The sequence below is a fragment of the Hemiscyllium ocellatum genome, chromosome 19, assembly GCF_020745735.1.
Source record: "Hemiscyllium ocellatum isolate sHemOce1 chromosome 19, sHemOce1.pat.X.cur, whole genome shotgun sequence".
Lineage (NCBI taxonomy): Eukaryota > Metazoa > Chordata > Chondrichthyes > Orectolobiformes > Hemiscylliidae > Hemiscyllium > Hemiscyllium ocellatum.
The window spans coordinates 20,477,883-20,741,901 of record NC_083419.1 but is presented as its reverse complement, the minus strand read 5'-3'; the positions used below and the strand labels follow the sequence as shown (position 1 = coordinate 20,741,901).

The window sequence follows — 264,019 nt, the reverse complement described above, 5'->3', positions numbered from 1 at the left end:
ATTTTCTGCGTCTACACATGCACTTGAACACAGACATCAGTAGGTTGCTGCCTGAGTTGCCTTGCTCCTTCCTAAGCATTATATCTCACTGAAGGGCTCAACATTCATGTACACACAAGATGTGATCCATAACCACTAAAATGTCAGAAGCAGGTAACTTGTCCATTCAAGTGGAAACTAATTTTTAATAGCATATTAAGTATAAATATACTACTAGGCAGCCCCTCTAGAACTGAAAATTTATTTCTTAAAAAAATTTTAGTGTCATTCCTTTAGATTTACTTTGTTACACTTTCAGCAGAATAACTTGCAAACCTTTTCTCTGAAAAATGTTTCTAGTTTAATGAGCCATTGTTTGGTGATTAGAGTCTCACCAGAACACAACTGGTGTCTGGACAACTTTTACTAAGTTTTTTGGAATAGGAAACAAGCCCAATTTGATGTCCCCCCCCCAGTTGAGGACAATTGAATTTGTACTGATGGGGATTTTTAGAAAGCATTTTGTTGGACACAGTTTAAGTGGAAACTGTTATATTTGGAAAAAGCCGACTATTTTAGGAATGGCAACTGTTTTGTAATTGTTTTTAAGGCTGAAGAGCAAGGCAAAATGGTTAAAATCGGGTTGTGGCATTTCCATGGCTGCTGCTTGTGTATTTGTGGTGATTTAATGGTAAATGAGCCAAAGCTTATATGACTACTTTTTGAGAAAATTAAAAATGAATAGGCGTCTGTGCATTGTGGATTGTAAATTTTACATGGGTTTATAATCACTGGAATTACAGATTTTCTTTTGTAAGTAATAAGAAAAATATATAAACTGAGCATGGATACTGTATGTGAAATGTACTGGTGTGAATAGTTTGATTCCAATATTATTTATCAGTTAAAAGGAACAACCTGAGGATGCTGGAAATCTGAAACCAGAACAGTAATTGCTGGAAAAACACAGCAGGTCTGGCAGTGTCGGTGGAGAGAAAGCAGACTTTTCTGAAGAATGGTCACTGAACCTGAAACATCAGCTCTGCTTTCTCTCCACAGATACTGACAGACCTGTTTTTGCAACAATTTCAGTTTTATTTCCAACTTTTTTGGGGGTTTGTAGTCTCTCGTCCATCCCTTGGGATTATGCTAAAAGGGCCATAAATTAGGCTGAGACTTGGAGAGACTGATTCTGGACAAACGCTAATAACTCTGTTTGATTTTGAAATATGACACCCTTTCTGTGCAGCCCTTTCATGACTGTGGGAGAAGGTGTGACTGTATTGCATCATTTTCCTGTACTCATTTAACTTCACTCACAATGGTTCTTACTCTTTTAAAAATTCTGTTCATATAACTTTCTTTTCTTTTCATTTTTTGTGTCATCATATTCAATTCTATTATATTTGTGCTCTCTTTCATTGTTTTGCTTTATTCTTGTAGGGAACGTAGGCATTAGTAGAAAGATTAGTGCTTTCTTTTCCCCACCCCTAATTATTCTTGAACTGAATGGTTTGCTAGGACATTACTGAGAGCAGTTAAGAGTCAGCCACATTACTGCATGTCTGGGGTCACATGTAGGCCATAAGATTAGGAACGATATCTTTCTTTCCCCTAAGGGATATCCACACGTCCCTTTTTATTTCCCAATAATCTAATGTTAGTTGTTATGATCACCATTACTAACACTAGCTTTTAATTCCAGGATATTTTCATTAATTGAATTCAAGTTCCATCAATTGCTATGGTGGTTTTGAACTCTGAGCATTTGCCTATCTTTGGATTACTAGCCCAACGACATTATCACTGATCCATCATCTCCCCTGATTTCACATTTATAACATGCCTTTAGATGCTTAATCTATCTTTTGTTTTATTTCATTTTCCTTCATGGCCTTGAATGCTTTTTTTAAGTTTTGTTTTAAATTAAATAGTCCAGGTAGGAGTACCAAATGACTTGGTAACTTTGCTTTGCATGATCACAGGTTCATCCATTGTAATCAGAATCATTTACTTAAATGATTCCCATATTTCCTGCATTTCTTAAACATTCCTCAAATCTGCTAGGCCCCCTCTGACAAAGTTTTGAGCCCAAAGGTTTGTGTTGTTGACTTTGATTCATTAGAAAAATAGTCAGTGTCTCTGAGCGCATATATATTTGGTGAGGCAATAGCCCAATGGTATTGTCACTAGACCTGCTTATCTAGAAACTCAGCTAATATCTAGGCATCCAGGTTTGAATCCCAACACAGAATCTGAATTCAGTAACAAAAAGATGTCTGGAATTAAGAATCTACTGATGAACATGAAACCATTAGCGATTGTCATAAAAACCCATTTCTGTCACCAATATCTCTCAAGGAAATTTGCCATCCCTACCTACTATGGCCTACATGTGACTCCAGAACCACAGCAGTGTTTTTGACTCTCAAATACCCATTGGGTGCTTAGGAATGGACAAGGAATGCTGGCTTAGCCAGTGTGCTTGCATCCTTTGAATGAGAAATAACAATGTTACATCCGTTTGTTACAAATGAGAAAGAATATAATCATAATTCAACTGGCAGCATTTTAATGGGGTGAAAGAATAGAGAAATTTAAATGAATAATTACAACTGAGAATGAACAGTCAAAAAATTGGTTGATGAATCAAGGAGGCAAATTTAGAGAAGAATGTTACTAAAACAGCGAAATAACTAATGCGTATAATTATCAAAGCTTTAGTTTATTCTGATGTTTGAGAAGCCCCTGGAAGAAAAATGGAAAATAATGCAAAAAAGGGATTTAAATAAATATTAATAACAGGGATAATTAATATTGATATTAATGTTCACATTAATTCTGATTAATGGGGATAATTACCTCTTGTGCTGATTTTATTTTCTTTCACAATAATGTACTTTGCAGATTTGAGAATGTAAATATTTTAATTTTAAACTGCTGAGGCTGTATTTCCTGCACAATTTCATTTATTAATGTTTTATTGATCGTGCTAACTTTAATCTTCATACGGAAGTCCTGACCACACTTTTCTTTTTTAGTGTGCGCGCTTTCCAAAAGAAAAGTCTGAGCTCTCTTCTGCAAATCAATTATCGTCCAGATTTCTGGTACAAAGCTAGTTTTCTTCCTAATGTTTTGCAGTTTGAACAGCAGTGCTTGGTACTGCGAGTCTCCTTAATGACGATAATGCTGAATGAAATGGAGCAATTTCTAACTACACAATGGACAATATTTGCTTTGCAATCAGCCTTTTGAAATATTGCCAGATTTGTGACCCATAGTTGCAACATTTTTCAGTGCAGGTAGCATGATTGGTTTTACTACAAGTTTTAACAATATATAAACGACCAAGCACTTTATACTTGAAGTGATTGTCATTTATGTCAATCAAGTAGAGCAGTAATTATGTTTGTTTTCGTGAATGATCAAACTGTTTCTTTTACAGAAACAATTTTATTTTGCAGTTTTATGATTGTTACTGTTATATAGTTAGAATGAATACATATTGGGTAATTTTGTTCTAGGTATGATGGCCATTCGTGCAACAGTCAAAGGGCCAGGAAACTCACATTATATTGTCTTCAAAAATTACTATCTTGGGCCAATTTTATGACTAAACTGTTATCTCTCAACATTTGCATGAAACATTCACATTTGAAAATGAAGAAAATAAAGTGTGTTTGAGCAGATAAGAGGGCTATTGAAATCTGGAGTCATAGAGATGTGCAACACAAAAACAGGCTCCAACTCATTCATGCTGACCAGATATCCTACACTAATCTAGTCCCATGTGCCACCATTTGGCCCATATCCCTCCAAACCCTTCCTATTCATATACCCATCCAGATGCCTTTTAAATGTTGTAATTGTGCCAGGATCCACCACTTCCTCTGGCAGCTCATCCAGACCCGCACCACCCTCTGTGTGAAAAGTTACTCCTTGTGTCCCTTTTAAATCTTTCCCCTCTCATCCTAAACCTATACCCTCTAGTTCTGGACTCCCCCACCCTGGAGAAAATACCTTGTTTATTTACCCTCTCCATGCCCCTCATGATTTTATAAGCTTCTATAAATTCACCCCTCAGCCTCTGATGCTCCAGGGAAATTAGCCCTAGCTCTTCCTATAGCTCAAACCCTCCAACCCTGGCAACATCCTTGTAAATAATTTCTCAACTCTTCCAAGTTTTACAACATCCTTCCTATAGAAGGGAGGCCAGAATTGCACACAATATTCCAAAAGTGGCCTAACCAATGTCCTGCACAGCCGCCACATGACCTCCCAACTTTGATCTTCTGGATCACCAGGAACAATGAGGCAGAAAATACAGTACTTAATAAGAGAATTGGACTGATATTTGAAAATAGACTATAAGACATAGGAGGCAAATATTGTACATTGTAGTACACAAGTCAACCTTTTGAAGCTTGAAGATTCCTTCCTTAAATGGACATTGACTTGTGTGCCAAGTAGATACTGAGCTTTCGAATAGATTAGATTACTTAGTGTGGAAACAGGCCCTTCGGTCCAACAAGTCCACACCGACCCACCCGTACCCCTACATTTACCCCTTATCTAACAGTACGGGCAATTTAGCATGGCTAATTCACCTGACCCGCACATCTTTGGACTGTGGGAGGAAACCGGAGCACCTGGAGGAAACCCACGCAGACACAGGGAGAATGTGCAAACTCCACACAGTCAGTCGCCTGAGGAGGGAATTGAACCCAGGTCTCTGGCGCTGTGAGGCAGCAGTGCTAACCACTGTGCCACCGTGCCACCCACATGGTTGGTTGAAGTGGTTATGTTTTAAAATTTTCGAAAAGCAACTAATCAATTTTTTTTTACAAAGCTACTAACTCTAAATCATATCAAGTTTTATTTAATGAAATAATTCAATAAATCAATTTGAACTACAGTCATAGTGTATTTACCATCTTCAGTGCAAAACGTTTATCAAATTTGTCAAGAGTTATTTTGGCTATTGCATCATCAGAGCAATCATACTCCAAGTCAAATATGGAACTTCAAATTCATAATCATCCCTCCACAGCAAATCACCATCCATTGAATTAGATTTTTTTTTAACAATCTGATGAGAGTTTACGTACTAATACTATTCCACATTTTGATGAGGCAACCGCATGAACCATGAAGTGGGGCAACACACTAATTGCAACACTTTGTGAAGTTTTATTCTCCACCAGCCATCCATCTAACCTGTAGGCATGAACATGTTTATTAAATAATTTGTTGAGACACAAATCTGAATGTTGAATTATGAATGTTAGAACTCCTGGTAAAATTATTTTTTCTCTAGCATGTGAATTCTGATCATGCCCCATACTAATATGCTAAAGTTGCCACTGGGACACACATTTCACACATTATCAAGCGAACCATTGTCATGAACAAGCCCAAAATCTCCTGCAGTAAATTTGATCTCCGTTGTGGTTTTCTGTTTGACTGCTGCTATAGATATTAATTTTATTCTGTCGACTATGCAGGCTAATGCCACAGTGAATTATTAGTTCATTATTACTAAACTACTTTTCTAAATTAATCTTCCTGTGCCCTTTGATTTTTTACAAGAACTGAATTTGAAACTTTCCACTTCACAATTCAGTTGCTGGCATATTGAAATTCCTCAGTGTTTGATCCATGTTGCTGATCTGTCAATGATTAACTTGTACTTTTAGGACAAGATTTCTTTGCAGATTTCTGAGTAATCTTTGTCTTAATCTGCACCACTAAACATTTTTGTTCTATAAAGCTATACCAACTAACAGTTGCAATGAAATGTTACTGAAGACCAGATTTGATTTGTCCCACAGTGTGTATGTTTGCATTGTATTTCTAGTGATGATGCAAACATTGCCATGATTTGTAAGGACTCATTCTCACGATTCCTTGTCAAGATCAAGCTAGTGGTGGTCCCTGATCTCTTGATTTTATTTGATCATGGGCATTTTCTTCAAGGCCGGTTCCTCCTTCGATTCCCACATTCCCACTGAATTGCCTCGCTGAAATACAATTAGTTGATGAGTTAGCGATGAGTTCCAAATTTTAGCCCAAAATCAGGTTTGTACTCTTTAGACTAATTCTGCATTATGGCACTGATTAAACTGGGGTCATCCTATATACCTGGTTGACTTCTTATGCAACATTCCACAGCATGTGGAATTGATTTAAAGTGAAAGGATTTACATTTGACAAAGGTGCAGTAGGCTAAACAATCACTTATGCTCTAAATTCTACCATTCTAAGCAATGGTGCCTTGGTAAACTGTAACCCGATGTGCATCATTTGTAAACATTGCCTAGCTTTTACCTATTTCGTAATTATGATTTTAAACCAAACCGGCTCAAAATCAATAACCATTGTCTGTAGATTGACCAGCTGACCACTCTCTTGGATGTTGCACAGAAACTTGCTCATTTAATTGTACAAAGCAATCCTATCATTTGTTTGGGGACTGGCTTAAACTATTTGAAAATCAAATTGTCAATATTTGGATGGAAACACTCCTGCCGATCAAAGCATTTTATTCTCTAAAGTTGTGGAAATAATAGAGTCATAGAGATGTACAGGACTAAAACAGACCCTTTGGTTCAACTCATCCATGCCGACCAGATATCCTAACCTAATCAAGTCCCATTTGCCAGCAATTGGCCCATGTCCCTTTAACCCTTCCTATTTATATACCCATCCAGATGCCTTTTAAATGTTGCAATTGTACCAGTCTCTACCACTCCCTCTGGCAGCTTATTCCATCCACGCACAACCCTCTGCATGAAAAGGTTGCCCCTTACTTACCTTGTAAATTTTTCCCCTCTCACCCTAAAGCTGTGCCCTCTAGTTCTGGACTGCCCCAACCCAGAGAAAAGAGCTAGTCTATTTACCCTATCATGCCCCTCATGTTTTTATAATTTTCTATAAGGTCACCCCTCAGCCTCCGACGCTGCAGGGAAAACAGCCACAGCGTATTAAAACTTTCCCTAAAACTCAAATCCTCCAACCCTGACAACATCCTTGTAAATCTTTTCTGAACCCTTTCAAGTTTCACAACATTCCTCCAACAGGAAGGAAACCAGAATTGCACACAATATTCCAAAAGTGGCTGAACCATTGTCCTGTACAGCCGCATCATGACCTCCCAACTCCTCTACTCAATGCAATGTCCAATAAAGCAAAACATACCAAATGCCTCCTTCACTAACCTATCTGCCTGCGATTCCACTTTTAAGGAACTATGAACCTGCACTCCAAGGTTTCTTTGTTCAGCAACACTCCCTAGGACCTTATCATTAAGTGTACGTGTCCTGCTCTGATTTGCCTTTCCAAAATGCACCACCTCGCATTTATCTAAATTAAACTCCATCTGCCACTCCTCAGCCCATTGGCCCATCTGATCAAGATCCCATTGTAATCTGAGGTAACCTTTTTTGCTTACCACTACACCTTCAAAATTGGTGTCGTCTGCAAGCTTACTAACTATACCTCCATATTAACATCCAAATCATTTCTATAAATGACGAAAAGCAGTGAACCGAGCACCGATTCTTGTGGCACATCGCTGGGCACAGATCTCCAGTCTGAAAGGCAACCCTCCACCGCCACCCTCTGTCTTCTACCTTTGAGCCAGTTCTATATCCAAATGGCTAGTTCTCCCTGTATTCCGTGAGATCTAACCTTGTGAATCAGTTCCAGAGAAACAATGGTGAAAGTCCTCATGAAACTTACTCAAAGTCAAAGGTCCCTGACCATTTATGATTTTTGACATTTAAATCAGTCCTGTAGCCATGGTACGTAAATGGAGAGCAACTGTGCCTCTGTTTTCTATTTTCAACAATAACTCGTTTATTGATCTGACTGAAAAAAGACTTCTGTGCATGAACATCTATATTACACAAATTGTTGAGAGACTTCCCAGCACCCAACTCAATCAGTTCAAAGAGTGAACTGCCTTGGATAAGTTCTCTGCATTTAAACAAATTATCCCTGAGATAAACCAAAGCTTCGTTCTTAATAAATTGAATTTGAATGGGTAAGGAAGTCATCTGTTACTCATCACCTCAAAGGTATGGGGCAGCAAACCAAAAACAGCGAATTAGCTTATTTGGATGTTACATTTTGTTGTCGAAGCTAGAAATTGCCCATGTAGTTCACTTGCAAATTTGATTCAAAATTGATGTTTATTTCCCGTATGATAGGTTTGTAAATTCAGGTACAAAATGCGAATGTGGCGAGCAAAGCTAGTCTTTGCTAGTTTAAAATAACTGCATGGTTTGCTTGGCCTTTTCAGGAGGCAGGTAAAAGTGAATCACATACACTGTAGATGATTTCAGATCCACATTGTAATGGCAAAATATTTCCTTTACAAAAAGGCATCAACAATCCAATAGTAACAGTATTAATAGTAATTGATGCCATTTTAAAATTTTTATTGCAGGTTTATTTAATCAGTTGCATTTAAATGCTCACCTGCTGTGATGAATTTGAGCTCACAAACTGAATCATTTATCAAGGCCTCTGAATTCTACTATAGTAACACAATGGCAGTGCTACAATACTGCATATTAAGGAATATTAATAAGGATTAATAGTTTCTATCAATCTAATTTCATTATGCTAAATTAATCATTTATAATCTTTGAACTGTTTCTGTTCAAGAGCAACCAAAAGAAAGAATACTAACAATCTGAGAAAATTTAATGAACCAGTTTGAGTATTAGGTGCAGTTTAGCTACCGTCTCAGAAGAAAAATGATCAAGTCACTTGTATCCTGTGAGCTCTGCCCAAAGTCAGGTCTGAAGTCAGCTCATTGTCCAGTGATTTTGAGTCATTTCCTTGGTGATTTGCTTCAGTGTTGATTTAGTAATGCCATCCGCTCTTGCAGAGCTTTGAGAAGGTCCCAAATCTTCCTCAGCTGGAATGGGGATCAAATGCATGCTGGTGTTATTCTGAACTTTACACTAAACATTCAGCCAAGTGAGTCAACTGCTCCCAGCAAGACAAAGATACGCAAGATGACAATGGGTAAATGGAGTGTAGTGTAGGAAAGGACTGGGGGATTATGACAGATTGGGCTTCTGAGCTTTGAAAGGAGTCAACTGATGGAGAATGTAAAAGATGTTGGAGGACATTGATCAAGTGAATCTACAGAATTGCTTCAAAATATTATGGGCTATTGAAACAAGTGGCAGAGGGAAACAAACATAAATTAGAACAGCTCTCCGAAAGCATTTCTTTCACAAGGACAGCCACTAACAGGAGGATGGGCTAAATGCTGCTCTTATTAGCTGGTGAAAATGTAGACATTGATTTGAATTTTCTCAGCCCACTGAACTATGTGGGCAATGACAGATCTGTTCAGAAATTCAAGATTCTTCCCAATGAGAAAACAAAGGTCAGATTTTGCACCAATATTTGAATGGTGAGATGAAAATCACACTGGTGGTGGTGAGAATGCTATTTGTATTTCATTAGTACCCCATTTCACCTCATTGATGTGCAATTTTGTATTCTCCCACACACTAGAGGGTGACAATTGCTGACGTGGAAGTCTGTGTCAGAAACTGGGCAGCATCAGCTCCCTATTTGCTCCTCCACCTCTATTTTGGCCAACCGTCCCCAAAATCTGAAAGTGTGCTATGTGAGCAGTGACTGCCTGGATATTCTCATTCACGACAGTGGACATGTACCAGCTTCACCAAATCCTTGAGGCACATCTTCAACTCACTTAGGAAACAGTTCTTCATTTCAATCCTGCAGTTTGGAGGGCACCGGCACTTTTTGTTGTAATGATGCAGCCCTGCCACTTTGCTGTCAGGGACAAACATCCATCATGTGGATTAGACCAGGGTCAGGGCTCTTCACTTGCTGTATTAGTGATCACTCACTTTGCACTTTCTTGAACATCCACAACTTCATTGTCTCACAGTCATAGAGATGTACAGCACTGAAACAGACTCCTTGGTCCAACTCGCCCATGCTGACCAGATTCCTTGAATAAATGTAGTCCCATTTGCCAACACTTGGCCCAAATCCCTATAACCCCTTCCTATTCAAATTCCCATCCGGGTACCTTTTAAACATCATTGTAACAGCCTACACCACTTCCTCATTCCATACACGTACTACCCTCTGCGTGGAAAAGGTTGCCCCCTAGGTCCCTTTTAAAATTTTCCCCTCTCACCCTAAACCTATGCCCTCTAGATCTGGTCTCCCCCACCCCTGGGAAAAGTTTTGTCTATTTATCCCATACATGCCCTCAGGCTGTGCCTTGACATTTTGCATTTTGCCAATTTATTTAGAATTTAAAAAGCTCATAGTGTTTCTTGTCTTATCTTTTAGTGCAGATACAGAGCTAAGCAGCTTGCTACAGTTGTCAGGAGTTGTTGCGCAGCACCGTGTTACACCAGTGCCACATCCAGAGCATATGCCAACAGGTTATGTGGAAAACATACTTAATGTGATTCTGACAACATAATTAGATTTCAAAATCTGAGAGAAAACTCAAGGAGGACTGTTACAGGTTAGGGCCCTTACTGCAACCTGTCAAGGGTAGTATCTGACCTCAGTCCAGGAGCTTGAGGTGGTCAAGGCCAGACTATCTCTACAGTCTGAGAATGGGTCACATTCAGTCCTGCAAATCCAGTGATTTGTGTTAAGGCAATCAGGGAGCTGCACAGAGATCAGTCAGGGGCCCAGTCACTCATCAGTTGCGGCTGTCTGTCCAACCAACTTGCTTGGATACAAAAGAGGGCCATTGCATTAAATCAGTAACCATAGCATCCTGCATTTTTTAACCAACAACCCCATCGATTAGAATATTGTTATCATAGGTTTCAAAAACTGTTTTTACTAACTTGGATGCTCTGTTTATGGAAAGAACATTGCCTTTTGATTTACTTACGTATAAAAAAAACCTTGAAAAGCAATGGAATGTTCATTCTGACTTGCATTAACACAACAAATTGTTTTATCAGATTGGGCAACTAGCATTTTGAGTCAATCTTTTTTCTCATCAACAACAGAAAATAAAATGCAGAGGTTTTCCAACCTTGGCTGGTGTTTGTGTTTCAAAATTAAGGAATTCTGAAACTTCCCTGTCCAGAAATAATCTCCAGGAAGAGTAGCACTCTGTAAATACAACTCATATCCTACACATTTCACATTACAATATTTTAGTGCAGTTGTGGACTTGGAAAATCCAGTTGCTAAATAATATTGTTCACATAGAAATAAGTAAAACATTTTTTTAAAAACCTGTCAATGTAATGATAGCATCCAGGAATTCAAGTAATAAGTGCAGGGTTTGTCCTGAAGACTAGTCAACTGATGGATAATTCTATTGGTATATAATTAGTGAAGGTGCTCACATTAAATAATATATCTGCCCATGCATAATTAAGCATTAGTATTTAACAGAAGAAGGTAACTATCCATGTCTAGTATTGCCTGGGATGTGCTTTGTATGTATGCATAATAAAGCATGTTGGGCAACAGGGAGTGCAGTCCTAATGGCAGCCTCCATCAAACACTCCCCGCGTTTTCAAATACTATAAACAGCTTTGTCGGGGTTAGACTTTTAACAAATTTATTTTCTCTCTGGGTAGGTCAGTGTAAATTTACACTGGTCAGATTAGATTCTGCGGGCATTACGCCATGTGGCCACTATATGGACAGTAGTAGTCTATAGTTAACATCAAAGCATTTAAAATCGTATTTTGAGCCTTTTGCATAATGTGCTTCCAGTAATAAATTAACAAATGAAGCATACAAAAAAAACTGCAAAGTAAGTAGGTTAAAACAATAAATAGCTCATTAGATTTTAATTTAAACATAAGCTATGTTTTAGGAGATTTCTGTCTCACATGAAAAAAAACTGCTGTCAAATGTTTAGAAAGCTATTTATTCTTGGAAAATACACGTCAGCAAGCTTGTGTTAAACTTGTCCCAAAAAGCACAGCATTTGCATTAGTTGTGACAGATACATTATTTGCATTTCCCAACATTCCTCTCTCAGACTGACAGCAGCTTTGAGAGTCTGTGCATGCACACTTAATTGCGGAAAAGCATAGGTTATTGTCAATCGTTCTATGTTTTACCATAGGGTATGTTGTGGAATATCCCCAGACCACAATCAAATAAAATTCACCAAGCGGATGTAGACTTGAATGTTTACATTCGGTCTCACCAGATGGACCAGGTGAAGTTCACAGATTGTCACTCTGGCCCTTTTTATGAAAGAAGAAAGCTCCATATTTCTAACAACAGTTCATGCTCAGGGCTTCTGCAGAAATGTGAGGCGATACTTCAATTCAGACAGTTCTTTCCTGGTATAGAATTATCAGTAGAAGGCAAACCAATCCCCCTTATAGAGCAATCAGCTTCCATACTCTGAAGTATAAAGGTCCTGACAGCCACATTGACAGCTTTTGTCAAACGCTAAATAGAAAAGGGTGAGTGTGATGTTAGGGAAGGTTGACAGCTAAATAGGATGCCAGCTGAGTAAGAACCCAAATGGGCAGTGGTACGCTACCAGGGGTATTTGCCAAATGAGCAGAGGGTAGGTACCTGCCAGGTAGGATGCCACGTAAGTTGTGTGCTAACTGGGGAGGGAGATGTATTGTGCCAGGGTTAGAATGCCAGGTGAGCAGAGGGTTGGGTGCCAGGATACAAGGTCAGTAGGGTACAAATGAGCAGGGCTTGCAGTATCAGGTAAGTAGAGTACTAGCTCAAAATTGGGTAGGGTTCAAGGTTGGTAGGATGCCAGGTGGAGCTGAAAATGTGTTGCTGGTTAAAGCACAGCAGGTTAGGCAGCATCCAAGGAACAGGAAATTCGACGTTTCAGGCCAGAGCCCTTCTTCAGTCATTCCTGAAGAAGGGCTCTGGCCCGAAACATCGAATTTCCTGTTCCTTGGATGCTGCCTAACCTGCTGTGCTTTAACCAGCAACACATTTTCAGCTCTGATCTCCAGCATCTGCAGACCTCACTTTTTACTTGAGGATGCCAGGTGGGAAGATGGCAGGGTAAGGGAGGCCATGTTTAGGGGAGCTAGAGGTCATGGGGAAATCTTGACCAGCAGGGTGGGTGGGTATTGGGTCTGGGTGATTTGGGTGCAGAGCCTGAAAGCCAGACTGGGTCCAGATTGGTTTGTTGGGGTGAAGGGGATGATGGGGTGAAAGGTTGGTGGGGGGAAGGAGTGTGGAGTGAAGGAGGTGATGTGAAAGGGGATGGGGGGTGAAATGTGAGGTGGAGTGAGGGGGGCATGATGGGGTGAAGGAGGTGGTGGGGTGAAGAGCATGGTGGGGTAGGGTGTGGGTAGAATTTAGTGATGTATGAGGAAGGGGTTTTTGGTTAGTCTTTTAGTTGGGTGTTGGGGATTCGTCTCAGCATGGGGAAGGGGTGTCAGGTCCTGGGAAGTGTTATGTTGGGATGTAGGGAGTATAATGGATCTGAGGGAAGTGTAGTTGGGGAATTCTGAGGTATGCAGTGAGTCTGTTAAAATAGTCACTCAGGAGTTAGATGATGTCTTTAATAGTCTCACTCTTCCTGAATAAGTATTTTATATAATTTTGTCAGAATCTCCCTGAAGTATCCAATATAAATGGTGCCTTTTGGGGGGTTTCAGGCATAAAGGAAAAATTAATTTCCTGGGAAGTTCCTTCAGAGTTTGCTCCAACAGGGATTCTGCAGGGGCCCATATGCAACTCCCAGCTACACTGGAGGGTCAGCTGAAAATCCAGACGATTATAAGAACGATTAAGGCATTTGTGGTTTTGTGTGAACTTCAGCTGCTTCATCAATGACCTTCCTTCCATCATCACGTCAGAAGTGGGGATGGTTGCTGATAATTGCACAATGTTCAGCACCATTTGTGACTCCTCAGATACTGAAGCAGTCCAAGTTCAAATGCAACGAGATCTCGACAATTTGGCTGACAAGTGGCAAGTAACATTTATGTTACACAAGTGCCAGACAATGACTTGTCCAATAAGAGAGTATCTAACCATTAGCCCTTGATATTCAATGGCATTACCATTGTTGAATCCGCAAGCAATAACCTGGGGGCTACCATTGACCAGAAATTGAACTGGGCCAGCCATTTAAATAGTAGTTACAAGAGCAGGTCAGAGGTTAGGAGTCCTGCAGCAAATAACACCTTGTGACTCTCCAAAGCTTGTCCACTGACTACAAGGCATAAGTCAGGAGTGTGATGGAAAAGTCCCCACTTACTTGGATATGTACAGTTTCAACAACACTCAAGAAGATTGAACGATCCAAGACAAAGCAGCCCACTTTATTCCTATCATCATATCGACAAATACGCAGTCACACCACCTTCAACTCTTGGTAATAGCAGTGTATACCATCTAAAAATAGATTACAGGAATTTACCAGGGCTCTTTAGACAACAGCTTCCATCCTAACCATCATTGTCATCTAGAAGAACAATGGCAGCAGTTACATGGGAACACCATTGCTACAAGTTCCTCTCCTTGCTTTCCTGACTTGAAATATATCCCCATTCCTTCACTGTCACAGAGTCAAAATTCTGCAACTCCCTGACCAGCATTATGTGTACCTACTCCAAATGATCTGCAGAAGTTCAAGAAAGCAGCTTACGATCATTTTCTCAAGGGCAGTTGGGGATGAGCAGTAAATGCTGGCCCAGCCAGGGAAAGCCAATTCCCCTGAATTAATTTTAAAAAAAACACCCTGGAACTGAAAATGTATATATGTGCTAAATTCATCACTAATGCACAATCTACAAGATGCATTGCAGTAATTCATCAAGGCCCCTTCAACAACAGCTTCCAAACTCTCAACCTCTACTAGCTATAAGGACAAGGGCAGCAGATGCACAGGAACATAAGCACCAATAAATTTCACTCCAAGCCATAATCACTTAGAATTAATCATACAATCCCTACACTGTAGAAGCAGGCCATTTGGCCCATAGAGTCCACACCAATCCCCTGAAGAGCATCCCACCCAATCTACATTTCCCCATGGCTAATCCACCTCACCTGCACACTATGTGTAATTTAGCATGTAGGAGGAAACTGGAGCACACCCACAGAGAAAACATGCAAACTCCATACAGAGGTTACTCAAGGCTGGGATCGAACCTGGGTCCCTGCTGCCATAAAGCAGCAGTGCTAACCACTGAGCCACCACCATTCCTTTACTATGACTGAGTCAAATTCCTGAAACCACTTTTCAAACAGCACTGTGAATGTTCATTCATCCCAAAGGCTACTGCAGTTTAAGAAGACAGCTCATTCCATCTTCTCCATGGTAATCAAGGATATACGATGGATGTGAGCTCAGCCAGTGATGTCCATACCCCATAAACTAAATAAAAACTGCCACAAGAAGCAAAATGTTTTACCTGTAGCACAACAAATTTCTCCACTATAAAACCTACCAAACATCTTTTTAAGAAGTTTCTGATATTTCAGCTTCTGCCTTAATCCCACATTAGTGCTCCAGTAATTTATTCCTCCTTTGAGTATTAGCAGGGAGAATGATCAGAGGAGAAATATTCCGATGGAGTGTGGGATGATTTGGAAGAAGAGGATGGAGCGATCAAGGGATTTTAATGATTGGAGGGGGAAGAGATTGGATATGGGGAAGTGATAGGTGCAGAGTAAGGGACAGGGAGTAATCAGTAGGGAGGGGAAGTGATCAAAAGGGAAGGGGCAATGATCAGGCAGGAGGAAGGGACAGGGCAGTGATCTGGAAGGTGGGGGAGGAAATCAGTGTGGAGGGGATTGATTATGAGAGATGGGAGAGTTGAATGGGGAAAAGGATTTAGAGAGGTTGAAGCAAATGGAGAGGAGGAATGGGTTGAGATAGGAGGAGAGCTTCAACAGCTCCCGCCATTCCCCCAATTCCTTGCCCCTCCAAATGACTCCCTTCATCGCTACCCCTGGCTTCCCAGCCCCATTGTTTCCCCTCCCTCTTTTGTCCCTCCCACCCTCCCAAACTCTTCTCCCATCACCCACCTTTTCCTGATATGTGAGTATTTATTCACTGAACAAGCCAGCAGGATAAGATTACGTTTAAAAAAGCACCTCCTTTTCACGGTTGGAAATTGTTGATGAATGCTAATGCGTTCAGGAGGAAATCAATTTCATGGCCTAGCATTCTGCTAAATATTGTAAATGTTTAAATTGTCCCCTTGTGTGAGATTATCCCTTTGAGGGGATTACACTCACTACCAATACTGACTACAAAAGGTTTAACTCTTGTGGTTGGACTAATGCCAAAACAAGAACTGAACAATTTATAGCACTGAATGGAAGTTAGGTTTTGACAACTTCTGGAATGGATCTGACCTCTTTGTTACTATGACAAGAACTCACTGACCTTCACTATTAGACAGAATTCAACCATTTTGGCTAGCATTACTGAAAGCTGCTCTTAATTGGCCATGGGTCACTAAAGGATTAAAGCAAAATAACTCTGCTTTGTCATATTTTGAGGTGTAAATTGATATTTATGCTGATTTTAACTCTGTCTCCATCAACATGGTAATTTTCATAAACTAGAATTATTTTCAAATTAATGACAATCTTATGATGAGAAATGGGATTATTTTAATTCTTTTCATGACTCATTGGGGGAAGTGCTTACATGAGATTCACTTCAAAGAAATTAGGCACGAGGACTAAGGAAATGGTAGAGACAGACACCTTCCACTCCTCAAATGTTGAGGCACATCTCAATGCTCTCCAGGCTGGAAAAGAGTGAAAAGACATTGAGTGGCAAATCAATGTTTGAAGGAAATAACACTAATGAATCTTCGATTAAAACAAAGCTGGCAGAAGGAGTATTCAGGGCAACTAACCTGGAAACAATCATTATGAATGGTGGAGGAGAAACTTTGGAATGTCACTATTATTGAAGAAGGGAGGGAAGTGGAAAACCAGGGCGCCACAGACATGTCAGGTCAACATCAGTTGTGGAGAGGATACTGGAATCTATCACCAGAGACAGAAAGAATGAACATTTGGATGAGTATAAAGTGATCAAAGCGAAGCAGTATGGATTTGTGATGTGCAGGTCATGGACACAAAGAAACATCTAGACATAACTTCCACAAAGCTAGTGCACATTCAGAAAATGCAATCAAAACAGCTACTGGAAGATTTTAACTCACTCACAACTAATTCAAATGTACAGTATTATAATCAGGCCTAATGCCTCAGTCTGACCGAGTCTTAGTTCTTCAACAGAAGTATGACATACAGTGTTGGATATTAAACCTTCAGAAAAGGTAAATACATCTTGGAGGAGCTCAATGTGCTTGTGTAAACATAACTTATATTTCCTTCATTATAGATGACAAATGTAATTGCAGTTTTTAAGAAAGGGAGCAGAATGTGCTCAAGTAATTAAAACAATATGAAAGAAAGAACTACGGGTGCGAGAAATTGGAAACAAACTAGAAATTGCTGGAGAGACTCAGCAGGTCTGGCAGCATCTGTGAAGAGAGAAACAGAATGAGCGTTTTGGGTCAGAACTGAAGGGTCACTGTTTTCTCTATATTTTCTTCCAAATGATTACGAACAGCTGATATCCCAGCAGTGATTCTGTGGAACACCACTGGTCATTGACATCCAGTCAGAAAAGTACACCTCCCCAAAACCCTCTATCTTCCACGACCAAGCCAATTTTGTATCCAACTTACCAACTCATCATGGATCCCATGTAAGTTAATCTTCTGGACCAGCTGACCAAATGTGACCTTGTCAAATGCTTTAGAAAAATTCATGTAGACACCACCCACTGTCCTACTGTAATGAGTCATAGAACAATACAGTGCAGAACAGGCCCTTTGGCCCTCAATGTTGCACCGACCTGTGAACTATTCTCAGCTCGTCCCCCTACACTATCCCAAAATCATTCATGTGCTTATCTAGGAATTGTTTAAATCTCTCTAATGTGGCTGAGTCATCTTCATCACTTTCTCCTAACCTCAATCAAATTTGCGAGAGGAGAGCTCCCCTGCACAAAATCACACTGACTATCCCTAATAAGTCCATTCTTTTCCACATGTGAGTAAATCTTGTACCTAAAAATCTTTTAAATTTCCCTGCCACTGATGTAATGCTCATTGGCCTATTATTTCCTGGATTATCTTTGTTGCCCTTCTTAACCAAAGGAACAACATTGGCTATTCTTCTGGGACCTCACCTGTGGCTAAAGAGGATACGTATATCCCTATCAAGGACCCAGCAACCTCCTCCCTTGCCTCCCTCAGTATCCTTGGACAGATCACATCAGGCCCTTATCTACCTTAATGTTTTTCAAGACAAGATGTTGTCTAACTTGAAAGGGTTCAGAAAAGATTTACAAGGATGTTGCCAGGGTTGGATGATTTGAGCTATAGAGAGAGGTTGAATGGGGGGTGGGGGGGGGGGGGCGGTGGTGAGTGCTGTTTTCCCTGGAGCATCGGAGGCTGAGGGATGACCTTATAGAGGTTTAGAGGTTTACAAAATCATGAGTGGCGTGGATAGGCTAAATACACAAAGTATTTTCCCTAGGGGAGGGGAATCCAGAACAAGAGGGCATAGGTTTAGGATGAGAGGGGAAAGATATAAAAGAGACCTAATGGGCAACTTTTTCATGCAGAGGTTGGTATGTGTATGGAATGAGCTGCCAGAAGAAGTGGTAGAGGCTAGTACAATTGCAACATTTAAGATGGGTATATGAATGGAAAGGGTTTGGAGGGATATGGCTGTGTGCTGGCAGGTGGGATTAGATTGGGTTGGAATATCTGGTCGGCATGGACAAGTTGGACTGAAGGGTCAGTTTCCATGCTGTGCATCTCTATGACCATATGACTGTATGACACCCAACCTCTTTCTTAAAATCAACATGATGTAGAATATCAACACACCTCTTCTTAATCTTACTATCGTCCATGTTCTTCTCCTTGGTGAACACTGACATGAAGCACTGATTAAGGACCTCAACCAATTCCTCTGGCTCCACTCATAAATTTCCTTCTTTTTCATTGAGTGGACCTACTCTTTTCCAAGCTATGCTTTTACTTCTAATATATGTATAAAATTTCTTGCGATTCTCCTTAATCCTACTGCCAAGGACATTTCATGTCACTTTTAGCCATCCTAATTCCTTGTTTAATTTCTTCTCTGCTTCCTTTATATTCTTCAAGGGCTTACCTGATTTCAGTTTCCTAAACCTTTTCCTTTTTGACTAAACTTTCATCCAGGGTTCCCTAATCTTACTTTCCTGATCTTTCAGCCTCACAGGAACATGCTGGTCCTGAACTTGATCAATTGGCATTAATAGACTCATATATGTCAGAAGTGTATTTACTCACAAACAGCCATCCCTGATCTAATTTCTCTAATTCCTGCCAAATACTGTTGTAATTAGCTTTCTCCCAAATAGCACTTCCACCTGAAGACAGGTCTTATGTTTATCCCTAACTGTCTTAAAATTTATGGAATTATGATCACTGTTCCCCAAATAATCCCCAACTGAATCTTTGATCAACTGGCTGGGCTCATCCCCCATACCAGATCTAACTGGATGATCTATATATTGTTTCAAGACACCTTCCTGGTTGCACCAATCAAATTTTGCCCATTCCATGCCCTGGCACTAAGGGAGTCCCAGTCAATGTTGGGAAGTTAAAATCACTCACTTCAACAACCCTGTTATTTTTCATTTTTCCATGATCTGCTGATATATCTGCTCCTTCATAGGGAAGCCCATAGTATAACCCCATCAGAGTGAATATACCTTTATTATTCCTAAGATCTACCCATACGCCATCACTAGATGAAGCCTCCAAGATGTCCCCTTAGTACAGCTGTGACATTCTCCTTAAATCAGTAATGCAACCTCCCCAACCATTTACACCCTTCTCAATCATGCCTGAAACATTTAAACCCTGGGGCATTGAGCTGCCAGTCCTGCCCTTCTCTCAACCAAGTTTGTGTAATGGCTGAAACACCATAGTTCCATGTACTAATCCAGGCTATAAGCTTAACCTCTATCTTCTTCTTAATCACTTCACATGCTGACCTACTTTTCTGGTTCCCATTCCCGCACCACACTAAGTTTAAACCTTCTTGAGCAGCATCAGCAAATCTCCCTGTAAGAGTATTAGTGCCCTTCTTGTTTAGGTGCAACTTTTACAGGTCTCTCCCACCCCTGAACAGATCCTAATCATTGAGATATCTGAATTTCCTTCTCCTACACAAGCTCTTTAAACATGCTTCCAATTGTTTACTTTGAAATTAACTTGATTAACAAGTTTGCCTCCAATGGAAAAGATTTCATATTTGGACTAGATTCCCTAGAAAGTGTGGAAACAGGCCCTTGGGCCCAACAAGTCTACACTGACCCTCTGAAGAGTAACCCTCCCAGACCCATTCCTCTACCCTATATTTACCCCTGACCAATGCACCTAACACTATGGACAATTTAGCATGGCCAATTCACCTAACCTGCACATCTCTGGACTATGGGAGGAAACCGGAGCACCCAAAGGAAACCCACGCAGAGAGAGGAAGAATGTGGAATCTCCACACAAACAGTTACCTGAGGCTGGAATCGAACTTGGGTCCCTGACGCTGTGAGATAGCGGTGGTAAGCGCTGAGCCACTGTGTCACCCACTAATTCCCCCAGTTTCAAACTGACTCTCCAATGTAACATTGAGGTGGTGCTATAGCGTTGGGGGTGCTATGTGCTATCTGTATAATTTGCCTTTATCAGTGTTCACCTTTAAGGAATGATGTTTTATTGTTTTAATAAACTAACCCATAGAGTTATGTGCAGTTCATTGTCAGAACATTATCATTAACGTGACACTGTCTTTACGATGAGCTGTTAAAATGAGTCCCTGTGTGTGCCCCATGATAAGATGTGGGAGAATCCATAGTTGTACTGTACTTTGTAGAAGAGCAGTGAATGTCACCATAACCAATATTTACCCCTCAATAAATATCACTATAATTGATTGCCCCTTACCACTCAGCTGTCGTGGGAGTTTACAGAGGAAGTTTCCTACATTATAACAAGACTACACATCAAAAGTCCTTAACTGCTTGTAAAGAACATTGGGATGCTCTTAAGTACAGAATAAAGTATAATCAATTTTTGAGAAGCACTACATAAGTGCAAATATTTCCTTAACTATTCCTCAAACATACAAATTATTTGGTATAGGGATAAAAAATGTAGAGGAATGGGTAGGGGTCTGGGTGAGTTATCCTTCGGAGGGTTGGTGTGGACTTGTTGAGCCAAAATGGCCTGTTTCCAGACTCTAGGGATTCTATGAATTCGAATAATTTGGTCCTTTAAGCCTCTTCTGTTTTTCAATAAAATCATGGCTGATCTGTTTATATTCCTAATTCCACTTTCCTATCTCTGATCCACTTGCATAACAAGGGGCAAAGATAGGGTAGACAGAAAGAAACATTTCCCTTGTTGGAGGAATCAATAATCAGGGGCATAGATTTAAAGTAAGGGGCAGAAGGTTTAGAGGAGATGAGAGGAAAAAGACATTTTCACGCAGAGGGTAGTGGGAATCTGGAATTCACTGCCTGTAAGGGTAGTAGAAACAGAAACCCTCATGACATTTAAGAAGTTTTTAGATGTGCATCTGATACCAAAGCCTACAAGGTATGGGCCAGGTACTGGAAAAAGAGTTTGTTGATTGTTTTTTGACCAATGTGGACGTGATTGGCCAAAGAGCCTTTCTCTATGGTGTAGATCTCTGTGACTTTAAGAATCCATCTACTAAGTAGGTGTAAGTTGGGATTAGTTGTGGTAAGTAAGAATCTATCTACCTCTGCCAAAAATATCAATAATCCTGATTCTACCACCTTTTGAGACACAGAATTCCCAAGTTCCACAACCCTCTGAGAAAGTATTTCCCCTCATCTCAGTCCTAAAGGGGTGAGCCATAATATTAAAATAATTCCCCAGTTCCACACCTACCCAGAAGAGTGAACATTTTTTCCGCACTCACCTTATCAAGCATGTTCAGGATCTTATTAACTTCAATCAAATCACCCCTTACCCTTCTACTCTGATGAAAACAAGCCTGGTTTCTCCAATCTTTCCTCATTAGACAAGCAGTTTATTTCAGGTATCAATCTAGTAAACCTCCTCTGAACCACCTCCAACATATACATATTCTTTTTTAAGGACACCTAAAACTGCAGAGACGTATCTTTTAGATCATGAATTTCTATCTGAGCATCATGCTCATTCATAACTCCAGTCTTATTTAATACTCTAGGGGCAAAAAAGCCCTACAGCTGTAAGATCTTTTGATATAGTATTTGAAATGCTGAAATTTTAGTCTACTTCAGTGAGAAGGAAATGTGGGTGTAAAGCCCAAGGAGAGAAAAACAAGAAGAATTTAGAATGGGTTTTACAAAAATGGAAATATATATTTCCAGTTATAGTGAAAGTGATTTGTGTTTGCACAGTTACTCAACTGCCATTTTTAATTTGAATAACAAAATCCATAAGTTGATCAAGGGTACAAGGTGTCCAGACAGGTTCTGTGAAGTATCTGTCTTTGTAAAAGTTTGACCATTAGTGACTGATTTATTTGCCATGAAATGTAAAAGTGTTGCCAGCTGCAAGATTTGTTTGTATTATGTTTCTTATCGTGTAGAGGTATAAGTAAACCCAGATGAGAAACTGAGTTTTTGGGACTTGGCTTTCTCATTTTCACTTGGATGATTATATTGCAGGGCTTATTTTAATAGCAAAATACATTTATACCATGCCTTCTTACAAATAAAAAGGGTGAATTAGTTGCTTACCAGTCAGCACGAAGGATTTGAGGACTTGTGGCACAATCAGTGGCTTCCTCAGCTTCTCATCAAGAAGCTCTGGCTCCAAATGTTACCTCAGGACTTGATGGCTAAGGTGGTTGGATTCATAATGCCGCCAAATAGGTTGGTTATCAACCTGCAAATTCTTTGAACGCATGCCAATTGCAGTTGGTAAGAGCAGATGAAATTCCTGGTCAGGCATGCAATGCAAAGAACATTGGGGCCTCTACTATCACAATCCATTGCTTCAAACTACAACATGCACATAAAAGTGCACACTGCCACAGCAACTTAGACTCCCTGAGCAAACTGTTACACAACCTTTACCTCCTTTTCATGTGAGTTAGTTAGTTGGAAGGGAAAATGTCAGCTTGACTTAACAGCTTCAGAACAGCTTCTCTGCTTCAGAAGGTGTGGGTTCAAACATCACTCCAGGATTTGAAAACATAATTGAGACTGGTACCTTATTGTGTGAACATATAGATTATGAGGAAAAGTAGGTCACTCAGCCATTGGAGCTTGCTCTGCCATCCAACAAACCTGTGGCTGATCCAATTATTCCATATTCTTACCTATGTCAGATAACTCCCCACCTCATTGTTTGTCAGGAATCTATGTCTGCCTGAAAAATATTCAGACCCTGCTCATAAGATTGTGGTCGGCATGGATTGGTCGGACTGAAGGGGCTGTTTTCATACTGTATGACTTAGTTCTGTCAGACAAGCCAATGTTCATTTGAAATCAACTTTGCTTAGATGTATCCAAAAGATTTCTCTCGTGCTAGCTGAAGATAACAGGCACCATCAGTTAGTGTCCTGTTTCTTCTTCCTTCAACCAACATTGGTACTAACCAAAGGATCGTGATAAAGGAGAAGAAACTATATGAACTGCACAATGGAGTAATTGATTTGCCTGTATTTAAAGCTCATTAAATGACATGAATATTTCCTGTTTGTGTAGCCTTGATTTGGGCTGCTTATTTTGGCTGCATTGCACTTCAGTTTTGGAATGGAGAGGCAATTCCTTTCTTAAGAAGTCAAGTCTCCATGTCTTGCAATCATTGGAATTCATCAGGCTTTGTTAAGGTAAGGATACTGTACATCCGCAGCATCATTTCCAATCACAATGGATGATTCAACTGCTGTGAAAGGCAGCTGTAAGTAATATATCATTCCATCAGAAATACCTTGTGTGTCACACTTTTTCTTGTGATTCTGTTCTGATATTTTTTAATGTACATACTATACAAAATTACCCTGACTGAGAATGAAAGCCTTTCCTTTCATTTCAGTGCATTTCTCCATTATGAACTTAAAATAAATTTACTTATAACTTCCTTTTCTTTTTGGTATTGTCATTGGATCATTAACCTTCTCAGAAACGTCATGGAGATAGAGATGTACTGCACGGACACAGACCCTTCGGTCCACCTCGTCCATGCTGACCATATTCCAACCCAATCTAGTCCCACCTACCAGCCCATATCCTTCCAAACCCTTCCTATTCATATACCCATCCAGATACCTTTTAAATGTTGCAATTGTACCAGCCTCCACCACTTCCTCTGGCAGCTCATTCCATACACATCACCCTTTGAGTGAAAAAGTTGCCTCTTAGGTTTATTTCATATCTTTCCCCTCTCACCCTAAACCTATGCCCTCGAGTTCTGGACTCCCCCACCCCAGGGAAAAGTCTTTGTCCCTTTATCCTATCCATGCCCCTCATGATTTTATAAACTTCTATAAGATCACCCCTCAGCCTCCGACGCTCCAGGGAAAACAGCCCCAGCATATTCAATCTCTCCCCATAGCTCAAATCCTCCAACTCTGGCAACATCCTTGTAAATATTTTCTGATCCCTTTCAAGTTTCACAACATCTTTCAGATAGAAAGGAGACCAGAATTGTATGCAATATTCCAAAAGTGGCCTAACCAATGCCATACAGCCACAACATGACCTCCCAACTCCTCTACTTGATGCTCTGACCAATAAAGGAAAGCATACCAAATGCCTTCTTCACTATCCTATCTACCTGCGACTCTACTCTCAAGGAGCTATGAACCTGCACTCCAAGGTCTCTTTGTTCAGCAACACTCCCTAGGACCGTACCATTAAGTGTATAAGTCCTGCTAAGATTTACTTTCGCAAAATGCAGCACCTCACAGTTATCTAAATTAAACTCCATCTGCCACATCTCAGCCCATTGGCCCATCTGATCAAAATCCCGTTGTAATCTGAGGTAACTTCCTTACTGTCTACTACACCTCCAATTTTGATGTCATCTGCAAACTTACTAACTATACCTCTTGTGCTCGCATCCAAATCATTTATATAAATGATTAAAAGTATTGGACCCAGCACTGATCCTTGTGGCATTCCACTGGTCACAGGCCTCCAGTCTGAAAAACTACCCTCCACCACGACCCTCTGTCTTCTACCTGTGAGCCAAATATGTTGAAAAGTTGGTTATTGTTGACAATATGGGTACTTTTCTGACTGACTCAGCAAGAAACCAGGATTCCTTTTAATACCTTATGTGATTTTGAGTACCATATTGGGAAATTACCCAGGCTTATAAATGTTTTAATGTAACCCATTCTGATGTCATAAAAACACATTCAAAGTTGCAGGAGATATAGCGCTGGTTTGATTGAAAAATTGGAAATGAGAAAGGGCCATAAAACAGCAGAAATATGACTTTAGATCCCATTACTCTTAAAAACCTCTATCTTAAAATTATAGCCCATGCAGAATTCTGTAACTGTGAATGATGATACTCTGGAGTCATTCCCGCAAGGAGACGGTGAGGCTATGTTAATGAACAACAGCAGGTTGGGCAACAGTTTCACTAAATCAATACAAAAACTGAGGAAACTTGGGAATAGTGCAAAAACTAACCTGAGTCAATTATACATTAATTTCCTTGATTTTATTTTTCAATTGAAACTGACATTGCTGTTGTTTCAGTAGAAATTCCCAGAAAAATATCAGCCAAAATTATGAAAGCAGAATATCCAAGGAAATTAAGAGCTCTGGGTTTTAATTTTTCATGCTAGATTTGTTGATAAAAATTTCTTTTTTGCTTTTTCTTTTTTCTTTTCTGCCTGTCCTATTTCAACTATTTGCCACAATCTAACCCCTTCATTCTTGTTTGTGGACTAGGCTTACTTCAGATCCTAGGCTGAGTAGCTGCTGCAATAAATGAAATAATATTTAAATCGTGCACAAAAAAATACATAGCAACAATATTTGGTACATTTAAAAAAATCGAGCCAATATATTATCAAAGGAAGTTCCTGTATCATGTAAGTGTATTCAACAAGAATGTGGATGTATCACCCACAATCATAGAGTTTTGCAGCATGGAAACCGATCCTTTGTTTCAACTTGTTCAGATATCCTAAACTGATCTACTCCATTTGGCCCATATCTCTCTAAACCCTTCCTACTCATGTACCCTTGAAAATGCCTTTTAAATGACACAATTGTACCCACCCCACCACTTCCTTTGGTAGTTCTTTTCATACACGGCCACCCTCTGTCTGGGTGAATTGAAAACTGTATTCAAAAACTGGCCTCACCAATGTCCTCATCATTTCCTCATCAGGAACTGCAGATAACATTCTAACTGTCATGAGTGCTAATAATACTGCAGTGCATAAGCAAGTGAATTTAATAAACAAATTTATGAGGCAAACTGCTCTAATTAGCACTTTATCAAACTTCAATGCAATTATTACACAGAATTGCTTCCTGGTTATGGTGCAGTAATATTATTTGCAAGATTTTAACTAATTTGGTACATCGCCAGAGAGAAATACCACAATGATCTTTGTGATTTCCTCATTGTATTTAAAAGTAGCCACATTGCCTGGAAAAGAGAAAATACCTTTTTGATATGATGTACAGCATGACAGTAAAAACTGTTAGCATGGGGTTCCTGGCAAAAGTTTCCAAAATTACTTAAAATCCGGCAACATAACTAAACAATAAAAAAGGCATTTCTCCTCTTCTGGTGAGACATCCCAAGCAAACTAATATCCTAACTTTGTTCTTCCAGATGTTGGTCTTTTTCGAATCTTGAGTCTAATTTTGAGGCTTTATTGCTATTCTTGCTAGCATTCCTTTTTGTACTGCTTTCCCCCAGAGAAGTGAGGCAGCAAGAGCTCAGACCACAGTAATGATTGCAGCATTGACAACCTGCCAGTCAGGATATAATCCATCAAGTATATATGGTGTCAAATAACTCCAGACCAAAATCCAACAGAATGCTTCACGAAATCTTGCGAATGACAACTGTGAAGTTGAAATGATTGATGGTTATCAGGTGAAGTTGAATTACAGTTTGTAAATTGTCAGCAATGTCTAGTACTTATAATATTTACAGCCCCTTTGTTTAACTGTTGATGTGTCCTGGGTTCTTGGATTTTGTTGCAATTGGTATGCTTGGTAAATTACAGTTGTATGGTTTAGGATATCATAGAATGTTACTTTCAGGATTTAGATCAATGATAATAGGCCAACATGTTTTTAGTAAGAAACTGGAAACCAATGCATCGAACTGAAGGTATGAGATTTTTCTTATTTTCTACCACCTTCAGCATACACACCTTATATTATTTAAGATTGGCTTCTGCTGCATGACGAATGGTTTAGCTGAAAATGAACTGGAGTTAGTTCCATATTATGGGTTGGATATAAGACAGCATTAATGAGGGAGCATCAAATTTCATGCAGTTTGCAGTAGATTTGATTTTGTTCAATGTTCCAGCAACCTCTACATTTCTAAACATCTTTAAAACGTTATCCATTATTTTATCTGTTTACTAACATTCAGCTTAGTTATAATAAGTTTGTAATATTACTGGTACTTTAGTAATTTATATATTTTGAGCATTTACATTAAATAGCTACAGACAATAGACAATAGGTGCAGGAGTAGCCATTCTGCCCTTTGAGCCTGCACCACCATTCATAATGATCATGGCTGATCATCCTCAATCAGTATCCTGATCCTGCCTTATCTCCATAACCCTTGATTCCACTATCCTTGAGCGCTCTATCCAACTCTTTCTTAAATGAATCCAGAGACTGGGCCTCCACTGCCTTCTGGGGCAGAGCATTCCACACACCCACCACTCTCTGGGTGAAGAAGTTTCTCCTCAACTCTGTCCAAAATGGCCTACCCATTATTTTTAAGCTGTGTCCTCTGTTTCGGGATGCACCCATCAGCGGAAACATGTTTTCTGCCTCCAGAGTGTCCAATCCTTTAATAATCTTATACGTCTCAATCAGATCCCTTCTCAGTCTTCGAATCTAAAGGGTATACAAGCCCAGTCGCTCCAATCTTTCAACATAAGATAGTCCCGCCATTCCAGGAATTGACCTCGTGAACCTACACTGCACTCCCTCAATAGCCAGAATGTCTTTCCTCAAATTTGGAGACCAGAACTGCACACAACATTCCAGGTGCAGTGTCACCAGAGCCCTGTATAGCTGCAGAAGAACCTCTTTGCTTCTATACTTAATCCCTCTTGTTATGAAGGCCAGCATGCTATTAGCTTTCTTCACTATCTGCTGTATGTGCATGCTTACCTTCATTGATTGGTGTACAAGAATACCCAGATCTCTTTGTACTGCCCCTTTACCTAACTTGACTCTATTTAGGTAGTAATCTGCCTTCCTGATCTTGCCACCAAAGTGGATAACCATACATTTATCCACATTAAACTGCATCTGCCATTCATCTGTCCACTCACCTAACCTGCCCAGGTCACCCTGTAATCTCCTAACATCCTCCTCACATTTTACCCTGCCACCGAGCTTAGTATCATCAGCAAATTTGCTAATGTTATTACTAATATCATCTTCTATATCACTAACATATATTGTAAAAAGCTGCGGTCCCAGCACTGATCCCTGCGGTACCCCATTGGTCATCGCCTGCCATTCCGAAATGGAGCTGTTTATCACTACTCTTTGTTTCCTGTCAATTTTCAATCCAAGTTAGTACTTTGTCTCCAATACCATGCACCCTAAGTTTACTCACTAACCTCCTATGTGGGACTTTATCAAAGGCTTTCTAAAAGTCCAGGTACACTACATCCACTGGATCTCTCTTATCCATCTTCAGAGTTACATCCTCAAAGAATTCCAGAAGATTCGTCAAGCATGATTTCCCCTTCATAAATCCATGCTGACTCTGACTTATGCTGTTACTGCTATCCAGATGTGTTGTAATTTCATCCTTTATAATTGCCTCAGCATCTTTCCCACCACTGAGGTCAGACTAACTGGTCTATAATTTCCTGCTTTCTCTCTCGCTCATTTCTTAAAAAGTGGTGCAACATTAGCCCACCCTCCAATTCGCCATTTCTTTGTTCCCCATAATATATTCCCCTGTTTCTGTCTTCAAGGGCCCAATTTTAGTCTTAACCATTTTTTCCCTTTCACATACCTAAAAAAGCTTTTCCTATCCTCCTTTATAGTTTTGACCAGTTTACCTTCATACCTCATTTTTTCTCTGTGTATTTCCTTCTTAGTAACCCTCTGTTTTTCTTTAAAAGCTTCCCGGTCCTCCATTTTCCCACTCATCTTTGCTATGTTATACTTTTTCTCTTTTGACTTTATATGTTTATTAACTTCCCTAGTCAGCCATGGTCACCCCTGCCTCCTCATAGGATCTTTCTTCCTTTTTGGAATGAACTGATCCTGCATCTTCTGCATTATATCCAGAAATATCTGCCATTGTTCCTCCACTGTCGTCCCTGCTAAGATATTGCACCATTGAACTTTGGCCAGCTCCTCCCTCATAGCTCCATAGTTCCCTTTATTCAACATAAATATTGTCACTTCCGATTGTACCCTCTCCCTCTCAAATTGCAGGTTGAAGCTTATTGTTCCCAATAAAACAGTTTCAAACCATGTCACACACACTGCAACAAAGGAGAAGCTTACAATTTGTTTGTTTGTCATTTCCATTTTCAGAGTGATGTGCGAGGGACATATTACAAAACAGCAGACAGTGAGGAATCTTACTTCGGTATGTTTTCTTTTGCAGCAAGGGAAAGGTCTTTAAGTTATAAAGTAAAAATAACATTGACTAATTTGCCAGTTAGTTGAGTAGATTCTTTCCAATAATTGCACCAACGTGAGACAACAAGCTCAAAAACCTGCTCTTAGCAGGACTAGATGCTCATCAACTGGAATTATGATGTATTAAAGAAAAAGAGAGATCCCATAAAGTGGCCAAGAGCAGTGGGAAATCAGAAGATTGGGAAGGCTACACAAACAAACAGAGCATAACAAAGAGAGAAATAAGGAAGGAAAGGATCAAATATGAAGGTAGGCTAGCCAGTAATATTAGAAATGATAGTAAAAGTTTATTTCAATACATAAGAAACAAATGACAGGCAAAAGTATACATTGGGCCACTTCAAACTGATGCTGGAAGCCTAGTGATGGGAGATAAGGAAATAGCAGGAGAACTTAACAAGTACTTTGCGTCAGTCTTCACAGTGGAAGACATGAGTAATATCCCAACAATTAAAGGGAGTCAGGGGGCTGAGTTGAGTATGGTTGCCATTACAAAAGAGATAGTGCTAGAAAAGCTAAAAGGTCTTAAAATTTATAAATCTCCTGGCCCCGATGGGCTACATCCTAGAGTTCTGAGGGAGGTGGCTGAGGAAATAGGGGAGCCGTTGGTTGAGATCTTTCAAAAGTCACTGGAGTCAGGGCAAGTCCCAGAAGATTGGAAGATCGCTGTTGTAACCCCCTTGTTCAAGAAAGGATGAAGACAAAAGATGGAAAATTATAGGCCAATCAGCCTAACCTCGGTTGTTGGTAAAATTCTAGAATCCATCATTAAGAATGAGGTTTCTAAATTCTTGGAAGAGCAGAGTCGGATTAGAACAAGTCAACATTGATTTAGTAAGAGGAAGTCGTGCCTGACAAACCTGTTGGAATTCTTTGAAGAGGTGACAAGTAGGTTAGACCAGGGAAACCCAGTGGATGTGGTCTATCTAGACTTCCAAAAGGCCTTTGATAAGGTGCCACACGGGAGGCTGCTGAGCATGGTGAGGGCTCATGGTGTTCAAGGTGAGCTACTGGTATGGATTGAGGATCGGCTGTCTGACAGAAGGCAGAGAGTTGGAATAAAAGGTTCTTATTCGGAATGGCAGCCAGTGACAAGCGGTGTCCCGCAGGGTTCAGTGTTGGGGCCGCAGCTGTTCACGTTATATATTAATGATCTGGATGAAGGGACTGGGGACATTCTAGCGAAGTTCGCCGATGATACAAAGTTAGGTGGACAGGCAGGTAGTACTGAGGAAGTGGGGAGGCTGCAGAAGGATCTAGACAGTTTGGGAGAGTGGTCCAGGAAATGGCTGATGGAATTAAATGTGAGCAAATGCGAGCTTTGCACTTTGGAAAAAAGAATACAAGCATGGACTACTATCTAAACGGTGAGAAAATTCATAAAGCCAAAGTACAAAGGGATCTGGGAGTGCTAGTCGAGGATTCTCTGAAGTTAAATATGCAGGTTGACTCCGTGATTAAGAAAGTGAATGCAATGTTGTCATCTATCTCAAGAGGGTTGGAATATAAAAGCACCGTTGTGCTACTGCGACTTTATAAAGCTCTGGTTAGGCCCCATTTGGAGTACTGTGTCCAGTTTTGGTCCCCACACCTCAGGAAGGACATACTGGCACTGGAGCGTGTCCAGCGGAGATTCACACGGATGATCCCTGGAATGGTTGGTCTAACATAGAAGGAATGGCTGATGATCCCGGGATTGTATTCATTGGAGTTTAGAAGATTAAGGGGAGATCTGATAGAAACTTTAAGATAATACATGGCTTGGAAAAGGTGGACGGTAGGAAATTGTTTCCATTAGGCAAGGAGACTAGGACCTGTGGACACAGCCTTAGAATTAGAGGGGGTAAATTCAGAACAGAAATGTGGAGACATTTCTTCAGCCAGAGAGTGGTGGGCCTGTGGAATTCATTGCCACAGAGTGCAGTGGAGGCCGGGACGCTAAATGTCTTCAATGCAGAATTTGATAAATTCTTGATGTCACAAGGAATTAAGGGCTACGGGGAGAATGCGGGTAAGTGGAGTTGAAATGCCCATCAGCCATGATTGAATGGCGGAGTGGACTTGATGGGCCAAGTGGCCTTACTTCCACTCCTATGTCTTATGGTCTTATGATTCCAGTGTAATGTTGTAAAAGGCCAGCAGGGGGCCTGCTGGAACGTTGTAAAGTTGGAGAGAGGGAAATGTGCCAAGTTTAGGCTGTTTGGATTTCAATGGCCTGAGCATCAGAAAAGCTCTTGCACAGCTTGTAAATGCAGTTTAATTCTGGACACCTAAGATAATGCACTTCACTTCATCATATCTCTTCCCCAACTTTCCTTGTTACATGCTCAATTCCCACTCAGTTCCCTATTCTAAGGAATGATAACCTCATCTTAAATATTAGTTAAGGATGAGTATTGCAGATATCCTCTGGTTCACCATACAACTTTTATTTTGAGCTTTAGAAATTGAAAATTTCACATGGTGAAATAAATATCATCATCAGATTAAGATAAAAGTTAAAATAAAGATAAACAACTTTGAAAATGTTTTATTTTGAAAATGTGAGGATTATTTCAATAAAATAGAGAATACCGACATTCCCCAAATACAATATTACCTTTTAAGGATTAGTGATAATGAGGTTAATATGCCTTTAGAAACCCAATCATTCAATTCAATTGAACAAAAATCCACATCTTCTAAAATACTGGACAAAAACTCCGGACTTTCCAGAACTTATAAATTAAAGGGGGCAGCTGGACTGAACTTGAGGAAAATTGCACAGACACAGAGAGGGCTGCTTGGAACTATTGTTCAGCCTGGAATTCTAATTGATATCTCCACGCCTACAAAACAATCAACCTAACACTCAAAACTGAAGCTAACTTTTACTCCTCGGTCTACCCAGCACAGAGTGTATGGTGTCTTAAGGGATACTAGATATTCAACTTCAATCAAAATCCATTTACAGATACTCTTAACTATTGCAAAGCCAACTGACTTCAAAGAGAGCACCAGTAACACAACGGCAAGCGTAGAGTTGGCATGAAAATAAGAGACCCACAATTAGTATACAGTAATTCCAGGCCCATTCTCACCTAAAGTAGCTATCCCCACAGTTATCTCCAGAAGAGGGATCCCAAACAGCTATCTCTCCCAGAGCTATTCTCCCAACAGGTAATTCCATCAGCTATTTCCAAGAGCTATCTCTGGAAGGGGATACCGACAGCAAATCCGAAACCTCCTGACACAGGCCTGTTCTGCACCACAGGAGCCAACGGCAACAGACCATAATCAGCAGACTCAAGATCCAAAGGCCTCCAAAAGCCACCAACCCGACCGATATCACAAGGCCTCAGACACATCCTGGAGGTGAGAACCGGCCTGTAAAACTACCAGAAAGTATGGAAAACCAAGTACTCACCCAATAAATCCACTACATGTCCTACCGCATTTGCAGACTCAACCCAAGCTGAAGGCCTACACAGTCCAAAGTCTTCATCGAGGCCCTGGGTGTGGCAAATGGAACAGCCAGCTGTACTTCAAAATTGTATTTCCCCCAATGGTGAGTTTAAACTCCCGAGACCCTAGAGTTTCTGAACTAGCTGGCAGAGAGAGGAAGGTGGGAGGTGACAGTGCATGGGATCCCAAGGGTTGGAAGCCTGATTAAAGTTTCTGTGATTAAAACCGCTGTTTAGTTTCTAATAGTGTTTAATCTGTGTTTAATTTAATACTGTAGTAAATTGCTGTCTTCTGCTTAATTGACAGTGTTAATTTCACTGTTTGCATTTACTTTTATTTTCTTGTATTACACTACCATTTTTTGTTTTTAAATAAACATAGAAATTCTTTTTCCCTGAAACACCTGTCAACTACCTTCTTCATTTCACATTCCTAAATAAGCCCAGTGTCTAGATCCAAGGATCTGGAGGTGTTTCGAACAACCCAATCTCAGCAAATTACTGAGTGCAAACCAAAACCTATATGGTGAACATTTTTTCTGCAGAGAGTTTATTGTAAGGCTAGCAATTTACATGTCACACAAATGCCAGGAATTGACCACTACCAATAACTGACAATCTAACCATTGCCCCTTGACATTCAATGGTGTTACCATCAGTAAAGCCCTCACTATCAATATCCCTAGGATTACCACTTACCAGTAATTCAACTAAACTCACCATATAAATATAGTTGGTATTTATAAAAGCAGTCTGATGTTAGGAATACCCTAGTAAGTAACTCACTTCCTGACTTCCCAAATCGTACCCACCAACCACAAGGCACAGGCCAGGAGAATACTCCACACTCGCCTGGATGGGTACAGCTCCAACAACACTCAAGGAGCTTGACATCATACAGGACAAAGCTGCTGGTTTGATTGACACCACATCCACAAATATGCACTCCCTGCACCACCAACGCTCAGCCACATGAGTGTGTACTATCTACAAGATGCACTACAGAAATTCACCAAAGGAAAAGTACAGCATTTACATGGGAACACTGCCACCTGCAAGTTTCCTTCCAAGCCACTCACTATTCTGACTTGAAAATATAGTGCTGTTCCTTCATTGTCACGGAGTCAAAATACTGGAATTCCCTTCTCAAGGGCATTGTTCTACAGTACATGGATTGCAGTGGCTCAAGAAGGCAGCTCACCACCACATTCTCAAGGGCAACCAGGTACGGGCAATAGATCCTGGTCAGCCAGCATTGCCCACATTGCTTACAATGTGGAAACAGGCCCTTCGGCCCAACAAGTTGTTGAGACGGAAACCGAATGGTCTCGTCTCTAAGTGTTTGTTGGAAGGAGAGATCAAACCGGCTAGAGTTTGGAGCAAAAACACCGTTTATTACAGAATCAAGACTGGCAAACTATACAATGAATTCAAAAGCATGCAAATTCGTTGGAGAAGGCGTTCTGTCTTTCCCTTTGGATCTGGTGCAGTTATACATCGCGCTTCCTCGAGTTCCCGGTCAGGTTCCCCTTGTTCGGCTCTTTCATTGGTCGGTTCACCTGTCTGTGAAGGGATTAGTGTCTCTATTGGCTGCCCCGAGATACCTGTCCCACTCCTGCTGTGCCGAACAATGGGTAGACATCCTGGGTTCGGCAGTTTCCGATCTTGTAAATTAAAAGTTTATTGTTTGGAAGGGTTTCCTCATTGCCATGCGTCTGGCTGTCTGGGCGTTCACAATAGTTCTCCATAGTTGAATATACAGATATTATTATTTAACATAGGACCCGAATGAGTTTGACGTCAGCGGAGGCATTAGCAAGTACTTTATCAATCAAGTGTAGTATCGGTGCGATTTACGCTGTCCGATAGTTACCGGTTTCCTTTATTAACAATGAGAGTGTAACAGGATGATCTGAAACTGACGGACATGTTCTAATTCCCCAGGAATGTGGCCCCAGGCAGACAGTCCTGCAGTGGCTGGGTTTACTTTACATGGCTGTGTTTTAGCTGGTATCTGATAGTGTCTGCTTTAATAATGGTGCTCCCCTCCCTAGCCCCAATGTAGGTACCCCGATAGCAGATTGACAGTCCTGCAGTGGCTGGGTTTACTTTACATGGCTGTGTTTTAGCTGGTATCTGACAGTGTCTGCTTTAATAATGGTGCTCCCCTCCCTAGCCCCAATGTAGGTACCCCGATAGCAGATTCTCCCCAACAAAGTCCACACCGATCCGCCGAAGCGTAACCCACCCATACCCCCACATTTATCCCCTACCTAACACTACGGGCAATTTAGCATAGCCAATTCACCTGACCCGCACATCTTTGGAATGTGGGAGGAAACCGGAGCACCCGGAGGAAACCCACGCAGACACGGGGAGAACGTGCAAACTCCACACAGTCAGTCGCCTGAGGCGGGAATTGAACCCGGGTCTCTGGCGCTGTGAGGCAGCAGTGCTAACCACTGTGCCACCGTGCTGCCCATGATTGAATTTAGAAAAATGATCCAGGTCAAACGTAATGTCTCAGATTCATGGTTTTATCATGGCTTTTATGGCTCATGTTCAAATAAGAGAATGTCTACTGACACAGTGAAAATGCTCTTGTGTGCTTGTGCAAAATATGTGTGCGGTATCCAAGGCTGATTCAGTACTAAAAGGTTTGAAGTCCACCATCAGGGTGGGGCTGATGAACTTTCAATTCTTTCACAATAATATGTGGCTAGGCCATCTATGTGCAGGGGCTATCTTGCATTGGAAGGTTTATGCTCTTTTTGCAATTGGGAGTGAGGACTGTTCCATTTGATGTATTATTGCCCATCAGTTTGCTGTTGGGGAGGCAGCCTCCATCTACCACATGGACTTCAGTCTCACTGGGGAGATGCTTGTCATCTGGAACTTACCCTCTCAATCAATGTCATTGTCTACCCATTGAGAACAGAAGAAGAATGGCATGCCAGCCATTGTTGGTATGAAATTGCCACCATGTTTACCTCCAAACACAACGCCTTTCCACTATGAAAGTCCAGCTTAATATCTCCTTATGTAATTTGGGATATTGTATTGCATTAAAGACACAATATAAATATATGTCCTTTTCACACATTTAAAAAAATCCACATATTGCACCATTTTTCCCCTAAAGCTTGGGGACAGCCATTCCTGGGCGCATTTCCCATGGCAAATCCTTGTCCAATCAGAGTCTACTTGCCAAGTAATCAGGACTTGCTTCATGCCGTGCAACTAGTTATTCCCTTTGAGTCTTCTTCAGTACTCAAGTTCTACCAAATGACTATATAAATATAAGTTGCTATTGTAATTACTACGTTGAGTCAACTATTTCTGATATACCGCCATCTACTGGCAACATTCTGTAAACCTTGCATTCATGATTCACATCACGCACTGATGGGCACCAAACTGCATGCTTAGAAGAATCAGCTTAGTCAAATTAATTTAAAATATTGGAGTGTGCCACCCAATAGCTAAAGAGAAAGGAAAAGCTGGTATTCATGGAATAATAGATCGAGGTAGAGGTTGATTTGACTTAATTCAGGAATCTCCTTTGTGTACCAGTGAACAGTGTCAGGTTGTAAGCAATGAAGCTTCTATTTTAACTTTGCTTACTACTCAGCCTCAACCTCAGAGTGGCAGAGACAGTAAATGAGGGCAGGTGGAGCCAACAACGCTGATACTTCTGAATATTCTACTCTTGCATTCAACTTGATAGGTTCACAAAATTGTTACCATCCATAAAGAGGCCATTTGGTCCTCCATGTCTGCACTGGTGACAACTTGATAGCAAACTGCCCTATTTCACTTATTGGTATTTTTAATGGCTTAGACTTGACAAAAGAGAAAAACTGCAGAGTGTTTCCAAAATCTTCTGCATTAATAGCCTTTAGTGCAAATATAAGTAATGCTATTTAACTCCATTGCTGTTAGTCAACATCAGATGAAATTTTTAGATTAGTAAGTTGTTTTCAATAACATTTGCACACTCCAATAAATATGCATAATGCTGATTACAACGGTGTAATTAGAGTGTGATTACCACTTAATAAATTTGAGATGATATTTGATGTTGTCTCATAATTATAATCATTAGTTATTCAATGTGAACAACATCAAGATATAAACCACCTCTTACCAACTCTTGGTTGACAAAATTTTAAAAATGCAGTGCAAACCTAAAATTCTCACATTGTAACCAATTACCATCTATTTACCATGCTTTATTCATCAAAAATTACTTACCTCTGACTAATCTGTCAGTAGAGTAGCTCAGTTATTTTCAGACAATTGAACAGTGTTTTTTTTTCTCAGTAGGAGGCTAACTCTGGAGCAGCTGAAAGTTAAGTTAAATACAAAGCCATTTTCACAAATATTGCTTTAAAAAGAAATGAGCTCCTATATTCAATTAACTATTCAATCTTGGTTCCCTTTATTAAACAGAATATTCCAATTAATACTGGCTCTGTCCTGTTATTTTTTTAAATTGTTGTTTAATAGAAAATATATCCTCAACTAAGAACAGAAGCTGAATACATGGCGTGCACATAATAAGCACTGAAGAGTCACTCGTTCAGTTCATCATGCTTGACCAAGCACACTGCTTGCATTGTTACTAAAGAAATGGGTTTTCAATTTCTTCTTACTAAATGTGAAAATGTGAATTGAATGAATTCTTGTCAACTTTCATTCACATAAGATTAGGTTAGGATATCTAGTCGGCATGAACGAGTTGGACCGAAGGGTCTGTTTCCACGCTGTACATCTCTATCACTCTAACTACATTGATTATTTTAATTTTGGTATTTTGCTTTGGCAAACAACAGGTTCTGTATGCAAATCAGTTGCAATAAGGTGCTTGTAATTTCCAATGTAATTTTGAATGCTTTTCTGTCTGTTCATTTGTTTATTTTGTTTCTACAATTCTCAAAAGGTAATATTTCATCACATACATAGGGCTAGATATTTCTCCAACCTGTCATCTATGCATGAAATTGAGACTAATGAATTACCTGTGTCTCATTTAGACTAATACTGTGCACCCACCTCATTTCCCTGACTGTGACACTTGGCTGAGAGGTTGCCACACTGCTTCTGTGATGGTCCTCTGAACCCACCATTGCAGCCCCCCCACCCGCTACACACCAAGACAACCCAGCAAGGCTGCCTAGACAGCCCTAGCTGGGGCAAGAAGAAGAGAAAAATCTACCACCAAAAGTGTTGAAATGGCACTGTCACTTAATCTTTCATTCCCAGCCACCAGCTCAGAATCTCCCATTCCTCAAACCATAGAAACCAGGGTAGTATTGGGAGCAACACATGATGAATCACTCGCCACAGCCAGGATAGGGGGACAAAGGTAATGCAGGTGCTAGGTCCCTGGAGGGCAACATTAAAACTGTGTTGTTTTGTATGTGGGTGGAGGGGTGAACACTCAGATAGGACCAGAAGGAGTGTCGTGTGGGAGCACACTGATGAAACGCACACCAAGATATTTGATGCGCAGGCAAATCTGCCAGACAACCTCCAGTCACTGCCTAGAAGCGTGGAGCAGTCTGGCTCCAATATGACTCACACAGAGCTTGAAGACCATCCTTCACACCATAGAAATAATGGCCAACTCCACCAGAGGATGCGGGATTGACCCAGGATGGAGCACCTGGTTGCTCTCCCAACTCCTCATGGCACAGTCAGAATCGTTCTGACATCTGGTTGTTGTCGTCAGATCAGATCGGGATCAGGAGATCCCTGGCTGTTCCCATGCGGATTCCACCACCATGTTTGTGGGTGTTATTATTCAAAGGATGTTTGCAGGCTCCAACAGTAGGCCAGTCAATAGCGCTCTATTAGCTGGTTAGGATTGTCGAGATGAGACCCATTGGGTGTGCCAGTGACCCCATGGAAGATAACCTCCTGCCCTTTCTCAGCATAACAGCATGGGTGTTCTGACAACCACTGCTCAATCATTGCTCTTATATTTGCCTCTTAGCCTGACAGCCCAGAAGCTGCAGACACAACAGTGTTATTGTGTAGGAGCACTAAATAGAAAAGGACACCCACAAGACAGAGAGGAAGCGAATGCTCAGGGATGAATAATTCATTGTTTTTAGTATAATCATATATGTTGTTATACAGAAATGTTTTGTAAAGGTTTTTATAGATGATTTATATTGTAGGATCTAGGTCAAGGAAATGCTGTGACATAGAGTGTAAAAGGAATATGAAATGACTGTTGATTTCATGTTGGAAGGTGGAAGTTTGTTTGAGGTGGTTAAGGGATTCTGCATTCCATTTCGTGATATTCTATGCATTGGGTCCATGGATCCCCCTGTTCCTCTCCTAATCCTCCTTCCTCTTAGGACTTGGTCTCCCTCTTCCACTCCTGGTGTTATGGTAAACCAGAAGATAAAACTGCCTCCTGACCTCAGTCAGCCAATCAGGTCACCATCTGTCATCTTTGGCAATTATCCTAAAGTGGCATCAAACCACTCTGGAAAGTGAGGACAGTGCTTCCACCAACTCTGTGGGGAAAGTTACCAAAATCCATCTCACCTGCAAATCCTGGAAGAGATAATTTACTTTGTAAAGGTCAGGTTCCAGCTTGCATGCTGCATGCATCATCTTTTGGAATGATGTATGAGTTTGGGGATAGAAAGGGTTTTCGATTCTGATATTGTATCCAACTCCTGGGTCGGTTGATGTTGAGATGGTATCAGCTCAAGCAAATCCAGTCACACAGGCAATACACCATCATACATATCCCTGTGCTTGCAGGCCATTCAGGCAGTGACTGGTGGTGCAGACCACAGTTCCACAGAGATGCTACAGAATTTATAGCCTATAATTTCTTGACAATCAGGAGTTGATCTTGTTCATTCTTCAGTGTTCCATAATCATATAATAACAACAACGTGAATCATGGAGCTTATTTTCATGCATTATGCCAACAAAGAAAAATAAAACTCAATAAAGTAGATTCCATCCAAAGCTTCATCGAATATGTTGTTAAAACCAACAGTTACTTAGGAGTGGTTTCAAGGCTCTAATCTCACGAGGGTTTAAACAGCCAATATAAGTGTCTCAACCTTCATTTCTGTGACTTCTAACAAAACCTTTAAAGTCCTTCATCAAGTGATGTCAACAGATTCATTAAAATAATCCCACTAGCAATAATTAATATTTTGAAATATGCACATGGTAAACACAATTGTTGTTTTTTAATTTGTTTTCCAAGAGCTTTGAAGTACCCAAAACATAACTGCTCTTCGATTAGAAATAAAATACCAGTTATTGCTAAGAAGCCAACACTCAAAGGATTTCTTCAAAAAAAAACAAACTGCAGACAATATGCATTCATTTTAAATTATTTATTGCTTAGGGTGAAACATTATCTGACTTTTGTGCTGTCCTAAAAATCAACTGCTGCAGGCATACTCGGTGGCTATAAAGTAGAACTGCAGTGCTAGCGAATGCTTTATAACTAAGTTGTAATGTAATTATTTCTCAGTTAAACCTTTTTGTTTTCTGTGTTGTCTCCCATGACATTTTACTCCAGTTACTCAGCTAGGTTGACACAATTAAGACTGGACACAGTGTTGTGGGATTGCACATACCATTATTCAAATCGAACACAGAGCAGCCATGGGATCAATTCTTTTATGACCTTTTCCACAATAAGGCCAAGTTAATGCTTTGGCTGAGGAGCAGCCCCATTAATTATGCAGGTGAAACAATTTGGATATTGACATTGTGGAGGTGAAATGGAACAAGAAACCTTGAACAGTGCTAGACAAAGAGAGCTCACTGCATTTTTTAAAAACTCTGGTTGGTTGAGTTTTGAGGACCACTGTATAAAGCCTATCACTGTGAAGATTAACCGAAATATTGCTATCACTACACAAGACCTCATTATATTTTTGATATAATGGGAATGTATCACACAGAGCAATATTTAAATCAAAGAATCTGGCCATTTTTGCTAATTGATTCAACAGATTTATTTTCTTTGTTCTTTCATGGGATATGACATTACTGCTAAAATCTGCAATCGTTCTTTATGCCTAGTTGTCATACAGCCATACAGCATAGAGGCGGCACAGTGGCTTTAGTGGTTAGCACTGCTGCCTCACAGCATCAGTGACCTGGGTTTGATTCCCACCTTGGGCGACTGTCTGTGTGGAGTTTGTATGTTCTCCCTGTGGCTTTCTCTGGGTTTCCTCTGGGTGCTCTGGGTTTCCTCCCACAATCCAAAGATGTGCAGGTTATGCGAATTGGTCATGCCAAATTGCCCACAGTGATCAGGGGTAAATGTAGGTTAGGGGAATTGGTCTGAGTGGGTTACTCTTCAGAGGGTCGGTATGGACTTGTTGGGCCAAAGGGCCTGTTTCCATACTATAGGGAATCTAATCTAATCATGGAAACAGACCCTTCAATCCAACTAGTCCATGCCAACCATTTCCCCAAACTTAACTAATCCCACCTGCCTATGTTTGGCCCATATCCCTCTAAACCTTTCTGATTCATGTACATCTCCAAATGTATTTTAAATGTTGTAACTGTACTCACATCCACCACTTCCTGTTCATTCCAGTTCATTCCACACATGAACCACTCTTTGTGTAAAACAGTTGTTCCTTATGTCCGTTTTAATTCTTTCTCCTCTCACCTTAAAAATATGCCCCCTAGTTTTGAAGTTCCCCACCTCAGGGAAAAGACATTTGTTATTCACCCTAGCTATGCCCCTCTTGAGTTTATAAACCTCAATAAGGTCAGCTCTATGCCCCAGTGTAAAATCATCCCAGCCAATCTAGTCTATTTTTATAACTTAAACCCTCCTTTCCCTGCAACATCCTGGCCAATCTTTTCTGAACCCTGTCCAGTTTAATAATGTCCTTACTATAACAAGGTGATCAGAACGGCATACAGTACTCCAGAAGGGGCTTCACCAATGCCCTGTACAACCTCAATATGACATGCCAACTCAAAAGTCTGAGCAAAGAAGGCAAGTATGCTAAATGTCTTCTTAACCACTCTATCTAACTGTGATGCATTTTTCAAAAAGAATTATGTACCTGAACCCTTAGGTCTCTCTGATCTACAACACTACCCATGACCATACCATTAATTGCATGAATGCTAACCTTGTTTGTTTTACCAAAATGCAGTACCTTGCATTTATCCAAATTAAACATCTGCCACTCCTCAGCCCATTGACCTAATTGATCAAGATAATTTTGTATTCTTAGATACCCTTCTTCACTGTCCACTATACCATCAACTTTAGTGTCATCCACAAACTTACTAAGCACACCTCTTATATTCTCATTCAAATCATTTATATAAATGACAAACAAAATTGGACCCAGTGCTGATCCCTGTGGAACACTACTGGTCACAGGCCTCCAGTCTGAAAAGCAACACCACCACCACCACCTTCTGTCTCCTATCATTAAGCCAACTTTGTATTCAATTGCCAAGCTCACTCTGAATTCCATGTGAACTAACTTTACTAAATTAGTCTGCCATGTAGAACCTTATCAAAGGCAGCCATGATTTGGAGACACCGGCATTGGACTGGGGTGTACAAAGTTTAAAAAAAAATCACACAACACCAGGTTATAGTCCAACAGGTTGCATTGGAAACACTAGCTTTTGGAGCACCGCTCCTTCATCAGGTGGTTGTGATCAATTAGATCAAGGACTGAGGAGTGAACAACCTGATGAAGGAGCAGCGCTCTGAAAGCTAGTGTTTCCAATTAAACTTGTTGGACTATAACCTGGTGTGGTATGATTTTTAACCTTATCAAAAGCTGTACTAAAGTTTATGTAAACAAAGTTAAAAATCACACCACACTAAGTTATAGTCCAACAGGTTTAGTTGGAAGCACACTAGCTTTCAGACCACCTGAGGAAGGAGTGGTGCTCCAAAACCTAGTGTGCTTCCAATTAAACCTGTTGGACTATAACTGACGTTTTGTGATTTTTAAACTTTGTACACCCCAGTCCAACACCAGCATCTCCAAACATTGACTACTACGTAAACAAAGTCTACTGCTCTGCCCAGGGGGCAGTTAAGTGTCAATCTCTTTGTTGTGGGCCTGAAATTACATGTAAGGGATGGGAATAGGATATAACATATGAATATAGGAACAGAAGTAGACCATTTAACTTTTGAGCCTGCTTCACTACTCAATAAGATCCTGGCTCTCTGAGAGCAAGACATTCTTATCATCTCTGTCCTAAAAGGTCAATCATGGCTGATCTTTTATTTTAGTTGCTCTTCTAATATCCCAAAATTCCACAAGTGTTGTTTTTGACTGGCACAAAACCAATAGGCCAACCAGCTTTCTTCTGTGCTGCAAACCTCTGTGATAACAACTCTACACTTTCCACATGGAGTCCGATCGAATACCAGATTTGCTTCCATAAAGGGACAATAGCGAACCAGATGGGATAGTTATCATCGACCAGCTATATATAATTTCTAATCAACCGGTTCAGAAATGTTATGACACATCTCTGATACTGGTGGGACTTGAACTCAGGCATCCAGGCTCAGAGTTTGGGGCACTACCAACACACCCTTAGACCAGCTTTATTTCCAGATTTATTCATTGAGTTCTAACTCCAGCAGATGGAGGAATTTGAATCCAGAACCTCAAAACATTAGTGTGACTGTTTGGATTACCAGTCCAGTGAAATTACCACTATCCTGTCATTTCCTACCACTTTGTCACCATCTCCGATGTATAATCTGAGAGAAAGAGTGGGACAGAGACAGGGAAAGGGATAGAGAGACACTTCTGTTTTCCAATACTGCATTTAATGGATCTGATCAAACTTTGGTCATAACATTGAACTCCTAGGTTCATGCCATTAAGCTATGGATTCTTATTGTTAATAAAGCTTTATCCAGGAACATCTAATCAAGAGTATTTATTTGGAAGAGCCTTCCTCATTTCCTGAGAGGGGGTGGACAGCGTAATTAAGGGGTTGTTGAGTTAAATTCTGAAAGGATGCTATGCCTGGCTGGGAAATTTAGAATTATAGCTCAAGGTATCAAGGTGAGGGGTTGGGCATTTATGGCTGAGATTAGAAGAGGGATTTTCATTTAAACAATTGTGGACTTTCACGATTTTGGAAGGGTAGCTAAGGTCAACCATGACCTTATCAGCCAGAATGGTGGAGCAGGCTTGAGGGCAGAACGAATTACTCCAGCTCCTGTTTCTCATGCTGGGTTACCAGTCTTTAACAACATTCTACTGCTGTGCACCAACACGGAGCATGTTGGAGGGCTTGCTGTCTTTCACGCCTTAGTCTTTCATTTTAAATGGAGCCATGAAGCTACTTTAGCACAGGGCCATGGTAAATACATTTGCCTTAACCCACAGCACATGACTGCAATATTCTAATCATGCAAATGAAATGGATTCTCTCTCACCTTTCATGATTTGCATTCCCCTTAATGGACATTGCCCTACTTTTACTAAAATACTGGTTCAGAGATGTTATTACACATCTCTGGAGCTGGTGGGTCTTCAACCACATCTCTCTGTTCCTGGGGTAGGAACATTGCTATTGCACCACAAGAGAGCCCATTAACCGGAACTACCTGTTCAGATATGTTCTAGCACACCAAGGAGCAGATTGGAATTGAACCCAGGCCTCTCCAGTTTAAGAATAACGATAGTATCACTACACCACAGCAGGGCTTATAATGCAAATAATTAAATTGGAAACACAGGTAATTTACTGGTGGGGTCAATAGATGATATAGTTAATATACCAAGGTAATTTGATGATGGAAAAAGTGTCCAGTTGAGTGTAAGAACATTTTCAGATATAATGTTAAAAATGCATTGGATATAAATGCTACAGTGCCTCAGTGGTAGTGTCCCTAAGGCTAAGCCAGTAGGTCTAGGTTCAAGTCCTACCTCCTCCAGAAGTGTACCATAGCATCCCCGAATGAATTGATGAGAAAATATCTTAATAAAATCAATAGAGGCTTTTCTGGTGTATCCCTGACTCCGGACTAGGAGGTCTGGGGTCAAGTCCCACCTGCTCCAGAGATGTATAATGACACCTCTGACCAGGTTGATTTCGAAAAATATGAATGACTTTCATTGAAAAAAAAATCACTTGGAGATTTTTCGTCACCCCCCACTGCTCATACCACCCCCACAAACCCGCCTCCACACCCCCTCCCCACCCCCCTCTCCAAAAAGGAGTCGGTTTCAATCGCATTACAGCGTTCCTGAAACTGACAGCCGCGTGGGACGGCGAAGGGTTCTTGCAATTTCGGTGCTAACATTTTCCGCCGACCTTCAGCGAAACGCCGCACTTGTCAGACGGAAAGTTCAATGTTAAACACACGCGATGTTTTGTTGCTAGGAGGTGCTTTACCGCTACCCCCCTCCAACCTATAGCCATTCGCCCAGCCTCCCCTCCCCCTGTCTCCCTTTGCGCTGCTGGAATTGCAGACCTGTCTTGGGGAGGTAGGGGAGCAGACGGAGCCTCAGATCCATTATGCGTTAGGGCTGCGTCCAGACCGAGCTGCCGGCTGCGACCGACGCAGAGTGCCCGCTGGTTGCTGAGCTAGTCTGCTCGGCTCCTACCTCTCCTCCCCCCTGGAGAGCGGCGCTGGGGCTGGGCTGGGCAGATCTCTGTGCTGCTGATACCTGGCGGTGGATGGTGACAGTGTGCGGAACACCATGCAGGGCTGGCTCGGTATCCGGCTCGTATGCGCCCTGCTTCAGCTCCAGATTGCAGGTAGGTCCCTCTACATCTGACTTTTTTCAATCTGCAGCCCCTGAGCAGCGGTGCGTTTGAAAACAGCGCATCTACGACTTGGGTAAGGGGGCAGGGAGACTCCCTTCCTCAGTCACACCCCCACCACCCCAAACAACAAAAAAAAAGACGTATGTCAAATCCACCCTTGGAACTTGTTGAAATGCAGCTGCCGTTCTCTCCAGGTGACATTTCGGATGGTTTGTCTGATATAGCTACAGATCAAAATGGAAATGCAGGGATCAGTATCAGCCTGGGAGAGCGGCCAGGCCTCCCTTAGCATCGTGTCTCTGTCAATCCGGAGTACCTTAGGGGTTTGGAGGGCGCTGGGGCTACAGTGCATTCCCAGGCCCCTGTTGCAGCCCGGCTAGCGCTAGGGATAAATAAATATCCCAACCACTGGGCATGCAGCGAGCTGTCTTGTGCAACACCCCACAGCGTTTTCAGAACGGCAACACTCTGCACATAATGCAGGGACCCAAACAATTCGGACTTGGATCTACTTGAGGTCCTGGAGTGCACTGCAGGGTTGGACCCTAGAGTTTTTGTTCGCTGATGAAATATGGTGTAGGAAGCCCCACATTTCATCACTGAATAAAATGAGTGAAGCTAGACTTTGGCTCAGCAACACTGAAGGATTGGCACTTATCGATCCCAGGTCAGGGTGTTATATGGATTGTTGGAGACCATTCAACTGGTGGCATTCCCTTATATCTGCTGCCCTTGTGTTTCTAGGAGGTAAAGGTTGTGGGTATGGAAGATGCTGTCAAAGACAGCTGAGTCAGATGCTGTACTGCACATAGTAGATGCTCCACCCTACTGCCAGTGTGCATTGGTGTTAGAGGAATTGAATGTTAAAGGCATTAGATAGGGTACTAATCAATGGGAGGTTTTGTTCTAGAATATTCTGAGCTTCTTGAGTGTTGCTGGAGCTGAACTAATCTACAAGCAGGGAGCATTCCATCACACTCCTGTCTTGGACAGGCACTGAAGAGTCAGAAGGTGAATCATCTGCAAAATATCCAGGCCCTGACCACCTCCAGCTACAGTATTTCAATATTTTTCTGGTCAGTGGTAACTCTCAGAATGCTAATGGTAGGGATTTGGGAGTGGCAATACCATTGAATGTCAAGGAGAGATGTTTGAATTTTCTGTCACAGATGGTCATTACCTGGCTCTTGTGTGGCATGAAGGTTACTTGCCATTTGTCACTTTTCCTGCTTTTCAACATGGACCCCTTCAGTATCTGCAGAATTGCCAATGATTTTTTCATAGAATCCCTACAGTATGGAAACAGACCATTTAGCCCAACAAGTCCACACTGACCTGCCAAAGAGTGACCCACCTAAAACTATTCCCCTACCATATTGACCCCTGTCTAATGCACTAACTTACACATCCCTGAAGACTGGGCAATTTAGCACAGCCAGTTCACCAAACCTGCACATCCTTGGATTGTGGGAGGTAACTGGAGGACCCAGAGGGAACCCACACAAACACTCACCTGAGGCTGGAATTGAACCTGGGTCCATAGCACTGAAGCAACAGTGCTAACAACTGAGCCACCATGCCATGATGGAACACTGTGCAATTATCCCCACTTCTGACTTGAAAATAGAGGAAAGTTTGTTGATGAAGCAGCTGAAGATGGGTGGACCTGAAACACTACATTGAGGAGCTGCTGAAGTGATAGAATCATGGATTTATTGTGACACAGAAAGCAATTTGATCCATTGTGCCTATGCAGGCCCTCCTAGGAAGCAGTTTATGTCCTGCCAATATCTGTCCTCTCCCTACATCTCTGCATATCCCTCCTGTTTAGATATTTAAAAGCTGTGGAAAAATTTACAGAACAGAAGGAAGCTACTCTGCCCATTGTGTCTGTCTCTACCAGATTCTTGACCTTCCTGCAGAGAGGCCATGATATCTATCATGTTTTGTTTATTTAATTGTTCAAGGGATGTGAGTATTCCTGGCTGGGCCAACATTTACTGTTTATCCCTAATTGCCCTTGTGAAGAAGATAGTCAGCCATACTCCGAACACACTCATAGTGCTGTTGGAAAGGGTGCTTCAGGATTGGCAGTAAAGGAATGGTGACCTAGCTTCAAGACAAAATAGTTCATGTCTTGGATGATCATAGTGATGGTGTTTTCATTGATCTGCTGCTCTTGATGTCATGGATCCAGAAGGTGCTGTTGAAACAGCAGTCAAAGAGTGTGGTACTGGGAAAGCACAGCCAGTCAGGCAGCATCCAAGGAGCAGGAGAGTCAGTATTTCAAGCATAAACCCTTCATCAGTCCACTTGAACTAAAAGAATAGGACTATGCTTTCAACATTTCACTCAAATAGCATTGCTCTGACTATTAGCAACCCCTTATTTCTACAAAGAACTAGGTGCATATAAATATATCAGTAGTAATGTTGTAATCTTAAGCTTGCAAGCTTCTCAATCAGAGGTGAGAGTGCTCCTGATTGAGCCAATTTGGTACTTCACCCATTAAGCTCTGCACACTGTGGAAATTCACAGATAAGTGCTGGGTGCTCCAAAGGGAGCAAACGAACATCAAAGTCATTCTGTGTCTGAGGAATGTATAATGGGTTTGGAAGAGTGACTGAATGGATTACTAAAACCCTGAAGCAGAATAAATTATTCACTGCATTTCTCTGAAGATTTTGTTTATACCACTTGTGTGCAATGAAATGAATAAAATTTAAGCTACATTCTTGGAAATTTATTTCTATTAATTTAGCAGGTGCTTTAATACATTTTGCAAGATTATGTGAACTGCCTGTCACTGCTCTTCCAATGTAAACAGCTGTCATCATGAAAATTCACCAAGAGGTGGTAGCTCTCAATAGAATTTAATAAAAATGTTTCATGAGCTCCAAAACAAAATTTAGAAGGGAAGAAAATCTAAAGCAGCTCAGAATTAAGAGGCCAGTTCTTGGTTTGTCTGCGCTGCATCAATAATATTTTATTTCTAACCCGTCTTTGCTTTAAGACATAGAATTTTGCCTACTATAATCCATTAATGACTCTATAATTTCATGGAAGACTGGCTCATTAAAGAATAAAGTAATTTAAATGTCTACAATTTTAGAAGTAAAAGGATGTGTACAAGTGATTGTTTGATATTCAATCAAAAGCAAAATATTGTGTACATGGGAAAATTGTAAAATATTCAGAAAATATTAGAAATTGCCAGCCTTAAGGAAACAGAGTTCTAAGGTGTGGTTACAACCCATTCAAAACCCATCCACCTACACAAAGTTAAAATCAGATCCAGTGTTTCAGGTTGATGAGCTCCTATTTTCTAAAAGATCATTGACCTGAAACATTAACTTCAATACTACCTGAATTGTTGAGTGTTTCCAGAAGTTTCTGCTTTTATTCATGTGAAATATTTGGTTTTCAAGAAGACTTCATGATATCTCTGTGTTGTAAAATCTGTCCTTCACAAATTTTGGACCTTAGGAAATAGTTATCAGAAGTATAAAGACACAATGAATTGTTATATGCAAATTAGTTGAATCTGACGATATATCCTTGTAGAGTTGTTAGAACAGTGCTGAAGATCAATTAAATGATCTTTGAATCAACAAACAGTAATGGATTCACAAGATCAGCATTTCCAACTTTTTAAAAAAAAACTAGATAATTTAAAATATCAAAATGAATAATGAATTTTCTCCATTTGGTACGGAAATAGCTGCTCACAGTTATGTCAATAACTTGATTCTTTTTCAATCATGTCTAAGCATGACAGATATCATCTAGATTACCTTAATTGCCTTTGTTTAAGGAAGTTGTTAAATTACGAATAAATTGAAAATGCATAAGACAATATAGTGGTCAAGAGTTAAAAGATTAGCAAACAAATTTTACTGTTTCTGTCTCAGCTAATACACAAACAATTTGTAATTAAAGTAAATATTTGTTTCATTATTGAGGCAAGAAATTTGGATGGTGTGTTTAAATTGGTTTTCCAAAGCGCTTGAAATTTTTCTTGGTTACTTCCAATCTTTTAATGATCTGCAGTGTCAACCAACATCAGGAGTGACTTTGTTTGATTCTCTGTCTGATTCAAGGGTGCATGCCAAATACCTCCTTGTCCCCACACCAAGATTTATAGGTAAAATTGCTGCTGGCTGCACCCCAATTTATGTCACATTTTCTTCCTCCCTGCCAACCATTCACATCATCACAAAGTATGATCTTAGCTTTTTTGCTTCTCAGTTCTAACCAAATTGTCTCAGTCCTTGTCCCCCTCAAGGACATCTCCTCTCTCTAATCCTGCAGATAGTGGTTCCTAACTGGTTTTACAAATCCAACTCCTGTTTTTCCTTCTCTATCTTTTCTAAATACTTCATATCCTAGTATAACAAATACCCAGTCTTCATGATTTGGAGCTTTGTTTCTGTGATTGCCACTACATTATACTTCCACATTGCTACCTGTGCTTACAGCTAAACTGCCTTATTCACTATTCAATGTGCATTTATCTCCAATTATTGTAATCCTGATTTTGCACTGTAGTCTTTCTTAGTTTGCTCCTATTTAGTATGGCATTTCCTTCTCTAGTACTGTCCAAAAGTCCAAACTGTATGCACCATAATTCTTCTTTCCTACTTTCCACACCCCTGCCAATTTAAACCCTCTCCAGCCACACTAGTGAACCTTCCCACAATGACATTGAACATGGTCCTATTGAGGCCCAATCCCTCCCTTCTAAGTATTGTTTTCAATTCTGAATGCAGGTTTGCTCGCTGAGCTGGAAGGTTCATGTTCAGACATTTTGTCACCATACTAGGTAACATCTAAATTGAGTCTCTGGATGAAACTTCCTAGGATGAACACAGTTAAAAATCACACAACACCAGGTTATAGTCCAACAGGGTTAATTGGAAGTACTAGCCTTCGGAGCACTGCTCCTTCATTAGGTGATGAAGCGGTACTCTGAAAGCTAGTGCTTCCAAATAAACCTATTGGACTATAACCTGGTGTTGTATGATTTTTAACTTTGTATACCCCAGGCCAACACCGGCACCTCCAAATCATTTCGAGGATGAAGTTACCTAGTATGGTGATGAAACATCTGAACATGAACCTTCCAGCTCAGCGAGCAAACCTACATCCAGAACCTCAACCTGAGCTACAAATCTTCTCAAAACTCGCTAATTGTTTTCAGTCCCAGAATTGGCCCCAATGCCTAGTATTGTTCAATGTAAAGCCAGGATGTAAGTTTGCTTTAGCGTATGCTAACGGTTCCTTCCTTAAATACATAATATAATCACATTTGTTTTATATATTAACTTCGCCTGCCCACTAGGATTGTATTCCACAAACAAAAGGAATGATTTAGTGCAGACTCAGAGGGCCAAAAGGCCAATTCTGTGCCCTATGACTCTGTGACCTCAATACTGTCCACTGTCATTAGTACCAACACACACCACAATATCTAGCTCCTCTTCCTTCCCCTTACAAAATGTTCTGCACCCTCTCTTTCCATTAACATGTGGGATGCAATGCACTATGTGTGACTCATGAAGCCAATTACAGAAATGGCTCCATGTTTCTCATCATCATAGTCTGACTGTGACATCTCCTATGACAACTGCATGTCCACGCATCATTGTTCCCTACTCTACAGTCTCTTATTCATTGATCTGGGCTGCACTCCTTCAGAGCATTGTCACTTCCAACAGTCTCTAATGCTGACTAGCTATTTGGAAATGGCACTCACTCTATGCTACCTGCCTCTTCCTACTCTTTTGGATGGCCATCACCTACTACATTGACTTCACTGCCTGTCAAGCGACCACTTTCTGGACTGTATTCTTCCTTCTGGACATACTACAGTGACTCCAGCTTCCTGAAATATTCTGAGCTCAAGTTAGAGTCACTTCCAACAAAGATGATACCCAAGTCAGATGTCCTGAAGTTCCCATCTACACAGGAATTGCAAACAAGTCACAGGTGCCCATCCATGATGAAAATAAAAAAAAACCCTCTGTTCCCATTAGTACCCTTTTTAAGTTATTAATTTTAATGAATATCTTTAGAACTGCTGTGTTTATAACTTATCAATTAAATTATGTTTATGCGAACCTAAATTGAACATTTTTTTCATTTTCTAACTCCTAATTTGAACACATATCCTATCTTGGAGAGAGAAAAGAGGAAAGTAGTCAGCTACTTCCTTGTGCTGCCATATTTTGATTTTCCTTTGAATATCTTTGGTCAGCTGTGAACCACAGACTGTTCCACACCGCGCTCTCTTACGATACCTCTTCAGTCCTCTTGCTGCACTCTCTTTGTTTCCTCTCAATCTCCCTTTTTGTACCCACATTGGTAGAAATGTGGAGCTCATTCCCACAAAAACTATTGATGCTTGCTCAACAATAATTTTAAATCAGAGAGCAATTTATTTTTCCTCGCCGGAAAAGAACATAGAGCCAACAGGAGGAATGCTGTCAAGGTACAGATTAGCTGTGATCTCATTGAATAGCAGAATGTGCATGAAGGGCTGAATATTCTATTACCCTGTAACTAAGTCTTGTTTCACCCAATGTATTGGGGATGATTGGTTAAAATAGATATGAACTGGTGCCAATCTTGCCACAATGTAACTTGTTGGTACTGCTCATATTTCACAGGTCTATCCATCTGTGTAACCATGCACGGATCCAATTGTAAATTTGCATAGATGTAGAAAAGCATCATATGAATTACCCATCGATATATTTTTCAGCTAACGCTTAAGCAAGGTTAATGAGAGAAAAAAGGCAGTTAATTTTCAGAATTGCTATGGAAACAGTTAATTGCCAATAACCTTTTTGCTTTTCCCATGCCTGTTTACTTATTTAAAAGCTGTATTTCTGTTTTAATTCAGAAATCTATTTAGGGATGATAGTCAAATAAAAATGACTGTCACTGGGTGTTGGAAGCCAGGTATAAATTAAATTAATTTTAACAAAACAATTAAATGGAAGTATTACAATAGGACAGGAATCTGTGACCTTAACACAAGAATAAAACATTTTAAAAATATAGTTAAAAACACAATTATCTTAAGAATCTCAGTGCTGTTACTCAAATACCAACAATAATGGAAAACAGGACCAAGACAGATTTCAGCAGTATTATAAAGGTTTTCGTGAAGTACAGATGTTAATTGAATAATACTTTCTTACAAATACAATGTTAACAAATGTTTAAAGAAATGAAGCAAGCCATTTATTTACCAAAGTGGGTTTGATCGATGAAGGTGAGGAGCTGGATGCAGCATCGAATTATATGCTTCAGACCCATACAATAAGCTGACAAAAATTGTAGCAGTCTATAGAGATCTTAAAGCACTTCAACTAAGCAGAGATTTTGCCTGATTAAAGCAAGAGCTGAGAAAATGCTGCACTAATGAATAAGGGAAGGGAAGCTTAGACATAGATGTAAGGTCTAAACAAATGATGGAATGACCCCTGGTTTGTGCCTTCCAAAATGGAGATGAGGTTGTATGAAGTAATTAAGAGGATACAATAAAAAGTTAGAAGTAACCTCAAAACTGTTGAGTAAATGTCTTTTTGGTTCTTTAAACATGCTTTTGTAACAGTTCAGTACCCAACAACACCGAGTAGTATGATTTGGAAACAGCATACATCCAATATAAAGCCATGAAATAAGTTTCCATTAGCATCTGTTTACTATCCCTATTTCGTGTATATTATGTAATCTCATTTGTTTCAATAGTAGCTTCTCCTGCCCACTAGGAATGCATTCCATGAGAAAAAGGGGGAAGATGTAGGCATTCCTGACCTTTTTCAATTCATAACTGAGTGAATTGGTGTGTGCCCTCTGCCAAGCCTAAACTATTGCTGACAGAAAAGAACAGCAGACCTGGACACAGACTAACCCAAGTACTTGGTACATGCACATGGAAAATTTGGTGCATATTAGCTTCTGCTTCTAGAAAACAGTAAAATAATTGTTTATACATTTTCTTAATGAGATAATTGCAAAATGAACCAGTATGCTTGAAAGGTCGTGGGCTAGATTAATTACTATGTTTTGAATTCTTGGATAAGCTGCCAGATAAACCTATCTCATGTGGCTAATCCTGCTTACAAATCGAACCTCACTACTTAAGTAGCAATGAATTTAACTTTAGCATCATAGAACAAAACAGTATGTGCCCACTAATGGCAAAAATATTGTATTAATTGTTGAATTAATTTGCAGAAAATGTAATTGGCCTCCCTCAAATTATTCTCTTTTCAGGTTGCTTTTCAGGAGATCAGGAATACTTCAAGATCAGAAGTCAGAAGAAGTCAGCCAGCAATGGCAAGCCAATGATGATTTATCAGAAAGCACAGAGCATCAATAAAGGCTTGGACTTGAGTAGCACAGAGATGCCAAGAAGCACAATAAAAATGCCACCATTGAGCAAGTATACAGACCAAAGCAGACCTCATCCTGCCATGATTGTCAAATCCGTTTTACCTAGAGTATCCAATGAGCGAAGCATTCATTTTGTGACAAACAATGACCATCAGTTAGAAATTGAAAAGCTTCCTATTCCTGAAGATGACTTGATTTCAGTGGTGAGTATTGGTATAAAAAAATACAAGACAACTTTGCTTTGGTAAGTTTCTCTTTGAGAGCCATTATGATGATCTACAGCACAGAAGCAGTTTGTTATCCCCATAAGAGTGTGTGCTCCAGATGGACCCTCTCTCCTCTTTCCTCATCTAACTTTGTCACTTCATGTTTTCTCCCTCTGCTGCTTATTCAGCTTCTCCTTAAACACAAAATAAAACAAAGAACGTAAGATGCTGGAGATCTGAAAACAAACAAGTGCAGAAATTGCTGGAGAAACCACAGAGAGAAAACAGAGTTAAGGTTTTGAATCCAATGACCCTTCTTCAGAACACTTAAATACGTTCCTCCAAAACACATCTGTGCTTCTCACTTCATCCACTTCCTGTGATAGCAAATGCCACATTCTAACCGCTCACTGGCTGATGCAGTTTCTCCAGAATTCACTTTTGGATTTAATAGTGACTAGCCAGTATTAATATTCCTGATTCTCATCTTGCCAGCATCTGGAAGCATCACTACCTCTATCCCACCAAATCTTCTGTTAATATTGAAAACCCTCAGGCTATCATTTGACCTTTCATTTTGAAAGAAAAGCCTGCTCAGTCTTTTCTGATCAATAAAATCTTGCTGTTCTGAAAAGTCTGTCTCAATTTCCTCATATTGTCAGTTGTCTCAGTGCAGATTGGTAGGTCAGGGATTATGGCAACAAATGATCATCTTCATTTATGTCGTTTATTGGAAAGTATTAGCCACATTCTAAAATGTTAACTTCGTTATCAAATGATAAACCAGAATTAATGAATTTGTAAAATAGAAGGGTAAATATGATACAAAATGTTGTCAATCGCAACAGTTTCATTTCTTTAAGATTGATGGTTTATGGGCATACACTGGAAGTCTTTTGGCATATTTAAGAAAGAGCATCTACCAATTATATCTGAATGTAAGAAGTTGAAGCAAAGTAGGCCCATATAATCCTTTGAGCTTGCTCCTCCATTTAGTAAGATCATGGGTATTTTTCTACATACCTTAATTCCCACCACCTATCTTCCTTGACTTTCCCCTTAGGCAGAACATAATGCCTACTCAGTAGTGGGTTTTGTAACACTGTATTCATAAATTGGGCAAGATAGTGTGCGATGGGGAACCTGCCACCTTATCACCAATGGATATTTGGATAGGAAGGATGGAATTTAATATTGGTGCTGGGCATCACATCTGCCAGCTGGAGAAATTACAGGAGCTCCTGGGAATACGCCCAGGATGGGAAATCCAAGATGGGACAGTCGTTCTGCCGAGACCTGAACTGAGGACCTTGTGGGCAATGAATAACCACTCATGGATCTCAAACTGATGCTGCAGCTTCTCATGCAGCAGTGAATGGAGGAGAGTCGCTACACACAGAGCCAGCAAAGCAAAGAGAAAGAGTTTTGTTTTCAAATGGACTCATTCCATGATTGTAGGACCCTGCATCAAGGAAGGAAGGACCCCAATGAGAGCCAGTCTCCAGTCCTTTCTACTGACCATCTTATACCCCCCCCGTCTTTTGTGACCCTTTGTAAACCATGTGCCACCCTCACGCACCTTTCTCCTGGACTCCTTGTAAATACGTCTTTCTGGAGGGTGAATTAGCAGCAGCCATGGTTTAAAGTGACCCTGAAAGGATTTCCAGCCCCCGAGTCCTCATTCCTGGTGAATGCTAGATGATGCACTGTTAAGTGTCCAATGACCACTAAAGTCTACTGAACCTTCTAAAACAAAGGTAAAATTTCCCAGGAGCTCCTGTCATTTCTCCAGCCGGCAGACATGATGCCCATTATCAATGTTAAATTCCATCCTTAGTATCCAAATATGCATTGATATCTCAGGTTAGAATGTGCTCAATGACTGAGTATCCAGAGATTCATAACATTCTGATTAGAGAAATTTCTCCTAAATATCCAAAGTCCTTTATCCTGTTTCACTGCGTCAGTTTTAGACTTACCAACCAGAAATTCTGTTAAATAATTTGTACCAGAAATATCCTGACATTTTGTTTTTTCACATGTGGCTGGCTGGTATTAATGTTCTAATCATTTTTAAACTAAAGTGAGAGAATAAATATACACTAAACCATTTAAATTTTTGTGTCTCTTTTCCCCTTTAAAGATCATGAAATGTACTACATGTGAAATTCACTTTCCTTTGTAAGTATACAAGCAGTAGTTAATTAAGAACAATTGGTAGTTTAAGTGTTGTGGTTTACTTTCTGACAATCCAGCCATTTGCAAATATAACTTATCCAATATCAAACTTATTGCTAAAGACAGAGATATGTTCCAATATAACTTTCAGAATTTAACATTTCAGAGTATGCTTTGGTGCAAAGTGAAAGCAAAGACATTTCACAGACAGCATAGACATAACATTTTCACAAAGATTATTGCAAGTTTAGTCATAGGTAATCTTACTGATAGAAGGCTAGGCTTGAGGGGCTAAATGGCCTACTCTGGTTCCTTTGTTCCTGCTCCTTAACCTTCCATGCCAAAGCCTTTCCTGCTAACTCGACACTCATTGAAACAGTGATTTATTTCAAAGTGATGAAATTACTTAAAATCTACCAATTTATTAAGTTAATAAATTTATTTTTGTAATTCAGCTCACATTTTTACATTGATGCTGATGAACTTTCACATAATTTAGAAATTATTAAAGCCCATTCATGTCATAATGTTACACAATGGCGAGAAAGTTTCAGACAAACCTGATTTGAATGCTGCTGCCTTACATCTGATGATTTGATTGAAAGATTGGGTTCATTTTACATCCTTTTGTCTTAAGTCTGTGCTTGGAAACATGGCTCCATGGTTTAATGGGGACAATGTTTTATTATGTGTCCTGGGGGACATAAATATTTTGTTCACCAATATATCCAATTTTGGGAAAATAAGGGACAACCAGGTTAAGAATAACTTGGTTTATGCTTCTTACACTCAAATTTAAAGGCATTTAGGACACCTTTTTAAAAAAATCTAATTAGATATTGCAGCTTTTATACTAATTTTTTCAAATATTTGATCTTTGCTGTTTCAGAGCTTTTGAAAGAGAATTATAATGAAAACTCATTAGGTCCAATTTTCTCTCTCCTGGAGGTGGAAATAAGAGCTTAGAGTGGAAATAATTGGGAAATTTAGTCTTGGAGAGATTCTTGCTTTCTTCTCATCCGTTCCTCAAGTAGGTTCTGGGCAAGAATGTCTACCAGAGATTTGCTCACCCTGTCAAGTGATCAATTAATTGCCAAATAAGGGCTTCAACAGACTGCCTACCCAATCACTTACTCTCCTGCCAAGCAAGAAAGATGGTCACTTTCCCCACTGGAGTACAAGGGAGGTCTACCTACTGGACTGTGGACAGGATCCCTAATTTCCCCAAGACCAGGGCGATCGGATATATGATTGGGGGTCAATCCTGCCCTTACCTCTGAACCCCATATTCCTCCATCTCCCCATGACCCTCCCCATAAAAAAAGAAAAAAAACCCCTGCAAATTCAAATCACATTTGAGAATAAAGAGGGAACTCTATCTCTTCACCCTGCAGGCACCCTGCCTGTATTCCTGATGAAAGGCTTTTGCCCGAAACGTCGATTCTCCTGCGTCTCGGATGCTGCCTGACCTGCTGTGCTTTTCCAGCATCTCTCTAATCTAGACTCTGTCTATAAAATTATTCAAGCACACCAACATTCTGTGCTGTAATATCCACTCCCCATCCATGAAACATGCAAGAGGGGGTTGTATTGCTCTGTCATTTTCAGTCAACCCAATTTTGTTGCTCAATATTTAGTTTCCTTTCAGATTAGTTGATCTGACACCTTTTCCCCACTTCCTTTTACATCCAATGCATTTTAAATGACAATTATTACTCGGAATTTCACCTAAACTGCAACTTTGAGCATTCATCTTGCCCAATTCAGATTTGTTCAGCACCACAGAAAGCAAACTGACCACTGAAAATTGAGTCCAGCTGGTGCAATCCATTTCCGGCTGACTTTACAGAAGCTCCCAGTCCTAAATGACCTTGCTCAAAATAGAAAACCTACCCCATTTGTTCAAAACCAGATGCTCAAGACTTTCACACTGTAGTGAATCCATTACACAATGAGCAGATAGATGTCTGACTTAGAACTGAAAACAAATGCTAGGATTACCAGTCAAGGAATTTCATTATTCTGACATTAACGTGGAAGTTGCGTTTTGGTGTCCAAGACTGTGCCAGGACAAACTTGAGAAAATCATACATATATTTTGCTATAAAAGCTTCCAAATAATTAGAGGCAGTTTTCCCTCAAAAAAAAAGAAATATACTAGCCTTGCATATATATTGTGTCTTTCTTCACCCCAAAGGATCCAAAAACACTTTACTGTCAAAGGAGCACTTTCATAGTATGGTCACTGTTGAAATGCAGGGAACATGGTATCTAAGGTGTGCACAGGAAACCCCCTCAACCAGCAACAAGATAATGATCAGATAATCAACTTTTGTGACATCGATTGAAGAATAAACACTTACTAAAAGACACAGTTGATAACATCCCTGCTGTTCTTGGAAATATTGCCATGGAATCTTTCACATCTGTACAGTATGAAAACAGGCCATTCAGCCCAACAACTCCACCCTGACCTCTGGTGAGAATCCCACCCAGACCTATCCCCTACTCTTTCCCTGTAGCCCTACATTTCCCATTGCTAACTCATCTAACCTACATATCCCTGAACACTATGAGCAATTTAGCATGGCCAATCCACCTAACATGCACATCTTTGAACAACAGAAACCTATACAGACATAGGGAGAACCTGCAAGCTCCACACAGACCGTTGCTAGAGGCTGGAATTTAACCCGGATCCCTGGCACTGTGGGGCAGCAGCGCTAACCATTGGATCAGCGTGCTGCCCTTGGAGAACAGAAACAGTTTTATACTTTGACACCTCATCCATAAGCCATAATCTCTGACACAGCAACATTTCCCTCCAGCTGGGCTTGAACACATAAGACTTAGAGGTGCGTGTATTATCAACTGAGCCATCAACTAATAGAAACAAAAACAGAAGTTGCTGAAAAAGCTCAACAGGTCGGGCAGCATCTGTGAAGAGAAATCAGATCTGGTGACCCTTCCTCAGAACTGGCCACTAACTAATAGGTCAGGCTTAGTCAGCCATTTGTGGAAAGCTATCACAGTAGAATTTTCACTGGCATCTTAAGTGTAAAAAATGTCACTGTTTTTGAACTGGTTCACATTCAAACTTATTGATTGTAAGTATGTGGACAAAAAAATGAAGAAAAAGTGTCTTTAGGTTTATCAGGACATTCAGAGTATATTACTTTGTGAACCATAACTGAATAACAGGTAAATGTACATGTATTGCTATACAACCTTGAAGCTGGAATAGGCAGAGCACAGGTATGTTGCTAACATTTCCTCTATGTTTGGAAGTCTGCATATCAACTCTACAGGAGATACACTTGTTGAAAAGAGTTTCATTTTGCAAAAACAGCTGACTGCAATGAAGAGTTTGTGAGAGTTTTCTGTGCTGCATTGCTATTATTGTTTGCAGTTCTGGAATCCATGTTATAGAAAGGATGTGATTGCACTGGAAATGGTGAAGAGCAGATTTGCCAGGATGTTGGCTGGCTTGGAGAATTTTAGCCTTGAAGTTATTGGACAGATTGAGTTTATTTTCTTTGGAGTAGAGATGATTGAGACGGGGCATGATTCAGATATATAAAATTATGAGATGCATAGACAAGGTAGACAAGAAGTTTTCTCCTTGGTGGAGGGATCAATGACCGGGGGCACAGATTTAAGGTAAGGGCCAAGAGGGTGAGAGGGGATGTGAGTAAAAATGTTTTCACCCAGGGGTGGTGGAAATCTGAAACTCACTGCCTATAAGGGTGGTAGAGGCTGAAACCCTAAGAAGTATTTAGATGTACATTTGAAATGCCAAGCCCCACACGGTTATGGGTCAAGTTCTGGAAAATGGGACTAGAAAGGCTTGAAGAGCCTTTTCTGTACTGAAGACCTCTATGACTGATCTCATGCAAATTTACTATGAAGTAGAATTAAACAAAATCTAATTTGCTACTTTATTGCTATTATCACACTCTATTAAAAGTTAGAGAAGCTTTTGCCACAAATTTTACGAAAAATTTAACTTTGGATAGTATTAAAATCAAAGAATATGAAATTCATATTGGTCTTCTTATTTTCTGGTCTAAAAAGACATTTTTTTTTGCCACTATAGGTGAACACTTCACCAGCTACTTTATTTTTTAGTTTAATGTTAAATTAATGTTAAATCAATAGGATTTATTTTTGAAATGATAAGTTTTGTACCAGCGCATCCATCCATAGCTGATCTTATGATTGAAATTTCCTTTAATACTGTCTGTTTTCACAACGTGTTAAAGTATCAATGACTTATTTGAAAATACATGAGAAATACACTCCTCTCAGTCTTTATTTACCATTTATGGAAAAAAAAGTCAATTTGTTTGGTTGGAAATTTTTTTTGACGTCAAGTTCAGGCTTAGATGATTATTTATGTTTATAGTAACTGCAAACACTGAAATAAAAGTCAAATAGCTTGGTTAGTATATATAATTATCGTAGGACTGCAGGATTTCATTATGGGAAAATACTGAAGGATAAAACTATTTGAAGAGATAACAATTTTCATTTAAAACCTTGGGATGCTCCTCTATGGTGCAATTTTCTTAACAAAATAGCAGTTGGTGATGAAGTAGGTAGGCAGAATGTTTAAAGTAGATTATTGTAATCAATTCATGCTGTTTCTTAAGAGATCAACTATACTGAAGTGATTTACTCAGTACGAGGCCAGTGATCCTCAAGTGTTTTAAATTACTGAGAATTTTAATGTTTGTGGTATTGAAACAGCAAACAAATTTTACTGCATTTAATATAGGGGTCTTACAGTTGTTACAGTATCTTCATGGCTGGTTCTAAGGCTAGATAGTATTACCCAATACTTATTGGCATAATTTCAATGGCCAGCAGAATTATTGCAATGTAAAACAAATAGTATATATCCTTGAGAACATAGTGAAAGATGATTATATTAGCAAACAAAACCGTGATATCTTCAGCTTCCTTTTTTTGACTTTCTTTATCCATAATTAATTTTCTGTAATGTTGTAAATGAACGGTAAAGACTTGCGCATGTTATTTTCCATTTTTGCTTGCAATGAACTATTTGAAAATGCAGTATTTCCATTAATTGGGAGTGAAAATTGCCATCGGTGTTAGTGCTAAATAAGTGCTAGTGAATCAGCAGCCCAATTTTCCATGACATTATAGTCAAGGTCATCTTCACCGAAGTTTAAAATCACACAACACCAGGTTATAATCCTACAGGTTTATTTGGAAGTACTAGTGGGGCAGGATCATAGTACTTCCAAATAAACCTGTTGGACTATAACCTGATGTTGTGTGATTTGTAACTTTGCCATTGTTGGACTGAGGTGGACACCTCCACATCTTCAATGACTGGGGAGAAGTTTTGCATCACCCGCCATCAGTGTAAATTGGTATGCAATAGGTATTTGGAAATATTCATTGTATCCAGTAGATGTCCCTCTTTAACAATGATTAATTGTTGTTGGTTATGCAAATCGTAGGAAAGAACATCACTCAGTCAGAAAGGTTCTGCACAGTGCAAAGTCACTTCAATCCTGACACAATTGAAACTTCACTGGATTACTTGCCACCACACCTTGCAATAATGATTTTTCTAAGTACCTTCAATGTGGTTTCCAGTTGTAACCAAACTTCAGAATGCAATGATGTGAGATAACCTCATATTGGTTGTACTTGATAGTTACTTCATATTTTAATTTCTAATGCTAATGCAAAATTTAATCACTTTTGCTTACTAAATAGAAAATGCATTTTAGTGGTTCAGAAAAAGATGAAAGCTTACATATATGTTACCCTTGCTTTCATTTTGTGTGCCGTGAACACCTTTAACGTAAGAATCATATACCAAAGATTAGACCATACAGAATACAGTCCTAATAATGAAGAAGTGAAAGAAAATTCCAGGCCTGATCATTGTTTGATTAACTTTGTTCAAGAAACAATTAGATTCAGTATCCATGGGCTAGGGAGGGAGAAAGTCAGCTAGGCCTTCTGCAGCTTGTAACACTTTAATTGTGTTTGAGGTAATTCTCACATGTAATTGTTAGACAATAACTCAATTTGGTTTGGCTATGATGACTGATATGGTGACAAGCAAAAATCATTGGAGCATACTTGTAGTCCAGTGGCTGTGTCCCTACCTCTGGGATAGAAGAGCCATGTTCAAGTCCCACTTGTTCTAGAGGGGTGAATGTTTGAACAGGTTGTTTTAAGAAAAGAAATTTGGGTTATTCCTTAGTGTGGAGTTGGCTACCGGATACGTCAAGGATTTAAAATGGAAAAGTGGAACCTTAAAAACGAAATTTGTGGTATACTTTCAATCTTAGATATTTTGCATGTAACATGGGAATATATGTACTTATGGAACTTATTCTGATGAGGTCATACTACAACAACCACTTCAACAGCGAGAGAAAGGAATTGAAAAGGGTAAAGGAGTGAGATTGGAATCAGGAAGTATATATAGACCTGAAGATCCAACTTTTGTTTTAGGGATGATGCTTTAAAGACTATTGATATTAAGTCCATGAGGCACCAGCTAGTTAATACACTGATTAAACATGAGGGTTAATTATTATGTAGAAATTGTTCTGAGGCTCCTGTTCTGGATCTTGGTTTTGTATCCAATTATGGCAGATGAAGAATAATAGTAATCATGTAACTATTGTCAATTGTTGTAAAAACCCAGCTGGTTCACTAATGTCCATGAGGGAAGGCAATCTGCCTTCCTTGTCTGGTCTGGCCTACATCAGGCTTGAGACCTACAGCAATGTGGTTCACTCTTAACTGTTCTGGGCAATTGTTAGTGGGCAATAAATGCAGTGATGCCTACATCCTGTGAATGAATTTAAAAAAAACAATTCCAGTTGATTATTTAATGGCTTGGTGATAGTTCTCATTTTTGTAAATCTAGAGAAGGCTTGGTGACACAATTGTCACTTAATAAGTGACGCTGCAACCATCAGAACAACATGATTATCAGTTGTTTCATTGTTATTGGCTTGAAAAAAAAACAGTGGATTCAATTTACCTCCATGTCAGACGTATTAAAATTCTGTACAATCGCTCATTTATATTTCAGATTAACACATATCAGATTCATATTAAAGAAAAACTCATTTTATGGATGTATTCATGTTCGTATATTCACACTTAATCTGATAGAATTGTCTATGAAAGCTGATTAAATAAGTAACTTGTATTTATATGGTACCTTTCACATCCTGTGATCTCACGATCTGTTTCACTTCCAATGAAATAAATTTGTATGGTTGTCATTAATACAATGTAGGTAAATAGGATAGCTAATTTGCACACATCAAGACCTCATAACAGCACTAAGATGAATTGCCATATAATCTACTTTGGTATGTTTGAGATGCAAATCATATTCAGAATACTGAGAATTCTCTGGTGTCTTAAATACTGCTACAGATTCCTGATGAAGGGCTAATGCCTGAAACGTTGATTCTCCTGCTCCTCGGATGCTGCCTGATCTGCTGTGTTTTTCCAGCACCACACTCTCGTTACAGGATCTTCAGCTGTGCACATATCAAAAACCATCAGTGGTTGCATAAGCGTGACTGATAACTTGTGACATTCTGGATACCAATCTCATTCTCTCAGGATGCTTGCATCTAGATGAAGATCTTAAGAGCTGTGCAACTTTTGAAATGCTTTTATAATTCCAAGGAAGAATAGAGATAAATGAAACAATTGCTGGCTTGGGACTTTTGCATCCTTAAGCCCAATTTTGTTTCCTCCTTAAAGTTGCTAGAAGTCTGAGCTGACAAAGGTGAAACCAGGACAACAGGTTTGTGGAATCGGTGTTCAAAAGGACAATAAATGTCTCTTCTTAAGCATTGGGATATAAGGATTGGGAAATAAACAGAAAAGACAAAGGGAAACTATTTCCAGTGGCTGTGAGTTCAAAGAGTAGGGGATATTGTCTGATACTTAGAGCCAGGCCTTTCAGGCGTGAGATAAGGAGACACTTTTTTTTCCATAACTGTTATCAGAAATTTGGACCATTCCCATAAGAGGTAATTTATATTGAACCAATTATTAGTTTTAAGAGATTGGCAGGTTGGTATATGGAGTTAGACCATGGTTCTCATTGAATAATGGAACACATTTAAGGGTTAAATGATCAATTCCTGCTCCTCAGTTCCCTGTTCCTACAGTTGTGAAGGAGGGTGATTTAAAATGGGTTAATTCAATGACAAAACAAGTGAATAAAAGCCAATGAAGAGAGGCCAAAGAAGAGTGGATTAAGAGAGACATAACAAATAAGTCGGGAAAGAAATAAGATTTAAAACAAACACTTTTGAAATCTCCAACAACAAATCACAATGAAAGGAATGAGATGATGCATGCTTAACGATTCACTTTCTGGACAAAAGAAGTTGATTGAAAGTCATTAACAATTAATATAATAAAAGGATATATGTTATTTTTGTTAAATGTTAAAAGGATGTTTTTTTTTCTCACCATTAGGTTGCTGCCAGTTGGTAAATTTAATACTATTGTATTTTGTTCACAAGCTTATTATTTCTTTCTCTGCCAATTCACATTTAGTGGATGGAATTTGCTCCTCGCAGGAAACCCATCACAGATTGTTATCTCGATTGTGCCTACTCTGTGAATACCAATCTTCCTGCATGATTGATGTGCGCTGTTCATACAGGCAGCTGCCATGTAAAATAATTGAGGGTTTTTGAGGGTTTGATTTGCTTACCTTATATTTAATTAATTTAACTAGCAAACAGGACATTTGTCAGGAGTTTATTGCATTCTGGACCAAAAGTCCTGCTTACTAAAAATGATTTTATTTGATGACCTTGTTGCCATAGCAATGTCACCAATGACCAGCCGATTGAATATACTGCATTCTTAAAATGCGTACTTGGATGGATATTTGGTAATGTTGCATGGCTATAATTTCTCCTTATTTCATGCTTAAAATGACTATTAGATTTGTTTTAGCTTGATTTCTTAATCTATGATTTTGTTTGACTCTTTTGAGATTGTGACATTGGGAGCATTTGTGAATGCCCACTATTCTCAATGCAAATATATGCTGCTTTGGCTTGCAGAATTCTGGATAAGGGAGAGAGAGAGAGAGAGCAGTTGCACATGCAGTTCCCAAATCTGAACAATTCACCCTTTAAAACCTTGACAACTTTGTAGCTACTTAAATATTGTATCATGTGAAAATATTGACTATTGGTTTGTGAGCAAAAGTTTTGAAAAAGCTCAGTTTCAGACAGCTGCCACTTTAACTAGCATGGAGAAAGTGAGGACTGCAGATGCTGAAGATCAGAGCTTAAAAATGTGTTGCTGGAAAAGCGCAGCAGGTCAGGCAGCATCAAAGGAACAGGAGAATCAACATTTCGGGCATAAACCCTTCTTCAGGAAGAAGAAGGGCTTATGCCCGAAACGTCAATTCTCCTGTTCCTTTCATGCTGCCTGACCTGCTGCACTTTTCCAGCAACACATTTTTAAGCTCTTTAACTGGCATGCCCATAAATTGGAACATCACAAATTGTGACTGTCGTCTGCTTGATATATAAGAAGGAACATAAAAAGTTAGAAACAACAGTAGACTATACAGATTATTGAACCTGTTTCCATTCAGTTAGATCATGGCTAATCTGCCCATCTAACTCTAACCATTTTAGTTCTTTTACCATCGTAGAAACATTGGAGTTTTGAAATGCAGAACTATTTGTATGTTTTAACATACTTACTGTATCAAGGATAGGGTGCAATGGCAATGAAAGATATGAAAGAAAAAGCAGAAGCAGAAGTTCTCAGTTGTGGTTCTTCCTGTTGGTAAGGTGTAATGCTGTGGACACAGAGTTTAGCCCATTGGCCATTGAAACCCATTGCACAGCACCTCTGCTCCCAAACATGCGTACACTGCATCATCATAGAAGGTATTCTTTGGTACTAACCATCGATGTGCATTATATCTTGTGCAACGTGAACATTCATTGAGTGCAAGCCGTTGTGTTTGCATATGCCTTAAAATTGCTATGAAAAGTCCTGATATCCACATGGATTCTGGCCCTTACACTTAAACACCCATATCTGTTCCGTGCCACATAATGAAGGTATTCCTCATTGCAAAAATAGTGCTTGTTACTTACCTGATCCATGCATGCACTACACATGCTTAATGTAACAGATGACATTTCTAATAGATTGGATGGATCTGGTGTAGTGTTGTGGTAATTGTCTTGTCTGCAGGAAGAGATGTATTGTTCCATGTATTGTTTGCAGTAGATGGTTGTGTATAGTAGAGAAAGCAAGCACGCATCACCTCTTATAGGCCTGGCTGTTTTTACAGTGGGCTATGACTAGGAGTATCTGACTAGAAATAGGGCAGATTAAATACCTTGTATGCAACTGCATTATTCCACTACACATAAACTGCTCTCATTCATTTAAAGCATGCAACATGTTCTCAATCTCTGGACAGATGATCATACCCACTACTTTGTACAGTGTGATTTAAATAGTGACAGTAGCATCAATGGATAACAAAGGGAAGGAGTCTTGACAGTGCAGAAAATAGAATTTCAAAACCATTTAAGTCATGAAACAAAATGTATCACAATAGAATTTTACAGCAGTGGGCAAACATGTTGACTTGTGATTGAAACAAGTTCTCCTCCATTTAAAAACTTGCTTGAGCAAAATAAATTCTAGATCTCTCATTTGTCCATTTTAGACCCTGTGGGCAATTCTAACCCACAACTGTGGAAGTCAGGATGAGACCCTATTTACTATTTGCGAGGGCTGGCATGGATTTGATGGGCCAAATGACCTTCTGATATACTCCATGACTGCATGAAATCAGTGCATTGCCAACAACATGCCCTCTTCTTTTTTTGCTGCCAATTGCATATTGCAAAGTTATCCAAGAATTGTAAAACAAAAAGCTGTAAGATTAAAAACAGTGCTTCTATCAAAGTAGCATTCAAATGATCTGGATTCCAAACAACTAAGTCTATGGTTCTCTTTTAAGTATTGTCACCCATGTTTTAACATACAGTTTAAATATTACAGCAATATATTTCATTTTTGATTCACCAATGAAATAATGAGCCATGCTTAGTAGTACAGGATCTAATACTATATGCATTAAAGTTAGACTTATCCCAGCATATTTAATATTTTAAGTTTTTGTACACCAAGTTGGTTTCATCAAGCTGATAATAGCTCAGTGAGGGATGCTGAGCATCTGAGACCAGAGTGAATAAGACCTTGTTAAATGATATCTGTGATCTGGGAATCACTTATATATATTGACTTTCAGTCAGATACAGATACTTGATGAAATGACACTTATGTTAGCTCCTGTAATGTAAGAATTAGACATGAATCATTGAATTCCCTACAGTGAGAAAGTGGGCTTTTCGGTCCTTCAAAATCACACTGACCCTTTGAAGAGCATCCCATCCAGACATCCCCCAGCCCATCCCCATAACCTTGCATTTCCATGGACTTTCTTGGACATGATGGGCAATTTATGGGCAATCCACCTGACCTGCACATCTTTGGACTGCGGGAGGAAACTGGAGTACCTGGAGGAAACCCATGCAGCCGTGGGGAGAATATGCAAACTTCACACTCCTGAGGGTGGAATTGAATCCAAGTCCCTAGTACTGTGATGCACCAGTGCTACCTACTGAGCCATCATATCACCCTTTTGACATGAATAACATCGTACTGGAAGATTTAATAGACATTTGTCATTGACAGTTCTGAGTATGAGCTTGTACTGAGCAATCTGGTTATCAGCAGTGTAGCTCTCTTCCTTGACATGTCATACTGCAAGAGGATGCAATCAGCCAGAGACTGAGATCTTTATGCCATCAGGGAGGCATGGGCACATGGGGCCAAAGAGCCTGTTTCTATGCTGTAAACCTTTATGACTTTATGAATCTATGAAGTATTACACCATGAAATTGTGATGATATCAAGAGCATGTCTCTTAAAGATATTGTTTTCGAGTTGTGAGACATAAAGTTGAAGAATGGAGGAACTAACCATGTAAGAACTGAGAAGGAAGTTTAAGTTAAAAGGGATCAATCAAGTACAGTGCAAGAATTAAATAGAGGGAAACAAAGATAGGATCCAGGTGAGAGAGTAAAACCAGAAAGGAAAAGTAGATAAAAAGTAAACAGTTATAAAATACATTTTCAATATGGAATGAGATTCCATATTTGTGATGTCCATTCTCAATGCTAGAGAGGTTGATTAGCAATATTGCTTCTGCACCTCATTGTGGGAAACTACTTACACCAAATGGACTGCTGTGGTTTAAGAAGGTAACTCTCCATCCACATCCCATGAATGAATAAAAAATTCAATCACAAATTAAACAATGGGTGCCATTTTTGTGAAACTAACTGTGCAACAATGTAACTTGGACAGTAACTTTGATATAAGATGTGTTATTTTTTATTTGTTGGTATCATCATTTATTTTAGAATTTGGATTTTGAACTAGTGGCACATTGGCTTGAGTCTACATGTAAGAGGGGATTTATCACTTAACGAGTCAGTATTTTTGGAGCCTTGTTTTTTTTCAAACCAGTATGAGCGAGAGAAACTTCCTGGAGTGCTAATGTGAATTTGTTCGCATTGAGAGAGCCTTATAGGTGGACAGATAAACATTGAAGAGAATTAGCTTGCCTTCGGTTAGAAGGATCATGATTTACATTTGCTGAGAGAAAAAACCATAGATTGAAAACCTTTTGGTTTAAGTCAGTAGAAGTCCTGTTTGAAGTTAGATACGTGAAACAATTTATGTTAGCGAAAGGAATTAGTTCAGAGAAGTTAAGAAATAGGTCACTTCATTGTAAGGGTTTTCATTTGAAATTTCCAGCTCAGAAGTGTTTGTTTAGAACCTTGAATTGGTTATTTGAAATTTAGAAAGCTTAGCTGTGTGAATACTTAAAGAAGAGGCTATAAGACTCTCAAAACTAGACATTGAAAGAAACATTTAAGACAACCTAATAATACAAGTGATAGAGAAGGGAAATCTCTTTGGTGTTTGAAGATTATAGAAAGGTGCTGGAGGGATAGATGGAAGTTTATATTTTTACTATGATTTGAAAATTTTCAATTTGTGTTTTATGTAAATAACTTAGTGTATTCTATTTTAGCTTCTTTCCTTATGCATAATAAACTTTTGCTTTATTGTTAAAACCAGATCTCTGCAAGCTTCAGTTTCAGTGAAAGACCACCTCACTAAAACTTTGCTAACATCAGTTGGGGTCAAAACAGTTGTTTCGAACTGTATTTTGTAAAAATGCAAATTGTATATAAATTAGCCTCATTGTTACTTTGCAGCAAAACCTAAGTCATCGGTATTTACACCTATTGTGTATGTAAATCTTAATGTTGGTATAATCCTGCAAAGCATAATTTCTAGAATACTCAAAGCATAAGTGCATTTTTAATGATTTGCTTTGCTCAACATGCTAACTATCTGAATGATGTTTTAATTATTGAAATGTCAAGAACATTCATGCAGTTATCACTAGCTAATTAGGTTAATTAGTGAAGTGACAATAATGAACCTTGTCATTTCTTTCACCTGACCCAATAATTACATGAACTTGAATGCACACAATTCATCTGCAATTCACAATATTTGAATTGTCCCGTTTGATATTTTGCGAACTAATATAAACAGATTGAGGCTCCAAGCAGTTTAGCAAGATGAGATTTACTAAGAAAGGAAGGAGAAACTAATCCTAAGGGTATGACACAGTGGTACCTGTTATGCAATGATGATCATAAAGTAGCATATTTTTAGGACATTTTCAGTGATCTGTAGTGTATGTGCAGTCTCATGAGTTCATTGATTCAGTAGACAATGGTTTAAGCTTTCAAATGTAGGGGTTATTCTGTAGAGACTGGCAGTGTTATTTATGTAAATCTTAATAGCAATTTTCTTTATCAGCACTCCTATCTTAGAACTGTAAAGATAAAGGTGAAGGAGGAGTATGGGCAGACTTGTCCTAATTCTTTTGTTTCTATGGACAAAGAAACATAGACGATAGGAGCAGAAATAGGCATTTGGCCCCTGGAGAATGCTCTGTCATTTATTATGATCATTGAGCTCAATACCCACTCCCACTCTCCCTCCATAACCCTTGATCCCTTTAACCACAAGAGCTATGTCCATCCCCTTCTTATAAACACAATGTTTTACCCTCAACCACTTCCTGTGGTAATGGATTCCACAGACTTATCACTCGCTGAGTGAAGAATTCTTTCCTCATCTCAGTCCTAAAATGTTTACCTATTACCTTTCTGGACTTCCCCACTATTGGGAGCATCCTTCCTGCATCTAACCTATCTAGTCCTGTTAGAAGTTTATAGGTTTCTGTGAGACCGCCCCCCCCCTCCCCTCCTCCACTCGAGTGAATACAATCCTAACCAACTGAGTATCTCCTCATACGTCAATCCTGCCATCCCAGCAATCAACATGGTAAATATTTGCAGCACTCCCTCTTTTAGCAAAAGCATGCTTCCTCAGATAAGGAGAACAAAACTGCATACAATATTCCAGATATGGCCTCACCAATGCTCTATATAATTACAGCAGAAATCCTTGTTCTTCTGCTCAAATCCTATGACAATGAAGACTAGCATACAGTTTGCTTTCTTTATTGCCCACTTACTGTTAGTAACGTATGCACAAGGACACCCAGGTCTTGTTGAACATTCCCCTCTCTCAATTTACAGATATGCAAGTAATAACCTGCCTTCTGATTTTTGCTGCTATAGTGGAGTACCTCACATTTATTCTCATTATACCGTATCTACCATGCATTTGCCCACTCACTGTCTGTTCAAATCGTTCTGCAACATCTCTGCAGTTCTTCACAGCTCACCATCACATCAACTTAACATCATTCGCAAATTTTGAGATATTACATTTAGTTCCTTCATCTAAATCCTGAACATAGATTGTGAATAGCTGGCGCCCTAATACCAATTCCTGTAGTACCCCACTAGTCACCACCTGCCATTCAAAAAATGATCAATTTGTTGCTATTCTTTGTTTTCTGTCTACTAACCAATTTCCTATCCATCTCAATACCACCCCAATCCCTTACACTTTAACAAGGATTATATTGATCAGCCTCTTGCAATGTAGTAAATGAGATGCTGCTCTGTATTTGCACTGTGATAATGACTGGATAATTGAGTTGTTAGTGATGTGGGATAAATAAATAAATACTAATTACTGATTAGGGATAGCTCCTCAAATCAAGCCATGGGATACATTGGCTCCATCTGAGACAGCAAGGTATTGGTTAAACACTGTACCAACCCTTGGCAGAACAATACTGGATTGTTAGTCTGGGTATTTGTGTTCAAATCTCCTGGACTGAGTCTTGAACTCACAACCTTCTGACTCTAAGGTGAACAACTGAGCCACAGCTGATGTTTACATGGTTGAGGTTTGACTAACTATTTACAATGAACATTTACATTCCATGTCAAACATTCTCTGGTGTATACAGCTCAAGAGATTTAACATGGTTTCCAAGGGAGGGCCTTAGGTAGCGACTATTCCCACGTTGAATGGTGGTTGCAGCATCTTCAGTGGCTGTGAAGGTGATCAAAGTCATCTATTCCTTTGCGTCCCATCAGGCAACTGGAATTGACATCTTGAACATTTGCCCAGTTCACATGCACTGCTGCATAAGAGAGGTGACGCATGCTCTTTGTGCCTGAAAATAGGGTGGTCTGCAATATTCTCTAAAACCTGGCCAGCAGCAACATTTCTCATCAAGGATATAAGGAGAAACTCTGGAGCAGGAAGGGAAAGAAGAAATGTAGGAAGAGAGAATGCAACCAGAATATCTCCTTTCTGGTCAGGCAATCTTTAAACCATGTCATTGAACACTTTCACAAATCCCCACCCTCCAATCTCAAACTCACCTTTCCTTTTGTCTGCTACAGATCATCACCAGACAGAGTCCTCTTTGTTATGATTAGATTAGATTACCTACAGTGTGGAAACAGGCCTTTCAGCCCAACAAGTCCACACAGTCCCTCTGAAGAGTAACCCACCCCCCCTCTCTGACTAATGCGCCTAACACTGTGGACAATTTAGCATAGCCAATTCACCTGATCTGCACATCTTTGGATTGTGAGAGGAAACTGGAGCACTCGGCGAAAACCCATGCAGACACAAGGAGAATGTGTAAACTCCACACAGACAGTTGCCCAAGGCTGAAATCAAACCCGGGACCCTGGTGCTGTGAGGCAGCAGTGCTAACCACTGTGCTGCCCACATGATACTGCAATAAAGCCAGTACAAAACAATCATGTCAATACAGCTTTACACAGCAAACCATCTAATGCTTTATGCAAAAGTCAATTTCATTATCCTTAGTGCATTTCCCAAGGACCAGCCTTTGCCTTCCCTTGTGCTTTTATATAGAGCTGTATCAGCTGTTGTAGCAAGGCTGGTGGGTGACTGTTGTCTTTAAGAGGGTGAGACTTCAGATGTCCTTGCAGGACATCCACAGACATCTGGGTCCAGACATAGCTGTCTAATTTAACAACTTAAGTTCAGACCACATTTTATCAGTTCTGATTGGTCAAGGTTTTGCCACAGGATGGTGCAAGACTGATTACCTCCACCAACCTTTACTTATAGGAAAAGGCACAATGTGTGGAAATATCCTTTTCTCTTTTCTCACATAATCCTCTGTTCATTTCATTAATTATGCATCCGGGCTCCATGGGACCCTTGTCACACAGTCCTGTGTTTACAGTGGTGTAAGTGCTCATTGCTGCCAGGATATTCCAGTGTTCACACTGCAGGCACCATATTTAAATCTCAGCTCCACCACACTCCAAACACTGCACAATAGGAATAGGTCCTCACTTTCCACTGCTTGACTGTTAATACCAAGAGGCATGGAGAAACAAGCAGTGAGCTTTATTTGCCAGGTCATCTCTCTGACCTTTAAGTCGGGAATTGGTGCCATCTAGTTTTGCAGCAGTATCTGGGAGTAGTACAAACTGCATATAAAGAAGGTGAGATTATGTAATCATATTATTGCAGGTACATGGAAACAAGGTCCTCACTTTTATTCTCATCTAACCATTAAAGTCTTTAGGGAAAGTTCAGACTTTTTTTTTGCACACATCAATAATCCAACTTTTTCATTCTCACCAAATTCTAATAAGTTTCTTACCATTGCCCACACCACCTCAAGGGCTTGGAGAATCCCACTCAGTCGTTTTGGCTTGATGACAACATCCTATTAGTGGACTATACCATTTGGGTGTTTATTGCAAAATACCTGTGTGAGACAGCTAATTTTACTGGCTGCTCAAATCTTGGAGATTCCTTCCCCTTTCAGGGTAACTGAGGTAGACTGGGCACATCTCAGGACCAAAGGTGACAATCTTAGGCCCTTCCAAGAGTTTGCGTGATATTTAAAAAGCAATGATTTGACCAGGGTAACCTTTATTGCTCAGGATCGTTTTGACATGTCCAATCTTGATATCAAGTTTACACAATGAGAAGATAGCTAGGGCTTATTTAATAAGTTGCTAATAAGACTGACCTTGTAGTGCGTGGATTCCCAATGTGTATATTGACCAGTAATTGTAGACTTGCAATAGACAGTAGTAGAAATTTCTTTATCAGTTAATCAATTTAATCAGTTAAATAAGACAGCTAACAGTTCCTGTAGCATCTCCGTGCCAACCATTGTCCAGTCAATCAGCATCCACTTCTCATGCTGTTTAAAACGTTTCTTCCTTTCTCAAGTTGATTTTCTTGCAGTTCAGTCTGATCAGTGCAAGATGGGAAGCAAAATTATGAAGTAGAGATCAAATGCAAGATGTTATGTGCAAGGGGCTGATAAGGAAACATCCATGAGGAATTTCACAGCATAAACTTGTAATTATTTCTCACCTAAAAAGCAGGTGGCCTTTCAAAATTGTGAGAATACGTTGTTGCAGCATTTGAGAAGCTCACCAACTCCAGTTTCCAGGCGTACAAACCATCCATCCATCTATTTCTGCAGAACTTTAGAGAATTGTCAGCACAGAAACAGGCCATTTAATCAAATGGGTGCGACACTGCTACTTTTTCTGCTTCTCCATCTCACCAGCAAATTCTTCTATTTATTCCTCTCTCATGTGTTTTTCTATTTTCCCCTTTAGTATATCTGAGTTGTTGACCTCAACTACTTCTTGTAATAGGGAGTTCACGTTCTCACTGTCCAAAAAAGGAAGTCTCTCCTGCTTTCTCCATTGAATTTATTCATTATTATCATATTTACTGTCCTTCATTTTTTTTCTCCTCACAAATTGTAATATTTTCTCTACATCCATCCTGTAAAGCCATTTCACAATTTTCAATCTTGTCACTCCTCTTGTCTAGAGCTTAAGCTTGTCCAAAGGAGAGTTCATTAAATATTCAAATCTGTGGCCTATGACTGTGATTTTTTAGTGATAAACGAGCAGGGTATAATCAAAATATTTTTAATGATTATGTACATGGGGCCAGAAGAAGTAGGACCACATCTCTACAAATGATCTCTTGCCCATTGCCAGCTCATGCAAGCTGTTTGTGCTCTGGCCTCCCAATGGTGGTTTTTTCTCTTCTCAAAAACATAGATGGTAATTAAACTTATTTCCTAATTAGAACATTCAAAAGGTAACATTGCTCCATGTGTGTGTTGCAGGCAGTTGTATTTCTCATTAGCGTAACAAATCTAATGATGATGCAGGAAAGTGAATCAGAATTAATGCTGTCCCTGAGGAAGTGTAACCTCCTGCCCATCAACAGATAACATATGAGAATATAAAATACGTCACATGGAAAGAAATATTCGTAATAATGTATGGTGGGTGATTGGTTCGCTTTATTTTAGTTTTGACTGCATTTTTTTTGCCCAGTCACAACAGATTCTCTTACCTTCTGTTTGTCACCACATGCTGTTCAGATTAAGCAAGGCTGGGTAAGGGAGTTGGGAAACAATAATACCATCAAATTTCTAGTTCTGCATTCATGTTACCAGAGACGGCGTTTATGTTATTCCTTTGCTCAAGCATTTACTTTCAGGAAAAGTGCTCCAAATGCTCAGCAAGAAGTCACACCTTAGTGCATGGCTTAATGACCTGAGAACCCAGGGTGCAAATTATCCACTGCGTTGACTGTCATATCACTTCATTTAACATGTCTTGCAAGTTTAAATGAATAACTTGATATGAAGCAGCTCTCTGTGGGTTCTCCACTATTTTTCAATTGTCCTGAACTCTTAAAATATGGTTTGATATTTTTGAATTAAAGTATCTTATGGAAAATTATATTCCTCTTTGAGCATGAGCAACCTGCTGCCTTAGCCTAACTTACCCTAGAATCGAAAATGTTGCTTGACCAGCTCAGAGGGTGATTAAAAGACAACCACATTTCTCTAGTCCTGGAGTCACAGGTAAGCCAGGCTGGGGTTTTATGACAATTCGCAATGGTTTTGAAGTCACCATTACTGGGAATAATTCCAGCTATGCTAATTCAGTCACATTCCACCAGCTACCATCATGGGATTTGAGCTCATGACCCAAAGCATTACTCTTGGCCTCTGGACCGTAACGTCACTGCACCATTTCTTCTGCTGTTCTAAGAATTGGTTGTGGCATAATATATAAACTAAAAGGGCAGACAAATCTGAAAGGTGGCACCTGTGACAAGGCAGCAGACCCTCAGTGGGTAGGAAATTGGAGCAGAGGTGAAAGAATTTCCTTATTGAGTGTTTTAACAACTTGGAGAAAAATAGCAGGTCTTCTCTCTGTAACAAGTATATATTCCAATTTGTCTGCCAAAGTGGAATATCTTACACTGCCATGTCTTTCAGTTAATTTGGAGAAGGTTTTGTCCATTTGTAAGTTCTGTATAGAATCCCAATTGGTTCATCAGATTCAACAGCTTCCCCTTGAATCACTTTTAGGGTCTCTACAAATCCCTACTTATCTTTCTTACAGTATTTCAATTCAGGAGATGTCCAATGCTGCTTCTAGTGCACTCCACTCATTACTTCACTCCAGTTCACATTCAGTACGTCTCCCCTGTCCAGCATTACTCCCTAAACTAATACCTGCTGCTTATTAAGACAATGCCTCCAGTATTTCCACACTGACGTGCTTCATATCTGCATTACAGAAATTGGTCAGGAGCCAGTCTGTATTTTCTTAATGTTTTAATATGATATTGTAGATCAATGCTACTAATTACCAAATAAATTACAGACTATTTTGCTTTCTCCTCAGGAGTGGAAACACTTCTGCCTAAACCCATCTAATTAAATGTGTCAGTCGTGTTTACACTCTTAACAATTGCCTTGATTTAGTTTCTTGTTCTTGCATTTTCAAACAGGCCAGTTAAAAACCAAGTATCTTATTGAGAAATGTGTTCATTCAAGTACAGTAGATTTTACATATGGGTTAGTCATGTTGCTATTGGTAACAGAGAAAAAGAGGTGTGGCTCTTCTTTATTTGGGAGATTTCTGTTTGAAAGTGAGTAGAAGCTTTTGTGACTGAAACTGATTTAGATTAAGGAAGTAGCTCTAATTTAGTTATTTTTTTAAGTAACAGGTTGCTCCCAAAGTTAAAAATCCTTTTGAACCATGGATTTGCCTTAATTGGTGCATGTGTAGTTCAGCGCTGAAAGTTGCAGGTACAAAAAGTGCACAGGTACAGAACCCCCTGAGGAATCTAATCTAACAGATCTGAGACCTCTCTACAAATAACAGGCAATCCCTGTGCTGTTTGGTGGAGTGAAATGTCGTGCTGTCATATTAGCTAGAGACGCGTGTACGAGATGACGTTGAATCCATAATAGTTGGAACATGAGAAAAGGGATGTAGTGAGGAAATCAAATGTTGGTACTGGGAAGAAAATAAAAGCTTTGCCTGGTTATGCAGGGGATGTTGAAACTCTGTGTCCTCTGGCACATAGTAAAGGTAGGTGGTGAAAGAGTATTGAGAAGCTGCTGTCAAAATCTTTGTCCTGGTCTCAGCTATTTAAATTTTGTCCCAGTAATGTTACTCATAATACCACATCGGGTGAATGAATAGCATAGGGATTTTATGACTTCATAAATGGAATGAGCCAATAAATCTTACATTCATCATCTATACAAGAATAATATTAGATTAATTAAAGTAATGCTTTAATAATAGATTGCTATATTAATGTAGAATTGTAAGTGTATTACATTTATCATTCTACCTGAATGAATGCATATCGTAAGATTAAGTTTGGTACTTTGTAAAAATAAAATGTTTAGTGGTCATTGCAATGCTAAAGTTTAAATAGTTATACTATCTGAATAAGAAAATTGGAATGGTTTTGTTACTTCAGTGTTTTGTTCATATAGATGAACTGAGTTAAATGTTAGTCAAATATGGATTCTGTTTCATTCATTAGAAAGATCTTGCAGTAATTATATATTATGTAGTTCACTTTATCAAAGCATGTTGCTTCTAATATCTAACACATAACATCAAATATCTGTTAAAGATTGCTTATTCAATAGTTGTTTTTCTTTAGTGACTTTAGCTACAACAGATTCAGAAATGTCCCAAGGAGATGGTAGTTTCATCAGCTGTCTCTTATAGATGTATGTTTTGTATAGTGTGCTGTTAGATATTGATTAGCACGGACATAAAGAATCAAGGTCACAATTTTGGAAGAAGAGAGCTCCTGTAACAAGGTCAAGGGCATATATTATTTAATATTAAACAGGAGCACAGTTCTCCTTAGGAAAAACATATGTGTGTAAATGAGCTGGCATTTATATATGATTAAGGAGAGTAAACCATTAGCTTCAGCTTTGTCCACTTGTTGTCCTGGACAACAATATTTTGCTCATCTTGAACACCTCTCGAGACCAACCATACTTGAAAGGTTTCTATAATTTCCAGGATGTTTGTGCCAATAGGGAAGACCCATTGGTGATTTAAATGGCCTGGGACACAAGAGATTGGAACAGGAAGACTCTGCGTCATTCCAACTTGAAAATGGAAAGTTTGATGACCCAATGGGCTGATTTGTTTGGGAGAATTCTGGAAGGAAAATGTGTTGCTTACTGGTTACCAGAGTGTGAGAAGGATTGTAAATAAGCAAATAACCAAACACAAATGAATGCAGCCGAAGCACTAATTAGACTTAGTTAGCATATCAGACTGGAGTTCTGGATATAAATATAAAAACAAAATTCTCCACCCACAGCTGTCTTACTGTCTCAATCTATGGTGCAGCTTACAGAGTGGGAGGGAAAATCTAATCTGTAGATTTTTGAAGAGTTAATATTATGCCAGGTTTTATTTTCTGTTCATCCTGTTTTCTCCCCACTCCCCAATCAATCGCTCCCACTGCCACTCAGGAAAATTGATTCACCCAAGGGCCACAGATAATAAAGCTTGTCAAGGAATAGTGTCATTCACTGTACAAATTTAAAGTCTGATCTTCTGGATGAGAATCCAGCAGTTAAGAGTCATAGAGGCATTCAGCACGGATACAGACCCTTCGGGCCAACTTGCCCATGCTGACCAAATTTTCTAAACTAAATGAGTCCCCCTTGCCTGCATATGGCCATTATCCCTCTAAACCTTTCCAAGTCAATGTACCTGTCCAAATGTCTCTTAAGTTTTGTAATTGTATCTGCATCTACCCTATCCTGTGGCAATTCATTCCAGATAAGAAGCATCTTGTGCGTGAAAAAATTGCCCCCTCCTGTCCTTTCAAATCTTTCTCGTCTCATCTTAAAAAAATTTTGAACTCCTCCATCCTCGAGAAAAGACCTTTGCTATTCAGTTTATCTATGCCCCTCATGATTTTATAGACTTTTATAAGATTACCCCGCAACTTCCAATGTTACTGTAAAAAGAAATGCCAGCTGTTCTTCATAATCACATTCAACCTCTCCTCATAACTCAACTTTCCAATCCTGGCAACATCCTGCTAGCTTTATTTCTGAATCCTCGCCAATGTAATAATTTCCTTCATATAGCAGGGTGACCAGAGCTGTACACAATGCTCCAAAAGTGGCTTCACTAACATCCTGTATAACCTCAACACGACATCCCAACTCCTGTATTCAGTGATCTGAGCAGTGAAGGCAAGTGTGCTAAATGTTATCTTAAGCACTCTGTCCATCTGTGGTGCAACATTTAAAACACTAAGTACCTGAACCCCTAGGTCTCTCTGTTCAACAACACTACCCAGGGTTCAACCATTAAATGCATACTTCCTGCCCTTGTTTGTTTTACCAAAATGCAATATCACACATTTATCTAAATTAAACTCCATCTGCCACTCTTTTCAGAAATGAGATGCTTAATATTTAGTTCTGATTTGGAGATGCCGATGTTGGACTGGGTTGTACAAAGTTAAAAATCACACAACACCAGTTATAGTCCAACAGTGTGCTTCCAAATAAACCTGTTGATCTATAACCTGGTGTTGTGTGATTTTCAACATTTAGTTCAGTTGTATAAGGTGTGCATGGGAGCATTTCTTTGGCCATTTGCCACTTGCCAATCTATCACTTGCTAACAATGCTTAATGTGTTAAAATGAGGTCTCAGTTAAGTAATAACAGTGTCAAAAGTATTGCAGTATCAAAACATTATTCCATTTAAAGCATTGAATAACTGTTTTTAAATGGTCAATCTATTCTCTGGTACTTTATGTGATATATGTCAGAGCAGGGGTAATAATGTGTTTTATTAACTGTACGTGAATGATGATATAATTCAGAAGTGACAATCCACCAGCAGTTCTATAAGTGAACAAAGTTTAATGAACATGCAAGTGATAATTCAAGTTAATTGGCTCTGAGTTCTGTATATTTTAATATAATTCCTCTATTAACTTTTATGTCCTAAGTAATTTGTAATAGTAGCACAGAGGCACTTTAGTTTGGGAGAGCAATTAGTTTCGTAAGCCTTGGCAACATTTCCCTTAATTTGTGCACTTTTGTAATAGACCTATCAGGAGCAGAAGCAATTTTAATTTGTGCCAGCTAAATGCTTTTGTTATACATGTTGATTATAATTCATAGATTTTTAATGAAAAAAAACTTTTTAAACCTTCCCGTTCAAGATTATAGGTCTTTGAGGAACAGATAATTTTCCAAACCAAAACAGCAAATTCTTACTCAAAACTTTTAATTTTCTATTTTGCCAACTTTATTCTCACCACAGGTGGCATAAGGAATCAGGTAAAATACTAGGAAAGGAAAGATCAATCAAGCATTAATTTTGCAATGGCCAAGCTGTAGGTCAGGACTAATGTACTACAAAAGAGCAAGTGTTTTTTGTGTCTTTGCCCCAATGAATGAACATTGAGCAGTGTGTTATTGAGAAGGTTGTGGTGTGGTGGTAATGTCACTGGACTAGTAGTCCAGGTTAATGTTCTGGGGATATGGATTCAAACTCGACCACGTCAGGTGCTGAAGTTTGAATTCAAATTTTAAAAAGTCTGGAATAAAAACCCTCTCTAATAATAACCATGTAACCACTGATTGTCATAAAAACCTATGTGATTCAATAGCACCCTTTAGGGATGGAAATCTGGTGATCCTTACTTGGTCTGGCCTACATGCGACTCCAGATCCACCATAATATGATTGGCTTCTAACTGGCCTCTGGAAATTCAGAATGGATAATAAATGCTGGTCTAACCAACAGCCCATGATTATATTCTTTGGAGTTAAGCTACAGCTATGCTTCTGACAGGATCTTAGACTGGTAGCTTTTTCGAGCTTGAACCTCACTGTGACAAAACAGAATGAGAACAGCAGGCATAGCTTCTTGAGAATAGATTAGATTAGACTCCCTACAATGTGGAAACAGGCGCTTCGGCCCATCAAGTCCACACCAACCCTCCTAAGAGCAGCTCCCTCAAACCCATTCTCCTACATTTACCCCTTCACCTAACACTACGGGCAATTTAGCATGGCCAATTCACCTAACCTGCACATTTTTGGACTGTGGGAGGAAATCGGAGGTCTCGGAGGAAACCCATGCAGACACGGGGAGAATGTGCAAACTCCACACAGACAGTTGCCAGAGGCGGGAATTGAACCCGCGTCTCTGGCACTGTGAGGCAGCAGTGCGAACCACAAAGCAGTGGAATACTGCTGAGGTAATTGAGAAAGGTACATACATGTTCAAAAATGTACCTTTGGTGGTACTCCCTGGGTAACTAATGTTAGGACAGAGTGATTGAGGTGGGTACCTGCTGCTCCACTATTGAAACAAATGCTAGAGTATTTCTTTGAAACTTCTGAAAACTGAAAACTTGTGTTTAGTTCCCTTCATTCCAGGTTGGAAAGGGTGTAGATGTCAGAGGATACACTATGGCATTCTAGAAGGGTTTAATATCTTTTACTGGGGTGCTCAGCAATGCTAAAGCCAATTTTGTCTTAACCTGAAACTGCTTGTTTCAAAATGAAAATATCAGCTGAACTACACGTATGAATCTCTCCCTTTATCAAGGATCTGGTCTGTTCTCAGGATGTTCAAAACCACGCAGTATAGTCTATGTGGCTTTTGGATACAATGAGATACTAATTAATATGTTGGAAGGATAAATGTTGGCCAACTTCCTGGTATTCTTTGAAACAATATCTAATACATAGAATGTATTAGAGTCAGCTAAACAGGGAAACAGGCTTTGATTAAAGCCTCATCCAAAAGTCGATGCCTTGGTACACTCCATGCAGTTTTCCTTTTAATTCATTTGTGGAATGAATGTGGGTGTCATTGTCTGGCCAGCATCTATTGCCCAAATCTAGTTGCCCTTGAGAGGGTGGTGGTGAGTTGCCTTCTTGAACAGCTGCTGTGGGTTGACCCACAATACTATTAAGGGAGGGAATTTGAGGATTTTCACCCAGCAACAGTGAAGGAACAGCGATATATTTCCAAGTCAGGAGGGTGAGTGGCTTGGGGGAGAACTTGAGGGTGGTGGTGTTCCCATGTATATGTTGCCCTTGTCCTTCAGCTGGAAATGGTCATGGGTTTGGAAGTACTATCTGACGATCTCTGGTGAATTTCTTCAGAGCACCTTGTAGATAGTACACACTGCTACTACTGAGCACTGGTGGTAGAGGGTTTGAATGTTTGTAGACCTTTTGCCAATCAAGCGGGTGGTTTGTCCTGGATGGTGTCAAACGTCTTGAGTGTTGTTGGAGCTGCACTCATCTGGGCAAATGGGTAGTATTCCATCACACTCTTGTGCCATGTAGATGGTAGATAGGCTTTAGGGAGTCAAAAAGTGGGGTGCTGGAAAAGCACAGCCAGTCAGGCAACATCCAAAGAGGATGAAAGTCAACATTTTGAACATAAGCTCTTCATCAGGAATGTGGGGTGGGGGTGGCAAGGGGGCTGAGAGATAAATGGAAGGAAGGTAGGGCTGAGGAGAAGGTAGCTAAGAATGTGATAGGTAGATGAAGTTGGTGGGATGATGGTGATAGGGTGGAGTGGATAGGTGAGAAGGAAGATGGACAAGTAGGACAGTTCAAGAGGGCGGTGCCAAATTGGAGGGTTGGATCTGCGATAAGGGGAGGAGAGGGAAGACTAGGAAACTGGTGAATTCGACATTGATCCCATGTGGTTGGAGGGTCCCAAAGTGGAAGATGAGGTGTTCTTCTTTCAGGCATCAGGTGGCTAGAATTTGAGGTGTAGGAGGTCCAGGACTTGCATGTCCTTGCTGGAGTGGGAGAGGGAGTTCTAGTGTTCAGCCACAGCACAGTGGGGTTGTTTAGTGCATTTGTCTCCGAGGTGTTCTCTGAAATGTTCCGCAAGTTGGTGTCCTGTCTCCCCAATGTAGAGGAGAACACATCAAGAGCACCGGATACAGTAGATGAGGTATTTAGAGGTGCAGGAAAATCTCAGCTGCATTTGGAAGGATCCTTTGCGGCCTTGGATGGAAGTGAGGGGAGAGGTGTGGGCGCAGGTTTTACACCTCTTGCAGTGGCAAGGGAAGCTGCCCTGACTGGAGCATGGGTTGGTGGGGGGCATGGACCTAACGAGGAAGTCGCAGAGGGAATGGTCTCTGCAGGTTGCAGATTGGGGTGGGGAGGAAAATATATGGTGGTGGGGTCTGATTGTAGGTGGCAGAAATGGCAGAGAATAATGTATTGTATCTGGAGGTTGGTGGGCTGGAAGGTGAGGACCAGGGAAGTTCTGTCCTTGTTGCAATGTGCAGGAAGTGGAGGAGATGCACTGGAGTCAGGAGGTGAGTTACTCACTGCAGTATTCCTATCCTCTGACCTGCTCTTGTAGCCACTGCGTTTGAGTAGTGAATCCAGTTCAGTTTCTGGTCAATGATAACCCCCAGGATGTTGGATAGAGGGGGATTCGGTGATGGTAACATCATTGAATGTCAAGTGGCGGTGGTTAGATTGTCTGTTATTGGAGATGGTCATTGCCTAGCATTTGTGTAGCCAAATGCCACTTGTTACTAGCCACTTGTCAGCCCAAGCCTGGATACTTTCCTGATTTTATTGTATTTGAACATTAGAGCCTAAATTTCAACCTTGATTTATGAAGTGAGGTTTTGGAATATGATTTGAACCCACAATGTTCTGACTCAGAGACAAAACTGATTCCACTAAAATAAGCTCATCATTGAGAATTTCTGTTGGACTGAGTGATATGGGTGTTCGAATTCTGCATTAATTGTAATTCTGAGATTGGCTTTGGTCACATTCCCAATGTTCATGATGCAGATCTGCTGATGTCACAATATCATCTCAGTTTGGACTTTCAGAGTTGAGTCCAATTTGTTTTGGCTAAGAGTGAGTTACATGAATTTTTTTTTAGAACAGTTTCTCGTCACAAGGGTCAGGAAAATCTCTTGCCATATCTCACCAAATGCACCTCATTAACTACCAATCCCTTTGCTATGGGGTCCTTCAGGTTTGATTCCAGCCCATCTTAACACACACCTTTCTCCTTGTGAAAGAATCTGGGACCAGAGGTCATAACGTCAGAACAAGTAGTTGCCCTTATAAGATTAAGATGAGAAGGAATTTCTTCTCTCAGAGAGTAGGAATTCTTGATTGCAGAGGGCTGTTGAGGTTGGATTGTTAATTATATTCAAGGCTGAGGTAACCTTGAAGAGGAAGAAAAGTGAGTTGAGGAATTTCAGATCAGCTATGATCAAATTGAATAGATGGAGAAGACTCGATGGGCTAAATGAAAACTGAAAGAACTGCGGATGCTGTAAGTCGGAAACAAAAATAGAAATTGCTGGAAAACCTCAGCAGGTCTGGCAGCATCTGTGGAGAGAAATCAGAGTTAATGTTTCAGGTCGAGTGACCCTTCTTCTGAACTGAAGAATTTTGAGAAAGTTGCTCGACCAGAACGTCCACTCTGATTTCTCTCCACAGATGCTGGCAAACCTGCTGAGCTTTTCCAGCAATTCCTATTTTTGTATCAATGGGCTAAATGGCCTGCTTCTTCTATGTCTTATGGTCTTATTGTCTGATGGTTTCCAGAGCAAATTGCCACTCACTGGATATCTGCCAAATAACTGGCATCCCTTGTATCCATGCCATCTACAAAAGGTTGTGTTGGCAATCCAGTTCCAGCCTCTACCAGCAATGTAATGACACAGTAACCACAAAGCCATGCTGCCTATGGCCAACATGGCCACCACTCCCTTACACATATCACGCTATGTTCTCACCTTCGTTGCTGTTTAACCAGCACACCTCACGCTTTACCTGTCTGTAGTTATATCCCACCTAAGCACCCTCACTAAGTCACCACTGCTCTCTTCCCAATGTCCATTGTGGATCTACATCTTTTATTGTCCAATAGCGAATGTTATATACTGATCACACAAATCCAAACATGTCCAAGAGGTGGCACGGTGGCTCAATAGCTGGCACTGCTGTCTCACAGCACTAGGGACCCAGGTTTAATTCCAGCCTTAAGCTGTGTGAAGTTTGCACATTCACCCTGTCTCTGTGTGGGCTTCCTCCGGGTGCTCTGGTTTCCTCACACATTCCAAAGGTGGGCAGGTTAGGTGGATTGGCCATGCTAAATTGTCCATGGTGTCCAGGACTGTGTCAGTTGGGTGGGTAATAGTGTTTATTTATTTATTCATGGGATGTGGGCATCACTGGCCAGGCCAGCATTTATTGTCCAGAGGGCAGTTAAGTGGCAACCACATTGCTGTGTGTCTGGAGTCACATGTAGGCAGACCAGGTAAGGATGACTGTTACCTTCCCTGAAGAGTGTTCGAGAACAAGATAGGTTTTTCTGACAATCAACAATGGCTTTTCATGGTCATCATTCGACTCTTATTTCCAGTTTTTTTAAAAATTGAATTCACATTCCACCATCTGCCACAGCTGGATTTGAACTCTCATTCCCAGAACATTAGCTGGGTCTCTAGATTAATAATCTAGCGATAATACCCCTAGGCCATTGACTTCCCACTCGGCCATTGACTCCCCACTTGGTCATGGGATATACAGGGTTAAAAGGAAAGTGTAAAGGGATGGGTCTGGGTAGGATGCTCTTTGGAGGGTTGTTTTGGACTCAATGGGCTAAATGATCTGCTTCCACTCTGTACAGTTTCTGTGATTTATTGACAGCCAGTAAAAGGGAACATAGAAAAAACAATACAAGTTAGGGTTTACCCTGCAAACCAAATGCTAGCACTAAAATGAAAGATCACTAAACATTCCGTGATCGATCGTCTGCTTCATCCAACTCTCATCCATTGGAACTGAGTGTCAATGAGATACTGTCTGGGTTGTTGACCCAATACAGCTGAGCTTTATCTTGGACAACCTCAGCTTCCTCCTTTCCAATGTCCTCCTCCTCCACTGGAAGTGTACTCCCATTCACTCAGTTCCTCAGGATCCAGCAGAATATGCCAGGATGATATGGTACACTCTGTCTGGATTGTACTCATGGGGCAGCCCACACAGATTGAACTGATCTATCCTGTGGAACCACATCTTCAACAGCCCCAATTGTCTGCTCCAGCACAGCCCTGGCCAAAGTGTGGCTGGTATTGTATCTGAACTCACCTCAGTTAGAGAATTCACAATGGTTATGACCATGGCCATATTGAATAACCTTTGTACCCCTGTAACCAACTTTAGAAAGCACGTGGACCCTCAAACACACCAGGTACACAAGCGTGCACCATGATGTGGGAATTATGACAGCTGCCAGGGTAGCAGGCACACACCTCAGGAAGTGGCAACATGATCACAGATTATCTCAATGTTTATCAAATAAATCCCATTCTTGTTGATCAATTCCACTACATTTGAAACAGCCCTCACAATGCCAAATGTGTGCAGTCAATGGCACACTGCACATGGGGGACACAGTCACGTTCCAGAATCCAACGGCCTGGGCTGCAGCACTGACCTCGACATGGGGAAATGAAATGAAATGGCGTGATCTTGCACAGATGGAATTAATCAGCTTTCTGATGCATTTGTGTGTATGTATGACTGAGAGATCCCACACAAATCACCTATCACACCCTGAAAAGTAGAGTTAAAGTTAAAATCACATCAGTCCTGATCTTATTGAGTGGTGGTGCAGGTTCAAAGGACTGACTCTGGTTCCTTGTTTGTACATTCGCAAGTGAAGAACCTGGGAAAAAAAGATTGAAGAGCAGAAAGTCCTGACAAGCCAAAAGGATCACCTCAGCCAACCCTATAGAACTGGTGCGAGTAAACTGTGGTAGTCAGTTCCACCCTGACCCCCTCCACCCCTTTAAAACCAATGTTGTTTTGTTGGTCTGTGTCTATCTCTATGTATATGCAGGGTTTTAAAAGGGATGCAGTCTTTTAACAAGCAGAGTCACATGTTGCTAGTTCATCGGTGTTTACTTGTGACTAGAATTTGCTTATTTGTAATGAACTGTAGTTCTTAGTAAGTACAGGAACCCAGCCAATATTTACGATTAACTTAATTCCATTAGACAAGTAGACCGGGGACTTTGCCTACTTTTATTAATTTTTGTGGTAACTCTGGGAATAATGGGGTATTAGAATCAGTGAACATTCCCAAGTGAATCATTACAATAGAGGGATAGCAATGGGCAATCTTAATGATGGTGTGAATATACTGTCAGACATTTTTCCTTGGGTCAAATGTGACAAAAAGATTGGTTTAATTTCAAGCTGTTGCCGAAAAGTGGGTAAGAGTTAATAGTTAGGGAACAGAGTTTGGAGAGAGTACTGAAAATAATGGTTTTAATCCTCCCAGTGGAAATCACAATGAGTGATTGTTCCTCTCCCAACCTGCCCCTATCCACAGGTGGATTTGAGAACCAGAAAACATCCTGCCCCATGTCCCCTCGTTCTAGATGTTCCAGCCAAGGGAATCAGCTTCTCATTGCCTACCCTATCAATTAATAGATTACCTGTAGTTAGTTAACACTAATGCCTGCACTGCTTTTCCATTCTAAAGTTCATCTGCTTTCCTGTTGCATAATACGGATACTTTGTATTGCTTCAAGCTAGCACTGTTTGCAAAAAGAAACTTCAATCAAATCTTTGCATGGAAACAAAAATTCTAGCTTTCTGAAAACATGAGCAGGATTTGCATTGGATAGTCAAACAAACAGACGTGGAATCAGTTTTATTGCTTCTGAAAATGAAAATTTTTTAACATCTTCAAAGTAGATTGTTTATAAGCATTCTCATTTCTCCGAACTTTAGATTGGAATTGCATGACAGTTGCTGTGCAAAATTAGAAGCACAAACCTCAAGATAAAAGTGTTGACAAGTACTGCTCCCATCTGAGAAACAATATCAATATTACTTCCACTTAATTTTGTACAGAACATTGGCAGTAACGTTTCTACAATCCATCAAGATGGTGATTTCCTTCCCTAGAAACACAATATAATCAAATAGGAACTCCAGAGACATTTTATGTGCAGAAGAAACAAGATACTGATAATTAACATTGCAGGCATAGCTCTAACAGCAGGAAACACGTTTTATGTTCTAATCTGCTCAGGAAGGGGTTTCATAATCAGTCTTACCTAGAGGTATGCAGATGCATTTTAATTGCAATTCAACATTTAACCTTTCCATCCTCGAAAAGGTATCAGCCATTTCCTGTTTTGTGGTAATTACCGAGGCAACTGTTTATAATTCGCAACATTTATGCTGGTCACAGACTTTGCCCTGTTCATCTTCCAGTGTGAATTGAAGGGCATTTCAAAAGCTAACAGAGATTAATCAAATATTTAAAACCCATGTCCTTGTTTTGTGTCTCCTGTTGCATCCAATTCTAAATTTCACACTTCAACAAATCAAGTAATGTTTAAGACGTAAAAACAGAAAGTGCTCAAGAAACTCAGCAGGTCTGGCGGCATCTGTGCGGAGAGAAACAGAGTTAACCTTTTGAGTTCTGACCACTTTCTGATTTCACTTCCAATCTCCAGCAAGTACTTTGCAAGTATTTCCAACAAGTTACATTAATATCTTTCTGCAGAGCAAACGGATGTATTTGTTTTGAAGGCTAAAAGACAAAAGGCATTAATACCTGTCTGTAAATCAAACTGATGTGTTTGTTCTGAAGGCTTAAAGACAAATGTTTATGGCCATGAGTTTTGACTCTGTAGTGCTAATCGAGAGTGCTTTTCTGTCAGCCTGGGCAGACAAAGATGCCAGCCAAAGCACTGTAGCAGAGTGGGTCCAGTATGATGTCCGTTGTTGGAGGAGTGCTGAAGAAATGTTGGAATTGAAATGTTACTGAATGTTTTTTACAAGGCAGGCAGAATAATAATTGACCTTTAATAATTGTCAGTAGAAAGCCTCCTGGAGATGTGCGTGTTGATACTGGCTGTTTGAGGCTGCATTACAATGGTTAGAGGGACATTTTCTTGGATGTTTTTGTGGATGGCAAATGGTATATCTTCAGTCATTTATGGCTGTATAACGTGGTGCACCATTTCCTTGAAAGGACTTGAGACACTAGCAGAGTTGGTCCTTACTGAAAGTCTTGTACTGCCCCCCTGTTATAAATAACCTTTACCTGTCTATTTGAGAGGGAAGAACATTATTGAGTGTTCTGCAAAATGTTTGAGGTGATTTTGCTGTCATAGCTGACTGGATGTGGAAGCTACAAGATGAGCCTTGCAGTATTGGTATTTGTGTGAGAATGAGGTGAAGCAGTTAAGTGGTCAGTAGGCATGACCCTAATTGTTAGGGATTGCTGAAGGATGAATAATGAGGATATTGCACATGAAGTAGTGTGAGAGATTGAAGGTGTGTAGGGATGTGTTGTTTCAGAAGACGCGATGGCTGGCTTTGACTATTCTCTTGTAAGGTGACTCCAGGTCCTTAGGGTCAGACACCTGGATCTGTCTTAAGCCACCCAATCTTTTGACTTTTCAGGTAGACCTTGAGGGCCACATGGCCCCCTGCAGAAACATGCTGTCTCTCCTCATTTTGATCCCCTGGGCTAACATTCTGGTCTGTTGCTTCATTGGAAGTGTCGAGCCATCTGTCAACATCATCATTAACATTTCAACCAGTTATAGCAGGCTGGACGCACTTCCTGATTTAAGAGGGGTCAGCTGCTTTTTAAGAAATGCTGTGAATGCATATTTTGTGAACCTGGCAGCTAGCACTAGGCTGTTCTTTACAAATGTGTTGTCAGGAAAGGCATACGCCCACTTACGGGCCACATTCAAGTTGCAGCTCTTCATATCATTGATTCCTTTCAGCAAGCTCCAACTAAATTAACTAAATAAATTGTTGGTGTAAGGGTAAATGTTAAAGAACATTCTTCATGCAGCAGAAGTTTTCAATAGCGAAATTCACCTGGCAGAAATGAAACAAATGGACAGTAATTGTTCATCATCTTCAACTAAAAGTTTCATAACCTCTCCTTCACGAAACCTTTTTTTTGTTGCGCCAAATACTTCAAATCTCCTGAACGTTTCTGAAATTCTACATTTTGAGCATTGGAGGCGTTATTAGCAGCTAACCAGGGCCCTTGACCAAAACATGAAATATGAAATTTATTATTGCTTTCTCTCTTAACCTTAGCCTTTGGTAACATTTCTTTCTCTTACTTTGCCTCCTCCTCCTCTAACCTAAAAAAGGTTCTTTGCGTTGATTGGTCAGGGGACAAGCATTTTCTTCTGTGTCTCATTTTGTCAGCGGTCTATTTGGGAATTTAGAACAATGGGAATGGAGGTTAGGACAGTTGAATGTTCCTCCTGCAGTATGTGGGAGGTAAGGGTCACCACTAGTGTCCTTGCTGACTTCATTTGTGGGAAGTGCACCCAACTCTAGCTCCTTGAGAACCGTGTTATGGAACTGGACCTGGAGCTAAATGAACTTTGGATCATATGGGAGGTGGAGGGGTTTTTTGAGAGGAGTTACAGGGTTGTAGTTACTCCACAACCATCTGAAGAAGGTAGATGGGTTACCGTCAGGAATAGGAAAGGGAACCAGCAGGCAGTGCAAGGATCTCCTGTGGTGGTTCTCCTCAACAACAAGTATACCATTTTGGATATTATTGAGGGCGACGACTTACCAGGGGTAAGCAATGGGGCACAGGTCTCTGGTGCAGAGTCTGTGCCTGTTGCTCAGGGGGAGGAGAAGCAGAGCTTTAGTCATTGAGGACTTCATAATTAGGGGGACAGATGGGAGGTTTTGTGGGAATAAGACACTCATTATTGGTGTGGTGCCTCCCATGTGCCAGCGATTGTGATGTCTCTGATCGTGATTTGGGGATCTTTAAGGTAGAGGGGGTGCAGCCCCAAGTCGTGGTCCACATAGGCACCAACGACATAGGTAGGAAGAAAGGTGGGGATCTATGGCAGAAATTCAGGGTGCTAGGGTGGAAGCTTTGAGCTAGAACAAACAGAGTTATTATCTCTGGTTTGTTGCCTGTGCCACATGCTAGTGAAGTGAGGAACAGGGAGAGGGCGGAGCTGAACACATGGCTGCAGGGATGGTGCAGGAGGGAGGGCTTTAGATTCTTGGATAATTGGACTCTTTCTGGGGAGTAAAAAATGAGGTCTGCAGATGCTGGAGATCACAGCTGAAAATGTGTTGCTGGTCAAAGCACAGCAGGCCAGGCAGCATCTCAGGAATAGAGAATTCGACGTTTCGAGCATAAGCCCTTCATCAGGAATGAGAGAGAGTAGCCAAGCAGGCTAAGATAAAAGGTAGGGAGGAGGGACTTGGGGGAGGGGTGATGGAGGTGGGATAGGTGGAAGGAGGTCAAGGTGAGGGTGATAGGCCGGAGTGGGGTGGGGGCGGAGAGGTCAGGAAGAAGATTGCAGGTTAGGAGGGCGGTGCTGAGTTGAGGGAACCGACTGAGACAAGGTGGGGGGAGGGGAAATGAGGAAACTGGAGAAATCTGAATTCATACCTTGTGGTTGGAGGGTTCCCAGGCGGAAGATGAGGCGCTCCTCCTCCAGCCGTCGTGTTGTTATGTTCTGCCGGTGGAGGAGTCCAAGGACCTGCATGTCCTCGGTGGAGTGGGAGGGAGAGTTAAAGTGTTGAGCCACGGGGTGGTTGGGTTGGTTGGTCCGGGCATCCCTGAGGTGTTCTCTGAAGCGTTCCGCAAGTAAGCGGCCTGTCTCACCAATATAGAGGAGGCCACATCGGGTGCAGCGGATGCAATAGATGATGTGTGTGGAGGTACAGGTGAACTTGTGGCGGATATGGAAGGATCCCTTGGGGCCTTGGAGGGAAGTGAGTGTGGAGGTGTGGGCGCAAGTTTTACATTTCCTGCGGTTGCAGGGGAAGGTGCCGGGGGTGGAGGTTGGGTTGGTGGGGGGTGTGGATCTGACGGAGTCACGAAGGCAGTGGTCCTTGCGGAACGCTGATAGGGGAGGGGAGGGAAATATATCCTTGGTGGTGGGGTCCGTTTGGAGGTGGCGGAAATGATGGCGGATGATACGTTGTATGTGGAGGTTGGTGGGGTGGTAGGTGAGAACCAGTGGGGTTCTGTCTTGGTGGCGGTTGGAGGAGCGGGGCTCAAGGGCGGAGGAGCGGAAAGTGGAGGAGATGCGGTGGAGGGCATCGTCGATCACGTCTGGGGGGAATCTGCGGTCCTTGAAGAAGGAGGCCATCTGGGCTGTGCGGTGTTGGAACTGGTCCTCCTGGGAGCAGATGCGGCGGAGACGAAGGAATTGGGAATATGGGATGGCGTTTTTGCAGGGGGCAGGGTGGGAGGAGGTGTAGTCCAGGTAGCTGTGGGAGTCAGTCGGTTTATAATAGATGTCTGTGTTGAGTCGGTCGCCCGAGATAGAGATGGAAAGGTCTAGGAAGGGGAGGGAGGAGTCTGAGACAGTCCAGGTGAATTTCAGGTCGGGATGGAAGGTGTTAGTAAAGTTGATGAACTGTTCAACCTCCTCGTGGGAGCACGAGGCAGCGCCGATACAGTCATCGATGTAGCGGAGGAAAAGGTGGGGGGTGGTGCCAGTGTAGTTGCGGAAGATGGACTGTTCCACATATCCTACGAAGAGGCAGGCATAGCTGTGGCCCATGCGGGTGCCCATGGCAACTCCTTTAGTTTGGAGGAAGTGGGAGGATTGAAAAGAGAAGTTATTCAGGGTGAGGACCAGTTCAGTCAGTTGAAGGAGGGTGTCAGTGGAAGGGTACTGGTTGGTGCGGCGGGAAAGGAAGAAGCGGAGGGCTTTGAGTCCTTCATGATGGGGGATGGAGGTGTACAGGGACTGGATGTCCATAGTGAAAATAAGGCGTTGGGGACCGGGGAAGCGAAAATCCTGGAGGAGGTGGAGGGCGTGGGTGGTGTCCCGAACGTAGGTGGGGAGTTCTTGGACTAAAGGGGACAAGACCGTGTCGAGGTATTGGGAGATGAGTTCGGTGGGGCAGGAGCAGGCTGAGACAATGGGTCGGCCGGGGCAGTCAGGTTTGTGGATTTTGGACAGGAGGTAGAAACGGGCAGTGTGGGGTTGTGGGACTATGAGGTTGGAGGCGGTGGATGGGAGATCCCCTGAGGTGATGAGGTCATGGATGGTCTGGGAGATGATGGTTTGGTGGTGGGAGGTGGGGTCGTGGTCAAGGGGGCGATAAGAGGAGGGGTCCGCGAGCTGGCGTTTGGCTTCAGCCGTATAAAGGTCAGTGCGCCAAACTACCACCGCGCCTCCCTTGTCTGCGGGTTTGATGGTGAGGTTGGGATTGGAGCGGAGGGAGTGGAGGGCTGCACGTTCTGAGGGTGAGAGGTTGGAGTGGGTGAGAGGGGTGGACAGGTTGAATCGGTTAATGTCACGGCGGCAGTTGGCTATAAAGAGGTCGAGGGTGGGTAGGAGGCCAGCACGGGGTGTCCAGGTGGATGGGGTGTGTTGGAGGCGGGAGAAGGGGTCGTCAGAGGGTGGGCGGGAGTCTTGGTTGTGAAAGTAGGCACGGAGGCGAAGGCGGCGGAAGAATTGTTCAATATCTCGGCGCGTGTTGAACTCATTAATCCGAGGGCGTAGGGGAATGAAGGTGAGGCCCCTGCTGAGGACTGATCTTTCATCCTCAGAGAGGGGGAGATCTGGAGGGATGGTGAAAATCCGGCATGGTTGGGAGCTAGGACCTGGTGTGGGGACTTCTACAAACAGGATGGTCTTCACCTGAACCAGAGAGGTACCAATATCCTGGGAGGGGGAAATTGCTAACTCTATTTGGGGTGGGGGTGGGGGTGGGGGTTTAACCTAATGCAGCAGAGGGATGGGAACCTGAATTGTAATTCCAGTGTAAAGGAGTTTGAGGGTAGCAAGGTCAGGGGTAGGTTTACAAGGTTGCAAGAAGACATGGGCAATCTTGGTTTGAAATATGTGTATTTCAGTGCCAGGAGCATCCAGAATAAGGTGGGGGAACTTGCAGCATGGGTTGGTACCTGGGATTTCAATGTTGTGGCCATTTCAGAGACATGGCAAGAATGGTTGTTGCAGATTCTGGGATTCAGATGTTTCAGCAAGAACAGAGAAGATGGTAAAAAGGAGAGGGGACGTGTAGCATTGTTAAGGTAGTATTACAAAGGCAGTATTACAGCAGCTGAGATAACTTTTGAAGGCTCATCCTCTGAGGTAGTTTGGGCTAAGGTTAGAAACAGGAAAGAAGAGGTCACTCTGTTGGGAGTTTTCTATAGGCCTCCAAATTGTTGCAGGGATGTAGAGGAAAGCAGACCAAAGATGACTCTCAATAGGAGCGAGAGTAACAGGGTAGTTTTTATGAAGGACTGTAACTTCCCCAGTATTGACTGGAAATACTATAGTTCAAGTAGTTTAGATGGGTCAGTTTTTTTTTCAATGTGTGCAGGAGGGTTTTCTGACGCAGTATGTAGACAGCCCAACAAGGGGTGATGTCATATTGGGGTTGAGAGTGTGGTGCTGGAAAAGCACAGCAGGTCAGGTAGCAAGTGAGGAGCAGGAGAATTGATGTTTCGGGCGAAAGCCCTTCATCAGGAATCAGTCCTCTTCCCCTCCGTGATGCCATATTGGACTTGGTACTGGGGAACAAACCAGGCCTAGTGTTAGATTTGGAGGTTGGTGAACACGTTGGCAATAATGACCACAATTCAATTATGTTTACAAGAGCAATGGGCAAGGATAGGTATATATCGCAGGGAAAGATGTATAACTGGGGGAAAGGCAATTATGATGCGATTAGGCTAGATTTAGGATGCATAGGATGGGGAAGGAAACTGCAGGGGATGGACGCATTTGAAATGTGGAACTTATTCATGGAACAGCTACTGCAGGTCCTTGATAAGTATATACCTGTCAGGCAGGGAGGTAGTTGTCAAGAGAAGGAGCCATGCTTAACTAAAGAAGTTGAAGCTCTTGTCAAGAAGAAGAAGGTTTATGTGAGGATGAGGTGTGAAGGCTCAGTTAGGGGGCTTGAGAGTTATAAATTAGCCAGAAAAGAGAGGGCTAAGAGCCAGGAGGGGACATGAGAAGTTTTTGGTAGATAGGATTAAGGAAAACCCTAAGGCTTTCTACAGGATATCAGGAATACAAGAATGGCTAGAGTAAGATTAGAGCCAATCTAAGATAGGAGTGGGAACTTGTGTGTGGGATCTGAGGACTTAGGGGAAATGCTTAAATACTTTTTGTCAGTATTTACACTGGAAAAGGGCAATGTTAGTGTGAATACAGAGATACAGGCTACAGGATTAGTTGGGATTGAGATTGACAAAGAGGAGGGTTTAGCAATTTTGGAAGATCTGAAAATAGATGAGGCCCCTGGGCTGGATGGGATTTATCCTCTAATTCTCTGGGAAGACAGGGAGGAGATTGCAGAGCCTTTGGCTTTGATCTTTATGTCATCATTGTTGACAGAAGTAGTGCCAAAAGACTGGAGGATAGCAAATGTTGTTTCCTTGCTTAAGAAGAGGAGTTGAGACTTACTTCAGTTGTGGGTAAAGTGTTGGAAAAGGATATAAGAGATAGGATTTATAATCATTGGGAAAGGTATAATTTGATTAGGGATAGTCAACATGGTTTTGTGAAGGGTAGGCCATGACTCACTAACCTTATTGAGTTCTTCGAGAAGGTGACAAAACAGGTGGATGAAGGTAAAGTGGTTGATATGGTGTATATTGGCTTCAGTAAGGTATTTGATAAGGCTGCACATAGTAGGCTATTGCACAAAATACTGAGTTTTGGGATTTTTGGTGATTTAGTGGTTTGGGTCAGAAATTGTCTAGCAGAAAGAAGACAGAGGTTGGTGGTTGATGGAAATGTTCATCGTGATGCTCAGTTACCAGTTGTGTGCCGCAAGGATCTGTTTTAGGGCCACTTCTGTTTGTCATTTTTATAAATGATTTGGATGTGAGTGTAGAAGGATGGGTTAATCAGATGACACTAAGGTAGGCAGAGTTGTGGATAGTGCCGATGGATGTTGAGGGTTACAGAGACACATAGATAAGATGAAGAGCTGGGCTGAGAAATGGCAAATAGAGTTTAATGCCGAAAAGTGTGAGGTGATTCACTTTGGAAGAAGTAACAGAAATGCAGAGTACTCAGCTAATGGTAAAATTCTTGGCAGCGTAGATGAACAGAGAGATCTCGGAGTCCAGGTGCATAAATCCCTGTAAGTTGCCACCCAGGTTGATAGGGTTGTTACGAAGGCATATGGTGTGTTGGCGTTTATTGGTAGGGGATTGCGTTTTGGAGCCACATGGTCATGCTTCAGCTATACGAGACACTGGTAAGGCCACACCTGGAGTGTTGTGTACTGGTCACTGCATTATAGGAAGGATGTGGAAATGTTGGAAAGAGTTCAGAGGAGATTTACTAGGATGTTGCCTGGTATGGAAGGAAGGTCTTACAAGAAAAGGCTGAGGGAACTGACGCTGTTATCCTTAGAGAGAAGAAGGTTGAGAGGTGACTTAATCTAGACGTATAAGATAATCAGAGAGTTAGATAGGGTGGACGGTTTTCCTTGGATGGTGAAAGCAACAATGAGGGGACATAGCTTTAAGTTGAGGGGTGCTAGATTTAGAACAGATATCAGGGGAACATTCTGTACTCAGAGAGTGGTAAGGATATGGAATGACCTGCCTGAAACAGTAGTAAACTTGCCGATGTTAACGGTATTTAAAATGCATTGGACATACATATAAATGATATGGAATGGTGTAGGTTAGACAGGCATCAGATTAGTTTCACAGGTTAGCACAACAGTGAGGGCTGAAGGGCCTATACTGCACTATAACATTCTATGTGCTATGTACTTCCAGTACTATCAATTTCATTGCTGTGGTCAATTTGAACCTATGTTTTATCTTCTAAGATACACATGATCCACAAATGATCATACCTACCTGTGTTTCCTTTAAAACATAATTATTAAATTTGAGTTAATTCTTTTTATGACCCTAAACTTTAAGTTCCTCACTAAGAAATACAGGTTAGCTTTAAGTTAAATAATGCAGCCACTCATGAAATGCATCTTATCAATGAACGGCCTATTTTGAACTGACTGTATTTGGAGATCAATCCAAGGATGGAGTAATGTGAAGATGTTGCATTTTAATGTTATTGTTCAATTTTGAGATCTATCCAATTTAATATCCCTCAGTTATGTTTCAATTGAATTTATTCCCTTTTTTTAATATACTCTATTTTAGATGTCTTAAGTATTGCACTATGTTCTGCAGCATTTTTCAGGTAAGGAATAGACCTAATAAAATCCTCAAGGAATTATTCATTGTCATCTTTACTGAAGTTTTTCTTGTCCTTTTTTTCAGGCTATACAAATGGATGTAAAAAAGTTGAACATCACCTTACTTCGGATATTCCGTGAAGGAATAGCTGCAGCCTTAGGTCTTTTACCACAGCAAGTACATATTAATCATCTGAATGTAAGTTACCTTCCAGCCACTGAAAACCAATGAGCAATTAAATCTGTAGCATCCATCACATTAGTTTTTTCATCTGGTTTAAAAGGAAGTGTTATGATAAACGATATGGCCTCATTTGTAAACATGAAAAAGGTGTAAATATTATCACAGTATTACTTTGCACCAAAGTTGCACTTTTCCAAAATAAAAGGTAAAGCTTTTTCTTTGATAAATCTTACACTGTCATAATTCATCAAAAGCTTATTAGTTACCACTGATAAATACAAATATTTGCGAATATACCGTGGCTCTCTTTTTAATGTGCACAAATGTCTTACATAATGTTGAAGGACAAGTTAAGAGCTTACAGCAGAGTCACATTCAATATTGTTGGCAATTACTTGAAAGCGAGAGAAAAGCTAATGAAGACAGATAAGAGCTAATGGATCCCAAAAGTGCAGTCACACTAGCAGCTTTCTGACACATGCTGTAATACTCCATTTTCCATTCTCCCTCCTGTCTCCTTGGTTTTTATAGTTTGTTCGCTATAAATTCTGATTAAATTCTCACAAATGGGGACCAAATGATAAATAAATGAGTCCTGAAACACTGCCGGTTTCTTTTATCTGATTTTGTTTTGAATATTTGTGTAACAACTCAGATGCTGTCCAGCGGATTACATTAATATTAAACATATTGATATATTAAATGCTTGCTAAAAGGAAGAGAAAACATATACGAATTACACAGCTAAGCAACTTATTAGGTAGATGAAATATTATTCTTCCCGTACGTATAATGCAGAAATGAGCTAAGAGTTATGCAGATTATTTAACCAGGAATATCCATGTCACCTTTGATTTTTATATTTGGAAAATGACACAGGACAAGACGAACTGCATTGAATTTTATATATCTTCAGTGAATGAAAGAAGTGCCACATTAGATCCAATACCTTCGGATGAAGTGATGCAATCGCTCAATGTAAATATGCTGCACCAAAGTCTGTCAGAGTTTGGCATAACACAGGTTACACCTGAGGTAAGCAATTGTTCACTGTTTATTGTCTCAATTAAAGAATATAAACAAATCTGCACCTATTTGGAAGATTTCATGGTTGTGCGAGATATGTCTCAGCTTAGCTGAGCTGTAAATCTGACTGAAGGTGAAACTTCAGTTTATTCTAATAAAAACTGATAAAGGAAAACAAATGGTAAATGTGTGGCAGACAACATAATATCTGAACAACAAATAACACTGTTAATCCATTCATATTCTGTTTACATGGAGCCTTGACAATTGTTATTCTATAGTGCTGTAAAATATGCCTTGCAGACAAGACTGGCTTGATTAAAGTCTTAAAAGGTTGATAGATTTGTTTTGCTATTTCATGCTTTTTTCTTCATTAATTGATAATCTTTTTTGTGGATGGAATAATGATTTTACTATAGCATGTGACTAAAACTGTCACAGAACAATGGCCCAATATGAAGTGAATTCCAAGAATAGTAAATGTTTCTTCGTAATGCTTACTTTTTTTGGTAGCTTTTTCTTTGCTTTTGAGGATGAAAAGAAATGAGCAGGAGAGGGACCAGAATGGGAGAAGGTAATTTAAATGATCCATGAGATTTCTTTTGTCTGGCAGTCCCTATGTTTACGATCAGAGTTTTGTGGTGCTGGAAAAGCACAGTAGGTCAGACAGCATCCAAGGAGCAGGAGAATCGATGTTTCAGACATAAACCCTTCATCAGGAATGAGGCTTGTGGGCCAGGGGCTGAGAGATAAGTGGGAGGGGGCCTGGGGGGAAGGTAGTTGAGAATGCAACAGGTAGATGAAGTTGGGGGAGAAGGTGATAGGTCAGAGAGGAGGGTAGAGCAGATAGATGGGAAAGACAATAGACAGGTCAAGAGGGCAGTGCTGATTGGGTCTGGGATAAGGTAGGGGGAAGGAGAATGAAGAAACTGGTGAAATTCATTGATCTTCAGCACTTGCAGTCCTCACTTTCTCTTTTCAGAGAGACTTGTTTGCTGTGTTCTGAGAAACTAGATCACAGTTAAAAGCTTCTATCCACATATGCCACTCCTAAACAGGACACAACTGATCCATGTGCAAAGTGAAATTCTCAACATTGGACCCCAATCATGTGTTTATTTCCTAAAATAAATTTTTGAGCCACCCATTGTAGATTTGACGACCCTGATTGCAGCCTTGCTGGGTAGGCTAGTTTGAAAACGAGATCCAGATGTGGTCAAACTGGTGATTCCTATGTCATTGATTGCAGGCTGCCACCAGAAAAAGTAGGTTTTGTAAGAAACTAGGAGAAATGGAAGTAATTATTTCACATTAATTCCAGATAAAAACCAGAAGCCATTGTTGAAAAACAAGTGCCTGAGCTCTCGATTGCCTCCCTTGCTCTCCTGTTTGCTCTCTTCCCCTATTTCCTAATCACCACATCCTACCTCTCCTTATCCCTTTCAATACACAAACATCCACTCCCCCCAACCTCCAAGCCTGACAACAACTAGTGGCCTGAAGATGTCCAGCATGTGTCTGTCGTTTATAGGTTCAAGGTAAATTAAGGCCTATGTTTAGAACCAATATGCTACCATTGTTTAACCATTATGCATTCAAACCTGCCATGAATGCAGAGCAGGTTTAGCCTATTCCAGCTTCAATTTCTTATGATCTTACTGACAAAATAGGAATCAATCAATGAATAAATAAGTGGAGCAGCAGGCACCACTTAATAGCTTGATAAAGCAACAGGCACCAGCAAATTAATAGCAACACAAACAGATCAGGCACAAACAAATTAAATTTAAGGAGGTGCCTATGAATCAAATTCATTCGGTAATGGGATCAGAAGCAAAGGTATAAACTGTTGGAGCAGGGGGCACCTGTACATTAATAAATTAACAAGACAGAGGGCATCATTAAATCAGTACAACCATAGAACAGCAGGCATACCAACACATGGGATATAGTAACAGAGATTCCGGTAAATTACTGCAGCACCAGTCATACCAACACAGCAGTAATGGAAAGCCTAAAAAAAGAATGTAGCAGTAAATTACTTAATTTATACAGCAGTGGGTACTCCATCAAATAAAAAAATTCAAGATAAGTAAACAATAGTGAATTTAAAAATAGTTAAGCTCACAACCTCTAAATTGATGAATTTTCTATATTTATCGTTGATATTAAATTAAAAATTAAACTAAGTATGTCATAAAAATGTGGTTTATTGATAGATGTTGCTAGCTTCTTGGCAATTTTACATTTGCACATTCTCAAGGGCGGTAATAGGGATCAGCAATAAATGATGGACCAGCTAGAAAAAAAACACAAAACCTGTGAGTGGCACATACTGATCCAACTCATCCTGTATTCTCCAAATGCAGCTCCAATATGACTATTATGTTCATTTCCAAGAAGTACAAGTATTTTACTGGTTTTCCCTTCTTCTCGAGCTAACAATGCCAACATCTGTGAACCAGTAAAAATACATTCAAAGTTCAACTCTCAATTTCAGCTGACTGTGCCAAACTTAAAATGACAAAAATAAAGAAATTCAGTGATAGTCCCTTCCAACATGATGTTTAGTAAATACAGGGCAACCTCAATTATTCAAACGATACGTACGACGACTATTTTGTTCAGATAATTAGATGTTCAGGTAATCGAATATTCGGATAACACAGTTTACCCAAGCATTCGGATCTTGAGATCTCGTTCAGCTAATCCAAAATATGGATAATTGATGTTCGGATAACCGAGTGTGTACTGTGATTGAGTGTAAGCAATAGTTAAGAGAATTCTGGTTGATGGAGTTGATTAATCTTGATTTCTTGTGGTTGTGTGCATGAATCTTGTCTGCATTTCTGCTTGTTTTAACTCTTGCAGAATGGAAGATCACAAAATGTTGATTAGTTTGATGATTGTGTACCAGAGCTGACTTTGATGCTTGTCAAGCAGGTTTTTGTTTGGCAACTTTGTTTGAAGCTTGAATCCTGGCAGAGTTTCATAGGTTTGTTATTTTTTTGCTAAATTGTATTCAGGCAGAGTTGTAGACTTACAGGTTTGTAAAGGGCATTTGTTTTACAGGTTGTTAGCAGGATATGTGTATCGCTGACTAGGTCAGCATATATCGCCTATCCTAACTTCCCATGTAAATGTATTGGTCATTAGTCTGCATGGTGAAGTAATCTCTACATTATCTAGCCATAACTGTAACATGCATGTTTTCCACAAACAACAGATTTTTAAACTCTAGAATGAGAATGAGATTCAGAAAGGAGTGAAATAAATGAATAAAATGAAAAGAGGAAGTTGAAAACATTTTTTTGTTATTCTATGGGATGTGAGTATCACTGACAAGGCCAGTATTTATTACCGATGTCTGATTGCCTTTGAGCAGGTGGCAAGGTTCTGCCTTCTTGAATTGCTTCAGTGCATCTCAATCAGGTACACTATAGTGCTGTTCGGAAAGGAATTCCAGTGGTTTGACCCAGCGAAGTAAAAGGAACAATCATATTGTTCCAAATCAGGATGATACCTGGTTTTGAGGGTAACTCCTTTCCTAAAAGCCCTCTGGTGTACTTGTATAAGATGTAATGAACCAGTTCAAGAAGGCAATACTGTCAGGTGGTAGTGTAACAATGTGCCTGCTCCCCTTTTGTTCTGGGTGCTAATGGATTGAAAGATGTGATCAAAACTACCTTGGTTGCAATGCATCTTATACCTTGCTGCTGTCACTGCAAGTCGAAGGTGGAGGGAGTGAATGTCAAGGGCTGTCTGCAAGATTTCCTGCAGAAAATTTTATGGAGGTGCAAGTGGGAAGGTGGTTGTGGCCCCCAACAATCATCCACTCACCTGATTAAATGCCACCCTGACACCAAACTCAACACAGGGGAGACTTTAAGCTCTGTCTCATGTGTGCATTCCAGAATTCTTCCTTCAGATGCTATTTTGTTGTCCATCCAAAACACAAAATTATGACAAATGAACTGGGATGTAAGGAACTCATCTCCTGATTATCCGTAAGCTTCATCTGCACTTTGTGAGGAATAGCAACAATATTTTTCTCTCTATTCCAGTGCTATATCTGTTTATCTTCTGAGCACTGTCAATTCAGTGTTTAATCCTGATGTTTAGCAAACTCTAAATTTTCTAAAAGGTAAGAGAAAAGGTTTGGTGAAGAACTACAGGCAGTATATCCAAATAAAGCATGAGATCTAAGTTACAGACAGCATTTTTGACCCAACACAGATATGCAACACTAACGCATAAAATAAAGTCACTATATGCAACAAACCTATGCACTTGTGTATGAGACTTTTTCTATCACACACTACAAGAGAACCAAGTACTTTAAAAATTGATCACACCGTTACATAGCTTTGTAATTTTGTACTCGTCTGCTGGTGGTTTATTACAACAGGGCAACATTTGGAAGGATGGAGTTGATATCATCAGCATCACTGCCCCTCGATTCAAGGATGACGTCTGCTCAGTATCACAAATTTTGGCCTAGGGTTTTCATTTCACTGAACCAGTCTCTTCTTTCCTTCTCTGCTGTTGGACCACCTCATTGTAAAGGCGTTTGAATTCAAAGCATGACGTACTTAACTTGATGGACAAATAAACAGCGATGTTCTTCTTCATTGCTTCAGCACTTACACCCGTTTTGAACTGATGAGTCTGATGTCAGACAAACCATAAGGACATTAGAGGTCAAATTTTCACAGTACATCCGCTTTCATAAAAAGAGCATTTTTGATTTGATGGCAGCAGTGTCCATTGTTTTATGACATAGCTGAGAAGAGCCATTTGCAAACGCATTTGTTACAATTAATTCAACAACTTATCACTGAGACTATTTAACAAATCACATTATGTAGGCGGTGAGAGAAAAGACTGAAAATAATTTTGTTTTGAAGCACACAGCTTCAAGTACTGTAACAGGGAAAATTCCTTTCATTGACTGTCAGCAGGAGAAGTGATGGGTACAAATTGCACTCAGGACTGTGCTTGTTCTCAGAAGTGTAATTGATTAGCTTCTGTTCAAACTCATTTACAAATAATGAATGTAAAATCTGCTATTGAACAGAGCAATTGACCATAACTTCAAAAAAGAAGTTGCACTTAAAACCATCTTTGATAAATTTAAGAGTGTTAACCTGGTGTCATTTATTAATCGAGTTGAAAGTGTGTTTAATGAGTCTCTAGTCCGTGACTTGATTTTAAATATTTAAAAATGAATTTATAGAAAAAACTCTATTAAAATGTTCACTGCTATTTATCATAACAGAAATGAATTTTTTTTTAAACTACCTAGTTTGACTTATAAAGAGTGTGAAATATAGGTTGTAAATGTCTGAGGTTCAACTCTGCCTGCCATGAATCACTCAAGTTTACTCAGTCTGGTAATGCAACAAACTGGTCTTGGTATTCATGAGTTAGGGAAGGAAACTTTTAGCTGGTATTTCCATTCTAAGTTGTTGTTAGACAAAAAATACTTGATGTGGGCATACATTGCTATTGTGTTTGGGAAGGATTGGACTTGGCTATGAACAGTTGAGATACACCAACCAGGAAGGGTTTTTTATGAATAACCAGTCTGTGTCAATTGGCAACATGAAGTCACTGAGTTGCAGTATGCAAGAGCTGCCTGTTATCTTCTGTTTTTAATTTCTATTCCACTAAACCCTACTTAAAAAGCTTGCTTGGATGCTCATCTAGAACTCCTCAAATAATGAAATAGTCCAACAAGAACAATATTGAGAACTTGGGCTAATAAGCAATGAATAACATTGGTGCTGCCCAAATTTCCTAGGGAAGGCTATCTCCCAACACAGCAGATTCTAACCATGCCCCATTGATAAACAATAGTGTTCCCATACATTCTCTACCAACAACACGGAGGCTCAGTGGTTAGCACTGCTGCCTCACAGTGTCAGGGACTCGGATTCAATTCCAGACATGGGTGACTGACTGTGTGGAGTTTGCACACTTTCCCCACGTCTGCATGGGTTTCCTTCAGGTGCTCTGGTTTCCTCCCACAGTCCAAAGATATGCAAGTTGGGTGAATTGGCCATGCTAAATTGCCCGTACTATTCAGGGATGTGTGGTTAGGCGCATTAGTCAGGGGAAATGTAGAGCAGTAGGGTAGGAAAATGGATCTGCGTGGATTACTCTTCAGAGGGTCAGTGTGGACTTGTTTAACCAAATGTTCTGCTTCCACACTAGAAATTCTGTGATGATTCTATGTACATTCTGGAGCTCACCATTGACCAGGAAAATCAGCACAAGCCACATAATACTACGGTTACCAATGCAATTTGGAAGCTGCGTATTCTACAGCGAGTAATTCAACTCTTGATTCCCCAAAGTCTGTCCGCCAACTACAGGGTACAATGTAGCAAATTCTTCACTAACCTGGAGGAGAGTAACTACAACATTCAGGAAGCACAATGCCATCCATTGTCACCCTATCCACCACCTAAACAGTCACCCTCTCCACCACTGGGGCAAAGTGCGGGAACAACTCAAAGTTATTTTATTCCCTTGCTTAATTTTTTCCACCTAGAAAGACAAGCAAAGCAGAAGCTTGGGCACACCCATCATCTCTGAGCTCTTCTCTAAATCTTACATGCCTTGAATTGGTGCTTTCTCATCAATAGGTCAAAAAACCTGGAGCTTCCAACCGAACAGAACTCTGACTGTACCTCAGCCAACACAGACTGCAGTTCAGCATGACTTCCTCAAGGCAGAGTGGGTACTGCAGATGCTGGAGATTAGAGCGGAAGGGCTTTTGCCCAAAACGTCGATTTTTCCTGCTCCTCCGATGCTGCATGACTTTCTCAAGGGCAATTACATGGCAATAAACATTGTCACTACCAATGAAGAAAACCTCCTAGGAAAAAAGTGGAAAAGGATATTCTCTTTGCCTGTTTAAAACAGCATGCTGATGCTCACATGTCTGTGATCACATTTAAAATCCCACTCCATGTGATTTTGGTGTATGCTTACAAACTAAAGCCAACAAGGAGTCATTACCCAAGTCAAAAGAAATGGAAAGAGGAATGAACTGATGGGATAAGGAGGAAGGAAAAGGATAAATATTAACTACAATCGAATTTGCTTGGTAAACACCTGCAATATCCGACTTCACAGCTCCTGCAGGAGGAAGTTGTGTGATGTCCATGAAATCAATTTAAAGAATCATATTTTAAGAGTCAGGTGTTCTTCTCACAAAAAAAGCATTGAAACCCTTTAAGTAATTTTCATCATGTGTGATTAAACCGGTTTTTGTCCCTGACAGATTTGACTTTATTTGAAATGGCAGAAAAATATTCAAATTCTATTTCAGAAACAGATTGGTAAATATTTTTGGCAAATGCATCTGTCCTAATTGTTTTTGTGGTTTGAACTTTGACATGGTGGATACAATACAGGTAAACTGTAGTGAAAGAAAATGTAAAGCATAACAGATATTTAGCAATCGGCACTAATGTCAATTTTTTGCTTCCTTTCAGAAAAAAATTGTGCATGGAGAACATGGGAGGGATGGGATTTGGAATAAAGAAGGAGTCTATGCTGTGGTTATCTTCCTCACTGCCTTTGTTATTGTCATTACATGTTTAATGGTAAGATTCTTAATCTTAATTGTGCATTTTGCAATTAAATGGCATATTCTGGTTTGAAAAACTATTCAAGTCTTTTGTGGTTGTATTAGTGCTTATTGTGTAATTTACATGATTATGTAAATTATTATTTCTGTCATACTGCTGTTTTGAGAAAGTTTCTGCATGTCTTTTCTATATATGTGCTTAGAAATGTTCAAACCTGTCTTCTATGAAAATTGTGAGTCAATAAAAATATCTAATTAATTTTCACTTAAAGGTTTTGGGGTGGCAACTTGTCTTGAACTGAAACACAACATAGTATCAGGTTCTGCATATACGTCATCCAATCCTTCAATAAATTGTCCAAGTTGAATTTCACCTCCTTTGCATTTTAAACATTTTAGTGCTATGGCTCCAAGATCCTATCATTTGGTGGAAAAGACAGTAGGAAGGAGAAAATTGAAATGTATGGTCCGGTGTTATAACAGGAACTGGGTGGCATAAGGGATAGTTTTTATTGGCGATGGTGGTGGTGATTGGATGGTTTCTGCAGGAGCAGGAGTATTGAGAGAGAGATCATGAAAGGGCTGATATCATGGGGGGACGTTTGAGGAAGGAGAAAGGGGCTGCCAGTGGAAAGGGATAAGGCATAAGCGTTATTGGAGGAAAGCGTGTTTCAAACAGGGAGTGTAGAGGGCGAAAGAGTGAAGGGAAAACATTTAGACCCACCATCTTTTTCAAAATTGGTTTTCAACAGAAGACCATTCAGAGGATGGACAGTGTGACTGGGAGGGATCCTGAGATCTGTTTGTATGTGTTCCTGTACAACTCAAGCACACTCAACTAAAAGAAATGAAACCGGAACTGAAAAACATTATTGTGTGAGTGCTTAGTTAAGGCCTTTTCTGAAGGCATGCCCTCACTGAAGAATAAAGGCAAAGAGACTCTTTCAGCTCTAAACACCAACATCCCAACCATGTCCCATCATTCATTCACTTTTGACCAGGAGGGTAGCTAAGAATCAACAGTGTTATGGTGTTGAGGTTATCCACATTCATATCACAGGAACATTTACGGCTTGTACATCTGAAAGTTCAGGAGAAGGGGATGAAACTAACACATAGGCTATAGATTCCACAGTTGGAAGACTGTTATCTCAGGGAATGGATAATGAAAGCCACTAAGTGTCAGCCAGTGCTACCACATACTTGGCAAGCAATGTAAAGATCAAGGCCACAGTGGAGAAATTCAGTCATGGGTCATTGAGGAATTACTTTATCATGTAGACGTAGCAGTAGGGCAGACTTTCACCCAAGACAGGAGCAGCTTGATACAAGCCCAAAAGGGTGCTTGGTAATACCAAAATCTCAACTGGAAAATGTGCATCTCATTCCTGATATTTCCTCATGTATTTCAATGCCAAATGTTTGACCACCTTAATCCAACAGGTATACTAGATTTTCAAAGGTTGAGACCATGCACCCAGAATGACTCCAAATGACTCTTTAATCTTTCCCTTCCTACTCTTATCTTGCTGCCACCTTGGCAGCTGCAACTGTGTTTGAGGAATGCTGTAGACTGCTTTGCCATGTTGAATTTTGTGGACATTCTATATTGAGCCTAGAGAGCATCCTGCCTGCTGTGCATCTCCTGAAAATGAGTTGCTGCAACCTCCTTGGCCTGCCCTAATGGAAAGATTTGGGTCTCTGGTAGAGGGCAAGTGGGGCCACAAATCATCTCCTGAGATTCCCATCCTCTTTGCTTGCCTGTCATTCCACCTCCTTGTTGATGCAAAATGGCATCTCCCTCTCTCATTTGCACTGGGCTCAGTAACAGTCCTCTGACAGTCAGAGCCCTTGATTGTCTCTTCCTCCTTCAGCTATGGTCAGTGCTGTGCCCACTAGAATGTGACCCTGAGCCATCTATAGATAGCTCAGAAGTGAATGACTCTGCGTTTATGGAGGATGGGAGGGAAGGGCTTAATGGTGCATCCTCAGAGCCTCATGAGTGCTCTTCCTCCAAGGTTTGCTGTGAAGGGTCAGTAGAGATGAGCCTAAGTGATGGGGCTATTTTTCTTTTGGCCCTGCTTTGAAGTTGATCTGGAGACCACACCAAAACTGGGAAATTTGCTGGTGCTATTCGGTTGGGTTTAAACTAGCTCAGTAAGGGGATGGAAACCTGAGGTGTAGTTCCAGGGCACAGGAGGACGAGAGTAGGAAGGGCATGGTCAGGATTTCATGGTCACAGGAATGTGCTGGCAGACAGCAAGTTGGTTTGTAGTGTGTCTACTCCAATGCCAGAAGGATCCGAAATAAGGTAGGTAATCTTGCAGCATGGATAGGTACCTGGGACTTCGATATTATGGCCATTTCAGAGACTTGGATAGAGCAGGGTTAGGAATGGATGTTGCAGGTTCCAGGATTTAGATCTTCCATTAAGAATAGGGAAAAGGGTAAAAGAGGGGGAGGTGTGGCCTTGTTAGTCAAGGCATCTGAAAGAATTTTTGACGAGGACTTGTCTGCTGAGTTGGTATGGGCTGAGGTTAAAAACAGGAGAGGAGAGGTCACACTGCTTGGAGTTTTTTAGATGCCTCCGCAGAGTTGCAGGGATGTGGAGGAGAGGATTGGCAAAACGATTCTGGGTTGGAGTGAAAGGAACAGGGTGGTCATTATGGGGGACTTTAACTTCCCCAAAATTGACTGGAAATGCTATAACTTTAGTATTTCAGAGGATCAGTTTTTGTCCCATGTGTGCAGGACGGTTTCCTGACACAGTATGACGAAGGGCTAACGAGAGGAGGCCACACTAGATCTGGTGCTTGGTAATGAACCAGGCCAAGTGTTAGATTTAGTTGTAGGTGAGCACTTTGGAGAGAGTAACCATAATTCAGTTACATTTAGTTTAGTGATGGAAAGGGATAGATACATGCCGCAGGGGCTAGAGTTATCGATGGCGGAACGGCAATTATAATGCAATTAGGCAAGACTAATGATGCATAGAATGGGTAGCAAAATGCAGGGAATGGAGACAATTGAAATGTGGAGCTGGTTTAAGGAACAGATATTGCGTGTCCTTGACAGGTATGTCCCTGTCAGGCATGGAGGAAGTGATAAGGTAAGGGAACCATGGTTTACTAAAGAAATTGCATCTCTTGTTAAGCTCCAGAATTCAATCCCTCTACCAATAAGATGTAACACACCATATGCCTTAACTGCACTATCAACCTGGGTGGCAACTTTCAGGGATCTATGTACACGGACTCCAAGATCCCTCTGTATATCTACAATACCAAGAATCTTTCAATTGACCCAGTATTATGTGACATTGAGACGAGATGGTTCAGATGAGGCGATGAAGAGTTACAGATTAGCTAGGAAGGATTTAAAGAGAGAGAGCTAAGAAGAGTAAGGGGAGGACATGAGCAGTCTTTAGCAGGTAGAATAAAGGAGAACCTTAAAGCTTTCTATAGGTATGTGAGGAATAAAAGGATGACTAGGGTAGGAATAGGGCCAGTCAAAGACAGAAATGGGAAGTTGTGTGTGGACCCTGTGGGGATCGGAGAGGTGCTAAACAAGTATTTCTCATCTGTTTTCACTCAGGAAAAGGAGGAGAAGACTGAGATACGGAATATTAGATTAAAAAGAATCAAAGTTAGTAAGGAAAAGGTATAATCAATTATAGAAGGAATGAAAGTAGACAAGTCCCCTGGGATGGATAGGATTTATCCAAAGATTCTCTGGGAAGCTAGCGTGGAGATGTTAGAGCCTTTGGCCTTGATCTTTCAGTCTTCATTGTCTGCAGGTTTAGTACCAGAGGACTGGAGGATTGCACATGTTGTGCCTTTGTTCAAGAAGGGCAGTAGAGATGATCCAGAGCCTTATGTCTGTTGTAGGCAAAGGTTTGGATAGGATTATATGAGATAGGATTTATAATCATCTAACAAGCAACAATTTGATTGCAGATGGTCAACATGGTTTCGTCAAGGGCAGATCATATCTCACAAACCTCATTGAGTTTTTTGAGAAGGTGACCAAGCATGTGGATGAGGGTAGGGCAGCTGACATGATGTACATGAACTTCAGTTAAGCCTTTGATAAGGTTCCACAAGATTGGCTATTGGAGGAAATGCAGAGGCATGGGATTGAGGGGGATTTAGCAGTTTGGATTAGAAACTGGCTTTCTGTAAAAAGGCAGCCAAGTGGCGGTTGATGGAAAATATTCAGCCTGGTGTGCCACAACAATTTTGAGACCACTGCTGTTTGTAATTTTTATTAGTGATTTGGACACAGACAAGGTAGATGGTTTAGTAAGTTTGCAGATGTCGCTAAATTTGGTGGAGTAGTGGACAGTGTGGAAGAATGTTACAGGTTGCAGGGGACTTGGATAAACTGCAGAATTGGGCTTAGAGGTGGCATATGCAGTTCAATGCAGCTAAATGTGAGGTGATTTAGTTTGGTAAGAATAACAGGAAGACAGAATACTGGGTCAATGGAAAGATCCTTGGTAGTGTAGATGTACAGAGGGATCTTGGAGTCCATGTACATAGATCCCTGAAAGTTGCCACCCAGGTTGATAGTGCTGTTAAGAAGGCATAAGGTGTGTTACATTTTATTGGTAGAGGGATTGAATTCTGGAGCCGTAATGCCATGCTGCAACTATACAAAATGCTAGTATGGCCACATTTGGAATATTGTGGACAATTCTGGTTGCCCCATTACAAAAAGGATGTGAAGCACTGGAAAAGGTGCAGAGGAGATTTACCAGGATGTTGCCTGATCTGGAGGGAAGGTCTTATGAGGAAAGGCTGAGAGACTTGGGTCTGGTCTCTTTGGAGTGAAGAAGGCTAAGTGGGGATTTGATAGAGACATACAAGATGATCAAAGGATTATATAGTGTAGACAGTGAAAGTCTTTTTCCTTGGATGATGACGTCAGCTTGTACGGGGGGGGGGGGGGGGGGTGGGGGGGCATAGCTACTAATTGAGGAGTGATCGATTTAAGACAGATGTCAGAGGAAGGTTCTTTATTCAGAGAGTGGTAAGGGCTTGGAATGCCCTGCCTGCTAATGTAATTAACTCAGCCACATTAGGGGCATTTAAACAATCCTTGGATAAGTACATGGATGATGATGGGATAGTGTAGGGGGATGGGCTTAGATTAGTTCACAGGTTCATGCAAAATCTAGGGCCAACGGGCCTGTTCTGCACTGTATTGTTCTATATTCTGTGTTTTAAATGTAGTGTTTGTCAGCCGTCACCTTTACCTGAGGTTTTAGTAAGACATTGCTGCTTGATGTGCAGCTGGCAGTAGCTACTTGGCTGGCTTCTCACTAGATGGCTGTAGATATCCAATCTGCTGTTCAGCATGGGTACCTTGCCTTGGTCTTCTGCTAGCTTCAGGACCTGAAAGTGGGAAGGATCTGTATGAGATTTGACCCCCCTGCTGCTGTATATGCACATTCACTCTGGTTGCCAATGTTCTTCCTCTGCTATAGGACAGGGCTATTTAGCGAAAATAACATGGGCTCACAATTACTTAGTCTGCACTGATAGGTACAGAAAGAGCTGTGTTACCTGTGTATGTTACTATTTAGGAGAATATGGTTTCATGGAAATTAGGAGTTAAAGGGTTCAGATTGAAAAATTGTTCACAGTCATCTAAATTATTATGCATATAAAATGTGTGAAATCTATGACGATATTTGGGGAGATGGTGCATTGGTCATAATGCAATCTTGAATCCCAGGCCAATGTTCTAAGCATACGGGCTCAAATCACACCATGACAAATGGGGAGATTCGAATTCAATAAAATCGAATAATGAGCCGGCCTAATGATATCTATGCAACCACCATCAATGGCCATTAAAAAAAAACCACCCATTTGGTTCACTAATGTACTTTAGGGACAAAGTCTTTGCACAAAGTAGAGTAGAAGTAATGTGATGGAAGGACTTATTTAGGCAAAACTATGTAGAATATGCAGTACAAAGACGGGTTATTTGACCTAATAAGTGCCTTCCAACACTTATACTTCACTTGAGCCTCTTGCTATCCTTCCAAATTTCACTCAAAGCTCTTTATTTACTTTTTCCTCAACTGTTTTTCTAGTTTCCCTTAAATGCTTCTGTTCAGTGTGCTTCCTGAGTCTTCATTCCACATTGCATTGGGTTGGCTAGAAAGACTGAATTAAATCATGTGTTTAGTCATTCAACTTTTCCATAACTAAGTGTTATTTTTACATTTATCAGTTTCTATACAGGTTGAAGGAAAAGCTTCATTTTCAAATCAACCAGGATAAACAACAGCATCAGTCAATCAATCTTTCCTCTATTCCTGTGCAGCAGTCACAGCCAGAGGTTAAAATTGCAAACAGTATGGTACAGCCTGGCTCTCTTTCTGGCACTGTAAGTGTTAACATTGATCCCCAGGGCCGGCCTGCACCAGAAATCAAGCCATGCGTTTCTTCTGGTCCCTCACCATTCAAAATGAAGTCAGCTTGTCTTCAAGAAAGGTAAACTATACAAACTTTTATAAAAGTGGAAATATGAGATGAAACATTGTATTACCTTCACTAAGGCCTGCTTCGAAAAGAATGAAAATTAACACTAAGCATCAGTTGCAAGTGGGTTACTGAACTGGGTAAATAATTAGCATAAATGTTATTCATTTATTTTGCAGTAGCATGACAAATTTGGCTTTAATTAAGTGCATAACTAAAATATTTGTGACTGTGGAGGTAAATGCAAGGTTAGCTTTGATCTAATGTATCCAAAAACCTTTAGAGAATTAATAGAAGTAGAAATTTGTATGACACAGCACAGAATATGGTGGATGTATATGCATTGACATTAATTGTAACAGTGTGGACTTATCACTTGGATAGTCAAACATTGATGAAACAAGGTACTGCTTGATGTAAACCCCAATTTTAAAAGTTGGGAGAGGCTCAGTGCTCACAAACCCTAAACAGGCAGCTCATGTGGGGAGTCCAGGATCTGGAAATCTAAGTGATGTGAAGGACAAGGCCTCAGTTATGTAAATATTCAAGGAGTCTTGCGCTCATGTTGGTCAAATCCATTATCTGGTTGGTGAGTGAGAGTAGGGATTTGGTGACAGACAGTCAGAAATGTGGGAACAGTCCCAACAGTCAGTTAAAGGTGAGTTCAGAGTGGAAGGTGGTTCTGTCTATGGTTGCAAAAGAGGAGGAAGTGTTTTCAAAATCTGAGTTGTCTTTGTGATACCTAAAGGAGCAATTCTGATCTTCTTGACACATTAAGATGAAACTTTTCACATTGACCAATGATTGTAGCAATGATGAAGTTAATACATCTTTTACAACATAATCAACAGGTTAAATTTTATTGAGTATTTTACTTGGAAGTAACAGCGTAGGAGTAGAAATCCTTCTCTATTCCATTGTTTCAAAACTGATGCTGCTCCAAGTCCTGGTAAAGTGTAAAGTCAGTGACAACATCTTTTGAATTTCTGTGCATTTTCTCAATGATCTGTACACGTGTGAGTTCCTGATTTTTCTGTGCAGTATTAACAGTGAATTGTGACACTCGCACCAACCAACACCACTGCCCAGCAGCTGAACACTTCAACTCCCCCTCCCACTCTGCCAAGGACATGCACATCCTGGGTCTCTTCCATCGCCACTCCCTAACCACACAACACCTGGAGGAAGAACACCTCATCTTCCACCTCAGGACCGTCCAACCCATGGCATCAATGTGGAGTTCACCAGTTTCCTCATTTCCCCTCCCACCTTACCCCAGTTCTAACCTTCCAGCTCAGCACCATCCTCATGACCTGTTCCATCTATCCATCTTCCTTTTCACCTAGCTGCTCCACCATCCCCTCCGACCTATCACTTTACCCCCACTGCCATCCACCTATTGCACTCTCAGTTACCTTCCCCCCAGCTTCACACCTCTCCCATTTATCTGTCCACCTCTGAGGCTCCCAGCCTCATTCCTGATGATTTGGAGATGCCGCTGTTGGACTGGGGTGTACAAAGTTAAAAATCTCACAACACCAGGTTATAATCTAACAGGTTTAATTGGAAACACACTAGCTTTTGGAGCGACGCTCCTTCATCAGGTGATAGTGGAGGGCTCATTCCTAACACAGAATTTATAGCAAAAATTTACGGTGTGATGTAACTGAAATTATACATTGAAAAATTGATTGTCTGTTAAGCCTTTCATCTGTTAGAATACAGTGATGGTTTCACTTCTCTCATGTGTAAATCACAAAACCTTTTTTTAAAAAAGTTGCATTCTCTGGTTAGCTGTTAACAATGGTGATAGCTAGACAATGTGAGAGACGGGCAGCTTGCTGCGAACAACGATCTGTTTGAGGTTTGGCGGTTGTTTAAAGGCAAGTAGTGGAGGTGTGGGGAAGGTCTTGGTGAGGTGCTCATCCTCATTGATAATGTATTGCAGGTCACGAAGAACATGGCGTAATTTCCTGATGAAGGGATTTTGTCCGAAACGTTGATTTTCCTGCTCCTTAGATGCTGCTTGACCTGTTGTGCTTTTCCAGCACCAAACTCTTGACTCTAATCTCCAGCATCTGCAGTACTCACTTTTGCCTAGTGAATTGTGACAGCTTGGACACCAATACCAGTGTAACGTCCTACTCCTTATGCCTTTAGAACGGGAAATGCTTGAATTATATTTCTGCCAGCAAGGATTGCCTTGCAGCATCTTAGAGTAGATTCTCACCTTCTGAACACACCACCCCCTCCCCCACCATCAGTAAAAGACTGCCAACAGTTCGATGATGCCATTAGCATGGAGGTCCATAGGGAAAGGACATTTGAACAGCTGAATCACTCCAATGAAAGCATTACAAACTGCAGTGAGATACAGCTGTAAGTAAGTAGGTTAGAAATCTTTACTTTGAGGGTTCTGAGGGTTTAAAATTTATGATATAGTTAGTTATTGAAGGTGAGATCATCAACATTTCAAAATAACTTGGCAAGCTGATTAAAGCTAAAAAGTTAATGGTATATGGTGGGTTTTTCAGATTAGTGTAAATGCAGAGAATAATCACTATGCTGATTTGACAGTGTTGTGATTGTCATTTGCTGTAGTCATATCCAATCAATAATATTACCACAGAAATCAGAAGTCGCTGTCAGTTCCACAGGATAATGATGGTGAATGCTAATCATTTTACAATAATTAAAACTATATAATCCAGGCCAATGAAGTAATACCCCAAAATACAAGGCTGAAATACATCTTGGTGATGTTAATTAAATTGAGTAATTTGATAGTTTGCTCAATACTATTTGTCATAGGCATTATGTTGCAATTATGTCATTTTTATTTCCCATAATATTTTTCCACATATTTATTTTCTTGGATTGGAAGCTTTGAGCTATATGGTGAGGCTGAATAGGCTGGGACTATTTTCTCCAGTGTGTCAGAGGCTAAGGGGTGAACTTATAGAGACTTATAAAATCATTAAGGGGCATGGATAGGGTGATTAGCAAAGTCTTTTTCCCAGGGTTGGGGAGTCCAAAACTCGAGAGCATAGGTTTAAGGTGAAAGGGGAAAGATTTAGAAGGGACCTGAGGGGTAGCTTTTTCATGCAGAGGGTGGTGTATGTTTGGAATAAGTTGCCAGAGGAAGTGGTGGAGATGGGTACAATTGCAAAAGGCTTCTGGATCGGTATCTGAATAGGAAAGGTTTGGAGGGGAAAGGGCCAAATGCTGGCAAATGGGACTGCCTCAGTTTAGAATATCAGGTTGGCATTGACAATTTGGACCAAAGCGTCTGTTTCTGTGCTTTACAACTCTATTACTCTATAATGTCCTGAAAGATAAATTATACCATATCTATTGATGTCTTATATCAGTCTTTGTATGTCATTAATGTAAGTTAGCTGCACTGAAATTGCTTTTGACTTTATCCTTGTTGTATAAAACTCTCACTTCAATGTGTATTTGGAGCATGATGCAATTTTTGGAAACCATTCTCCAATCTTTATGTGAAGTACTGTTTTCATAATTAGTAAATCTGTAATGGGAATTGAATCTACACTCCTACAAAGTGCACACGTGCAGAACTGCTTTTCAAATGTCTAGGCCACACTGGCAGCTGTGACTTCTCCCTTGTGGATTGTGCAATGCTTTTGTTAAAGAAAATCATACCTACGTTAAAGTTTGCATGTTCTTAACTAGTCCCTGTCAATTTGGATGTGCAACAGACTTCCTCAAAAATTAATTTTTTGAAGCTGAGGCTTTAGATTTGCTTGCAGTTAAATTGAATTGTGAGTGAATAGTTGAAGAGCTAACAGAGCTAACAAGTTATGGATGTTGTGTACGTAGACTTCTAAAAGATGTTGAAGATAGTGCCTCACAACAGAGCTTTGAGGAAATTTATAGCTAATGGAGTAGTTGGAACAGTAGCAACATGGATACAAAATTGGCTGAGGGATAGGGAACAAAGAATAATGGTGAATGGATATATTTTGAGCTGGAGCAAGGTTTTTAATAGAGTTCACAAGGGGTCCGTTTTGGGGACCCTTGCTTTTCTTGATATATATTAATGAGCTAGATCATGGTGCACAGGGAACAGTTTTAAAGTTTGTGAGTGATACTTGGAAGCATTGTAAACTGTACGCAGAATAGTGTAAAACTTCAGAAGGATATGGACCGTTTGGTGAAGTGGATGGTTAGAATGCAGATAAAGTTCATTGTGTGGAAGTGTGAGGCGATACATTTTCAAAAGAATGTTCATAAATAAGGGCTGCTACCCTAAAGGATGTGCAGGAGTAGAGACGCCTGGGTGCATATACCCATAAATCAATGAAGGTGGTTGAACAGGGTTTGTGAACAGTTAATAAAGTGTGTATAGTATCCTCGGTTTTATGAGTAGAGGAAAAATTAGGAATGGTGTGAATGCATTGGAGAGGGTGCAGAAAAGGTTAATCAGAAATGAAGATATGAAGATAACTTGGAGAAGATGAGACTGTTTACCTTGGAGGGAAGAAGGCTAAGAGGATACTGAATAGAAATTTTCAAAATCACAAGGGGTTGCACAAAGTAGGTAGGGAGTAACTGTCCTCTCTCATAAATGATCAAGAATGAGAGGATACAGATATAAGGTAATTTGCATTATTTAGATTAGATTAGATTAGACTTACAGTGTGGAAACAGGCCCTTCGGCCCAACAAGTCCACACCAACCCGCCAAAGCGCAACCCACCCATACCCCTACATTTACCCCTACCTAACACTACGGGCAATTTAGCATGGCCAATTCACCTAACCCCCACATCTTTGGACTGTGGGAGGAAACCGGAGCACCCGGAGGAAACCCACGCAGACACGGGGAGAACGTGCAAACTCCACACAGTCAGTCGTCTGAGTCGGGAATTGAACCCGGGTCTCAGGCGCTGTGAGGCAGCAGTGCTAACCACTGTGCCACCGTGCCGCCCATAATGTGATGTGATAAAAATCTTCATACTAAATTACCTGGAAGTAGTGGGGGCAGATTAAATTAAGACATACGAAAGGTCATAGACTTATACAGCATGGATACAGACCCTTCGGTCTAATGTGTCCGCACTGACCAGATATCACTAAGTGATTGAGTCTCATTTGCCAGCATTTAGCCCATATCCCTTTAAACTCTTTCTATTCACGTTACCATCCAGATGTCTTTTAAATGATGTAATTGTACTAGCCTCCATAACTTTCTCTGGCAGCACATTCCATACATGCACCACCCTTTGCACAATAAAGTTCATTTTTAAATCTTTCACCTCTCATCTTACATTTATGCCTTCTAATTTTGGGCTTCCCAACCCTGGGGAAAAGCCCTTAGCTACTCATACCCCTCATAACTTTATAAATCTCTGTAAGATCACTCAGCCTCTGAAGCTCCAGGGGATTAAAAAAAGCCCCAGCCTATTCAGCCTCTCCCTAAATCTCAAATCTTCCAATCCCAGCAACATTCTTGGAAACCTTTTCTGAACCTTTTCAAGTTTAACAACATCCTTCCTGTAGCAGAGAGACCAGAATTGAATGCAGTATTCCAAAAGTGGTCTCACCAATATCCTGTACAGCTGCAACATGACATCCCAATTCCTATACTCAATGTACTGACCGATAAAAGCAAGCCAAATGCCTTTTCACTATCCTGTCGACCTGCACCTTCACTTTCAAGGGACTATGCACCTGCACTCCAAGGTCTATTTGTTCTGCAACTTGCCCCAGGCCATACCATTAAATGTATAAGTCCTGCTCTGGGTTTGCCTTTCCAAAATGCAACACCTCACATTTAGCTAAATTAAACTTTATCTGACACTCCTTGGCCCATTGGCCCATATAATCAAGATCCTGTTGTCTCTCAGAGATAACTTTCTTCACTGTCCACTACACCTCTAATTTTCATGTCATCTGAAAACTTTCTAACTGTACTCCTTTATTCACATCCAAATTATTTATGTAAATAACAAAAAGCAGTGGACCCAGCACTGATCCTTGCAGCACAGTGCTGGTCACAGACCTCCAGTCCAAAAAGACAACCTTCTACTACTACCTCTGTCTCCTATCTTCAAACCAATTTTGTATCAAACTAGCTAGCTCCCTTGGATTCCATGTGATCTAATCTTGCTGTAAAAAATGAGGTCTGCAGATGCTGGAGATCACAGCTGAAAATGTGTTGCTGGTCAAAGCACAGCAGGCCAGGCAGCATCTCAGGAATAGGGAATTCGACGTTTCGAGCATAAGCCCTTCATCTTGCTAACCAGTCTACATGCAGAACCTTGTCAAATGCCGGTTAAATAGTTATTTAAATAGAGAAAAAATAATCCAATCTTATGAGAAAAAAAAATGTGAATGAAACTTGAGCCATAATGCTTATTCAGGGAACCAGTGCAAACACAATGGACTGAAAAGTCATCTTCCACACCATAATACTCTGCGATTCTGTACATTAGTTACAGAATTTAAAAACAGCCAACAGTGACATTGACATTTGATCTGATAAGTATACCTGCATTGTTCAACAGAATAGAGCGGTTTTCCCTTGGTGAAAATGTGTAGTTAATCAAAAATTCCTAGTTAGAGTCAGAGAGATGTACAGCATGGAAACAGATCCTTCGGTCCAATTCGTCCATGCTGACCAGATATCCCAACCCAATCTAGTCCCACCTGCCAGCACCTGGCCCATATGCCCCTCAATCCTATCTATTCATATACCTATCCAAATGTCTCTTAAATGTTGCAATTGTACCAGCCTCCACAACTTCCTCTGGCAACTCATTCCATACACATACCACCCTCTGCATGAAAACATTGCCACTTAGGTCTCTTTAATATCTTTCCCCTCTCACCCTAAGCCTATCTGGACTTAAATTCTGGACTCCCTGATCCCATGGAAAAGACTTTGTCTATTTATCCTATCTATGTCCCTCATAATTTTGTAAACCTCTATAAGGTTTATAGAGGTTTCCCTGACGCTGCAGGGAAAACAGCCCCAGCCTGTTCAGCCTCTCCCTATAGCTCGAATCCTCCAACCCTGGCAACATCCTTGTAAATCTTTTCTGAACCCTTTCAAGTTTCACAACATCTTTTCGATAGGAAGGAGACCAGAATTGCACGCAATATTCCAACAGAAGCCTAACCAATGTCCTGTACAGCCGCAACATGACCTCCCAACTCCTGTACTCAATACTCTGACCAATAAAGGAAAGCATACCAAACACCTTCTTCACTATCCTATCTACCTGCGACTCCACTTTCAAGGAGCTATGAACCTGCACTCCAAGGTCTCTTTGTTCAGCAACGCTCCCTATTACCTTACCATTAAATGCATAAGTTGCATGGAAGGAATGTCCCAAACTGCCTGAAATGAGGATAACTTAACATACAGTAATTGAATATAATTGTACTTTTCCAGTAGCATATGTAAGGCAAAATTTGGTATGAGAGGACTATACAATGAGACAAATGTTTCTTACAATGAGTTGGACACAAAACATTTGGAGTAAGGCTAATAGAACAAGACTGTAAATTTTTCTGTATTTCGTGAATCTTGTAAGGAAATATAATGCAATTTTTATACCATTTAGGAGATAGATCCTCCCAATGATGCTAAAGTAATATCCTAATGAATTACAAGCATTTGCTGTAATTTATTTAATTTTTACTTTCTGTAGGCAGACATTATCATTTTTTCTACCTGCTAAGGTTTATTGGAAACAAAATTGATATCAAGATATGAAGGGAAAATATTTTAATCACCTGCTTTCCTAATTATTTTAAATAATTATGATGTAAGGTGTGTGATTTATATACATTTTAATATCTTTGGTTTAGGAGTATGGAGTTTGAACTAGTGGCATGTGTGGTTTAGTCTGTGTGTTTGTGGGTGCTTAATAATTAACTTGTCAGTATTTCTGAAGGCATGATTTATTTTACAACAGTATGAGGAGAGGAGTCTTATTGTGGAGATTTAGATTACTGTTAGTTGTAAGGATCAATTTTTTATTTTCTTTGCTTTAGATAAACATCATGTGGAAAGCTTTTGTTCTCAGTTTACAGAAGTCCTGGTTGAGTAGGATGTATGAGCAGTTTTTCCTTAAGAAAAGGGATAGTTTAGATCTGGTAGAAAAATAGATAACCCAATGTAAGACTATTAGTTTGAACCTTTCAGAATGGAAGAGTCTGATTAGAATCCTGAAGGAGTGATTTGATGCTGAGGAAGTCTAAGCTTAGTTGCATGACTAATTAAGTAAGAAATAACCAAACTCTCATGACAGGGAAATGAAAGAAACATTTACAGCAAAACCTATAGATGTGATAGAGAAGTAAACTCTCACTGGTGTTTAAGCAATGTAGAGTGATGGTATTGGGAGAGATGTGATTGTATTTTACCATGTGTTTCAAAATCTTTCAGATTGTGCTAGAAGTAAATGGTTTGATTTTTTGGAATCATAGAATCCTTACAGCATGGAAACAGGCCCTTTTGCCCAACAAGTGCACACTGACCCACCGAAGAGTAACCCACCTAGACCCATTCCCCTACCCTATTATGCTATATTTAGCCCTGACTAATGCACCTAACCTACACCTCCCTGAACATTATGGACAATTTAGCATGGCCAGTTCACATAACCTGACATCTTTGGATTGTGGGAGGAAAGCTGAGCATCCAGAGGAAACCCACGCAGACAGTTGCCCAAGGTTGGAATCAAACTCAGGTCCCTGATTTTGTGAGGCAGCAGTGCTAACCACAGAGCCTCCATGCCGTTCCACTGAGTCACTGTGTTGCCCTGTTATATCATGTTTCTTTTGCATCATTAATCTTTTTTATAATTAAAACCAAATCTACAGCATTCTATGCATTTGTGTTTCAGTGAAAGACCATCTTGTTTATATGCATACTACAGTATTTAATTCACCAGATTTTAATCTGGGATCTGACTTGTCCAGTAATAACATCAGCTAGGATCATAACACAATGAATAAGGTAACTATTTAATTTAAACATGATTTGGAGATACCGGTGTTGGACTGGGGCCAATCACCTGATGAAGGAGCGGCGCTCTGAAAGCCAGTGAGCTTCCAATTAAACCTGTTGGACTATAACCTGGTGTGGTGTGATTTTTAAATTTAATTTAAAAGCTGTTATATCAAATTAAGATTTCATGTCATCTTTGCAAGTACTGAACTACATTGCTTTTATGTTACAAGTAGACAGACAATTTAAAAGTAGGGTTATGGTCAGGACATGTGTAAATGGTTTCTCATTCTGTTTTAGAGCTTGTATCAAATCTTCTCATCAAGTGAATGTTAAGAAGAGGACTGTTTTCTTCAATTCACGTAGCTAAAACTGTGAAGCCCCCAAGGCATTGGCAATAATTTCCAACTTTTTACTTCAAACTATGTTTTTGGCGAGAGGACACTTTTGGGGATAAGAAAGGTTTAGACTGTTCAGAATACATTTTCTAATAGAAAGTTCCCATGTTATTTTGGTTATCTAGGTGGGCCATTTGCCTTGGGAAATTTGCAGAGGATCCTGGTATTTGTCAATAATTGTAAAATATAAATTGTTCATGTGGCAGTCATTTAATAATTTGCAAATGTTGGCTAACCTCTAAGGAGACAAACAGCTGAATTTCTGTAGAATTTCTCCTGCTCATTTGTAATAATTCCCACAGAAGGGCCATCTTAGATTAGATTAGATTAGACTTACAGTGTGGAAACAGGCCCTTCGGCCCAACAAGTCCACACTGACCCGCCGAAGCGCAACCCACCCATACCCCTACATTTACCCCTTACCTAACACTACGGGCAATTTAGCTTGGCCAATTCACCTGACCCGCACATCTTTGGACTGTGGGAGGAAACCGGAGCACCCGGAGGAAACCCACGCAGATACGGGGAGAACGTGCAAACTCCACACAGTCAGTCGCCTGAGTCGGGAATTGAACCCGGGTCTACAGGCGCTGTGAGGCAGCAGTGCTAACCACTGTGCCACCGTGCCGCCCACTATCCTGGAAAAATGAGCAGGAGATCTCCTGGGAAATATTGTTAAAACGGATTAATATTAAAATTACAGGCAGAGGAACCTTTTACAGAGAGAGAGTTTCAGCATCTGGAATTGTGCAGTACTCCTAATATAGGAAACGTTGACACATTTTGAAAATATTTAATGATTCTTCACCATTTCTACATGCTTTGTAAATGCACACCCTTTTGGAATTACATTAGCTGTGAAGTATTAAACATAACAGAATCCTAATATTCCAGGCATTTGTCCTTTGTTCTGTTTACGAATGCTGTTGTATCATGTGGGGCTATTGTTGACACTCATGAGAAATAAGATAGCAACAATCGTAATTATAGCAACAATGAAGATATCTTTATTAATGTACTTCCCATGTAAACAACTGTTTGCTCCAGTTGATCTAATCTGAGCAACAGATCACATCCTGTAAATAAAGTGGTTTACCCAACAACAATGCGCTTCATTTTCCAGAGATGAATATAGAATGAAGAATTTAGCAAGCGTTGTTATCTAAATTTATGTTGATGCGAAGAATTATAATTTGGAGGTGCCGGTGTTGGACTGGGGTGTACAAAGTTAAAAATCACACAACACCAGGTGACAGTCCAATAGATTTATTTGGAAGTACTAGCTTTCGGAGTGCTGCTCCTTCATCAGGTGGTTCTCGAATTATAATTATATAACAAACAAGAATACTTTATGTACTTTATATCAATAGTACTTTGCAAGAGCCACTTGACAAGAATATTAATCAAAACTTTCACTTATATAGGATTTTCCATGTCCAATGAGTGTTTTAAAATAAATTTGTAGTGAATGAGTTACTATGAAACATGGCAAGCAACTTATGCATAGAAAACTCTCACAATTTGTTAAGCGATAATGACCAGAGAATATGATTTTTGTATTGTTAGCTGGTGGACAAATATTGGCCAAGACTCTGGGGAGAACTCCCTTGCTCATCTTCAAAATACTGCTATGGAATCTTTTATCTCTAAATGAGAGAGGATAGTCAAGGCCTCAGTTTAATATCTCGCCTGAAATGCAACCCTTCTTCTGTGCTTCATTGGAACCATATCCTTTGACACTCAAGTCAAGGAAGATTTGAATCTCAGCTTTCCAACTCAAAGGCAAGAGGGCTACCAACTAAAGTAGGGCTGACACTTTTGTAGGACAAATCTAACAGTAAATATCTTGAAAGGTTATCGGATCAATCAAATGAAAAAATAGTTCACACGTTCTGCAGTCCTGCCACATCCAGTCATAAATTAAGTGTCTGGCTTGGGGAGAAGATTTCATAGACATCCCCATTTTCCCTGATGTGAGATCACAGCACTTCAATGCAAAAGACAAGGCTGAAACATTTGCAACCATCTTTAACCAGAAGTGCCAAGTTGATGATCCACCTCCGCCTCCTGCGTCATAGGTACCAGTCTCCAGTCAATATGATTCGCTCTGTTTCTTATCAAGAAATGGCTGAAGGCACTGGACAATGTAAAGACTATTGGCCCTGACAACAACCTTATTGTAAAATTGAAGACATATGCTTCTAAATTGGCCAAACCCTAGCCAAGCTGTTCCAGAGCAACTGCAACACTGACTCTAGCAGGCAATGGGGAAGCTTACTGAGATATGTTCTTCCCAGAGAAAACAGGACAAGCGCTATCCAACCAGTACTTCCTCCATCTACTCTCAATCATCAGCAAAGTGATGGAAAGGTGCCATAGACTGTACTATTAAGTAACATGATCACAATGTTAATGTACTCAATGATGCTTATTTTGGGGACCACTTAGATGCTGACCTCAATAAACATTTAGTCCAAAAATGGACAAAAAAGCTCAATTCAAGAGTCGAAGTGCAAGCAATGATCCTTGGCACCAAGGCAACATTTAATCAAATGTAGTGTGGAAGAGGCCTAGCAGAATTGATGTCAATGGGAATCCGGGGGAAAACTCTTCATTGGTTAGAGTCAACTGTAGCACAAAGAAAGATGGTGTGGGGTTATTGAAGCCAATCATCTCAGGATCAGGTTATTGCTACTTGTCTTCCTCAGTGTAGTGTCCGAGTTCTAATATTCAGCTAATTTGTTAGTGACATTTTATTACAATTTGGAGAAGTTTATTGAAGATTGCACAGAGGTCAGTACCATTCACAACTCCTCAGTTCATGTCCATATGCAAGAAGATCTGGACAATATTCAGGGTTGAGGTGGTAAGTGACAAGTGAATTCCTTTTCACACAATTGTCAGGTAATCACCTCCACCAACAAGAGAGAACTTAACCATCTCCTCTTGACATTCAGGAGCATTACCAGCAACATCTTGGAGTTGCCATTGACTTATAGTAACTGGACAAGTTACATAAATACTGTGGCTACAACTTCAGATCAGATTAGAGAGTGGAAAATCAGCAATAAGTAACTCACTATCTATAAGGCCCAAGTCAGTAATCTGATAATCTCTACCTGGCTGAATAGAAAAGTGTTCTTACTTGTACTGTTGATGCTGAGTCAACTGTTTCATCATGAAAATAATATCTGATTATCCACTGTCATCAGAAACTATTCCATAAACAGAGGACAGTAAACTATCCTGACAAGTGGAAGCTAGTGAAGAGAAGTATGCATAACAAAAAACAAAGAACTACATATACTGGAAATCAGAAACAAAAACAGAAATTGCTGAAGAACCTCAGCAGGTCTGGCAGCATTTGTGGAGCGAAAGCAGTGTTAACCTTTTGGGTCCAGTGACATTTCTTCAGAACTGATTGATTGTAGCTAGTTAAAGATAGATATGTATGCTGAAGACCATGGGTGGGGAGGGAGAGAGAGGGGAAGGGACTGAACCATAGGGGGAGATGGAGTCCAGCGGGAACAGCAGTTCTGTAGACAACAGGATGAATAATAGTGAGCCAGGGAGAAAAAAAAGCTTCTAATTGGGATAATTAGTGGGTGAATATGGGTGGCTGTGATGAAAGGAGCCCGTGTGATGATGAGGACTGATGTATGGGGCTCGTGGTAAAGATATGGGGGAAGGAATCCTTGGGTGAGGAACAAGGTGAACATTTCAGAAGCCTCCTTACTGAAGTTGGTTCCATGTTTATTGCTTACCCCACACCCAGTCCTGTAATGACATAGGTTACTTATAGCACAGTCGCCCAGTTTCAACTACTCCTAGTCCCATTTTCTGTCTTTACAAAAGAAACAAACTTTGTAGTGAATAAAACCTTTGAAGAGCAGGTGTACATGCTGGAATGGATAGAGGTAGAGGAAGCTGATGTGCTGAAAATTTTGTCAAACATTAAAATTGACAAGTCGCCAGGCTCGAACCAGATTTGTTCTCGGCTGCTTTGGGAAATGAGAAAAGCAGTTGCTTACCACATGCAAAGATCTTTGCATCCTCGCTCTCCACTGGAGTTGTACCTGAGGACTGGAGAGAGGCAAATGTAATTCCTCTCTTCAAGAAAGGAAATAGGGAAATCCCCGGCAATTACAGACCAGTAGGTCTCACGTCTGTCTTCTGCAAGGTGTTAGAAAGGATTCTGAAGGATAGAATTTATGACCATCTGGAAGAGCATGGCTTGATTAAGTGCAGTCAACACGGTTTTGTGAGGGGCAGGTCATGCCTCACAAACCTTATCGAGTTCTTTGAGGATGTGACTAGAAAAGTTGATGAGGGTCGAGCTGTGGATGTAGTGTATATGGACTTCAGCAAGGCATTTGATAAGGTTCCCCATGGTAGGCTCATTCAGAAGGTCAGGAGGAATGGGATACAGGGGAACTTAGCTGTCTGGATACAGAACTGGCTGGCCAACAGAAGACATCAAGTGGTAGTAGAAGGAAAATATTCTGCCTGGAAGTCAGTGGTGAGTGGTGTTCCGCAGGGCTCTGTCCTTGGGCCTCTACTGTTTGTAATTTTTATTAATGACTTGGAAGAGGGGATTGAAGGATGGGTCAGCAAGTTTGCAGACAACACAAAGGTTGGAGGTGTCGTTGACACTATAGAGGGCTGTTGTAGGCTGCAGTGGGGCATTGACAGGATGCAGAGATCGGCTGAGAGGTAGCAGATGGAGTTCAACCTGGATAAATGCAAGGTGATGCATTTTGGAAGATCAAATTTGAAAGCTGAGTACAGGAGTAAGGATAAGATTCTTGGCAGTGTGGAGGAACAAAGGGATCTTGGTGTGCAGGTACATAGATCCCTAAAAATGGCCACCCAAGTGGACAGGGTTGTTAAGAAAGCATATGGTGTTTTGGCTTTCATTAACAGGGGGATTGAGTTTAAGAGTCGTGAGATCTTGTTGCAGCTCTGTAAAACTTTGGTTAGACCGCACTTGGAATACTGCATCCAGTTCTGGTCGCCCTATTATAGGAAAGATGTGGATGCTTTCGAGAGGGTTCAGAGGAGGTTTACCAGGATGCTGCCTGGACTGGAGGGCTTATCTTATGAAAAGCGGTTGACTGAGCTCGGACTTCTTTCATTGGAGAAAAGGAGGAGGAGAGGGGACCTAATTGAGGTATACAAGATAATGAGAGTCATAGAGTCAATAGCTAGAGACTATTTCCCAGGGCAGAAATGGCTAACACAAGGGGTCATAGTTTTAAGCTGGTTGGAGGAAAGTATAGAGGGGATGTCAGAGACAGGTTCTTTACACAGAGAGTTGTGAGAACATGGAATGCGTTGCCAGCAGCAGTTGTGGAAGCAAGGTCATTGGGGACATTTAAGAGACTGTTGGACTTGCATATGGTCACAGAAATTTGAGGGTGCATACATGAGGATCAATGGTCGGCACAACATCGTGGGCTGAAGGGCCTGTTCTGTGCTGTACTGTTCTGTGTTCTATTATCACGTTATACGGGATGTATTCAGCATCCCATTTTCTCACTTATGGCTCTTATCTCTTATTCAGCTTTCTTCTATCTGCTCTCTGTTATCTCCGTGTTTACCTACACCTTTCATATCTCTCTCTCTCTCTCTCTCTCTCTCTCTCTCTCTCTCCCTCTCTCTCTGGACTCTGTCTCCTACTATCTGCTTACCTCTCTTCTGTTGCCCCACCAACTTCAACTTCACCATCAATACCCCTTTTTCCTACCTACTGACAGTTCTGATGAAACATTACCTCTGCTTTCTTCCCACAGATGCTGCCAGACATGCGAAGGTTCTCCACCAACTTCTTTTTCTGTTCACATTGAGGGATTGTTTTCAGATACATGGGATCAATGGCAATGCTGAGATTCACGACTCCAAGTAAAATAATTATTCCTCCAAATCCCTATAAAGCAAATCATCCATGGTGACAGGCAAACTTAATGAATTTATTAAATCTCAGCCCAAGTGACTTAAGGGAGAGTTACTGAAACAGGAATCGATATTACACCAATAAATTTGAAGTCCAAGATCACCATCTAGTGGAGAGATCTCAGAGTTAACAGATTTCAGCTCAAGAATTTGATGATTGTAGTTTTTCACAATCTAAAGAGTTCAACCAGTTATATTCCAACATTTTTTGTTTCACCTTACTGCTCAAAGATTTTCTTTTAACCACCTGGCAATCATGGAAGGGTTATAACGGTGAGTCCTGTTGTAGGTAACAACTTCATTAATACAAGAAACATATCTTTGGATGACCGTTATGTGTTAATTTGGGATTCTGTCATGACAAATATAACCAGTTCATATGTCTTCACACAGCAGTCCCTTAGCTTTATTTTATGATCTATAAGGCTTGGCTAAGCAAAATAAAGGCCTGAACTTACATAACACCAGGACAATTGATTTTGGAATATTATTGGTCTCTCAAAGGTTCACTGCCTACTGTGGAGGTTTAATCGTGCATACTTTGTGTGCTAAGCAGCTTGTCACTTATATCTTTCAATCATTTGGAATCTGTGCAAAAGAGGAAAGGGAAGTGGCAGATTAGTGGTTGATGTTTGGGTCAGGTATGTGTTTATCTGATTGTTTCTGTATACAGCTTGACTTGAGGGCGGGTTTCAACTCCCAATGTGTGTGGCCCCTGTGTAATACTAATGTAGAATGCACCGTTATACACATAGGAGATGACTATTCACTGGAGAATGAACCCTCAGGAGATTCAAATGGCATCATTAAACCAATTCATCAAAGTTGCTGAAAAATATTTCAAATAGAATATTACTGAGAAATCAAACTCCGTTTAACAGGAAAACCCATAAATGAAATGCAGTTTACTATCAACCCTTCCACCATGTTCTTTGGTTGATATTAGATGCAATTGATAAGAGTAATAAACGTACATAAATAACAAAAACTAGAAGAAAGATTTCCCCCAGGGATAAAAATCACAACACACCAGGTTATAGTCCAACAGGTTTATTTGGAAGCACCAACTTTCAGAGCGCTGTGCCTTCATCAGGTGACTGTGGAGTATAAGACACAGAATTTATAGCAGAAGTTTACAGTGTGATGTAACTGAAAACACATATTGAAAAAGACCAGGATTGTTTGTTAAGTCTCTCATCTTTTAGAATGAATCATTCCCACAGGGAGAGTAGCACAATTGCAAAATTCACAGGATCAAGGAGAGAGCCTGTTATAAGCAGGTTGACACCCAGGGGTGTTTCAGTAATGAATCTGAAAATCTGAAAGTACACCCACTAGAGTAGTTATGAGAATCTTGTCTCACCATTTCCATAAGAGAGTGATTGCACAGAAAATAAATGAGGCAATAAGAACCTCTGTCGTTCATTTGCAACACAGCTTGCTGTAACTTTGGGAGCCACACTTAAAAAAAGGAATTGTTGACTTTACATAGATTGCACTTCTCAATGTCATGACATTGAATAACTAAACAGAACGGTTCTCTGTTAATCTCCATTGCAAATAATTTTGAGAGCTATGTTTTTTTCTTTATTCACATTTTCTCTTGTTTTGAACAGTGATAGCAAAGAACTCCAGAGCAAGGGAGGGTGATGAATTAATCCTTGTGATTAGAGGTTGTTGTCCCTGAAAGAATTCCATAACTGGGCATCTACTAGTTTAAAGACAGTAGAAAATACTAGAAAGACTGAACAGCTCAGACAGCTTCTTCGAAGACAGAAAAAAAAGTTATCTTTTCAGCTCTGTGACTTTTCACTCAAAAATCAGTATGCTGTTTGAATAAAACTCATGTGAAGTTAGAAATCACACAACACTAGGTTATAGTCCAACAGATTTATTTGGAAGCACTAGCTTTTTGATCACTGCTCCTTCATCAGGTGGTTGTGGAGTATAAGGCCGTAAGACATAGAATTTATAGCAAAAGTTTACAGTATTATAATTCTGTGCCTTACGATCTCATACTCCACAACCACCTGACGAAGGAGCAGTGCTCCGAAAACTAGTATTTTCAAATAAACCTGTTGGACTATAACCTGGTGTTGTGTGATTTTTAACTTTGTACACCCCAGTCCAACACCGGCATCTCCAAATTTTGTGAAGTTAGGCTTACAACTACAAAAAAAGTTCTTTAGGATTTGGATCCAACAATAGAAGAGCTGTCCAAACTTCTCCCAGAATATTTATTTCTGATAAAGCAGGTATCTGTCCTACCACAGATCATGAGAACATCTAAATTCCTTTTTAATATAACAAAAAGTGTGCATTTTTGAAAAAAAAAGGTTTTTGGCTGTCTAATACTGTAACAATATTAGATTTGTCTCTAACTGAGGTTGGGATAGGTTAATACATTTATCTCTGGAGGAGAGAGTTAAATGCACATGGCTCAGTCTATTGCAACCTGAATTCATAATTTCAGTAGTGAAAGAGGATAATATAATGTTTCCTTTCTTCTCTGATATCTCTTGTTACATTTAAGGGAGTGTTAATCTCTGCAGACAGCTTTGCAAAATTGACATTGTGTTGCCCTTTTGTTACCAGATGATGTCATGAAGCTTAGTTCATCTGATCTAAATAACAATCAGATAAGAATAAAAAGCTGGGGATTTGTACATTTTCTATGTAGCATGAATAGAATTAAAGACTATTATAGCACAGAAGTTTGGCTTTAGCTCATTGGTTCACTTTATTGTTTTCTCCACCTGAACCACCTTGCCTGATCCCTACGACCACATTTGTTCTGCATAATTCTTCATAATGTTTAATAGCAATTAATACCATTCTTAAGTAGGTCTGGACTATTCATCTTTACTATTTTTCTGTTGGATTGTAACATGAGTACACTTCACCCACCACTATAATTTGGCAAGCTCAGTGAAGCAATAAATCACAGGATTGACATTAGCTAAAGTAATGAGGAGTGCAAGAGGGCATGTCAGGAGCAGCACCAGATGTACCCAGAAATCAGGTGAAGCTACACAACAGTGTGTCAAACAGCATAAGCAAGTGGTAGACAAGTCTGAGCAATTCAGTAGTCAACCTCAGACTTAAGCTCTGCAGTCCTATCATGAATGGTGGTGGAATGATTAAACAACTTCTCTGGAGGAGGAAACTCCATGAACTTTGCTATCCTTAATTATGGGGGAGTCCAGCACATCAATGCAAAAGATAAAGCTGAAGCATTTGCAGTGTTCTTGCAATGCTGAGTTGATAATCCATCTTGGTAACCTCAAGGAACATCCACCCAGAAGCCCTAAATTAGATCTACATAATTTAGAAGAAACTCCTGGTAGCACAATGTAACCAAGCACCACAATCATCCTTGGCCCTCAATTATCTCCTTATTGCAACTAAAGTTTTTTTTGAAAAAAGTACATAGCAACACATTGAGTTAGGCATGCTGTAATGAGAACATGCAGAGTTATGAAGGAATTCACTGTTCTGAAGTAGGTGTGCTCTATTTTTCTGTGTTTAAGAGGATCTTTAGTGGTCAGATAAGCAGAATTTCTTCTAAGCTTCATTACTGAATCAATGCCTTTTTAATGTACATCTCTTCTGAGTCATTATGAGCTGCAAGGTTTGTAGACACTGCTGATTGCTGTCTGTATTATGGTTGCATTTCCTCTCCCTTTGCCTCATCTCAGTAATTTCCTGTTCCTACTGCTGTTGCTCATGTCCATTGTAAGGGTGCTGTGAATCTATAATTCCTGGAAGGAAAGTGGGAAATTAAAGATCTCCTTGAATGAAGTTGCTTCGAAAGCAACTTTCAAAACAGATATACAGATGTTCTTTCCTCTACTTCCTTCTATACTTGCTCAGAACTAATTACACCTTTAACTTCAGTGGTGGAAAAGATGCTGGAATCTATTATAAAGGATGAATTACGACACATCTGGATAGTAGTAACAGGATAGGTCAGAGTCAGCATGGATTTATGAAGGAGAAATCATGCTTGACTGGTCTTCTGGAATATTTTGAGGATGTAACTTTGAAGATGGAGAAGGGAGATCCAGTAGGGATGTAGTGTACCTGGACTTTCAGAAAGCTTTTGATAAAGTCCCACATAGAAGGTTAGTGAGCAAAATTAGGGCGCATGGTATTGGGGCAAAGTACTAACTTGGATTGAAGGTTGGTTGGCTGAGAGGAAACAAAGAGTAGTGATAAACGGCTCCATTTTGGAATAGCAGGCAGTGACCAGTGGGGTACCGCAGCGATCAGTGCTGGGACCGCAGCTTTTTACAATATATGTTAATGATATAGAAGATGGTATCAGCAATAACATTAGCAAATTTGCTGATGATACTAAGCTGGGTGGCAGGGTGAAACGTGAGGAGGTTGTTAGGAGATTACAGGGTGACCTGGACAGATTAGGTGAGTGGGCAGATGCTTGGCAGATGCAGTTTAATGTGGATAAACGTATGGTTATCCACTTTGATGGCAAGAACAGGAAGGCATATTACTATCTAAATGGAATCAATTTAGGTAAAGGGGCAGTACAAAGAGATCTGGGTGTTCTTGTACACCAGCCAATGAAGGTAAGCATGCAGTTACAGCAGTAGTGAAGAAGGCTACTAGCATGCTGGCCTTCATAACAAGATGGATTAAGTATAGAAGCAAAGAGGTTCTTCTGCAGTTGTACAAGGCCCTGGTGAGACCACACCTGGAGTACTGTGTGCAGTTCTGGTCTCCAAATTTGAGGAAAGATATTCTGGCTATTGAGGGAGTGCAGCGTAGGTTCACGAGGTCAATTTCTGGAATGGAGGGATTACCTTACGCTGAAAGACTGGAGTGTCTGGGCTTGTATATCCTTGCGTTTAGAAGACTGAGAGGGGATCTGATTGAGACATATAAGATTATTAAAGGATTGGACACTCTGGAGGCAGGAAACATGTTTCATCTGATGGGTGAGTGCCGAACCAGAGGACACAGGGTAGACCATTTAGGACAGAGATGAGGAGAAACTTCTTCACCCAGAGAGTGGTGGCTGTGTGGAATGCTCTGCCCCAGAGGGTAGTGGAGGCCCAGTCTCTGGATTAATTTAAGGAAGAGTTGGATAGAGCTCTCAAGGATAGTAGAATCAAGGATTATGGAGATAACGCAGGAACAGGATACTGATTAAGGATGATCAGCCATGATCATATTGAATGGTGGTGCAGGCTCGAAGGGCAGAATGGCCTACTCCTGCACCTATTGTCTAACTTTTTCCTGTTTAAATGGGTTAAAAATTTGTTTCTTCCTATTTTGGGGTGTAAGGGGATGATCTGTCAATGCCCAAATCAAAGTGTAGCAAATCAGCAAATGTTATGTTTAGTTCTGATTTCCATGTTGCAGCATTCAGCCAATTGTGATCTGTGATAGCCACATCAGGAGTAATTTTCTAACAGGCTATGTGTCCATTGAGGCCCATACGTAGCAGTGACTTCCAGCACCGGAAGTCAATGCATGATCAGCATGCCAGTGCCAATCCCAATCACAACACATGAAACCTTAGAGTGGCTGTCCACACAGACAGCCATGCAGCTTAGAGAGAGAAAGTAAAACTATTGCTGAAAGTTGTAAAATGAAAACTGGTAGTTATTAGCAAAAAATAATAGATGTGAAAATTAAAAGGAGGTTTGGATCAAAGATATTTAAAAGGATGGATGTAAGATCAGCCTGTTATCCTGCAGACCTGGCTTGCTTGAATATTTCTCTTCCTGAAGTGAAGAGATTGAAAACTTGAACAACATCTGTGGTGGCTTCTGCAGGCAAATAATTGAAAGCTTGTTCCAAAGATGGACTGAACAGAACTGGTCCTGGGAGAGAGTGAAGTAAAACTCAGATTAGCCTTCTTCACAAAGTGTATTGTATTATAATTGTACAGTTTTTACACAAGCACACTGATGACTGCTTAACAAAGCTTAGCAGTGTGCAAGGTTAGCGTGTGTTCCAGCTATCTCCTAGCTCTTAGAGACAGCCCACTTCTCTTGGAGGGGTACTGTCTTCACAGAAAGCAAGTAGCTGCTAACTGTCAGCATGACAATTGGAAACAATGTAACTGGATCACCAGGGCATTGGCAGGGCTCCTACGTTCAAAGATGGATCGGCCTGGAGATAACCAGAATGAGAAAGACATGTTTACGTGGGAACTGGGAGACCATCAAGGAGTTCCCTCATTAAGGAATGAGAGGAGGTGATTCGGAAGATTAACATCTGGATTTTGGCCTGTAGGACTTTGTAGGATTCCTGGAAAAGCTTGAATGACCTCACAAGGGGTAGTCAATGTCTGTGAATGTGACCTCTCATTTCAGCTCCAAACCAACTGTCCCTGAAGTTGCTTAATGCCCCATATGCCCATAACTCACTCATCGGTACTACCTAAGGATGGAGACTAAGGCCCAGACACTTCACCTCACCCTCGCACAGTTTCTGATGCTGCCTACCTCATACTCAACTTTTTGTGGCATGCACAACTCTCCAGTTGTTCAGCAGTGGCAGGCATATTCCCACAGACAGGGTAAATCAATCAGTGACATTTTTCCTCTCTCGTTCAGGAAAGATGGTACAGGATTGAAGGCAACAAAACAAAGCTGACAAGAAAATGGCAAGCTCAAACCTTCATTTGAGTGGGTGGGTTGCGCTTCGGCAGGTCGGTGTGGACTTGTTGGGCTGAAGGGCCTGTTTCCACACTGTAAGTAATCGAATCTAATCTAATCTAATTTCTGATTTTATGCTTTCAGTCACTTAAGAAGTCCCACTCTCATCAATCTTAAATAGAAGACTGCCTCACGGACCAAGAATGTTTCTCATCTGATTGGAGCCTAGCACCCACAAGCTCCAGTTCTGCCAATGTGAGATTGTTTGTTGTTAAAATGGAGTTGTGTCAGCACATGGCCAGACATAAGTGTTATGCAGCCAAGGCAGGAATGGTAAATTTTCATGTCAGCTCACTAGACAGCAAGGGCATTGATGGGTTTTTCTGCGCAGGACTCAAATAGAGCCACCAACAGAAAAGACAAGCATGGAGAATAGATGCTGGCAGCATCTAAGGAGAGAGAAACAGAATTCCTGTTCAATCCAGCATGACTCATCTTAAGGACTTGAAATATTAACTCAGTCTCTGTCTCCACAGATGCTGCCAAACTCACTGAGTTTCTCTAGCATTCTCTGTGTTTATTTCAGATGCCTATCATCCTCAATATTTTGCTTTTATTCGACGTGCACTGACTTAGATGCACTTCGAGATCCTAGGTGTAATGGCATACCTGCAGCCAGCCAATTTTTTGACACTGTCAAAGAGTCTGGTTTGAACGTGGTTGAGCCATCTTGCACAGCTTCCCCTCTTTGCAGACTTCACTCCACATGTTAGAAACCTGGAAGCCTTGCAACCACAGCTCCCATTCACTTTCATTGTTGTCATTGATGAAGGATCAAATTCTCTGTCCTTCCCGAATGGATGCTAACTGAGCAACACAGCCCAAAACAATTCACAGGACTGCCATAAAGTTTGCCATAACAGAAGGAAGTCAACAACACCTCACCTTACAAGTTGGGCGGTAGTTTCCTTTAACTGTATTGGGGTCACTCATGGAGCTGAATGCACGTTCAAGCTTCATATGATCATAGTCAAAACGTGTGGTGCTGGAAAAGCACAGCCGGTCAGACAGCATCCAAGGAGCAGGAGAGTCGATGTTTTGAACATAAGCTCTTCAGTGTTGACTCTCCTGCTCCTTGAATGCTGCCTGACCGGCTGTGCTTTTCCAGCACCACACTTTTTGACTCTGATCTCCAGAATCTGCAGTCCTCACTTTCCCCTTCATATGATCATCACAGGTTCCACTTGACCTGGACAGCCCACAATTCAGACAAGGTCAAATCAGCTGAAAATGCTGTTTGGCGTCTCAACCGATCACTCCTGATATGTCTTGCGTCTCTAGAGCATACTGTCACTAGCTTTTTCCCAAGCTGTGGCACTAAGCAGGCTGCAGCAGAAATAGTCAGAACCACAGGACCACATTTTTAGTCTCAGCACCCAGTTAAGTAGCTATTAATTTTCTTTCTGTCTACATAAATATTTTTGAGTCCTCCAGGCACCTTTTTGTCTGTTTTTAAGTTGCAAAATCTGCAATTAAAACATTATTTTCCAATTGTTTCAGTCACAGCTAATGTTTTGGGCAAAGTTTGTGGATAGTCAAAGCCAGGGAACTCAAGTACTGATTCCCAGTTTGACAGTGAGTTCTTGTAGATCCACTTTTCTGGAAGCTCAGCTTCAGTCAGTTGCAGTTCTAGTAGTATTGGCATTACGTTCAGATACTTTCCTGCATGTGCAAATTTGATGAGTATATTGTCTGTCAGCAGCATGCATCTTAAAAAATGGTCCATTTGAATTATATACTAGATTTAGGTTCAATACCATTTTGTCACCAAAAATAAGATCAGACTTTGAATCCTAGATACAATTTTGTGATGAAACACTGCTATTTTATTGTTCAATTTTAACTCTCAGTAACTATTAATGCATGTTCATTATTGCATTGTACCTGATGGTGAGGATATGGAGCAGGACAGGTAGCTGCTCTACAGATGACAAACCTTTATCACATGATCAATCACATGATCATTGAGGTTAGAGAGACAGCACTACTTACCTCAGTGGCTATTTTATATCATTGTCAACCCTACCGCTACAAAATTGAACTGCTTTTTGATTAATGCTATATAAGGGTTTGGATTTTTGATTGCCAAAATAAGGAGTTTACTGTTAAATGAATGATCACTTAAGGATTGACTGAGTAGCACTCATTTCCCTTAGCAGAGAACATAATAACCAGGGGGCAGAGATTTAAGGTAATTGGTAGAGAGACGGGAAAGGAATTGAGTAGGATTTATTTACAACCAGAAATTCATGGGGATCTGGAACTCACTGCCTGTTTTGTTGGGAGAGGCAAAAAAAATTGCGTTAAAAACAAACCTGGATATACACTTAAAATATCATAACTTATAAGGATACAGACCAACAGATGGAACAAAGGATTAGATTGGAAGATTTCTATTTAGTTACATTTTGATAATTTAGCAGTTAAGACCTAATTGCTGCAAAATCATGAGGGGCTGAGTGGCCTCCTTTTGTGTAGTACTTTTCTATGATTCATAACATAATTTTGCTTCGATACATGATGCATTTGAAAGACATTACATGATGTGCTTGCAACAGACATTGTAACTTATACAGACTGTTGCATTAGAGTAATTTTGTAGATAAGCTAGAAAATAAGAACATATTGTTTTAAAAACTTAAAAGACACAGGTATTAGTACAAGTTCATTCTAGTGTCCTGGCCAATACTTTTCCCCTGATTAACATAACAAACAGATTATCTTGTCATTCCCTCATTGATTCTTGTAGGAACTATTGGCTGTCATGTTTCCCCCATTACAATAGAGACTAGACTTCAAAAGCTTCAAACCTGTGCTTTACACTTGGAAAGCATTCTGAGATGACCTGATGCCCTAAAAGGCGCTATATAAATATTAGTTTGTGCCTTATGAAATTGAGATGTCCAATCAACAGTACAGTCAGTAGAGATTGAGACACAATTATATTGAAGTTTCTGAATAGCAAGCTAAATTCAAAAATGTACTCTCATTGGTGGAACTCAGTACTGATGAAAGTTTCCTTGAGAGAGGTACAATGTGGCCAGGTAAGAAATTGGGTTCTTACAGGCTGTTCATGTGCATGTTATATTGTGACCAGAGTAGTGCACATACCTATTTTTATAATTAGTGCTTTACTTTGACTGCATTAAATTCCATCTGTCATTTCCTGATCTGTGCATATAGTTTGCAGTTTGGTATTAATATGAGAAATCTATGTGGAGAACATCAAACACAAAAGGACATCGCACTGAGGTATGTTTGATATGAATTTTATTTCCACAACTATGTAGATCATGTCATGAGCAAAGGAGTGAATTATTAGCAAGCTGTTTAAAATGGACCTAAAACTTATGTCACACAGACCGCAAAGAAGCATAGTTTTCCGAACAGTTATGTGATATTTCACACAAGGCAAATAAATCATGAACTTAACTTTTCAATGTTGGGCTAAGCTGGGAAATAAAAAGGAAACCATGCTGAGATGTGATTGTTTTATTGTGACCTCATAAGGACAAACATATGAAGTTTATTTGCATAGCTCTGAAACCACAGAAGACTTAGGATCAAAACCAGTCCCTATCTGATGATCCTCTTACAGATTAATCTCATCATTGGCTATTGTATTCATTAAAAAGCTCAGTACTCCACTCAGTTCTGTCATTCTGCTAACATTTTCTTTTGCTTGCAATGTGGCTCTTAAAGGGATAGTTCTGATGAAAAACATGTTTGAAAACAATTTTTTGCTGGATTAAGGAGAAGAGTTGTTGCCATGCATTATCATGTGATTTATATCCTTATAGTTTTGTTGATTTTGGAATGTATAAATTGCTTTGCAGCTGTCAAATTGCTAATTAAACACAAATAACATTGCAGGGCATTATTAAATTGGGGGTCTGTTATTCTGATGATTCAGCTCAGAATAAATACAGATTAATGACATGATTCCAGAACTGGATTTAGCAAATTTATCTGGTGAATCCCCAAGTAAAAGGGCAATCAGTTTTTTTTTGCAGTAAGCTTATTTCATTTGGGGCACCATAATGGAAGACGAATAGTACTCGGGTTCTCATTCCTCGTGACAGTTTTTCAGTTATTGATATGGTTGGCAACGAGCCTGAGCATGGTTTGAAGTTCGCATTCCAAAAGACAGCCCCAGAATATGCTCCAGTTTTCCAGGTGAGGATGATGGAGGCTATGGAGAGGGAATTAGCAGCCCACTCATCTCCAACCAATAACTTGTTTCGCTCCTTGAGGGGCTTGTTAACAAGCCTGAGAGGGCAAGAATGCAAATTTTAATTGACAAATGGATGACTCTATAACAACCTGATGCACATTGGAGCACAGCCTTCTGATTCAGTGTGAGGAGAAGTAAAAGACTTTTTAAATTATAAGTTGAGAAATGTTGAGATCTGGAGATCTGACACCAGATCATACACTTTAACTCTTCTTTTGGCTGATCTAGCCACTGTCATGATCATTTTGGCTGCTTGCGCTCTAAGATGCTCTTTAGCAAGGCAGTGACTGATCCTGTCATGGCTGCCGTCCACCTTTGCCACTTGCTTCCCGCAGGTAGTTTTCACCTTCTGGTAAGGTTTGGTACCATGCCTTGTGTGTTGAGCTTGCCTTTGGCCCAATTACAAAATTTATATTTAACAATAGCATTGCATATCTGTGGCACATTGTTCAGACCCTGAAATTATCCAGGCATCGTATTCCCAAACCTGAATTGAAAATCCAAGCCCTCACTGCAATTGAGTGACCCAGCTTGCTGTACGTTCACATATCCATCAGCTGAGAATGAGATTGGGATCAATGACCAACAACAAGACAATTAAGAGGACATTGAATGATTAATTTGAAAAAAGATAATGGACAAGGGTATGGGTAAACACCAGGAGATTGGCACTAAGTGATGGGACTCACTTAATGAGCTGGTGCAAGCACAATGGGCCAAATGGCCCCTTGCTGCACTGTAGCATTTGTGTGACTGTGTGAGCATCATACCTTTGCATTGTACATTTAAAACAAAAGAACATCCTGGACTGTTTCTCTGCAGTTTGATTAAACAAATGTTGCCAGCTATTGTCAGTCATTTCTTTGACTTATATGAGGAATTGCATTTGGATGATTTATAAGAGAACAACTGGAGTCTATAGAATTGTGGGCCAGCAAAGAGTCAACTACTGTGCAAAGAAATGACAGCTATAAAAGGGTTTAAGGGTTTCCAATTTAACTGAAAAGGGATGAGCTGGAAAGCCATGTTCTATTGTTAGTAGCACTTATTGTGCTGTCTGTTCCTTTTTAACTGAAATTACACGCAGGCTACCATTTTTGATGTCTAGCTCATAATTATATAGCCTTCCTTAACTGTGGTAATTTAATTATAGATGGGCAATTCTTGTGGCTTAGCATTTCCTGTACTGTGGAAAGATGAACATCAATTTGAAGGAAGTGTTCTTGAAGCAGAGAGTTCATGTCTATGGGAGTTATAATATCACGGGGAGATCCTTGTCCGTCCATGAAGCAAAATATATGCCCTTTACTCCCATCAGCTACAGTTCTGAACCATTTTCAGCCCTAAGGCTTATTGTAATAATGTTGTGAACTTTTCCTGTAATAAGAGGGGACCTATTAGTGTGAGCGTGGATGCTGCAGGAGAACAGAAGAGGTGACTCAGGACCTTAAAAAGGGCAATGTAGACCAAAGCTACAGAGTCCTGAGATCTTGTATCTGGACTTATCAGAGAGGCAGACACTACATGGCCCTCTCCCTTTCATGGGTGGGCAAGCGCTTTGGCAGGTTAGCACATAATTAGCTCATAAAAAGTAGAAAAACATTCATTCTATCTTGCACAAAGATCGTCTGTAGACTGGCGACAGAATCCTCCCTTCAGTAAATTACACTGTGCTGTGGAATGTTTATTTTTGTCACTGAAATGTGCTCTGCTTAGAGAAAAAAATTGATCAAATTGTTCACTGTGTTTGTGTGCTCATGGCTTCAAAGTGGCCCCAAAATTACAGATGTTTCAGAAAAGTACATATTTTATTTGAAAACAAGTTTTGCCACCTCCTGCCTTAAGTTCAAATTTAACTTTTCCATCATGCAACTTCCTGAGCAGACCACTAGCCTATAGTCTGAGCCAACTTGAGCTGCACATAAAATATACAAGGGCATTTCATCATCTGCTGTCACTTCTTGTCATTGTACTTATTTAAAATTATCCCTTGGATGTGCTCACTGTTTATTGCCAATCCCTAACAGCCCTTGAGAAAGTGACAATGAACTGCATACTTGAACTGCTGCAGTCCATGTGATGTCAGAAAGGGAGTCCCAGGGTTTTGACCTTACAACAAGTAAAGCAACAGTGATATATTTCCAAGTCAGGACAGTGTGTGGTTTGCAAGGACGCTTGTGGGTGGTGGTGGTCCCATATATCTGCTGTCCATGTCCTTTGATGTGGTACAGGTCGTGGCTTTGGAAGGTAATTCTGAAGAACCTTGGTGAATTGTTGCAGTTGTGAAAATTTTGTATTGGATTCATGTTTGATCCTTTTCTTAACTGCCACCTAACTCAAACCAATTAATTACCTATCTTGTGTAAATCAGTTTGCATATAATATGTGTGTCTGTCTATAGTTAATAGCCTCTCTTTCAATCTCTCTATTCTTGACATTATGGCTATCATTCATTCAAGTTCTTCTCTTTTGCTCCTAACAACCTCTACCCTACAGGACTAAAATTGTAGAATGCTCTAGTGTGGAAATAGGCCATTCAGCCCATGGAGTCCACACAAGGCTTCTGAAGAGCATCCCACAAGACTCACCCCCTAACCTATCCCTGCATTTCCCAGAGCTAATCCGCCTGGCCTACATATCTTTGGTCTGTGGGAGGTAACTGTGGGAGGAAAACCATGCAGACATGGGGAGAATATGCAAATTCCACATAGCCCAAGGCTGGAATCAAATCCAGGTGCCTGGCACTATGAGACAGCAGTGCTAACCACTGAACTACTGTGCCACCCCATTCATACATTCTCACTGTGCTGATTTGTATCATCGAGCCATTGAGTCCAATCAGTCCATGCCGAACATAATCCCAAAGTAAACTAGACCCATCTGCCTGGTCCTGGCTCAGATCCTTCCAAACCTTTCCATGGGCTTATCTAAGTGTCTTTTAAATGTTCAAACTATGCCTTCATTCAACACTTCCTCAGGAAGTTCATTCCACATGCAAACCACCTTCTGTGTAAATTATTGACCCCTCACGTCTTTTTTAAATCTTATATTTAAAAATATGACCCTTTATCTTGAAATGCCCCATACTTAGGAGAAGACACCTGCTGTTCCTGTTATGAATTTATAAACCTCTGTAAGGTCATCTCTCAACCTTCTACACTCCAGTGAAAGGTCCCAGCCTATCCAGCCTTCTCCATCAATGCATTCCTTCCCAGTGCCTCAAAAACATCGCCATTTGTAATTTTCCTTATCTAAATTTGGGCGGCACGGTGGCACAGTAGTTAGCACTGCTGCCTCACAGCGCCAGAGACCCGGGTTCAATTCCTGCCTCAGGCGACTGACTGTGTGGAGTTTGCACGTTCTCCCCGTGTCTGCGTGGGTTTCCTCCGGGTGCTCCGGTTTCCTCCCACAGTCTAAAGATGTGCGGGTCAGGTGAACTGGCCATGCTAAATTGCCCGAAGTGTTACGCAAGGGGTAAATGTCGGGGTATGGGTGGGTTGCGCTTCGGCGGGTCGGTGTGGACTTGTTGGGCCGAAGGGCCTGTTTCCACATTGTAAGCAATCTAATCTAATCTAAATTGATGTCACCATCACTGTTAAACAGATTTCTCAATTGTGTATGAAAAGTGTTTCCCTGTATTCACACTATTCCTTAGGGCTGATACATTACTAGTTATAGTGAAACTGTGTTGAATTATCTGGGATGACACAAAAGTAGCCAAACTTTCCCAGCAGCAGAATAGCAAATCTCACAGCACAGTGGTTGTGACAGATCAAAATTCTACTCCTGTTCACTCTGGATTAAGCAAATACATCTAAACTTGACATATGGCCACACTGAGCAATCAGAGCAGACATAGACCACTTGAGTTCAAAATAATGACGTGTAGGGCAAGCAATCGAGATTGAGTCTCCCTGGGAAACCTGAGAGTGTGACTCAACCTGGCAGGACCTTGTTGATCGAAGAGCTGAAATTGATACAGCAAGTTGAAAACTGCATGAAGCAGAAAGTGACGACTTTGTTCACCATTATGAATCATATGGTGAAGATCTTGGAACAGTAGGTCTTCACTGTGGCAAGGATGAGGAGAATGACAGTCTATTCCAACATCAAAGGGGTTCTGCTAATGAAATCGAAGGTACCTCGAGCAGAGAACATCCTCATCACCAATACAGGAAAGGGGAGTGCCCCTTGTAAAGAGGGTCACAAGGAGTCACCCGCAGCAATGAATGACTGGAGTAATTCAAGACAATCTTATTTCTCAGTTCCACCCAAATAACTTCCCTCAATGTATTTCTGGGAATATCCTCCCTCAGCACAGCTGTAATGCTGTCCCTTATCAAAAACGCTACTCCCCCCCCCCCCCCACTCTCTTGCCTCCCTTTCTATCCTTCCTGTAACATGTGTATTCTGGAACGTTAAGCTGTCAGTCCTGCCCATCCCTGAGCCATGTTTCTGTAATTGCTATGATATCCCAGTCCCATGTTCCTAACCATGCCTTGAGTTCATCTGCCTTCCCTGTTGGGCCTTTTGCATTGAAATAAATGCAGTTTAATTTATCAATCCTACCTTGTTCTCTGCTTTGTCCCTGCCTGCCCTGACTTTTTGACTCGCCTTTGTTCTCAAGTGTACCAGTCTCAGATTGATCTCTTTCCTCACTGTCTCCCTGGGTCCCTCCTCCCCCCCCACACCCAAACCTCCCCCCAACCACCACCACCAACCTTGCTCATTTAAATTGTCCAGAGCAGCTCTAGAAAATCTCCCTGCCAGTATATTAGTCCCCTTCCAATTTAGGTGCAATCTGTCCTTCTTATATAGGTCGCTTCTACCTCAAAAGAGCTTCCAATGGTCCAAAAATGTGAATTCTTCTCCCATACACCAGTTCCTCAGCCTGACATCAGTGGTGGGTAAGGTGTTGGAAAGAATCCTGAGGGACAGGATGTACATGTATTTGGAAAGGCAAGGACTGATTAGGGATAGTCAACATGGCTTTGTGCATGGGAAATCATATCTCACAAACTTGATTGAGTTTTTTGAAGAAGTAACAAAGAGGATTGATGAGGACAGAGCAGTAGATGTGATCTATACGGACTTCAGTTAGACATTCGACAAGGTTCCCCATGGAAGATAGGTTAGATCTCATGGAATACAGGGAGAACTAGCCATTTGGATACAGAACTGGCTCAAAGGTCGAAGACATAGGGTGGTTGTGGACGGTTGTTTTTCAGACTGGAGGCCTGTGGAGTGCCACAAGGATCGGTGCTGGGTTCACTACTTTTCATCATTTATATTAATGACTTGAATGTGAGCATTAGAGGTATAGTTAGTATGTTTGCAGATGACACCAAAATTGGAAGTGTAGCGGACAGTGAAGAAGGTTATTATCTCAGATTACAGTGGGATCTTGATCAGATGGGCCAATGGGCTGAGGAGTGGCAGATAGAGTTTAATTTAGATAAATGTGAGGTTCTGCATTTTGGGAAAGCAAATCTGAGCAAGACTTATATACTTAATGGTAAGGTCCTAGGGAGTGTTGCTGAACAAAGAGACCTTGGAGTGCAGGTTCATAGCTCCTTGAAAGTAGAGTGGCAGGTAGATAGGATAGTAAAGATGGCATTTGATACACTTTCCTTTATTGGTCAGAGTACTGAGTACAGGAGTTGGGAGGTCATGTTGCAGCTGTACAGGACATTGATTAGGCCACTGTTGGAATATTGCATGCAATTCTGGTCTCCTTCCTATCGGAAAATGTTGTGATACTTGACCGGGTTCAGAAAAGATTTACAAAGATGTTGCCAGGGTTGGAGGATCTGAGCTACAGGGAGAGGTTGAACACGCTGGGGTTGTTTTCCGTGGAGCATCGGAGGCTGAGGGGTGACCTTATAGAGGTTTATAAAATCATGAGGGGCATGGATAGGATAAATAAATGATGTCTTTTCTCTTGTGTGGGACAGTCCAGAACTAGAGGGCATAGGTTTAGGGTGAGAGGGTAAAGATATAAAAGAGACCTAAGGGGCAACTTTTTCATGCAGAGGGTGGTATGTGTATGCAATGAGCTGCCAGAGGAAGTGGTGGAGGCTGGTACAATTGCAACATTTAAAAGGCATCTGGATGGGTATATGAATAGGAAGGGCTTGGAGGGATATAGGCCACAACTAGATTGGATTGGGATATCTGGTCGCATGGACAAGTTGGACCGAAGGGTCTGTTTCTATGCTGTACATCTCTACAACTCTATGATTCTAAAAGGTCTTTCACACGGTAAGCAGTGATGGTGCAGCAGTTACAATGACAGCCAATTGTCTGCAAGACTTTCTCATCCACCTCTTGTATGACCATGCAGCAAAAGAGATTTTTAACACGAATGACACCAGACAGTTTACCTTCTCTTGCCAAATATGAATGTGAAACAGAGATTGCTGAAAAGCAGAGCAAGGAACCTGTCACAGCCAATGACATGTGTGGCATCGGAAAGGAGCTATCTTGGGATAGGAAAGACAAAGAAGCCACATTTGCTTTGTGAAAGTCATGGCACTACCCAAGCAGTGAGAGGCTAACAAAACCACCTGGGTGACCTCCAGCATTTTTGAAGACTAGATCAGGATAGTGGACAAAATGTAACTATGGGACAAAAGGAGGGTTATCATCATGTAAAGACAACTGATATGCACACTCCAACATTGCTGGCATTAACATCATCAAACCGATGTTCTTTCCTCTCAAAACAATCGATGTACAATGGAATGGGAGAGTTAAAGAGATGGTGAGGGTAGGATTAGAAACCCAAAAGCTCTCTGCCAACAGCAGCTGGCTCCTTACATGATTGAAGCCATCAATAAGAAGCTGTAATTCAGACCAAAAATTTCAGGGGCCATGTTTGTAATGAAAAAGCTGTAGAAGATGGTGACTAAGGTCAAAATCACCTACAGCTTTCACCACATGGGTATGACTGCACAAGGTGATGAAGATGAGGAGCAGGTGTGAGGCCAACTAAACCGATGACCAAGTATTTTCCACTAGCTTATAAAATGCAGGATGAATCTTGAAAACATTACTGAAGGAATGCTGTACTGTTGAAGATACTGTCTTTCAGATTAAATGTTACCCTGAGATCCCACTGCCCTCTTGTGCAGATGTGAAAGATCCCAAGTCACTGTGAAAAAGACAGAAGAGTTCATCCTGGTATTCTGGGTAAATATTTACTGCTCAACCATAACCACTCATCAAGATGAGCTGGTCAGCTGGTCATTATCAGATAGTCACATAGTTTACAAATTGAATGTAGTGTTTCCTATATTGTGTGATTGCAACTTATAAGCATTTAATTGTTTATGAAGTATTTTGTGAACGCGTTGTACGATAATAGGAATGCTTATGTTATTACATGATGATGTGACTGACATCAGAAGTTACATGGTACCGAGACTAAAGCAAAGTCTGGAATGTCAACTGTAAGACAGAGATCAGTTTTCTGTACATTGTCATGTAAATCAAAAAAAAGTTAGTTGGAAATCAGACAATAGTCACTTTTACATAAGGAAGAGACAGAGATGTGGCAGTCTTAGAACAGGGACTGTCTTGTCTATGAAAGCAAGCTCTGTGGTGCAGAACTGAAACCAGACACGCAGACTTTGTGGAAGACAGTCTTTCAGAATTCAACTGCATATTGTATCCACAGTGTCAGTGCAATCTATGAAACAGCTTAAACCCATCTTGACTATGGGAAGATAAAAATGCATTCTTTCTTCTTCGAGTTGTGCTATGTTTTATGTCTTCCCTTTTAGTGTGTCTAGTTTAACTGCTCCAGACATTTAACCTTCCACAAATCACTGCGTAGTGATTCAGTTTAATTTCTTTTACTTCACTACATGTTCATCTTGAGCTGATGGCATTTGTTACCTTGTGAGGCTTATCATTTTCTAACTAAGCAGTTTCTAAACAAGGTTTTGAAGCCTGGCATATTTCCTGAATATGATTCTCATAAGTTTGGGTTGTTGAAACTACAATGACTCTGTACACAGGAAATTATGTGCCAATCAACCAAGTTCCCATGGTGACAGGAAGCACTGGTAGCTTGGATATTGGTTTGCATTTGGCTTTTGTGCTCTATACAGCCCTTGCTTTTCCTTTTTAGCCCAACATCAGAAAATCTAATCAATGCTTCACAGCGTTGTACTAAATTTTGCAAACTATACAATTTGACAGCATTTTGATTGACTGAATAGGAACACCAGAAAAAAAGGTCTAGACTCTTTGTAAGTCAAACACTGCAGCTATGCTACTTTATTATTTAAAATGTACTTAGAGTTCAGAGCATCCACTGCATTTCAGTGGATTTTGTGTTCGAAATGACTTAATGTATTATTATTTTTCCTGAGTTTTGAAGAGTGCAAAGAAGCTGGAATATTATTTGCAAGAAGATTGCCCAATGTTTACAGGAAACCGAGAAGGACTAACCAAAGCTCATTTTCGGTGGTGGGAAGAGAACTCCAAACTCCTGGCATTGCTGAGGTCCTGCTGGACCTTGACAAGCTGCAAGTCACTGGGTGGGAAAGACAGTGTCGAAAGGAAAGAATGGGAACTTTTGAGGGGTAGACCCTATAAACAATGAATTGGACGATAGGGGAAAGATGTGGCAGAAGTAGGGAAGTTGGTTAGACTGACATTGGGGTGGGAGGTGGGGAGAAACTGGAAGTTGCAAGTTTTGTTTGGGGGATGGGAGCAACGGCCAAAGCTAACCACTGTTATGGATCTGCCCCAGGTGCTGGGAGAAAGTATTCTGTTTCGTCCTGGCCCACAAGCAGTAAGCAGTTCCCTTCTTCCTTTGGCTTCTCCCGTCTCCATTTTCTCTTTGAAGGTCCCACATTTGGGAAACCTGGCCAGTCAGTGCTAAATTTAAATCGGGCTATGAGCTAAACCAATTTAAATGTTAGCAAGAAGAGTCTACCTTGTGAGATTGCAGTATATACATGCAGCTGAGCGATGTGAGAATGATGGGTGGCATATGTAAACGTAGTGTTAATCATCATAGAATCCCTACAATGTGGAAACAGGCCCTTCGGCCCAACAAATTCACACCGACCCTCCGAAGATTAACCCACCTAGACCCATCCTCCTACCCTGTTATCCTATACTTTCCCCTGACTAATGCAGCTACCCTACACGTTCCTGAGCACTGTGGGCAATTTTAGCATGGCTAATTGCCCTAACCTGCACATCTTTGGATTGTGGGAGAAAATTAGAGCACCCGGAGGAAACCCACACAGACACGGGGAGAATGTGCAAACTCCACACAGACAGTCATCCAAGGCTGGAATTGAACCCGGGTCCCTGGCACTCAGGCAGCAGTGCTAACCACTGAGCCACCATGCTGGCTCTATGGATTAGTTGGGGTCAGTTTTTATCTAGTATTTTTTTAACACCTGTGAGCCCCCACCCCCTTAGCTCTGAGCCTGTTCTGCCTGACCCAGGGAGTTATAACTCCTCTGATGTCATATTTATTGGTGGAGATTGGACTGCCACCAAACTAAGAGCAGCTGCCCTGGAATAAGCATCAACTATCTTTTTGTGGTTGCACACTGATGAGTGGAAGTGCTTGTGGTTAACACCCAGCCTTGTTTAGCTGGGTACTTTATTTGTCACATTTAATACTACCTGGTATTTGTGCAAACCTGGGTTTTACTCATTCTGACTGGCAGCATTGCAGGCAGTGCACATACATTATGGCCCTGGCAAATAAGTCATCAGTCCCTGCCCATACGCATTTTCTTCTCTTTTGTAATGTGAGTGTCACTGGCAAGGCTAGCCTTTATTGTCCTTGATCCAAGTGGCTTGCTGGACCATTTCTGAGGGCTGTCACACCTATTGGAGTCGGGAGTCACGTTTCGCCCAGAACACATAAGAATGCTTGATTTGGTGTGAGGAGTTGGAGAGTGGAGGGAGGCGTGAATCACTGCTGGAGATTTGAATCTTGCTGCTGTTGTCCCACACACAGTGCTATGAAGAGCTGTTCCTCGCATTCCAAGTCTGACCCCACCTCTCTCCTGACTACCAGGCTAACCAGTGTCCCCACTTCTGTCCTGTCTTCCCTCTCTGTCCCGAAAGTCCAGAAGCAAAAAGGATGAGGGTGACTGTGATTTTCGACAGCCACTGATAAAGCCTGATGACCAAGTGCAGTTGTCAGAAGATCAAGTTCTAGCAGACTGCAAATGTGTGGCAACCTGAGTCTCTTGTGGTGTTGATGTTCCAACACTGTTGAGGAATCTTGTCTGCTGCTTGGAGTTCCTGCATGGCAGTGTTAGGCTCCTGTGACCTTCACATCTCTGTCCCTGCGATCATGCAGAGCTGTTCTGCGAGCATTAGGCCGTTGCTGCTGCAGGTGCTGTGCCTGCAGATGCTGATGTTCCATGTCTGTTTCCCTGTCGTGTGTTCATTCCCCTCAGTTGCTGCTGTGTTGTTTGCTTCCATTGGTGGCTTCCACAAGAAGCCAGGACATTTGTAGATCCAGGACTAAATTGAAAGACCAGTATCAATATCATTCTAATTAAGTGATTTACATAGTAAAACAGCCAGTTTCCTTTCCTGATTTTCCCGAGCTTCTCTATGGGGTTGCATTTTTGGCAATTTCATGCAATATCATGTTGCTCATCATCCATTTAGCAAAGCAGGGGTCTGTCGTCTTCCAAAACGTTCATTTGCATTTCACAGTTCAATACAAACTCCAGTCTGCTCTCTCCCCATCCTAGGGAACACCAGGTTGTTTTTTATTATTTTGTAAATCCACTGCCTAATCACCCAATTAAGCAGCTAAACTTGTAACAATTAACAAGCACTGTGCAACGGGGCACTGCAACAGTAACAGACAAAAAGAATAAACAGGGATAGGGAAAGAAGGAGGGTTAATTCAAAGCAAGTTGGGGTGCAGGAAAATGCACCTGCAGTGCCCACCTCACTCTGAAGGCTTTGATGGTATTGGTGGGTACTATGAAAACACCAGCCCAGTTTTGTAAAGCACAGGTCCTTCAGACATTTTCTAATCAACCTGTTCAGAGATGTTTGATATCCCACTGAAGCAGGTAGGATTTGAAAGCCAGACTTTCTGACTCAGAGGTAAGGACCCTATCAATGGACTATAAGAGCCCCTTTTAAGTTCCATTAGCTGCTGTGGGGATTTCAAACTCCTTTCCCCAGAGAATTTGACTGGGCCTTGGAATTACTAGCCTCATGGTAATCTCATTGTGCCGCCCTCTCCCCAAAGCACTTGTCCTGTGTTTCTAAACAAACTGCTCAGAGATGTTTTTACGCACTTGATCCCAAGTCACCAAGTCCAGGGATAGGGACAATACCATTGAGCCGCAAGAGGGCCCACAAGACCAATCCTGAAATATGTGAACCAATAAGCATCAGCTGCTCTCTCTTGTTTCTGGAGCATTCACGGCATTGCTTAAGATCCTCTTGTGATGCTTACCCCTGAACTGAGAGACTGGGTTCAAGTCCCACCTGCTCTAGAAGTGTGTAACAGCATCACTGAACAGGTTGATTAGAAAATAGGTTTTAAAAGAAATCACAACATTGTCTACCTGTTTCAAAGGTCTGGGGAGCTAGTGATGTAATGGTAATGTCACTGGGCTTGCAATCCAGAAACTGAGGCCAATATTCTGGGGAGATGTGTTCAAATACCACCAGGGCAAATGGTGAAATTTGAATTCAGCACATATCTGGACTTACAAAGGTGGCCAACTGGCAGCTGTTATAAAACATGCACTTCATTCACTAAATTTACCATTCTTGTCTGGCCTACATGTGACTCCAGACCTACAGCAATATGGTTGTCTCTTAATCCTCCTCTGGGCCATTAGGGATGGGCAATAAATGCTGGTCATCCTAGTGATGCCCACATCCTGTGAATGAATAAATAAAAACATGCAGTAAAATCTTTGAACAGGTTGATTCCAAAAAAATCTCACAACATTATCACCCAAACCCAGCCATTTACCCTTGTTAGAAGGCTCCCACAGTTTTTTTAAAAAATTCAGCAATGTTCTGGATATTAGCAGAAATAGAGAAATGGAGGACCAATCTTAGAAGCAAGTGACTTAAGGCAACTGTTTACCTTGTCCAGGACCCCTTTAGTGTCTTAAGGGAGCACAGGACACGCCGAACTGTGTCAGAATTTTAGACATGAGCAGAGAAGGAAATTGCATTTTGTTAGGTCAAATCTCTCCCTCTTCAGATAGAGTATTCTCTGATTTGCAGCAACTTTGAAAAATCGTGACCCGTGTTTACAAGGTCAAGGGAAACCAGTGGAAACTTCTGATCATCTTCTTAAGGGAAAATCTGTAGGAGGTTTTGCTCTCTGTAACATGGGAACAAAATGCCCTTTTAAAATCAAAGGACTTGAGACCATAGAGCTTTACACAAATCATGTATGAATACTTACAGGACAGATTGCTTACACATTTCAACAACTGTGTTTAAAATGCTTAATTTCCCCAAAATATTTTAAATGGCTATGAATAGTCTATTCTTAAAAATGTCCTTAATTCTGCTACATTTCCTATGGGACACACAGAAAGGGATGTGGCAGAAAGATTCTTATCAAAACATCCTAATAAGGAAGACAAAGGAGAAAGTGAATAGGGATTTGCAGATGGTTTTGTGGCTCATGCAGATTGTTGGAGTGGATTGTTCAGGGAATACTTTGTTTCACATAGCTCTGTATATTAGTGCAGTGAAGGGCTGATTTTAAAAAAAACCTTATTTATCAAATGTCTTGCCCTGAGGTCAGGTTATTCCTGAAAGACCAGATAGCACAGAAATTCTGCAGTATACTGTTGGGGTATCACTCAAGATCAATACCAACTTATTTAGCGTAGTGTTAGTGTTTAAGGCACCAACAGCATTGAATACTACTGCCTGTCCTGCAATCCATGCATATCACAAAAAAAGACATGACACATACCACAGAGTGATACTAACAAATTTTGTTCACATTGGTGAAGTGGCAGCATCTTTACATTGGAACATAGCAACAGGCCATTCATGCTGTTATGTCTGTTCTGTGATCATGTTTGGACCTTATCCCTTAATACCTTGGGTTAACAAAACTTCAGATTTAAAATTAGCAACTGATCCAGCCTCCACTGCTGTTTGTGGAAAAGAGTTCCAAACCTCTTTGTGTGTCAAAGCACTTCCTAACATCACTCCTGAGTGGTCTAGCCTAATTCCCAGACTATGCCACCTAGTTATAGAATCTTCAACCAAGGGAAATATCTTTACCTACCCAGACTTTTCCTGTTATTATCTAGAAGACTCTGATCAATTAGATTACCCCATAACCTTCTAACTTCTGGACAAAATGCACTTAATTTGTATAACCGCTCCTCATAACATAACTTCTGAAGTCCAGGTATCATTCTTGTAAACCTACATTGTACTCTCTCCAGGATCTTGCTCAGCTGTGGTGCCAGATCTTATAAGGTCTTTTTCTCACAGTAAACTTCAAAAAGTATTCTAATGGGTTCTCATGGAATATTTGAAACATTAAAGTTTTGTTGTACCATGCAGTAGGAGAAAGTGAGGACAGCTGTTACAAGGCGACACAGCTTTAAATTAAGGGGTGGAAGGTATAGGACAGATGTTAGGGGTAGATTCTTTACACAGTGGGTTGTGAGTTCATGGAATGCCCTGCCAGTAGCAGTGGTGAACTCTCCCTCTTTATGGTCATTTAAGCGGGCATTGGATAGGCATTTGGAAGTTATTGGGCTAGTGTAGGTTAGGTAGGATTCGGTCGGCGCAACATTGAGGGCCGAAGGGCCTGTACTGCGCTGTATTTTTCTATGTTCTATGTTCTATGACAGCAGAAGCTGGTGATCAGAGTTGGGAGTGTGGTGCTGGAAAATCGCAGCAGGGCAGGCAGCGTCCAAGGAGCAGGAGAATCAATGTTTTAGGAATGAACCCTTTATCAGGAATGAGGCTTGTGGGTCAGGGCTGAGAGATAAATGGGAGGGGGAGGTGGGGTTGGGGGGAGGTAGCTGGGAAAGAGATCGATGGATCGAGGTGAGGGAGAAGGTGATAGGTCAGAAGGGGCAGTGATGGACAGGTATGGAAGGCGGTGCTGAGTTGGAGGCTTGGGACTGGGATAATGTGGGGGAGGTAAATGAGGAAGCTGCTCGCATTCACATTGATCCGTGTGGTTTCAGGGTCCCAAGGCGGAATATGAGGCGTTCCTCCTCCAGGTATCAGGTGGTAATGGTTCGGTAGTGGAGTCCCAGGACCTGCATGTCCTTGATGGATGGAAGGGGGAGTTGAAGTGTTCAGCCATGGGGCGGTGGGGTCGGTGGGTACAGGTGTCCCAGAGATATTCTCTGAAATGATCCACAAAAAGGAGTCCTGACTCGCTGATGTAGAGGAGACCACACTGGACAGTAGATGACATTGGGAGAGGTGCAGGTGAATTTCTGAGAGATGTGGAAGATCCCTTGGGGTCTTGAACTGAGGTGAGGGGAGTGGTGCGGGCACAGGTTTTGCACTTCCTGCGGTGGCAAGGAAAGGTGCCAGGAGTGGGGTGTGGGCTGGTGGGGGCTGTGGGCCTGATGAGGGAGTCACGAACGCTGATAGGGATGGGGAGGGAACTATATGTTTTGGGGATGGGGTCCATTTGGAGGTGTCAGAATTGGCAGAGGATGATGTGTTGTACGTGGAGGTTGTTGGGGTGGAAGGTGAGGACCGGGGGATTCTGTCCTTGTTGTATTGGGAGGGGTGGGGTTCAAGGGCAGTGTACGTGAAGTGGAGGAGATGCACTGGAGGGCATCATGAGCATTACCACCGACGCCTAGAAGACAATGCCTCATATTCCGCCTTGGGACCCTGCAACCACATGGGATAAATGTGGATTTCAACAGCTTCCTCATTTCCCTTCCCCCACATTATCCCAGTCCCAAGTCTCCAACTTGGCACTGCCCCCTGGACCCATCCATCACTGCCCCCCTTACCTATCACCTTCTCCATCACCTTCATCCACCTATTGCTTTCCCAGCTCTCCCCAATAACACCACACTACCCCACCTCCACCCAACTTATCTCTCAGCTCCGACTCACAAACCTCATTCCTGATGAAGGGCGTATGCCTGAAACGTTAATTTTCCTGCACTTCGGATTCTGCCTGACCTGCTATACTTTTCCAGCACCATACTCTTGTCTTGTACCATGCAGTAGGCATGAAGCCCAAGTGATACAAAACTCCCACCTTCAAGTTGTCTTGCATCTGAAGACAAAACCCACATGCATATTCAGTTTCTCAGGGCCACAGACACAGAAAAAGGCTGGTACAGAATAATCTAAATCTAGCTTTGATACTAAAAGGAGAGATGATGTGACCAGTCTTGCGTCTTGGTGACATGGCCTAGATAGAATGGTTACGGTGCAGTCTGCAGCATAACATATCTGCAAATAACTTTGTGCTGCAATTTATGACTGTTCTTGAATAGTTCATGACTGCGATCATATCGCTATGGTCTTTCTTCTTTAATCCAGATTGCTTGGCAGGAATAACAGGCTACATTTTTTAAACTGAGACTGAGGTCCTGCTAGCAGAACACAAGTGGGAATGAACTGCCCCCACTCCAGTGGGTGGTGAAACTAGGGGACAGCATGTTGCTGGCATTGGCCAATTAACAAATTAACAATCACTCTTCCCCCCCCCCCCCCCCCCCCCCCCCCCCCCCCCCAACCACCAACATCTGGGCTGCTCTCCAGTGTAGGAAAGTAGCTCTCCTCCCAGTGGAGCCAGCTTAATCGGGGCTGCACTTCCACCGACCTCAGCAGCCGGGCTGCATAAGGTGGCCACTGCTGAGGATGGTTCACCAGTGGCTGGGTGGCCCTCAAAGCTGGATTCTGGGGTGGAATCCACATCATTGCAGAAAGGCCACAGCCATCGGGTGGTGAGGTTTGGGGGGACTGGGGTGAGCGGCACCATTGCTGTGGGCATTTGGCCGTTGTCCATAAGATGGAACCAAACCCCCACTGAAACCCAATGGAAGGCTGCCCAAGGTGTCCTGCAAGCTTTCTCACACAGTGGAATGCCTACCTAATGTGGGGAAAATGCCCCCAGGAATGGGAAGAGAACCTTAATTAGCTATTAAGTTGATCAATTGACAAGGGTCCTCCTTTGGCAATATGCCATGGCAGCAGGAAGACATCAAGAATCCCACCTTTTCCCCATCATAATGCCAGCCTGAACCCAATGGGTTATAAGTTTCCACAAATACTCAGCATGTTGACTTATTAAATTAATGTACAGCAAGAAAAATAATTCCCTTGGGCAACTTGTCTGAAATTAACTTTGCCCGCCTCTTGGTGACCAATTACAAACTGACATAGCCCAGACTCCTATGTGGTGGAAGGGAAATGATTAATGAAATTTAAAGGAGGAAAAGCTAAATGAAAGAGAAATATAGCAAAACTGATCTGCTCATATACTCACAAAAAATATTGAGTTGTTTTATTAAAGACAACATACGTCAGATGGTTTTACCTTAGGTTGTTATTAAACTATATCCCTCACTTGTAGGAGGAAACAGATTGATATATTGAAAATCTTATGAATCATATGTCAGTGCAGTTTCCTGGCAGGGAGATGCCAGATTGTTAAGATTAACATGAGAGGACTTGTGCCAAAATTGGGAGAGTAGTCCCACAGATGGGATGAGCAACAGCCTGTTATAGTTACACTCAGAAAATAATACTTCACAGCTAATATCACAGATTTCTCCTTCACCATCCTAGGTTTGTTCTATCACACCAGCAAGACAGGTGGAAATGGTGATATCGTGATTTATGGTGAAAAGTGAGTGGCCCTTCAAGTTTCTGACGTTGACTTTGGACCCCAGGAGATAGTGAGGACTGCAGATGCTGAAGCATCACAGTCGATAAAGTGTGGTGCTGGAAAAAGCACAGCAGGTCAGGCAGCATCCAAGGAGCAGGAGAGTCGACATTTCGGGCGTCCTGATGAAGGGTCTTGTCTTCAGTGCTTTTTCCAGCGCCACACTTTATCGACTTTGGACCCCATCAAGGGTCATTTGATGTGGCAAACAGCCCATGCTAATTATCACCCAGAAACCTCCCTTAGCTGATGGAGCCAATAGTCTTCCATGTTGAGCACCATGTTGATAAAACATTGAGAGTAGCAAGGACATAGAATTTGTTCTATTTTATTATCCAAGAATTACTCAGTAGTACCACCCTTGGCCAAAGCTGGCTGAATCCTGAAGGACACATCTGTCAGTCTGGACCTGCAGTACATAATAAGAAAATCAACAATGTGGAAAACTCTGCTTGACCTAACCCACCACCCAGTCTACCTGAATCCATCCATGACAATGTTGACAGGAGTGAGCAATGTCCAGTACTCTTGGAGACCAAGTCCTTTCTTCACAGTCTTTGTGTACAACGGCGCTACCACCATTACAACCGAATACATTCAGAAGAGATATAGCAACTCAAAAGTGGATGTCCTTACGAAATTGTGGGCCATTGGCAGCAGCAGAATTATGTTCCATCACAATTTGTAATATTTTTGTGTAGCATTTCTCTCACTGTGCCATTGTTATCGAGGCAGAGGACCAACACTAGTTCAATGTGGGGGACATGCCAGAAGCAGTGCCATCAGTCCTAAGGTGTCAACCTGTTGAAGCTACTACATAGGACTGCAGTGGACATAGCAGGCAATAGGCAAAGCTGAGCAAGTGCAGAGCCAATGGCAAAATTTTGGACTACTACTTTACGAGGGATGTGCTTACATTAGAGGCACTTCAGGGAAGGTTTACTAGATTGATTCCTGAGATGAAGAAGTTGTCTCATCAGGAAAAGTTCAACAGTTTGAGTCTGTCCTCATTGAAGTTTAGAAAAATAAGAGGTGAAGCATGTTTAGATTCGGAGGGTAATTGGCAGGATGGATACTGAAAGGATGTTTTCCCTCATAGACAAAGGGCATAATTTCAAAATAAGTGGTGCTTGTGTACAAATGAATGATTCAGACAATCATTCAGTTACCAGAAGGTTTACATCACCGATGAATCCATATTCAATCTAATAACCAATACCTAGAAGAAAAGAAGGAGATAAACTTGGTAACATGAAAATTATAGCAGATGCAGAAATTAAAGGATTAGGTCGGTAGCAATAATGACAAATAAATAAAGGTGACTCAGGATGGAGTCTTTACTATTTTCTGAACAACAAACAGTTCACTTACAGGTTGAGAGTGTGTTGCTGGAAAAGCACAACAGGTTAGGCAGCATCAAAGGAGCAGGAAAATCAACGTTTCAGGCGTAAGCCCTTCATCAGGAATGAGGCCTGATTCTCCTGCTCCTTGGATACTGTCTGACCTGCTGTGCTTTTCCAGCACCACACTCGTGACTCTGATCTCCAATCTTCACTTTCTCAAGTTCACATACAGGTGATTGGAAACAATTAATTGAAACAACATTTACATATTTGAGCATTTGGATATTTTCATAAAAGTTGAGGACTTTGTTATTTCTCTGAAATTGTGTGAACCATTCCTTTATGTGCAAGTGTAATCTCAGTGAACATCAGCTGTGGGAAAACTGTCACAAACCTCATTACTGAGAGCAAATGGAGATTTCTCCTGTTTGTTGCATTGCGTGCTAAAAAGTAATTTTGCAGACCAACTAATCTACAGGAACATGAGGACCGTTGTGTAACTAGTATTTGTGAGCAGTCAGTTCCCTTAGATTTAGTGTACTAATCTTATCATGGCTAGGACAGAGGTGTATTGGCAGTACATTAGAAAGCGTGATTAAAAGGGGAAAGCTGAAATTGCTCTCATGTCAGCTGTTTTCCCTCACAGGATACTGAGTGGTTCCTGTCGCAACCAGATACTGATTGCATAAAACCTCAATCCAGAAACGCTTGTCAAAAATCATTTCCTCAGCCAATTTGGACCTGCTGAGGTTGGAATAGCTTTGTCACATCCAAGGTGGCCTTCATTGTTCAGAGAGCGGGGTTCAGTCATTCTGATTATAGCAGATATCCGCACTAGAGGCTTTTGCTGTTGCCTTGCCCAGGCGTTAAAAGGACAGCATCCTGAACAAACTGCACTGGCACATATTAAACATTCCTATAGCCTGATTTATTGCTTCACTGTATTTGTGACACATAAAATTATGCAGCAAATAGTCTTAGGAGATACGTGACTAAATAATCACTTATTGTTCTTATTGGACAGATTCACTCACAAAAAATTAATTTAGTTATTTAATTGAGTTAGATCGTATTTCTGTGCACAATTTTATAATTGAAATTTAAAGATTAGTTATCCAAGGAGCCAGGTAGATCAGAACTACAAAATCAAACTTTCTATTTCCAGAAAGGTGAACAATAGTATTTCCTTTACTCTGTTATCCTTTCATATAAAAAGAAATAGTCACAAAGCTCTGTGTTCCTTTTATACAAAGAATGTGGAACCATGCCAGGCTGCATTGAAACCAGTTCTGCTCAAAGGCCTGCCAATTCCAAAGACATGGATGAGAAAATCAATTTTCAAACCTCATAAGCATTACTTAAGTTCTGAAATGGTGACATAATGTCACTCAAGTAATTTGGTTGCATTTTGTAATGACATTAGCAGCATTTAAACTTGTGATTTAAAGACCTGGCTGCTGGTCTATTAGTCATGCTTCACCTTTCACATTCTCATCTCTACAACCCCTCCCGGTAATTCCCAGTTGTTATCATTTGCATTGCTCTTCATCATAATGTATTCATCATCACTAATTTTGATGAATTACGTGCATGTGACAAATGTAAACATTCCCTTGTCATCCTTCTCTGTTTGTCTGCAGCCTTTCGTCCAGTTGACCGCATTCCAAAGCTTCTACTCTGTCACCTGCTCTTAACTGGTTCCACTCTTAAACGCGTTCTCTTTATTTTTCTACTTCATACTAAGAGGGGCTGTATTTTTAAATTTTTAGCTTTGTTTCTTTATTTTTTTCTACATTGTACCTAAGATTTTGCACCTCGCTACCTTGCCGGGAGCGGCGACGTTGTACACTTTTCACTGCCCTCGCACCTCTTTTCTAGAGTACACATGACAATAAAGTGTAATGCTAATTCTAAACATTTAATTATCGTCAGAGCATCTTAGCAATGACTGAGTGGCAGCAGTGGGTATCATGTAGAATATACTCCACAGCAACTCACTCCGGCTCCTTTGACAGCACCTTCCCAATCTTGGCAACCCTCACTACCTAGGACAAGAGCAGTACATGCAGAAGAACACCAGTGCCTGCAAGTTCCTCTCCAAGGCCAGCAACACTCTGGCTTCACATAGTCTAGAATGAGAGATCACATCCAGAGTGAGACATGGCCCAACTGAGTATATAGTTCAGCAATTTTGGCACAGCTTGCAGTGCAGATGGACAGAGGTACTTTTTGCTTGCTTTTTTTTTGGCTCATAAGTTTGTAAGGTGTTTTTGACAAGAAAAATTGAAGCCAAGAATCAGGAGCCCAACACTAAGCAAAGCACGATATCAGAGGCAAACCGTAAGTTTATTACTTGGTAATAGCTGCAAATTTGATGATCTATTATAGGTTACTTTCAGATTTAAGCTAAATAGGAAGACTATTTATAGATAACAAGCAAAAAGACAAAAAGAAGAAAAATAAGACTTAAGTAAATAAAATAGAGGTGCAGGGCAGGTGATGTGTTTTGTCCCTGCATGATGTGGGAGCTAGCGAATCCCATTGTGGTTCATGGTGACCACATCTGTGTCAAATGTTGGCTGCTTAGGGAGTTCCAGCTTAGTGTTGATGAGCTTCAGACACTGTGACATATCAGGGTGGGGGAGAGTTCCTTGGACACTGTGTTTAAGAAGGTCGTCACACTCCTTAGATTAATTACCCTGAGTTCAGTCAGTGGTTAGGGACAGGAGTGTGTGACTCTGAGTGAGGCAGGTAGAGGGAACCAAGAGGTAGTGCTGCAGGGGCCTCAGACTTTACCTAATAGGTTTGAGGTTTGTGTGGGGAGCGTGGGCTGTAGGGCAGATGAGTAAAATGACCATAGCACCGTGGTACAGGATACCATTCAAAGGGAAAAGAGAAAAGAGAAATGTAGTTGTAATCGGCAATAGTATAGTCGGGGGAGTAGACACTGTTCTCTGTGGCCAGGATCAAGAGTCTTGAAGGTTGTATTGTCTGCCTGGTGCTGAGGTTCAGGGTGTTTCATCTGAGTGGCAGAGGAAAAAAGCAGTTATTGTGGTCCACATAGTTACCAACTGATAGAGGTAGAAAGAGGAAAGTAAGGAGTGTAAACAGTTAGGGGCTAAATTAAAAAGAGAAACCAAAAAGGTAAACATATCCAGATTATTATCTGAACCACAAACTAATTAGCACAGGATCACCACGATTATTGAGGTAAGTGCATAGTTCAAAGATTAGTATGGGAGAAACGGGTTTGAATTCACTGGATTGGCACCAGTCCTGGGAAAGGGGAACTGTAGTCTTGGGACAGCTTGAATTTTTTTTAGGTTACTTACAGTGTGGAAACAGGCCCTTCGGCCCAACAAGTCCACACCGACCCTCCAAAGAGCAACCCACCCAGACCCATTCCCCAACATTTACCCCTTCACCTAACACTACGGGCAATTTAGCATGGCCACTTCACCTAACCTGCACATTTTTGGACTGTGGGAGGAAACCGGAGCAAACCTACGCAGACATAGGGAGAATGTGCAAACTCTACACAGACAGTTGCCTGAGGTGGGAATTGACCCGGGTGTCTGGCACTGTGAGGCAGCAGTGCTAACCACTGTGCCACCATGCTTCCCATTATGCTGGAGTCAAGAAAAATCACATAACTAGGTCTGTAGATAAACTTTAAACTAAATAGTGGGTGGAGCGGGAGTGGTGAGTTCAGTCACTTGGAAAATTATAAAATCAAAGGTAAAGGAAAAGGTGGCATGCAGGTGAGTGATGGGGTTGGTTGTTACTGGAATGTAATAGAAAGGGAGAGAACAAGAGAATATCATAGTGTCTCAGGGAACCATAAAAGTGTAGGGAAATTTGATAATAGAACAAACTTAAAGGCTCTGTATCTTGATGCACAAAGCATTTGGAATAAGGTAGATGAACTGACAGCACAAATCATAATAAATGAATATGATCTTATAGCCAGGTGATCTCCAGCATCTGCAGACCTTATTTTTTACCCGAAGATTATAACATGGTGACAAGGAGATCAAAACTGGGAATATTCAGGGATATTTAATCTTTCAGCAGGATGGTAAAGGTGGTGGAGTAGCACTGTTAATAAGAACGGCAAAGAGGTCAATTGGTGGAGATGTTCAAGGCTTGGATGATGTAGAGTTGATTTGGGTAGAGGTAAAAACAGCAAAACAAAGAAGAAACTGGTAGGAATAGTGTATAGTCACCTCAAACAGGAGCCATTGTGTAGAAAGGCTTTGAATCAACAAATGATAGGATTATGCAAAAAGAAAGAGCAATAATTATGGATGATCTTAATCTTCATGTTAATTGGGTCAATCTAATTGGAAAGGGTTGCTATGACAACAAATTCATAGAGTGCAATAGAGATAGTTTTCAAGACAATATAGAATGAAGCCAGACAGGGAGCAGACGATCTTTGAGGCAAGCTTAATAAATGACTTCAGAATAAAAGATCTCCCTGGACATCAGTGATCATAACACTGTAGAATTTAATATTCAGTTTGAGAGTGAGAAACTTGGGTTGAAAATAACTGTTTTTAACTTAGATAAAGGGAATTACAATAGACTTGAAGATAGACTTAGCTGAAGTATTTAAGAAAGGCAATAAGAAAAAGCCAGGGAACGACAGACCAGTGAGCCTGACCTCAGTGGAAGGTAAGTTTTTGGAGGGGATTCTGAGGGGCAGGGTTTGCGTGTATTTGGAAAGGCATGGACTGATTAGGGATGGTCAACGTGGGTTTATGAGTGGGAAATCATGTCTCACTAATGTGATTGAGCTTTTTTGAAGAACTGACAAAGCATGCTATGAAGGCAAAGCAGTGGATGGTGTCTATATGGACTTCAGCAAGGTGTTCAACAAGGTTCCACATGGTAGACTGGTTAGTAAGGTTAGATCACATGGAATCCAAGGAGAGCTAGCCATTTGGATACAAAATTGGCTTGAAAATAAGAGACAGAAGGTAGTGGTGGATGGTTGTTTTTCAGTTTGGAGACCTGTGACCAGCAGTGTGCCACAAGGATTGGTACTGGGTCCCTTGGCTTTTGTGATTTATATTAATGATTCGGATGTGAATTTAGGAGGAATGGTTAGTATGTTTTCAGATGCCATCAAAATTGCTGGTGTAGTGGATAGGGAAGAAGGTTATATCAGAGGAGTGGCAAATGGATTTTAATTTAGATAATTGTGAGGTGTTGCATTTTGGAAAGGCAAATCAGGACAGGACTTAATATACTAGTCCTGGGGAGTGTTGCTGAACAAAGAAATCCTAGGGTGCAGGTTCATTGTTCCTTGAAGGTGGTGTCACATGTAGACAGGGTAACGAAGAAGGCATTTGGCATGCTTGCCTTTATTAGCCAATGCATTGAGCATAGGAGTTGAGATGTCATACGGCGGCTGTACAGGACATTGGTTAGGCCACATTTGGAATACTGCATGCAATTCTGATCTCCCTGCTTTTGGAAAGATGTTGTGAAACTTGAAAGGGTGCAGAAAAGACTTATAATAATGTTGCCAAGGTTGGAAGGTTTGAGCTGTAGGGAGAGCTTGAATAGGCTGAGGGTATTTTCCATGGAGCATCAGAGACTGAGGGGTGATCTTATAGAAGTTTATAAAATCATGAGGGGCATTGATAGGGTGAATAACCAAGGTATTTTTCCAAGGGTAGGGAACTCCAAAACTAGAGACCATCGGTTTAAGGTGAGAGGGGAAGGATTTAAAAAGAACCTAAAGGGCAATGTTTTCACACAGAGGGTGGTGCATACATGGAATGAGCTGCCAGAAGAAGTGGTGGAGGCTGGTATAATTATAACATTTAAAGAGCATCTGGATGCATACATGAATAGGAAGGCTTGAGAGGGATATGTGTCAATTGCTGGCAAATTAGACTAGTTTAATTGAGGGTATCTGGTCAGTGTGGATGAGTTGGACTGAAGAGTCTGTTTCCGTGCTGTATGACTCTATGACTTTAAATGAACTTGGTGGATAGATAAGCAAGAATGACAATAAGCAAACTGTGGCAGATGTTTAAGGAGGTAATTCATGACTCTTAGCAAAAATACATTCCAGTAAGGAGGCAAGATTCTAAGAGAGGGATAAGTCAACTGTGGCTCACTAGGAAATTAAGGAGAAGATTAAGTTGAAAGGAGTGTATAAGGAAGCCAAAGTCAGTGATAGTCCTGAAGACTGGGATCAGTTCAGAATCTAGCAAAACGGAACTAAAAAGATAACAAAAATAGAAAAATCAAAGTCTAAATAGAAGTGTAAAGTATAAAATAAGGTAAAAATAAAGCAAACTAGTGAGGAATATAAAAATTGTCAATGAAAGTTTAATTAAATCTATAAAAAAGAAGAGAGAGGTCAAAGTGCATATCGACTTAGAAAGTGAATCTGGACAGATGGTTTTGCGCAACATACAAATGCAGATGCATTGCATCAGTCTTTACAGTGGAAGCTACTTCAAACATTCCATTAATACGAAAGAATATGGGGAAGTGATTAAGTAGCATCACCATCACCAAAACATTTCTAGTAGACAAATTAAAGGGGCTAAAGACAGTTAAGTTCTCTGGCCCTGATGGCTTGCTTCCTCAAATAGACAGCTACAGAGATACTGGTGCATTGTTTGTAATTTTCCAAAATTTGTTGGATTGTGAAGAAATACCCAAAGATTGGATAACTGCTGCTACACACTCCTATTCAAAAAGTGAACAAGACAAAAAGAGGGTAACTATAAGTCAATTAACCTCACATCCATTAGATTAGATTAGATTAGACTTACAGTGTGGAAACAGGCCCTTCGGCCCAACAAGTCCACACCGACCCGCCGAAGCGAAACCCACCCATACCCCTACATTTACCCCTTACCTAACACTACGGGCAATTTAGCATAGCCAATTCACCTGACCCGCACATCTTTGGACTGTGGGAGGAAACCGGAGCACCCGGAGGAAACCCACGCTGACACGGGGAGAACATGCAAACTCCACACAGTCAGTCGCCTGAGTCGGGAACTGAACCCGGGTCTCAGGTGCTGTGAGGCAGCAGTGCTATCCACTGTGCCACCGTGCCGCCCACAAAAGTATTGGAATAAATTATTAAGAAAGTCATTTGGAAAATTATAATCTAATCTAATCGAGGTCTTGCACTTTGGCAAAAAGAATAAAAGCATAGACTACTTTCTAAACGGTGAGAAAATTCATAAAGCCAACGTACAAAGGGGACTTTGAGCCCTTCGTGATGGGGGATGGAGGTGTACAGGGACTGGATGTCCATCGTGAAGATAAGGCGTTGGGGACCGGGGAAGCGAAAATCATGGGGGAGGTGGAGGGCGTGGGTGGTGTCCCGAACGTAGGTGGGGAGTTCTTGGACTAAAGGGGACAGAACCGTGTCAAGGTACACGGAGATGATGAGTTCGGTGGGGCAGGAGCAGGCTGAGACAATGGGTTGGCCGGGGCAGTCAGGTTTGTGGATTTTGGGCAGGAGGTAGAAACGGGCGGTGCGGGGTTGTGGGACGATGAGGTTGGATGTGGTGGATGGGAGATCCCCTAAGGTGATGAGGTTATGGATGGTCTGGGAGATGATGGTTTGGTGGTGGGAGGTGGAGTCATGGTCAAGGGGGCAATAAGAGGAGGCGTCCACGAGCTGGCGTTTGGCCTCAGCGGTATAAAGGTCAGTGCACCAAACTACTACCGCGCCTCCCTTGTCTGCTGGTTTGATGGTGAGGTTGGGGTTGGAGCGGAGGGAGTGGAGGGCTGCACATTCTGAGGGTGAGAGGTTGGAGTGGGTGAGAGGGGTGGACAGGTTGAGTCGGTTAATGGCGCGACCTCTCCAACTTCTCAACTTCCACTGACACCCTCCTCCGACTGACTGAACTGGTCCTCACCCTGAATAACTTCTCTTTCCAATCTTCCCACTTTCTCCAAACTAAAGGAGTTGCCATGGGCACCCGCATGGGCCCCAGCTATGTCTGTCTCTTCGTAGGATATGTGGAACAGTCCATCTTCCGCAACTACACTGGCACCACCCCCCACCTTTTCCTCCGCTACATCGATGACTGTATCGGCGCTGCCTCGTGCTCCCACGAGGAGGTTGAACAGTTCATCAACTTTACCAACACCTTCCATCCCGACCACAAATTCACCTGGACTGTCTCAGACTCCTCCCTCCCCTTTCTAGACCTTTCCATTTCTATCTCGGGCGACCGACTCAACACAGACATCTACTATAAACCGACTGACTCCCACAGCTACCTGGACTACACCTCCTCCCACCCTGCCCCCTGTAAAAACGCCATCCCATATTCCCAATTCCTTCGTCTCCGCCGCATCTGCTCCCAGGAGGACCAGTTCCAATACCGTACAGCCCAGATGGCCTCCTTCTTCAAGGACCGCAGATTCCCCCCAGACGTGATCGACGATGCCCTCCACCGCATCTCCTCGACTTCCCGCTCCTCCGCCCTTGAGTCCCGCCCCTCCAACCACTACCAAGACAGAACTCCACTGGTTCTCACCTACCATCCCACCAGCCTCCGTATACAGCGTATCATCCGCCGTCATTTCTGCCACCTCCAAACGGACCCCACCACCAGGGATATATTTCCCTCCCCTCCCCTATCAGCGTTCCGCAAAGACCACTCCCTTCGTGACTCCCTTGTCAGGTCCACACCCCCCACCAACCCAACCTCCACTCCCGGCACCTTCCCCTGCAACCGCAGGAAATGCAAAACTTGCGCCCACACCTCTTCCCTTACTTCTCTCCAAGGCCCCAAGGGATCCTTCCATATCCGCCACAAATTCACCTGCACCTCCACACACATCATCTATTGCATCCGCTGCACCCGATGTGGCCTCCTCTATATTGGGGAGACGGGCCGCCTACTTGCAGAACGCTTCAGGGAACACCTCTGGGACGCCCAGACCAACCAACCCAACTACCCCGTGGCTCAACACTTTAACTCTCCCTCCCACTCCACCGAGGACATGCAGGTCCTTGGACTCCTCCATCGCCAGAACATAACAACACGACGGTTGGAGGAAGAGCGCCTCATCTTCCGCCTGGGAACCCTCCAACCACAAGGGATGAACTCAGATTTCTCCAGTTTCCTCATTTCCCCTCAGCCCACCTTGTCTCAGTCGATTCCCTCGAACTCAGCACCGCCCTCCTAACCTGCAATCTTCTTCCTGACCTCTCCGCCCCCACCCCACTCCAGCCTATCACCCTCACCTTGACCTCCTTCCACCTATCACATCTCCATCACCTCTCCCCCAAGTCCCTCCTCCTTACCTTTTATCTTAGCCTGCCTGGCACACTCTCCTCATTCCTGATGAAGGGCTCTGGCCCGAAATGTCGAATTTCCTTTTCCTTGGATGCTGCCTGACCTGCTGTGCTTTAACCAGCAACACATTTTCAGCTCTGATCTCCAGCATCTGCAGACCTCACTTTTTACTTGAAATGCCCATCAGCCATGATTGAATGGCGGAGTGGACTCAATGGGCCAAATGGCCTTACTTCCACTCCTATGTCTTATGGTCTTATGGTCTTAAGCAGAGTCAGCACATCTTCTTGAAAAGGAAATCATGTCTGACTAATTTGTTGGTGTTTTGTGAAAGTCTCAACCAGAGTGGATAGAGGGGAATCAGTAGATATGTTGTAATTAGACTCCTAGAAGATATATGACAAGGTGCCTCACAAGATGTTAAGATAATAGCCCATGTTAGTGGAAGTAGTCTATTGGCATTGTTGGAGAATCAGTTTATAGGCAAGAACCAGCGAAAGGGGTAAGGGGTTCATTTTAGGTTGGCAACCCTTGATCAGTGGGGTTCCACAGGGGTCAGTGCTGGAACTGCAACTGTTTACAGTACGTTTTAATGACTGGAATGAAGGAAATGAATTTACAATCAAACACAAAAATAGGTGGAAAGACATTGTGAGAGGGAGACAAACAGTTTACAGAGAGACATTGATTAAGTAAATGAGAAAACAATTGGCAAATGGAGTATAATTTATGAAAATGCAAAGTTGTTCACTTGGGAAGAGAGATCAAAAGAACAGAATGTTAGTTAAATGAGAAAAACTGCAGAAAGTTGCATCACAGAGGAACATGGGGGTACTTGTGCACAAAACCCAGGAAGCTAGGCACAGGTATAGCAGGTAAATATGAAGGCTAATTGAATGTTGGTTCTTATTTTAAGGGGGTTGGAGTATTAGAGTTGGAAAGTCTTACTGCAGCTATAAAAGGCATTGGTGAGACCATATTTGAAGTACTGTGAGCAGTTATTGAAGAAAAGATATAATTTCATTGGAGTCTAGATTAGAGTGGTGCTGGAAAAGCACAGCAGATAGGGCAGCATCCGAGGAGCAGGAAAATCGGCATTTTGGGCAAAAGCACTTCATCAGGAATAGAGGCAGGGTGCCTGCAGAGTGGAGAGATAAATGAGAGGGGTGGGAGTGGGGGTGGGGAGAAAGTAGCATAGAGTACAATAGGTGAAAGGGGGTGGGGATGGATGTGATAGGTCAGAGAGGAGGGTGGGGGAAGACAGCAAAGAGTACAATGGGTGAATGGGGGTGGGGACGAAAGTGATAGGTCAGAGAGGAGGGTGGAGTGGATAGGTGGAAAGGAAAGTAGGACAGGTCATGAGGATGGTGCCGAGCTGGAAGGTTGGAACTGGGGTGAGGTGGGGACGGGGAAATGAGGAAACTGTTGAAGTCCACATTGATGCCCTGGGGTTGAAGTGTTTCCGAGGCAGAAGATGAGGCGTTCTTCCTCCAGGCGTCAGGTAGTGAGGGAGCGGCGGTGAAGGAGGCCCAGGATCTCCATGTCCTCGGCTGAGTGGGAGGGGGAGTTGAAATGTTGGGCCACAGGGCGGTGTGGTTGATTGGTGCGGGTGTCCTGGAGATATTCCCTAAAGCGCACTACTAGGAGGCGTCCAGTCTCCCCAATGTAGAGGAGACCACATTGGGAGCAACGGATACAATAAAGCATAGTGTTCGGTAAAGAGGGGAATGGGTCTGGGTGGGTTGCTCTTCGGAGGGTCGGTGTGGACTTGTTGGGCCGAAGGGCCAGTTTCCACACTGTAAGTAAACTAATCTAATCTAATCTAAATGATATTAGTGGATGTGCAGGTAAAGCTTTGATAGATGTGGAAGGTTCCTTTGGGGCCTTGGATGGAGGTGAGGGGGGAGGTGTGGGCGCAGGTTTTGCAATTCCTGCGGTGGCAGGGGAGGGTGGGTTGTTGGGGGGTGTCGACCTGACTAGGTAGTCACAGAATTTCATTGGAGACAGTTCAGAGAATATTCATTGAAATGATCCTGGGTATGAAGGGCTTGTATTTTGAGCAAAGGATAAATGGCTTGGGATTCTATTAATAGAGTTTAGAAGAACGAGAGGTGATTTAATTGAAACATATAAGATTTTTAAGGAGCTTGACAGGGTAAATGCTGAGAGGATGTTTCCCATTATTGGAAAGTCTAGGACCAGGGTGCACAAATTTAAGATTGAGATAAGGAGGAACTTCTAATCTGAGTGTTGAGAGTCTTTGGAATTCCTTGCTACAGAGAGTCCTTGTGTATATTTAAGGCTGAGATAGATAAATTCTTGATCAGTAAGGAAATCAAGGGTTATGAGGAAAGAACAGGAAAGTGGACACAAGGAATATCAGATCAACCATGAACCTATTGAATGGCAAAGTAGGCTTGAAGAACCAAATGGCTTTTTCCTGTTCCTGTTTCTTATGGTCTTATGGTTACTTCACTGTCACTGGGTCACATCTTTGGACTTGCCTCAGAACGAGACTCTGGATGTATCTACTGGCAACCACATCTCAAAGGCAATTAAAAACAGACAATAAATGCTGACCCAGCCAGCAATGCTGTGAAAGAATAAAAATAAACTGGAATCTGAATTATTCTCTCCTTATGGAGCTCAGTGTCATACTTTGGTTTACCATGCTCTTTTGAAGTGCTTTGTGACAATTTATGATGTTCAGTACATTTTATAAATATATTTGATTTTGCTGTACTGTTAACTGATCTCTTTCAAATTACGCATTTAATTTTATTAATAATTTGTTAAGCTTAATTAACATAATTATAAGTTATAACAACTTATAAACTTGGCAATAATAGTGTTAACTAAACAAATGTTCCGTGAATCAGGTTAAATAATCAAAGAGTGAATTATACAGAAATCTTTAGCATTATTTTTGCAGTGACATTTACATGCACATCATTCTGTATCTGAACATTGACCACACTTTGTTAAGTGCCAGTCAGGTTTGGTGGGAAGTACTATTTGGGAGAGTGGAAAGCACTAGTTGGAAAGGGAGGGATAATCCTAGTTGGAATAAATGGGAAATATTAATTGGATTGGTGGGATGGTTTGGTAGGCATCAATGAGAGGGAAAAGGTATAAAAGAGACCTAAGGGGCAACTTTTTCATGTCTGTGGAATGAGCTGCCAGAGGAAATGGTGGAGGCTGGTACAATTGCAACATTTAAAAGGCATTTGAATGGGTATATGAATAGGAAGGGTTTGGAATGTTATGGACCGGGTGCTGGCAGGTGGGACTAGATTGGGTTGGGATATCTGGTCGGAATGGACAGATTGGACCGAAGGGTCTGTTTCCATGCTGTACATTTCTATGATTCTATAACTCGCTAAGAGCTTGTCAGGATTGGTGGGAAGTGCTGCTTAGGATCATAAAAAAGCATTGATTGGGATTAATGGATATTGATGGTCAAGATCAGAGTGAAAGTTCACAGTGAAAGTTCACAGTGATCAGGGAGGGCAACAACAATTGCAATTCAGAGAGGAGAGAAACAGTGGTTGGCAATCGACCATGTAGTTTGAATGTGGAACTTTCAGTTGACCAAACAAATCTGGTCAATCACCATAGCCCTTTTAACGATTTGCCTGACCGATCTGCAGAGATATTACAAATAATTTGCTGTGTGAAAATCCGATTAGCTGAATTCTTTATCAGTATTTAAATTATTGCCAAATTTGGAAGATTCTAGGTTGAACTGATGCTGCACACAACTTCGTAATAGTTTACCCACATTGTAACACACTCCAGCCCCAACTGGTATGCATTTAAATTTGAGCTATACTGCAAGAATTAATTGCAGGAAAGAAACAAATTAGCTTTTTATTCCATGGTTTAAAAATCATAATGTGCTTTTAATGTTTTGGAACAAATTCTTTTGCCTGAGATCCACTGGGAATGGCATGTTTGTTTTTGCAGTGGCAGTAATTCACCTCTCTGAGATGTAACCCAAACCTTTCATCCCGCTCCATGGCCAGGGACGATCTTCCACCTAATTAATGTCTTCCTTCCATCTGCACACTTGTCACTTCATTTAAGTCAGCAGATCAAACCGGAGTGCTAGTGGAGCAGTACATGGAAGACAGGGATTTGATGCACAAAGAGGAAGCAACTCCCTAATCTGAGTGCACAAGGTTAGAGTGCAACATCTCTCAACAGGCAAACGTCCAGTTCAGTCAAATCCCAGCCCAACAAATGAACCGAAGGCCGAGGACCAGGACTGTGGGCGTTCCACATTTAGAGAGCTCTGAATAAACATTGCAGAGAGTATTTAAAGAAATGACAGCGCTTAAATAAACAATTTAAAACCATCGTCTGATAAGGTAGCATTACATTGTAATGAACAACAGCACAATTTTAGTAATCTACTAAAACTGGGCTGTGACCTATTCCCTGATTTATGGCCTTGAGCAGTCAGGTGGTCCAGTGTGATGGGCAGGTGGAGCTTCCTTTTTGAAGTAAATACTCCATTAATCTCATTTTGTAAAGACTACTCCTCTTATACTGATTACATAAAATTAACAGTGTCTCACATTTGTATTTTGACTCAATTTTCAATACGCCAGCCATTTCAAACTCTTGTGGTAACAAGCATCATTAAAGTCAGGCTCAGGATTCCCTCCACCAGCAGTTTAGTTCACTTCTACAGGTGGATGTATCAAGAATTTTAATACAGCAACAAAATGAATAGTAATTGTTATTGTTACACCTATAACAGCATTTTACTCCCTAATTAGGTTGCAGCTTGTTACTGTACAAGTGAATTCTTGATTATGTTTGCACAATTTGTAGTAACTTCAAGTTAATAGCAATTCTTCTTATTAAAGTAAAGATCTAGTGTTCTTAGGGGTTGCGTTTTTGGAAAATCACACAAATTCACAAAAGACAGTTATCTTTTACAACAGGAGTCTATTGGTTACAGCTGTGCATGGATTTAATATGTCCAGTATAGTAGAAGATAAAAGACAATAAAAATATTTTAATTCAATTAAAGACGTCCTGCTTGAAAGATCCATTAATAAATAAGAAATATATAATATTTGTCACACTTGCCTTTGTTATAAGGCTCTCCAACAGAATGCGAAGATGGTAACAAAAATGAACAACCAGATGCATGCACTCTATAAGACCATAAACCCATAAGACATAGGAGCAGAAATTAGGCCATTCAGCCTATTGGATCTGCTCTGCCATAGATGATAAGTTTCTTATCCCCATTCATTTGCTTTCCCCCACAACCCTTGATTCCCTTGACAATCAAGAACTTATCAACCTCTGTCTTAAAATCACTCAGTGACCTGGCTTCCACGGCGTTCTGTGGTAGTGAATTCCATAGATTCATCACTCTCTGGCTGAAGAAGTTTCTCATCGCCATTCTGAACTGTCTTCCCTTTACTTTAAGGCTGAGCCCTCGGGCCCTAGCCTCTCCTAACAATGGAAACATGTTCCCAACAACCACTCTATCAGTATTCTGTAAGTTTCTATTAAATCCACCCCCCCCCCCCCCCCCATTCTTGTAAACTCCATTGAGTATGGACTCAGAGTCCTCAAACATTCCTCATATGTTAAGCTTTACATTCTTGAGTCCATTCTCATGAACACGCGCCAGGGCCAGTACATCCTTCATGAGATATGAGGCCCAAAACTGTGCACAATACTCCAAATATGGCCTGACCAAAGCCTTATAGAGCCTCAGGATTACATCCCTGCTTTTATATTCAAGTCCTGTCGAAATAAATGCCAACTACTAAACAGCATGACAAACAACACATGAATATTAAACATGTTCTATTCCAATAAATCCTGTACAGTAGATCATGACATCTACAGCATCTCAGTTTTGTTTTTAGCAACTTAGGGGCATTTACATTTTTTGACATTTTCTCCAAGTTTCCTTTTTCTTCTGAAACCTATAGATAATCAAACTGCAATGGGTGAAATGAATGTAATGTTTTGTATTACAGGCAAGTTTGCAGATGGCAAAGATGTGAAGATTTACAACGTTTGACCAAATTGCACAAGAGCCCCTCTTTAAGATGCTAGGAAATGGCTAATAAACACTCTGTTCAGTACTGCCCCACGTATGGTTCCAGAATTTACAGAAGAGGGTTCTGGGTCGGATGAGTTGAGGATATTGTGTCATTTTGTTGTGTGAAGAAGAATTTTAATTTTGAGACTTTGGAGGACCAAGAGCAAATATGGGTCAGCAAGAATGGCATGATGTCCATGTGTGACTTGAGATGTGATAGAGCAGCAGGGCTTCTAGGTGGCAATCTGGGGAGAGTTGAAGTAATTGACTCTTGAAAGTGACAAAGGATTGATGAGATGAGGCACAAGTGGATTGAAACTGGGCAGAGACAGTCAATTTAAATGAGTTAGAAATAGATAGGCTTTACATTGGTGAGATATGGGTGTACACATTTAGATCAGAGTTGAATAGAATTCTATATTTAGAAACATGCCAGTATCTGGACTGGGAGGGCTTCAGTCAATAGCAAGAGTACAAATACTGTGGCAGGGTCTAAATACCGTGTCTCCAGCTGCTAACCAGCTCAAGTTAAAGTGCACCCCGATCAAAATTAGCAACTAAATTTTCATCTTCAATTCAGGAAGTTTAAGTCAGGCCATTTCCTACATTATGTTCCCAAAGTCAGAACATCAGTCTATTCAGCCAGAACTTTAGTCTTCATGAGTTAGGTTAGGCTGGAGTTGGGTTACCATCTCCTAAGGCAATGCTGAGGTGGCAATAAAGATGAGCAAATACCAACACTTGCAAGTATAAAGCCATCTCATTAGTTTAGTTCTATCCATTCATTGAGCAGCTGTATCAACAAAACAAGCTGAACAGATGACCAGTAATTTACTTTGTCAAATGGCCCCATTATGAATGCTTGCATGAACTCCAAGACTCAATAATGAATTCAGGCCTGTGAGTAATTCTTGCATCACTCAAAGGGAACTGCTAGCTTTAATTAATTGTCAGCTTTATAAGCTCATTATAGGTTTATTTTTCCTTGAAATAATTTGTCAATGTCTGTTTAGTTGGACTAAATTAAGAGATTTTATATAGCTTAAAGCTTTTATTAATGGGGAAATCAATGTCTGTGTTTGACAATTTTATGAGCTTTTAAAAAGGGAAAAACTCAAAGTAAATTTCTAATGGCTGACTTCGTTTTATAGAAGCATTTTAACAATCCTCCAGTATGAATATATGGTTTATTAGTTCTCTACTTAATAGATATTGGAATTTTAAAGGCTCAGCAGAAGATGAGACATTGAATCAATGTGGACTATGTCATGTCATACATGAACTATTATCTGATATTATACACTGTTGAATTCTAGAGAGAACTTTATTCATGAAGTACCTTAATGGCATGGAAACATCTATACAGTGCCAGTCAGTTTAGACTCCTACTTTTTAAGGACAGGGCCTTCTGACCAATCATTGTATTATGAATATATTGAACTTTCCAAACACCAACTAAACATAATCGTTGAATTTAGCAATAGTTTTTAAATTTTTCTGTCAATAAGTTCCTGACTCCACAGCAGCTTTTCTCCAAGTTGCAGAAACTTTCTTTCCTGATGTGGTTTAAACAGCCTTCAGAATCTCACCCACCCCCTTTCAAAACTTATATTTGGTACAGGCAGTTAAATAGAGAGTCCATTTCGGGTGTGTTGTGTTGTGACCCACCATATTTCCTGACCTGCAGAAAAAGTCAGGCAATAGGAGTTCAGTGCAAAGTTGTTAACCCATACATCTCACATTTGATCCTCCCAACACTGGTTCTCTCAGTGATGGGAGGGAAAAATTTAGCCCTCATGACTGTCAGACAAGTATAGATCAGTCAAGATTAGTGGTGGCGTGGTCAAACTATAAAGCTGAAAGTTAATCCTTTATCTGTGGATAATGTTAATTAATGAGCAAGAGAGGGGAAAATAGAACAAATCCTGGCTGAGTTCTGGAATTAATGATGTGAGTGAAAGAGGAAGTTCTGGTGGAGATTATCTGCTGTATTTGTATAGGTAAGAGTCAGACTGAGTGAGTTGCATTGTGCTGGACCATGGAAGAGAAACATTGAAAAAGGATGGAGTAGTCAATCGTATCATAGACAGTTCAGGAAGGATAAAGAGCAACAATGTGTAGTTCATAAGACATAGGAGCAGAAGTAGGCTATTCAGCCCATCAGGTCTGCTCTGCCATTCAATCATGGCTTATATGCTCCTCACCCCCATTTTCCTTCCTTCTCCCCACATAACCCTTCAACCCACTACCAATTAAAAATCTGTCTAAGTCCTCCTTAAATGTATTCATTGTCCCAACATCCACTTCACATGGGGTTGCCAAATTCCACAGATTCACAACCCTTTGGGAGAAGTAGTTTCTCCTCATCTCTGTTTTAAATTTGCTACCCCTTATCCTAAGCCTATGACCTCTGATCCTGGAATGCCCCACCAAGAGGAAGCATCCGCTGCACATCTATTTTATCCATACCTTTTATCATCTTGAATACCTCAATTTGATCTCCCCATATTCTTCTAAATTCCAGGGAGTCTGGGCCTAAACAGATCCCAGCCAATCCTGTTGTGATTTCAGTCAGGATTGTTTTACTGCTGTGACAAAGATAGAATCTAGACGAGGAGATTCAGTTAGAGAGCTTCAGTAAGGATGAGCATGGATTTAAATAATAAAAAATATGCTGAAGTACTTTGAAGGGGAGAGAATGATTGAATATAACAGGCTATATTTCTAAGGTCATTGATCTTGAGGCTTGACCCCAAAATTACAGGGTAAAATTTTCAATTAATTGCATAATATAAATGCAGTTTTTCTTGGTCACTGTAAGTCAATGTGCTACACAAGTCTCCTGTCATGGATTAGAGCTGAAAATGTGTTGCTGGAAAAGCACAGTAGGTCAGGCAGCATCCAAGGAGCAGGAGAATCGACGTTTCGGGCATGAGCCCTTCTTCAGCCCTTCTTCTTCCTGAAGAAGGGCTCATGCCCGAAACGTCGATTCTCCTGCTCCTTGGATGCTGCCTGACCTACTGCGTTTTTCCAGCAACACATTTTCAGCTCTGATCTCCAGCATCTGCAGTCCTCACTTTCTCCTATCATGGATTAGATCCTACAAAGCTTACTTTGTATCTCAAGTAATGTCACCATTCCAGTGTTTTTCAGTTTATCTAGAATAAATTAATTATATATTAGGATAGAGTTTAAATCTTCATATATTGTTTCACTAAAATATTAAAATTATTATGCGTACTCCTTTTAAAAATGACCTCAAAAATGTTAGCTGCACATAATGCTTACCAGATAAAATGGTGCAAATTCCTGAAGCTATGGTTAAAGTTACAGACAACTGATGCAGTGACTGCATCATAACATTTTGCAGTCGGCTTTTTACAGGCACTGCTGTAAAGCATAAGTACTTTGTATGCATTAATGAAAAGACATAAAATGTGGGTTAAAGGTTAAATCAAAGCTGCTTTGATTTTGACAGATTTCTGTTATACTTTGGTACTAAGTGGGCTAGATTTTCTTCCACCTGCTGAAAATGAGTGGGTTTTGAGAAGAAAGCCAAGTGCTAATTGGCAGATTCCTCACAGATTGTCAATCATCTTTGACTGTTGAATAATATGATTGTGGAGAGGCCCCAAGGAAAATGCTCCAGAAAAAAAAGGTGTTTTAATAAACATTTTCAAATATTCTTTAATTCGCAGGAGAGGCTCAAACGTATCGCTTACCTTGGATATGAGTACCTTGGGAAATGTTGAATCACTCAGTATTGCACCAACACCCCGTGAAAAAATATTTCTGGAGTATCTACAGACTGCCAGCCGGGTGCTCACAAGGTTGCAACTAAGTGAATGTGTAGCAAACGCCCAATCCCTTCAGGCTGAATTCATGGTATATAGCAGTCTATACAGTAAAGTTTGTGCCTCAGTTTAATCATGCAAATCCTACAGGCTATATCAGGAACCAATATTTGTCTCAGTTGCAATTTGAACTAGAAATGATCAACAATAGAATTTTTCTAATAACTTCTTTTTACTGGAAGCTGAATATTCCAGTCACTATCATAATATTTTAGTGTTATTATGTTTGATCGATAAATACTGTAGAGCTACCCTTCACCTCAGTCTTATGTTTGACATGTAAGACATTTGTGGAGGAAACATGGACATTGTGCAAAACAACAGGCAGCAATGTTAACGACTATTAATCTTTATTAAGGAGAACTTTACATCTGTTTCTCAAGCATTGTTGATAGCCTGTCACAAGACTTCCTTCATTACAAAACAGAAAGATGTGATAAAGCAATTTATTGTTTCAAATCATCTTTCCTAATGCTGGTATGCCATTATATTTGCATTATAATGAATCTCCTGTGCATCCTCCATTTCGCAATGGTTTGAATGTTTGATTATATGGATCACAGAATATTTTTCTCCTATTTTCTTTGGTTTTGTCCCATCCATGCAAATCAAATGTCCTGATGCAAACAGGAGTTTGGAACAAAATGTGAGGAATAAAGCAAGAAAGCTGCTCTCAGACCAACTGTTAATCATATAATTAATCTCACTGTACAGCTAATGAAACAAACTTCATATTAAAATAGGGAATGCTCCTATTTCCCAGTAAGATCTACATTTCTTCCAGCCTTTTGGAGCTCCATCCCAGAAAGATTTCACCTGGCACTCCCTGACTGGAGGATCAGATTAGCATATGGGATCAGAAAGGAAAGAAACGTGGATTCCATATTTTGTTGCAACTAATGCGCAGGTTTAACCAAAATATATATTATGGAATTCTTTTACCTGACAACATCTGTGTGTTTCTGCAGTGTGGTATGCAGTGCTGTAAGTACATTGGAATTTCTGAAGCTTGTGTTTCTTATTTCCTTCAAATAACAGGAAATTCCCATGAATTTTGTGAATCCCAAAGAGCTGAATATTCCTTGTCATGGAACTAAGAATAGATATAAAACAATTTTGCCAAGTAAGTACACCTGTTACACAATTCACCTTTCACTGTTAAATATTTGCTTTAAGTCTTATTTAAATGCAAAATGATTATTTTCTTTACTATTCAAGCCTCATTGGCAAATGTCAGTGCTGGTTTGTAAAATATGTTACACATTCATCCAATTATGTATTTTTAAATATAATGTTTAAAACTGGAGTCATGAGTAGGTTTAACGTGCCAGTGAGGAGAGTATGATGCAATGGGTTTTTGCGTCAGTTGCTAATACTCTTCACAAATTGGGTATCTGGGAACAAGCAGAACACTGGACCTTGACCAGGTAGGGAAAGTATTGCAATATATCTTAAACATATATTCGCATACATGTATCTTCTCTTTTGGGAATAGTGGAAGGAATCCCTGGCTGATTATTAGCCCATTGAACCACATCACTCCTTCCATGGACTGGTGAGTTGGACCTGGAACTTCAGGCCCAGGGGTAGGCAATCTGCCACTGCACCACAAGATCCCCATCAACATTTCAATTATACCATGTAATAATGACTTATACAGTCATACCGTTGTACAGAATCATCCATACCCATAAATATTCTTTCATAACTGTACTGTCTTAAGTATTCGAAGAGAGTGTGTAATGATAACAATTACTCCTTTCTAAAATATGTCTGATAAATGTGATTTTAGAATCCACAGGCTTGAATTATACCTCTCCAGGTACCCAGACAGGAACCAATGCTGGGTGAAGGACTAAAAAAAGCAAACACCACTTCTGTTTTTGCTTCATATGACACTGTTTTTCACATCACATGGAACATTTTGAGATATATCAGTTATGTTTGCTGATGTTATGTAACACTGCTACCACTGTCCCATATATGAGCACCTAACTCAAAGTCAACAGGTCAAACTGGCTGTCTCAAGTGAAAACAAAGTGCTGGAGAAACTCAGCAAGTCTGGTAGCATTTATGGAGGGAAAAACAGCTTAAGTGACCACTTAGGGCTTTAATCAGATGCAAAAACCCCCAGATGAAACTTTTTGCCCAAGCGAGTCATAGTGTCAGAGCAGAGAAAAAGCCAGTTATCTGCACCAGTTATCAAACATTCATCTATTCCAACCCCATTTTTCAACATTTGGCCTGTACTGTTATATGCTATAACATTTTGAGTGTTCATCTAAATTGTTCCTAAATGTCATGAGGGTTCCTGCCCCCAATACAAACAGTGAGTTCAAGATAACCAAAATCGTCTGAGTGAGAAAGACTTTCCTCAAACCCCTCTAAGCCTCCTGCTCCCTATCTTAAAACTGAACCCCCTTGGTTATTGATCCCACAACTAAGGGGAAATGTTTCTCCCAAGCTACTCTGCCAATGCCACTTAGAATATTATGCATCTGAAACCTGCCTCAGACTACCCTGTTCTTGGGAAAGCCAATTCAACCTATCCAGTCTCTCTTCATAGCAGAGTAGTTCCAGACCAGGCAACATCCTGATCTATCTCCTCTGCACCCTCTCTCAGGCAATTACATCCTTCCTATAGTATGGTGACCAGAACTATACCAGAGCTTATGAAGGAGCAGTGCTCTGAAAGCTTGTACTTCCAAATAAACCTGTTGGATTATAACCTGGTGTTATGTGAGGCCACAGCTGGAGTAAGTTATACAAACTTCATCATAACCTGCCTACTCTTGTATTCAAAGCCTTGACTGATAAAGACATAAAACCCATATTCCTTCTTAACCAACTTATCTACCTGTCCTGCTGCCTTCAAGGATCTATGGATATGCTTATCAAGTTCCCTTTGAAATTCCTTAGGTCTTGACATGCCTATGTCTTGCTGATCCTCTCAAATACATCACCTCACACATCTCTGGATTATATTCCAGTTGCCCTTATCAGCCCATGTGACCAGCCTGTCTATATTTTAGTAGAGTTTAAGTCTCTCCTCAATATTTACCACAGTGCCAATGTTCATTCCATCTGCAAACTTACTGATAGTAACACCTACATTAATGTCTTGATCATTAATGTGCATAACAAACAGCAAGGGACCCAGTTCCAAACCTAATGGTACAGAGGCTTACAGTAATAAAAATGCCCTTTGACAATCTGTTTCCTGTCACTAAACCAACTTTGGGCCCAATTTACCAAATTGCCCTGAATCCAGTGGGCTGTTACTTTCTTAGCCAGTCTGCCATGTACCATCTGTCAAAAGTCTTACTGAGGTTCATCAACTTCACTATCCTCATCTAGACACCTTGTTACCTCTTTGAAAAGTTCAATTTTCAAATTTGTTAGACATAATTTAGCCCTAACAAAGTCATTCTGGCGATCATTGATAATTTGTGACTTTCCAAGTAGAGATTAATTCTGTCCCTGAGCCATTTTTCCAATAGTTTCGCTACCGGAGATGTTAGTTTCTCTGGCCTCTTGTTTATTCCTATTTGGCCTATCTGGTTTATTCCTATCACCCTGCTTGAATAATGACACTACATTAGCGGTCCTCCAGTCCTCTAAAACTACATCATAACTAGTTACCCATATTTGTGCCAATAGATCATCTTCCTCATTGCAAATGCTGGTGCGTTCAGGCAGAATGTACTAAACTTGGTCTTTTTGACAACATTCCACCTTTGAGGCATACACAATGCTCAGCTTTGTTTCTCCTGTCGTCTAGTTTCCCTTGAAGCTTTCTGACTACCTGTTACTAGCTTAACTCCTTTCCAGTTACCCCTCGGGTTCCCATCCCCTGGAAAGTTTGTTTCAGCCCATCCCAATAACATTAGCAAGTCTCTCTGCAAGGTTATCAGTCAGAATCCTGTTCCATTCTAACCCCCTCCAGCTTGTACAGGTCTCACCTGCCTTGGACCTGATTCCAGTGCTTCAGAAATCTGATGTATTCCACCCTGTACCAGTTCTCTAGCCACATCTTAAATTCATCAATTTTCTCCTGTTCTTATGCTCACTAGTCAATGGCATGGCGAATAATCCTAAATGTATTGGTATCCAGGTCCTGATTTTCAATTTCCCTCCTAACTCCCTGAGTTCTGCTTTCAGAGTTTCATCCCTCTTGCCACTATTCAGATGGGTTTAAACTAGCTCAGCAGGGGGACAGGAAGCTGAGGTGTAGTTCCAGTGCACAGGAGGATGAGAGGAGGGAAGACAGGGACAAGATTTCACGATCACAGGAATGTGCTGACTGACAGCAAGCCGGTTTGAAGTGTGTCTACTTCAACGCCAGAAGTATCCGAAATAAGGCAGGTGTGCTTGCAGCACGGATAGGTACCTGGGACTTCAATGTTGTGGCCATTTCGGAGACATGGATAGAACAGGGTGAGGAATGGATGTTGCAAGTTCCAGGGTTTAGATCTTTCATTAAGAACAGGCAAGGCGGTAAAAGAGGGGGAGGTGTGGCCTTGTTAGTCAAGGGTAGTATAACGGTGGCTGAAAGAACTTTGGATGAGGACTCGTCTGCTGGGATGGTATGGTCTGAGGTTAGAAACAGGAGAGGAGAGGTCACAATGCTTGGAATTTTTTATAGGACTCCACAGAGTTCCAGGGAGGTGGAGGAGACGATTGGCAAAATGATTCTGGGTCGGGGGACTTTAACTTCCCCAACATTGACTAGAAATGCTATAACTCTAGTGTGTCGGATGAATCAGTTTTTGTCCAATGTGTACAGGAGGGTTTCCTGACACAGTATGTCTAAGGGCCGACAAGAGGGGAAGCCACATTGGATCTGGTGCTTGGTAATGAACCAGACCAGGTTAAGGGTGGCACGGTGGCATAAAGGGTGACACGGTGGCACAAGGGCAGCACAGTGGCACTGCTGCTTCAAAGCGCCAGAGACCCGGGTTCAATTCCCGCCTCAGGCAACTGTCTGTGTGGAGTTTGCACATTCTCCCCGTGTTTGCGTGGGTTTCCTCAGGCACTCCGGTTTCCTCCCACAGTCTAAAAATGTGCAGGTTAGGTGAATTGGCCATGCTAAATTGCCCGTAGTGTTAGGTGAAGGAGTAGGTGTAGAGGAATGGGTCTGGGTGGGTTGCTTTTTGGGGGTTGGTATGGACTTGTTGGGCCGAAGGACCTGTTTCTACACAGTAAGTAATCTAAAATCTAAAATCTAAAGAAGTTAAAAAGACCAAAGAGGACATGAGCAGTCTTTAGCAAATAGAATAAAGGAGAACCCTAAAGCTTTCTATAGTATGTGAGGAATAAAAGGCTGACTAGGGTAGGAATAGGGCCAGTCAAAAACAGAAGGGGGAAGTTGAGTGTGGACCCTGTGGAGATCGGAGAGGTGCTAAATGAACATTTATCATCGGTTTTCATTCAGGAAAAGGAGAATTTTGTAGAAGAGAAGACTGAGATACGAGATATTAGACTGGAAAGGATCGAGATTAGTTATGAAGAGGTGTTATCAATTCTAGAAGGAGTGAAAGTAGACAAGTCCCCGGGGCTGGATGGGATTTATCAGCGGATTCTCTGGGAAGTTAGGGATGAGATAGCAGAGCCTTTGGTTTTGATATTTGAGTCGTCATTGTCTACAGGTTTAATACCAGAGGACTGGAGGATTGCAAATGATGTACTCTTGTTCAAGAAGGGCAGTAGAGATGACGCAGGTAATTATAGATCAGTGAGCCTTACTTCTGGTGTAGGAAAGGCTTTGGAAAGGATTATAAGAGATAGGATTTGTAATCATCTAGCATGCAACAATTTGATTTCAGATAGTCAACATATTTTCATCAAGGCTAGGTCATGTCTCACAAACCTCACTGAGTTTTTTGAGAAGGTGACCAACCATGTAGATAAAGGTAGGGCAGTTGATGTGGTATACATGACTTCAGTAAAGCCTTTGATAAGGTTCCACATGGTAGGCTGTTGGACAAGATGCAGAGGCATGGAATTGAGGGGGATTTAGCAGTTTGGATTAGAAACTGGCTTTCTGAAAGAAGGCAGTGAGTGGTGGTGGATGGAAAATATTTAACCTGGAGTCCAGTTACTAGTGGTGTGGCACAAGGATCTCTTTTGGGACCACTGCTGTTTGTCATTTTCATAAATGACTTAGACGCAGGCATAGGTGGGTGGATTAGTAAATTTGCAGATGACACTAAAGTTGGTGGAGTAGTGGACAGTTCGGAAGAATGTTACAGGTTGTAGGGGACTTGGATAAACTGCAGAGGTGGCAAATGGAGTTCAATATGACTAAATGTGAGGTGATTCACTTTGGGAAGAATAACAGGAAGGCAGAATACTGGGTCAATGGAAAGATTCGTGGTAGTGTGGATGCGCAGAGGGATCTTGGAGTCCACGTACATAGATCCCTGAAAGTTGCCACCCAGGTTGATAGTGATGTTAAGAAGGCATGCAGTGTGTTAAGTTTTATTGGTAGAGGGATTGAGTTCTGGAGCCGCAATATCATGTTGCAAATATACAAAACGCTAGTGTGGCCGCACTTGGACTATTGTGTACAGTTCTGGTCGCCATATTTCAGGAAGGATGTGGAAGCATTGGAAAAGGTGCAGAGGAGACTTACCAGGATGTTGCCTGGTCTGGAGAGAAGGTCTTATGAGGAATGGCTGAGAGATATGCGTCTGTTCTTATTGGAAAGAAGAAGACTAAGAGGGGATTTGGTACAGACATACAAGATGATCAGAGGATTAGATAAGGTAGACAATGAAAGTCTTTTTTCTAGGATGATGATGTCAGCTTGCACAGGGGCGGGTGGGAGAGCATAGCCAAAAAGTGAGGGGTGATGGATTTAAGACAGATATCAGACGCAGGTTCTTTACTCAGAGAGTGGTAAGGGTGTAGAATGTCCTACCTGCCAATGTAGTTAGCTCAGCCACATTAGGAGCATTTAAATAATCCTTGAATAAGCACATGGATGGTGATGGGAAAGTGTAAGTGGACGAGCTGAGAATAGTTCACAGGTTGGCACAACTTTGAGGGCCGAAGGGCCTGTTCTGCACTGTATTGTTTTATGTTCTATGTTCTGTGATCTAATGTCATTGCTACCAATGTACAGCACAACTTCTGGTTGATATCTCTTCCCTAAATGGATATCCTGCAGCCATTCTGTGACATCTTTGTCTCTGGCACCGAGGAGGCAACAAACCATCCTAGAGTCATGATTCATGCTGCAGAAATCACTGTCTGATCTCCTGACTATGGAATCCTTGTTTAACTTTACCCTGCCATACTTTCTCCTTCCCTATACAGCTAAGATACTACTGGTAAAGTGGACCTGCCTCTGTCGGCACTCCCCTGAGAAACCAGCTTTTACTAATTTCCAAAATGGAATATTGATTGGCAAGCACAGTAGATTCAGGCAACTCCTGCACTACCTGCCTGGGTTTCTTAGATTGCCTGGTAGTCACCCATTCCAGCTCTGCCTGTACATTTCTAATCTGCAGTGTGGCTACCTCCCTATATGTTCTAAACATGTAACCCTCTGCCTCATGGATGCACAACAGGGACTCAACTGCTGCTCAATTTTCAAAATCTGGAGCTTAAGCCTGTGTTGTCAATAACACTTCCTGCTTATATGTTTGTTGGGACGTATGATATGTCTATGACTTCACATATTCCACTAGATGCTCACTTTGCCTGTCCCTGCTGATCTGCGTTCTAGAAATCTGAAAATTATTTATCTTTAGAATATATATAAACTTACTACCAAAATATTCCAATAAATTCATGTTCCTTCACTTATGTTGACATTATTTTCATTAGATATTGCTTTAATATTGCATATTACTTTGATTTGCTTTAGACTCACTCATAACAGCAGACTCTCGCCAATCAATAAACTTATTTCCTATGGTGTCTCTTGGATTTTTTTTCTCATATTAGCCTCTTTTCAGCATTATAGTCAGAATGAATGTTCTTTAAACTTACTGTCTCCTGTCTCACACTGTTTTTCAAAGGAAGCCACTCCCTGTTCTTTGGGCTTTTTGTTTTATAAATTTGTCACTTCTTTTATTAGTGCTATGTTCAGGATGAAGCCGCTCCTTATTCTTCACCCTTTTAAAACTTGCTTCTTCCTCTCTTCCTCTGTTCAGAAAGAACCACTGCCCACTTTCCATTCTCATTTTAAACTTGCCGCATCATGTCTTGGTGCTCTGTTCAGAGCAAAGCTGATCTCCACTTCATTTTTATCTTGCATTGTGTGCTCCACACTCTACATGCTGTTTTTAACCTTGCTGCCTCCTCTCTTGGTACTCTGTACCACTCTTGCTCTGCTTACTCTTATTAACCTTGTCACCCTTTTCCCATTCTGTACTCAGAATGAAACTCTCTGTAGCGATTGTAACGAGGACTGCGAGGTGGACTTCATAGAATATGAATTCCCCAATTGAGTCTGTTGATCTAATCCAGTCAGGGAGCCCTGGCTGACAGATATAAACAGAAATGTCAGAGGTTTTGTCCACTCTGAAAACTGGCTCTGAGGAAGTTGGGTCAGTGTCAAGGTCCCTCCACGTGTAACTAAAGGGTGACTTGGTGACAGGATACCAGCCTCTGTGGAGGTTTTCACTCTCCACTTTCCACACTTTTTAAACTTGCTGTTTGCGCTCTCGGTGCTGTGTTCACAGTAAAACAAGTGCAGTGCCCCTTGCCTGTGAATCAAAGGCTCTGGATTCAGCCTCCACATTAGGTCCTGATGTTTAAGAAAACTGTGTTTGTGCTCAACCAGTTTGGGAATGCATGAACACACCTTCCCTGAGCATCAGGTCTGGAAATGAGCCTCAAACCCAAAGCCAGGGATGCTACCCGTTCTGACACAAGACCTCCAGAGAAAGGCATTTAATTGGGCAACTCTTTTTGTGGTAATGTTTTAGATTCATGGTCACTATAACTGATAATAGCTTTTATTTAGATTGTATGTTCATTTCATTAAGTTTATAATTGCCATTTGGGGTGGGATTTAAACTGATTTCTCATGAATACTGATGCAGGCTTCTGGATTATTCATCCAGTAACATAATTATTATATAATCATATCCCCATGTGCAGTGTTTTTTTTATAATATCTCATTAAAATAAAGTTTCCTTGAAGAGCTGTTCTACACATTCTCTAAGGATAGAAGTGGATTCAATTCAAAGTCAGCCAAGAGAAGCCAAGTGCCTGTTCCCTAGTTTTAATACTTCACAGTTAAACTATTTTCCTCGATAAATTGGAGTGCCATCTGAATACATTCAGCTTCTGCTGAGGTTTCATTGCAATTCTGCAATGTGAAAATGGAAAGATTCAATGTTTGTGGCAAACCTGAAAACAACCAGAGACAATGTTACTCCATGATGGAAGCTGAAGAGATCGCCTTGAATTTTAACTATTCTCTTTCACACACATAGAGTTCCTACCTCTGGATTCTACCAAAGAACACTTTTAGGTTTTGTTTTTAAATTGTTGGAATGAATAATAACAGGCACAGAACTTTTTGTTCTCTTTCCCCATAGCGTTTGACTTGCCAAAAATGTTAACTCAACATATAAATCCAGTTTAATACTCAAAGTAAATAAATTAATCTTTAAGTATAGACAAGATGGTAGTCAGAAGAAATGTAACAAAGTACAGGGATTTTATTAGTGGCAGTTGTCACAGTAAAGGAATTGAAATACTAAAGGCAGAGGGAAGGTCATATTGTAATATTTACAAGTGGCTGAGTTGCTTTGGTTTTCAAATCACAGGCAACTTGATGGTTATTACGTGAGGAATTTTTCCTTGTGCTGTTATGCCTGAAAGAGCATCTGTTTTTGTCTTGTGGCTTCTACCTTATGTATAATGAACAAAGGACAGTACAGTGCAGGATCAGGTCTTTTGGCCCACTAAGCCTGATCCTGCACTGGTGCCTTTCTAAACTAGGAAACCTTTTACCTCTAAACAAACTGTACCCCTCTAGTCCCTGCCTATTCAAGTGTCTGTCAAGATGCCTCTTAAACATGGCTTTCATATCTGCTTCTAACACCTCTTCTAGCAACACATTCTGGACACTTACCACCCTCTGTGTAAAAAACATGTCTCTCACATCTCCTTTAAACATTCCCACTTTTACTTTAAACCTATGTCCCTTCATAATTGACGTTTCTACCCTGACTATCTACTATATCCATGCGTCTCATAGTTTTGTAAACTTCTATCAGGTCGCCCCCCTCATCCTTCAATGTTCAAGTGAAAACAAACGCCCCCCCCCCCCCCCCCCCCCCCCCCCCCCCCCCCCCCCCCCCCCCCCCCGCCATTCCCCTCAACAAGTTTGTCCAGTCTCTCCTCATAAATAATACCCTCCAAACCAGTTATCATCCTCATAAGTCATTTTGGTTTATTTTCAAATTCTCCATATCTTTCTGGTGTTATGACAACCAGATCTGTATGCAATATTCCAAATGTAGCTTATCTAAAATTCCATACAGCTGCAATATGACTTGCCAATTTTTACACTCAGTGCCTTGATCACCTTATCCCCTTGTGTTGCCACATTCAGGAAACTGTAGACCTGCACGCTGAGATCCCTCTGTAAGTTAATGCTTGTAAAGGCTCTGCCATTTACTGTATACTTCCCTCCCTTATTAGACCTTCCAAAATGCATCACCTCGCATTGTCTGGATTACATTCCATCTGCCACTTCTTCAACCATGTCTCCAGTCTGTCTAAATCCTATTGTATCCTCAAGCAAATCTCCTCACTGTCCCCAGCTCTTCCAGTCTTAGTGTTGTCTGCAAACTTACTGATTAGACCTCCTAAATTCTCCTCCAAACCATTTATATGGATATTATAAACAAAAGGGGTCCCAGCACTGATCCATGAACACCACTGGTCACAGCTCTCCAGTCAGGGAACACCCTTGCACTGCTACTCTCTGTCTTCTATGACCAAGCCAGTTCTGTATGCATCTTACCAGCTTGCCAAGGATCTGATGTGACATCACCTTCTTTGTCAGCTTGCCATGAGAGACCTTGTCAAAGACCTTGCTAAAGTATGCTTCCCACATAATGCAGCACTATTCCTAGCTACATGCCAAATTTGATTTCATCACTTCCTGTGATTTGCTGCTGCATCTACTGTGCTACTTCATTCCCCAATATCTAGCATTTATTTAAATATAGAGAAAGATTTGTTGCTCCTGGAGTATATCTCAGAATGTCGAGTTTAGGTTCAGCAATCCCCCATGTTTTCTCCATCTATTCAGCCACTGGCCAAAAACGCTAAAGAAATATACATTTATCATAGTTCGGGAGTTTGATATCGTATGATATGTAAAATTTAATCTTAAATTGAATAATTATGACCACATCTAAGACTCAGTAGGATAACCGTTCAGAGCAAGTACTTTTAAATGTGAGCTGCTCAAAAGGCATTGATTGGAAAATGCATTTAAATCTGGAACAGGAAATTTGAATACACAATGAATGGGTGTACGTTGGCAAAGATGTAAAAGGAAAAGGATTTGGGTGTGATAATTGGTCATTCATGAAAATATCAGTCATTGTGAAGCTGTTTAGTATGCAATTCAAGTACCAGACCGCACTTTGAGGGCATTTTGTTGTGTATTAAAGGTAAGTTACTTTGAGGTTATTTATCTCATTTGAGCACATTTACGGATGACTGGAGAAATTACATTTAAAGTGTGTACTGACCTCTCTGCTACAAAAAGATTCATTGATCACCCCCACCCCCCACATTATTTGTCATGTATTGCCTTGTTCTTCATATCCTCTTAAAGTTTCTATAAGATTGGATAGGGTTGCACCATGATTGCTATGATTTCAGAGTCTTAAACACTCACCAGGCAACCCATGTCCTGTACGCTGCAGGAAGCTCACAATATCCAGCACCATTCCACTAAGTTGCAGGTAGAGGAACAAGGGAAACAACACAATTCAGTTCTGTCCACTTCACACTAAATAGCAAGAAGCTTCTGTTACGACAACAGAAACAATAATGAATGTTTGGCTGGGTTTCAAAGTCTATTAATCACTCCCATTTAGCAGGCGTTCTAATCCAAGAACTATTGAAACTTTTAAGAGCTGTGGTGACTGAATATGCATTTAATATGTTTATAAATACAATAGACACTTAAAAGATTACAATTTTTTTGTACTTAACTGTATGCGAGTTTTGAGGGGTGGTGGTGAGTGGGTGGGTCGGGTGAAAGGGTATGGCAGTGGCATGTGCAATGGATAGGAGGGTTCAGGTGTCAAGGGCTTTACAATTGTGTTGGGAGCTGGATTATTATGTTCAATGATCAAGACCAGGCTTCTAACCAGCTAGTCTCTACACCTATACTCATCACAAACTTCATCATGGCTCACATGGTGAACCCAAATCCTATGAAAAAGAGAAAAGTCCCAGGCAATATCACATAGGTTAGATGTGCATTTTGAAAAGTTTTGGACAGAACAGGTAGAATTTTCCCAATCCTACAGCAATGGTCAAACTCTGAAGTCAACCTTTGCTCAGTTTTAGGTTAATAAAAAAACATGAAATATTACAAAGCACAGCTTCCAACTCTACTTCCTACCACTAGTGTCAATAACAGCTGCTTTGTACTCATTTGAGTAAACCTAAACAAGTGGCCAAATTAATTAATTAATAATCTCTTTAAGATTGCTGACCACCTCTTCATATATGCTCAAATAACCATCCATTAAATGCCTCTCACTGTTTTCATACTTACCCTTATTATAGAGTTAGTAATGTTGTTTGAATAAAGGGAAAGGATCAGGATACAATATTGGAGTTGTGGTTGCAGATGGTCTGACACTGATGAGCAAGGTGGATGACAGCCAAGTGCAAATTGGTATGTCTAGCCAGTCCAGCTTTCTCTGTAACATTTTCATGAAAGCAGAAGAAAACAGGAGGTGAACAGAAAGTTCAGCTGATCTAAAAGAATCAGAAACCAATGCACCTGCGCTGGTAAGATTAGATTACTTACAGTGTGGAAACAGGCCCTTCGGCCCAACAAGTTCACACCGATCCACAACCCACCCAGACACATTCCCCTACACCTAACACTAAGGGCAATTTAGCATGGCCAATCCACCTAACCTGCACGTTTTTGGATTGTGGGAGGAAACCAGAGCAGACCCACACAGACATGGGAAGAATGTGCAAACTCCACACAGAATTGCCTGAGGTGGGAATTGAACCCAGATATCTGGCACTGTGAGGCAGCAGTGCTAACCACTGTGCCACTTGGCTGCCCAATGTCAGTTTTGTCTCATCAGTGCTGAGAAAAGTTGATATTAGGATCACTGCTTTGCATATAATCATGTTGCATCCAACCTATAGGTAGTTGATGGCAATGAGGTCCAAACATAGAAAGATATTCTAACCCAATGATAAAATAAAGCAAAGAACTGTGGATGCTGAATAAATGAAACAAAAACAGCCATTGTTGGGGAAAATCAAGATGTCTGGCAGCATCTCTGGAGAGAAATCAGTGTTAAGATTTTGAGTCCAGTGACAATTTCTGTTTTCAATTCGAACCCATTGGACTGATACTTCATACTTTGGTCAAAAACTTCAGCAAACACAACAACGAGGAGAGCTGTTTATTTGAGATAGCATAAAAGGAAAGGAAAGATAATTTATTAATCGTCTTTCACAATCTCATAGTGACACCCAAAATACTTTACAGCCAATAAAAGTACTTTTGAAGTGTAGTCATTTTTGTAATATAGATAAGTTTCAGCCAATGTGCACACAGCAAGGCCCTATAAGCAGCAATGAAGTACATGACCAGATCATGAGATCATTGGTTAAGGCCAATATATTGGCTGGAACTTGGGACACTTCAACTGTTCTTCTTCAAACATTTATACCTAGAGGCAAGTGGGCCTTTTTTTAATGTTTTGCGTTGATTGATCTTATGAATTGAGTAGATTAAATCTGAAATCTATTCCTCTGGAGACTAAGCAATCTAAAAGAATGTCGGGGTTAGCAAAAATATTACGAGTCGTATGGTTTAGTCATTGAACTCCATGCACAACAAGTGAAGTCAACATCAATGTCAGTAGTAAATGCTATTGTCCAGTAAATGAAATTTATCATTCCCAAGAGCATAGCTTTAGGACTGGTATCAAGATTCTGCTGCTCACATATGGGAATCAAATCATGAATTCTCACTCTGAATTTTAAAAAAAATTTCCTCTCTTTACGAATTTGCACATCAAATTCAAACATAAGGTTTGTCGAAGGTAAACGTAAGGTCATCATAGTTCCATTGGGGTTTGTAATGAAGTTATAAAAACATAGAGCAATCAAGATCTTGAACAATATTGTCAAACTACCTCCTACTTTCTACCCCTCCCCATCTCACTTAAAGATTCTATATCCCAGAATATTCAGTGTCAGTAGTGTCTCTTCTTCAGGCATGTCTCCATGTTGGCAATGCTATCAAATCTCCATTCATTTATTCTCTTCCCGACCCACAAGACCCCTTGTACTAAAATAAATGCTATCTAGCCTTCCCATGTTTCCTTTTGCCCTAACTTGACTATATTTACACTGTTTTCTAGACTGATTTTCTTCTTCCTGTAAACTTGAAAGTGTATAACCCCCCTACTGCACCTTCACTCCCTATACCAAAACATGCCAAAATAGTTTAAACCCCCGCCAAATGCACTAGCAAAAACCTTACAAGGATGTTGGTATCATTCCATTCAGGCACACTGTGTCAGATTTGTACAAGTTGCACCATCACCAGAAATGAACCCAGTGATCCAGGTTTCGAAAGCCCTCAATCCTGTTCCAACTCTCCAGCCTTTTCTATCCACCTGCTTGCTAGGACATGGCATTAGAAGTAATCTTTGAGGTCCTGATTTTTAATTTGCTACCTTGCTCCCTAAATCTTGGTGAGCATACAGATGATTGGTAGCTATTGTCTTTTCAACAGCACTACGTTCCAAGGATAACCACTAGAATAAGAGGAGTCAAATTTCAGGTAGTTTCAGGGCATCACCACAACAAGGCTTGAGAGGTAACAGGGCGACTGGGATTCAGACTCCAATGGGGAAAGATCAAGAGGAAATGCAGGACCTTCTCTGTGGAGCCAGTTGGGTGGATTCCTCCAATGGGCCCAGGAAACCGGCAAAGGTTTACCTGACACCAGGCACGCAGCTGAGGCTGTCAGTCACCTACTTTGAATAGGTCTCTCCTATCAGAATAAAATAATGGCAGGCCTTGATACATCCAATGGTGGCCCAACACCTTCACCACTCCCTATAAAATTTAAGGTGGGTCAGAGACAGGCAGGTAGGTAGTGGGCAGGTCATGCATTTCATGTTATGATCCTTCCCCCATGTAAACTATCCTGCAACAGAACATATCGTCAGTTCAAGGTAAAGAAAGAGGATGCTTCAAGTATTAAAGCTTTTCTAATGTTGGAGGAGTACAGCTGCCGATATGACATTACAACACAAAACACTGATGCCCAAGTAAAGGGTAATGTATGTGGCAAGTATAATGTGAGCTAGCTGGATAGGTATCCTATAAATCAATTCCTACAGAGTGTGAGGAGCCTGCTCGTGTCAGCCAACTTCTGGACAATTTAAACAAGCTCTTGTAAATTTTTCACTTTGCTTTTACAAGTCGTCAGTATTCTGCATAAATATGATTGTGAAAATCTCTTCTTAAGCAAACTGAGATATTTTCAAGCTGAGTGGCATACATTCTCTGTGCATTATTGTTCAGAAGTTCAAGAAATCACCTTTTACGTTTTTACATAATTGAACAATAAAGTCAAATTTGTTTGCACTATAGTGCTTTTGTCCTTTGGATTCTTTCTCATATGTCTGTCTGAAAGCATAGGATGCCAAAGCATCTGATGGCTTTGGTAATATAATTGTTTGAATGCAGAGGATGTCTCATGTTGTTCAGAAGTGAAAAGAGTTATGCCAGACAATAGTAAATTAGTTAAAAATAATTTTGTACATGTTAATGGACATAAATTGTCAATTTTGATAATGGCATTTTTAGGATAAAGCATTGATCACATGTGCAAACATTTCATAAAACCTAATATACCTTCGTGCTGACCTTGAGGATAACAGCCTTTGTATGCATAAATCATATTGTACATATAAATTTCTATAGTGATTTATTATTTCAATGTTTGCAAATAATTTCTAGCCACTCGAACATTTGGCATAACTCAACTGAAAACATTGAAAGTAGTTGATGAACATATTTAAGCTGCAAAAGAAAACAAAAAATACCCCACCTTCACTGTTGATTCAAACCAGTTTGGTTACAAATTGGAATTGATGGTGCATGATTCGCAATGAGAGGAAACCACACCAGAAATAAGGAAAAGCATACTTTATAAACTCTGCTGACATGAGGAATTGCTGCGATGTGTCAAGTATGGGAAAAAGAAATGTGCAGCAATAGGTCAGATATTTCGGTGAACGTGTAACTCCAGTTCTCAAGAAGTATCATGTTGGACTTCAAACATTAACTGTTTTCCTGGGTCTCTCCAACACTTTGTTTATATTTCAGATCTCCAACATTCACAGTATTTTGTTTTTGCTTTCAATTATTTTCTTGATGGTAATCAGAATCTAAAAAAGCATGTTTAGGGACTGCTTCGCTTTCAAATACCTTTGCTTGGACAAGAAGCATGAGGTTCCTGGTTTCCTTGATGTAGTGACAGATTATACCACCTTTTGCTAATCCAAATCCGTCATTTGAATGGAAGCCATGTAAAAATTACTTGGTTTAATTTACAGGATCTCAGAGATTTCCACAAGCCATTTAAATTGAAATAAAACATGTTTTGCTTTTTAAATAAGCACAAGCTACCATTATTTTATAGAATTGTGCACTATTATTAATGTATCAATTATTTGAGAATATTAGCATTTTCCAAAAAGCATAGCAGAGGCCATCCAATGGTAATGCTGCCAAGCCAGTAACATGATGTCAATATGACAATTAGTCATAGAGTCATGCATCACTGACCCAGACCATTTAGCCCAAATCATCCATGCTGACCATGTTTTCTAAACTGAACTTGTCCCATTTACATATGGCCCATAATCTGTCAAAACCTTTCCTATCCATGTATCTGTACAAATGTCTTTTAAGTTTGTAATTGTACTTGCCTCTACCACTTTTGCTGGTAGCTATGTGAAAATGTTGCCCCTCAAGGTCCGTTTTAAATCTTTCCCGTCCTATCTTAAACCTATTTGTTCTGGATTTGGATTTCCCTACTCTGGGGTAAAGATCTTGGTTCTTCACTTTATCTATGCCCCTTATGAGTTTATAAACCTCCATAAAGTCCCCTTCTAGTCTCCGTAATATTTTTGTAAACCTTTTTTGTATCCTTTCTAGTTTAATAACATCCTTCCTATAGCAGGGCGATCAAAATTGTACAAGTACTCCAAATGTGATCTTACTAATGTTTTGTACAGTCATAACCTGATGTATCAACTCCTGTCTTCAATGCTCTGATCAATTGTCCAATAATCAAGTTGATTCAGTTTCAGCATTGATATTCAACAATTTACAACCATGTCTTTCAGGCAATATGTTTTCTCAAGAAACTCTTGAAAATCTATGCACATATGAGCCCTGAATAAGAAACATTTTAGAATTATAAATGATCTAATCATTGTGCCACAGAAAGGGTGGAGTGATTGGTACAGTCACGTAGCAATTAGATTCTTGTGGAAATAAATAATTTTATCCACTGTAAAGGAACTAGGAGGTTTCCTGTTCTCTCATTGGTAAGACACTGGCCATTAGAGATTGAGAAAAGTCGAGTTGCCAAAAAGAAATTGTTATAGTGTGGTGATTGCCAGCTTAAGGTCAAGGTTAATGAGTGTTAAATGAGGTGTGTTTTCCATCTTGTTTGGCACATCAAAGAACACAGTGAAGATTACATTTTACTTTTGTCAATGCTCTTGCACATCCGCTGTAATGATATTTCATGTCATGACACAAATGGACTTTATCCTCAAGATTTTGGCATGGGGTCATTAGCTGCACATAATCCAACTGCTTTTTGATTAATACATTTCCCACGGTAAAAGAGGAAACCAAATGACTGATAAGTGTACAACAAAAGAGTTCCACTATCAGAAGTCATAAAATTTGTGCCACTTTTATTTTCACATTTAAAGAAACTGCTGCATTATTCTTCCAAGTTGACGTTAAGACTGGGTTACTGTAATTACTTCAAAGGGAATTAGAGACTTTTGTTCTCAGGAAGCTAGTTTTATCATTTCATTTGAGAATGGTGGGCAAAAATGCACAATTTGTCCTTTGCCGCTGTTACTGAAAAATGATTCTATACCTTGGTGCTGATTTAGAATAAGAAATCATTACATAAATATTGTATTGGAATGCTTTGACTGGAATGTAGTTTTTGTTGGGGTGTACTAAATCCATCTATTGGCTATTTTGAAAGTAGCTATGGATAGTTCTAAATCTGCTAAGTCTTCTACAGTGGAAATTAGATTATCCGAATGTGACGGGCGGGCACTATTTCATTTGGAAATCAATTATTCGGAAATTCAATTAAATGCCTTTCCTCTGAGGCTCAGAGTTTTAAAGTCCCTATTCAGGAGACTGCAGCAGCACACAGCGCGCGAGACCCCGCCACCACCACTGCCACCCTCTCGTCTTCCCGGTCCAACTTCACCCCCCAACCCTGTCCAAACCTGCCCCAGCCCCTCAAATTCGCCCCACCAATCCTGTCCAACCCCGCTTCACGCCCTCCAGCACAAAGCATGCAAGCCCCCTGCCCCAAGACAGCCTCCCCCCCCCCCCCCCCCCCCCACCACTGCCACCCGTCCACACCTAGGCCTCTCTCCGGGGCATCCAGACTGCACACCAACAAGACTGCTGCTGCTGCTGCTGCCTTTGTGGGATAAGTCTCCAAATAGCACAGACGTGCGCGCGCGCGCACACACACACACACACACACACACACACACAGAGCCACAGCCCCACACACAACTTTTTAGTGCAAATTTTTGACACGTTCCATGTTTGCCCTGCACAAGACAATGTTGGAGAGATAATTCCTGAGAAAGCGAGGGGTTAGGTTACACCCCTCCATAAAACTCGAGGGCAAGTGTGGGGAGAGAGAGGGGGCAGGAGGTCAGTCATTTGGAGATGGTGCCTGTTTAATCACTGTAAACAAAAGGCATGATCACTGCTGGAAACACGTCTTTGATGTAATGTTTCTATCAACCTCAAGATTTCCTTCGGATAATTGATTTTTGGATGATTGGTATTTGGATAATCAAGTTTCCGCTGTACAATCACACATTTTTTTGGTAATATGATAAAATGAGTTTCAGGTAGTTCAAATGACATCCAGTCACCAAGAATATACAGTACAGATGTAGGCCAATCAACTGTACAAGCCCTTTGCAATATTTATGTTCTACTCAAAATTCCTGCTAGCTTTCCGCAACTAAATGTATCATTTTGATTATCAATTCATTGACAGTCATAGAGTCACAGAGATGTGTAGCGTGGAAACAGACCCTTCGGTCCAACCCGTCCATGCCGACCAGATATCCCAACCCAATCTCGTCCCACCTGCCAGCACCCAACCCATATTCCTCCAAACCCTTCCTATTCATATATCCATCCAGATGCCTTTTAAATGTTACAATTGTACCACCCTCCACCACTTCCTCTGGCAGCCCATTCCACACACGCACCAACTTTTGCATGAAAAAGTTGCGCCTTAACTTTCTTTTATATCTTTCCCCTCTCGCTATGGCTTCTAGTTCGGGACTCACCCACCCCGGTGAAAAGACCTTGTCTATTTATCCTATCCATGTCCCTCATGATTTTATAAACCTCTATAAGGTCACCCCTTAGCCTCTAATGTTCGAGGGAAAAAAGCCCCAGCCAATTCAACATCTCCCTATGGCTCAAATCCTCCAACCCAGGCAACATCTTGTAAATCTTTTTGGAACCGTTTCAAGTTTCACAGTATCCTTCCAATTGCACACAATATTCCAAAAGTGGCCTTACCAATGTCCTGTACAATCGCAACATGACCTTCTCTCATGTTTCCTTGTCTAGCTTCAACTTAAAAGGGATCCAAATGATTCACTTCAACCAATCTCTGTAGTAGTGAATTCTCCATACGTGACTGGATTACTTAATGACCTCAGAGTAAGGGCACATCTACATAGAGTCATAGAGATGTACAGCATGGAAACAGACCCTTCACCGCAGTGATCATAACATGATTGAGTTTTGCATCTAGTTTGAAAGGAGAAACATGGTTCTAGTGCAAGCACTTTAACATTAAATAAAAGTAACTAAGGATAAATAAGTGGGCACGAAAGCTGAACCAGCTAAAGTGAAGTGAGATACTAGGCTAGGAAATAGATCAGAGTCAAAAAGTATGGCGATGGAAAAGCACAGTGAGTCAGGCAGCATCCAAGGAGCAGGAGTGTTGACGTTTCAAGAATCAGGTCTTCACTAGGAAATGTTAACTCTCCTGCTCCTCGGATGCTGCCTGACTGACTGTGCGTTTCCAGTGCCACACTTTTTGTCTCTGATCTCCAATATCTGCAGTCCCCACTTTCTTCTAGGAAATAGATCAACAGAGAAGTAGTGACAGGCATTTAAAGGAATATTTCAAAGTAGTCACAAAAGCGCATTTCTACAATCAAGAAAAATTCCAAATGGAGGAGCAATCATTGCTGGTAACCTAATGAAATTAAGTCAAACATAAAACTTTGCATTTGGTATGAACTTGCTAACCTATTGACATAACTGTTAATCAGTCTAGGAGTTGGGAAGACATGCTGTGGTTGGACAGACATTGGCGAGGCCTGTTCTGGAATATGTGTCCATTTCTGGTTGCCCAGTTATAGGGAGGATATTATTAAGCTGAAGCGTGTTCAGAAGAGATTCACCAGAATATTGCTGGGTATGGAAGGTTTAATTTATTAAAAAAAAAGGCTGGATAGGCTGGAACATTATTCCCTGGAGCATAGGAGGTTAGGACGTGACTTTATAAAAATTTATGAAATAATAAGGGGTATCGATAGAGCTAATGGTAGTTTTCTTTTGCCTCGGATGAGAGATTTTAAGACTAGGGGCACATTTTTTTGGTGAGATGAGAGCGATTTAAAAAAGACATGAGAGGCAATTTTATTACACGGGAGGTGGTTCATTTGTGGAATGAACTTTCAGAAGAAATGGTGAATGTGGGTACAATTTCAACATTTAAACACATTTGGATAAGTGCATGAATAGGAAAGATTTGGAGAGATATGGGCCAGGAGCAGGCAGGTAGGACTACTTTAGTTTGGGATTATGATCAAGATGGACTGGTTGAATTGAAGGGTCTTTTTCCAAGCTGTATGATTCTATTTGTGCATTTGTGCCCTGAGATATCTTTGTTCCTTGACCTACCTAAACTTGTCGAAGAGAAAATCACAGCTCGTTGGGCAGCATCTGAGGAGCAGGAGAGTCGACGTTTTGGGCATAAGCCCTTCATCCCTTTTAACTCTGATCTCTAGCTTCTGCAGTCCTCACTTTCTCCTACCTAAACTTGTACCTTCCATTTAATAAGTGATCTTCTACTCTTCCTACCAAAGTGTATTGCCACATGTTTATCCATGTTGCACTACTTACCCAATCTAGATGATGATTAATGATCTCTTGTCAGCAGTTACACTTCTCCTCAGTTTTGACTATCCCAGAGTTGCAACTAAGCTATGTTTTTGATTTCAAGTCTGAATTGTTAATGAAAAGTGTGAACATCACTCTAAAATGCAGCAGATTGCTTTAAATTATAGAGAACACAAGGGGCACAAAAACTTGTCCCCAATTTGAACTCATTTCTTTTCTCTCTCTCTTAGACCCACATAGCAGAGTATGCCTCATACCAAAGAGTGAAGATGAACCAGTTAGCAATACCTACATTAATGCCAACTACATTAGGGTAAGTAAGTGCATTGGTTACATTCATAATCTGCATAGTCTGTATTAATGTTTCTATCCAGTCATGCAACAACATTCACCACAGATTTAAATGCAGTGCTTGTGTTTGTTATCTCAGTATGTGTTTGATGATTTCTCATTGGATTATACCTGTTGTCTATGCATTTTAACATGTAACCACAATCTTTTAAATGGTAACTAATTTAATTTAGTTATTTAATTTAGAAATGGGGAATGAGAAAGTAAAATAATGTAAACACTTTAAATATAGTTGTAAAGAAGAAACAGGAAATTTAAAAGAACTGATCTTATTGTCAACAATTACAAATGTATGAACATAAGAAAAAGGAGGAGATGTAGCCCTTCATGCATGGGTCACCATTCAACAAGATCATAGCTGCTCTGCTGGTGTTTTGAATTCCACATTCCCACTTCCCCTGATAATCCTTGATTCCTTAGTCTAACAAGAATCTATCTACCTCTGTCTTAAAAATATGCAATGATGCTGCCTTCACCGCCTTCTGAGGCAGTGAGTTCCAAGGTCATACAATCACTTAAGAAGAAAATCTTCTCGTCTCTTTCCTGAAAGGAGTGGACAAAGTTAAAAATCACACAACACCAGGTTATAGTCCAACAGGTTTAATTGGAAGCACTAGCTTTCAGAGCGTTGCTCCTTCATCAGGTGGTTGTGAAGGAACAGAGATCGGAAGTCAGTGCTTCCAATTAAACCTGTTGGACTATAATCTGGTGATGTGTGATTTTTAACTTTGTACATTCCAGTCCAACACCGGAATCTCCAAATCATTTCTGAAAGGGCACTCTCCAATTTTGAAACAGATAAATATGCTATACTACTCTGAGACTCAGTCTTCTCCTTTCCAAGCTGGATGTAGAATTCAATTTGACTGTGATTTCTGTGACCTAGTGATGATTTAATTGTAAGGATCTTAATTAATTTAGTCACATTACACCATACCAAGTTAAATCTAACCAGCTCTCTGGTTTTTTCCAAATCATAGTGCTGCTCCAAACAAACTTTATTGAAAGCATTCTATGAACTCTTCACCCAAGCTGTAACTGCAATCTGATTTTTCCCCTTGATTTGTAAATTAAAGTCACTATGTCTTCTTTTATAATTTGTCCCACGTTGTGGTTACTTAAGGTATTTGTAGAACACTCCCATTAGTCACTTCTTTCCCTTGCTATTTCTCATGTCCACCCAACCCGATTCTACATTCTGATCTCCTGAACCAAAGTCAATTTTAACTGTTTCACAAATGCCATCCTTGATTAACAGTACTACACCTCCACCTCCATAATTTTCTTGAATGTCATATACCTCTCAATATTCAGGGCCCAATCCTTGTCATCCTCAAGCCACGTCTCCATAAGGGCTCTCCGATCATATATATTTATTTCAATGTGTGCTGTTAATTTGTTTATGAATGCTACACATATCCTGATACAAAACACTTGGTTATGTCTTTTTGTTATTTTTGCATCTAATCTTGATTGTTGGCATGTTCCTTTTTTCTCCCCCCAACAATCCCTGCCTACCATTCTATGACTGAAAATGTGTTGCTGGAAAAGCGCAGCAGGTCAGGCAGCATCCAAGGAGCAGGAGAATCGACGTTTCGGGCATGAGCCCTTCTTCAGGAATATTCCTGAAGAAGGGCTCATGCCCGAAACGTCGATTCTCCTGCTCCTTGGATGCTGCCTGACCTGCTGCGCTTTTCCAGCAGCACATTTTCAGCTCTGATCTCCAGCATCTGCAGTCCTCACTTTCTGCTACCATTCTATGACCTTCATTTCCCGTTTAATTATTTTTAATTCTTATCTTGTACCTAGTCTTTGAAATGCCACATTTTTCCACACTTGATACTGACTGCCTGTCACAAGGTCCTGACCCACTGCTCTCAGTAACATTGACTGTCTATTTCAGTGGCTTCACCTTATCCACTCTTCTCAGTGAAGCTGATGGCTTGTCACATCTTGGAGAAAGTGAGGACTGCAGATGCTGGAGATTAGAGTTGAGAGTGTGGTGCTGGAAAGGCACAGCAGGTCAGGCAGCATCCAAGGAGCAGGAAACCTGATGAAAGGCTCTTGCCTGAAACATTGATTCTCCTGCTCCTCGGATGCTGCCTGACCTACTGTGCTTTTCCAACACCACACTCTCGGCATGTCACATCTTGTCCATTCCTCCTGTCAAAAAGGTGATTTTTTTTTAGGAGATTCTAAATCTCCTTATTATATTTTTTTCTTTTTTTCCTTACCCCCCACACTACCATCTAACTGCGCTAGTGCTTATATTTTCCCCAGCACCCATGTCGGGTACATGCAGGTGTAGGAAAAATAATGATTAATTGAGTTAACAATAAATCAATTGATAGTTTTATTAATATTTGTCGTTAGTATAATAGACAAATTGTTAACAGATTTAGCTCAACCCAACAAATTTGGTCTGTTAACAAATAATAGGATTGGAGCAGTAATTAGAACTTAAATCCATAAACAAAGATTACCCAGTGTTTATAATTTTGTAGCAAGACTTTGCATTTACACCATCTTATGAGAGTTTAACAGCTTTCCTGTCAAAGCTATTGCTGATGATCAAGTTCACACCAGTGTAAATTTGACCTTTTTTTGTTCATTGCCATTTTGTTTCAACTTTGTTTTGCAAAAATGCGACACTATTGTCAAATATCTTGGGAATAAATGTGTCCTGTGGTGGAGATTTTGGTTTGAAATGAAAGGAGAACCCTCTACAAATTGAGGATGCCCTCTTTAGTAGAGATTTTTATGTTGAATAGGAGATTGCAAATGTGTAGAAATGTACTAATTTATGTTAGTATGTAATAGAGTTAGATTTCTAATATAATTTAGTAAAGATTGAATGATGTTTTATTTTATACATGTAATTGTCCATGCCAACTCTCTGGCATGTATGATGTGAGGTGTTTCTACAAGCAATTGTTTCTAAGGTTAATGTGTGATTGCTTTGGGAAGTGCATGAACATTGCTGTGATTTATAGTTGTTATTGCTTTCATCGGAGTGATATGATGATAAAAATATTTCTGACTGACTTGCTTTAAAAATGCTTCCTACCACTGCTCAATGTGCAAAACGGATTCACTCATCAGTGAATTATGCACTGCATTTCTTTTGTATAACCAAGTTACACTGGTCTTTCCATGTCATTCAGGGTTATGGTGGTCAGCAGAGGGCATACATTGCTACTCAAGGCCCTATGATCAATACAGTGAATGACTTCTGGCGGATGGTTTGGCAAGAGGACTGTCCTGTGATTGTTATGATTACCAAGCTGAAAGAGAAAAATGAGGTAAGAGCCAAACAGAGTTATACACTTGCAAGCAGCATTTTGCAATTAAAATGGCATTGTAAGCAAAGGGAGCTCACTGAGAACTGCAGTAACTGTACAAGACAATTTTAAAAATATTTTTAATCAGTGCTGCAGTGAGACAGTACTGTAATTCAGAGGATCAAGATGCAAAATTAATTTTGGTAGAGATACAAAACAGCTAAGGTAAAAAGTCAATAATATTAAACAAAGAACAACAGATAATGGAAACCTGAAGCAAAAGCAGAAATTGTTGGAGAAACTCAGCAAATCTGGCAGCATCTGTCAAGAGGAAGCAGAGTTAATGTTTTGAGTCCAATGAGCCTTGGTCAGAGCTGATAACATCTCGGAAAAAGTGGTATTTGTGTTGATGACCTGCTGGAGGATTGGGGTTGTGGAGAGATGGATGGCGATGGAACCAAGACAGGGAGAGAGGAAAAATGTTGGGCAGATAAAAGGATTGTTACAATAAGCCAGGGAAGAAGAAAAGCTAGATAGGTGATAACAGGGGGGAACGAATGGATGAAAATGGGTTGACTGTGCTGAAAGCAGTCCATGTCATGACAGGGTTTGTGGTGTTGGAGTGGGTAGAAGACTTGGAAAAAGAACTTCAGGCTCTAAAATTATGAACTTCAATACTGAATCCTGAAGGCTGCTCGGTCTGTAAGTGAAAGATGGGATGCTGTTCCTCCAGCTTGCATTAAGTAGGAAGTCACTTGTGAGAGTATTTATAGATCCACTAACAATACCTTGGCATTGTAGGGCAGAATATGTAGGAAGAAATAGCGGAGGCCTGTAAGAAAAATACTACAATAAACATTGGTGTTTTAAAAATTTCATATAGATTGAACAATTCAGATTGGCAAAAATAGTTAAGGTCACAGCATTATTTTGGGTCAATTTCTTATGGTTGATTGTCCTTATGCCAGCCAGGGATCAAGCGATTTTATACTTGGCAAAATGCAAAGAGTGCAAAGAATCACCTAATTAATGAAGGAATCTCTCAACAAAAGGGTTCATGACACAAAAAAAATCACATTCTCTTGCAGAGTGAGAAGTATGTGTCTAAAACTAAGGTCTCAAATTCGAATGAAGATATTTACATGTGTATGAGGACAAAGCCGTTTAAATTGAACTAATAAAGTAGGTTATACAATAGGATGGTATTTGAGCAATGCCAGCAATTTACAAAAGTATTTCATAAATTTGATCAATATATATTCAATTGAGAAAAGCAGATCCAATGAGCAGAATCTGTGGCAAACCAAAGAGGGAAAGGATAATATCTCATTGAAAATAAGTAGTGTCCAATACTGCAAAGGTGATTGCGGGTTCAGATTATTGGAAACCAGCAAAGAATGACTGAAAACATGTAAAGGAGGAAGAAACTGGAGTTTGACAAAAAAACTTACTAATAAATAAAAATAAATAAACAGACAGTAAGGGTATCCACGAGTATTTAAAAGTAAAAGTGTAACTGAAGTGAGTGTTGGTCCCTAGCAGAATGAAATTGAGGAATTAATAATGGAAAGAAGGGAATTGTGGACGCATTGACCGAGTGTTTTTTGTCTTTCTTCACTGTAGAAGACGCGATTACTTGAAGACTGCTTGATTACTTGAAAATCAATTATTAAAACAGTTAGAGGTATCTAAAACAAGCATTAGGGAAAATGTGTTGGGAAAACTATCAGAATTAAAGGCTGACAATTTCCCTGGACCAAGTGGGTCTGCATGCTATGGCTTTAACAGAAATGGCTGCAGAGGGTGTTTGGGTTGTCATCTACCAAAATTCACTAGATTTTGGAAAATGTCCCAGCAGATTGGAAAATCACAAATGTCACACCTCTGATCAATATTGAAAAGAACCAGAATGGAGGAAACTATGAGTCAGTTATCCTAATACCTGCCATCAGGAAAGTGCTAGAATTCCTTATTAATGAGGTAATAATAGGGCAGTTAGACCATCCTAATACAATCAGGTAGAGTCAACGTGGTTTTGTGATGAATTAAAATTATTTGTGCCAGGTGGACGGGGGAAGTAACAAGCACAGTGAGTAACGAGGAGAAAGGAGGAAAGTGAGAAACAGAGATATAGGTTTCACAGAGTAGGGTTTTAAAGCTGAAGATGCAGACATATGGATGGAGTGGTTAAAAGTCCTGATGAAGGGCTTTTGCCTGAAACATCGATTTTTCCTGCTTCTTGGATGCTGCCTGACCTGCTGTGCTTTTCCAGCACCACACTCTCGACTCTAAGCTTCAGCATCTGCAGTCTTCACTTTTGCCTGATTAAAATTAGCAATAATCAACAAGACAGAATTGGAGGTGTGCAGCTATCTCAGGGTTGAGGGATTGGATAATATTACAGAGTCTTGGAGAGGTTTGAAAATAGGGGTGAGAATTTTAGCAGAAAGTGAGGACTGCAGATGCTGGAGATCAGAGCTGAAAATGTGTTGCTGGAAAAGCGCAGCAGGTCAGGCAGCATCCAAGGAGCAGGAGAATCGACATTTCGGGCATGAGCCCTTCTTCAGGAATTCTTGAAGAAGGGCTTATGCCCGAAACGTTGATTCTCCTGCTCCTTGGATGCTGCCTGACCTGCTGCGCTTTTCCAGCAACACATTTTCAGCAGTGAGAATTTTAGCTTCATGATATTGTTTAATATATAAATATGATCAAATGAGCCAGATTTCAGTCTGGAATCTGACTTAACCAATAAAATAAAACTTGAAAACATAACATATTTTAAATAGTCATGGTATATGTTCTCAATATAAAGAAGAATTCTAAAGGAACATCTCACCATCTATGCTTGAATACAGAAGTTAGGTAGGCCATCAAACTTAAGGAAAATGATATAACTGCAAAGATGAGTGGCAGGTCAAATGATTGATCAATATTTAAAGAATGGCAGAGAATGATGAAAAGGTTAATCAGAAGGAATAAGTTACAGTAAATAAAGAAGCTAGGCAGGAATGTAAACACAGAGAGCAAGAATTTCTACAAATACTTAGAAAGGAATAAAATAAGTAAAGTGGATATTGGCCCTCCAGAGATTGAGAACACAGAGTTGCTAGTAAATAAAAAGGAAATAGCAGAAAAAATTAGTAAACATTTTGTATTAACTATAGTGGATATAAGAAACATAATAGGTATCAATGGATGGAATGGAATGAGGAACTTGGCAAAATTGCAATGGCGTGGGAAAAAATGTGAAACAAACTGATGGAGCTACGAGCTGACAAGTCTCCAGGTCCAAATTGGTTTTAATAAGGTACTGGATCTGTTATTGTTAATTTCTTAAAATTTCCTAGGTACAGGAAAGGTTCCATCTGATTGGGAATTATCAAATATAACTTCTATTCAAGGAAGTAGGGAAGCAGAACATAGAAAACTACAGGCCAGATATCTTTGACATCTTTTATGGGTTAGAGTTGATCATTAAAAAGATTTTGGCTGCATGTTTGGAAAAACAGAAGGTAATTAGGAGAGTCAGCATGGTTTTAGAACATAGAACGTTATAGTGCACTACAGGCCCTTCGATGTTGCACTGACCTGTGAAATTAATCTGATGCCCATCTAACCTACACAGTTCCATTGTTATCCAAATGTATGTCCAATGCCCATTTAAATGCCCTTAATGTCAGTGAGTCTACTACTGTTGCAGGCACACCATTCCACGCCCTTACTACTCTCTGAGTAAAGAAACTACCCCTGATATCTGTCTTAAATCTATCACCCCTCAATTTAAAGCTATGTCCCCTTGTGTTAGCTTTCACCGTCCAAGGTAAAAAGCTCTCACTGTCCATCCTATCTAACTTTCTATTTATCCTATATGTCTTGATTAAGTCACCTCTCAACCTTCTTCTCTCCAACGAAAATAGCCTCAGTTCATTCAGCCTTTCCTCATAAGACATTTATTCCATACCAGGCAGCATCCTAGTAAATCTCCTCAGAATCCTTTCCAAAGCTTCCACATCCTTCCTATAATGAGGTGACCAGAACTGCACACAATACTCCAGGTATGGCTTAACCAGTGTCTTGTACAGCTGAAGTACGACCTTGTGGCTCTGAAACTCAATCCCCCTATCAATAAATACATCACATGCCTTCTTAACAACTCTATCAACCTGGGTAGCACCTTTCAGGGATTTTTGCACCTGGACACCGAGATCTCTCTGTACATCTACACTGCCAAGAATTTTGCCATTAGCCCAGTATTCTGCATTCCTGTTACTTCTTCCAAAGTGAACTACCTAACATTTTTCCACATTAAACTCCATTTGCCACTTCTCAGCCCAGCTTTGCATATTATCCATGTCCCTCTGTAACCCACAACATCCTTCAGCAGTATCCACAACTCTGCCTACCTTAGTGTCATCTGCAAATTGACTAACCCACCCTTCTACACCCACAGTCAAATCATTTATAAAAATGACAACACAGATCCTTGTGGCACAACACTGGTAACTGTGCTCCAGAATGAACATTTCCCATCAACCACCACCCTCTTTCTTCTTTCTGCTAGCCAATCTTTGATCCAAACCACTAAATCACCTTCAATCCCGAAACTCTGTATTTTGTGTAATTGCCTTCCATGTGGAACCTTATCAAATGCCTTACTGAAGTCCTTATACACCATATCAACCACTTTACCTTCATCCACCTGTTTTGTCACCTTCTTGAAGAACTCAATAAAGTTAGTGAGACATGGCCTACTCTTCACAAAACCGTGTTGACCATCCCTAATCAAATTATTCCTTTCCCAATGATTATAAATCTTATCTCTTACAACATTTTTCAACATCTTACCCATAACCGAAGTCAGGCTCACTGGCCTATAATACCAGGGTTGTCCTGACTCCCCGCCTTAAACAAGGGAACAACATTTGCTATCCTTCAGTCTTCAGGCACTACTCCTGTTGACAATGATGACATAAATGTCAAAGCCAAAGGCTCTACAATCTCCTCCCTGGCTTCCCAGAGAATCCAAGGATAAATCCCATCCGGCCAAGGGACCTTATGTACTTTCAGATCTTCCCAAATTGCTAAAACCACCTGTTTGTCAACTTCAATCCCATTTAATCTTGTAGCCTGTATGTCTGTATTCTCACTAACATTGCCCTTTTCCAATGTGAATACTGTTGAAAAGTATTCATTAAGCACTTCCCCATGCCCTCAGATTCTACACACAACTTCCCACTCCTATCTTTGATTGGCCTTCATCTTACCCTAGTCATTCTTGTATTCCTGATATCCTGATAGAGTTTTCCTTGATCCTATCCACCAACAACTTCTCATATCCCCTCCTGGCTCTTCTTAGCCCTCTCTTTAGATCTTTTCTGGCTAACTTATAACTCTGAACCTCCCTAACTGAGCCTTCATGCCTCATCCTTACATCAACCTTCTTCTTCCTTTTGACAAGAGCTTCAGCTTCTTTAGTAAACCATGGCTCCATCTCTTGACAACTACCTTCCTGCCTGATAATTATATACTAATTAAGGACCCGCAGTAGTTGTTCCTTGAAGAAGCTCCACACTTCAAGAATATCCATCCCCTGTAGTTTCCTTCCCCATCCTATGCATCCTAAATCTTGCCTAATGTCATCATAATTGCCTTTTCCCCAGTAAACTCTTTCTCTGCAGCATAAACCTATCCCTGCCCATTGCTATTGTAAACATAACCGAATTATTGTAAATAATTTACCTTTTGTCAAAGGTAAATCATGCTTTGTCAATTTTTTGGAGTTCTTTGAAAGAATGACACATATTGTTGATAAAGGGGTGCCTGTGGATTAGATTAGATTCCCTACAGTGTGGAAACAGGCCCTTCAGCTCAACAAGTCCACACTAACCCTCCGAAGAGCAACCCACCCAGACCCATTCCCCTGCACTTAATGCTATGGACGATTTAGCATGGCCAATTCACCTAACCTGTATATCTTTAGACCGTGGGAGGAAACCCATGCAGACACGGGGTGAATGTGCAAACTACACACAGACAGTTGCCTGAGGTGGGAATTCAACCCTTGTCCCTGGCGCTGTGAGGCAGCAGTGCTAACCACTGAGCCACCGTGCTGTACCAGATGTACTTGGATTTCCATAAGGCATTTGAAAAGTTGCCATGTCAAAGGTTTTTTTGTGGAAAATCAGAGCTCATTGTACAGGGGCTAACACTTTAGCTTGGATGGCTGGCAAAAAACAGAGACTATATATAAATGGGTGGGTGTGTGACTGAAAGATTGTGTCAAGTAGAGTCCTGTGGGGATCTGTGCTGGGCTCTTAACTTTCTAAAATTTATATCAATTACTAGTTGAGAGGAGCTAAGTCACGATAACTAAATTCACAGGAGACACCAAGATAGATAGGAATGTTGCTTTGTAAACTGTTGTCTGCTGAGAAAAAAAATCATAAGGAAATTGCAGATGGGTGTAGATAGATTGAGAGAGTGGGCAAAAGTTCTGGCAGATGGATAATGTAGAAAAATGTGCAGTTATTCACTTTGACAAGCAGAACAAAACAAAAAGAGCATTACTGAAATGAAGAATGACAGCAGAATTCCAAAGAGCACAGGTTTCTGGTGTATGAATCACAAAGTTAGGATACAAGTGTAGCACATAATTGGCTAATGGGATGCAACCCTTTACTAAGAGGAAAATTAAACATAAAAATAAAGATGATAGTTTCAATTATACAGATCATTGGTGACAAAAAAATGTGATGCTGGAAAAGCACAGCCAGTCAGGCAGCATCCAAGGAGCAAAAGAGTCGACGTTTCAAGCATAAGCCCTTTGTCAAGATTCCTGATGAAGGACTTATTCCTGAAACGTCAACTCTCCTGCTCCTCGGATGCTTTTCCAGCACCACACTCTTTGACTCTGATCTCTAGCATTTGCGGTCCTCACTTTTTCCCAGATCATTGGTGAGAGCACATCCCAAATACTATGTGCAGGTTTGGTCTCCTTATTTAAAGACAGATGTAAATGCGTTGAAGGTGGTTCAGAGATGGTTTACTAGATCTATACCTGGAATGAGTATCTTGTCTTATGAGGATAGGTTATACAAGCTGGGCTTTTTCCATTGGAATTTCGAAGAGTGAGAGGGTGAGTTGATTGAAGTATACAAGATCCTGAAATTTATTGACAGGGTTGCTGTGTGTCACTCCAGAGTTAGGAGACACTGGTTTGAAATTATGGATCACCTTTTCAGGTCAGAGATGAGGCATGTCTCTTTCCATAGGAGTTGAGGTACTTTGGAATGCTCTACTTCAGAAGGTGATAGGCCAATTGAATGTGGTTAAGGCAGAGGTAGATAGATTCCTGTTAGACAGGGGAATCACAGATTATTGGAGTAGGTGAACTGATTGAATGTTGGAGCACACTCAAGGGTCTGACTTGTCTTTCTCGGTTCCTATTTTGTATGTGGCTGAGAATTTCAAAATCAAGGAAAAACTTGATAAAAAACCAAAGTGGATCAGTGAATGCAAGGGTGATAGGTGAACATACTGTGAGTAAGGACATGAGCAACAAATTTTTGGATTGTATCATGGACAAGTCCAGGGGTAACAAATGCATGAAATAAGGTTGTAACAGAAGAGTGAGCTAAGGTAGGAACAGAGTTGATTGATGTTACAGTGTTGGAACTAGGTTGTCTTATTATAGCATGGATATATTGACAGAAGATCATGTTTAGATCCAAAGAAATCAAGATTGTGAGCAGTCTGGTGCAGCCTCAGAGATTTGCCAGTTAATTGGACACTACATGAAAATGACTGTTGGCAGTCTGGGAAAAATACCATTTTCTTTGAAGAATTGCTGGCTTCCAGTAGCACAGAACCTAGAAGTCAACAACTCAATTCATTCTACGTAATATCAAGAGGCAGCAGGAGGTGCTGGATACTGCAAAGACTATGGGCTCTAACAACATTCTGATAATATACTGAAGACTTGTGCTCCAGAAATTCTGCACCCTAGTCAAACTGTTGCAGTACAGTCTCAACACTGACATCCACTCAACAATGTGGACAATTGTCCAAGTATGGAGAAAGTGAGGACTGCAGATGCTGGAGATCAGAGCTTAAAAATGTGTTGCTGGAAAAGCGCAGCAGGTCAGGCAGCATCAAAGGAACAAGAGAATCGACGTTTCGGGCATAAGCCCTTCTTCAGGAATCCTGAAGAAGGGCTTATGTCTGAAACGTTGATTCTCCTGTTCCTTTGATGCTGCCTGACCTGCTGCACTTTTCCAGCAACACATTTTTAAGAATTGTCCAAGTATGTTCTGTACACCAACAGCAGGACAAATCCAACCTGGCCAATTACTGTTTAATTAGTCTACTCTTGATTATCAATAAAATGAATGGGAGGTGACCTTGGTGCTGTCAAACAGCATTGCCTAGTAATAGAGTCAAGATTAGAGTGGTACTAGAAAAGCACAGCAGTCAGGCGGCATCCGAGGAGCAGGAAAATCAACATTTCGGGCAAAAGCCCTTAACTTATTCATTGATGCACTATTTGGATTCCGCCAAGGGGCACATAGCTCCTGATCTCAATCCAGCCTTGATTCAAACATGGGCAAAAGATCCAAATTCCAGAGATCTGATGGGAGTCATTGCCCTTAACATCAAGACTGCATTTGACTCAGTATGATATCAAGGAACCATTGCAAATCTGGAGTCAATGGTATCAAAGACCTGACACAAACCTAACACAAAAAAAAATGTGGTTGTTGGAGGTCAGTCCTCTCAGATCCAAGATACCTCTTCAGTAGATCCTAAGGGTAGTGTTGAGGCTCAACCGTCTTCAGATGCCTTATCAATGACTTCTCCCCCATTAAACGGTCAGAAGTGGGGATGTTTGCTGATGATTTTACAACATTCATTACCATTCACAAGTCCTCACAAACTAAAGCAGTCCATGTCCTATATACGGAAAAACTTAGAAAATACCCGGGTTTGGACTGACACATGACAAGTAACATCTGCATCACAGAAATGATAGGCACTGATCATTTTTCCAATAAGCGAGAATCTAACTATCATCACTTGACATTCAATGGCATTACCATCAGTGAACCCCACTATCAGATCCCAGTGGTTGCCATTGGTAATCTGGTAACCTTAATCTGTGCAAGAGTTGAATTCATGCTGTCGGCATCGCTCTGCATTACAAGCCAGCTGTCCAGCCAACTGAACTAACTGACTCCCATGAAAGTCCCACCTATCCCCTTGCCTGATTCATGATGAAACTCAGATTAAATTCACTCAGAGTCATCTTCCTCTAAAGAGAGAGCAGCACTATGATCTTCTGCGACTTTGGTAAAATTACCTTTATTGGGTCCCATTGACCAGACATCAAACTGGACTAATCGTATAAATATAGTGCTGTAAGAGCAGGTCAGAGGCTAGAAAACCTGCAGAAAGTGACTCCCCAAAGACTATGCATCATCTACTATGCACAAATCAAGGGGGTGATGGAATATTCCCCACTTGCCTGAATGAGTTCAGCTTCGACAACACTTCAAAAAGTGACACCATCCAGGACAAAGTATCCAGCTCAATTGTCACCACATCCATAAACATTCACTCTCTCTGCCACCAACACTCTGCAGCAGCAGTGTGTACCATCTGCAAGCTGCACTATTTACCAATGCTACTTAGACTGTACCATCCAAATCCACAACCACTTCTATCTGCAAGGACAAGGGCAGCAGATATGTGAGAGAACCCAAACGTTTACCTCCAAGCCACTCACCATCCTGACTTGGAAATATATATGTTGTCACTGGGTCAAACTCCTGGAAGGCCCTCCCGAATGGCATTGTGGGTCCATCTGTTCAAATGGACAGCAGTGGTTCAATAGGCAGCTCACCACCCTTTATACAAGGGCAACTAGGGATGAGCAATAAATGCTGGCCAGTCAACAACTCCCACATTGCATGAATAAGAAGAAAGTCTTGATTATGCGCTCAAAACTAAGTAGTCGTATATGAATCCATAAAAATGTGAGGTAGAGGCTCGAGTGTTATCCCCGAACCACACTGATTTAAGGTATTCCCAGCAGTAAACACTTTGAACAATGCACTTTAACTTGAACAATTTGCAAAAGTTATAAATAACTTTTGAAGGCATGAGACAATCAGTAGAATATGTTTGTCTGAATAGGTTTACCACATTGTCCACCCAGTTTTGAGTGTTGATGGTGTATTTGGTACAGAGTCAAGAAAAACACCCTTGATATAGCTTTGACAACCAAATAGCTCCTTTATCTCAGTGACTCAGAAGGGGTTGATTTGTTTAATGATCTTCAGCAGACAATAATAGATTTACGCTGGCAATATTAACAATAAAGTCAAATCACAATGAGAGGGAGGAGCATGAACTGTTCACTTTGATTCTTGACCTGATAAAACAAATATATCACACAATGAATAAATGCTGTTCCTTGAATGAAATTTAAGAAGGTACTGATCACTACTCTGCACTGTAAAGGTGAGAGACATGGGAAAGAGAGGATTTCCATGATTATTAAAGTAACAGTCATCTAATGGACGAATCCAAGGATTGGTATAATTGTCTTTCATGCCTATATATCTGTTTTACTCTAGAGTACTTAAATGCTGCATAACCTTAATACGTTTGTTTTTGTCATAGTATGTGCAAGTACTTCAGGATTGTATTTAACTTGTAGTTTGTAGGTGAAGGCTATATCAATATATAGTTCAGATGTTGATTCATTGAGTCAGATATATATTCAGCCTGCAGTGGCTCAGTATCTTTTTGAAATGATGTGATAAAATGATTTATTCTTCACAGCATTCTGTTGAAGTGGTTTTAAAAAAAGACTGTGTGAGGTCAGAATAATTTTCTTCCCCTCTGCCCTATGATACTGCTACATTTGGAACATTATCTGCAGCAAATCCTCTCACTGAGTGCTAGACTAAACTGTGTAGTTCTCTTAATTGTTACTGCAGTTTAATTTTAATGTTTCTGTGCTCTAATCAATATTCTTGCTTTAGGTACAATTGTTCACCCTTCTAGCGGTCTGCTGTGCGTAACCTTTCTGTGGCTCTGCTATGTTCTGTCATGAAATCGTTTTCAGATTTCCTTTTCTGTTCTTTTGCTACTGACACTTAAGAGTTTTTTTTTCTCATTTTTAAGTCTATTTTAAGTGGTTTATATATACATCTAAAATAAAATGTGGGAGGCTTGCTGGTGAAAGAATGCCAGGTTAGGTATCATTTGGTCTGTCATTTAAACTGAAAAGTTTCTGTATCTTAACAGTGCCTCAAAAACAAGAAGACCAATAGTCATATATATTACAGATGAGGGAAATAGTATAACCCATATATACAGGATTGATTTACTTCCAGCACTTACGATATTGAGCATCTCATTTAATACAAATAAATCCCTGTCAAACAGTGATGTGATGTGTCTCTTTTTTCATCTGATAATTTGATCAAAGCTTACAGCTTATTGTGAAGTGGATTAATTGCAACAGAACAACAATTTAAATGCACTTGCTGAATAGTGTAAAATGTAATCTGGACAAAACTAAGAAGTGCACCACTTTATGTCAACAATTTAAACAGTGCTGATTTTAAGTTTGTTTAAAATAAATAAGGGAGGTTTTCTCAAAGGCTAAGCAAGTAAAGGTCCCAACCTATGATTCTTTTTTACTGGAATTAGCACTCGGAAACTGGTAATGCAGTGTCAGTTCTGGTAAAGCAATTTTAGGTTTAGTGACTTGTCATTGATCCTTCACACTTGCTCAATACTTTTTTCTGTCATTGCTTTTCAATGGAACTTAAATATGTAAATTGCCTAACACGGTCATCGACTGGTTTCCCCCTGAAAGCAGGATGTTACCTTTAAAACTGTACTGGAGCCAAGGATATACTATGAGCTTCAACAGCAGACATTGAGGAAGCTGACTAGGTGGCAGCCCTCAAATTCTGATGACTCAGATAGAACAAAATACAAATTCAGATGGTCATTCTAAATTTGTCATTACAGTCACAATGAAAATCAGAAACCTGAACATCAATCCTCATTATTGCCAGCAAATAAATTTACCAATTACATACTTGATCCTAAGAAGTATGGATTATTAAGGAAGCGAAATCACCTCAGTGGTTCCGTTTGCTTTACTGAAACAAGATGGTGGCCTATCAACAGAATGCAATACCAAAATAAATTGAATAGACATAACTCTTTAAAGTCATTTTACCCTGTTCTAAGCAAGTGTAATGTCTAAACCATTGTACATTTAAAATGTCTACTATTTTGTCACAGAAATGCGTTTTATATTGGCCAGAGAAACGGGGAATATATGGGAAGGTTGAAGTTCTTGTAAACAGCGTTACTGAATGTGAGCATTACGTCATCAGGGACCTTACCCTTAAGGTAAAAATGGATGGATATGGCAGTTAAGTTAAACTTTTGTTGATGTTCTGTTGAAAGGCAGAGTTTACATTTTTCAAAGTTCATGTATTAATTAAAAAAAAGGTCTGAGAAAGCTACATAATTTTAATTTTGCATTATTCTGTCAGTACTATCATGTGTTATTTTAGCGAGACACTATTTTAGTTTGCATATTTGCGTCTCAAGTATTTAGAAGAACAAATGACATAGAAAGATCATTAATCTTATCAAAACATTTCCTCCTGATCCTCCAACTTACAGCCAAGCATCTTGTTGCACATTGCTCGCAACAACTGTAATTTTCTCCACCATTGTGTCATGTTAATGTCAATAGATTAATGATAAATTGCTTTCCAAGGAGTGATTAATTCTGTAGGTTAGTTTATTTAAAACAGTAAAATTTATCAAAAGTTATTACAGCAGACCAACTGATATCAGTGTTTGTAACTTTATAAGCACAAAGCAATTTGCTGCCTACAGGGCCGCAACATTGCATATGCAGTCATTTTAAAGGCAAGGAGTACATACAGCATCCAACTCCTTTCCACAGGAAAGTTTGAATATTGACAATAACAAATGAGTGTATTGTCTCTTAATGTATTGTTCATTCCTGGATTTGTTGACGTGTTTTTATTTCATGGACTGCAGTTGCTGTCCCAGACTGTGCTTATCATAATGTATTACAACCAAACTTTGTTCCATATTAGTCACTGAACGATGACGTTCTTCAAGCTGATTCTAATGATTCTCATCTTCTTGGCATTTACTGTTTGGTTCCTTAAGAGCTTCAGCACATTTGGAAGCTTCTGATTTTACATTCTGAGTTATTTTAATTCTATCAAAGTTTTCACCTTTTATTGGTCCAGTATGTTTTCCTGTTTACTAACTGCCAACCTCTTTGACTGGTATTTTTCTTCTTGTCTTTTTTTTTGAAGCCTGGATCTCTTCCACTTTTTGCTTCAGTGTTTGTTTGGTTTCCTGTATGTCCTGCTTGGAACACCAAAGCATCATTGCTGGCATTTATTTCTGAAAGGATTATAGCATGAGTACTTGTACTCCTTATGCACACTCTGCATTGCCACCCTTTTCCTTTGCAGATCAGGCATTTTATCCAGAACTATTTGAGTTCAAACCAAAGTTTCAGTAGCTGCTCCTGTAGAGTTTGACTCATTTTAGCCATGTGTAGCTCCAGATCCTCTTGTAAATTGGCAGTCATTTAATTGGGTTGATGCTACACAGCTTATAATTCATCCTGCTTCATTGCTTTCTCTTTCAACTCTTTATTCCTCTTTATCTGCTGAGCAGATGAATCCCTCAAAGATTTCACCATCTCAAAGATGGTATTCTCAATTTTAGATTTATCTTGAACTAGTAGTTCAGCCTTCTCTACTTGAACTTGCATTTTTCTCTCCACAGCAGACTGCTGAGATTTTAGCTCCACTAATTCAGACAAAAGTGAAGAATTCCATTCTCCTTTCATATCCTGTCCTGCAAGTGTTTCTTGAGTAGCTCGCTACAGTTTCTGTTGCATCACTGAAGCTTGACTGATTCCATTGAATGTGATTATTGTAAGGTCGGTGCGTATACCTGAAATTGCTTATCCAGCGGTCTAGATTAGAGTGGTGCTGGAAAAGCATTGTAGGTCAGGCAGCATCTGAGGAGCAGGAAAATCGATGTTTTGGGTAAAAGCCCTTCATCAGGACTTATCCAGTGGTGACTAGAATGTAAAACATCTGCAACATTGAGTGGATTGATCTCAATTGCACTCCAGCATTTCTATTCCTGCAAGAGCATTTGGTGAACCATTGTAAGTTGGAATTTTAACATTCATAGATTTCATATGTTTCTCTACACTATGAATGTGTGTTTCATTTAGAATTCACAGTTAGTATCTTACTACTTGTCCCTGTGTCAAACTTAAGCACTAAGAAAAAGTCACCAGTTTTCTGAGAACACATCTTTTGAAATTTTGCACACATTTCAGAAAGTGTGTAGTAGCATTGAAGTTTCCGTAATATTGACAGTGTGAACCACTGCTCTTTGTCTCATTGTGCACATCATCAGATTCTGGGGTTCTCAGTCATTTATTGCACATTCTTCAGGTGGAATACCAGATGATCTTTATTGCAGTCAGAAGATGGTCCTTATGCATCATCTGTTTGGGTCAGGTGTGTGGCTCTTTGTGGCTGCATCAGCCATTTTGCTAGTACACTACCTCTACCATTCCTTGCAAAATTATTTGAAAGCTGGGCATTTTGTTGCTGCTCACAGAAGGCCACATCTTCCACATGTCCTGGTATGTCGGGATGTTCTATTGATTGTATCAACCATTAAATTTGCACTTAGCAGCATCAAAATGTGAGAATTGCTTCATATTTGTGCACAACCTTCAGAACCTCTTTGACGCTAGAAGTCTTTACTATGTCTGACAAAACGTCTCGAAAACTTTACGTGGTGGTTGTGATCACCATCTCAATAAGTCTGCTTGCTGACTTTTCTGAAATATCACATTACGAGACCTTTCCCTACCTCTGGTCAAACTCAGTATATGGATTCTGTAAGCACCTGCCCAAATAACACAAATTTCACTGAGGCCTTTTTGACATTGAGATCAATAAGTCCCATTTTCCAACCAAGGTTTGAAAAGCAAAATGAGATTCTCACCAGTGAGTGGCAAGAAGCTAATTGGTGATGAGTGTCACTCAAAGACCATAAGTGGAGTCTTCGTTTGGAGCTCCCAATCTAATGAACGATATATTGGCATTGGAGACAATTCAGACTGATCACAGGTATGGAGGAACAGTCTTATGAGGAAAACTTGAGTAGGTTGGGCCTGTACTCATTAGAATTTAAGAAAATGAGAGGCAACCTTATTGAAACACACAAAATTCTTAGGGGACTTGACAGGGTGGAGACGGAGAGGTTGTTTCCACCCCATGGAACAGCCTAGAAGCAGAACTCCAATGGCCTCCTTCTTCAAAGACCGCAATTTCTCCTCCGACGTGGTCGACGACGCTCTCCACCGCATCTCCTCCACTTCCCGCACCTCCGCCCTTGAACCCCACCCGTCCAATCGCCACCAGGACAGAACCCCACTTGTCCTCACCTTCCACCCCACCAACCTCCGGATACATCGTATCATCTTCCGTCATTTCCGCCACCTCCAGAGAGACCCCACCACCAGGGATATATTTCCCTCTCCACCTCTATCAGCATTCAGGAGAGACCACTCCCTCCGCGACTCCCTCGTCAGGTCCACACACCCCCACCAACCCAACCTCCACTCCCGGCACCTTCCCCTGCAACCGCAAGAAGTGCAAAACTTGCGCCCACACCTCCCACCTCACCTCCCTCCAAAGCCCCAATGGATCCTTCTAGATCCATTGCAAATTCACCTGCAACTCCACACATATCATTTACTATATCCGCTGCACCCAATGTGGTCTCCTCTCCATTGGGGAGACAGGCCGTCCACTTGCGGAATGTTTCAAGGAACACCTGTGGGATACCCGCACCAACCAACCCAACTGTCCCATGGCTGAACACTTTAACTCCCCCTCCCATTCCGCCAATGGCATGCAGGTCCTTGGCCTCCTCCATCACCAGACCCTGACCACACGAAGCCTGGAGGAAGAACGCCTCATTTTCCGCCTAGGAACCCTCCAACCACAAGGGATGAATGTAGATTTCTCCAGCTTCCTCATTTCCCCTCCCCCCACCTTATCTCAGTCCCAACCCTCGGATTCAGCACCGCCTTCTTGACCTGCAATCTTCTTCCCAACCTCTCCGCGCCCACCCCCTCTCCGGCCTATCACCCTCACCCTCACCTCCTTCCACCTATCGTATTCCCAGCGCCCGTCCCCCAAATTCCCTCCCCCCTACCTTGGCACACCAGCTTCATTCCTGAAGAAGGGCTTATGCCTGAAACGTCGATTCTCCTGCTCCTCGGAGGCGGCCTGGCCTGCTGTGTTTTTCCAACACCGCATTTTTCAACTCTGGTACTCCAGCATCTGCAGTCCTCACTTTCTCCTAGTTTTCATGGTTGCCATCAGTGATCAATGAAAAGGTTAGACATGTTGCTGTGTGGCACTATGCTTCATCAATGTCACAACTGCAGTCAATTTCTCATTATCTGCCATTTCCAAGGCTTTAGTGTGTGCACAGCAGCCTTTAAAATATATTGTCAGCGCCAGCAATCCTGGATGTCCCAACAATGGTATTTCTGCCTGCAGCGAGGGGGAGAATTGGACCACCATCAGATAGGCTGCGTGCCAAAAGAGTGTGGTACTCTCCATGCAATTGACTAAATGACATGTAGCCAATTCCTGGTCAGATTCAGCCCCATGTTTTTGACTTGCTCGCATGCAAGCATGATAGGCTTTTTCTGCAAGATGTATTGTACTGTAGTTCACCATGTCATGTCAATGGTAATGGTATAATAATCAAACACACATCAAGGATTCAGTAAGCCAATGGATTAGTTTATTTAAACCATGAAAGCATATCACAGGTATGAAGCAAGCAAGCAACTGATTTCTATGTCTTTGCAAATGTAAAGCTGTCTGACTGCCGATAGGATTGTGACATTTTCAAGCAGCGCCTGAAGTTCTTAAAAATGAACTCTTTTAAAGGCATGGGACATATGTAATAGCCTGCCTGACAGATTGTCCTTATCATTACTATCATTTTAGTGAAAGACTCTCCTAAATTGAATGTTCACTAATTTATATCTATGTGTCCATTGGAATAATCCATACCCTTGTAAAGTTTTGAGCATTGATGGAATCCCATTTTAAATTTGAAAAGATTAGCCTTCTATAATTTTTTCTCACAGATTATTTCTTTAAGTTTGAGGACATGTCTTATTACTTTTCTCAATTGCGTAGGTGAACAATTGACCAAAACTGAACAATGGACTCCATGTCACACAGAGAATGCATTCCAGAAGCAAAGCATAACCCTTGTAAACAACTGGCTCTTTGTTCCGACATCACAGTTTTAAAAATTATTTGTTGAAATATTGAAAGATTTTAAAGGAGTGATTCCAGCATGATTTAATGACTCCTTTCCAAATCTCTCTATATTAATTCCCCATTCACTGAATATGTTAGTTGCGTTATATATTTAATTTGTGCAATGTACTTAATATTTCTGTCATTAAAATTAATATGTGCATTTATATGATGGTTAATTCCTAAAGGCACAATTTAAATAATGGAGGTTCAAAGCCAAAGTATGGCCATGCGGAATGATACTTCTTTTATTATTGAGTAAAGATCATTGGTGAAGAGTGAAAAATGATAATGTAGAACATCCCAAGAAAAGTAGGTGTGATAATCAAGAAGGAGGTGATTCCAAGCTTAAGTTTTAAAAACCCGTAAAAAGTACCAGAAAGGGAAGACTGAGGAAAAAGTAGTGATAGCCATGACTTTCAGGTTTTGAAAAAGAATGAGATAGAATGAAGTTAAGAGGAGTGTGACCAAAATTAATATTGTTGTATTATTGTTTTTTTTTCAACCAGCATGAAGGCAAGTCTCAAAACATGAAACACTATTGGTACAAATCCTGGCCTGACCACAAGACACCTGATAGTGCCCAGCCACTATTGCAACTCATGCTGAAAGTGGAGGAGACCAGACAGAAATCACCTGGTCGAGGACCAGTTGTTGTACACTGCAGGTAATGTGTTTGTAACAATGCTCTTCATTTAGTCTATAAAAGATCTTTCATTCTCATTTCTAGGAAAGACGACTGAAATCGTAATTGGCAATGGATGAGACTGTCATGTTTTGGATACACAGAAATGAAAACTTGCAATTATGGAGTGCTTTTCATAACCACGAGAAGTCCTTACAGCCTTACAGAAGTGACCTTACAGCCAATTAAGTACTTTTGAAATGGAGTAACCAGTTTACTCACAGCCCACTCCCATAAATGGCAATGTAATAAAGACCTGATCATCTGTTTTTGTGATAATGATTGAGAATATCAGCCAGGACATTTTAAATGATGCAATTGCATCTTCCACATCCACCCAAATAGGATCTCAGTTCAATATTTCATCAGTAAGAAGCATTCTAACAATGCAGTATGTGCTCAGTTTTGCAGTGAAGGAGCAGCCTTGAACTTTGTGTTTAACACCTTGATGGCAAATTGAAACCAGAACCATGTGATTCAGGGATGAGAGTGCTTCTAACTGAACCATGACTGGCACAAATAACAAAACCAAATTAAAGCTTAACCACCTCAATATTAGAAATCCAACAGGCTATTCAACTAGTAAAATGGTCAAATATTCATCATTGGTATTTTTAATTGAATGAATCACCTATACTCTCATGAATCATGATAAAACATGCACAGTTGTGAGCTTGTGAATGAGCTATTGCTGTGGTATGATCTGATATTGTCATATTTTCAGAATTCCCCCTTCCCCTCACAGTCTGTTTTTTTGTTACTGTAATCAGTGAATCATTCCATATTTACTGCTTCATATCCTACAGCATCACTTCATTGTGTCATAGAATCCTGATATTATATGGAAAGGCCATTCAGCTCATTGAGTCTGCACCAACCTTCCGAGGAGCATCCACCCAGACCCACCATCTCTATCCCATAGCGCTACATTTACTATAGCTAATCCATGGCTAACCTGCCCGTCTCAGGACTGTGGGAGGATGCTGGCACACCCAGTAAAAAACATACAGACCCAGGGAAAACATGCAAACTCCACACAGACATTCAGCCAAAATAGACTTGAACATGGGTCCCTGGTGCTGTGAAGCAGTAGCGTTAATCAGCGTACCACTGTGCTTTCAAACTCTGAACTTTCACATATTTTGTAACCAGCACAGATGGGCTATGGAGGAATTAATCACTTGTCCATTTAATTAAATTTCCTTAGAAATAATCTCCTCAAAATAGCTAAACTCATGAAACCTGTTTAAAATAAGCATAGTGTTCAGTTCTCAAAGTTATTCATTTGGTCCATTCAGTTCAAATATTCAAAAAGAAGGGAAAGACTTGCATTTATAGAGCACCTTTCATGATCTAAGGACATCCCAAAGCACTTTGCAACCAATGAAATACAGACATTGTTTAAATGTAGAAACAGAAATCAATTCATAGATAGCAAGTTCCTTCAGAGTATAGTGTGAAAATTAGCAGGTGATCTGGTTTTTTGCAATGTTAGTTGAGGGATAAATATTTTCCAGGACATTAAGGATACCTTTCCTGCCCTTTGTCTGGATAGTGCCATGAGTCCCTCTGTATGAGAGCTCTGTAATTGGAGAGCAGCTAAGGTCTCTTTGTAAGGCTTCACCCAAAAAAACTGAGACGTCAGTTTTGATATTTTTAATCTAGTTATTGCGGTGGGACTTGAATTCACAATCTTCTACCAAGAGGTGAGAATGCTACCAAATTTATTACAGCTGACAGTGACAACTTAATAATATATTTTAAAGTAATGCTGACTTTTGAGTAGCAATCATTATTTTATTTGAGCTAAACTATTAAGAAAACTGTGCTACATAAAGCCATTTAAAGCATAACATTTCAAATAATAAATAAAACAAGTGGTATTTTATTCAATACAATCATCATTTTTCTTTCAGTGCTGGGATAGGGAGAACAGGCTGTTTTATTGCCATCACTATTGGATGCCATCAGCTGAAAAATGAAGGGGTGGTTGACATATTGAGTATCGTTTGCCAACTGCGAATGGACAGGTGGGTGCTCACATTTCTTCACAGTTGCAAAACAAATTGATTGGGAAAGAATTGTAGTTGCAAGATGTCTATGAATGAGAAAGATCACTCGTCCATTCATAATTATCTCAGTGAAACATCAATTGTTATCGAAATGGTTTGTATTTTACCCATTCTATGATGACTCCATGTTATGCCTTGGTCATTCTTTGTATGAAGAGCAATTTCCTGATATCTGTCTAAAACTGCCTTTTAGTAGTTTCCAAGCTGTGCCTCAGTCTTCTATATTGCCAGTAATGATTTCCATATCATTAAATACCTTGCATATCCGGGTTGTCCAACTTTTGTTTCATTGGGGAAGAGCAAAGAACAAGGAAATTTACAGCACAGGAACAGCCCTTTGGCCTTCCAAGCCTGCTCCGATCCAGATCCTCTACCTAAACCTGCCACCTATTTTCTAACAATCTGTATCCTGCTGTTCCCTGCCCATTCATGTATCTGTCTAAATACATCTTAAATGACATTATCATGCCCGACTTTACCACCTGCTGACAACGCATTTCAGACGATGCTGGAGATCAGAGCTGAAAATGTGTTGCTGGAAAAGCGCAGCAGATCAGGCAGCATCCAAGGAACAGGAAATTCGACGTTTCGGGCATAAGCCCTTCATCATTCCTGATGAAGGGCTTATGCCCGAAACGTTGAATTTCCTGTTCCTTGGATGCTGCCTGACCTGCTGCGCTTTTCCAGCAACACATTTTCAACACATTTCAGACACCCATCACTCTCTGCGTAAAAAACTTTCCAGGCATAACTTATAATTTTGTAACTCTTCTCACACTTGGTAGGGTATGTGATTGGTGAATGAATTTCACAAAGTTAAAGCTTGGTGAAACAGTAAATATAATTTTCAAAACAACCATTTCTAAAACAATTGTACCTTAAATAAATGAGCAATTCATGAAAATGTGGCAAGCAGCAAAAATCTTGCCTTGCCAACTCAGTTATGAAGCAGAGCTGAGAAGTTGGAGGCAGTCTAGGCACCAAGTCCTGATCACTAGAGAAGGGAATGGAGATAAGCTAAGTTCAGTTTAACTAACAGTGGACCTGTGTGCACCTCTGGTGAAGCACCATCTGAGCTTCTGATGGCAGAATTCATTTGAAAGTGGATTCAGAAGCTGGTTGCCTTTTGATTTCTGCGATTTCCTTTATGGATAGGATTTTGAGGAGTAGGAGGTGTGGAGGGATGGTGGCTATATGACTCATTCTCAGTCTCAGTGTTCACATAAAATCGAACACACTCAGGCACTCCAACACACACACTCTCCCAGGCTCCCATTTACATCCCCTGTCTCTCATTTACATCCCCTGTCTCTCACTCCATTCTACACACCCTCCCAAACATACATTCAGGCTGTCTCACTTTATCCGACGTATGCTGTTACGTTCCTTCACACACATGCTCTCACTCACCTTTATTTTGTCACTCACCTACTTTATCTCACTCACTTCTGTACAAATGCACTCTTTCACCCCTAACCTCCACAAACATAGAATCATACTTAGAAATGAGGAGGAGCAGTAGGCTATTCAATCCTTTGAACATGCTTTGCCATTCATTATGATCATGGCTGATCATCCAACTCAATAGCCTATTCCTGTTTTTCTCTCGTATCCCTTGATTCCATTTGCACCATGTGCTTTATCCAACTCGTTCTTGAGATCATATATTGTTTTGGCTTTCATTACTTGCTGTGGTAGCAAATTCCAAAGGCTTACCACTTTCTGGGTGGAGAAATGTCTCCTCATTCTCAGTCCTAAATAATTTACCCCATATCCCTGTACTATGACCACTGGTTCTAGACACTCCCATCATCAGAAATAACACCCAGGCATTCCTTCACTCCCTCATGCAGTGTCTCAGACATGCTCTCAGTCTCTCACAAACTCTCTCCTTCCCTCTTACATTCTCCAATAGACCAGGAGTCCTGCTCCACATTTTTACGCCAGTCGTTCAAAGAGCCAAAGCTGAGAGTTTAGTGCTTCCACAACCCACTCGCCAACTTGCAGTGTCTTCCTCCAACCTGCTCACAGTCTACTGCCCTAACCCACTCACAGCGCCATCCCCTGACCCACCCATCAGAGATCCCTTACCTTGTATTTCCCTGGGACTTGAGAGGGACTGGAGGCTGTCTCAGGATCCTTGGTCAATTTCTGCAGTGCATCTTGTAGACAGTACACATTGCTGCTACTGAGCATTGATGGTGGAGAGAGCGGATGTTTATCGATGGGGGGGGGGGCAATAAAGTTGGCTGCTTTGTCTTGCATGGTATCAAGCTTCTTCAGTATTGTTGGAGCTACACTCATTCAGGCAAGTGAGGATTACTCCATCACACTCCTAACTTACACCTTATAGATGATGGACAAACTTTGGGGAGTCAGGGGGTGAGTTACTCACTGCAAGATTCCAAGATTTCCCTGAACATAATGTTTGCACTATTCAGTCCCTTCGTTGTTTCTTGATATCACATGGAGTGAATCAAATTAGTTGAAGACTGGCATCTGAAATGCTTGGAATTTCTCGAGGAGGTCAAGATAGGTCATCAACTTGGCATTTCTGGTTGATGTAGAATTTGTAACAGATTCTTCAGCCTTGGCTTTTCCACTGGTGTACTGAGCTATCAGAATATACAAATTGGCAGAGACATTAAAATATTGCCCTAATAGTACCAGGCTTTTTACACTTAAAACAAAGATGCATTTCACACCTCATTAAAATGTAATGTATGAAACAATTTATAATAATTTTAATATTCATATTTTCCAAACCACCAATCTGATCTTATAAGTGGTGTCATTTCCATTAAATGCAGCACTGTCTATAATCACATTTGTATTTTTTTCTTGTAATTTTTTTGCTTTTGGGGATACTTTCAGATGGACTTTGTTTCCCAAGTATTCTCTTCCTTCTCTTCATTACATCCCTTCTTCTTCCTTCATCCCAACTCTTAAAAAGAAATTGCAATTTAGTTATTAACATGTAGGACAAGAACAACAACATGCCTTCACATGGCACCTGTAATGTATTAACATAAACCAAGGCCAAAACCTGCAGGTTTCAGGATACTTGTACAATAATATTTGCTGGAACTTAAGGAGTGTTCCATGTCTGATATCTTCAACGTGAAGTTGACTGAATGTCTAAGAAATGTTTCCTTTGCTTTGTTACTGGACAGCTGTGTAGCCAGGATAAGGCGTCTGCCAATCTGCGTAAGCAGCATTGTTACATAGAATGATTAGTCCCTCGAGAAATGCATGCAGTTAGTGTGTTCTCTTAATAAATCACAGCTACTAACCTAATAGAATATTTGAACTGGTGGTTGGAAAATATCTAGAGGTTATAGTCACATGGTATGCCGTAGCATGGAAATAATTCAAGTGGTCTTGGCCAGACATTGGAATATGGAAAAGGTGCTACATACCTTGGAATATAGCAGGTTTTTTAAAACAAAACTGCAAGCTTGTTTAGGAGAAAGTGAGGACTTCAGATGATGGAGATCAGAGCTGAAAATGTGTTGCTGGAAAAACGCAGCAGGTCAGGCAGCATCCAAGGAGCAGGAGAATCTACGTTTTGGGCATGAGCCTTTCTTCAGGAATGAGGAGAGTGTGCCAAGCAGGCTAAGATAAAAGGTAGGGAAGAGGGACTTGGGGGAGGGGCGTTGGAAATGCCCCTTTGGGTCTTTGGCTCTCAAAAACATTCCAGCAAAAGTACTGAAGAGTTATCCTCCAAAATTGACGACACGCATAGCCAAGCAGTTTCAGTACCTCTACAACATTAGCATCTACCCAGCAATGTGGAAAGTTGGCCAGATAGAATTTATCCGCAAAACGAAGGTCAAATTCAATCCAGCCAATTATGACCACATCAGTCTAATCTCAATCATCAACAAAAGTGATGAAATGGATCGTTGACATTGTGTTGAGACAGCATATACACAGCGATAACCGCTCTCTGATGCTCAGTTTGGGTTCCACATGTCCTAAAGTTGGCTCTCAGTGAGTTGACAATTTCAGAATAACTACAGCGAGCAAAATTCAGTCTGTAGAACAGCCCAGTCCTGCAGCTTCCAAAGCAACACTGCCCCTTGGTCCAAAACCCAAACAAAACCAGGTCACCCTTTGGGTTCTCTTTCCTTTTTAACATTCTCTGTCATTGGCTGGCCAGCACTGGTCATCCCTTGATTAACTAATTCAACATGCAGCTAGCATGGTGGTCCTTCAGCATAATGGAATCTTGATGCCGGTTCATCTGTAGCAGTCTTAAAGTACTAATTACTGTAATCTGCTTTATCTTTTCAGGCCAGTTTCCAGCAGCAAACTTTTACTCTTTTTTTATTTTTCAAAAAAAGCTGCTCAAAATTCAGAATTGAGAACTCAACTATAATTCATAGTTCCAAACCAAACATGATAAAAATAAAGGAAATAATTTTGGATGTAGGTTTGCTCGCTGAGCTAAAAGGTTCATTTCCACACATTTTGTTACCTTACTAGGTAACATCTTCAGTGGACCTCAGGCAAAGCAATGCTGAAAATTCCTGGTTTCTGTTTATATGTTTGGGTTTCTTTGGGTTGGTGATGTCATTTCCTGTGATGATGTTATTTCCTGTGTTGAAGCCACTTCTTGTCCCTTTTCTCAGGGGGTGGTAGGTGGGGTCTAACTCAATGTGTTGGCTGATAGAGTTCTGATTGGAATGCCATGCTTCTAGGAATTCTTGTACATATTTTTGATTGGCTTGTTCTAGGATGGATGTGTTGTCCCAGTTGAAGTGGTGTCCTTCCTCCTCCGTATGTGAGGATACTAGTGAAAGAGGGTCATGTCTTTTTGTGACTAGTTGGTGTTCATGTATCATGTATCTTCTCAAAACTCACTATAAAGGAAATAAAATAATGGAAATAGAAGCAGAAATTGCTGGAAAAGTCAGCAGGTCTGCCTGCATCTGTGAAGAGAAATCAGAGTTAACCTTTTAGGTCTGGTGACCCTTCTTTGAAATTTGTCATCGGAAAATTTATAGAATCCATTATTAAAGAGACTGTAGAAGAATATTTAGATAATCATAATGCAATCAGGCAGAGTCAGGATGTTTTTGTGAAAGGGATATGTGTTTAATTGATTGATTGGAGCCTTTGAGGAAGTAGGAAGCAAAGTGGATGAAGGGGTACTTGTTGGTGCTGCAGAACAGATTATTACACAAATGAGAGTTGATGGAGGAATGGGTAATTTACTGGCATAGTTGAAGTCATTAGTTAGCTAAGAGGATGTAGAATGTAGAGAATAATTAATCTTTCTTTGGTTTGGCAAGCCTTAAATACTTGCAGTCCACAGGGACATGTAATGGAGAATCACTTACTTACAATCTATATTGTTATGGACTAGGCCAGACCGTTCAAAACATTCTTCAGCAGGCAGCCCAGACCATTTCTTTGCAATTTGTTTTGATAAGTGCACAGTGAAAATTAACCAGAGTAAGTTAGCTAGGTTGACTACCAGGTTTTAAAACAGACAAAACTTTATTCATAAAACCACACAATGAAACACAAAGCACAGAATAAAACCCCCCTACAGAATTCAGTCTATCCAAACTTGACTTAATTATGCTGTTCCACATATGCACAATAGTCCCAATAACAAACCCCCTTAAAAAACAGTAAAATTGGAAAAAAATGCGAATAGGTTGAAGTTAGAAGGGCAAAAGGAGACAGCAAGTTTCACAACCTGTTTCTACACAGCTCACTGTTGAACTCCTAAATAATTCTGGACTGAAGTTTTCAGCTAGAGAGCTGACCACTCCCCTTTCATTATACAGGTCGCTTCTAAAACATGACCACTTTGGCCTGAAGTCTCATCCGTTTATACATAAACAAAAGGCCTCCCAAAATCCTTTAATTTCTGTACCAAACCAGTTTAATCTGAATCGGGAGTTGCTTACGACCCCTCTGGAAAAAAAACCAAGGATACAGCATCCATGAGAAAGGAACAGCTTTTAGTACAAAGGGACCAAATTTGTGACACCACCAACCCCCCCCTTAAAAAAATGAATCATCAATATCAAACGATGGCTTCATTTTTAAAACCCTTCAAAAACCCAATAACCCAACACACATATACACTATACTAACTATAAACATGCAAACATGCATAACCACATGCAAGTTCAGGCCATGGCACATCAGCCACCGAATGCCCCAATATCTCATTCGAGTCGCGATAATGCATAGGCAATCACGTTTGCGTGACCTGCCACATACACAGTTGTCAAATTGAATGGCTGCACAACAAGCTCTGTCTAAACAATCTGGCATTTTTGTCCTTAAACTTTTCCAAAAATGTCAATGGGTTATGATCAGTGTATATGATTGTCCCAGATGCATTGCTGGTAATATAAACACTGAAATGTTGTAATGCCAACACCAAACTTAAAGTCTCTTTCTCCACCCTTGAATATTTCTGTTGATGAATGTTCAACTTCCTGGAAAAATACCCGATGGGTCTTTATATCCCCTGTCATCCTCCGGCATGAGCACCGCACCAACATCCACATCACTGATATCCTTAGCCACCTTGAAAGGCTTAATGTAATCCGGTGTAGCTAATACTAGGGCAGTGGTTAACACAGTTTTTAGGCTGTCAAATGCCTTTTGACAGTCTGCTGTCCAATGAAACCTCTTGCCCTTTTTTAACAATTCGTTGAGGAGAGAAGCTACACTGCTAAAGTTTGGCACAAACCTTCGGTAAAATCCACTCAATCCTAAGAACCGTAGTTCTGCTTTTTTCGTTGACAGTGTGAGATATTTCCCAATTACTTACGTTTTCATATCCCATAGGGCCATTTGTCCATGGCCAAGGAAGGTGGCTTGGGTTTTGGCAAATTCTCTTTCAGCTAGGGTTACCACGAAGGCTGTCTTCCAAAGTCAATCAAACAAGTCCAATAAATGCTGTAAATGTTGCTTCAATGAGTGACTAAAAATCACCAGGTCATCAATGTAAGCAACACAACTAGGTAACCTGCCAATGACCTTATTAATCAGTCTTTGAAATGTGGCTGGAACATTTTTCATACCAAATGGCACGACTTTGAAGTGATATAGTCCTTTTGGCGTTATGAAAGCCAAAATTGCCTTTGCTCTCTCTGAGCATGTCCAACTTAGAAATGTAAGTTGCTTGTCCCACTTTTCAACATAGTCTTCCAACTGTGGAATTGGATATGCATCAGTCTTTGTGACGACGTTAACTTTGCAATAGTCCACACATAACCGTTGGGTACCATCTGGCTTTGTGATCCACTTTGGCACAAACAGCATAGGCAAAGCTAAGAAGGAGGACCTGTTTGAGGAGTATCAAGCACTAGGAAAGAAATTAAAGAACAGGTCCTCAATGGTCATAATCACTGGATTACTGCCCAAGCCATGTGCTAATTGGCATTGGGATAAGAAAATTAAGGAAGTAAACACGTGACTAAGAGATTGGTGTGGGAAAGAGGGATTCCATTTCATGGGACATTGGCATCAGTTTTGGAGCTGAGCGATTTGTACCAATGGGACGGTCTCCACTTGGACTGATCTGGAACCAGTGTTCTGGTGAAAAGGATAAATAAGGTGGTCACTAGGACTTTAAACTTGTGAATGGGGTTGGGGGGAGGGAAAGAGAAAGCAACAGGGAGTATGGAGCCAAGTAGAAAGATAAGTAGCAGGTTAACATGTGTGCAGGATTTAAGTTCAAGGCAGACTAGGAATGAAACAAAAAGGAAGGATAATTTAGGACATGTTACTAGAGGTGATGGAAATCATGACGATAAGAAATGTAGCATTAAGGTGCTTCACCTGAATGCTCGTAGTATTCGTAACAAAGTAGATGAATTGACAGCACAAATCATCGTGAATGATTATGATGTGGTAAGCATTGCAGAGACATGATTGCAGGGGTTCAGGACCAGCAGTTAAACATCCAAGGATTTATAACTTATCAAAAAGACAGGGAGGTGGGCAGAGGGGGTGGGGTTGCCTTGTTAGTTAAGAATGAAATTAAATTGATGGTACCGAATGACATAGGGTCAAATGATGTGGAGTCTGTATGGTTGGAGTTGAGGAACCACAAAGGCAAAAAAACCATAATGGGAGTTATGTACAGACCTCCTAACGGTGGTCAGGATCAGAAGCACAAGATGTACAAGGCAATAGATAGGGCATGTCAGAAAGGCAAGGTCATGGTGATCATGTGGGACTTCAATATGCAAATGGACTGAGTGAATAACGTTGCCAGTGGATCCAAAGAAAGGGAATTTGTGAAATGCCTGCAGGATGGCTTTTTGGAACAGCTTGTGATGGAGCCCAAAAGGGAGCAGGCTATTCTGGACTTAGTGCTATGTAATGAGGTGGGCTTTATAAAAGATCTCTAAGTAAGGGAACACTTAGGAGGCAGTGATCATAATATGGTAGAGTTCAGTCTGCAGTTTGAAAGAGAGAAGGCAAAATCAGATGTAATGGTGTAACAGTTAAATAAAGGTAATTACTGGGGCATGAGAGAGGAAATGATGAAAATCGACTGGAAGCAGAGCCCAGTGGGGAAGACAGTAGAGCAACAATGTCAGGAGTGTCTGCATGTAATTTAGGACACAGTACATAAATTCATCCCAAAGAAAAGAAAGATAATCCAGTGATGGGTTAGACAGCCATGGCTGACAAAGGAAGTCAGGAAATGTATCATAGAAAAAGAGAGAGCCTATAAAGTGGCCAAGAGCACTGGGAAATCAGAAAATTGGGAAGACTACAAATATAAACAGAGGATAAAAAAGAGAGAAATAAGGACAGGGACAATCAAATATGAAGGTAGGCGAGCCAGTAATAGTAGAAATGCTAAGTAAAGGTTTCTTTTAATACATAAGAAACAAACGAGAGGCAAAAGTAGAAATTGGGCCTTTCCAAATTGATGCAGGAAGACTCGTGATGGGAGATAAGGAAATAGCCTAAGATCTTAATAAATACTTTGTGTCAGTCTTCACAGTGGAACACATGAGTAATATCCCAACAATTAAGGAAAGTCAAAGGGCAGAGTTGAGTATGGTAACTAGAAAAGCTAAATGGTCTAAAAGTTGATAAATCTCCTGGCCCCGATGGGCTACATCCTAGAGTTCTGAGGGAGGTGGCTGAAGAAATAGCAGAGGTGTTGGTTGTAATCTTTCAAAAATCACTGCAATCAGGGAAAGTCTCCGATGATTGGAAAATCACTGATGTAATCTTCTTGTTCAAGAAAGGATCAAGACAAAAGATTGAAAATTATAGGCCAATTAGCCTAACCTCGGTTGTTGGTAAAATTCTAGAATCTGTCGTTAAGGATGAGATTTTTAAACTCTTGGAAGAGCAGGGTCAGATTAGAACAAGTCAACATGGATTTAGTAAGGGGAGGTTGTGCCTGACAAACCTGTTTGAATTCTTTGAAGAGGTAACAAGTAGGTTAGACCAGGGAAACCCAGTGGATGTTATCTACCTCGACTTCCAAAGGCCTTTGATAAGGTGCTTCACGGGAGGCTGCTGAATAAGGTGAGGGCCTATGGTGTTCGAGGTGAGCTACTGGCATGGATTGGGGATTGGCTGTCTGACAGAAGGCAGAGAGTTGGGATAAAAGGTTCTTTTCAGAATGGCAGCTAGTTACAAGTGGTGTCTCGCAGGGTTCAGTGTTGGGGCTGCATCTGTTCACGTTATATATTAATGATCTGGATGAAGGGACTGGGGACATTCCGGCGAAGTTCGCCGATGATACAAAGTTAGGCGGACAAGCAGATAATACTGAGGATGTGGGGAGGCTGCAGAAAGATTTAGACAGTTTAAGAGAGTGGTCCAAGAAATGGCTGATGAAATTTAATGTGAGCAAATGTGAGGTCTTGCACTTCGGAAAAAAGAATACAGGCATAGACTATTTTCTAACTGGTGAGAAAATTTATAAAGCCAAAGTACAAAGGGATCTGGGATCTCCAGGATTCTCTAAAGATTGACTTGCAGGTTGAGTCCGTGGGTAAGAAAGCAAATGTAATATTGTCATTATTCTCAAGAGGGTTGGAATGTAAAAGCAGTGATGTGCTACTGAGACTTTATAAAGCTCTGGTTAGGCCCCATTTAGAATACTGTGTCCAGTTTTGAGCCCCACACCTCAAGAAGGACATACTGGCACTGGAGCGTGTCCGGCAGAGATTCACATGGATGATCCCTCAAGTGGTAGACCTACCATACGATAAACGGCTGAAGATCCTGGGATTGTATTCATTGGAGTTTAGAAGGTTGAGGGGAGATCTGTGAGAAACTTACAAGATAATGCATGGCTTAGAAAGGATGGATGCTGGGAATTTGTTTCCGTCAGGTGGGGATATTAGGACCTTAAAATTAGAGTGGGTCAATTTAGAACAGACATGAGGTGACATTTCTTCAGCCAGAGAATGGTAGGCCTGTGGAATTCATTGCTATGGAACGCAGTAGAGGCCGGGACGTTAACATCTTCAAGGCAGAAATTGATAAATTCTTAATCTCGCAAGGAATTAAAGGATACAGGGAACGTGCCAATGTAAGTGGCATTAAAATGCCGATCAGCCGTGATTGAATGGCGGAGTGGACTCATTGGGCCAAATGGCCTTACTTCCACTCCTATTTCTTATGGTCTTATGGCTTTGGCACCATGACTGTGGGTGAGCTGCAGTCACTGTAACTCACTTCGATTATGCTATCTTGGATCATGTGTTCTACCTCCTTCTGAACCTGTGCCAACTTTAGAGGGTAATGCCTATAAGGATGTTGCTTAATCAGAACAGCATCTCCTATATCTACATCATGCACAATTAGGTTATTACTTCCCAGTTTATTTCTGCTTATCTTCCCATCTGACAGTAATACCCTTTCAGGTTATTTTGATTTTCTTGTGGAGGGTAACTGAATAATTTATCCCAATTTTTGACAACTTCCTCATGGTCCAATTTGATTTGAGGAATGTTCAATTCAGAATCCTCTGAACTTGGTTCTTCCTTCTGGGCTGTAATCATTAACACCTTCTCCTCTTGCTTTCCTTTCCTATCAAAATACCTTTTCAGCATACTCACATGACACACTCTGTAAGATTTCTTCCTGTCTGGAGTCCTTATCAAGTAGGTAAAAACAATGACTGCAGATGCTGGAAACCAGATTTTGGATTAGTGGTGCTGGAAGAGCACAGCAGTTCAGACAGCATCCGAGGAGCAGTAAAATCGACGTTTCGGGCAAAAGCCCTTCATCAGGAATAAAAAGAGCTTTTGCCCGAAACGTCGATTTTACTGCTCCTCTGATGGTGCCTGAACTGCTGTGCTCTTCCAGCACCACTAATCCAGAATCCTTATCAAGTAGTTCACCTCACTCAATTTCCTCTCGAATTGATAAGGTCCACTAAACCTTGCTTTTAAAGGCTCACATGTTACTGGAAGTAACCCCAATATCTTATCCCCAATTGCAAAATTGCAAATTTGTGATTTCTTATCTGTTTCCCTATTTCATTGTAAGCTGTGAAACTTTTAAATGCTGTCTAGCCAAGTCTCCAGCTCTATTTAATCGTTCTCTAAAATTTGACACATTGTCCAAATGGGTGGTCTCTGAAGTCTGACTTATTCATTTTTCCTTAATTAATTTTAATGGTCCTCTTACTTCATGCCCAAAAATTAATTCAAATGGACTTAATTTGGTCAATTCATTCAGTGCATCTCTGATCACAAAAAGTACAAGTGGAACTACTTTATCCCAATCAACTGGATAATCCTGACCATAAGCCCTCAACATGGTGTTTAGTGATTGATATAATCTCTCTAGTGCTCCCTGTGATTCTGAATGGTATACAGTAGATTTGAATTGCTTTATTCCCAAGTTATCCATAACCTCCTTGAATAGTTTGGATGTGACGTTTGATCTTTGATCTGACTGGGTCTCTATTGGTAGTCTATATCTAGTAAAAATTAAAGTAATTCCTCTGCAACTCTTTTAGCTTTGATGTTGCATAATGGGATTGCCTCTGGAAATCTAGTCAACACATTTATTAGTTTTAATAAATACTTATTCCCACTTTTTGTTTGAGGTAGGGGACCTACACAATCAATTAAGACTCTTATGAAAGGATCCTCAATTGCTGTAATAGATATTAAAGGTGTAGGTTTTATTACTGCCTGTGGTTTTCCGATTAGCTGACATGTATGACACGTCTGGCAAAATTCAATGCATCCTTGTGTAGTCCAGGCCAGTGAAAACATCTTTGTATTTTAGCCTGTGTTTTCCTCACACTGACATATCCTCCAAGTGGTAGCTCATGCGCCACTCGCAGCACTTCCTTTCTATACCCTACTGGCAAAACAATTTGATGAATCTCCACCCATTTCTCATCTGCTGGAATGTGTGATGTCTCCATTTCCTCATTAAGACATCATTTGTTAAGTAATAACACACAGAAATGCATTCACTCTTCTTCTCTGCATATGCCTTTTGATACAACTGTTTTAAGTTATCATCTTTCTGCTGTAAAACAATCAGCTTAGCAGAGCTAAAAGTACTTGCATGTTTACCTATTTGCTCCTGCTATGTTCCACTTACCTGATCAAAAACAAGTCTCAGATAAAGCTATGTCAACTTCCTTATCTGTGCTTTTTGAACTCTCCTGCTTCAACTTGTGCCGCTGTGATCTTGTGACCACACAATCTGGGAAAATTCCTGGATAAACATCCTTCATTTCTTCAATTGCCTGCATCTCCACTGGCTTTTCAACTAGAGTAGGCAGCACACCTACTGGTGAATCAACTATATTATTTGCAAGGACAAATTGTATTCCTGGAGCTGAGAGTTCGTCCAGTACTCCTACCACAAATTCTCCACTCTTCTCTGGACTCTCTAGCCTTGTTTTACATAACTGAGCACTTTTTGTCTCACCATGAATTCCTGTTACTAGAACCTTTTCTGGCAATAGTCCCTCAGGAGGACATATCTCCTCATCCTTCAGACTGAGAGGATCCTGTGTCCCTTAATGTTGTCACCTCTTTATCTGCTACTCCTGGCCTATGTGAATAAACTTTACCCTTGCATGTATATTTTTAAGCAGACCTGACACTTTCTCCTTAATCAACCTCTCATCATCCTGTACACGCTGAGGCAGTTGTCTAACTTCCCTTATGTGTTTTGTTACTAGTCCAATAAAACTCCCAGGCTTGTCTGGTTTTCCTACATCTGGCTTTCTCCTAGCCACAAACACTGATTTCACGTGGCCGACTTTATTAAAATGAAAACACCGGAGCTTTTTAACTTCCTTGTCCCTCTCAAGGGTTTCTTTTTTACCCTGTGGTAAGTTCTCCTTATGATCTTCACTCAGATCTACCTTTCCCTTTCCACATGAATATTTCGTTTTGCCCCAATGTCTATCCCTCATGGACTGAAATTGATTTTGGAAGCCAAACCGAGTGTTATGGACCAGCTCATAATCATTAGCCACTTCAGCTGCTATTCTTGCCATTTTAACTCCTTGCTCTTCCACATGAGTTCTCACTATTTCCTTGCTAAGATTACCTTCAGCCTTTATCTTCAGCCTTTTAAGCTGACTTTCCTTTCTAAGTGTCAGTTTTTGAAGTTCAAAAGCTTTCTCCTTTCCTTTCTCTTCTGCTGCTCTCTCTTTTTCCCTCTCTTCTGCTTTTAATTGTAAGTCAAACTGTTTCATTTCTGCTGCCATTTCCTTCTCTCTCACCTCTAACTCCAGCTGCTTTATTTGCAATTGAATTCTTGCAATCTCTATTAATTCTGATGGTTTCTCCGGCAGGTTTAAATGCTGAGCTACTCTTGTAATTATCTCTCCTTTCCTCACAGAAGCAGGTCCAATCCCAGCTGGTCTGCTAATTCTGCAGCTTGGTCTTATTCACCTTTTGCAAAACTTCCAAAGTCACCGCATCCACTTCCAGAAAACCTTTGGCGACTGAAAGAGCTATTACTATCCCAAGCTTTGTCTAACCAACCAAACCAACACCCAAAATAAAGACACTAGCACTTACCACTTGCTGTTTAAAGAGCACCCAATCCATTATGGAGTAGGCCAGACCACTCAAAACATTTTGAAGCAGGCAGCCCAGACCATAACATTGCAATTTATTTTGGTAAGTGTGCAGTGAAAATTACCCGGAGTAAGTTAGCTAGGTTGACTACCAGGTTTTAAAACAGACAAAAATTTATTCAAAACCACACAATGAAACACAGAGAACAGAATAAAGAATGCCTACAGAACTCCGTCTATCCAAACTAGACTTAATTATGATGTTCCAAATATATACAACAATCCCAAGAAGCAAACTCCCTTAAAAAACAGTAAAAATGATACAAATGCTTACAGATTGAAGTTAGAAGGGCAGAAGAAGAGTGAGAGTTTTGCAACTTGTTTCCACACAGCTCACTGTTGAACTCCTAACTAGTTTTGGACTGAACTGCTCAGCTAGAGAGCTGACCACTCCCCTTTCATTATACAGGTCACTTCTAAAACATGACCACTTCAGCCTGAAGATTCATCTGTTTATGTATAAACAAAAGGCTTCTCAAAACCCTTGAATCTCTGTACCAAACCAGTCTAATCAGAACTGGGAGCTGTTTATGACCCCTCTGGAAAAAAACCAAGGACCCCTCTGAGAAAAGGAACAGCTTTTAGAAAAAAGGGACCAGCTTTGTGACAATAACAATGATTTGAATGTGAAGACTGACCATATATTGAAATTGCTGATTAATATCATATAGCTAAGGAAGTAAGTTATCATGAGGAGGTGAAAAGGCTGTTAAAGGATGTAATTGGGTTAGGTGAGTGAGAAAAAAATTTGCAGGAGGAATACAATATAGGGAAATGTGAGCTGGTGAGGTGTAGGGAGGGTGTTCCAGATTTCTGTATGTAGACAATGGAATACACATCTAACAATAGTGAAAATGTTTCAAATTGAGGATGCTCAAGAGGTCAGAACTAGAGAAATCAAAAACAATATGAGGTTGTGGAGCTGGAGAAGGTTAAGGAGCTGGTGTGAGGCAAATGATAGGTCACAGAATAAAGGAACAGTAGCAGCGTGGATACAAAACGCTGATTGACAGGAAACAAGAGGCATTTGGATGGGTATATGAAATGGAAGGGCTTGGAGGGATATGGGCCGGGTGCTAGGAGCTGGAACTAGATTGGGTTGGGATATCTGGTCGGCATGGATGGGTTGGACCAAAGGGTCTGTTTCCATGCTGTACATCTCTATGACTCTATGACTCTAAGTGAAAAAGTATTTTCTGGCTGGAGGAAGGTTTGTAATGCAGTTCCCTAGGGGTCAGTGTTGGGACCTATGCTTTCCCTGACATTATAAATGGTCTAGATTTTGGTGTGCAAGAGACCAGTTAAAAGTTTACAGATGATACAAAACTTGGGAGCATTGTAAATTGTGGAGAGGACAGTGTAAAACTTCAAAAAGACAATTTGGTGAAGTAGGCAATGAGGAGACAGATGTAGTTTAGTACAGAGAAATATGAGATGATGCATATTGGCACAAAGAATGTGGACGGACTATATAAAATAAAGACTACTATTTGAAAGGATGTGCAGGAACAGAGTAACCTGGCTGTATATGTTGGTAGCTGAAAATGTGTTGCTGGAAAAGTGCAGCAGGTCAGACAGCATCCAAAGAGCAGGCGAATCGATGTTTTGGGCATGAGCCCTTCTTCAGGAATGTATACATTGGTAAGTTATTAAGTGTGGCAGGACATGTACTGAGGTTGGTTAACAAAGCACACAATATTCTCAGCTTCACTAATAGAGCGTAAAGTACAAGAGCAGGGGTGTGAGCCTGAACGTAGATAGAACAGTAGTTAGACCTCAGCAGGAGTACTGTGTATATTTCTAGTTGCCAGGGTTTAGGAAGAATATGAACATTTTGGAGGGAGTCCAGAAGCAGTTTAAGGAAATGGTTCTAGGGTTGAGAAACTTCAATTATGAAGATAGATTGGAGAGGTTGGGAGTGTTTTCCTTGGAAAGGAGAAGGCTTAGAGGAGATGTGAAGGAAGTTATCAAAATTTTGAGAGGTCTGGACAGAGTAGATATGGACAGACTGTTCCTGCTTGTAGGCGGGTTGAGAACCAGAGGACACAGGTTTAATATGCTTTGCAAAAGAAGCAATTGCAAAAAAGTTAGGATGTGGAATGCGCAGAGTGGCAATTTGGTGGCGGTGGGTACAATTGATGCATCTATGAGGGCATTCGATGATTATCTAAATAAAGACTATGTGCAGGACTAAGAGAAAAGGAGAGGAAATTGGCACGGAGCCAAAATGCTCAGGCAGCTGGTGCAGACAAGATGGGCTGAATGGCTTCTTTCTGTATCATGATAATCCTGTGTTTCTGTGCTCCTTTGTGGTATCAACTTCACCACTCATGTGAAGCACCGCTTTAATGTTTTACTACATTAAAGGCACATGTATGTGTGTGTGTATATATATATATATATATATATATATATGTAAATGTATAGTATATATATATTTGTGTGTAAACTGTTGCTGTTCGTTTTCATGGAAAGTTATATTCTCCATAATTTTGTTCGCTGGAGCTCAGAGATGGCCCTGAATCAGGAGTTAAATAACAGAACAACGTTTTAACCCCCTCCATCGTACTCTTCCCAACTGAAAAACAATTGGGTGGATATCAGTTAAACACAGGATTAGGCTTGGCTCTGTTGCTCCCAAAAATTGGATGCTTGACAACACTCATTATGCAGCTTCATGGATGAAAAATGTTCAATTGAGCAATGAACAAGCGTCAGTGGAAGCATACCCCAGTCTGAGTCAGCACCTTCCTGCGAGGAGGGGAAAGCACTAGCAGCAAAAATGAAAAAACGAAGACTATAAAAGGGAATTATGTGAAATGAGGACTCTACTCCTTTTTTGTTCTGGCAATAAAAAACAGCTCTACGTTCTTGGTACAACAAATAATTTGACCATTGAGTTAAAGTGTAAAAATGACATGCTCCATATGTTTGATTTGAAAGAAGAACTGATATTAATTCGAGCCGCTTTATGCTTCTCATGTAACTGCTTTTCCAGGAATTACAAAATGCATTTTCAGCAGGGGCCAAACTTGGCATTAGCCAAATGACTTCTTGTTCACTCACCCCTGCTCTTTGTATTGCTTACCTGTTTCGGCAGCCTCACCCCCTCCCAAATCAGAATTAACTCTATGTTGCTGTTGAGAGCTACATGAACAAATCTTCCTAAAATATATCATAATAACCTGCTTCACTGGAAAGCTAACTAACAATAATTAAGAAATAAACCACTAATGTCATGGTTAAAAGAAAGAAAAATCTGAATTTATATGTTGTCTTATTATCACAATACAAAACACTTGACAAGTACCTAATCAATCAATTTACTTGTTGCACTATCACGATTGCCATGTAAGTGAACAATATGTACAAGGCATTATGTACAGTTCATGAACCATGCAGCAACTAGGAATGTATGGTTTAAAAAAAACTAGGTCAAACTCAAGTCTTTGTAATACACAGATGCACATTCATTGTCGATGTTAATGGAACTATGAAGTGTAATAAACCAGTCACGTGCTAGAAACATGCATTAATGTAGATTAAGTGTACTATCTCAGTGTCTGGCATTTTTTTTCTACACCCAATCTTCATAATTAAAATCAGTTCAAGTGAAGATGATTGAGCTTCTTGCCTTGATAATGGTGCACAGTCCCATTCTCATGTGCAAAGTAGATTGGTCAGGACTATTGCTCCTTATACTTCCAATTTGATAGGTAGATTTAATCCTATTCATCTCCAGACTGATGTTTGAAGTCAGCTGAAGACTACATTTGCCTTGACCCTTCTTGAATGGGACTCATTATTAAAATATGCAGCTGGAAACAGGGAGTGTGCTACAGAGATAATGAACTTATCCACTGCAGATAGTTTCTGGTCTGGGACTGAAACTTTGGGTTTGAGATAGGGCTTCTGGGAGCAAGCTGATGATTACTTCAATTTTCTTTACACTGATCACAAAGCTAAAGGTATCTGATTCACTGGAGAACAAGGTGTGTCTAACTCTAAACTGGTGGTTAGGGCATAGCCATAGGCAAACAGGAAATGGCAAAGTATGTCTTTGGAGACATTGATCTTAGACTGGAGTTGTCACAGATGTGCAGTATCCTGTACATGTGATATCTGATCTCTGTAAGGACCACCATCATGGAAGGTATTGTCAGCCTGGCAGAGAAATAGTTCTGGTTAACTCTATTACTGATTAGACTGGCTCAAAAGATATACCAACATCCAGGGCATTCATGAGCATGATGTCACAGAACTGTGGAACCATTCTGATGCATTTCTCAGGACCGCTGAATTTCTCCATTCTCTTCTGAACCTCTGTGAGTTGTTTCTGCCAAAGGCCTTGACCAAGTATGGTGTAACTATCTGCATTCAGCTAATAGCATTTCATAGCACAAGGAGCTGTCTAACTGCAAGCACTGTATTGATGGTTCCTTGGCCTTTTCTGAAACAGCAGTTACTCTCTGACAGATTCTATTCAAGATATTGCAAAAACTAGTTCAGAGATATAGTAGCATAGATTTTACCAGTAGTGGACAGGTTGAGATTCCTGTCCAATTGTAGCAAGATTGGAGAGTCCCTTTCTGGTGTATAGGTGGAAAACAGAGGCACCTTTATATTATTGTGGAATAGCTACTTGTATATACATGGTGTGGTGTGCAATGCTGATGTCTGACAAGAAAGCTGCAAGGACGATCAAAATTGGACTTTCTACCAGCATCACTCATCTGTTTCCACTTGTGTACGCTGTCAATCTCCAATATCTATCCAGAGCAATGGGCACATAACCCGTTCAAACCCCCTCCCATCACCAATCTCACTCAACCATCAATTTAGTTTATTATAACATGTACATGAACAGGAGTTATGATCGATTTCCTTCTCCATCAAGTCCACCACAAGGCTTATAGTAAACTCATTAAAAATGAAAAATAGATTTAGTTTGTCTCAGAGTCACCTGAAATTCTCTCCCTCCAACACATTGTTAGTGAAAATGTGAATCTTTGTAAAAGCAAATGCTGGAAATGAATTAAAAGGGAAGTGTATTCCTATTCATGACAGTCAATTCTAAGGTCAAACTCTGGCATTGATAATATTTGCTTGAATTCTGCTAAAGTTTAGAATGTATGAAGTGTGGGTTTCCTCCGGGTGCTCCAGTTTCCTCCTACAGTCCAATGATGTGCGGGTCAGGTGAATTGGCCATGCTAAATTACCCGTAGTGTTAGATAAGGGGTAAATGTAGGGGTATGGGTGGGTTGCGCGTCAGTGTGGACTTGTTGGGCCGAAGGGCCTGTTTCCACACTGTAAGTAATGGAATCTAAAACAAAGTGCTAACAACATAAGTTATTGCACTTATTGTATGAATGAGTCTCTTGTGCCTGTAGTTCTCCAATCCTCAATCGTGATCTTACATTGAATGGCTTCCGCATTCAGTGCATTGCATTAAATATTGTCTCAATTTTGATTATTAAAATTGTCACCCAGTTTGTCTGTAATGTCTGTGAAATGATTTATCAATGCGTTATTCTTCAGTAAACCAAATTTAAATGTTAGATAAAATTACTTTCTTTAACAAATCTGAAAATAATCAAACGTACATTATAGGGCGACTTTGCTTTTGCTGCAATGGTTAACTAACTAATTGTGGTTGTTTGTTTGAGAATTGCAGCAGTCAGACTGGAAGCTAATCAAGCATGGGGCACAATGTTACTGACCCATGGGGAATGGGGATGGAAGCTTGGGGTCGGGGGATGAATTAGAAAATGGGGACCCTGGTCGGATTGTCTTTCTGACGCATTCTCACCTCTAGGCCTTTTCTCAGGAACTTGTTTGGGATCCCCCTCCACAATGGCTGACAGCTAATTGATTCAATTAAGATCTCACTTAGATACCGCTTTAAGCGAACACCAATATTTTTCTGACACTGAGGTAGGCACCTATGGTATGTGACGGGCTAGGTTCTATCAACACCTTACCTTCCTCCATATGTTGCTCAACTAAGGTTAGGACATCTCTGAGTCTTCTGATCTTCAACAACAGAACAAGAAATCCCTTCCCAATTGCACGATGACAGGGTTGAAAGGGTTACCGTATAATATAATATCCTCATGGCTATTGGATTTCTCAGTGAAATGCCATTATTTGTATGAAGACACCTTCATTTTGTGCTGCTCTCATTTTCTACAACATTCCTCAGCATATCCCCTCATCTGATGGGGCTGCCAGCCTTCACCTTCCTGAAGATTGTGCCATTCGGGGGGTGGCGCACATTTGGTCCAAGTTGTGAGATCATGAAAACCAGATGAAAATCCAGCCCAAGAATCCAGCTAAGCAAAGGAGTGGGCTGCCAACTGGGGTACATCCAGGAGGGAGCAGCCAGAAGAATGGTCAAATTAATAACCAGATTTCATCAAATCCTGCCAGCTAGCTACCTGCCATAAAAATGGGTGTGGAAAGATGAAACAGAGCAGCTGCCAACATTTGAAGATCAGAAGACCCAGAGATGTCCCGGCATCACATATGAGGGAGGTTAGGAGTTGATAGAATCCTGTAGGTGGGAAATCATGAGGGATCAGTGTGCGGGGTTTCCTAATTCAGAACTATAGGAGCCAAACTTTCCTTGCAAGACATTGAGTAGCACTCTTGCTCCTTCTGGTCTCAGAAGAGAACGCCTTACAGTTGCAGTAAAGGAACCACTTCTTCCCCTGATCAACCGTTGCTGTTAGGGCCAATGACCAGTGGAGTGCCAAAGGATCAATGCTGGGTCTACTGCTTTTCATCATTTATATAAATGATTTGGATATGAACATAGAGGGTAGAGTTAGTAAGCTTGCAAATGACACTAATTGGAGGTGTAGTGGACAGCAAAGAAGGTTACCTCAGATTACAACGGGATCTTGGTCAGATGGGCCAATCGACTGAGGAGTGACAGATGGAGTTTAATTTAGACAAATGTATGGTGCTGCATTTTGGGAAAGCAAATCTTAGCAGGTTTTATACAGTTAATGGTAAGGTCCTAGGGAGTGTTGCTGCACAAAGAAATCTTGGAGTGCAGGTTCAGAGCTCCTTGAAAGTAGAATCGCAGGTAGAAAGGATAGTGAAGAAGGCGCTTGGTACGCTTTCTTTATTGGTCAGAGCATTGAGTATAGGAGTTGAGAGGTCATGTTGCGGTTGTACACGATGTCGGTTATGCCACTTTTCGATTATTGTGTGCAATTCTGGTCTCCTTCCTTTTGGAAGGATGTTGTGAAACTTGAAAGGGTTCAGAAAAGATTTACAAGCATGTTGTCAGGGTTGGAGGACCTGAGCTATAGGGAGAGGCTGAATAGGCTGGGGCTGTTTTCCCTGGAGGGTCGATGGCTGAGGGGTGACCTCATAGAGATTTATAAAATCATGAGGGGCATGGGTAGGATAAATAGACAAAGTCTTTTCCCTGGATGGGGGAGTCCAGAACTAGAGGGCATAGGTTTAGGGTGAGAGGGGAAAGAAATAAAAGGGACCTAAGGGGCAACTTTTTCACGCAGACAGCGGTGCCTGTATGGAATGTGCTGCCAGAGGAAGTGATGGAGGCTGGTACAATTGCAATATTTAAAAGGTATCCAGATAGGTATATGAACAGGAAGTGTTTAGAGGGATATTGGCCAAGTGCTGGCAAATGGAACTAGATTAGGTTAGGATATCTGGTCTACATGGAGCAATTGGACCAAAGGGTCTGTTTCCGTGCTGTACATCTCTATGTCTCTAAACAGGGGCAATCATCTTGTTGGGGGTATACAGTAGACTCCCATACAGTCAAGGAGAGATAGAAATTAGATATGGTGGCAAATCTCAGAGATGTATGAGAAGAATTGGGAAATAATATTAGGAGATCTCAACTTCCCCAGTATCAACTGGAATAGACAGTGTGAAAGACTTGGAGGGACAGAACTCATAAATGTGCCCAGGATAAAGTTTTAAGACAGCTTGTAGAAAGTCTTAAAGAGAGCAGGCAGTGCTGGATCTTATTTTGGGGAATGAAGCTGGGGAAGTGATGGTCTGATTTGTGAGTTTGATTTATTGTTGTCTCACGTACCAAAGGACAGTGAAATGTGTTGATTTGTGTACTATGTAGGAATAGTGCAAAGCACATCAGGGTGGCAGAAAAGATTGCATACAGCGTTACAGCAACAGAGATGGTGCAAAGAGAACATCTAGATAACAAGAATAACAAAGGGAGGTCAGAATTAGCATTTGAGTGATTTATTCAAAAGTCTGATGACAGCAGAGATGACAGCTGTTCTTGAATCTGTTTGTACGTGTATTCAAACTTTAATATCTTCTGCCCAACAGAAGAGGGTGGAAGAGCATACAACCAGGGTAGGAGGGGTCTTTGATTGTGTTAGTTGCTTTCCCGAGGCAGCAGGAAGTATATATGGAGTCAATGGATGGAAGGCTGGCTTGCGTGATGGACTGGGCTGCATTCATGATTCTCTGTAGTTTTTTGCAATCTTGAGAAGAGCATTTGCCATATCACACTGTGATGGATCCAGATTGGATGCTTTCTAAGGTGCGTCGATAAAAGTTGGGAAGAGTCCTTGTGGACAGGCCAAATTTCCTTAGTACCCTGAGGAGGTAGAGATGTTATTGTGCTTTCTTGACTGTTGCATTGATGTGAGTGGATCAGGACAGATTGTTGGTGGTCAATTACTCCCAAGAATTTTCACCTCAGCTCCATTGCTTCTGACAGGGACATGCTGTCCACTCCACTTCCTGAAGTCCATGACCACTCCTCCACTTTGCTGATGTTGATGGAGAGATCTTTGTCTTTACAGCATGCCACTCAGTATTAAAACTCGGTATTCTGCCTGTATTCTGTCTTCTTGTTTGAGGTCTGACCTACAATGGTGGAGCCACCAGCAAACTTGTAAATGGAGCCCGGGGGGAATTTGGCCATAAAGTCACGAGTACATAAGGAGTATAGTAGGGGTCTGAGTGTGCAGCCTTGTGGGGCACTGGTGTTGAGGATTATGGCGGAGGAGGTGTGGCCACCTAGTCTTACTGACTGGGGTCTGTTGGTAAGGAAATCAAGAATCAGTTACATACGGGGAAGCAGAGACCTAGGTCCCAGAGTTTGGAGATGAGTTTGTTTGGAATTATGGTACTGAAAGCAGAGTTGTAGTCAATATATAGGAATCTGACGCAGGTGTCCTTGTTATCTAGGTGTTCCAGGGATGAGTGTAGGGCCAGAGAGATAGTATCTGCCATGGACCTGTTGCACTAGTAGGTGAATTGCAAAGGATCAAAGTAATTTTGGGGTCTGGAGTTGATGTGAGACACAACTAACCTCTCCAAGCACTTCATAATTATGGAAGTCAGAACTACTGGGCACACTGCATGATTGAGGCGCACTCTGTGATGTTTCTTTGGCACCTTCTTAAAGCGGGGGTGGCCTTCAGGTCATTTTTGTTCTTAGTACATTTCTTCTTGGTAGAGAGGTCAATAACCAGGGAGCACAGTTTTAAGGCAAGCAGCAGAAGCTTTAGAGGAGCTTTGAGGGAAAAAAATCGTCAACTCTCTGACTAAAAGATTGGTAGGGGTAGGAACCCTCAAGCCATTTAAGAAGTATTTAAGTAAGCATTTGGAATGCTATAGCATGCAGGACTACAGTCCAAGTGCTGGCATATAGAATCAGAATAGATAGGTGTTTGATGGCCAATGTGGACATGATGGGCCAAAGGGCCATGTTCCATGCTGTAAAGATTCAATGACTCTTTGAGAGAATTGGAATGGAGTCTTTACAGCAGTGTGTTGCACATATGTAATTCACAAGGATGTGTGCTTGTAATTTCTTCAATAAAGTGTTAGAAAATGCAGTCAACAACGCTATTATCGGACTATTCACCTGACCTGCATACCAACACTCAGTTCAAGTGTTCGAATCTGGAGACATCACCACAACCATAATCCAAACATGAACATGAGGGTTTTAAAGGCAAGTGATAATATCAGTTGTTGAAAAGGAGATGGAAATCATTAAGAAAACTTTCAATGCCTGATATTAAATGTAAACGTGTGGCCGCAATACTCCTTTAGGCTCCCACATATATAAATCAAACCTCCCCAGCTGCCCTACAAACAACTGATCACATAGTCCTCCCAAAACTACAACTTACCTGAAGCTGAGTCCTTTCCCACAGCCCAGCAGCTGCTTCCTGCCAACTTCACTCAGGAAACTGACCACGCCTGTTCTATCAGAGCACAGGCATTAAAATCCTACAAATGACATATTGCTGAGGGGACAGTTTGTTGCATCCCTAATTTCCATCCCTCACCCAGAGCCAAGTTCAAAATTAGGGACAGAAACCGAAACTGCTGGAGAAGTTCAACGGGTCCAACTGGACTCGAAACATTAACTCTGTTTTCTCTCTACAGAAACCGCTGAGTTTCTTAAATAATAGTTATTTTTGTTTCATATTTCCAGCATTTACAGCTCTTTGTTTTATTTTTAAAATTGGGATTTGGTGTCTGTTTTCACCAGTTTGTAATGAACATTTAGACTGAAAGGAAACTTTTAATTTTCAATCTGCTGAACAAACTGGGTTTTGCTTAATGTCTCTCAGTCTATGATAATAGCCATTATACAACTTTCGACAAGAATACTGTTGGAACCTATGGTTCTACCATTGTCTCTAACTGGAAGATAGTACAATGGTTTTCTATGTTTCATAAAGTGAATGAAGCATGTCACAGCAATTTGCTTCTAGTTTGACTGGAATTCGTAAAAGGTTCATTGAGCAGTTTCACTGAGTTGGAGAAGTTTCCAATGGGATACTTCTGTGGGTTTTAATAGCTAGCTGTCTCCATGGTTGATCGTAACTAATTGATCAAGTACAATTTAACCTTACTTAATCAACATTCTGGAGCCTATTGTTATTCATCAAATAAATCAGGCAGCTATTCATCAAAATCTGTCAAAATCTAAATGCGTGGTTGTGGTTTTGGAATCTCACTTAATCCAGAAATATAGTTCTGTACTATTCAACGGCTTTTGTAGCAGATGTTAGTTATTTAATTTTCTTGGTTTAGTGTAATTAAATTACAGAATTAAATTCAATTCTTGTCAATTTTGCAACATAAAATGCAAATGAGATCAAGGTGCCCTTTTCACAAAGTCATTAAATTTTGTAAATGGAAAGGGACTGGGTTTAGGTGAAGTGGGCTGGATGTTTACACTGTGGTGATGTCACAATTACAGTCAAACTATTAGGGAGATTCCAAGTCGAAACTAAATGTGTCACATTGAGAAAGAAGGGAAGATTGGAGGTCATTGGTGTCTACATGTCTCCTCCATTTCCCTAACTCATGACCATCATAAATAAAGTTGCGGTAGATCTCCCACCCATCCTCTTGGGAATGACATGTGGGATGAAAAAGAAAAATGGACTGGTTTTGTAAAGCCAGCTCTGATTCCAAGTTGGTTGCATCATTTTGTTAAAAGTATAGAATATCTAGTTATTCAATGTGGAGTTTCTGTACTTGAAAGCATGACTTTGTAAGGACCGCAGATGTGTACTGTTACAATGATTGTTACAAACTGAATTAAATGAGGGCAGTAAAATGAATCTCAGCTGGTCCAGTCTGTAATTGTAGGAATGTTCAAGCAGCGAAATTTTCTTTCCTTGAGTCACATCTGTGGAACTGAAGCTGCTACCTAATGATTAGACAGGATGTAGTGCAGTCTGTTAATATTAGTGACAGGAAAAATGCTACACTTTGTGTGGTCTTGTGATCTACGATAAGACATCATTGCCATTCAGAACAGCCCTGGATAATAAAGCAATATTTCAGTAAAAAATGCAATTTTGCATTAAAAATAGCTAACATTGAAGTTGGCGTGTTGATATAAATAGTTCAGATCCGAAATATTCTGTAAAGTTTCAACTGTAATATAATCACCCATCAAGAATCCTCTCAAAAACTTTGCCCAGTGCAAGTGAATTAAAATATTTTCTTTGTGACTGAACCTGATCTGGACACAAACTGAACTCAGTCAAGATTGTGATGCTGGAAAAGCACAGCAGGTCAGGCATCATCCGAGGAGCAGGAGAATTGACGTTTCGGGCATAAGCCCTTCATCAGGAATGAGACTTGTGGGTCAGGACTGGAGAGGTAAATGGAATGGGGGTTGGGGATGGGGGGAGGTAGCTGGGAAAGCAATAGGTGGATGAGGGTGAGGGAGAAGGTGATAAATCAGAAGGGGCAGTGATGGGCATTATCTGGAAGGCGGTGCTGAATTGTAGTCTAGGAACTGGGATAATGTGGGGAAAGGGGAAATGAGGAAGCTGTTGAAATCTACATTTATCCCATGTGGTCAGATATCTGTCAGAAAATCACTGGCACCTCTCCCATGTCATCTATTGCATCCATTGCATCCAGTGTGGTCTCCTTTACATTTGGGAGACAAGACTCCTTCTTCCGGATCATTTCAGAGAACATCTCTGGGACGTCTGCACCCACCAATTCCTCCGCCCCATGGCTGGACACTTCAACTCCCCTCCCACTCTGTCAAGAACATGCATGTCCTGGGCTTTTCCATCGCCAAACTGTTACCCCACCCAATGCCTAGAGGAGGAACGCCTCATATTCTGATTGGGACCCTGCAACCACGTGGGATAAATGTGGATTTCAACAGCTTCCTCATTTCCCCTCCCCTCACATTAACCCAGTCCCAAGCCTCCAACTCAGCACCGCACTCCAGCCCTATCCATCACTGCCCCCTCTAACTTACCACCTTCTCCCTCACCTTCATCCACCTATCACTTTCCCAGCTACCTTCCCCCATTTCCAACCCCCTCCCATTTATCTCTGAGCCCTGACCACAAGCCTCATTCCTAATAAAGGGTGTATGCCCAAAACGTTGATTCTCCTGCTCCTCGGATGTTTCCTGACCTGCTGTACTTTTCCAGCACCACACTCTCGACTCTGATCTCCAGCATCTGTAATCCTCACTTTCTCATACAAACTGAATTTAAAACAAATTGCTCCACTGACCATATAGCTCATGTGAGTGACTGATATCTTGAAAATCAAGAGCATGATTTTCTTATTTTAATCTTTATTTTCTGAGTTAGCAGAAACAAATATGCAAAACAAACCCGAATGTTTCAAAAATATCACAAAACAAATAACCAAAGCTGTGACATCCCTAAAAATTGATGCTATCCTCTCCATGCATTGTCAATAAATTTTTAAAATAATCAAAATAATCTTTCAGTGTGATCAGGGTATGATAGGTAAAACCATACCTTTTCTTTTCTTTTTTTTATTAAACAAATTACAAAACAGTTTACAATAAACATTTACAGCTGTACAAGAGACAGCAATTTTACAAGGGAGAGGAGCAGCAAAGCTAGGCCCCAAACCCTACCATTTGACCATTTTACAGGGAGATGAGGACAAACCTCAAATCCCAGTTCCACAGTTAACAAGACAGTGACAATGACATTTGTACATTAAACAATACGGTTACATACAGAAGTGCAGACAATACAGACCCAGCAAGCCCCTACCCGTCCCACCTTCCGACCACTCTAAGGCAAAAACCATACCTTTTCAGTCCATCTCATCCACTCATGATTGGTGGTGGACACTTAAACAAGTAATTGGAAGAGGAAACTGTCCAAGTATTCATTTCCTCAGTGATGGAGGAACCTAGCGCACTGTTAGAAAAGACAAAGCTGAATTACTTACAATCATCTTCAGCCAGACATGCCATGTGAATGATTCATCTCAACCTCCTCATGCAACTCGCAGCAATGTGGATGCCAGGCTCTAGTCAACTAGATTTGCTCCATGTGATATCAAAGTATGGCTGAAGATTCTGGATAGGCTAATGACATTCCAGCAATAATACAGAGTATTTGATCTCTAGAATTATCTGCACCCTTGCACCTTAGCCAAACTGTTCCTGACAACTACAGCAATGTGGAAAATTGCCCAGTTATATACAAGACAACTCTAATCTAGCCAATTATTGCTTAAGCATCAATAAAATGATGGATGTTGTTTTGACATTGCTAACAGGTGGCAATTCTAAGCTGTAACCTGCTCACTGCTACTCAGTTTGGATTCCACCACAGGCACTTAGCTCCTGACTTCATTATAACATGAATCCAAATATGGACCAAAGCGCAGAACTCCAAAGATGAGAGGAGCGGAAAGGGATGCCCTTCATCAAGAAAGCACATGACTGAATATGGCATCAAGTCCCTGAGCAAAAGTGAAATCGGGGAAAACTCTCCACTGATTGGAGTTATATGACATAGGAACATAGTTATTGTTAATCATTTTAGTCCCAGGACATCTCTGCAGAAATTCCTCAGGGCAGTGTCCAAGGTCCAATAATCATCAGCTGCTTCATCAAAGGCTTCTCTCCATCAAAAAATAGGAAGTGGTGATGTTCACTGATAATTTCACAATTCACAAAGGTTCAAGAAGACAGCTCGCCACTACCTTCTCAAATAAGTGTTGGCCCAGCCAGCAATGCCAATATCCTGTGAGCGAAGAAAAAAGTTCAGTTCAGTTTGTGACCCCCTCAGACACCGAAGTTCTCCATGCCTGCATGTACCAAAACATGGAGAACACCCACAATTGAACTCATAAATAATAAGTAACATTCATCCCATGCAATTGCCAGTCAATGACCATCTCCAACATGAGAGAAATTTAATCATTTCCTTTTGACCTTCAGAGGCAATACCATCACTTAATACCCTGTCATCAGTATTCTGTGGACAACCATTTTCCAGAAATTAAACTGGATCAGCCGTATAAATACCATGGCTGCAAGATCAGGTCAGAGAATAAGAAGTTTGCTACCAACTCAACTCTTTATTCCCTAAGCCCTGTCCACCATTTGCAAAGCACAAGTCAGGATAGTGAAGGATACTTTCCACTTTCCAGGATGTGTGCAACTCCAACAAAACTCAAGAATCTTCACTCTATCCAGGACAAACTATACCTTTTTGACTGGCACCACATCTACAAACTTAGACGTTCATGTCTTCCTCCACTGATGCACAGTGGCAGCAATGTGTACCATCTACAAGATGCGCAAGAAACACCTTCAACACCATCTTCTAAACCTGCAGCCTCCACAGGCCAGAAGGGCAAAGGAACAGATAGATGGGAATACCACCATCTGTAAGTTTCCCTCCAAGTCCCACATCATTCTGACCCAGACCATATTGCCTTTCCTTCACCTCTGCTGAGACTAAATTTTGGAATGCCTTCTCTAAAAGCACAAGAGGTGGACTAGCTCAGTTGGCTGGACAGCTAGTTTGTGACACAGAGTGATGCCAACAGCGTAGATTCAATTCTTGTATGAGATGAGGTGATAGTGAAGGACTTCCATCTCAACTTCTCCCCTTGCCTGTGGTGACCCTCAGGCTAAACCGCCACCAGTTATCTATAACTATGGTCATTTGGGAATCTGACTACTTTACCTTTAGGTGTATGTACACAACATGGACTACAGCAGTTAAAGAACATGGTTCACCATCACCAACTCAAGGACTAAGTATGGGCAACAAATACTGGCTGAAACAATGATGCTTAAATGATCTGCAGTTAGTCATTGAATTCACCAAAACATGTAAATAAAAGATGTGAGGAAATTGAAAACTGCTTGCTTGATGGAAACAAGGTGAATTTGTTCATAAAGTGAGAGGGAGTGATTTATCAGCTTTTTCCTACTGAAAGTACATTCAAGACAATCTTCCTAAGGACCTACCACTGAGCAACCAAAGTATCTGTCCAAGTCAGGCAGTAATTTCATTCAATGTTCAATTCATCATTGCATGACATTCACAGAGCCCTGACTACCTAATGCAGATGAGTGCTGAGCAGACTGTGCTCAATTTCAGCTGGCTGTACAGTGAGAGAGTGGCAACAGAAATGCTCTGTCTTCCTCAACATAACCAGCATGGACTGCTGTAACACTCGATCCTCCCACTCCCTGGGGCATAGAAAAAAGAGAATAATAAATGCTTCATAATGATTTCAAGGTTGCTTCTATCTTTTATGGTAGCTCACATGTAGCTTTGCTATTTTTTTCGTCATACTATTTATAGATTCAGTAATGATGACCACACGGAGCAATTATCAGTGAATAATGCAACCTCTGTGTTTCATAAAATAATTAATTCACTGTTACTGGCTATAATATTCCTACATATATGCAACTTTACCCTTGGTTTTATAGTGTATAATATTCCCAGATAAACTTTTAAAAAATATGCTTTCACACTGTTTGAATTGGTAACACCAGTGCCCTATTAAAAAAGCCAGAACACTGGAGTGAGTAAGCAGTGCATTCTAGAACTGAAGCTTTTCCAAACATATACAACCTTTGATGTGTTTTATTTATAAGGGCTATCTACAATTTATATTAAGTCATTTGGTAATTGCAAATTCAGACTCTTCTTAAATTATGATGTATATTTCTTCCAAACAGCATCAGCAACAACATTTCATAATTGCACAAATATTTAAAGTTTCAAAGTGCAACATGTGAGTGTCAGGATTATAAGATAGAGGCTGCGATGTAACCTAAAATTTTAAAAACATTAATTTGATAGAAAGTTGGGAATATTCCTTCATGGCACAAGAACAATGCATTTTTTTTTAATATTTGAACTTTTGTTTTAAAAAGGTGGAGTGAAATGAAGAAGAGCTGTTTTAAAAACCATTGTTTTGTAAAGGTGCAGATTTTCTCCCAGACCAGAAACTGTCTGTTCTGCGAAGCCAAAAACTCAGTTTAACCCTAAAGGAAACCAGTCATCTTTCCTTTGGCAGTTGCTATAAACTGTGACTTTTAAGATTGTGTGCTCTAGAGTTTTAGTAGTATTCTTACATCCAGTGCTTTATATCTGTTTACCTACAGCTGTGGACTAAATACAGTGTAAATAATATTATTTTTTCTTCAGTACAGAAAACAGGTCTGTACTTTCTAATCAATCTTGGTCAGAAAGCTAGGTCAATTGGGGCAAGACCATAACGTGTATTAGCAGATGTAGGTCATTCAACCCATCAAGTCTACTCCCCCAATCAATGAGATCATGATTAATCTGGCAATCTTCAATTCCACTTTCTTGCTTTTCCCCATAACCCTTGGTTCCCTTACTGATTAAAAATCTATCTGTGCCTTGAATGCTTAACAACCCAGCCTCAACAAAGCACTGCAATAAAGAATTCCACAGATTCACTATCCTCTGAGAGAAGAAATTCTTCTTCATCTCTGTTTTAAATATGTGACCCCTCGTTCTGAGATTATGACCAATGATTTTAGACTCTCCTTCAAGGGGAACAACCTTTCAGCATCTGCCCAGTCAATCCCATAAGGATCTTGAATGTTTCAATAAAGTTGGCTCTCATTCTTCTAACTTCAGTACAGGCCCAACCTACTCAGCCTTTCTTTGTTAGACTATCCTTCCATGATTTCAGGTAAGTGAACCTTCTCTGGTCTGCCTCCAGTGCAAGCATCTTTCTTTAGCTACAGGGCCCAAAGCCATTCACAGATTTCCTGCACTATGAATACTTCTAAAATAAACTTTAATATTTGGAATGACTCCAAGGTATAATGGATCAAAACAGAAGTTTTTTAAACAATCAACATCGCTATTCAGCCATTTCCATTAGAAACCATCCTCCAGAGGACAAGGAAGCAAGAAATATTTTTTAAGAAAAGCAAATGGCCGAGGGTAGATCTTCCTGAAAGGAGCTGCGTGTGTGGATGGGAATATGGGACATTAGAGAAAAAGAGAGAAACGATGTCAGAAGCAGATTAACCATGCTGGTAATCAGCAGGTAATGAGCGGTAAGGGCTACTGGGGAGATATAGAGATGGCAGGATGGGATTGGATGCGGAGGAACAAGTTGTTTCCAGAGGAGGAAATGCAACTGAGTTAAATAAAAGGCTCAATCTTTGAGGTGAAGAAGTTTATTAGCTCCTTGCAATCAGAAGTCAGGACAGATGGTATGATAGAAATGTCAAGAAGTGTGGTGCTGGAAAAGCACAGCAGATCAGGCAGCATAAGACGAGCAGGAGAGTCGACACTTTGAGCATAAGCTCTTTGTCAGGATAGAAGTAGCTTATTTTATAAGAGAGTAGTTTGGGCTCACCTTTTCCCTTGAAGATTATAGGGGTTAATACATTTTCATGTTTTGAGTAATGTTAGCAATGCTACGTTGGCCTTCTTTTCAAAACATTTAATTGATGAATAGGATAAGGTTTCAGGATTGATGAAATGGAAACATGTGTCACTCATGATATGCCTGTGTGAGGGAACCAAATGTAACATTTCCAGGTTTGCTGATGACACAAGACTAGGTAGGATTGAGAGTTTTGAAAAGGAGGCAAGGCAGAGTCAAGGTGATTGAGACAAGTTGAGTGAATGGGCAAATGCAGTACAATATGGATAAATGTGAAATTATATTAATTGGTGTGAAAAACAGAAAGGAAGAGTATTAAGTGTATGGTAATCTATTAGGAAGTATGGATGTAGAGAGGAATCTGGGTGTTCTTATGTACCAATCAATGAAAGTAGACAGGGAGATGCAGCAAGAATTGGTAAAGTAAATGATACATGGCCTTTATTGCAGAAGTTTGAGTACAGAAGTAGGGATGTAGTTATATACAGGACCTTGGTGAGACCACATCCACAGTACTAGGTACAATTTTAGTCTCCCTACTTAAAGAAACTTAAAGAAAGAATATTCTTGCCACAGGAGGTGCATAGAGAGTCACTAGCTGATACCAGAGATGGCAGGACTGCCCTATAAGGAAAGATTGGTTCGACTGAATTCTGAATTCTTTGGAGACTATGAGGAAGACAGGGGATCTGATTGAGAAATATGAAATTCTAACTGGGCTGGATGGACTAGATTCAAAGAGACAAGAATACAAATTGCTGGTAAAACTCAACAGGTCTGGCAGCAAATGTGGAGAGAAATCAGAGTTAATGTTTCAGGTCAAGTGATCCTTCCTCAGAACTGCAGAACTAGATTCAAAGAGGATGTTTTCCCTCGGGAGGGAAGTATACAATGAGGACATATTCTCAGGTTACAGAATAGACTATTTCAGATTAAAATCAGGAAATATTCCGTCAGTGAAAGGTAATGTACACAATATAATTACTCTCAAAATTTGTAGAGCTCAGAGCTGCTGTCAACATGGTCTTCAGGAGTTAAAGCATTCTGCAACCACAATTTATCAACAGCCAAGGTGGTGAAGATTGAATTTGGTTTTAGAGTATTGATGAAGTAGCTGACTTTGTTCTGGTTTTTCTTCTGAAGTATGGTTGCACCAGCATTTTTTTTTTCAGTTAAATGGTGCATGCTTCTAATCTGAGACTTATAGATGATGATTGGCTTCGAATTGATTTTAGCTGGCCTCTCTTTTGACCTTGCCGCTATAATATTGGGAAGGCTTAATCAATTAATATTTTGGTGAATGGTACATCCCAGTGTGCTGTTCATAGATGACTAAGATTTTGGCAAATCCTATAAAGTGTGCTTGAATTTGATGAAGTTTCAGATGGAAAGATTCCCACACCCTCCTAAGAATAGATGTTTTGGAGCATAATATTACAATATTCGGTGGGACAGACCCACTGAAGGAACTTTGAAAATGGGGCAAAAAGGTGAAGCTCTGTAGTTTCTGACTTAAGCACCAGACTGAATGCTCCATTTGAAGAATGGCAATAATGAGTACTTGTCTGGCAGTGCAAGCACCAACCTCAAATTGTTTTCAGGATCCTGATTTCAATAAGGCCGGACTTGAATAGCTGAGGGACTCTGAAATATCCACTGAAACATCTGCACTGTTAATTTGGCTGAATATTTGAAGAGGCACTTCAGTTGTTGCATGGGAGTTTTTCCAGGTTTCTATGGGGTTCGTGTGATTCATGCTTGGTGCAATATGCTCAGACAGAATGGAGCCATTGCCAGGGACCCACTGACACTGTAAATAATGCTAAAATAACTTATCTTGCCAATCTGAAATTGCACAAGACAGGTCATTTGAGTCGTGATGGATGTTGATTATGAATAGATAGAATGCAGCAGTGACCCAAGGGCATCTTTTTGAACAAGCACAAGAATTATATGCACACAGCATAGCTATAATTTTGCACAACTATTTCCTATGCCAGAAAAGTGCTTTAGATTTTACTGGAACCTGATATTTTCTCTCTCTTTCTTTATTGCTGTCTGTCATTTCCCTGCACTTTCTCCCCACATCACAAATAGCATTGTTGTCAGACTGTTTAGTTCACTCTATTAGAATTATGTTTATGAATTTACACTGCAAGTATAAAGTCCTCAGCTCTTCAAGTTGACTTGAGCTATGACTATGCAGTGTTAAAAAAAGGAGCAGAAAATAAGTCAAGTCCCATGTATTGGTAGTACCATCAGGTGTTGGGAGGTGCTTCGGTGTCTTGTGAGAGTTGTTACTCTGAATATTTTACACTTTGCCACTAATATAGAGGGTAGACAAGCAGGAGGCTAGAAGAACATAGCAAAGCAAGCAGTACTAGGAGATGGAGAAGTCAACATTTCGGGGCTGTAGAAAGGTTCCATCCAAAATGTGGATTTCTCCATCTCCTGTTGCTGCCTGGCTTGCTGTGTTCTTCCAGCCTCCTGCTTGTCTACCTTGGATTCCAGCATCCACAGGGCTTTTCTTTTGTCCCTAACTAATATGGAGGGGACAAAATCCACTGTAGGTTGGTGTAGGGAGTTCCTATGTTGTATGTTTACATGACCTCCAATGTGATGGAAGGCTGAAACATCATCAAAGGCCAAATACACAAGTGGAAGAGATGCTACTGCCTTTTCACTAATGGAAAATGAGCCTACCTGGCAGCCAATTTCTGAATCATGATATTTTATCAGAGTTGTTTGTTCAAACCTGATCTGCTCCATAAAATTTAAAACCATGTTGATTTTTCTTGGCTTGATTCAAACTTGGCATAATCCACGAAACTTCCCACCTCTTGTGGCTTTTACTCTTTTGAGGTATTTGGATATTTTTGGTAAATACTGTTCCCTAATTGTCCCTGAACTAAGTAGTGCACAAGGGCATATAAAAATCAACCAAATTCTGGATCGGGATCATATTCAGTTTCCCTCCCTAGTAGTGCAGTAGGGCATATAAGAATCCACCAAATTCTGGATCAGGATCATATTCAGTTTCCCCTCCCCTATAGTGCGGTAGGGCATAAGAATCAATCAAATTCCAGAATTCAGTTTCCCTCCCTAAAGGGCATTAATGAATCAGATTGTTAATTTAATTTAAATACCAACAGCTGCCTTGTTGTGATTTTATCCTCAGGTCTCAAAGCATTAACCCGAATTTCTGAATTACTAGTCCCATGACACCACCATGCCCCCTATCAAAGATGAACATTTCAAATTGAGTGTAAAACACACCATCCTCACTCTCTTATGTAAATGTGGTTCCTCCCTATGTCTCTTAGAATCAATAATGGAATGTGGAGTATCTTAGTTCTTGCACTACCCACGCTGAATTATTTTAGGTTCCATAAACGAGCTGCTTTTATTCTGATTGTGTCTTGTAAAAGAATTCAGTTCACAAATCTCACATGCTTTATATGGGACTAAGGCCCCAGATTTATCTGGGATTAAATTCTCAATGAGAAGTACTGAATCATGTAAAAATCTATTCATGACTATGCACGGCTTAATTTTAAATCTAAAACAGCTGTAGTATTCCAGAACAAGAATCAAAATTAATAGTAGGTGCTGAAATGTTTAAAGTCACCTAATTAAACTGTGAAATAGTCAATGTTATTTTAGAAGGGGAGAAGTGAATGCTGTCCAGTCTTTCCAGGAAATAAATCCAGAATTAAAGTAACACCATGCCTTTCACAAATCTAAAGCCAAAAAACTGTCCATTTGTACTTCTTTGATTCATGCTCCTGCGGGCAAGTCATAGAGTCATAGAAATGTGCATCACGGAAACGGACCCTTCGGTCCAACTCGTCCATGCAGACCAGATATCCCAACCCAATATAGTCCCACCTGCCAGCACCTAGCCCATATCCCTCCAAACCCTTCCTATTCATATACTCATCCAAATGTCAGTGATGGAACATTGGCTTTATCTGCTACTTCCACTACAGGATAATATCCGCTATCCTCTCAATGAAAATAGTTGTCTTCTTATGTCACTGGACTATTTCCACAGATATTGTTTGATGGTCAGATGCTTCGGGGGTTAATCCAGTTTTTTGAAAATGTTGGTATGTTTTATTTGATTTCTCAGTTGGTGAACATACAATCTGAGTTTTGCTAAAGCAGTATTTGACATTTTACAGCTTAATTTATTTTGAAACTCAAACTTGAGAGAAATGAGCTATTTTAGTTCATCTGATTCCTCTGTCTTTATTGTGATGATGACAATGCTGATATATGTGTGATTCATTTGCTCATTATTTGATTTCACTGTGGTCACAAACCAATACATTTACAGTACCCATACAAATAGTTATGAGCACCCAACTGAAAGTTCAGGTAACAAGCACCTTTTTTATTGATCTGTAAATTCAATAATCATAGGGAGATAATCAGAAGTGACGTAGTTTAAACTTAATAGCTCATGACCTGAACTGATACATGCTCATGCTTCCCTTCATCTGTATGTTAACAGTAGTAAAAACCTAATGGGGAAAATGATTGATTGTACAAATGATAATCCGTTAAAATGCAGGAATTTTTAGTTCAGTGTTATTGCAATTCCTTATTGATTATTTTGCACAGTCATTTAGAGAAAAAGGCAAAGTCCAAATTTTTGCAGCAGTAATGGCAAGGTCAGTGGTCACCATTGTTACTCTTGTGAAACTTGCAGTGTCTTCTGAAATCCACCTAGACACAGTTACGTGAGAAAATCCAGATGTTGTCATCGGTGATTCTGCAATTCCTCACAGGAGAAGCTGTTGAAATCCCCACAGACAGCATTGACTTAGAAAAAAAGTCCTTTAATACTAATAACTTGTAAAACTCTAGGAAAATATTAAATTTTGATGAATGATGTAAAACTTTTTTTCAAAAGATGTAATAAGTTAACATTACTCCCAAAGCATACTTTTCTCTGCATGGAAAACTAATTTCCCATTGGTAAAATGTCAACATTATGATAAAAAATCGTTTATTTTTAAGAATTTGTTTGTGGAATTTCAGCTTCTGTCTCGATCCCATAAACCTAGCCACTTATTTCATTATGTATACAATATATTTAAAGTTAATTTAATCAGTGCTTTTTACTTCCTGGTTAGCTGTCTAAAAGAATACTTCAATCTGATTGGTTGCTCATTTTTTATATAATAACATTTTACTGAGTGCTAGTGATACCTTTGAAACAGGATTCAAATTGGTGTTTGAATCAGGAAAGGGGAAATTCATGCCACATAAATTGCTAGATCCTTATGGCTGATTATTTTCAAGGTCAGTGGTGAATGCCATTGATATGCACTCCCTACAAAATTTAATCTCAAATGCAAACCTGTAATTTTCTGCCTATCACCATTCTCCTCACGTCAATCTTTACTGTTCTCATCTCTTTCATCTCTTCCAAAGGATGCTAATCATGATGGCATGAAATGGGGTGGCTAGCATTGCTGCTTCACAGCATTAAGCAAAGTGAGGACTGCAGATGCTGGAAACCAGAGTTTAGATCAGAGTGGTGCTGTAAAAGGACAGCAGGTCAGGCAGCATCTGAGGAGCAGGAAAATCGATGTTTCAGGCAAAAGCCCTTCATCAGGAATTATTCCTGATGAAGGGCTTTTGCCTTAAATGTCGATTTTCCTGCTCCTCAGATGCTGCCTGACCTGCTGTGCTTTTCCAGCACCACTCTAATCTTGCCTCACAGCATTGGGGACCTGGGTTCAATTCCAGCCTTGGGTCACGATATATGTGGAGTTTTCATGTTTTCTCTGTGTCTGTGTGAGTTTTCTCTGGGTGCTCCAGTTTCCTTCCACAGTCCAAAGATGTGCAAGTGACTGGATTGGAAATGGTAAATTGTCTGTAGTGTCCAGAGATATCCAGTTTAGGTGGTTTGGCTTGGTAGATGTGCGTTTATAGGGATTAGAAGAGATACTCTTCAAAGAGTCAGTCCAGGCTGAATGGCCACTTTTCACACTGTGGTGATTCTATGAAATGTTGATAATCTTTGAATGTAATTTTAGAAAATTGTATGTATTCATTTTTATTTTGACAGAAATTCAACGTATTTTTACTTGTTTGTTTTGATTACAGAGGAGGAATGATTCAGACAAGTGAACAGTATGGATTTGTACACCATGCTCTGAGCCTTTATGGGAGCACAATCTCAGCAGACACTAGACAGTGAATCTGTCAAATAATGCAATACATTCGTGAAAAACTTTAATTCTACGTTATATGGAAGTAAGGTGAATTATCTCTTGAAGGTAATGAAATATATATTACCTGGAGAAACAAGAACAGGAATCACCCCCAGTAGAAGGGTGATACATGTAAACACAGGTACAGTACAACAGGAAAAAAAAGGTTGCTGGATTGATTAAAGATACCTGAGTGAATGTTGTGTCAATTTTCCTAAATTCTGTTATAGGAAAATGCAGCTAACTGACTTTATGTGAAATATTATCTGTGTCTAAGTAAAGCCTTTTTTATGTTAAGTTCAGTTCAACAATACTTGGAAACCTGATGGTCTGAAAAAAGCAATGCCTGTTGAATTTGCTTTGAGAGATAAAGAGATTGGGTAAAAGTGTAACACCCAGCCCTTTATCAAATGTTTCCGTATTTTGAACTCTTGGACACAGCTCTTGATGTGATTTATTAATATATATACACATGAAAAATGCTATTTCATAAGTGGTGAATTTTATTTCTTTACCACATTATTGTCTTGCTGCTGAAATGCACAAGTGTTTTATTCATGAATTTTAAATAAATGTTCAATTCTGGAATCTTTTAAAACTCTCTAAATGTTTTGTATGCAATGTAGATGCAGGTTTTTATTTGTGACATGGTGTTAAATTGTATGCATATTTATAATCCTAACTAGCAGTCAAGATGCACAATGTTAAACAATCACTGTACGTACTCTTATGTCTATGACAATGTATTTGTATTGAGGTTGTCTAAATGTACAAGCTTCTTAGATATTAAGCAAATCCCTATGATTAACACATACAGGATCTCTCTCTCTCTCTCTCTCTCATGTTGTGAATTAGTGTCAATATTTTGTTTCTCCTGGCAGAAAAGAAGTGCAATGTGGAACTGTATGGAATGTATAATAATGAGAATGGAAGCCTGAAAATATGAAGCATTGATTAGCTTTATTCTATATGCAGCTACTTCGTATATGTTCCATTTGATGAGACATATTTTAAATTCCTTTTTTGTCATGTGCAGGAAATTGTTTACATTAATAAGTTGTTTACAGAAAGCAGTGTGGAATCAGCACAGGATAATTTGTGTTTTGTTCAGCCCTGTTAATTCTTGTGTATGATGACAATAAATACAATGAATTTTTGAAATCTTGTTCTTGAGCATGTATTTTAAAAAGAAACCAAATATTTGGAGCAAGAGTGAATTACAATGATGTGCACTTGTATTTAATCTTATCCCTATCAATAATTTCAATTAATGTATTCATCTAACTAAAATATTACAGTGCTCAGCAATAGGAATTACAGTATTTGAGGCAGGAGCCCTCAAGACTTTTAAGAATCATTTAGATTAACACTTGAAACACCATAATCTCCAAGACAATAAGTCAGTTGCTGGACAATGGGATTAGAGTAGATGGATGTTTGATGACCAGCCATCATGGGCCAAATGTTTCCGTCTTCTAAAAACTGTATGACTCAAAACTAGAGTCAATTCCCTAAACTCAATTTATTACAAACTCTTTGTATATACATAGTTGGAAATTAGTTTGCTATCAATCGTTGTTTCTAGTATATAAATGCTGTTTAAAAAATACTGTTGGCTCTTATGGGCACAGCTCAATTTCCATTTTGAAAGTGGTGCATTGGGTTCCACGTTTAATAATAACTCACTGCACAAATCGCCATATATTTTAAGGAGCTGAGGATCCAATTGGCAACTAATGCCAACAGGTCTTCTCCACAGTAACTTGTTTTATGAAATGTTCCAACTGTGGAATTTGTGTGTACTGACTTCAACATGTAAAAGGGAGCGTGGGTTTATCCAACAATTGTACAGATGGAATGGCCTGTTGACTCCTGTGCTAACAGCCATATGGTGAGAGAGAATAGATTGCACAAAAATACCACAAGGGCGAAGTGGCCGAACTTGAAATAGAACGAACCAACTTTGGCATTCTCATCACGGTTAGCCGAATTCGAGATGGCTTCGCATCTGATGTGACCATGAGTGTTAGGACGATTTCCGAGAAGTCGCACTACATGACAGTCTGGCATGAAAGATTCAAAAGAGATTGAATAGGAGGAAGTGGTCGTCACTAACTTTTTTTTCTCCCTGAAGACACATTTCCTTTCGACGCTGAGCTTCAGCGATCTGTGCTGAGTGAGAGTATGTAATTTAGTTACAAGAATATTGTAAAAATGGACAGCCCTCTCTTCATGGTTTTTACGTTTACGCTACTAGCTTTATCTGGTAAGTGGATTAAATTCAGCAGTGCTCAATAGTTGTATAGGAATCGGCGTTCCCTATTCCATGTTAATCATTGCCAGCAGTCCAGGTTTAACTGCAGTTTTTTTTAAAAAATGAACGGAAATTAGTTTTTTTTAAAATATTGTACACAAAGATACGCTGTGACAGAGCTAGTACCTCAAAACACATTGTGAGATGGTTTGCAGTGTTCTAATCCTAGCTGGTAACAAAATAGTTAGATTTGGTGAAATAAATTTTAAAACAGACCGATGTCTTCCGGTTCCAATCAGGATTGACTCTGTCCAGTCGCCTCCACTGCGGCCACTTCTGCAACTATTGAATATTGTTAGAGGTTACAGTCACTTGTGTGGTTGGAGATGGGGGAGGGGATGAAGAGGGTGGGAGCAGACCTCTGTCGATATTCTAGCTGATGGAACAGAGGCAAGCAACTGACTGAAGGGATAACCCCCACCCCCCCCCCCCCACCCCAAAAAAACCCTGAGGTACACGTGTAGTCGGTGTGGGGTG

The 264,019-nt window shown here is 40.6% G+C and overlaps 1 protein-coding gene across 1 annotated transcript; it reads left to right on the top strand.

Moving 5' to 3' along the window:
* Window positions 1-45,950: 45,950 nt before the first annotated feature.
* LOC132824896 (receptor-type tyrosine-protein phosphatase R-like) lies at window positions 45,951-261,752 on the top strand. The gene is made up of 14 exons (XM_060839743.1): window positions 45,951-46,140; window positions 54,436-54,758; window positions 98,233-98,346; window positions 99,211-99,366; window positions 106,863-106,973; window positions 113,201-113,463; window positions 177,005-177,191; window positions 178,199-178,283; window positions 199,103-199,185; window positions 202,388-202,525; window positions 214,829-214,939; window positions 220,479-220,636; window positions 222,571-222,684; window positions 261,122-261,752. Exons 1-14 carry the CDS (start codon window positions 46,083-46,085, stop codon window positions 261,213-261,215), a joined length of 1,995 nt encoding a protein of 664 aa, XP_060695726.1. The 5' UTR covers window positions 45,951-46,082; the 3' UTR covers window positions 261,216-261,752.
* Window positions 261,753-264,019: the final 2,267 nt, after the last annotated feature.

Excerpts from the sequence above, each read along its gene's own strand:
- LOC132824896 (XM_060839743.1), top strand. The coding sequence starts at position 46,083 with ATGCAGGGCTGGCTCGGTATCCGGCTCGTATGCGCCCTGCTTCAGCTC. Across the intron at positions 178,284-199,102 it reads ATATAAAACAATTTTGCCAA|ACCCACATAGCAGAGTATGC; the intron begins GTAAGTACACCT and ends TCTCTCTCTTAG. Across the intron at positions 199,186-202,387 it reads TTAATGCCAACTACATTAGG|GGTTATGGTGGTCAGCAGAG; the intron begins GTAAGTAAGTGC and ends CATGTCATTCAG.